The sequence below is a fragment of the Astatotilapia calliptera genome, chromosome 12, assembly GCF_964374335.1.
Source record: "Astatotilapia calliptera chromosome 12, fAstCal68.1, whole genome shotgun sequence".
Taxonomy (NCBI): Eukaryota; Metazoa; Chordata; class Actinopteri; order Cichliformes; family Cichlidae; genus Astatotilapia; species Astatotilapia calliptera.
This window is the reverse complement of record NC_137433.1, coordinates 22,628,825-22,917,182: the sequence shown is the minus strand read 5'-3', so window position 1 is coordinate 22,917,182 and position 288,358 is coordinate 22,628,825. Positions and strand designations below refer to the sequence as shown.

At 39.6% G+C, this 288,358-nt stretch overlaps 10 protein-coding genes across 23 annotated transcripts; 4 read left to right on the top strand and 6 right to left on the bottom strand.

Moving 5' to 3' along the window:
* Nucleotides 1–80,045: 80,045 nt before the first annotated feature.
* stpg2 (sperm-tail PG-rich repeat containing 2) lies at nt 80,046–140,943 on the bottom strand. 2 transcript variants are annotated; one of them, XM_080309226.1, is made up of 14 exons: nt 140,349–140,943; nt 139,915–140,018; nt 139,604–139,771; nt 138,464–138,622; nt 134,399–134,511; nt 133,109–133,220; nt 127,843–127,962; nt 120,555–120,714; nt 118,966–119,129; nt 118,653–118,745; nt 94,802–94,967; nt 92,641–92,756; nt 82,658–82,858; nt 80,046–82,045 (listed from the first exon to the last, which is right to left on the bottom strand). In XM_080309226.1, exons 1-13 carry the CDS (start codon nt 140,452–140,454, stop codon nt 82,691–82,693), a joined length of 1,749 nt encoding a protein of 582 aa, XP_080165352.1. In that variant the 5' UTR covers nt 140,455–140,943; the 3' UTR covers nt 80,046–82,045; nt 82,658–82,690. The 2 variants fall into 2 exon arrangements, with proteins under 2 accessions (XP_080165352.1, XP_080165353.1); XM_080309227.1 differs by having other exon boundaries at nt 127,858–127,962; nt 140,349–140,937.
* A 2,220-nt stretch (nt 140,944–143,163) lies between these two features.
* Nucleotides 143,164–149,669, top strand: bri3bp (bri3 binding protein). Its single transcript, XM_026187199.2, has 3 exons — nt 143,164–143,524; nt 144,825–144,927; nt 145,536–149,669. The coding sequence occupies exons 1-3, from the start codon at nt 143,348–143,350 to the stop codon at nt 145,955–145,957; spliced, it is 702 nt and encodes a 233-aa protein (XP_026042984.2). The 5' UTR covers nt 143,164–143,347; the 3' UTR covers nt 145,958–149,669.
* Nucleotides 149,670–150,567: 898 nt separating this feature from the next.
* wdr31 (WD repeat domain 31) lies at nt 150,568–165,023 on the bottom strand. 3 transcript variants are annotated; one of them, XM_080309219.1, is made up of 11 exons: nt 164,722–165,023; nt 158,523–158,594; nt 158,258–158,390; nt 157,920–157,994; nt 157,661–157,805; nt 157,418–157,447; nt 155,912–156,012; nt 155,663–155,730; nt 154,415–154,556; nt 153,816–153,978; nt 150,568–153,694 (listed from the first exon to the last, which is right to left on the bottom strand). In XM_080309219.1, exons 2-11 carry the CDS (start codon nt 158,567–158,569, stop codon nt 153,498–153,500), a joined length of 1,101 nt encoding a protein of 366 aa, XP_080165345.1. In that variant the 5' UTR covers nt 158,570–158,594; nt 164,722–165,023; the 3' UTR covers nt 150,568–153,497. The 3 variants fall into 3 exon arrangements, with proteins under 3 accessions (XP_080165345.1, XP_080165344.1, XP_026044121.1); XM_080309218.1 differs by lacking the exon at nt 164,722–165,023 and adding an exon at nt 159,167–159,497; XM_026188336.2 differs by lacking the exons at nt 157,418–157,447; nt 164,722–165,023 and adding an exon at nt 159,167–159,494.
* Nucleotides 162,452–186,203, top strand: LOC113033130 (guanine nucleotide-binding protein G(q) subunit alpha). The gene is made up of 7 exons (XM_026186532.2): nt 162,452–163,922; nt 173,785–173,969; nt 177,556–177,710; nt 177,838–177,966; nt 178,599–178,728; nt 179,498–179,651; nt 181,716–186,203. The coding sequence occupies exons 1-7, from the start codon at nt 163,787–163,789 to the stop codon at nt 181,904–181,906; spliced, it is 1,080 nt and encodes a 359-aa protein (XP_026042317.2). The 5' UTR covers nt 162,452–163,786; the 3' UTR covers nt 181,907–186,203.
* Nucleotides 186,204–186,621: 418 nt separating this feature from the next.
* Nucleotides 186,622–198,532, top strand: LOC113033513 (guanine nucleotide-binding protein subunit alpha-14-like). The gene is made up of 7 exons (XM_080309220.1): nt 186,622–188,102; nt 194,935–195,119; nt 195,224–195,378; nt 195,818–195,946; nt 196,417–196,546; nt 196,634–196,787; nt 197,730–198,532. The coding sequence occupies exons 1-7, from the start codon at nt 187,982–187,984 to the stop codon at nt 197,918–197,920; spliced, it is 1,065 nt and encodes a 354-aa protein (XP_080165346.1). The 5' UTR covers nt 186,622–187,981; the 3' UTR covers nt 197,921–198,532.
* Nucleotides 198,533–198,575: 43 nt separating this feature from the next.
* LOC113033515 (intermembrane lipid transfer protein VPS13A-like) lies at nt 198,576–217,110 on the bottom strand. Of its 4 annotated transcripts, none has more exons than XM_080309222.1 (14): nt 216,981–217,110; nt 209,835–209,896; nt 209,568–209,643; nt 202,730–202,843; nt 202,482–202,619; nt 202,271–202,352; nt 202,061–202,174; nt 201,824–201,899; nt 200,481–200,644; nt 200,254–200,299; nt 199,975–200,098; nt 199,596–199,749; nt 199,447–199,521; nt 198,576–199,346 (listed from the first exon to the last, which is right to left on the bottom strand). In XM_080309222.1, the coding sequence occupies exons 7-12, from the start codon at nt 202,160–202,162 to the stop codon at nt 199,695–199,697; spliced, it is 567 nt and encodes a 188-aa protein (XP_080165348.1). In that variant the 5' UTR covers nt 202,163–202,174; nt 202,271–202,352; nt 202,482–202,619; nt 202,730–202,843; nt 209,568–209,643; nt 209,835–209,896; nt 216,981–217,110; the 3' UTR covers nt 198,576–199,346; nt 199,447–199,521; nt 199,596–199,694. The 4 variants fall into 4 exon arrangements, with proteins under 4 accessions (XP_080165348.1, XP_080165347.1, XP_080165351.1 ...); XM_080309221.1 differs by lacking the exon at nt 216,981–217,110 and adding an exon at nt 210,281–210,345; XM_080309225.1 differs by lacking the exons at nt 199,596–199,749; nt 216,981–217,110 and adding an exon at nt 210,281–210,343.
* Nucleotides 210,627–220,273, top strand: LOC113033512 (guanine nucleotide-binding protein subunit alpha-14-like). Of its 3 annotated transcripts, XM_026187380.2 has the most exons (8): nt 210,627–210,950; nt 211,263–211,422; nt 216,727–216,911; nt 217,016–217,170; nt 217,313–217,453; nt 218,164–218,293; nt 218,381–218,534; nt 219,476–220,273. In XM_026187380.2, the coding sequence occupies exons 2-8, from the start codon at nt 211,302–211,304 to the stop codon at nt 219,658–219,660; spliced, it is 1,071 nt and encodes a 356-aa protein (XP_026043165.2). In that variant the 5' UTR covers nt 210,627–210,950; nt 211,263–211,301; the 3' UTR covers nt 219,661–220,273. The 3 variants fall into 3 exon arrangements, with proteins under 3 accessions (XP_026043165.2, XP_026043163.2, XP_026043167.2); XM_026187378.2 differs by lacking the exon at nt 210,627–210,950 and having other exon boundaries at nt 210,957–211,422; XM_026187382.2 differs by lacking the exons at nt 210,627–210,950; nt 211,263–211,422 and adding an exon at nt 215,798–215,858.
* Nucleotides 220,274–220,316: 43 nt separating this feature from the next.
* vps13a (vacuolar protein sorting 13 homolog A) lies at nt 220,317–266,485 on the bottom strand. 6 transcript variants are annotated; one of them, XM_026187373.2, is made up of 76 exons: nt 266,295–266,485; nt 265,480–265,523; nt 265,339–265,381; nt 265,143–265,238; nt 264,763–264,864; nt 263,436–263,545; nt 263,174–263,233; nt 263,026–263,085; nt 262,631–262,711; nt 262,281–262,326; nt 261,746–261,873; nt 261,453–261,559; nt 261,122–261,293; nt 260,395–260,457; nt 258,132–258,264; nt 257,920–258,014; nt 257,628–257,770; nt 257,271–257,472; nt 257,064–257,178; nt 256,561–256,697; nt 256,333–256,465; nt 255,831–255,948; nt 255,344–255,488; nt 254,899–255,007; nt 254,624–254,799; nt 254,214–254,370; nt 253,998–254,077; nt 253,833–253,892; nt 253,422–253,620; nt 253,104–253,220; nt 252,828–252,931; nt 252,468–252,635; nt 251,953–252,260; nt 251,691–251,838; nt 251,388–251,559; nt 250,974–251,101; nt 250,616–250,842; nt 250,231–250,487; nt 248,609–248,793; nt 248,308–248,451; nt 247,318–247,527; nt 247,077–247,220; nt 246,886–246,987; nt 246,633–246,785; nt 246,287–246,545; nt 245,859–246,019; nt 241,590–241,693; nt 241,128–241,440; nt 239,041–239,177; nt 238,569–238,863; nt 238,347–238,451; nt 237,756–237,902; nt 237,321–237,452; nt 237,014–237,147; nt 236,128–236,196; nt 233,987–234,119; nt 233,073–233,130; nt 232,643–232,814; nt 231,888–232,041; nt 231,559–231,705; nt 231,331–231,412; nt 231,161–231,230; nt 230,783–230,897; nt 230,548–230,661; nt 230,296–230,441; nt 230,085–230,166; nt 229,875–229,988; nt 229,637–229,712; nt 228,291–228,454; nt 228,064–228,109; nt 227,783–227,906; nt 227,531–227,645; nt 223,118–223,203; nt 222,058–222,181; nt 221,876–221,950; nt 220,317–221,774 (listed from the first exon to the last, which is right to left on the bottom strand). In XM_026187373.2, exons 1-76 carry the CDS (start codon nt 266,392–266,394, stop codon nt 221,724–221,726), a joined length of 9,885 nt encoding a protein of 3,294 aa, XP_026043158.2. In that variant the 5' UTR covers nt 266,395–266,485; the 3' UTR covers nt 220,317–221,723. The 6 variants fall into 6 exon arrangements, with proteins under 6 accessions (XP_026043158.2, XP_080165339.1, XP_080165340.1 ...); XM_080309213.1 differs by having other exon boundaries at nt 257,920–258,264; XM_080309214.1 differs by having other exon boundaries at nt 250,616–250,839; nt 257,920–258,264.
* Nucleotides 266,486–272,561: 6,076 nt separating this feature from the next.
* On the bottom strand, nt 272,562–274,090 carry LOC113034224 (C2 calcium-dependent domain-containing protein 4C). The gene is made up of 2 exons (XM_026188623.2): nt 273,981–274,090; nt 272,562–273,862 (listed from the first exon to the last, which is right to left on the bottom strand). Exon 2 carries the CDS (start codon nt 273,811–273,813, stop codon nt 272,584–272,586), a length of 1,230 nt encoding a protein of 409 aa, XP_026044408.1. The 5' UTR covers nt 273,814–273,862; nt 273,981–274,090; the 3' UTR covers nt 272,562–272,583.
* A 9,689-nt stretch (nt 274,091–283,779) lies between these two features.
* On the bottom strand, nt 283,780–285,703 carry foxb2 (forkhead box B2). The gene has a single exon (XM_026188168.2). The coding sequence runs from the start codon at nt 285,278–285,280 to the stop codon at nt 284,324–284,326; it is 957 nt and encodes a 318-aa protein (XP_026043953.1). The 5' UTR covers nt 285,281–285,703; the 3' UTR covers nt 283,780–284,323.
* Nucleotides 285,704–288,358: the final 2,655 nt, after the last annotated feature.

The window sequence follows — 288,358 nt, the reverse complement described above, 5'->3', positions numbered from 1 at the left end:
ACACAGACTATTGTGTTTAAAAAGCTATTATTCTATGTTGTGTATATGTGTGTGTATGTATGTATGTATATATATATATATATATATATATATATATATATATATATATATATCTCATGTCAAAGTATAACTCGGTTTAGACTTATTACAGTGTGTGTTATTTGTCCTCCAGAAAACTGTGATGTCAAAGTGACGTCTCTTTTTAAACATTTGACACTGATGCTGAAATATATTAATCAATCATTTTAAATATATTCAATATATTAACTGATAATGAGATCATTATAGGCGTAGTTACTGCAAAAGCAGTTCAACTACTCCTCCACAATTTCGTTCATGTACTCTCAGTGTGCTAGTCTCCACTTTCAGGTCCAAAAGGGTTTCTCTCTCACACTTGTTTCCCTCTCTCATAGCTACTGTATAGATCACAATAATGTTAGTGGTGACACTCCCTTCCATGGTCATTCATCTGAAACAGAATTACATAAGCCATTTACCACCCGGTCTCCATGATGGATGGCAGGGCCTCCAGCCAAAGCACCCAGGCCTGATCGCTCCGCTTTTCTCAGTGACAAATGTCACGAAAAAGACATATGACACCTCTCGATTTCCTGCAGTTTTAAATGAGAATATGTTTGTAATAGGAAAAAGGAGATAAAAAAAACCAAACAAACAAAAAAAAACCACATGGGGTTTTGTCATACAAAGAATTGCAAGAAGCAATATAGCAGTATCTTTTGTTTTTTAGCTCCTATCTTATTCGTGGTCTGTGTTGAAGTAATTTTGCCAGTCCTCCAGAGATCTGTGCAATTATCACATTTTGATTGATTTATCATAGAGAGAGAGAGAGGCAGAGAGAGAGAGAATAAAGGCGAGTGCACAAATTGCATGAATCAAGTGCTTCTCGTATTTCAGCTTTTACATTCAATGCACACCCAGAAAAAAGTCAGCATGATGTCAATACAGTTGGTTTGTACAATACAGCTGCAAAGATGACAAGCAGTTCAGCAGGTTCTCAGTCATCATGGCAGCTTAACCTGGTCGTTTTAAAAGCAAGTCCATAACCATGGAAAGTCTCTTCGTGGTCAAATGATTGTTTCTGTTTTTGCTTGTTTGTTTTTTATAACCTCAGTGCCTATACACCAAGTTGCTAAGATTTTTTTAATATATGTCACAGTTTATGTATATGTGGAAATATTAAACATCCAGAGAAATATCATGTCGTATCAATTATTTTGTCATGACACACTTACATTTTCTGACATCCTCTCCCACAGTACTACCGGGCGACCGTGGCTCAGGGGGTTGGGAAGCGTATCTGTAACCGGAAGGTCGCCGGTTCGATCCCTGGGCTCTCTGTCCTGGTCGTTGTGTCCTTGGGCAAGACACTTTACCCTACTTGCCTACTGGTGCTGGCCAGAGGGGCCGATGGCGCGAAATGGCAGCCTCGCTTCTGTCAGTCTGCCCCAGGGCAGCTGTGGCTACAACCGTAGCTTGCCTCCACCAGTGTATGAATGCGAGAGTGAATGAATAGTGGTATTGTAAAGCGCTTTGGGTGCCTTGAAAAGCGCTATATATATATATATATGTATATATATATATATATATATATATATATATATATAAAAGATCTCAGCCTGGGCGTTTACTGTCTTATGTAGTCTGGAAGATGAGTGGATGGTGGGGTGGGTGCAGTTTTCTCTGTGGTGGGGTTGGGTGGACTGTCCCGGGCTCTGTGGGGCCGGGCGGCGCTGCTGCACTGGGCCCCGGTCTGGATGGGCCTGGGCCCCCTTTCCCTGGCGGGTCGCGGAGTATGGGAGTGCCTACTGGGGTCAGCGGGGGAGCTGGCCCCAGGAAGGGGTTACCTGCCCCTCCCTTCCTTCCCTCCCCATCTCCAGCTGCCTCCCTCTTCCCGCTCCACCACAACCACCCACACATGCAGGGCCTTGGAGTAGGGGTATGTCACCAGGGTGCAGAGGAGGCTACACCCCCCCCCCCCCCCCTCTGTCCCCTTCTAGCTGCCTCTGCCTCAATTTTATCCCACAACTTAGACATTCACATTATTCACACTCTCATTACACATACATATAGGATCTTGGGGGTGGGCACAATCACGGAGTCCAAATTACCATCAGGGTGTACACCTCACCCCTGGCGTCGTTGCCCACCTCTCAATTTTAAATACACTTAGACATTGAGGGCTAGCAGGAGGGACTATGCGCTTACCTGCTGCTCCTTGGCAGGTAGCTCCATGCCCTCCTGGGTTTTAATTGCACCTTAGAACACATATGCATCAACACTACAATGAGCGGGTGGAGTGAGGTTTGGAGTCTTCTCCCACCCCCGTTCTCTGTGGCCTGCTGGAGCGGGAGGGCTAGGAGGAGTTGGCCGTCCGACTGCGGTCTGGGGTGTGGGGCCTCCCTGCTGCTACGGAGTCGGGGTGGTCTGCCTCTCCCCACCGCAGGGAAAAGGGTAACACCACCTGGGTCTGGGTGCAGTTCCCCCCTCCAGGGGCAAGGGTACCTAGACCCGGTTTGTAGAGTACGCTTGGGGAGTGTGATCGTGTGTACAGCGTCTCTTTATGTCTGTCTCCACGTTGGTTGAGTGTGGAGTGAGTGCATATGAGAGCATGGGGGGGGGGGGGGGGAAATGGATGTTTGTGTCTGTGTGTGCCTGTATGTCTGTGTCTATATGTCAGGTTGGGTATCAGACGCCACCTCTCTGGGGACACCTCAGGCCCACCACCACTTCCCCTGCCAGTGGCGGACTCCCTCAGGTGTCGGTGCGTTGGTGGTTCTTTGTGTCTGGGGGTGGGCGTCCAGGTACACACCGGCTCACTCCTTGGTGGTCGCTTATCGGGGCCTGGAGCCTAGGGCTCGTTTGGGCCCCTTCGGAGGTTGGGTGCCCCCGGCCTCTCGGCCTGGGGCTCGGTCACTCAGGCACAGCTGGGGGCCGGCGGAGCTCATGGGCGCGTCACTGCAACTCCCCCTGGCTTCTGCTCCGCGGCTGCTGAGTGAGCCCTCATCTGGGACTCTCCTCGGCTCTTACTGGGACAGTGGCGCGGCTGCCCCTCTGTTGGTCTTCCATGGTCTCTTGTGTTCTGGGGGCCTCTGGATGTCTGGAGTTTTGATCTCCCCCATACCCGCTTCACACCCTGGAGGACGGGGCTGTGGCCCCCCCACACACTCCCTAGCAGATCATTACATGGAGAAACCTTTGGAATGCAAGCGCGCGGATCCACACAGGTATGCACACGGGTGTTCACTGCTCGTAGACCCAAATTACACCTTTCTTGGCTGCTACTTCGAAGCACATCTGTCCTGCGTGCTGCACAACAACATTGAATATTTAGTATTTACTGCTTTTACACTTAGCTAGATTAATGCGATGGTGTTGTGTTTAGTATGTTGCTTTGTTTTTTTTTCTGCTTGTTTTCTATTCTTCTCTCAACAGGTGATCCAGGAGATTTTTATTTTTTTTCTCCCCCCCTTTCTCACTGTCCCTCTCCCCTTCTGTTTTTCCTTTCCTTCCTCTTTCTTTCTCCCTTTCCTATCCCTCACTCATGTCTGTCCCGTCTGTAACATCTGAAAATAAAATATAATAAATAATAAAAACAAAGATCGACCAAATGGACCAATACGGCAATGCCACGATGATCCATTTGGCAAAGTAAATCCATTGGGTATCCTTGTTGGTCTTCAGACAACAATTCTGATGGCTAAAGAACCAAATGGGACAGGCAAAAAAAAAAAAAAAAAAAAAAAAAAAAAGCGCTATATAAATCCAATCCATTATTATTATTATTATTATTACCCAACCCGATATCACGGCCAAGTGTGTAATAGACACATTGGTCCACTGTGACCACTGGAAATGGACACACATGCAGAAATTGTATCATCAGAAAGGGGACATAATTTAGTTAAAGCCAAGAAGTCAGTAGTTAGCAAAAAAGGTATGAATTACATCGCCAGAAACACTTAAGTTAATCTGCACATATAATTGTGGTAAAAATGTCTGTTTAAACATTTTCCCATGATTACTTTCAAATTGTATTGAATTAAAATATTGTCGTCTGCTGTTACTGCAGCTTACTGCAACTTCTGCATGCGTGTCCATTTCACACTCTGGAGAGGCAAAGCGTGAAATGGACACTTTGGATGGGCGTGTCTATTACACGTTTTACTGTGATAGTGGGTTGCATTACCATTTACACTGTAGGGTTGTAGCTACTGGAGGATTCAGTGACAGGAAAACATGAAGACCGTAGAAAAAAATGTAGCTTGTAATATAAAATGGTTTGTTTGGATCAATGTGACAAGGATGCAGAGACAAAAGGTACTTTTTTTTTTCTTATATAGCACTCACAAATTTTAACTATGATAAGCAAGAAATCAAGCTCATAGGGTGCTTTAATTCAGAGGCATGTCAGGAATCCATTGACAACTTGTCATAAAAAAAAGTTTACATCGTGCAGCACATGTTCCAAAAGCTGCTTGCCCAAAAACATGTTGACATTACATGAAAACTGATGAGAAGAATATTAGACTGTGTCCAATCAAAGCACCCAGTTTAGGTCTAAAGGAGAATAAAACGCAAAAGAAGAAACTGTGTGTAAAGCTGTGGGTGTACACAGTTTTTGTGCTGGGCACTACTGATTTACTATTTACTGCAATGGTCTCTATTATGCACATCACAACAACCCTCACCCCTCATAAAATCATAGAACACGTAATAATTAAAACTCTCCTCCAAGACAAAGGAATGAGTATGTAATGTGAGCAAGTAATGATGACTGCTGATATTCTGTGAAAAAATAATCCACACAATAGGCTATTGCTCATCTACAGATATTGATCACTGACAGACACCTCAAATCTTTATATTCACTTTTGTTCTTTTCTTACCAGATCCCTGTTTTTGGCAAAATAACTATGCTATTTGACAAACGGCACAATGTGCTATGTGTCACTTTTTTGTGCAGTCACAAGTCAGCCTCTATCGCAATTAAAATGTTATGCTTGGGGTGTTAAACAGATGATTGGTCAGAAGTTGTCTGGAGGGGTTTCAAGAGGAGAGGGAAGTTTTAATTATGTTCTGACATTTCATCAAACTCAGTGAAATATTTGTCCAAAGTGTCCTCAGGACAATCCAGAAGTTTTCAACATCCATGATGATTTTTAACTCCACAGCTGAAGACTGTGTAGAATACCAAGTTTCATCCCAGTAGTCTGTCCATAACATCCTAAACATTTATTTTGGTTGCTTTTATGGCATCCTGCGAAAGATTTAATGTCTACATCAACTGATGTTTGGACTTTAATGGGTTAGAAAGAAGGACCTCTGTGATGTATGATTTAATAGAGATCTGCTCTACGTGACACAACAGGAGAGGTCCTGTTGGTGCTTAGAGTAAAAATACAATCTTCACTTCCATCATTAAGTCTGTTGGTTTCTTGTCAGTTAGATGTGTCTACTAGCTGAAGAATATGTACTTTTTAAACCCAAAACTACTGTTGAGTCTTATTTTTTGGTGCTACATGAAAGTAACAACAAAAAGAAGAATGAATATATTGCTGCTACCCAGTACAATGGAAATCAAAAAAATACAGCAGTGTATGTCTCCAATGCCTCCAAGCACAACAGAAGAAAACAGTTAAGTCAAGTCATAAAAGGGAAATGAATGTGTGGCACGTTTTTGACCTGGTCAGGACAAGGCCCCATCATATAAAAGTCTGTGAATTTTGTTATACCCCCTATTGTGCCAAATGCTTAACAGCCACTATTCTGCAGCTTTGTGCCTGCTTAAAAATGGAGCCCTCCGTTTATGTGTTTATGAGAGGGAATTTGTCAGGTTAGTAGTTGCAGTATTGTTGGCAGATCCATCCATATATATAAATATATATATATATAAATATATATATATATATATGCGAGTGTGTGCGTGTGGCTTTGGGGACAAATTTGAGTGCATGTATGGATGGCAGATAGAATTTAGACCAGTCTGACACATGATTTATAGGAGCAATTTTACCCAGCTGTCATTGCACTTTATTCAGTTTGACATGATGTTTGTGCAGTGTGTGTGTGTGTGTGTGTGTGTGTGTGTGTGTGTGTGTGTGTGTGTGTGTGTGTGTTTGTGTGCACGAGCATGCGACCGTGCCAGAGTGCATGCGTGGACACGCGTGTGTGTTTCCGTGCATGCATGTCACCTAAGCGAGCTAGCAGAAAAGTGATATGAGCAGAAGAACATTTACTAAACTGATCACTGCTTTATTTTAATGGACAGAAACGACTTGTGTCACGTAGAGCAGATCTCTATTAAATCATACATCACACTTTATCCATTTTTCTTCCACACTGTGTAACCATTCTTGTCATGAAAATCTCATTCACCTCACTTAATGTGGTGCTGTTACGTACAATTTCAATTCTCATCACCCGTTTTTGCTTTCTCGCTAACTGTTAATGACCGTGAATAGACAGAGCCTGGAGACAGCAAAGTAAATTAGTAGGATAAATTAAATAAGGTCATTTATTAAATCATAAATACTTGCTGGTTACACATGTTTCCATAAAAATATAAAGTTGCAACTGTTTTGTAAATATATTTGGAGAAATAAAAATGTAGTAATTCTAATGTAGAAATGTAAGTGCAACAAAGCTTCTGCAAAAGAGATGTCAATGTAAGGGAAAAATAACAAGAATAAAGTAAAAGACGCATTTCCTTATTGTAAAAGACAAAGAGATTAATGAGGTGCTGCCTCACTTTCACCATTTTTAACATGAGAACCTTTGAAGGTGAAGCATTACTGCATGTTGTGTTCCTTCTTTACTGAACTGATCATGTCTTAAGCTTACTCTCAAACAAGAACCAGATACTAATGCTTTTGCTGAATATATAAATACCTTTGAATTATTGAATCATATATTGCCGTTGGCATATACTCAACTGTTTCTCATCTTTGAGACATTCTCTGATGAGGAAGGAAATTATCTTATTTTGTATTCACATTACATATGTAGGCAGTATTTAACTATAATAGACCAACTCTAGGCCTGTCTGTTTCTTTCTTTCTGTGCAAACTCTTCCTGCACAATCAAGAGTTGTGCAACCAAATGGCACAGGCAGACATCTTATCCGGTTGTTAAGAGATGGCGTATGAACCCTGCTTCCAGGTCCAAACTACTCTGTGTTTATTAAGGCTGCTTTGCTTTTAACATGTTTTAATGCTTTGTATCTTGTTCTGTTTAATCTGAACAAGCCCCTAAAGACAGTCAGTGATCACTATCGGCCTCTATCGGTTTTTATTACCGCTATTCATCAGCAGCATGTTTTAAAGCTCAGTTTTAAAACCTTATGATGTAACTACAGCCCAGACCATGCAGCAGTAAATTAATGACTAGCCTCATATTTTGGATGGATTATCTCAGTTGTTCTCCTGACTGAAGTTTGGTCCATTTACAGCATCCTGCCATGCAATTGCATTTGTCCCCAACCATCGGGAACACTTGTGTTAACTTTTATTGAGTGGAAAAACGTTAGCATTCCTCTTCCAGCTTCACTGTGCAAACGTGTTTATATTATGCTAACCATAGCTGTGTAGCTAGCCACATTGTTATATACTAGCTAGTCCAACTTCAGTGACCCTACAAACATTACTACTGATTAGTTTTCTATCTTCATTTATGCAGGAAGTGTTGGCAGAGCTGTACGTTAAACTCAATTGTTACCCCTGGTAGAGCAGCCACACTGATCATTTTTTTTAAAGATGAAAGAATTTAGACAGTTTGTAACTCTCGGTAATGCCACAGTGTTTGTTTGACTCTGGGACCTGAAGCGGAGTTTGGACCTGGACTTACATTACGTCGGACTTAAAGACCGGATACCCCCTAAAGGTTTATATCTATATTAGATATTGTGTTGTCATCATGTTGCCTAGCAACCACCAAGGGCTAAAATGATACGTTTTAAACATTTATGCACCTATAGCACCTTAACAAAAAAACATTATATAATGTTCAATACATGGCAATAACATCTAATTTATGCTGATACAACTTTGGTAATAAAAGATATATTATAACATCATCAGGTTGCCTGGCAACCACCTACCAAAAGACTAACAAGAGACATTTTTGGCAATTATGAACCTACAACAATATATGAAAGCCATGTATCATTTTCATCCCTTGGCAACAATACTGTAAAATGCACACATATTAGTATGTAGAAATGTCACGGCACTCTTAGTGTTACACAACAGTGCTGTGACACTCCTGACTGTCACAGCACTCAGGAAATTGTGCAGTCGTTATCACTTAGGTAAAAAGCAAACATTTATTAGTGCAAAATATGTGTTGTTTCACAGAATAACTGAGTTGTTCCACCTCACCATTTTCCACTGTATTCTAAAATTTACAGTTTGTAACAAACTAAATTAATCCTGTTAATAAAGTACTCTGATTCTGATGATTCCAGTACTGACTAAGTAGATTATCTAAATAATAAGAATACACTTTTTTTTCCTGTTAAGACTTATGTACACTGCATTTTGACCTGCACTTTCTGGTTTGTACACAGATGCTCTTACATCCACTCTGCACAATATTCACAGTTTTTCTGAAGTTACTCCTTCTTTTTCTTGGTAGTTTGCTTTGAACGTTGTCATGGTGAAATATAAACCTTCACCTGAGATGCTCCACAGGGAAGTATTCACCACAATAGGAGTATTCACTTCTATTGTACTTCTAGGTGCTGACTAATATTAGCCTTGTTCACTTCTTTAAGACAATGACTGTATGAGATGGCAGCAGTGCTTGATCATCGAGTTGTGTAAGATTGTATTTTGCACTGTCTTTAAAGACAGAGTGATGAAGAATAATCTACAGTTCGGACAGAAAAGAGAAATAAAACAATAAACAACATAAAATAATAAATAAAAAACATTAGCATCAGCTATCAGCCAGACTCTTCTATTGCACAGTAGTGGCTCAGAATATCAAGACAGTGCATCTCTATGCTTTATATTTAACACTGAAAATTCAACCCTATAGGTGCAACCTTTATCCAATAAAACTGAATACACGTGTCACCAGTGCAACAAAAGTCTGAACCTGAACAAGTAAAAACTAGACAAACATAAAGATCAAAGGGTACAAGAGTCTTAGTGAGCTTTTGAACATAAGCTGAAACATTTGGAGCAGTGTTGAGGATGCTCCAATGAGATACAATGCTAACAATTTAAATAAATAAATGGAACTAGAGATGTGGTAAAGAACGGGCAAATAAATGTCATCTTATTTTCTTTCAACCACTGGAGATTGTCATGGTTGCCTAGTTTGAATATTCCTTTGTACTAATCCCCATGGCCAAGGCTGGACTGGGACAAAAAATCGGCCCGGGCATTTTGACTAGAGACCGGCCCACCAGGATAAATGTGACGTCATTCAGGGGTAAAACCGCAAAGGATTCTGGGAACTTGTGGCAAGCAGTAGTAGCGCACGCAGGCTTTCAATTGAACTCAGTTACACAGCGATAAAAAGAAACCCAAAAAATGGCAAGAAGCTCTTGTATTATTAACTGCAATAGCCGGTCGCATGACAGCCACGGGAAGCCGACGGGTAAAGAGATCGTTTTTTGTTTTTTTTATCGGATTATGTCGTTGAAGAGAAATTTTTTAAGCCATGTTTCCGAAGTAAGAGCCGACGGATGGTCTGGATATACCAAATATAACGTCTCAGAACACTGCAGCTCACATGTTAGTCTGCTCCAAGCATTCCCACAAAGGTCAGAGTTTTGTAGTAGTTAATACGTCATTTTTCTTAACATAATTGGTGAAATAGGTTACAAGCAAGTCTGGCGCTGAACAGAAATTGTCGCGCTATGCTCCTTTATTTATTGTGTTTATTGTGCATAAATAGTGAATTGTCCTGACACAATATTGCGTTTCGCTTCTGTTATTATGGTACATTGACAAAAACATATACTTTTATTCACAGGATAAAACAGTTGTTTTGTATCACTAATTGCCCAGTGCGATTACAGCATACAATATTATTGTCACTGCTACATTTCTGTAACGCTACCAGAAATTATTTCCACTACTAATTAATTACCGTTGAGCTCAAAGGTTATATTAATAAACGGTTAACGAATGTGTATCTATGACGACGATTTGTGAGACTGGTAAACTTACCTTTGTTCGTACGATGGTCTTTACTTTCTACACGGTGCATTTTAAGGTCCTGCACCCATCCGGCGGTAAACTGTACCTGGGCTTGTTGCAGTGACCTGAAGTTACTAAACTTTCATGAGTGTATGCACTCACTCCAAGAACCGTATAATTATAAATCTGAGCATGGTGAAAGTTGGGCAGCACACTGACGTCTTTTGTCCACTCATAAGGGTCTAACCCTTTCACTCCTTTGATTTTTTTTCCTCGTATCTTTTCTTTGTCTTTTCGTCGAGTCTGTCTTTGTACGGACCGGCATTGTTCTCCTTTTGTTTTGTACATTCCTTTTTTGTGCGGCAAAGAAAAACAAGAAGGCATTGGAACCGGAGAATGAACGTTTTGCGGTGCTGAAAATGCTTGCATTTGATGCGGTACTTGGATTGTTTTGCCACGAGTTCCCGGCATGCAATGCGCGAAAGTCACGTGATTGCTAAACAAGGGGGAGGGTGCATCCGGCCTCCTCGGCTGTAATTGGTCCAGCCCAGAGTCGATCATGACCAATTGGCCAATCCAACACCTTTCATTATATATACCTTTCCTAAAGAAAAAAAAAATCCATCGGCCCATAAAAACAAAAAATCGCCAGCGGCCCACCGGGCAAATGCCCGGTACGCCCGATGGCCAGTCCAGCTATGCCCATGGCCTTGTCATAACAGTCTTTTCATTTACAGAGAAACCCAAACACATCCAGTGAGCAGCAGTTCTTTAGACTGACTATCTTATTGGCGTGGAAGGTCAGATGAGAAGGTTCAGGCTGGTTTAGAATTACTTCGATAGCTATTCTTTATAACTGTGTTGACCATAAGAGCATCTTAGACTGAACAAAGTGCTGAATCTAAATTTTAGCTGAGGCATTCAGATGGCAGGCTCGTTTGGTGTCAGGAGCTTAAATAATAATAATAATGATAAGTCTAGGCTGGTGGTAGTGCAGTGTCACTAAGAATGTTTTCTTAGTGAACACTGGGCCATTTTTCAGTAACAATCAGAACACTGAAGCCTAGATGACACCTTTCTTCTATCTTCTATTGGCTACGTCAAGCATAAGGACACACAATGTCTCAAAGCAAAAGTTATTCAATACAGTTTAAACTTCACGAGCAGAACTGCTGTATATTTGTCATATTATGTTTCAAGTCACTGCGGCTGCACATAAAATCAGAATTGTAGCAGATTTTCACAAGTTATTTTTGTTCTGTGTCTACAGTACCGGATGGTCAGTCTTTATCCTGAAGTACAGTGAAGCTTTGACAAATCTTTGGCAAGAGCAAGGGCAACAATCCTCACAAGAGGTTTGAAAACCTTGAAAAAAGGTCTTTGTTTACTTGAGTGTTTCTCGGTTTCTGCCTCTTTCTACAGGCAGACAGACCCGACCAACACCCCACACATACAAACACACAAACGTGCACTGCTATAGGACAGTAATCTCTGTGAAGCCCAGCTGGTGAAACTGATGTGGCTGTAGGCAAGGACATAAACACAAGGCTAGCAAATGGTGATGGGCAAGAGGTCCCTTTGTGTGTGTGTGTGTGTGTGTGTGTGTGTGTGTGTGTGTGTGTGTGTGTGTGTGTGTGTGTGTGTGTGTCATGTGGTATACATTGCAGTTCTTTTTTTTTTTTTTTTTTTTTTTGCAAATTATTTTAATTATTTGTTCAGTTTTACATTTTAAAAAGAACACAATGTTTCTCTAAACGAGATAGATAGATAGATAGATAGATAGATAGATAGATAGATAGATAGATAGATAGATAGATAGATAGATAGATAGGTATCTTTCTATCTTCAACCACTGCTAGAGACCACCCTGAGAGTCATTCCACCTTCATTCACTGTTTCTTTACAGCAATGATCATGGAGCATCATACAATATAATATCAGCACACATGAATTAAATTTATTTGTGCATTAAAACACGTTTGTGAACACTCCACCAATGAAAATCATAAATGCACATGAATCAGCAAAACAGCTACGTATATTTTTTATACAGGGCTATAAATAGAGTCACGGCATATTTGAGAAGTCCTAAAATAATTTTTAGGGCCTTGTGGTCCTTTTGACTGTTACTACCTCTCTCTCAGCACAGGAAGATTCATCCTGAAGACTCACTGCATTGACCTCGAGATGTATCCAGTTTTTCAAGATGTGCCCACTTTCTTTATTTAATGATCAAAACATTTTTTTCCCATTGGTCTGGTCTTTATTACAAGAAGAAAAATTTGGTGCAAATTTTGGTGCAAAATTTGGTTGAAATTTGGTGCATTTATTTGAGTGCTTTGCGTATTTATTGTTGTTTTTTAATCCATAGCTAAGATTTTTTTCTTAAGCTCTCTGTACATGTACACTCCTTTTCTCTGTGTGATTGGAGCATCCCCATGCAGCACAACAGAAGAGCCTGTGTACAAGAATAATAGTGAGGAAAGGACACAAACTGTGTGACATGTTATTGATTTTTCATAGTTTATTACAGATTAACATCATGAATTTATTGTGGTAATGAAATGCAAGGTTGCAAGGTAAAAGATAAAGCATAAATAAGAAATGTGTTTATATGTCTTTAATTGTGAAAAAACATAAATATGTTAAACATGTAAATAATACCACTAGCAAGCATCTTATAAAACGTAGTGAAAACATGCCTTGTGACACATGATACACAGTAAGATGAGCTTTACTGCAACCTGCTAATGTGTTCTAAAGCCAGATTTCTCTAAATGCATGTAACACAGAAAGTGAACAATGGTAACACATTTATGTATTGAGCAATACATTTCCTAAGCAGGACACTCAACTCATGCTAATATGCTGTTAGCTGACAGCTTCACTATATTGTTAGTAACCCCACAGTCTCCTTCTGTCCTATCTGAAAGACTTCAAAGTAATTTGTCATTAAGATTAGTGTCAGGTATCTTGGATTACTGAAATCACAATGAGAAAAAAAACAAGCTGAAATTAAATATTTACTCTATTTCTTCAAAATATACAAAGCAATTATTAAATAAGCATACAATTTTAAAAAACAAATTAGCCACAGCAGCGTGGTCTGACTTTGTAATGTAAGGTTACAATGGGTCACGAAAGCAGGTAAGGCTTGCTAACATTTGCACTTAACACAAATCCTTGAATGTTTTACTTATATATATATATACACGCGCGCGCGCGCACACACACACACACACACACACACACACACACACAAAGATTAAACTACATGGACTTCACTGTGGTTTAAATGCTTTTGTACATCAATGTAAATATTGAATATTAATTAGCAAAAATGAAAGCAGAGCTCTGTCTGTCTATGGACACAATTACCCACTAAACACTTCTGGGAACAAGATGAAGTATATATGAGCCAGGGGATGATGTCATATCCTGGACCGGTTGAGGGCTCTGGCCACTGCATACCTGTGTTACATTTGAGCGGGGTGGGGTTATTTTGTTTGTTTTTTGTTTTTTTCTAAACAGTCTTTTCTGTCCTGACGTGTCATTTCATAACGGTGTGCTTTGCCTGAATCAGCAGCAAACCATTCATGCGCATTTCAGAGCACAGCAGTACCATTGTTGCATTCACTGTGAAGGGCCCTTCTGGTACAATTCAAACAGTGTCTTGAGTGCAGTCAATCAACTCTAGCAGTCGATTTGGAGTCACAAAACGATGTAGATGTACTGTATCTATTTAAGCCCTTAGAATTTCACTCTATTTGGCTCCGGGTATCTGAACATATTGCTGTCTAGAATAAGATATTAAATGTTTACATTCCAGCATGCCTTGTCCAGAGCAGTACAATATACTTTATCATAGCTGAAATCAAAATATTTAAGTTTAATGTCAGCTGCATAGGGATCTTCAACTTTACCTTTACTTGATTAACTCTGAAAACTATTACACCCACAAAGAAGAGTCGTAGCGATGATGCATCAGTTATTTATTTGAATGATACTTAAAGTTCACCAGCAGCTGCTGTTTTCTGTAAGAATGTTTTGGTGAGATGCCTCAAGCCCTTAAATAATTCTCCGTTTTCAGACAGCTTCAAAGAAACAAATTAGTTAACAGAATGAGTCTTTCGATTTGAGGTCGTGCAGGCAAAATTAGGGAGCTGAACCAATATGTCTTTACTTCTGCCTCTGTGTGTGTGTGTGTGTGTGTGTGTGTGGGGGGGGGGGGGGGGGGGTTGGTGTATGTGTGTGCATGCACATGTCTGAGAATGGATGTGCCCTTTGAGCTCAGCTCTGCTGGTTGAGTGGACATTGTCCAGGATGATGAATTGAAAGTTCAGAAAAATATCTGTTAGAATTTAAAAGCCATCAAAGTAGAAAATTGGCAATATTGTCTACGGCAGAATCCTCCACGCCCTCCATTTATCATTTAGAGATAAAAGGTTAGCGCGGTAGCTATGGCCTGTTTGTGTGTGCATGTGTGAGGCGGGTTACATTGGAAGTGGACAGACATTTGCTCATATCAGGTTATTCTAGGGTAATTTTTTTGCCTTGGCGGTGTATGTGCATATACAGCCTACAGTGTGTTTGTGTGCTTCTAAATCAAAATGAAATGCACTGATGTGTCAGTCGGCACCAAAAACAGAAACATTGTGTTATTACCGATCACAGCGGGGACACTGAAAAGCATTTGTTCTCCCGTTAGCCTTAGTTTATTTTGGGGGAAATTTGTGTTCAGCCTACTCTGCATGCATGTCAGGCTGTTTATGCAGGCTGGGGTTTTCTATAGTGTGGAGGTCTTAAAATTCTCGCTGAGTATGAGTGTAATTTGTAGGGAGTGGGATTTGTGTGTGAGTGGGGACACTGTTTGTGCGTGTACAATATGAGTACACAGCATTTCTGGCCCACTTCATTCAGCGACATAGTCTCACAGCAGGTGGTTCATTACACGGCCTGTAATTAGGTGGACTTGACTTTCTTCTGCTCCTGATTACAGATACATATTGGTTCCAGTGGAGCATGGAAACACAACTTTTTAATTATTTTTATTTCAGTAAATTATTTGTTGCGTTAGTCTACTGGGGTGCGTTTGTGAGTTGAGTCTGCAGTGTTGTGTTTTGTATGAGTCTACTGTGATTATAGTTCACTGAGCCAGAGGTGTGTCAAAATATTATTTTAAAGGTTTTCTGAAATTTGTATGCTAATGCAGATATATGCAGAGTGCGCCTTTCTGTTCTGCTCCTTTTGTATTAAAGACAAAAGTATATGCTTCCGAATGCCCCTTTTTTTATTATATGGCTTATGATTAGATCATTTAGAAACTGATTTAAGACAAATATCCCTGCTTCTCACTGCTGAACTGTAAAGTGTTCTTCTGTGTCTGTGTTAACTTCCCACAAACAACAATATTAATTCTGTGTCAACTGTTATTAGCCTTAACAAGCTGTATATACTGTATTATTAAAGGCTCTGAAGAGTTTCTAAGTCTCATGTGGTTTAACATTAGTCAGAAAATGTTGACATGATAAATGTGTCTTGCAACAGCCAAAGTAAAGAAAAAAGAGGGGTTTCCTTTCAGTTCGTCCATGATTCAGATTTTTATTTGCCTTTTGCGCATAGGACCAGCAGTCCATGCACATTGGAATTTCAGGTGAAGTTACATTTTTGAGAGGTATAAAGACAAAGAAAAATAAAGCAGAGAATGCAGCAATCTACTAATAATACTTACTATATGAAAACACTGTCCAGAGAGAGTTATATTACACTCTGGAAAGAATCTAAATGACATTCCAGGTATTGCACACATAGTATTGCACATTTTGACATTTAGAATATTGTACCTAATGTCTGCTTCGCAAATCTGTTTCAGTAAGTATATTGGACACTAAACAGACAGTGATCCACATATATGCTTTTCCATGTTTCTCCGTGAAAAGCCAAGAAGAGTGAATTTAAATCATAACCGTTGATATAAAATTACTAAAATATTATGCATGCAGTAATGAACTAGTACATTTAAATGTGGCTTCTAACTGAAAATCCATCTGGCTCCTGAGTTTTCCAAATAAGTTAATATTTCTCTTGAGCATGACTTTCTCCCATCAGCTCTGATTTTTCCATGTGATGGGTTGAGGGGAATGAGGATGGTGATCAGGTAACCTTTCTCCTCTGGCAATCACAGTCACGAGGTGACTCACTAAGTGCCGCCTGACCTAGATACAGTTATAGGCAAGAGCAGCTGGAGATAGAACAGTGAAGCGGATTAAGGGTATTTTGTGGAGAAGCTACACAAACTAATTTAGTAATGTGTGTGTTTTACTAGTAAAAAACAGTGTTGGATATACTCGTACAAATTTCAAAAATACAAATAAAAATACAATGTGACCAGATCTAGCTGAACCCACACTTTTGATTTGTGGCTGGAATTGATTTAATCAGCAGTGAAACTGGAAGCGTTCAGCACCTTGGACAGCGACATCACCCACCAACACCCACACGCTCAGACTGTTTCTCTCTAAGGACAGAGTCCCTGGGACAATTGTTCTCTCTGCAATTATCCTAGACTAGATCTATGATTACACAACAGTTCTCTTTCACCTTTTACCTTTGTTTGCATTTTTTTAAACCCCATCACACCTAAAAGTTTTAATTACCCAAACTTTAGTTCTATTACATTACATGCATCTATTACATTACCTGTATCTCAGCCTTTGACTTAAACTGAGTGGTGTTTCAGGATTTGGTTGCTGAGTACAAGATGAAGAAACTGAGCTCTGAAGGAATCACACAGGGTTGTGCAAAACTCTTGAGCCACTGATTTATTAAAATGTGCAAATATACATGGAAATATTTTATATAATATTTTATACAGTGTACAGTTCTAACAAGCTTTAAAGTCCATATTTAGTATGACCAGCTTTAGTCTTCAACACAGTCTGAACTCTCTTAGACGAGCTTTCTTGTCATTTGTTTAAGTAGTCTCCAGGAATAGTTCTCCAGGCTTCTTGAAGAAAATTCAAAGGTTTTCTTTGGATATTGGCTGCCTTTTGTTCCATTCTCTGTCAAGATGATCCTACACTGATACAAGAATGTTGGAGTCTGGTCTCTGGAGAGGCCAATCTGACTGATAATTCTGTCCAGGTATGCTTTTGTTGCATTTGCAGTGTGCTGTGTTTGAAGCTATAGCCAATCAGACACTTTCCAGATGGTATTGCATGGTGGATTACCTTCCTGCATTCATAATTCCATCAATTTTGACAAGACCTGTGTCATGGTTTGAGGCTGTTGAAATAACCGGCACCATGTTTTTGGCTGAAGACACTCACTGTGTCACATGATCATATTTTTTAACTTCAATTTGAAGCAAAAATGCCAAATTTAGATCCATCACTCCATAAGACTTGTTGCCACTTTTAGTGCAGTTCTTGTGTAATTTTACAAACCCGAGCCTTCTCTCGGTGATTGTCTTCCTTAAAATGAGTTGATAGCCATTCTTCCACTGAGACCATTTCTGAGATCTGTGCCAGATCCTTGACAAATCTTTTCCAATTTCTTAAGGACATGATGTTCAGATACTGTTCATCTGCTGTAAATTGTTTTTCTAGACTTGCCTCTTCTTTTGTCCTCAGCTTGCCAGTTTCCCCAAATTAAAAACGCTATGCTGGTCACTATGCGGAAATGCACGCATTTTCAGCTAAAAGCTCTTTGAGAATCAAGTCTCCAATCAGTTTTACCAAGCAAATGCTCAAAGTTTTGGAACAACGGAGACTAAGCTAAGAAGAAACATTGTTAAAATTCCCTTTTAATTAAAAATAGTTTTGCTTTTTCATGTTTGAACCTTGCCACACAGAGAGAGATGTGTGTGTGTGTGTGAAGTTTTTGCTCACCCAAAAAACAGAGCTTAAGTTTTGTCTGTGGGTAGGATTTATTTACATCCAGCTATAATTTGGAAGCCAGTCCTGATTTTATACATAAACTTTCTAAATGTGGAAACTTTAAGCAATCAAGAATGGTATTTTCAGCAAGAGTCATCTTTTGTTGAGTGGTAGAATTTTCAAAATTAAAGATTTTTGTATATTCAGAGTCTCGATTTTAAAGGTCACTTTAGGAATTTCAACAAGGTTTCAGAAACACATTGTTTCTGACTGTCTTATATGTTTTATACATCCTCTAACATACCAGGAGGGAATCTTAAAGTGGAAAGTGAGTTTTTATAACTATACAAAGGTATACTTGACACCAAGAATCTTACATGTTATTTCAAAAGAGAGTGGAAGGGTTTAGAAGAAAAATGCCACTGAAATTGTTAAAGCTGAATGACTGAGAAAACAGTGATGAAACAAGGCATAGCAGCATGGCAATATATTATATATATTTTTCATGTTTCTTTAGGGCTGATTTTACCTCTTGCTTGCTTTGGAGATTACTTCATTCAATTACGTGTAACTGATTAATTTGCTGCTGCTGTAAATATTTACATGACATACAAATATAAAAATGAAAATCAATATGAATCCAGTTATTTAAAAGTTATTTAATATGGTATTTTGAAAAGTACTGAACAATTTTCGCACTGATTTTAAAACATTATAGGTTACGCTTACTCCTATATGCACAAAAGCAGCACCCTGTTCTCTTTAGGTTGCTGTTTTTCTCCATTTACTCTCACTGCAGTTTTTCCACAGTCTTGACATTTAAGGCATTGGGCACATAAGGCACATAAGGCTGATTATGTACTTGCAGCATTTTGCTTAAACCGTGGCCTTTAATGATTTTGTTTCCTCTTACCGGTCGATGAAGCTCAGAAAAAAAGCAGGCATATTGTGGATTAGTGGCTAGACAGACGGGGGGGTGGGGGAGAGAGAGAATAAGGCAGACCAAAAAAAGATTGAGTGACAGAGAAAGGAGTGTGAGTCAGAAGCAGTGAATCAGGAATTTAATGATACCAGATAATGCTGGGATGAGATATTCTGGGAACCGTAGCATAGATACCCACGAGAAACATCCACATTATAACAGTGAGAAGGGAGGAAGTCTGATTTGGCCAAAAATATGCTCTAACAGAATGATAAAAACTTTGTATGCAGTGAGTAAACTAGAATTAACTTAGTGAATTAAAATAAAGTGAATTTAAAAAAAAGAACCTTTTCCTAATCTGTCTATATATTTTTTTCCTCATTTACAAGGTGTAAGAACTAACTTTGTTGACATTTCTCAGAAAGACATCTCAACTGCTTTTTCTCCAAGTGTGACAAAAAGATGGCATTTCTGGATATTAGATTGTATGCTTAATATGCAGTCTGGATAATATTCACAGTTCTTTTGTGTTGCATTTTTTAAAACCAACCATTACAACCATTGCTCCCTACTTTGTTGAAGATCTTTTGGCAGCAATTACAGTCTCAAGTCTTTTGGAGTATGATGGTTTAAGCTTGGTACACCTATTTTCGGGCGGTTTCTCCCATTGTGTTTTGTGTTTGGTAACTTCTCAAGCCCCATCAAGTTGGATGGGAAGCGCCGGTACACGGTACAGATCTCTGCAGAGGTATTTACTTGGATTCAAGTCTGCGCTCTTGCTGGGTCACTTGAAGACAAAGCAGTCTCAAAGTCAGTCCTTCTTAATTTTGGCTGTGTGTTTAGGGTCATTGTCCTGTTGGAAGATAAACCTCTATCCCAGTCTAAGGTCCAGAGTGCTCTTGAGGAGGTTATCATCAAGGTACATTATGGATTTCATCTTTCCCTCAACCCTGACTACTCTCCCAGGTCCTGCTACTAAAAAACGTCCTCACAGCATGATACTACCAACAACATGGCACCCCTCGTTGGGGGCATTTCACATCGGGGACAAATGGTTAACCTTAATTTTCAGTGAAAGCCTAACAAAAGCCCGTCAAGATTTCTCTTTACAGCCAAACTTATAATTCACGACGCTGGAATTTTAAACTATGAGTTACTCAGTGTATCTGCTTCTCTTTCGTTCTCTTCTTCAAAAGCCTCCTGTCCCCTGAAAAGACACCAGCACTTACAAAAGGAAACACCTACGGACATGAAAAATGTTACCCCTGAAAGTGAGAAACATAAAACCTGAATTTAAAGAAAAGGGAAGGAGATGAGGCCAGAGGAGGCATGTGAACACAAACACACGCACACATAAACATGCACGCAGGGGGGAGAAAGCGGAGATAGTGTTGCATGATATCACAGAGAATCATCCACTCATATGCGTCTTTTCTATCTTCACTCTGACTATGCCACAACTCAAGCTGATTTTCATGGTGGACAGGATTTGATTTTCCCTAACCAATCACTGGAGACCAAAGTGTCTGCCTGAATCTAAATTACTTTTCAGATCAACACTGATGCTTAGCCATGCAAACATGATGGTTTTGCTGGGGATTTGGGAGCAGAGTAAAGTCAAAACAAGCTACAAGTTCGGGGCAATAGTCAGGATACAGGTTGGCCATGTTTTGATTTCCAAAAAAGAGGACTCTTGGCCCACTCATGAAGAACTTTAATAATACTGTTTGCTTAAAGAAAATGTTAACATATTTAAACGATGCCTTCTCTGTGCGGTTAATGAATGGTGAAATAAAAAAAAATGTGATATAGGCTTTTACAAGTCAACAAGGGCAAAAAAATAACTTAAAAACCTCTGGAATTAAATAATGGTACAGAAATAAGGCCTCATCTGTATAAGAAAAATTCCCAGTTCGGGACGGTACGAGGGACTTTTATTTTTGCAGTTTGTTTGAAAAGCTGCAGTTGCGCTTTGGCATCTTTTAAACATCACTAGGCGCTGCTGCGCGCTGTTTGTCCCGTCTATGAGCGCAGAACAACCGCTCACAAAGCAGCTGCTCAGGGATGAAGTCACACATATGGGTCCTCTGTAGAAAAATCCGGACATTTTCATTAATCTCGAAAATCCCCCCCCCCGGATGCCCCGGACAGAATGTGAAAAGTGGACATGTCCGGGGAAAAGAGGATGGTTGGTCACCCTACCCTGCGCATATGCTGTAGTCCACATTGTTTTTGCTCTTTTGTGATATGAACAGCTTAACAACACTTGGCAACAGCTTGAAGGTGCTGTTAGTTCCACCCATCCTGCTGATTGGCTAATTATTAGGCCTCCTGTGGAGCTTATTGGACAGATTTCCAACAAAGACAGTGCTAGTTTATGTTTAGATGCCCCACAAATCAGTCACTGGATGGAGGGAACGGATTCAAAGGTCTGGCCCCGTGGCATGAGATGGTGGCTGTAAATGTGTCTTCCAGCATAAAATGCCACCAAATACAATGAGCTCTCTCTAGATGAGCAGTGTCAAAGGTTCCACTCCACTGAAGAAATGTACAATGCATTCAAAGCTTGGAACAGTACTCAACCATTATCAAGAGCCGCAGCACAATATGAACTCCGTATATCAGCACACCTCGTTAAGCTGTCATAAGCATGAGTTATAACAGTGCAGCAGACATGACAGAGGTCGTAAAGCTGTCTGCTAGTATAACTAGTATGTCATAAACTGTACTAGCCACTTAAGCTTGGCTGCTTCAATAGTAACATACGTCAGGGTAGCTGTACCACAAAATGTCAAGTGTGGGTAATGACCTCCCTCACAGTATAAAACAGGATTTAGCCTTTAAAATTGCAAGAATCAGTCAGCAGTTTTCTGATTTGTTCTCTGTAGCAGCTAATATTAGATCCAAGATCCAAAATCACAATGCTTCATTTATATTTGTGTATAATTTGAACGATATTTCAATTTAAAAACTGCGGTTCTGTTTGTTTGTATAGCTGCTGCGCCACGATTTGTTGAAAAGATCAGTGTAACAGTCTGCAGATATCACACCAGACTAGCACACAGCAGAAATGTGTTGTTGGTTTTAATTGAATTTGCCTTCATTTTAATGACTCAGCAGATGTTTCACTGCAGGTGAAATAGACAGTGTTATGTTGATTTAGAGACACACTGTGACAGGCTAACTTGACAAGTGAATGCAATACACGGGGGGGGGAACGTGGCTTTTTCACAAAACATTGATTTTTTTTACATTTTTTACATTCCAATGTCCTTGGAAAAAAATCAGTGTTAGTTTTAAAATATTTCTTAAAGGAGGTATAAAAAGTAATACCACAGATTTTTGGGAGGATTACCTGAAGTGCTTTTGTCTTGTTCTTTAATTTTGCTGTTTGAAATTTGAAGTTTCTGACTGAGCTGATGTACTGAAAAACTTCAAACTTCATTCCCTTTTTGAACTTCAAAATCTCAGTGTGAGTCCAGGGTACAATTACAGGTGATCAAATATCATTTTAATAATTAGCTTTAGTCAATACCTTTTTGATTGTTCATGCTCAAATGGCTTTTTTTTTGGTTAAAGGTTAAGTGTGCGCCAGTTTGACTTTTGTATTGATATGCATGAGCTACTTAATGATAACAGTCCAGTTCAAACATGAGAGCCTACTTCTGCTCATTGAGAAACCGTAGCAAAGTATGTGTTGTTCCTTGCTGCAGTCTTTTTCTAGTCTGCTTGAACTGCACCCGAATCTAGCCAGAGGTAGGCTAATGCATAATGTTTAAAAATGTCCAATTATTTTTTTGTCTGACTGTCACTGCATCAGCAACACTTCTCTGAGCAGAAAGACCCCCTCTAACAGCCAGCAGGAGGGTGTAAGTGACAAACAGCAGCGTAGGAGGTCCAGTATCACTCATGGCCAAGATCATGATTTTTGCATTGAATCACAACATGAGCACAACAGTTCAGAATGGCCTGTGTGTGAAGCATCTCATCATGTTCGCCTGCTATTGCTGGACTTGTGTGTAGAGTGACTTTCTACAGAGTAAAAACCTCCCAGTTGAAACTGTGAAAAAGTTGATCTTGGCTGTGTGTCTCAAAAGTTGTACGGCTTTGTTGTCTGTAATTGTGTTTCTGTAGTGATGGCTGGAAATATCACTCTTGGGCTTCTATTAAAAAACTGACACCGGCTGGTCATTTGGTAAGAGCTTCTGTTATTTTTACAGACCATGAGATGTCTCTGGATGTTTTCTTACTCTGCTCTAATGTTAGTGCTGTTAAGGTGTTTGTTCAGTTTCCCCCTGCTTGCATTTGCAAACTCCTTAAAATCCCCTGCTGCTCTGATATTTACCATAGCTTATCAGCATTCTGTGTCTAAAAAAAAAAACATTTTTCACAAATTAAGGTCCAGTAAGCTATAAGACAACAGACTTTTATTTCTATTGATTTTCATAACAAATTCAAGTAGCAGTTCTAACAATTGATACAATTCTGCTTTTGCTGATGGCAGAAAACCTAAGACGGTAAGACTAGTTTGGATATGAATCATTACATAATTTTATCATGTCTTACTTCATTAAGTAACAGTCGCGTTTCAAAACAATTGGTGTTTATTCGATTCCAGCTGTTGCTAAGACACATCGAATGCAGAATTATGGTCTGTCTCCTCACCATTAACAGAGATTTCCATATGCTTGCTCCAGATGCCCAGTGTCTCTACTTCTCGCTCATTATCTGCTCTCTGTTTACAAGCTGGCAGAGAGGAAATCATATCTCATTCCAAGTGCAGCTGGAAACATTTTGACATTCAGCTGTCCATTTATTTTAAGTGTATGCTTTGCTCATTACAAACACCTCTTATTCTTTCATTATAGGTAATAAGATGTTATCAGATATTATCTGTGCAGAATACCAATGTACTCAATAAATGGATATCTGTTTCTCAGAGTTCTTCCATATTTCCATGTCAAACAGCAGCAATAATGAATAGGAAATAGGAAAAATTTACACTTAAATCACCCTTCGGATCGGCAGGAACAAAATATCCAAGTTGTAAATCTTTACAGATATACACTCTGTAATTTATTAAAGGAAAATGGCATAACAACAGTCACTGGAAACCAAAATCACCAAACCTTTGAAGGCCGGATTGAAAAACACACCAAAAATCAAAGCTGAAAACAGAATAAATTTCATAGTGTGGCTCAGTAATGTGTATGGCCTCCATTTGCACTTCCGACAGCATTTGGGCTTGCTCCTAATGTGATGGTATCGTGGAGGATCTCCTAGGCCTGGGTCAGTGCTAGGGATATTTCAATCTGATATTTGGATCAGCCATCAGTCAGATACTGACTCAAAAAGCTGCATTAAATATAAATATGACAACAAGCCAATCCACAGTCTGACACGTTCTCCATGGTTCTGTATACCTCTCGGTTTACTTTGAGCTACACCAGCATCAAGTGGCAGATGATCAGTTGATGCTAACAGCATGAAGCTAACAGCAATAATACAGCAGGGTGGGGGCTGTATTATTGCTGTTTAAACAGCTTCCATTTGTATGTTTTTGTGCAGGTTTTTTACTTACCTGCAACTTGTGGTCAAAGTGAGCGAACCAGAGTGAAAAGAACTGACAACAATGATGCTTTCTCTCGCTCACTAGCTTGCATTAGCGCATTACTGCAAACAAGTTTAATGAAAAACACCAGTACATGTTTTATTTTTTAACTGCATTAATTCTTCCCTTTTTTTCATATATTATTTAACAAATACATATGAAAAAATTAAATATAATTCGATGTAGTTATTTATTACATTTTATTTTGTAAGTTAGAAACGTCATTTCAGGTGGAGTGTCAAGTTTCCTTACACATAAAATTATTAAATTAATAAATATAAAATTATTATTACTTGCGGCAACTAGTAAAATTTGGAATGGGATGTCCCTCGTTGGTGCTTCAGTGAGCTCCTGGACAGTCTGAACAATCAGCAGATGTACAAATCCATAACACAGCCGAGGTTATCAGGGTGGGTGAGTGCCATCAATATCTTTGTCATCCGGAAACTGCCAACAGACTTTGGCAACCCAGAACCCACTGCACCAGGTGTGACAGTGGGTCTGAGGATTTCATCCGTATACCTAAAAGCAATCATGGTTTTACGAGCTAGCACATGGAGACCTGTGTGGCCTTGAAGGATATGCCCCCGAGGCTTTTGCTGACCCACTGCCAAACTGGCCATGTTGGTTGCCACAGTGTCTCAAGAGTCGTTCAGGTCTTTAACATGCTTTCCTTCTGAACCTGCATTTATCTGTGGAAAGAACATGGGACCAGTGGTAGACATGCCAGTTCTGTGTTCTTGGACAAACACTGATCAAGCCATTCCTGGTGCTAGGCTGTGACCACAGATTCCAATAAATGATCGGTTACACACACCATACTCAATCTATTTCTGATAGTCTGGTCAGAAACAGATGCCATAAGTACTCTGCTGGAGGTCCTTTTGTAGGGTTCTGGTTGTGGCTGTTCTCCCTTGCACAAAGGAGCAGATAGTGTTCGTGTTGCAGGGTTCATGCCCTTCTGCTGGCCTGCATGTGTTAGGTAGTCATGTGATGGCAGATGACTGCCTGCCAGTACTGACAAAGATCCCAACAAAAACCAAAAACTAGAGAAAAATAAACTACTACCTCTTTTACGCTATGTCCACACCTACACGGGTATTTTTGAAAACGCAGCTTTTTCTATGGGTTTGGACATTTCGTTCACACGTAAACGGCATTTCGAATCACTGAAAACAGAGATTTTTTTAAAAACTCCTGTCAGGTTGGAGATTTTCAAAAACTCAGTTTACATGTGGACGAGGAATACGGAGCCTTTTTTCACGTCACGCTCTAAAGAGCTAACATCTGCAAAATGTCAGGAGTAGTTAGTCATTGTAAGAAGTGTTTGTAAACTAAAAATTAAAAATGTGGGATACTGTTTGTGCATGATTTTTTTTCTTATTCATACCACTGTGTGAAATTTGCTGAAAATTTGTAGTTGGAAGAAAAAGCCTATCAAACCTGCGAGAACTGGAGCTGAAGTTTGGTCAAGAGCAGTAAGAATACCTGCAGAGGTGCAGCCATCCCATTGATACATTCCAAATGTGATAACAGTGGATTATGATTATTCTAATAACTACTTAGATTTAACTTATTCAAGAGACCTATTTTTCCGTCATGACAAACCTGTTGGTTCAGCAAACAAAGGTGTTGATTTATTGTGCATAGTGAAAAGAACTTGGTTTACTGAGGAAGGCTAGTGCGTGCACACACACACACACGCACATGCAAAGGAAATTTTATCAATTAATTTGCAAGTTGAGGGGACTCTGACTAAAACATTTCATTAGATAATGATGGAACAACAATTAATATCTGCTGAATGTTTTTATTCTTTTCCCAAAATATTTTTTCCAATTACAGCCTGGAAACAGATTGGCATCTTTATCTACTTTAAAAAGTAACTGCGGAAAGTAAATTTATTAAAAGTTATGTTGTTGCTGAAGTTTAGATTTGTGACGAACAAATACAAATAAAATAAAAAAAATCAGCGGGCAATTTTAAAGACTATCAAATTCTGGAGCTTCTCAGTTTTTTACCCTAAATAACCATGGACACAAAGCAACATTCATCAAACTGTCATTTTACAGTTACCTGCAATTTAATACATTTAAACCAATAAGACACCAAAGAAAAAATATAATCATTGTGTTTTAAAATAAATTCATGACATTTCTGCATGCATATTTTACAAATTTGTCATATTTGAAGCAATTGGACCTGTTTTTCATAATGGCTCCATTCTTCTTCCTTTTTTGTAAAAGCCTGCAAAGCCCATCATCAGTCCATTGCTTTTAAAGAGCATGTGACCAATAACAGGTCTGAGCTCTCTCTCTTTCTCCAAGCGAGGTGGATAAGTTTGACCCTGCTGTGAGCGAAATTAAAGGCCAGGGCTGATAGTTTCCACTGCATTCGCTTCTTCATTGTATCCTTTGTTCGTGCATCCTTTTCTGCAGTAAGGAAAAGGATGCAGTATGCATTGCCTCGTTTCCCTCTATTTTTTATGCCTTTATCATTACTTTTTCTGCTCTTGTGCTTTATTTCATACTCTTCCATCCCTCCATCTCCCCTCCTCTTGCTTTTTTACCACTGCCTTTGTTTTGTTTTGCCTTTGAAATTTGCGCCTTAGAGTGTGATAATAAGCTGTCTGTCTAAGGGTGCAATGGCACCCAAGAGTCACTTTCGGTGCTTGTGCGCCTGTATGTGTGAGCTTGGGTATGTGCGACAAAAAAAGACAGCTGAGTATTTGTACGAAAGTGCCACAGTCCCTTTCTGTTTGTGCGTGTGAGTGTTTGTGTGAATGCAGACATATAATTGTCTGCAAATGTGTGTTGTGTGTGGACGTGAAGGAAAGTGACAATCAGCAAGTGTGAGCGTGTGTGTGTTTGCGTGGCATCTGTCAGTTTCCCTCAGACTGTGAAGGCAACCCACAGAGCAGGAAGCAGGGAAAGCTTCACACCCCCCGCTGGAGAAATAGAGAATGAGCAGGGCAGATAATGCCCTCTTATCTTCCCCACCAACCCCCTCACCTCCCTTTTCTCACTCTAACCCACCTCCCCCAACTCCCCAATACAGACACACACAGACACACACAAACTCCCCCTTCCTCTCCCAGCACACTCTCAGCAGGGGGAAAAGCTTTAAGTTGGATTTGGTAGTGGCAGCGGGAAGAGGAGGGGTACTCACGTTGCAAAGACGCCAACCTCATAACTCACACAAACAAGCATTCACATTTTAGCCAATTTGCACAAGAAATAAACCCGAGTGTACAGAAACATGCACACCATCTCAAATTTTAACTTGTGATAAAACTGCCTGTAGGAATCTTTATGTTTAATTTAAGCAGGCAACTTAATTAAGTGTAAAGACTGTGTTTGTGTGTGTTCAGTTTGCATTCACTCAGCATTCATTTGTGTCAGTCAGGATTGACAGAATCTGAGGAATGTGCAGAAATTTGTCAGGATGATAGCAGACGTGGCACGAGGATTCATTCAGAATCTACGCAGGCAACACGAAAATCTGTAGGGATCTCGGTTGCATCTTCCACTAAATGAGCAACTTGTTACAGATTTGAGAATTTGTTTGTGCTCATCAGAAAGTTTTTTGTTTTCTGCATCTGAGGTTGTCATGGTAACAGTATGTACATAGTAATAGCGCTAACCATGCCCAAATGATCAAACTTGAGTCTTATGCAACTGTAAGCAATCACTGACATTGGTGATATCAGATTTAAAGCCTGGGGTTGGATTTTTTTGTGTTTAATTTGTTCAAAATTGATTAGATGATTGTTAGTATCACAAAAGTTTATTTTCCTTTTGTGATACTCCTCCTTTCTTTTTATGTCCATACATGTCTTCCTTTGACCACAAGGATCCATATGCATTAAGATAGCTGTCTATTAGCCTTGGCTTTCTGAACACGTTCAGATTGTTCCATCACTCACACTGGCTGATGCACTCACGCTTGCCTTATTTTACTTTGGGTTTCTATCTTAGACCTCCACTGGCTTTCAGATACCTAGACCCAGACCAAGTACCGGTATGTGGGATTCCACCATCCCCCATCTGCCCAACTACCAAAGCGTACCCTGGACTCTTGGCTGTACATCCAACGAAACCCACCCGTGAAGCATACCTTTACTCCCTCTCAGTCCAGGCAGTTATTATCTTGTCAACTTGCAACCACTTTCAAGTTTGTAGTTAAATCTTACATCTTTTCTCTGAGTTACACTGTGGGCTCTGTGGTTAAAAGCTACCCTGGTGATACATTTCCCCTCTTTAAAAAAATCTTTACTTTTACCTTCCCTTTCAGATGATTTGTGACAGAAGTGTAGCAGCAAGAGTGAAAGGTAAAGGTGATAAGATGGTAGTTAGACCTGCTATGATGCTATGATGTATGGTTTGGAGATAGTTGCACTGACAAAAAGACAGGAGGTAGAGCTGGAGGAGATGGAGCTGAAGGTGCTAAAACTTTCACTGAGAGTGATGAGGATGGACAAGATTAGAAATGAGTACATTAGAGGGACAGCTCAGGCTGGGCTGTTTGGAGACAGAGTTAGGTTGAGAAGATTTAGGCATGTGCGGAGGGCAGTGGATGTAGTGAACCAATGATATGAAAGCTGGAGTTACTAGGCAGGAGGAAAAGAGGAAGAGCACAGAAGAAGGTTCATGGATGTAGTGAAGGAGGATATGTAGCTGGTGTGACAGAGGACAGGGTAAGATGGAGGCATTTGATTTTTCTATGGCGACCCCAAAAGGGAGCAGCCAAAAGAAACAGAAGAAGAATTGTTGGGTTGTATACATCTAGTATAATAGTTTCAATTTCCTGAATGATATGAATTATTCCATACCTGTGCAAGAAACGGATTCCTCCTCAACAAGCAGAGAGTGCCACATCGAGACAGCACCCATTATACTTGTGTTACAGCAATAAACTTCTGCACAACAACTGATAAGACACAACCAACTGTGCTTCACAATGCAAACTCTGTAGCATGCAAACAGGAATAAATACATTTAGACAGTTAAATTGCAAAAGCCCATAGTGGGGACCACTAGTTAGCCAGTTAGCACAACAATCTGTGAGTAGACAGGAAAGGCTCTGCCACTAACAACAGAAATGACGGAGGAGGAAAAAGAGAGGTCAAAGACACATCTAAAGAACCTGTGCAGGTCCTCCACACCCAGACAGGGAAGCATGCCATATTTAAGGCCAATAAGTGTTTTCCTGAGGGCTGCATATTTTCTGCCATGGGAACATTTTGAGTTTAAGCTGAGTGACAGATAAGATCCCATCAAGAGAATAAGCCACTAAGATGACTTGGTTTAAAAACAGTGGCAATTTTTGCCATTTCAGTCAGTCTGACAAAGTCAACAATTTTCCACTAAAATTTCTCCAGAAATGTCACTAGTTTATATAATTTAAGTACAGTTTGCTATAATACTAAAGTCAGAGAACCCATTTTATTTAATGTTTTGGATATGTGGTTCTATTTTATCTCTGTTTTGTTTATTTCATTAAGAGGGACTCTGTATTCTGGTGGCAAGTAGAAAAGCCACCAGAATGTTTAAAAATATCCCAGTTCAAATTTGTGGTGATACCACCCAGCGCTAATAGATACTGAACACCTTATCTTATTGTGTGCACTCTCTAATCTTTGGTAAATCCTTTATTGTTCTAATTTAGCTTGAGAAAGTCACAGATGATATGATTCTGATTCAGTTTTTGTTCCTGGAGCTACTGGCCATGAAACGTACCACAGACTGGTTTATAGTTCATCTAAGGTGATTGTCATCGTTAGTTGCAAACAAAAAGGCAAAGGCTTTTGATAATGTATCAAACTAATATCAGGCTTAATACAATCTCTCAGACATCAGTCACATACAATGGAACTGCACGGTATCAAATCAGGCAATCTGTGGATAAAATTAATAGCTTCAAGTCTGCTGATGATTATAATCTTCTGATTGTATTATCTTCACAAGCCCCCAGTGGGATTCTACGTGTATTATAACAGTCATTATTATGTTTATAACTGTAGTTGGGGGAGAGGTGTGTGTGTGTGTGTGTGTGTGTGTGTGTGTGTGTGTGTGTGTGTGTGTGCGTCTGTATCCCATTATCTCTGTCGTTAAGCACAATAATGGCACTCACTGTGGGCACCTCAGGCTATGTTTTGAAGATCTCTTGTGCACACACACCGAAGCTGTCTTCAGGCCTGCATCTCTGCCTAATTGGAAAGGGAATAGTTGCGGTGTGGGCGATCACACCAAAGCCCCTAGCTCATTGACACAAGGTTAAAGACCCATTAACTTGACCAGTAGAAAAATTGAGGAGAGGACAAAAGGGAGACCGGGTAGACGAGAGATAGCAAAAAGGAGAAAGAAACATGCAGAGAATCTCCAAGGCGGGCCTCTGCAAGCTCATTAATGTGAGCACCTGCAAGCCCGCCCAAAGCTTTGAAAACACCATCACGCAGCATGGAAGCCAGAGTAATGCTGTTTACAGGCCTGCTCATATTTGAGGTCTTTTCATAAAAGATCATGTTCGAGTTTTTGTCACAACACAATGTAGAACCGGGCCTGTGAAGAGGCAGTCTCCTAGTGTTTGCAATTACTATTAAAGAGGTTAGGTGCTACGGTTGCTAGAGTTTGGATGATTGCATTCATTATGTAACTAATAAGTAGTTTCCTTTAAGGAGACTCTGCAAAAGTCAAAAATACATATCACCTGGTTGACAGAGCACTTTATTTGCAAAAGCAAAGAAGAAGCAGTAACCACATAATAAGTTCACCACACATTATTTATTGAGTAAAATGGGCACTGCAGTGATCTGTTGAGGTTTTTCACTTTGTGTGTGTGTGTCTTTGTTTTCATGTGCGTTTGTAAATCAGTGGGCACATAGGTGTGTGTGTGTGTGTGTGTGTGTGTGTGTGTGTGTGTGTGTGTGTGTGTGTGTGTGTGTGTGTGTGTGTGTGTGTGTGTGTGTGTGTGTGTGTGTGTGTTATCATTCAGGGCACCACATCAATCTAAAAGTGTCGAGAATGGAACATCCTCTTTCCTGTTTTTGATTTTCTGAGAAGCACGGTGCTGAAAGTAGTGAAGTCCAGAGGGTGAAGGGCTGGGCAAATCAATTCTTTTTGAGCTGAGCTTTTGTCTGAACTCTAACGCGTGTTTTGCTTCTGAAATCGAATGAGAAGTCTTGTAAAAGGAATATTCATGTAAAGAGAATAATTAAGAAGGAAAAACAGTTTCTGGAATCTTAATATGGCCTTGCCAGCGTGGTGCCTTGACTTGATACACGTAGAGGTCGGCTGATGTTGAGTCAGTTTGATTATTATCACAAAATATTTGCACACATTTTCACTGAAATCACATGCCCTGCAACCTAGCAAGTGGATAAAAAAAATCTAGGGGGCAAGTTAAACTTGCCCACTCAATTTCTGTTTTTCCTTTGTACTTCTCACCTCACAGCTCCTATTTTTTACTTTTGAATCTGCCATCTTTTATTCTTTTTGATAATCCTCCTCCTCGCTCATTTGTTTCCCTACTTTTTTCTTTCACTTTTTTCGTTGAAACTATTTTACTGTGCGCATCTCATTATAGTGTACTTTTTTTCATGTCTTGTGCATGTCGATGGAGCATTCATTACTTCTTCCTAGCCCCACCTACCCTAACCTAAAACAAAGACTTGTCCTGATAATGAAAGAAATAGCAGTAAAACAGCACAGACAACACAGGAATAACACCTGTCCTGATCGTTTAGTCCTTATGTTGTCCTTGTAGAAAGTGGCATGTGTTGGTGTTTTGTCCCTGCACTCAGCACTGAGGTGCTAAACTCCCACTTAGCTCTCAAACACACAAGTCTTCCCTTCAGCTCGTTTGCATCATTTGAAGTGACAACATCCCATTGCAGCCATGCATACGGGCCAAAGTCTGTTAACCCAGCACACACCCTAATGTATGCAATCACAGATACACACACAAAACAATGAGTGCCAAGAAACAGCAAGTGTATCTGACATGAATGTTCGTTGTCTCTCGCCTCTTTCACAGGAAACAACTGTACCGCAACAGAGCGGTGACTCATAATACAAATAGCCTTCGAGTATTGTAAAGCCTCAAAAAAGACTATGACAGAAATAAAGAAAGAAATCAAGAACCTAAAAAAGGGAGAGGAAATGAGAACACGAAAGGAGATGAAGAGATTGACAATGAGTCTATGACTCTCTGCTCTGACACTTACTGCACACAGCATGTTGCACTGCCAAGCATTCTTTTGTTTGTAACGTGATTGTTCTTAGCTTGCTCTTCAGAAACAAATTACCTGAGGTTGAAAAAAACACAGAATTATTTCAGCTCAGTTTTATGGCGCTGCGATAGTGTATAGATACCAGGTGTTTGTTTTGTCACAGTCAGAGTGACTTTACAAGTAACATATTTCAGCCGAAAGCTGTTTAATTCCATCTATTCATTCATTAATTTCCAGCTGCTTACCTGAGTGTGTGTCGGGGGAGGAGCAGTCTAAGCAGAGACACCCAGACCTTCTTGTCACCAGCCTTGTCCTCCAGCACTTCCAGGTACACACAGAAGCATTTCCAAGCCAGTCAAAAGATGCAATCTCTCCAGCCTGTCCTGGGTCTGCCCTGAGGCCTCCTTCCAGTAGACCATGCTTTCAGCCCCTCACTTAGGAGGTGCCCAGGAGGCATCCTGGTCAGTTGCCCGAACCACTTTAACTGACACAGAGTTATGGTTCTACTCTGAGACCTTTCCAAATGGCCAAGCACCTTATCCTATCTGTATGGAAGAGTCCAGTCACAGTCACGCTCATTTCCATCACTTGTATCCATAGTTTCATTCTTTTGGTTCCTATCCAGAGCTTGTGGCCATAGATGAGGGCAGGAATGTAGATTGACTGGTTAATCTCTCTTCACCACAACAGACCTGTACTGTATCCACATTATTGCAGGCGTTGCATCAATCTGTCTTTTCATCTCACTCTACCCTTAATACTTAAACATACAACAACAACTTATCCCCAACCTGGAGTTCATATCACCTTAGACCAGGGGTCGGCAACCTGCAGCTCTTTAGTCCTTTTAGTGCGGCTCCACGTGGTTTGGGAAAATAATTTGGAGGTTTTTAACCCTCAACGCAGGCGTTGCCGATCTGCAACAGTTAAAAACCAACAACCTGATTACCCCACATGCATATTTTATGAGTTTTTTTTACTCAGAAGTACCACTGCAGGACTTGGTTGTGCATTAGCAACAAAAAGTTTAATTTGAGCCTGAGAGGGTTAAGTAATTAGCTGAAGTGTATTTTATTTATGTTAGTTCTTTTTTTTAAACGTGTAGTTCTAAATTGGCCTTAGACCCATGTCTTCAGCTTTGGAGACGTTAGTTATCATTCCTCCTGCTTGACACTTACCTATGAACTGCTCCAGTCCGAGATGGAGGCTGTCCACTGATGAAGCAAAAAGAACTACATCATCTGCAAAAGAAGAAAAAAAAGCAGAAAGGTGATCCTGGAGTCACCAAACGAGAGACACTCTGCTACTTGAGAAATTTTGTCCAGAAAAGTCATGAACAGAGTGGGTGACAAATGCTACACTACATATTTTTTGAGACGATACGTCAGAACTTGGTATCAAGGAAAACTAGAAATTTGATCAAATGTGATAAAAGACTGGAACTATGACTTTGTAAACCTTGCCATGTAGTTTTGCTGCATATACCTAAAAGAAGTGTAAAAATAATACAAAGGAAAATAAAATAAAAGTGTTATTTCCAATGCTTCATTCAAAATCCAGTCTCCTCTGAAAGTCCACCGACTTGTACTCTGCCGCTGCCTCCTTCCCTTTCAAGTGGATTTCGCAGCTTATTCAACCTGGAAGCCGCCAATTCATTCATGAACATGAATTGGAAGAAATAAGTTTTCCATTAACTGCTAAAACTAACTAACTCATAATACATCATAGGAGAAAAACTAAAAGAGAGGTATAGGGTGACTAGCAGAACATAGAGTCTGCGTGTTAATGAAACATTCACAAAATGTAATCTATCATTCCTGGATGCAAATTTCATTTTCATTTTCATGAACAATTTTTTAATAGAAGGACTCACATGCATTGATTTTGTCCATGTTTTAAAGGGACAAAAAAGTAAGAATTTGGATGTTGGAGAAGTCATTACACCTTTTGTATCTGACACCACATTTTTCTTCTACTGTCATTTTCACTCATTATCCAGTAAAGTTTAGAACCAAAACTACTTGGTAATAGTCAGAAAAAGATGAAACTGAAACGTCTGGGGGGGGGAGGCATAACAATCCTTTTCTTTATATTCTTTGAAAGATATTTTCTAAGGGTGTTACTAGTCACAAGGGGATGCTCATAATCAAAACGCAGAAGCTAAGGCAAGCAGAAGAGCACAGCGAAAATAAGAGAGATATAATACTGGAAGATGTTAGGCAGAGTAAGAAATGCACTGAGCAGATGGTGGTGTGCTCTCAGGTGTATAAAGACCTGCAGAGAAAGATCTGTTGCACAGAGGGAAGGCGGTAGAGATCCAGAGATAGGTGAATGATGGGAGGTGCTGAACAGGAACGGAAGGTTGTGCGAAAGCTACAGAACATGGAAGTAAACTGAAAAAAAGAGCTTAGAGGAACTGGTTAACGGAGGCTGGCGTTCAAGATCGGAAGAGAGGATGAAGAGAACAGAAGCTGGGTGCAGTAAAGGCACGGATGGAGGCATGGTGAGCAGGTTAGAAGTTGAGGTGAGAGCCAGCAGGATACGAGGTGACCAAAGAGATGAAAGACAGGGTTAGAGGCAGTGAAAGTTAGAACAACTCAGATATGCTTCATAGGTGGAAAGAAGGGTGGATGGAGAGGAAGGAGAATAATAAAGGATCAAAGAAAGATGTTTTACAGAGCAAATAGATGAAAAGGGGCAAAGATGGAGGGATGGAGAGACAGACCAATAAAAGGAAGAACGTATGGATGAAAGGGAAATAGATCACTTACAAAGTATAGAATGGAAGGAAATGAAAAGGGGGGGCAGGCAGATAAACGGAGAGAAAAAAATCTGCAGATATAGACAGATTACTTATGGAAAAGATAACAAAAGGCAAAATTTGGCTGTAAGGATGGAGAAACAGGATTCAGAAAATGCCAAGATATCAAGCCCTTCCTACTTGATCTTACATATATTGTTTTCTTATGTTTTTAAGCTTAGAAGGTGTTTTCTTTCTCCCTCATCTCTTTAACTCAACGGCCACTTTTCTTTTCTTACTCATACTTTTCTTATTTCTGTCTCAACATGTTAACATCAAGGGTGACCCTTTTAATTAATGAGCTCTTGAGCTGCTGGAGAGGTTACCTTATGACCGAGTAGGGCTTGATGTTCCCTTCTGCTCCCAGTCATTAAGGTTAAGTTAACTTAACCAGCTCTACTTCACACTTGCAATAAAGATATGTGAGTGGTTTAATTCCTCTCATTTGGCTTTTGGCAGGATAGCAATAAGAGTATGTTAAAGTATCTATCAAGCATGAGCTTTCCTTATCTTTAGCCAAGTGCTTTTCCTTGCGTTAAAGGAATAGCTAATAGTAGAAATATGCTTGCTTGGTTGCTTTCTTACCAAGATTGATTTCCCATCTTCAGGTAAAAGATTAAGCCTAGCTGCCTGTAGCCTTAACAATCTGTCTGGAGGCAACACAATGCTGCTACCTTTGTTTCTTTGTAAGTGTAACGGAGCGGAAAGGCTGATTTTATTTCCACGTTGTTTTTGTGTTTTTAAAAGGAAGGAGACCTTCCTAAAAACGGGCAGAGCAGTGGAGCCGCCAAGGGAAACACACAATTTAAACTGTAAGATTAAAAATATAATTTATTATATTTAAATAGTTAAAAATGTAAGATAAATTAAAACAACCTTGGCCAAGGGATAACACAATAAAAAGCAATAAAACACAACGTTAAAAGTCCAGTGGCATCCGCCACGATATAAAAGTCACAAAGAACTAAAAAAGTCCAGCGAAGTGATGTAAAAGGGAAACCCAGCGGAGTCCTCGCCTTCCTCCCCGCATTCCGCGTCCTGGTACGCTGAAGAAAGGGAGGGAGCGGCAGTCACTATTCTTGTCGGCAATTTTCATTCAATAAAAGGGGCTAAGTCTAAGACTTACCCCGGGGGGGCAGAGCTCTCAACTCCGCCCGCCGCTTCTTTAAACTGCAAGTCGGCACCAGCTGTCTCGCCGCCTCTGCTCTCCCGCAGTGCACAAGCTGGGCTCTCGTTACTACTGCCGTCCGCCTGTTCGCTCCGCGTCCCTAGTCGCTGGTGCTGTCCGTCCTGTCGAACGCCAAGCTCCAACCCTCTTATGTGTCACTCAGCACTCTGTAAATTACACTGCCTTTCCTCTCAGGTGTGTCCAATTAGTAAAAATGGGGAAAGGCGGAGTCTCTCCAGGACAATTTGACGGTATAACCAAAACATGCAATCTAAATAAAACACTGCACAAAATATAACCAGTACATGCAATATAAAAATATAAATAAGTACACTTCACATTAAAATACAGCACAGTAAAACAACATCCGTCCTTCCCTGGATGACATCCCCCCACACTGAAACATTAGCAGTCCCTGCTAATGCTCCATCTCCCTATAACGCTCTGGTGGAATCCCACGCGTGGCCCTAATGGACCGTCTAAGGGACATACCTGAATCACTCTGGTGAGGTGACACACAGTCAGTAAGGGGTAAAAATCCATAAAACACTGGCGCTGGGAAATCCGAAGGGCCTGTGGTCGGCTCCTCCGTAGGAGGGGTAAAGTCTGTTTGAGGAGCAATGCACACTTTTAAGGCATTCCTATGTAAAGTTTGTATATTACCCCCCTTTTCTGGTTTGACCTTATACACTAAGCCCGTATCTCCCACCTGTTCCAACACCACATATGGCTCAGGAGACCACCAGGAGCACAGTTTTCCTTTGCCCTGTCTGTTTCGGTCACGTACCCAGACTCTCTCTCCGGGCAACAATGGGAGGGTACAGCCTCTTTTCTCATACTGGCTTTTGTGTTGGGAGGCCGCACTATACATCCTCTGCCCAGCCAAACGATAAGCTAGGGAGAGTTTCTGTTGATGAGAATACACCCACTCACTTACATCCTGCCTCGCCTGCTGGGGGGCCACGCCTAACACCACGTCCACAGGAAGTCGCAAGTGTCGACCAAACATCAAATAGGCAGGCGCATAACCTGTGGAACTATGGATAGTATTATTATAAGCATGAACGAGTTCCGGCAGATTTCCTACCCACTGGCTCTGCCTAACTGATTCTAGGGAGCGGAGCATGTTCAATAGGGTCTGATTGAAACGTTCTACACTACCATTCCCTGCAGGGTGGTAAGGTGTCGTACGGCTTTTGGCTATACCATAGGTATCACAAAGCTGTTTCATTAATGCAGATTCGAAATTAGACCCACGGTCGGAGTGGAGTCGGCCTGGGCAACCAAACGGCTGTATCACATACTTCCACAAAGCCTTTACTGTAGTCTCTGCTGTTTGGTTTATTGTAGGGATAGCCCAAGCGAACCGCGTAAACAGATCAGTCACCACAAGTATGTTTTGATAAGTGTCAGTTGGTCGGCCTAAGGACAGAAAATCCATGCCTACAACCTCCAAAGGGTATGAGACTGAAATAGGGTGCAGTGGAGCCCTAGGTTCTACCCTCTCCTTTTGTAGACTACAGGGGACACAACCCAGATGAAACTGACGTACCTGCACTTCCATGTTAACCCAGTAGAACCGCTGCCGTATCCGAGAGAGGGTTCGATCTACCCCCGCATGGGCAGCAGCCTCATGGATCTTCCGCCACACCTCATGGCACCTGGAACTAGGACACACAACTTGATGACGAGTCTCCTGGGTATATTCGTCCGACACTTTACGGCACAATACTCCGTCTTTAATGAAAAGTCTTTTTTGCTGCTGTAGGAGTCGCCGCACACCATGCGCCAATGCCTGACGTTCTGACTTTGTAGGCGCGACCTGAGCTTCCAGAAGTTGTTTTACCACTTGAATATCCGGATCGTGAACTTGTGCTTCTGCCCAGTCACTCCCCTCTACCTCACAGGTCAATTCAATGGCTGCTGAAGTGACTCCACGCTCTGATCCAGCCCCCTCCAGGTGCTCTGCTGGGACAGTGGGGAGTCGAGAAAGGGCATCAGCATTAATATTGCTCTTACCCGAACGATACTTGATCTCGTAGTCGAAAGAGGCCAGCTGGGCAACCCAACGTTGTTCTACTGCGCCCAAGCGAGCAGTCTGTAAATGGGCCACAGGGTTATTATCAGTATACACAACGAATCGTGCACCAGTCAGATAGTCTTTAAACTTTTCGGTAACCGCCCACTTAAGGGCTAACAGCTCCAACTTAAAAGAACTATAGTTTGCGTCATTCCGTTCCGTGTGGTGTAAACTTCTGCTGGCGTACGCTATTACCCTTTCTTGGCCCTCTTGAACCTGCGCCAGAACGGCTCCCAGCCCGCGGCCACTGGCATCTGTATACACAATAAAGGGAAGAGAGTAATCTGCGTATGCCAAAACAGGTGCCTGCGTTAAAGCTGCTTTGAGGGCCTCAAATGCCGTTTGACATTCTGGGGACCACTGTACTTTACGACGGTCTGTTCTCTTGTTCACAGGGACCCCTGTCAACAATGCATTTAAAGGGCGTGCGATTTGAGCAAAACCGGACACAAAACGTCTGTAGTAACCAGCCAGGCCCAAAAAGGATCTGACCTGTCTGATGGTATCAGGGACCGGCCAATCCATCACCGCAGAAATCTTATCCGGGTCTGGTCTTACACCATACTTATCCACTACATGCCCCAGAAATTTCACCTCTTGTTGCAGGAACTCGCACTTGTTCGGCTGCAACTTCAGCCCATGACGCCACAGCCTCTGAAACACTTCATCTAGATGCTGTAAATGAGACGAAAAGTCAGGTGAATAAATGATAATGTCGTCTAAGTACACCAATAAAGACTCGGCAATCTGTCCACTCAAACAGTGCTGCATCAGGCGCTGAAATGTAGCGGGTGCATTGCACAGACCAAACGGCATCCGCTCGAACTCAAACAACCCAACTGGGGTCGTAAAAGCAGTCTTTTCTCTGTCCGTCGGGTCCATTTGGACCTGCCAGTATCCACTGGCTAAGTCCAGGGTGGAAAACCACTTCGCTCGAGTAAGGCTTGTCAATGTCTCTTCTATTCGTGGCAAGGGGAAAGCATCTTTATGCGTCACCGCATTCAATTTTCTGTAGTCCACACAGAACCTCCAGGCGCCATCCTTTTTTCTCACCAAAACAATGGGTGCAGCCCATGGGCTACAGCTTTCCCGGATAACTCCCTTTGCCATCATATCTACCAAGAGACTCCTCATTTCCTTATACATTGCGGGGGGCAAAGGACGATACCTCTCTCTAATGGGAGCTGCATCACCTGTGGGGATACAATGATGCACCAGGTCAGTCCTCCCGAAATCTTCGTCATCTTTAGAGAACACCTTCTCCCATTTAAGCAATAAAGCACGTAGCTCGCCCTGTTGCAGTTCAGACAGGTCAGGTCTTTCAATCAGTTTATTCATCTCCTCAGGTAATCTCTCCTCCTCTGTGGGGGCGCCACTATCGACCAGAGCCACCTCCACCACACCGTCCGTCCCAAGGGACAGGCTCAGGTCCTGTGAGCCATGTACGTCAACTTCATCCACGCAGGATAGCTTTCCCAGTTTCTGGTAACGACCTATAAAAAGAGGATAGGGGTGTGGGTTACAGATCCTCACTGGCACTCTCCCGGCCCTTACCATGACAAGGGTTCTCGCCACCCCCACATCAGGGGTTTCAGGCAGTGCCTCCACCAAGGCACAATAATCTGTTCCTTGCGGACCCGTCTGAGTCCGGCCCCACACCATTATTTCACTCCTCGGGGGAACTTTAATTTTGCATCGGCCAGCTAGCCGTACATACCCCACCATTCCGTCCTCCACTGTACTTGCTTCTATCCGTCTGCATGTTGCGAAGGCAGTCCTCCAGGCCTGCTGATTCGTTAACTGCTGTGGGGCAGGAGTAGTCTTTTCCGGCCACTTAATTACATTCCAACAGGCAGTCACAACATTCATACCAATAATCAGTGGGTGAGTGCAATGGTCATCTTTTACCACCACAACCCCGCGTCCAGGAACCTTAACACCTTCTATTTCCATGTCCAGGACAGCATAGGTGGTATAGGGAATTTCCAGACCATTGGCGGCTCTCAGCCTAAAGGCGGTTGGAGTTTTCTCAAGCCTAGCCTGGGAAAAATACTCATTAAACAGACTCTCCTGTATCAAAGTCACTTGTGACCCGGTATCCAACAAGCCTTGAAGCTCCACCCCTTCGATCACTATCTTCACTGTTGGACACTGCCCAATAAATGTTTCTGTGGCCCTTAATTCCTTAGGTGAACCAAAAAACCCCGCCCCTCGGACCTCAGCAGCAGGGTCATCTAGTTTAAACTTGGCTGGGAAGACATGGAGGTCTGGCAAAACCTAGCTATATGTCCTGCTTGTTTACACCTCCGACAGATAGGCCGACCTTGTGCATCCCAGCTAGCATTTGATTGTCGCGGTCTTCTCCTAAACTGAGGTGCAGGCGGAAGAGTAGCTACAGCTGGCTGAGTGGAGCCTCTAATTTCCCTTACTAGCTCTTGTGCCAATCTTTTAATTTGTGCCTTAACATCCTCCAGTATCTCCTGTTTTAACACCTGCCTCCAATCTTCTTTCTGTTCAACTTTAAAAGGAGCATGAGACTTATTTACAGACAGGCAGGTTACCTCAGACTGGGGCTGTACATGTTCTGAGTCTAGGAGCAGTGCCTCCTGGCGTATGGCAGCAAAATCTTGGTCTGGATTACGCCGCACATAAACCTTCAGTGCCTGACTTACAGGGCCCTCCCGCAATCCTAGCAACAATTGATCTCGCAGGGCTGCATCAGAGGGGACATTATCTGGATCATGCTTTCGCAACCTACAGTATAATTCTCTTAACCGCAAGATAAATGAAGATACGGTTTCACTTGAGTTCTGAGTGCAACTAAAAAACTGTGACCTAAGAACTGGGGTGGGGACACGATCACCATATAAGGAGTCTAAAAAAGAAAAGATTTTTTGTACTTGGTCTCTTTCACTGGTTTCAAGAACACTGACCTGACGTTTAGCCTCACCTGCTAGCGCTCCCAACACAATAGCAACTTTCCTCACTTCAGGCAAGTCCTGAGATCCCAGCAGCCCCCGCATCTGCTCCTTCCACTCCTGATATTGCACATCCTGATCAGGCCCTTTAAACTTCGGCAGCCACGGGGCTCCGGGATACACAGGCATCATCATATTTGCTATTCCCCTGGCTAACCCAACTGCTCTTGGCTCCGTATCCTATGTCGACAACGCCAATTATGTAACGGAGCGGAAAGGCTGATTTTATTTCCACGTTGTTTTTGTGTTTTTAAAAGGAAGGAGACCTTCCTAAAAACGGGCAGAGCAGTGGAGCCGCCAAGGGAAACACACAATTTAAACTGTAAGATTAAAAATATAATTTATTATATTTAAATAGTTAAAAATGTAAGATAAATTAAAACAACCTTGGCCAAGGGATAACACAATAAAAAGCAATAAAACACAACGTTAAAAGTCCAGTGGCATCCGCCACGATATAAAAGTCACAAAGAACTAAAAAAGTCCAGCGAAGTGATGTAAAAGGGAAACCCAGCGGAGTCCTCGCCTTCCTCCCCGCATTCCGCGTCCTGGTACGCTGAAGAAAGGGAGGGAGCGGCAGTCACTATTCTTGTCGGCAATTTTCATTCAATAAAAGGGGCTAAGTCTAAGACTTACCCCGGGGGGGCAGAGCTCTCAACTCCGCCCGCCGCTTCTTTAAACTGCAAGTCGGCACCAGCTGTCTCGCCGCCTCTGCTCTCCCGCAGTGCACAAGCTGGGCTCTCGTTACTACTGCCGTCCGCCTGTTCGCTCCGCGTCCCTAGTCGCTGGTGCTGTCCGTCCTGTCGAACGCCAAGCTCCAACCCTCTTATGTGTCACTCAGCACTCTGTAAATTACACTGCCTTTCCTCTCAGGTGTGTCCAATTAGTAAAAATGGGGAAAGGCGGAGTCTCTCCAGGACAATTTGACGGTATAACCAAAACATGCAATCTAAATAAAACACTGCACAAAATATAACCAGTACATGCAATATAAAAATATAAATAAGTACACTTCACATTAAAATACAGCACAGTAAAACAACATCCGTCCTTCCCTGGATGACATAAGCCACACTGATTTTATGAGGTCGCTTTTTTTTAAATTCTCAATTTCTCGGTGAAAACAAGACATCAGCATTGCTCAACCTAACCAAAGCTTCAATTTTACATGCCCTTGGTAATATATGCAAGAAATCTAGACTAATAATCTCCTCAAATGCCCAGAAAATTGCAAACCAAAATGTCTGACACACACACACAAACACACCAGTTGCAGCTTGTACATCACGTCTCCACCTTTTGTTCCCTCTTTCTCATCTACTCTCTTCCCCCCCCCCTCTCTTTTCGTTTTATACACATGATGACCTTATCAATGCAGCTGTCATAAATCCCTTCTACATGCTTGTTTTGTGTGTCATCGAGTTGAGGAAGAGTATGAGAGAGAAGGTTAGAGACAGACTGACAGAGAAATCCCATTCTGTGTTCAGCGTGAGTGCACCTTTTATCTTGTTCCCTCTCATTTGTGAGGGTTTGATCAAAACATTTACCGACGTGCCGATTGGTACAAAGACTAATCAAATTCGCACATAAAATTATGTCATAAAACTGGACTTCACAGACTGATAAACACACACTCAAACACCAAGCCTGTCCCACATGAAGTCTGTCTTTGAGCGTGAGGACATGCTGATTGATTGGTGCCTTGGGGGAGCTGTCCCTTCCCATTAACATCTATGTGACTGTGGGATTGTGTGGATTGTGTGGATTTTCTGCTAGCAGGGTCTGTGTGAGCATTTCTTTTGTGTTAGATGTTAGAATTTTAAAGGTTTTCCATTAACAGAAATATAAATCAAAGCAATGTCACCCCAAGATCCATTTATTAGCTGTTATGGAAATTTTAATCAGATAACATGATGATGATGTTTGCTGAGAAATTAATGGATCTGTAAACAGATATATAGTACTATATTTGCCTATCAAATACAATATACATTATATTCGTACATGTACAGTCATTGTACACCCTCTTTCAGTTTTAAAGTTTTATGTATCAGGAAAAAAAACATCCCTAGCTGGTTTAAAAATGAGGTAAATACAACAATGTTACATGACATAATACATCGTCTCATTATATTTTTATCAAAAATTAAGCCAAAACACAGAAGTGGTGTGCAGGAAAACTAAGTACAGCTTACTGCTTGCATTGGAATGAAGAGTGTAAGCAGAAGCCAGGTGCTGCTAATCAAATGCACTTGATTAAATGATCATCAGCAAGTGTGAGCCCCTCTATTAAGGCAGCAGTGTTGGCAGTTTGCTGGTCTAGAGTATTTAGGTGAGGAGAGACATCAGTAATGATCTCAGAGAAAGAACTGTTGCTGCCCATCAGTCTGGGGAGGGTCATAAGGGCATTTCCAAATAATTTAAAGTCCATCATTCTACAGTAAAAAGGATTATTCACAAGTTGAAAACATTCAACAGTGGCCAGTCTTCCCGGGACTAGATGTTCCAACAAATTCACCCCAATCAAGGTTATTATCATTAACGAAAACTAGCGAAATAACGAAAACTAGAAGTGAAAAAACATTTTCGTTAACGGAATTAAAAATAAAAACAACAAAAGGAAAACTAACTGAAACTGTAATGAGTGTTCACAAAACTAACTAAAATTACCTGAATTTATAGCAAAAATGTGTTTCGTTTTCGTTGATGTGTGCGTGTCCTACAATAGTCAAGAGTGAAAATGAAGTTTAGTTTCCAGATTTTTTTCTTGCTGTGTCTAATTATGCCAGCAGGTGGCAGTACATTAGTCGAGTCGTCTGTGTTGCTGCTCCGTCCACGCGCAGAATCTTGTTGTCAGGAAAAGTCGGGAGAAAGCGCCAGAGTCCAATTTGGGATTACTTTGAATATGACTGTGTTTTGGATAAAGCAAGTGTCTTGTAGTGGAAAGAGACAAATTATGAGGGACATTTATAAAGGGAAAAAAAATCCCACAAACCTTAAAGTGCACTTGAAAAGCTCACACAGAAGGCTAACCTAGCTTACCTTGAGAAGGGAGCACACTCAACCCTCAGCCCCAGAAAACAGAAGCTAACCCCAGGCAAGGCAGCGTGATGCATCCCGAGACAACAGGACGGGGACATCTACATAACTGTGTGAGTCAATTGCCTTCAAATAGTTTATCAATTCACTTGAACCAAAATTACAAACACCCGGTGCTGCAAGAGTTAATAGTCTCATTGGGGCCAAGTATATACATTTTATAGTTGCCTGGTATCAATGGTTGTTCATCTCCCTTTATTTATTTATTTATTTATTTATTTAAAGAACCCATAGGTGGGAATGTGAGTTGTCTGTCTCTACGTGTTAGCCCTGCGACAGACAGGCGACCTGTCCAGGGTGCAGGGCATGGTAGCTGGAATAGCAACATACCCAAGGATAAGCAGAAGAGAATGACTGATATGATGAAACTGGGATTTTGTTACACTTAATTATTGCAAACACAACTAAAACTATAACTGAAACTAATCAAAACTAAACTGAAACTAAGGATTTTCAAGAAAATAAATACTAAACTAAACTAGCAAACAATTGGTAAAAACTAATTAAAACTGATATAAAATTGAAAATCTGAAGTCAAAACTAAATAAAAATAAAAACTAATGAAAATTGCAAAACTATTAAAACCCTGACCCCAATGTCAGGCCATGCACTGCTCAGAGAAACTGCAAAAAAAAAACAAAAAAAACAAGAGCTACATTTGAGATTCTACAGGCCTCAGCTGGCATGATAAATTTTAAAGTTCGTGACAGTACATTTAGAAAAAGACTGAACAAGTATGGCTTGTTTTTGCAGGGTCTAGCACAGTGGTGCAGGGGTGATGATTTAGGCTTTTTTCCTTTTGTTTGAACAACCATTCTACAGAGTGGCTAAAAAGAAAAGAATCAAGGTGTTGAACACTTTAACCTGACTGAAATGCTCTGGTGGTAACTCAGCAGAGCTGTGCATAAACATATGTCCATCAACATCACTGACCAAAAACAATGTTGTGAAAACAAATCTCTCTGGTGAAAGCCATCTAGACAGACAGGCAGACAGACCAGGCTCTGTTTATGCATTAATATTTGACCTTGGAAACAGTGCTGTACTTGATGAACAATTTCACTGAAAGGCTTCAGAACACCTCCACCTACGTCAACTTTTTGGTTAAGTTGTTATGTCAACTTTTGTTTCCGAGGTCAAGAATGAACTGAAATCATAATCGTGTACTGAGCCAGTTAGATAAATCATCCTCCACTAAAGTACACTTTTGGCTTGAGTTCAAATTTGGTGCCTTTCGCCCATAAACAAACAAAAAAAAAACATCTGCCATGCTCTAAAAGTATTTTTAGCAAAATCCTACAATCGTAAATTTCTTACACATTTGACATGTGGAATTATTTTGAGCCTGATAGTTAATGATAAATGACTTGTGCTCATATATAAGCAATTTATATATAAGCAATTTGTCCTCAAAGCATTAGCTGCAGTTGCATTTTAGCATAGCGCTGCTTTCTTATTATAAATGGATCTCTTAGATATAATAAGATTACCTCATTCCTTACTTTTGTTCTTCTCACCTCATCTTTCCTTTTCAGAGTTTGTATGCTACGCTGAATGCTAATTAAGTCTTCTTTGATTATCTTTGTTTACAAATGAAATAATTACAGGGTATGGATTACAAATTCATGCAATCAAATTGCTAATTACTTTGTTCTATATTTAAGAACTAATATTTAGTAACAAACAGCATGTCTTGTACTTCTTCTTCTTCTTCTCTAAACATGCTATGATCAAAACAACTTTCCCCAGAAAGCAAGGCTCCATTACTTTCTAAGTAACATCCACCAGACTATACCAAATGTATATAGCTTGCTTTCACTATATGACAGAAAATACTGCACACAACACTCTGCCCCGTGTAATGTGCAGAACTGTAGGAAAGAACACCCACACCCCCAGAAGCTAAACAAGCCCTTCCAATCTAGTTGTCAAAATTATATTGCTTTGACCTTTTCCCTTAGGTCTACCTATTTCCCAGTAGCTATATGCAGAGATTCACTGAACTGCTGATGTCTGCACCACCTTCCCTCTTTCTACACATTTGGATAAAAAGGTGATGTGGGGGGAGAAAATATCTACACCTGCAATTTCAGCTCTTAATTTATACAGACAGGACACACGAATGGCAAACTGAATTCCCTGGAGCGTTTTTCTTTACCACTCAGCTGTTCCAGTAAACAAATGGAAAAATATATGTGCTTTGAAAATTGACTCGCTGGTTTTTTTTTATGTTTGTGTGCTTACCATGTGGCTTTCCCCACATCAAGTAAATTTGTGTGAAGGACTTCAAAAAGGGCAGCTACAGAGAGCAGATACTTGTTTACCCTCTGTTATTATTTGTGAGGATGATGTTGTTGGTAGCAGGTCAAAGAAAATTACAGTTATCTAGCCGTGACCTTAAACAACATTGTACCAACGTTTCAAAGGTACCTTGTAAACAAGGTCAACAGATTTTAAGCTAAGTTGGTCATAACTTGTTTTTCAAAATGCAGTGTAATAATTGTACCGGTTTTACCATCTACACTTTGCCTTGCTGTTCATGATTGACATAACTCTTTATACTGAAAAGCTGTGACTGGGTTTGCAGTACATAGTCAGCTGCTTAGTACCAGCACTTTCCACACAGACCAAACCAAAGCAGGGGAATCTGCTTGTAAAACATCAATAATTACATGTATGCACTCTATAATCTATATGTACCTTTCAAAATTATGCAAGCTGCCAATTCCATTTCTATGTACCCCTATACCATCAGAGTCCAGAAGATGCAGGGTCATTGTTTTTCAAAAATTTCAACTTGTCTGACCACAGATCAGTTTGCCACTTTGCCTCGGTCCATGTTAGCTTAGCTTTGGCCCAGAGAAGACAGATACATTTCTCAATCATGTCTTCTTATTTGCATGGCAGCACTTTAGCCTGTATTTGAGGACAGCACCACAAGCTGTGTTTACAGACAATGATTTCTGGAAGTGTTCAGCTCATGCCGTGATTTCCACAATAGACTAATGCCTGTTTTTAATGCAGTGCTCTCTGAGGCCCTGAAGATGACGGGCATCTAATACTGATTTTTGCGTACAGAGATTTCACCAGATCTGATGTTTTGATGATATTATGCACTGTAGATGATAAGATATTCAAAGTCTTTGCAATTATATTATTGTTTTACAATTTAAAGACACATTTGTCTGCTGATTAATTTCTGTGCCCATTGTTACTTCTGAGATGCTCTGCCATTCTTAGAAACTCTTTTTATTTGCAGATGCGTTTTTGACCTGCCACCAAATAATCTAATTAGTTTCACAATGTTCTAGCTGTTTCTTTTTAGTACCATGTACTTTCGCAGCCTTTTGTTGCCCTCATTCCAACGTTTTTGAGACAGACATGAAATTTAAAATGAGCAAATAATTTCTTTATGAAATTGAAAAATGTTGCAGGTTTTCTGTGTTCTGTTGTGAAGATAATATGGGTTTATTAGGTTTGCAAATCATTGTATTCTGTTTGGATTTACATTGTATACTTCATGATTGTAGCTCAGGGGTGGGCAACTCCAGGGCCGGTGTCCTGCAGGTTTTAGACGTGTCCTTGATTCAACACAGCTGATTCAAATGGTTAAATGACCTCAACGTGTCCTGAAGTCCTCCAGAGGCTTGGTAACGAACTAATCACGTGTTTCAGGTGTGTTGACCCAGGGTAATACCTAACACCTGCAGGACAGCGGCCCTCGAGGCCTGGAGTTGCCCACCCCTGTTGTAGTTGTATATTTTGTCCCTCCTGACAATGGGTTGTCACTACTTTACAGAAGCCTTGCCAGTTGTGACCCAAGCAAATTTTTTTCACCAGCAAGTTTTTTTTTTCACACTCTGAGCACTGTTAAAAGATCATCAGATACTTCAACTGTGAGCAGTGTAATGTTTGTGTATATGCAGCCTAACATCCGAAGCAGTGTAACACAAAGGTTATCCATTGTGTCACTAATTCATTTAAAATGAAGAGGATGGAAAGCAGGGTTGTCTGAGTCAATCTATGTCATAGATGACTGTTTCCCAGTGTCCTTTGATTCACTGTCCTCTTGTCACACCCTAAGGAACAAGTTAGCACTTTTATGCGTATGCATTTGTGTGTGTTTGAGTGTAACCCGAGGCAAGTGCCAGCTTCTACGACCAGATTCCCCCACCTCCAAGCATGACACATTAGCTAGTGGCAGCTGAGGGCAAGGACATGATGTGAGGGTTAGATAAAGGTGTGTGTGTGTGTGTGTGTGTGTGTGTGTGTGTGTGTGCGCACTATTATTCACTTGCACTACTGCATATGCACTTTTACCTCTGTGTGCAAACAGTATACATCAGTAGTACATGACATAAAATCATTGACCATGATTTTTAAAACTTCCCTCATGCTGGAGTGATCGCTCAGGCTCTTGGCCAAATAGTCATAAAGTATGATTGACTTCCACCACTGAAGCTTTTATTTAAATGTGAAAAATCTCATGAAATTGTATAGCACTCCCCAGACTTGTTAGTCTGGATGATATCAAGTTGACATCACGTTACACATGAATTTAGCACTCATGTTTACTGTAATAATTTAGCGTATTGACAAGAAAGTATTTCAATAACTTAGTGCTTGCCCAAATGTGTTCAAAAGCATGTCTGTCTTCTATTCACAAAAAAGTCTTTCTTCAAATTAGTGCATAAAAAGTCAGCATTATAAAGGTACAATCTTCAGCTGACAGGTATTTATCATATTGGCATGTTTCAGCAAGACATAGATTCAGATAATATAAATCCATATCTTAGAACAACTTAAACATGGAAGGAAGACATTAACAAATTTTTGGAGAAGCATTTAACAATACATAAAAGCTACACAAGTATTTTTCTTTCATGATGACACATGTGATTCACTAAACATGAGGAAATTTTTAGCCAAGCTAAATCTGTGCTGAACAGGGATCACTTAAGCTGAAAAGGGGTCATTTGTTTGCCCTCTTTGGAGTACACTAAAGCCCACTCCACTTTACATTAATAATCCTCATTCCACCTGTTAAAAACTGCCGATCTGAATTTAAAGAGAGTGTTGGCTGACATTGACCACTGAGGACAAATACAGCCACTTTACCATATTTATTCACCTTCAAATAAAGAGACCTCTCTGCTGCAAACACTTCAAGTTTGCACAAAACAGCAGAAACAGCACAAAACAACTAAGTGCTGAAAGCTAGCCTAGTTCTAAATTATCGAACAACAAACATCCTCACTGCGTGGGAAAGAATTGATTTTATAAGTCCACATAAACATAGAAACACACACACACACACACACACACACTCGATGGTATAACAGTATATGTATTCCTGCCAGGTTTGACTCGTGCTTATATAGAAACTGCGATAGCTGCGAGTGTAAGTAGCATAAATGCTTGCTTGAAATGAAAAGATCAAAGTAAGTCGGTCTCAGCGATACCTATTTTGATCTATTGTTGTAATGAAACAACTTGCGAATACACGTTGAGGGCTGCTCAAAGACAAGCAAAGAGGAAGCAAAGGGCAAAGAAATATCCACAGAAAAGCTGCTGGAAAAAAGAAGTGAGGAGTGGAGAGAAGAGAAGAGGATAAGGAAAGGGATATGCTGGGCAGGTTAAATGTGGTGTGGGGATACGGCGTGATAAAGACATCTTGCCTCGGAAGCTTTAGTGTTCTTGTGAGAGCTGCAGACACAAACAGTAGAGGGATTAAATACAAACCTTAGACCCTTCTTCTCCTCTCTGTTGTTGGTTTTATCACTTTATGGCTCTTCTCTTCAAATCCCTAGACGCACACTTGATACATGCTGTTTTTAAACGCCTTCTTCAAAATAAAACTAAGCTGTTATTTTTTGCGTCTAATTTGTGTTCTGGTATTTTTTTTTTTTTTTTCATTTTTCTTTCAGTATCCTTATACAGCCATACTCACTCACTCACTCCACTGAAGTTGAAGAAATGGCCATAAACATGAATGATCTACAGTCATTACAAAGTTTTCATCATTCCAAAAATGAATTTAGCCTCACAGACCTTAACAGTCATGTGATTACGTACACAAGCATCAAGGTGCACTGGTCACTTGGTCCAGACCAAAACAACTACTCGGAGGAGCATTTACATTAGATTTATGATCTCTTACTCCTGAACCACTCTGATTTTTACAGATAAAGAGAAATTGAACTTCCCCTTCTGATGACTTGCAGTAAATGTCACACCATGTCACTCCTAAGACTACAGAGACTACAAAGCCGTGAATCTTTGTAGAGCTTACAACACTGTTTTGTTTTTGTTGTTGTCTTTTTCCTGTGTTTTACCACTTTTTTGTACTTTCCCTCACATCCACTCTGAGAGATTTTGCAGTCTCCCTACGGGAATTTGCCAACACGTGTCCTTATATTCTCAGTGAATATTATTCTCTCAAGTGAGTTTATCCTGAGTTTATCCAAGCACTTGATGTTGTCAAGTGCTTGCTCGTGGGAGTGGTTTAATTGTTGGAGTTTTCTCTGTATTATTGTAGGGTCTTTGCCTTACAGTATAAAGCACGACACAAGTCGAACTGATAAATTCAAAACCTTTGATGACAAACTAGCCAGAAATGCACAGAAGGAATCAAGGGCACTGAACAGGCCAATCACAACAGTTGTGGGCTGCACCAATGCAACAAGTATTATATTATGATGCAGGATTTAAGAGGGGTTCATACTTACAGCATAGATTTAACATAGAAGTATTAAGTCTGTGCTCAGTTAGTCTCAGCTATGTTTTGCTTGAGTAAAATTAGCAGTTGTTTCATTGTTTCATGCTAACGATAATATGAGAATCATAAAAGGTCCATTATACAACATAAAAAAAACAGAAGTACAGAGTCTCATTATTAGCTGAAATATAACATGCACATAAATGTTTTTATTTCTTTGGATTTTTAATGGCATCAGCTCTAGACTGCTTCTCACCTTTTCAATGCAGTGTTAGATGTTGCTCTTTTGGTCTATTTATAAACATGGGGAGCTCTGTTTTGTTTCAAAGGTAGGGAAATACACAGTCTGAATGCACAGTCAGTGTGGCTTGAATAGAGAACCTTGGATTACCACACACACACACACACACACACACACACACACACACACACACACACACACACACACACACACACACACAGGGATGAGCAAAGGACAATGTTACAACACAGTATCGGTACATGGAAACCTGATTTTTGCTGTAATCTTCATGATTATAGGAGATTTAAAAAGAAAGTTATGCAACTCTGCACATAAAAAAGTCAAGGCCATGGCTGATTTAAATTTGAACGCTTTCTTCTTTCGTGGGGCGATCGTGGCTCAAGAGTTGGGAGTTCGCCTTGTAATCAGAAGGTTGCCGGTTCGAGCCCCGGCTTGGACAGTCTCGGTCGTTGTGTCCTTGGGCAAGACACTTCACCCGTTGCCTACTGGTGGTGGTCAGAGGGCCCGGTGGCGCCAGTGTCTGGCAGCCTCGCCTCTGTCAGTGCGCCCCAGGGTGGCTGTGGCTACAATGTAGCTTGCCATCACCAGTGTGTGAATGTGTGTGTGAATGGGTGGATGACTGGATATGTAAAGCGCTTTGGGGTCCTTAGGGACTAGTAAAAGCGCTATATAAATACAGGCCATTTACCATTTACCATTCTTTAAAGTAGTCTCCTTGTGCATCTCTGGACTGCTTCCAAAGTTGTTGTTGTGTGTATATCGATGGCATCAGCAAACTTAACTATAAAGGAAACATCGGTTTTGTGTCAAACTGACCCAGCCTTGATGTATAGGTCATCACAGAAGCAAGCTAGCTCCAACCACAAACAGGTTTTCGGTGGAAGAAGAGTGACCAGGAGCTTACTCGACAATATTATTTCATTGAACAGAATGAATTTGTACCCCAGGATGAGTCTGACAAAACTGAATTCTACTAGAACATCCTGAGATGTCTGTGGTGCATACCATTTTGTGATCCAATTTTCACTCTACCCCTGCTCTGCTTGTCAGATCTGACTCCCTGCAGCAGCTTTGTCCTCTTCTCCAAAATGAAATCTAGCATGCATGGCAGCTGCAAGTTCAACTGGTCAGAACAGCACTCTGGGGAGCAGTCTGAAAATAACAGAGGGACTGGAAGTGGTACAGTGGCACAGGAGGAAATATAGCGAGCCAATTTAAATAAGGTGAGGTTGGCTTTTAATGAGAAGAGTATCAGACAACAGCCTGTATATAGGTTGTGATCATCATGTAGCTATTATGAGTACTAGAGGCCACGGTCATTTAATATGGTCAGCTTGTTAACAGTACAATGCAAAAATTGCAATTTCATTTCATTTTTAGGAAGCACTCATTTAAGAACACATGCTTAGATGTAAAACTAACTGTAAGATATAGAGCATGCCAGCTTCATATTACAGAAAGCTTTTGCTTTCGTTGTTAATCTAGTAATTCAATAAAAACTAGTCTTTTTTTCCCCAGTCCCTGCCTAAAACATGAATTCATGAACCGCAACAGACATGAATCATAACAAATTAGCAATCAAAATCAGTTCATTATACCTTACTCCAGGAAAGCCCCTTAATTATCCACAGTGTCCCATCATCTTCACACCTCAGCACCTGGATTCTGGAAGAAAAGAGGAAGTATGACTGCACAGCAGACCGGCATTAAGAGGAACACCCAAAGTTAGCAAAGAAAGTTACTCCACTTTTCAACCAGATGGTTGATTAACAGGCTTACATGAACCTGGAGTAGGCTTAATGTTCTGGTTTGAATTACACAAGTATGATGTGTGTGTAATATGAGCAGCTCCATCATGCCCTAAAAAAAATGCTTTAATATTGTCCCCACATGCCAGAAAGTCCAGCTTGATCATAAGACAGATCAAAACCATATCACATAACCTAGTCAGCACCGACACTTGAGCAGTTGTGACAGCTCTGTTGGCCAAATTTACTCATGAGTAACTTTCACCGATGGAAATGTCTGTCATTAGGAGTTTCTGCTCGCTTACCAGAAAAAAAATGTAAAATGTAAACAATAAATAAAAAATAAACCTTGGACAAAAATGGTTCCGCATGTCGCTCCTCCCTTATCTCAGATGGAGTAAAAATAAGACAGAGAAGCTACGTGCGTCTGGGACACGCCTGTGGTTGCTTGGCTGCATTGCTGTCCCAGCATCACAGTGACTCCAGGAGGGGTTGGTTCATCAGATCAAACTTTATTGCCAGCCAGATCATTACCCGAGGTTACAGATACCCTTAAACAGGGAGTGGAGGACACACCTCGCACATCTTCAGTAATACTTTTTATGTGTCAAAACATAATCATCTGTTTCCAGAATGCCTGTAATTTTACGCTCACTCACATAAGTGGCAACCTGATGGTTCCCGCTTCTCTAGGCTTGATGCATAATGGGCATTTGGCCAGTGAGACACAGAAAACGAAGCGATCCGTGTGATAACACTCACACACACTTTTTTTTTTTTTTTTTTTTGATCAGAACAGCTTGTCTTAGTGACTAATACACAAGTCTTCACGGACCATTAACTTGCTCCAATTAAAACATGAAGCAATATGTTGTTTTCCTAGCGAGAGTTTTTAGATACTCCTTCATCAGCCCTCGGGGACGACACCTTGAGTCTATTTCTGCGTCTTATCCCTGTGGTCATTCACATATGGTTGTTTGAGGCTTCTGGGTACTTACAATATGGTCAAGGAAAAAGTGGTTACTTTGAAACATTTTTTTCTTGTGAGATACTTGTACATACATAATACTAACTTGAGAAAGAACTCTTTCTCCCAAATTTCTTTGCAGTGTCTAAGGATGAAAAAGGAACTTAGCATATAGCTAACTGTGACAAAATAACTCATTCCTATTGGTTCAAATTCCTTTGGAAATCTCTTTTAGACCTTTTGTCAGGGGCTGGGTTTGTGAACACTTTGTATTTTTTGATTTCTTATATGATATTGAATATATGCTTAGTTCTGGTGTTGCCATTATTAGTTAGGATTTAATTGAGTTTTATTCTAGTTTAGGTTTCCATCTATGTGAGTCTGTTCTTGTCTTCTGTGCTAGTTGTCATGTCTACGTCTCTCAGTGTTTCCTGTTTTATTTTGAAAGTCTTGTTTCTATGTTCATTGTGCTTAATGTACCTTTCCCTGTGGTGTCATGATGTTCATTTGTGTCAGCTGTTTTCCCCATACGTTTCCACTTCCCCTAATCACCTCTGTGTGTATTTAGTCTGTGTTTTCTTTTAGTCGCCGTCAGGTCGTCAAGTTTCACGTATTCTGCTCGGGTTATGTTCAGGTTTCATGTTCTTGTACATCATAGTTTCTCGCACGTCCCTGGTCAGGATAATGCTCATGTCGGTTATCATAGTTATCACAGTGTGGTCAAAGTAACAACAAAGTAACAATTGGAACTTTAAGAGAAAGGAAAAAATACATTTATTTCTGTACCTACAGGGTACAGTAATGGTAAACACAGCTAAACTCCTACAACATTTTGCACTACCTCCTACGTAAATATGGCAGCATATAACATATTTCTCACACAGCATATAAAAAATAAAGTGCAAGTACAACTGCTTTAGCCTTGGCAGTTGTGACAGCCACTTTTACAGCTTTTGATTCAACTCAAATGTTCATTTTAGGTTCTAGTTTATGTTGCTGTATTAGAGTGAAAAGTTGTTTTTTCCCACTGCAACTTAGGTGTTTTCCCCCTGCAGACATAGCAGCTTTGATAACTATTACTGTTCTAATTCTTTTGCAATATGAAATAACATGTGCATGGCAATAACGACAGTGCCTTACACCAGTACCTACCTCTTTATCAGAAATATTTATCTAGAAAATATAAATACTTAATCAGCCTTGGTGCATATTTGTGTTAACAAACAATCCTATAGCTATTTGACACAATGGATTCAAATTAAATTTCTCAAACTGATTTGAGATAAATATGGGAAACAAATTATAATATGTCAACTTTAAAATGACTAAAGCTGATCTAAAAGAGGTATTGGGGGAAAATAACAAATTAAACATTTTTAAACAATATAAATTAACTGAAATGTAAAACTTCACTCTTGTAACAAACTGACACTATACTGAACTTAAAATTTAAAATATATATATACGAAACTATCATAACAATGACATCCTTGTGGGTAATTCTAGACACAAAGCACAGGGTAGTTTCCATCTTTTCTATGTTGGGTGAAGTTTTATATTGTTTAAACTTATAACTGTTTATTTGAAAAACAAGTTTAATTTATTGATGACAGTTAATTCAGCAAAAGAAATTCATCTAAAATGTACAATTGTGTATAAGTGGTGATGCATTAAAACCTAGTCGGCTTTGTTTTTTATTGCTTTTCTGTATGGCTGTTTGTTGCATTTTATAGCTCATTAGTCATTATTGAGGCAACATTAAATCTCTTAGCCAACGACTGACTTGGGAACAATGCGTGGGTGTGTGAGCGTGGCTCCTTAGCCACATTAGACTGCTGTCTATCAGTGTGGGAATGCAGACAAGCTGAAGAGATTTAATGCATATACAGGAAACTCACTGCTGTCAGTGTGCATTAATTACTGTAATATTGAAGTTATGAGACAGATGCAGCCACCTAGGTACAGTTGTGTACTTATTAGATATGTTGCTAACTTTCAACTAGCACTTCTTCTTTCAGCTGCTTACTTTTAATTGGTTGTACCAGTGGATAACCTGCTTCCACCTCACCCTCTCCCTAGCATGCTCCTCAGTCACCAACCCTCTACCTCTCCTCCTTCACTACATCCATAATTCTTCTTTATAGTCTTCCTCTTTTCCTCCTGCCTGCCTGCTCCATAATCAAATTTTTTTTGTCCACCATATCCTCTATCCCTCCTCTGCACATGTCCAAAAAATTTCAGTCTTTGCTGTCCCATGATATAGTCACCTCTTACTGGACATCATTATAGGGTGACCACACAAAGCCCAGCTGGAATGAGGAGACATTCCTCATTTCATTTAATTACATATTTAAATGTTGATTTCAGTTCTGCTTGTTTAGGAAAAATAGTTATATATATATATATATATATATTTTTTTTTTACAGCTCATTATATTTTAATAGCTGTATTACTTCAATGCAAAACTGTACATGCCATGGCCAGAAAAATAATTTTGTCTTATCAAATCAAATCTGAGATCTTTGTGACTCACCCAGGATGCCCCCTACCATGAAGTAAGCAAATGGCACACATTTAGTTCACTCTTCTTGCTCTCTTAGCTACAAGCCAGGTTAGCTTATCTCAGCTCTCTTCCATTTTTATTAACATGAGCTTTAACACTTTATGGCTGACTCAAGTAAGGTGACTACTGTTACTTTTCTGTGGTACTGGCAGCGCTGGTAGCTACTTCTCACACACCGGGGGAGACTCGCTGCCTACAACAAACCTGGCCGCTGAGTGAAGCACAGAAGATGAGGACTTAATTTAGCAACCTATTTGTTGTCTGCTCTCTGCTGCTCTGGGCACTGTGAACTCCTGCTGGAGTTCCCCGTTAAACTGCTCCACTGTACACTGTGCTGTGATTCTCAATTTTTTCTATAGTTTCTGGATAGCCTGTAAAACTGAGTCACTGCATTTTGGCTCTCTAATTTAGCTTTGTGAACGAGCTGAGTACCGCATGTATGACGTCTGTGGATGTGGTGTATCCTGGTTTAGTCTAGACATTTTTTTCCCCCACTGAGCTGCCTGATTGGAAACACTGATGAATAACAAGGTATGCCTCTTTGGATGCACTCATTTCATTACATGGGTTTGTTTCATGTCTTGGGATTGATTTTTGTCAGATGACAGTGCCTAAATGTTGCATAAATTAATAAAAAAGGCAGTTTTCAGTTGTTCAAATAAAGAAACAATGAGTGATATGATGGCTATGACCTAAAAACATTGTTTTTGTTTGTACAATAAATGAATTGTCTCCCCAGCTCATCTACATATGCAATGGGAATCATATGCATGGGCATTAAATGGCATGAATCTGCAAGGATGTTTAAAGAATATGGAACAGAGCACAGCATGTAGTCCAAAGCTGTGTGTGTGTGTGTGTGTGTGTGTGTGTGTGTGTGTGTGTGTGTGTGTGTGTGTGTGTGTGTGTGTGTGTGTGAGAGAGAGAGAGAGAGAGAGAGAGAGAGAGAGAGAGATCATGTGTAGCATAATCTGTTTGAGAGAGCCAGGTCTGGGGATTTATTCCACACGAAACTTAGCCCTGCAGGGGTTTAGAGGGTGTATAGACACACTCCCTGCAGCATCACTGGTCATGATGAAGGAGGCAATTTGAAGTTATGCTCCTATTTTCCTGTATAATAGCTCAATATACAGAGCAAAACTGGACAGTCTAAAATATGCATAAATTGGGGTGTTATAGAGGCAGAAAGAAAAACAGGAATAGCAAAGGAGAGATATAAATCTTACTTAAAATGTTTTTCTTTTCTTTTTTTTTTTAATTTCTCCTTCACCTCTCACACTTTAGTGGTTCACACAAAACTACTTCAAGAAATAAAGCTCCACAAATTGTAAAATATTTCTCTCTGTAACTTCATCAAGCTACTTAATCATGGTAACCTTGCGTGGATCTTTTACTTCACTACTTTTATTTTTACTCAGTTGTATATAGTATTTGTATTTGTATTCTATTTTTATCTTATTGTATATTTATTTTATTTTATTCTACTGTATATAGTATTTTATTTTATTCTATTCTGTACAGTTGTGTACTGTATTTATTCTTATTGTATTCTAATTTTTGCCTCATAACTTTTGCACTGTCCACTTCCTGCTGTGACAAAACAAATTTCCCACGTGTGGGACTAATAAAGGTTATCTTATCTTATCTACATTACATTTTCAGAACGGCAGTGAACTAAAGGGACACTATTAGAGTCTTTAAGTGTCCTTATAGTGATATATATGGAAAAAGAGCAGCATAAAAGCCTCCCAGCCATTTCACAGTCGCGTAATCTCCGGTAAAACAAATATAATATCACAGTCTTGCATATAGACAAACAAGCCAATGGGCAGGAAGCACATAGAGTAAGATACAGCTATATTAATATGGAGCTTATGTGACAGCGATTTATTTTTGTCTATCTTTAAGCCTGTGTTCACAAAGTGATCATAATTAGCAGAGCGGTTATTAGCTGAAGAAATGTAATGTAAATTTGAGGCACACCAAAAGGCATCCAGCATGAATAGCAGTGACTGTTGTAATTGTATATTGCCTTTTAATTTCACAAAGCTGTAGGTTTGTTTATACTTACAGGTGTAAATGTAATAGGCTAAGGCAGAAAATGAAATTTTGAAACAGTACTGATAAGAGCAAAATTGGCTGCAGCTTTAGTAACGGAAAAAAACGCAGAGGTCACTGCACCAAACTATATCTGAAACAAAATATCATTATATTAGGTCCATTTATCAAATGTCAGCTAAAGCCAACACTGCTCGTTATCGCAGTTTCAAAATGGTCTTATGTATCCGCCTCTGTCAAACCTAAGGAATGTGGTTTGTATGTGGTGTATTGTTTACAATGCCTCTCGTACCACAATCTGTGACACAGTAGTGTTAAAATAGTCATATGTCGAAGTGTCAAAGGGTCGCTTCCCCGGTCAGATCATTAAATTTCCAGGTGCCCAAAAACACCTGGCTGGGGTTGAACAATGGGTGGCCCCACATCAGCTATTATTATTGCAAATGCTGTGTTACAGCTGGTTGGGGTAGTAAAGGGCAGATCCCATATCAGATCATTAATGCCTCCTGCAGAGCTGAAACTGAGAGAGGAGGGAGAGGCTGAGGAAGAGAAACGGAAAGAGTTAGTGAGGCAGATAGATAAGATGATGCCTCATGAAGTGTATTATCTCTAATCTAATTTTTTCTCCTCAACTCCACAACCAGTGTTGGGGAGTAACGGAATACATGTACCGCCGTTACGTATTTAAAATACAAAATATGAGTAACTGTATTCGTTACAGTTACCGTTTAAAAAGGTGGTATTTAGAATACAGTTACTTTGTTGAAATAAATGGATTACACGGCGGTACTTTCCCGTTTCATATTGTCGCGGACTGTTTGGGTTTTGTTTGACAGCTATGTTCTGTTGTTCCAGGCGGCAGCGTTACAGTTGCCATGGTTACAGGGTGACGCTCTCTCTGCGACTGTGTGTTTCCTAGGTGAGAGAGCGCCTTTTTGTTGTTTTTGTTGTTGTTGTGCTAAGCTAATAGGCAGAATGCTACAGGCATAGCCCTAAAGAACGTAGCCTCATGGGCAGTATAGTCCGTGCTGCAGGGAGAATGGACTGCCATACCGGTGATGTGTCTGTGAGCGTGAGGAGGGAGAAAAAGGAGAGTTGAAAAGTACGACTTGTCACCGAGCAGAAACGGGAGCTGGAAGCATGTAAATATAATAATAACCACTGCAGCCTGACGAGCCCAGTTGTAAGTACGCTATTAAGACTCGACTGTACACCGTGTTCATGTTTTCCTCCGAAACAATAAGTTCCGTTGCAGCAGCCTTTCAACGCCTCTCTCTGTCTCTCGCAAGCAAAGTTGACCCACACAACAAAGTAAAGCTAGTTTTCAGCTACGAGCCCGACACGGAACCCGACGTATTAGTCAGAGGTCCCTTTACTACCATTCGGAGCCGCGGACCTTCAGTAATAGTAACAAATCACATTCATGTAGTTGTAAACAGCATGATAATATATTAAGTAATCCAAAGTATTCAGAATACATTACTCTCATTTAGTAACGTAACAGAATACGTTACAAAATACATTTTGGGGCATGTATTCTGTAATCTGTAGTGGAATACATTTTAAAAGTAACCTTCCCAACACTGTCCACAACATAGCCGCAAAAAACTTGTTACCAGACTAATTAAGAATGACCACCATTCTGAGATCCTACACAAAGATGGAACCACTGCATAAAATTAGAGTCACAGTTGACAAGAAGACTGGAAAGAACATGTGAACCTAGCTTGTGAACAACCAGGTGGTAGCCTTTGTGGTGTCCTCCTATTAAAACATTCTTATCAAGTGTTTATCTGTTTATTGACCGTACACAGCAGTGTCCAAATGAGAGTCCATTTACGATGGCATCTTTAAGTTATCTAAAACTTGTGTTTCCACCGGTAAGAAACCTAATTTACGTGTAAGACTGAAAACTGTTCAGCTGTACATCGTAGCTACATAATTTACATGCCTGCCTTCCTACCTGACTTGCGCTCAAGTGCAACTACAAAAAGCCCTTCCAGTGATCACTTGGGGTCAATGAGCGTCTGCGTGTGGAAGTGTGAAAGATGAAAATGCAGAGGGAAAATGAGAGAAAGAAAAGGGAGTTGTGAAAGAGAGAGACATCAATCTTCCCTGTGCCCCCTGTGGTCCAAGGTACCTGTCCTGTTTCTGACATCAACAAAGCCAAGCCTTCTGGGTAGTAATCAATCAGTCACACTCCGACAAGCTGGCGGAACTGAATGGTCTGTTAGTGCGAATGTGTGTGTGTGTGTGTGCGCGCGTGTGTATGTGAGTATTCAAGTGTATGAATGAGTGAAGGGAGCACATTAGCCAGGCTAAAGATGTGTAGAAGGAGAGAGATAATGGAGTGTGGACGGTGTGGAGAGAAAAAAAACACAAGTGAGACCTGTGTGTGAAGGAAGAGCAATGAGGAAAAATTACAGTACAGAAAGCATGAATTTAACAAGATTATATAGAGAGTAAATGGCTGAGAAATGGAAAGGAATAAAGGGGGCTGGGCAGAACAAAAAGACTGAGACAAGCTATTTTTCATAAAATCACACAACCTTTCCTGTCTTTCACTATATGTAACTGGCCCACAAAATGAGAATGGCTGCATAAGCATGCAACTGTCTCTAACGCTAACAAAAATAAAAAGTCCTCTGTGAGAAGTCTCTATTTCTGTTGCCACATATGGATGCTAGGGTCAAAAGTTTGCAAGAACAACATGAAAGCATGGATCCATCCTTCCTTGTATTGATAATTTAATTGATAATGCTGCTGGTGATGTAACGGCATGGGCATTAGTTTCTTGGTGTACTTTGGGCCCTTTAGTGGTTGATTTCAGCAGTATAACACCATGTCACAAAGCTCACAGCATCTGTGTTTGTGAGCATGTGTGTGTAAGAAATAAAGGTAAGAAAACAGTGACTGCTGTTGGCTCTGATATGCTTGTGTTCCAATCAACCATGGCCAAGCATGCAAAATACCAGGATTCTGACACCAAAGCATCATCATTAATATTATGATTTAAACCGTTTTCATGCTGTGATATGTCAAAATGTTTCCCATGAACCATGGTGGGCTTGCAATTCCCAGCATGACTCCACTACAAAAGTAATAAACACCTACTGACCACAAGAAATTCTCACAATCGCAGTTTTAAGTTGAGAAGCATCATCAAGATGCTTAATCATGGTAACCTTCACATTATTTACTTCACAGAATTTAATTTAAATATATTTCTATTTGAAATTCTTATTATGAAGTATCAGGTGATGATGCTAACTATATTCCATAATATTTCTTTTACTTTACAGCCAAAAGTATCCTTTGAAATAAATGTCAATATAATTTATAACACTGGCTTTCTTACTTATTCCAGTACCACTGGAAGAGTTGCACGTGGCCATTGCTCACGGTCATTTGGTGGAAAACTAATTACAATGTACTGTACTAATCAACTCTACTGGAAAAAGAATAGAAAAGCATTTTTATTAGACAATCGTTTTATTTTATTTGGGGTTTCTTTCCTACAACCTTGTCTTTTTACAGAATGTCTTCTGAATGTGATCAATGAGTCCCTGCTTTAAAAGTCCAATAAAAGAAAACTATAAATGTCACTGTAAAAGTTTGTTTAAAGTTAAAAAGATTTTTGAAGGTTGTCAGGGGATTTTTAAAGCCTCATTCTGCTGAAAGATGTCAGTTTACATGTTTTCTGAGATCTCCTTAATGCCTCTTAGTTATCTCGCAATGGGATGTCAGACCACCAATCCGGCACTACAATAAACTGGCCCTCGTAAATCACTAAGGATCTCTATTGAATTAGCCCTACAGTCAGATCAAATCTAGCATAATTGGTTAAATGCATTATGCTGATTAATTGGTTCTGCAAGCTGTAATAAAGTCACAAGCAGCTCATGGAGAGCAGATCTTTGTTTTGTCTTTTTTTTTTTCATCTTTTTTTCCTTCACTAAGAAGTCTTTACGAATGACTAGGCAAATGAAAGTAAGTATCCTCCTCCTTCTTTACTGTCAGTCTCCCACTCAATTCTCCTTTTTGATTGTTCTTCCATTCTGTATCTTGGGCTTCCAGTAAAAGCTCTTTTTGCCGCCACCCCCTTTCTATCTCGTTATCTTCCTCCCTATCTTCTGATGCATAGGCTTTTAGGAATGAAAAACTTTGCAAAGCAACAAAACTGCCCATTCTAACAAAGAAAATCCCATTCTTCTTCTCTCTAATCACAGCCCCTTCATCAGTAAAAGCCCGAAACATGCTGCCTGTATTTAAAGGACTGCTTTTGTGCTCTGAATAATGCTATAATTGCTGCACACATTTTGGAGAAAGAGCCACAAATCCAATAGATGTTCCAAGAGGAGAACTATTTACACTTATCAAGTACTTCTTCACCAAAATCCAACTTCTCAGAAATTGACAAAACCCAGTCTTCTTTGCACTCATTAGGTGCTGAGCATAATCATCTGCATATTAAACCTATGTTTCATACAGAAATCCTCAAAACCTCTGCTAAGCTGCCGTGTTTTTGTAGTAAAGTGACTCAGTGTGCGATCATGGGGTGTAAAAGAGTAAAGTAGTAAAGGGAACCGCCTGATTTGCTCTATAATGTTATGCTCTTCGTGCAAACCAAAATTTTCCTATTCTTGTTTCATATTAAAAGATTTCCACCTTTAATCTTCTGGAAGGCTTTGCCTGTGGAACACATGCACAAACTCCATAATACTTCTTATAAAAATGAATCTCTAATATTTGGATAGCTTGGACTTTTAAGCCTAATCTGACTTTTATATATTGGAATAAATGAACACCAGCCTAAATTTTTAAACGTCTCTCTTTTGGGTGTTTCCCCAGTAATAATGATGGGAGTTAAGGATATTGAGTCCAGACTGGATAAGCTAATAGGTGCAGGAACCATTACCAATGTGAATAGTCTAAGTTTAAGTCTAAGGTTCTGTCTTACAGCTTGAGATTGATAAACAAAACTGGATAGATGGTTAGTCATGAGACAATCTGGGAGCCCATCTGTTACCCTGCTGTCTTAGTCTTTGGTATAAACAGCCAATATTTCAGGCTTTCTGCTAAAGCCAAGCTGAGGCGTAAAATAAGGAGGCAAAAAAAAACTGATACATGACTATAGCTAGTGGACGGCATATGAGCACATGTGTTCCCTCCTTAGCTACCTGCTTATAATTTTACCCAAAACTTTTGCCTTTGTATTCTGTATATTTAGAAGCAAATATTGGTTTATCTAGATTAATTATATGAAAGCACATTCTGCCATGGTGAAACCATAAAACTGAGTATGCAGAGAAGCACAATGTTTCCGACAGGTTTGTGTCTCTTTTTGAAGTTATGAGATAAGCATTTGTGATTTTGCCATCTTTGCGTTTCAAAACCTGATGTCATGATAAGGCGCAGATGTGACTGTGAAGCCACACGCTTATTGGCTTACAGCTTGTCTATCACAAGTCATTATCCAGTGACAACATACTAGGTAAAACTCTCCTTTCTGACACTTGTACTGCATCATAAATGCAGCAGAAAAATGTTTAGCCCCCAGCAGAGGGCTGTTCTTCCAACAGACTTCTATCGAACTAGAACTCTTTTTGCAACCACAGGTATCGCCCTCTGGTGCCCTTTAAAAAGAATGCACAAGTTTGAGGCAATAAGTTGCAGAAACATTTGTAAAATATCTTTTGGGGCGTGGTTTCAATTGTTTTGATATATGTACAATCACCATTTAGTGTGGTTAAGCGTATAAATGTTCATTAGGTTTTATTTACTGAAGCTATATTTACCCTAAAACAATAACAGGCTACAGCTAATGTGACCTGATCTTTTGCCTCAAAAGTTTGATTTTCATATTATGGGAAATTAGAATAAATATTTATCACGTATGTGGAACATGTCCCTCGTCAACAGAGATGTTACACAGTCTGTTCCTACAGCAATCTGGCCGCCAAGCATCAAGGCTATCATCCAACATCCATCCAAAATATCAATCTCTCAACTGACCCAGAGCTACAGCGTTATTGCAATGAGCATGTCATGCTTTGACACAACTATAAGAAGGAGGCCCTTCTCCGTCCGCATCGTCGCCCGGCAGTGATCCTGTTTGACAGATTAAGCTTTTACCAGAGTTCTCTGGCAAGATACCAGGAAGGATCTTTTCTGTGAATGAAAGCTTCTCATGTGTCCTTCTTCACTTGAGACCATATGCTGCTACTGAGTAAGGCTACATCCATTCTGTTCTCTTTGCTGCTTTTTGCTTTTCATTTTGCAAGAGAGTACAAAATGGGCTGTTTTAATTAGCTGAGATGGAACATATTTGGGCCTCATGTGTTCCTAGTTTATCCCATTGTGTAGAAAAGAGTCTCTCTACACTATGTTTTTTTTTTGTTTTTGTTTTTTTGAATGTGCATCATACAAGGTTGAGAACTAAGGGAGACAGAGCTGTTACAACAGTGGCCCCCAGACTCTGGAAGTGTCTCCCTCTGAGCCGGAGATCTGTGGACTCAGTGATCTCTTTTAGAAAACAGCTTGAAACTCATCCTTTAAAACTTGCTTTTGAGAAACTTTTGTTTTGATGTTCTAGCATTTTTTTGTGACGCATTTTGTGATATTTATCTCAAAAGGTACTATATAAAAATTTTCCTTCTTTACTTTTTCATCTTAGATTGCTTCAGCAGTCAGAAAACCTTTACAACATGAATGTCACCATCATGCGACGGTGCTGGTGCTCAACTGTAGATACGAAAAGCTTTTCCACTGCATCGCTCTATGAATGCAAGACTAATTACTGGTCATTTTTGATCATTATTAGTGTTTTAAAATATATTTGTTTTAAATGCTTCCTTTTTCCACTTGAAATACAAGAGAATTTATAGATTTTAACAGCTAAGGCATATCTATTTTCAGAGACTTTTTGCAAGTCTCTGAAAATAGATATGCCTAGAAACAATACAGATTCGTCTGTTAATACAACAACAACTAACGTGTTATGAGATTCCAAAAACTATCATCCTGAAAAATGTTACAGTATGTGTGTGATTTATTAGCAATATGCATGGAGTTATATTCCTGAAACCACTGTCATTCTAAAGTTAAACAGGAGATTAGACAAAAGTTAGAGTTGTGTGCTCATCAGCCCTGGGTAAAAGTAATTTGCAAAGTAATTATCCTCAACTGGAGTTTCTATTACCCAGGGACAGCATTAGTCGATGGAAACCGCACACAGTGTATCTTGTCATTTTATGCAATTCTTTCATTCTTGCATGATCTTGTTGCTCCTCTGTCATAACACACACTGGATGCAAAGATATCCTACATTGCAAAACATAGTGCCTAGATAGTTATGCAATTATTCCTGTAAAAATTGTGTTTATATGGAAATCTCTTGGTGGGTTATAATGTTTGCACCTGTACACACTGTTTTTCAGGAGTGTTTAGTTTAATAAATCTCTACAGTGGAGATGGAAAATAGAAAATTCAGAGAGCTCGCACACCCACAGTAGCCAAGTGTGCACATTGCCCATTTTGCATTTTGTCATGTCTCCTTTTTCGAAGAATACAGCAGGACAGTGCACACCCCCACACACACATATACACACGCCTTGTGCCTGTCCACGATCCTAAGTCTTAAGGATTATATATGAGCTGTCAATACTCGATCAATACCTTGTCTTGTTAGCTAAATGAATGTTGTAGTCAGCCAAAACGGTGACTGCAGTTGTAATAAAAGCTGATCATTTCAATCCATAAAGTCAAAAACAAGTTGTCTTTTAATTAAACCCTATTTAGTCATTACTCATAAAAAAACAAAAAAACATTGCTCTGTGTTTGTCTCAGCAGACAAACACTAGTGTGCCAAAATTTTAATTGACATCTGTTGTTTGTTTCTCTTTTAGGTTTATTCTCTCTTTTTTTGTGCGTCATTTCCCTTGATTATTCCTCCTCTGTTTTTTTATTTTAAACTGCTGTTTTTCTGCTAGATCAACTGATTACAACAGCAGCACAAACATTTAAACCAAAAACAAACTTTATAGTTTTAGTTTCAAGGCATCATTATTCAGTGTACTGGCTGATTTTACAAATTAAGCTAAAGTTAATTAAGTTGTATCTTGTGCGCTAAACTGCAGAGAAGGTTTGTTTTACAGACGCTGAAGCAGTGATCCTTTTCCTTGTGTGAGAAAAGTTAAAGCACTGCACCTCACAATTTTTATCAATGATTGACAAGAAAAAAAGGATCCGTGTTTAATTTTGGTTAAATGAAGGTCAGCGTGATAGCTTCAGAAAACCCTTTTATGTTTTTCACAACAAAGTCATATTCATTCACTTTTATTTGCACCGCAACTAGTAGCTGAGTATTTCATATTATCACGTATCTTTATGTTATACCTTTGGATAATTTCTTTTTTTTTTTAAAAACAATGCCGCTGTCAAGTAATGTTGTCTGTCACAGGGCAGAATCACAGACAACCAACCAGTCTATGGGCCGGGCTTGTTTATACTGTCATCGGTCTTTGCCAGATGTGGAGAAGACTGAATTAATAACATACAGAGAGCCGAATTGAAACCAATTATTAAAAACAATGAAAAGTGTCCACAGCTGCATTTCTCCCATTTGTGGCGAAGGTCGTTGTCACTCCCTTTCCTATTGTGGCCAACTTTTCAACCAGTCAGCATTAGACCTACACTTTCATCATTCAGGTTGTGTAACATGCTGTAGGGTTTTTGGAGGACTGCAATGCAAGCATATTTGCATACGTTGGATACCCCTCTCCATAGCCTCTGCACAGACAAACAATTACCCAAACAGAGCAGAGCTCTGCCATAAATTAAACATCAAAGTTTGTTTGTTTGTTTTTTACCAAAAAATGAGTTTAAGTCACAATTATCAGGTGACCACAAATCTTAAAAAAATTGCTAACCTGTGTCAGCTGAATGCATTTCTGGGTTGAGCAGTCTAAGCAGACAAGTCCAGACCAACCTCTCTCTGGCTACTTCTTGCAGCTCGTCCAGCGAGACACCGTGGTGTTTCCAGTATGTCACAAAACTCTTCCCCCAGGAGGCATCCAGGAGAGATCCTGATCAGAAATCAAGACCACTTGAACTTGAGCCAAGACCAATGTTAAGAAGAAGCAGCTCTACACGAGCTTCTTCTGAATGACTGTGCTCCTCACAATCTCTAAAGGACTGCCTTGCCACCTGTCGGGGGAAGCTAATTTCTACCACTCTTATCTATAATCTCATTGTTTCGGTCACTATTCACCAAGCCGGTGGGATGAGGGTTAAAAGGTGACGTAAGTCTTCTCACAGTTTTCAGATTTGCCACATTGCTGCACTGCATAAAGCATATGCATGGCCTCTTTGTTATTAATGGAGCTTGCATACAGGTTCACTGAAAATATTAAGTTTCTGTCATGTTAACAAATGATGCAGCATGCTCATAATCAGGCAATCTAAAGAAGTGTGCATCTTTTTCTAAAGTGTAGCTGTGTTGCCATTAACAGAGAGAAAGGAGAAGTATGAATACACAGACACAACAAGGAAAGGGTGGTAGCTCAGACAGCCCTGCTAGCTGGTCTGTTTTGCTGGGCCATCAGGTGGGCAAGCGTGACTAAAAAACTCTAGTAATGTCCACAGCTCTTACAAAGACACAAATATATTTTAAAAAAATAGAGTTATAGGAATTCAACAAGAGGTTGGATCACAAAATCTGCATGAAACTTTGTCCCTGTTATTATTTAATGCTTTCATTATTTTATTTTGTTCAGTTCTATTCATTTATTTATTGGTTTAAGATGAAAGCCAACATTCATCTCATCCCCAGCACAACAGCAGCAGCCAAGAATCACTGGGTGGTGGAATATCAATTTTGGATACAGAGTGGAGGAAATGAAAAACATTTCAAACAGAAACACCATCTGCCAAAATTCAAGGTTTGGAGGGTGCATTGTTGTGACACTGATGTAAATTATGTAGCAGTTCATGTCAGTACTTCTGGCTTGATAATTACTGCCGCAAAGGCAGTGTTTATTTACTGTTAATCCTGAAATCAATGTCACATGATTGCACAAGCACATTCACAGATAAAATATAAGTGCAGCTGGGAGAGGGGGGGCTGATTGCTGACAGAAAAATTAAATAATCAGAAAGGTTGAAATGAAAATCACATCTTCCACATTGCTTGGATGTGAAATAACAAAATCCACTTGATGTTCAATCTGTTTGGTGCCTTCCAGCCCTTCATGCCATCTTTGTCCATCAATCTCACATGAGGAGAAAGATTGGATTAACTTCATTTTTTTTCCAAGTAGTGTTGCTTTTTTTTTTTTTTTTAAAAAAGTAAAATTATTTGGCAATCTGCCTCTGGCTTCAGAAAATAGCAGTAACCTCGTTTTGGATGCAATATCACAACTAGATGAATATGCAGCTGGCAGTGGAATCATCCCTCCTCATTCAAGTCCAAATAATGTCTTTCAAACCAGAAAGGCACTTTCAAATGCCATCCTCTGCAGATGTCACTGACCTACTTCATAGTTTAAAAGAAAGTGATTCTAACGTATACTGAAAAATCCTTTCTTGGCCCGTGCACCACTTCTCCAAGTTTTATGAAATTCAGCTTGCGAGTTGCATGATCCTGCTGACAGACATCTAAACAGATAAGACAGTTGGTAATGATCGCATGCCTCCACCTCGGCACGTGCTCCGGCAAAGGATTAAATCTATGAGTTTTCTCTGCTGAATGTTTTCCTTTTGTCTTCACAGTTCATGCCTACAAAGCACACTTTTATTCACTGGCTCAATCCCATTATCTCAGAGGCTAAAAGAGTTGCTTTTCTTCCTATCCATCTACAGATTCAACTGACCTGACTTTGCAAATATTTTTTGTAATCCTTTACCCTTGTGCATTTGCCCTCGATGTTCCTGCTAACGCCTACTCGCATTCATTTCCTTTCCATAAAAGTCTTCCTTGCCCTATGATCTGAAATCAAACAATGATTCAGTTCCTTTTACTGATGAATACAGGCTATGCTGACACATGCTCACCTCTCTGCTGTTTATCATTAATTAATATGATTTGTTCTCCCACCATCGTTTTTATTATTCAGATACTTCTGAGCATCCTTCGGTGAACTTGCATGCCTGTTGTCTGTTCTTTGTACTCCAACTGTGAACTAAAATGAACTTTGATTCTCACTGAAGACTCCCATCTGTCATCAAAGCTGAAAGTCTAAAATGAGCTTTTTATCTGGATGGAGGATGGGAGTTGTCCTGAAAGGGAAATCAATATAGCTTTAAAACATCAAAATGCACAGACATGTTTAAAAATGGCTTCTCCCAGCATGTCCTAAAATAAAAGACACACTTACACAGGACAGGAGGGTGCAGCAAAACCGAAGGTATAGTGACAGCTCTTGTTTTTGTGGAGATTCTGGTACCAGTTTTTTAACACATTCAAAGCAACTGCTGATTGGGATATGCTAATCAGGATACTGTTTTTGCTCATCTTTGTGGCAACGCAACCCTGGTAAAAAATCTGTTTGAAAGGGCGCTTTGATAATGATACTGAAATGAACACAGATGACTGTGCAAATGAAATCGAACCCCTATTCTTTAACTGTAGTCTCCTGATGAAGAAGGAGAGTGGAAAAACAAAAAAGCTCACATTGGAAAGCTAAGCAGCAACAAACATTGATTGAAATTAAACCTAATCCCCAAGCGTAAAATAAATGGGAGTGGAAAAAAATGTGCGGCTCCAACATAAACAAAAAAAGTCAGCTGAGACTGAAGAAGTCACTTGGATGAGTGATGAAACGTTTCTCCCACTGAAAACGCTACATTCAGATGAACACGATAAACTTTTGGACATTTACTTACCTGGATGGATATCTTAACTCTACTCTAGACTAAATCTAGGGTGGAAAAGGTTAAGAACACACATGTACCCTGTTTCAAAGTCAAATGACAACAACCCAGGAGTCCTTAATTTATTGCATTGGTCTTTGGTTGTTCATTTATCCATTAATCGTTTTTCGTTTGGTTAATTTTCTATGTCTTCTCTTTCTTTTTTTAAAACTATTTTATAGGAACCTATTGGTCTTTAGCAATAGTTCTGTAGACTTTCTGTAGGTCTTTCCATGTTTTTCCTTTGACATTGGTTGCTTTTTCAGTCCAGTCCTGATCTTTTCGGATGAATTTTTGTTTTTGTTTAAGTCACTATAAATCATTCAGTGCAAGCATAAAAAGGCATCCCTGTTTCTAGCAGCTAGTTGCAAAAACAGATAATTTGTTTCCATTTCTTTAACAGAATCTATGAAAAATATTAAAAATAACACGTTTTGATGGACATAAGACACCTACAAGGTGTTTACAAAGACCTGGTAGCCAAGACCTTCCATCCTTGGCCACGGTGTGCCGTGTGTACTTAAGTAATAAGAAAAAAACAGTGACCTGACACAGGACCTGAGAGATCCATGTGGCCTTACAGCTAATCTAGCTGCTATTTGCTGAGGCTTCGTCAGTGTCTATGGAAGAGTGGCTGTGAACGAGTCATTTTTAAGGAAGAAAACCAACAAGGAAATAGAATAGAGATATGTTACATTTCACAAGGACTGAACTCAGAATTAGTCACAAGAGGTCTTATCCAATCCAACTTTTACATTTGCGTTCAAATTGTTATACGCGTGGAGGAAAGGGGTAAAATAGTGAATGTCAGCAACCATCTCTAAATTATGGTGGAGGCTACATCATGGTTTGGGCCTGTATTTTAGCCAGTGGTGTTCGGGATTTTTCCATTGGTCCTGAGTGCTGGTCACATCTTGACATAGGTCCCAAGTACAAAAGTCAGTGTTGCCCAAGAAATCATTTCCTAGTTTTCAGCTCCAGTGCAAACTGCTTATGAGTATCTTTCAATCCAGTCAATGTGAGTAGCATATGCAAGAAAAGGTTCACTGCACAAGAAAGTACAAACAGATAAAATACAGATACTAAGCAACTATAGTGAGAATAACTGCAAAAAACAACCGGGCAAAAGAACCGCCTCTTACAAATTGTATAAGAAACAAACTAGGGGTTAAGTAGTTAATTGGAGAACTAGAAAATATATACAAAGAATATTTTTCTGTCTCAATGCAGGCTGTCAAATGTAAGGATTTGCAGCTTTTCTTCATTTACATCTTTTGAAAGTGAGCCACTTTGGGTTACTACTGACGACGACTAGAAAGGAAAACTAAAGCAATCAAAGGCGCAACTGGAGATTAGAGAAGCTTTTTTCCCCCACACTATAGACGATCATCCAACTCATAGAAATTTAATGAAGGGATTAATGAAAATGATCATTAGTTGCAGCATTAAAATGAAATATTATGTGAGACGTATATAATTAAAAGCAAAGTTTAACCTGCTTTTGGCACAGCAAACAGTTCTGGTAATCGGTTGGTATTTTTCAGGCATAAACAATATTCACCGGTTTCATCTTCTGTGTTTTGGACTTGTCAGCACAACAAGTTAATTAAAGTTGTAAACTAAACCCTGCTAAGCAGCTTTTCTGTGTGTTTTCTTTCCATTTTCAGACAAAGAATTGGTTATTTTTAATGATAAAATCAATTGTAAAAATACTTGCAGCCCTGCTCAATTATGCTTTTCCTGTGCTTGCTTGCTTTCAGTTTCACTCAGTCTTTGCAAAAATTACTTGATCACTTACTTTTAACCAAGCTGTTAGGCACCATTTAACCAGTAAATAGCTTGTTTCTAATGAGACTCTGCATTTAGATGATGCATGTCAAAGTCTACAGCACAGTCAGACAAATGACAATGCAAAGGGAGCGAAATACTTGACAACATAGAACAGCTTATTGTATCATATATTCTAAAAAATAATACATAATGATGAGAAGAGCCGCGGTTTTAATAATCACGCAGATTTGTTTGTGTGCTGTTATATTTATGATTCTCTACTTTGCATGATTTGCCATGAGACAACGTTCCAAACAAATCCGTTCAAGAATGAGCCTTGATAATGGCACTGAGATGAACGCAGCAAAATGTGGAAATGAAATCAGACATCTATTCTTGAACTACAATGCCCTGATGGGGAGAGACAAAGGAGGAGGAGGGAAGGGCGTACAGGTAAATTAGATTGAAAGGGAGAGAGAAGGACCAGTCAGCCGAATGTCGAGGAAATGGAAATAAATCAAAAAGCCTGAAAAAGAAATGATATACTGTGGTAAGATGGAAAAGAAGCGAGTAGCAGGAGGGAGGAAAGAGAGAGCAATGTCAGTGAGGAACTCTGAGGAGGAAATCAGCTGCTTTCTAATGGGCGCTGATTGCATCTCCTCCTAAATGTCAAGTACATTTCCATTTAAAGTGCCCCACTACTTAAAAAGGCATGATGAGAGGCACACCCAGACCACACACTCACACACACCCCCACACATACGTACGTGGGCTAATACACGCAGTCACACAGTTCACAGATTCACAAACACAAACAGGAAGGTAAACACATGTAAGCAAATGGCACAAAAATGCACACAAGAACATTTGTCATTTCTTCAAACATCTCTAAGTTCATGAATCATGCCAAAGTGACACATCAGCCAGGATACACTTCAGTCTCATCAATAACATCCTCACACACACTCACACACTTCTTTAGCCTTCATTTTCAACCCACCCTCAAATCTGCTCTGAACCAATGAGGCATGTGCTCCCACCGGGGTTTGGTAATGAGTGCCAATCAGGATCACCGTAGCCAACAGCGAAGACCAGGAAGATAGATGAGTGGCCAACAGGCCCCACTGCGCTGGAGTGAACAGAGCTCAGGGATACATTCAATATGTCACAATAACACACACATGGTCTACCACCCCAACAGCCCCATACACACACACACACACACTGAAAAAGCTTGGTGCGTGACAAGAACACATTTTCCCAGCATCTGCCAACACGCAGAAACGGAGGCAGCCGTTCTTTATTATCTTCTCTGTCACATATGCACAACAAAGGAAGCTCACAGGCATTCATGAAGTAGTCACAAAAAGCTTGCACAAACACAATATGTGCGCATGCAATTTCACACTCTCGCTTTCTTTATTTTCAATCAGCTCAGCGACCGCAATTCTCACGTCCAAAGTGCTCTAATGCAAACAAAGCACTTACATATAACAACATCTCAGCATTACTTTCACAACTTCATGAAATGAACTAATGTAATAGGAAACTAAAGTCCACCTTGTGATAGTCTCACACTATCCACAACACCACTAAGTTTCTGAACCACACCAATATTCAAACTCACTGTGATGTTAAACACAGAGCGGAAAAGTGTTATGACTGAAAAAAAAACCTGTCCGTAGACACATAAATGCCTGCCAAAACCTTCTGTGTGGTAGTCTCATCTACAGTCGATGACTTCTACTGCATTGTGCATTAATATGCTGGGCATAGCAGCAGGAGGTTACAGGAGATGGGGTACACCTGGGGTCCAGCTCAGGATGTGGCAAGGGTTAAATGGAGGGAACTTGTTGTGACCTTATATTCCACTCCAGGATGAAGAGATAAGAAGAATAAACAACATGATTTTTATTTGTATGCTGTTCCTAGTAAGGTGCTCTGAGCTCTCTGTGCATCAAGAATGCTAAAATCTTCCTTTTTAAGTGTATTGCAAGAGAGGACATAAGGTGTGACTTTTTGTACTTACACATCCTTATCCAATACTACACGAGTATGTATGGTGAATATTATACCATAGTGTGTGTGTGTGTGTGTGTGTGTGTGTGTGTGTGTGTGTGTGTGTGTGTGTGTGTGTGTGTGTGTGTGTGTGTGTGTGTGTGTGTGTGTGTGTGCAGAATTGGATATTAGCAGCATCAGCATCAGTGCGCATCTGACATGCACTGATCAGGTACAATATTATGACCACTTGTGTGATATTGTGTTGGTCCCCTTTTGCTGCCAAAACAGCCCTTACCAGTTGAGGCATGGACTATCTTAGACCCCTGAAGGTTTTCTGTAGTTTCTGGCATCAACATGTTAGCAACAGATCCTTTAAGTTCTGTAAGTTTGGCCTGATCCTCCATGGATCAGGCTTGTTTGTCCAGCAAATCCCACAGATGCTTGATTTTATTGAAATCTGGGAATTTGGAGGTCAAATCAACACCACAAACTCATTGTTGTGCTAATCAAACCATTCTTGAACCTTTTTTGCTTTGTGGCAGGGTGCCTTGTCCTGCTGAAAGAGGCCACAGCCATCAGGGAATACCGTTTCCATGAAAGAGTGTACGTAGTCTGTAACAATGCTTGGGTAGGCGATACCTGTCAAAGTAATATCCACATGGATGGCAGAACCCAAGGTTTCCCAGCAGAACATTGCCCAAAGCATCACACTGCTTTCTTCCCATCCGTGCATCCTGGTGCCAGGTGTTCCCCAGGTAAGCAATTCAGATACACCCAGCCGTCCATGTGATGTAAAAGTAAACATGATTCACCAGACAAGGCCAACTTCATGGGCTTCATGGTATCATGGGCCCACTGTTGGTACTTTAGGCGATGGACGGGGGTTTTCACATACGCATGAAACTGTGATGCACTGACTATTCTGACACTTTTCTTTCAGAACCAACATGACGTTTTCCAGAAATTTGACCTACAGCAGCTCATCTGTTGGATCGGATCACATGGCCTTCACTCCCTAAGGGCATCAGTGAGCCTTGGCTGCCTATGACCTTGTCGCTGGGTTACCACTGTTCCTTCCTTAGACCACTTTTGATAGATTCTGACCACCACACCTTAATATACCACCACTAACAGGTGCCACGATAAAGAGATTATAAGTGTTATTCACTTCACCTGTCAGTGATCATAATGTTATACCAGTTTGCTGTATCTGTAATCTGTAATTATGTGTCCCTGAGAAGAGAAAGTGAGGCTGTTTGAGAGTCCTACCCAGTATTTAGCATGGTTTTATATAATGAGTAAGTTAAATAAATATCTCTCTGACAGTCTCAGTAAAGACTGAAAGTTATCTTTGTAAAGATATAAATTATGAACAAGCTATTGCACTGATTGCATTAGAATTGCTATACACTTCATATACTCATTGCAAACATTTACACAAAAATATACTCTGCTACACAGCTCAGACTCTTAGGGTATGAATCAGTGCTCAAAGGCAAATCATACATCTAAATGCGAACATTAGAAAAATGTCCACAATTGTATTAAGAACATGCTAGCACACGCAGCCATATAACATACTCTTCAAACACAGATAACCTTTAAAGCCCACATACTGCACAGCTTGGAATTTTTCACAAGCAGCAAGTGGACCTGTGTAGTAACAGTGTTAACATACGTAGTCAATAACAGCTCAGCGACATGTGCTGTACAGAATATCAATAAGAATATTTTGATATTATATTATATTATATATCATACCACTTACTCTCAGTCAAATGTTAACTAATGCTCCACACACATGGTAATGTGGCCAGAGAACTTAAAAGCTGTGCAACAGTGAATCAGTGCATCAGGAGAAGTAACCTAATGTAATACTGTCTTGATAATGATTAAAATAATTACACAGCTGGAGAAAAGGCTTAATGTAGTGTCACATCAACATAAGCTAATCTGACCCAACTTCAATATTGCAATATTCCTTGATGTTATTTAAAAAATAAGGAAAATAACAGGAGAAGAAATGGCCATGCATTTAAATCCCACTTATTTTGTCATTAAATAAAATGGTCTGTTGCATTTATGCCAACACCATAAATAGCCCAAATAATATTGTAGCATCAACATATACTAGTTTAACCCGCTGCTAGATGGTTGCCAGGTGGCCAATGGTATCATAATACATTAAGTATAAATGAAGTTTTGTGGAGCTAAATTACTGCGGTGAAATTAAGCTGATATAATGCTTTTATAAGCTGTTATAGTTACATAAATGTTAAAAACTGGTCATGTTAGCCCGTTGCTACAGGGTGATGATGATGACATCTTAATATCTGCTACAGATAAGAACCTTCAGTCTCTTATGATGAACTTGTGTGTCAAGTTTGGCTGCTTTGCTCCTGATGATGTAGTTGGCATACAAATAAACAAAAAAAGGCAGTTTTCATGTATTACAGTTATTAAATAACTTCTGGAATCATCATTACAACAAAACTATGTAAGGCTAGTTTCCTCTATTGTTTTTAAAAGCCTAAACATGTAAATAAGTGAAATAACCTTCATCATGCAATCAACTAAAGCTAAGATTCTGAGTATTTAGCAGCTGAGTTTAAATATGTTGTGTGTAAAGTGTACAGTTCTTTACATCAGTGAAGGAGTGTGATATGTAAAGTCTCCTGAAGAAAACGTGCTAATGAGAAAGTACTGCTAATACACCAGGAACAAGCACTCACTGATGCTGATGAGTGTATCAGTGTTAGTGGTGTAGATACAGTATAATAGTGTTAAAGTATGAGCAGCCAAGTGTTAAAAAAACAGAGTTGACAACTTCAGCAAATAAGGGAGACAGTTCTCAGACACAAATGTATTAATTAGTGATATGCAAGTGATGAGACAGAGTGAGAGGCGCTGGAGAAGTTGATGATATGACTCAGAAATTACGTCAGCATGAAGTACTGAGGAAAGGAGCTGCAGAGATTTGGGAAATATATTTTGATTGAAGCTGTTGATGTTTGGAGGGGTGGGGGGGGGGGGGGCAGCTAGTTTTTAGTACTGTGTGAATCACATTTGCATTTTTTATTAATCTGAAGGAAGCTCCACGCACCTGCAAAAACACTGGGAGACCATGAGAGTTTTTTATATTCAGTGGATGATGGCAAAGACAGAAAGAAACGCTAAAGGCATTAAAAAGCTTTACAGAGGATAGTGTACCAGAATACTTATAGCCACAGAAGCGCAGTCAAGACCAAGACAGTATTTTCCATGTAATCCAAGTACAATAAGCAAGTTTTTACTCTTGAGAGAATTTAATTGTTTGGTAAACTTAATTTCTTAAGCTTGACAGCTCATAAAAAATTAAAGAAGTAAATAAAAAATCAAATATCCATCATTTTCCAATTTGTGCTACTTTAAGGCAAGAATCACCCACAGCAGGTGGAGGAAAGAGAGAGTAGTTCAGAAGTGATGACCACAGAACGTAACCCTGGCTCGTTCTTCTCACTGTATCTTAATAAAGCCTCACAGTCTATTCTGCCCTTGTCAGCGCTTGTTAACCTGCAGATTGATTCTTCTGGACTACTGTACATCTTCTTTAATTAAAGTCACCGGCTAATCTGGCTTTCTACCAAGCTGTGTAGCTGTCATCACACAACGATTGCAGTTGAGTATATCCCATTAGATTTGCATGCATTGAAAAAAGGAGAGGTAAAGTGATCTGAATATTTTAACGTGCATCAAAAAGCATCAAAACAGAATGTAACCCTGTCTAGTTCTTCTCACTGTTCTTCTCACTGCATCAAAATGGAGCCAGTACACTATACTTTCAATATAATTCAATATATGATTGTGTTAAAACCCAGTGACACGTGTGGATGAGATGGAAAGCCCCTAAGATCATAAAAAATGTGTGTTTACATCAAAGCAATAAAATTTTAAAGGATTTGTTAATTAACCTAAATGGCGTTTAATGGTACACAAAAGCTTACAAGCACTTAAACACATTGAAATAAACATTTTGTAAGTTACAATTAATAATATGGTGAATGCTAGTTTCACTATGAATAATCCAGTGAAATCCTTTTACTGGGAAAAACTTTATTTTCACCGTTACCCTGTGAAGAGAAAGAGAAAAACATATATTCAAACCATCACGATGATAGGCTTATTTAGTAATTTGTGCAGTTTTGTCTTTTTTAAAACGTTGATATGCCTTCACTAAATAACAGTGTTTATCACACAATATGAATGTTAATTTTATGCTTGGTTTGGCCAAAAAATTATACATTTGCTAACATATTTGGACAACATATGCCCAAACATTTATTTCCCTGAAGCAGTTATTTCTGGGAAAGAAAGCTTCAGCAGCTGTTAGTTTTTTCGTGTCTTTTTTTTCCACCCATGCATTTCATGTACAAAAGTAACCAGTAAAAGCACCCATTAACTTACCCCCATTTTACAATTATCAAGAGATCTGTCAGGGACAGTTTCAAGGTTTGGCAGAGTTAATTATATTTAATAAGGGCTCACAAGGAGAGACGGTGCTTTAGTAAATGAGGTAGTAAAACTCCATTTATCTCCCAAAGACAATAAATAGCCACCATCAGGACACAGCATAAGGACACAATACAATATTTCTTCATCCCACACAAGACATGTGTAAGTGACAGTGCTTGGTGCTGTGTGAGAGATGAGAACTGAAGAGAAAAAAGAACCCATTTGTGCATCGATCACTTTTATGCCCCTGGTCTGTTTGCATATTTTAGACCTATAAACAACATGAATGATGTGCCGTGTAATGCACCATAATCGAGATTTATTCGGAGGGTGTATGGGAAGGAGATGTTCATGATCTGAGAATCAGGAGGGGCAGTTGCAGCTGTGTGTGCGTGCTTGTGTATGTGTGTGTGTGCTGTGATTTATTTGATTTAATTAGATCGCCGATGTAAAACAGCTCGCAGGGGGGGGAAAGGTAAAAACGAGTGCCGAGGGAGGCATAAATAACACCACGCTCTTTCCTTCCTCTCTGGCTTTTTTCTTCCTCTGGCTCTCCTTTTCTCTCTGATCTTCCCTCTGCCTGTATACAATCTCTCTTTTTTTTCCCTTTTTTTCCCCCCCATGTTCCACTGGACTCCTTTTCTTCAACCCTATCCTCTTTTATGCTTCCCTCTGTCTTGGTTTTACTTCACATCTCACCTCCCTCTCTCTACCTTCTCCTCCCTCTGCTCCGCTCCCAGCTGAATAATGATAGGGGGTAAACACCTCATTAGGCTAAAAGGCCCACAGGAACAATCAGAGACATGGTACTCAGTCCAACCTGTTACTCTGAATGTTCAGAGAAGCATTTTGAACACGGCAGGGCAAAGAGACATCCCACACAGTAAAGGGGGAGTGGGTGGTTTGAGTCATTTGATGGAACGGTTTTTATTTTTGTTTTAAATAGATGGCCAAACTGCATCCTGGCAACAAGATGTGCACGCAAAGTGTCACCTGTGCTTCTACAGCAGGTTATTAAAACACTTGTTGTTGTTAACTTTGTCTGAAAGTGAGGAAGAACTCACACAACCATGAGTAGCTGATTTATGCCGAGCAATCAGCGGAGGTAAGAGACATAAATCTACACTCTCCGGTAGTAACTGCCAGTAAAAGTAGTTCATCCAGCATCACAAACTTCTATCACCTCATCACATCCACCCATCTTACCTACACAAGGTCAGGAACTTTTGAGCAGGCTTGAATTTCCTAACACGTCGAGTGAAAAAAACATCCTTGATTTGAGAAAGTATTCTCAGACTGCTGCTGAAGATTTCAGCAGTCTGAATCAGAAGACACTCCCAGCAGAGTGAAAAGTGGCCGGTCAGCTGAAGCCCCATATTTCACAGACATATGAAAGTCTTTCCATTCCCTCTGCAAACGCACAACGGAGAATAAGTGCTCTCCAGCAACATCAAACTATTTCTTTAAGGTTAACTATTTCTTTCTTTTTTTTTCCCCATCACGGTGCCACACAGCTTTACTATAAAACCTCTTCTCGACTCTTCAGCCCGTCTCCACTTTTAGGTATATCAAAGCCCAACAGCGAGTACACTTAATATTTCATACCGCAGTCAAACCTCAGCTCTGTGCATGATTAGTAAAACTGAGTGTACAGCACCAGGTAATTCCACAGTAGATAAGCTGTAGCGTTGTTTTTACAAGGAGAATATAGTTCTACAGGCTGCTGCTGTTGGTTTAGATGTATATGTTGTGCATCAATGCGAGGACATACAACACGTCTATGTGACTTCCACACTTGTTTCTTTGGCAGTCATTGCAAATATACATAATACTTGCTTCATGACTTATGCATGTTAAGCACTAATGTGTGGCAACAAATTTATATGAATTCTAAAAATGTGCTGGTTTACTGGCATTAACTAAGGAGTAGCTTCTCATGACCTTAAGATGCATCATGTGTGAGTTCAAAGATTAATCATATATGAAGCAGTTTGCTCGCCAAGCACTTTAACTGTGGGTCAGCTTCTGGTTTAGTAGGCAACTCTCTTGTGTATTTCCCACACCGCCGTACATCAGTCAGCAGTATCCTCCACTCCCATTGATTGCTCCAATCACTCGCCTCAAAGTCCAGATTAGTTTTACTCAGGACCCGCCCATTTAGGGTCACCAACAGTTGCATTTACTGTCATCTACACAAGTCATTAGATTTTATTGGCGTTTCTCTAGCTGCTACATCGCCATTTGTCTCTTCCTGTGTGTACGCCCCATCAGGGCTGTGATCTGTGCTAGCATTCATCCAGCTTTACTGTTATTAACTATAACAAGAAAAAAAGTACTGTAGCAAAACCTTCACAACATTTTTAATATTTGACTCATTTATGCCAGATTGGATCTTTCGATGCTTGACTTAAGACAACAACATGCCCTATGGAATAATAACAAGTTAACAAATCATTTCAAGCATTATTCATATGAATGCCTTTATCAATGTTACTGATATACAAAGTGGTTTATACAGGGGGAAATAATCCACAACAGCCAACTTCAGATGAAATGTTCTTAGTAGGTATACAGTATCACTCTGTGACAATAATGCAAAGTCATCTTCTTCCAAAGTGCTGCCTAAAACATTAAGGAAAAACAAATATGTTAATCAGTCAGCATTATGCACTGTAAACTTGATGTTTAAAAAGATACTGGCTGTTATAATTAGCTTAAATGAACTGTAATTTACTCTGAGGGCAATTTCTAGCACTTGAAAAACTGAAACCTATTACCAGAACAACAGCTCTAGGGAACTTCTCTGTTATTTGATAGCCCATTCTGGGCTCAGACACACACTCAAACACAAATATCACACACAGTAAAACAAACAGTTTGGACAAATTGCAGACACAAGCTTTCAAAAAGTGGCTGGGAGTAAAAACTACGGCAAATGCATAATGAAATGCACTCATACAACATATAAAAATATTACTGTCATTCTCACAATTAGTCTAAAAACCTCCTAAAGCCTGATATTGAATTACAATACATATTGTAATTGCACATTTCTGTTATTACATGAACAAACTTACCTTGTTTTCAGTTATTAAACTGTAACTTTACTCACTTATTATCTGCTATATATTCAAACAGAATGAACATGACATCAATATTCATGAAAACTCAACTTTTCTCAGAATATGAATTTAAATGTAATGACCTGAGGACTGATCTTTTCCCCCCACTAACCTTTCATCTTTAAACTCTGACCCACAAAGAACTCTATGAACTGCTGGTGGCGATAAAGGTGTTGGGTGTGCTTGCTTTAATGGCCATGTGGGCTGTTAAAGGCCCATCAGCCACGCGGGGGGAGCAGCTGGGACTCAGAGGGTTGTTGAGCGTCGCGTTGAAGGTGCCCTTCAGTAGTGTGTTCATAATACTTGGACTCAACTGTAGAGACATAAACAAAACAGAGATGAGGGACAATGAAGGATGATGAAAAGTTAAATGGGTGTTCTCGGCCACCCCTCATTTCTTCACATGTTGCTTGGAACATATGCAAGCATACCTGGAAATACAGGTTATAAAGCAAAACGTTTGTATAATTCTAATGAGCTTGATGAAAGTCAATATTTGGTATGGCCACTATTATTCTCATAGCCTGATCTATCTATTACTTTTGCAAAAAAAGTAATTAGATTACTGTTACTTTCCCGTAAGCAGGTTCGTTCCTGCGTTACTAAACTGTGATTTTGTTTGTGAGAGTGTCTCATGAAAATGAGCAGTAACAGATGTGTGTAGATCAACAATGAATAATAGTGCGGGACAGAGTACGACCATGTAGCGTTTAAAGGTTGGAAGTACTTGCATTACTTTAAGTTGGATTCTGTAAAAAGTGACAAAAACATTAGCGTCCGCTGTACACTCTGCGTGGGAAGAAAACTTCTTTCTACAGTGAAAAATTTAAGTTCAAATCTTAGCAAGCAGCGAGCACGCTGCCACAGGAATGTGAAATTCAGAGAAAAAACCCCGGATCCCCCCACTGACATGAGCGCTGTGGCTACCACATCCAATTCGGCTGGGGAAACTTCCACCGGCCCCACTCCTGCTAAACAGGTGAAAATAGACTTGAGAGCGACAGGACTTGGTGCTGCTGAACCTTTGTTTTTATTTATTTATTTTTTTGCTGTTTTACTTGCATCTATTTGAAAGAGCGAGTGTAAACACAAAATATAATTTTATTTTATATGCTGGAATATGCAGAAAATAGGTTTAAATGTTAAACAAATTTCTTCATGTCAAAGACTGTTGCATATAATTTAATTTCTGCTTGATGCAATGTGCATAAAGTTAAAAGATTAAAACTAATAAAAAAAATTAAAATGACACTTTTTCATTTAATTAAATTTTATATGATGGATTATGCATAAAAAATAGAATTGGGCTGAAAGGTCTATTGCTTTATTACGTATTCAGGTTGTGTATCATGTTTTTTTTTAAAGGAAACTAAGTAATACAGTAACTAATTACTTTTGAAAATAAGTAATCAGTAAAGTAACTGGATTACTTTCTCGGAGAAGTAATTAGTAACTAATTACTATTTTCAACTAACTTGACTAACACTGGTGGTGAAGATGCATGTCTCAGGTCCTGTGTCAGGTCTTTGTTGGATTCTTTTCAGATTCTTTCAGGCAATTTTCGTCTGCTATATATAGTTTTTTAGGTCTGTCACTTTTCACACTGACACCATTTTCAGATATGTCCTTTTATCCATTCAGCTAATGCCTCTATAGGTAGAAATGGAAACTAACTATGTGTTTTTGCAAAAGGCCGCTATTAACAAAGTACCAAAAGATATAAATTAACATTGGTTCTTTGCTACGTTTGTCTGTTATGTGTAGACACAACACTGGTTCACTTAAGTTAGGTGGCTTTTTATGCTTGAATGATTCATAGGTCAGTGTTAAGTGGCTTAACAAAGGAGAAAAAAAACATTCTTCTCAAAAGACACAGAACTGAACTAAAAATGAGTGAAAACGCAGCCAGTGTCAAAAAATCTTTAAAAAGACCTTCAAGCCTAGGTTATTGCTGAAGATCACTTTAAAATCTGGCTCTTTCCAAAGAAAATCGTAAAGAATGATATGAGGCTCAAGACTTTTGCACATTACTGTATATTTTTAAAAATCGAAAGAGAAGAAATAGAAAATTAACCAAAAAAAAACCCCAAAACAATTAATGCATAAATGAATAACTGGAGGCCAATGCAATAAATTCAGGACTCATGGGTGGTTGTCATTTGACTTTAAAACAGGAGTAATGAAGTGTTCTTAACATTTAGGGATTTAATCTAGATAAACTTCAGTGAATTCACTCACAGTGTATGATCCTGCTGACAAAGGTTTTGTATTGTCTTTTAACACACATGGTCTGCACACTTACTAATTTCTTGACGAAGCTTAAGAAATTAGTAAGTATGCAAATTTATACTAAATTTCTTCAAATTTATACTAAATAAGATATATTATATTATGGTCAAACATTTTGTTCAGTCCTACCATAGACTGGTAACAGATCCAATGATATAAAGCCCAAATAATTTAAAATTAAATAATTATCTGAAGAGCTTAATTATTTCCAATATGCTTTTAGAGCGAGGGGTCATTAAGGTTAAAATCACAAACATGACTCCAAAAACCCTTACAAATACTGAGTCTGTTAGTCCATGCTGGAGGGGGAGTCTTACAGAGGAAAAAACTAAACAAAACACCACGTTCACTTCAAAGTCTGCCCCCTAAAATCACCTCCCAAAAAACCCACAGACATACACACATATATATGCTCTATGTACTCACACACTTCATCAGCTGTCCTACTCAGGTACTGCTGAGCCTTTTCTGCAAAGCTCTATCTCCCTCTCTCTCACTCGCTCTCTCTCTCACCCCCCACTACCTCCATATAACCTCTGAGCACGTACGTGCACACACAGACACGCACACATCAGTATGCCAGAGGTGCTGCAGCAGGATTTGAGAACACTGGCGGCACGGCTCAGATCTCAGTATTGATCCTAATGGGAAAAGGGTTGCAGGTTCAACTCCAGGTCACCCTCGGGGTTACTGGGTAGGTCGAGGAGATAGGGGAAGAGCCCTTGGAAGTGACGACACCATTGGAATGGCAATGATGAGGGAGATTATGGGATGCTTGAGTAGGTCAAAGAGGGGAGAAGGTAAAGGGGAAAATTGCAGGTTGGTAATTGGTGGTGGTGATTATGTTACTTGGTATGTATGAAGACATATTCAACCGCGCCCATGAGCACAGACGAAGGAGTGCAGGATGCACAGTCGTCCCTATAACACACACACACACACACACACACACACACAGCACCTGCCACACACAGTGAAGGAACGCAAGCATTTGCTACCCACAATCCAGCAAAACAAGAGACGCAAGAGAATCAAATTACTTTTCATGAGCAGCTTGTATTTACCAGTACTTCAGTCGGCCAAAGAACAGATTATACACCTTTTGAGTCCGTCCGTCAGTTTGACACAAAGTGTAGATGGAACAGCCACAAGGTCTGTACATAACAACCCTGCGAGATCTATTCAGGAAAACTTTACAAGACTGAGAACAAAATGAATGCCAGGTACCAAAATAGATTCTGATCCAGCCAAAGAGTGAGACAAATATGGAGACAAGGACCCAAGACCCTAATCAGGCTTTAGAAGTTTGTGAGCTCAACAATTTTTCTCTATTTAAGGCATAGCACTTGTGCTCCACTGACCAGCAGAAAAGGCTAGAGAAGGTCCTAGAGGTACATGCCAGCAAAACCAGGTATTTTGAAAACTATGAAGGACTTTATTTTGTACAGCTTGCTTCTTTTTTGCAGGAGCAACACTATATATGAAAATATGGAAGATGAATGCTGTGTGTATAAACCACAACTTCACAGAATCCCTTTAGTCTTAAATAAATAAATAAAAACAAAATAAAACAACAAAGATCTAGTGTGTAACACACTGATTCGTGCTATTTTTCTTGCCAAAACTCCAGACTTCATAGCTGGTTAAAGCCATGCAAGGACCTTCCTTTTTAAATGTATTTGTAACTCCCACAGTGAAGTATATTCAACAGATTAACAGTCAATTAAACTGTACTGTAGTTTCCAGCTCTTTTAAAACACACATTTTCCAAAGTCAACAAGAATTAAAAGTAGGAACATGAAAACTCACACACAGTGAGAGCCCTTACAAGCCGCAGGCATCACACTGAGAAGCATATCATAATATGTCAACTGCGTCAAGAAAACCTTATGTTCTAAATCATAGTGACTAAGAGCCTGAGTAATAGTAGATTTTTATGAAGGGTGCCAATAAATACATACAGTATATATACTTGTACAGCAGAGTGATATTGAAATTTCAAATCTAAAGGGTTACCACTGTCTGCTGAGCTTTGTGCAGCACATGAAATAGAGTAAAGTGCTGAGAGTATTGTCAAAAATATACTCTTTAATTATTAAACTATCACTTATTTCTTTTTTATTTCAAATGAAAAAACTTACGTTTCTTCTTTTCTTGCCTCATTATGTGTTTTGTACTCATCTAGCATATATATACCATTAAAGAGTACAGCATTTAATTAATATTTGTTTCTGCTCGACATCCGTTCCCCGAATCGTTTTACATTTCCATATTCCATCCACACTTTTCTCTCTGTTAAATGAAGCTCAGCCACTAAGAACAGTGTTACTGTATGAGTGAGAAAGGTAATCAAGCCTGCTCAAGCAGGTACCTCACATAGTGCATTTAATGGAAACTCTAAATGAACCTTCACAGTGGACAAATGCTGCTCAAGTAGATAGCGTTGTGACATTATGCACATGTATGGACGAATGATCATGCGCACACTTATGCTGAAATAGCTACTGTTCCATTACATGAAAAGTCTGCTTCAGATTTCAGACGCTCAGAACACATTTCCAGCTGTTGAATTTAACTACCCTCTTCAGCAGCTCAATTTTCTGCTTTCTGTCTCTCTGCTTCTCTTCCTCCACGCATTTTCACCACCTTTTCAGCACCAACTCACCTCTACCGCCGTTTCCCCTTCTCTCTCTCCCCCATGCCTCCTTCTCATTACTACCATGCTACACTCTGCCTGCTCATCTTCTACAAGCACTTATTTATCTCCCTCTCTGCTCCACTTCACACTATATTTAACGCTGCATGGCCCGTGGTGTCATATAGAATCACAGTCACACAGCTAATTACTGAGCAGCGAGCTTAAACTTGCATTTCGCTATTAAAAAGGAACTTGACTTCCTCCAGCTAAATGGAGCCATATGATTATGTACAATGCAATAGAATCAGTCTATAACCCATGAATGAAATCTTTTTTTATGTTCTTGTATGGGGCCTTTACTTCATTATACATATGTATGAATACCAGATGGACATCTAAAATTATTTAGATCACATGAAGGTTGAAAATAAAAAAGTACTTACAAAACAGTGTGCAGTGCTTCTGGTAAGAGGCATCATGAGTAATCTGAAATGCCAAATCTAGTTTACCAAATTGTATTAGCTCATCTTAGAAGTGACTGGCAGGTTTGCAACATATGTTCTTCTGCTGCTTATGGTGGGATTGAGCCTCTTGAAGCCTCTAACACATTGCAAGAGAAAGTCATTTACACCTACAAAAAAAATTCCAACTGACCTATCATGCCTCCTCCAGAGGCATTCATGAGAAACTGGTGCACCCAAATGAAGTATATACTTGGACAGAAGAAAGATACAAATTATGCTGTCGGAGCTCTTGGGAAGCCAGTGGAGCAGAACTTAGGGCCTAATTTACTCATCTGCAGCTCACTTCTACAGAGAGCATTATTAGCTGATATTGAAGATCTAATCATGTAACTACACTGCTACAAAGTTTAGCAAAACCAATTTACTCTTACTTTGAGACAATTATCTACCATCTTTAAAGCTCTCTGTGATGGTTAAAGTAGCTGCAGACAAACACTCGATGTGGATCTCAGTTCAATACAACTTTTACCACCCAACCGCTTGGGGGAGAAAGGATGGAGATAGGACAGGTTGAGGTGGGAGCAGGATCATATCAGATTTTTCAACAGTTTTACTAGCTACAGTAGAAATTCCCACAGCTACAGGTGTATTTACAGCGTCCTCCGTCTTGTGTGATACTTACAAATAAATGTAGAAAATGTATCAGCTCATAACAACCAAAAAGAAAAGGCACATAATCTTAACAATGCAACCTCTAACATCTAAATGACTATATAGTATGAATTTACACACAGTTAACGTAGCTAGTGCCAACAACTAGGGCTGGGTATCGTCACTGATTTCTAGAATCGATTCGATTTCGATTCACAAGGTCCTGAATCGATTTGATCCCCGATTCGATTCAATCTGATTCGATTCGATTTGAATCAGGTAAATTTTGCCTCAGACAGTCAGAAATATTATAATTCTGATCACGTATCAGTACATTTCCATATTTTTATTTCTATAAAAGGAAAGCTGACACTTGCGAGACTTTATCAAAGGTGTGAGCATCACAGCAGATGCCTTTGTGTCAAAGTAACTGAGGATAAAACAGAAAAGCATGAAGGCGACTTTCCTGGCCTGGGATTTTATAGCAGATGACCTTAAAAATATTCTGCAGTAGATCAAAAACGAAAGAAAACCATTAATCAACACATGAACATTACCCGATGCTGCTGAAGTGAAGCAGAGCAAAGTTACAGAGGTTTTAAGAGACACAGCTAAGCCTTTTGCAATTTTGCATAATTTTAAAAAGTTTACATTTGGTCAGTAGCCTATTGAACAGCAGAAATTAGGTTTTCTTTTCGGAAGTAAGTAAAAGGAAAACAGGGGCCAACAGCGCTCTAAACAACGGTAGACTTATACATAACAAGCAAGCGAAAAATGAAGAAAACAGATTTTTAGACGGGAAATTGTTCTGGAAGTACAGAGAGAGAGAGAGAGAGAGAGAGAGAGAGAGAGAGAGAGAGAGAGAGCTGTGCATGAAGTGTGATTTTATCGTGGTGGAAGCAAAACAGCAAAAGTCAGAGGGAATTCATGACGATGTACGTGAAGCGAAGTTTGGATCTTCTTTTGCATCTGGTTCGGTCAATATTGTTTGGAGAGAGATAAAAACCCGCAGCTTCAGAATCTAGCGCAAAAAGGGCGTAAACACAAAGCGCGGACCCGCCGAAACATCAGAATCAGCGAGCTGTCAGCTTTCAGCCCCGACCGTGTCTGTGCCGTCGGGTGAGAAAGGCGACATCTCACGATTCTGATCTGTCGGCAGGTCCATGCTTTGTGTTTACGTCTTTGTGCAGAATGGTGGTTATTGAAATTTTGTGAGGTTTAACCTGATATTCTGGCATTTCGGGCAAAGTACATTTATATTTAAAAATCGATATCGCGTTATCCAAGCCAGAATCTATTTTAATCGATAAATCGATAATCAAAACCCACCCCTACCAGCAACCCAAGGCAGTAAAGTTATAGATGCAGACAAATTTGTTTGTACCATCCCACAAAAAAAAAAACAACAACTTTACAACCAATTAGCAGTCGCACTCATCAGGGCAGACTGATTCAGTCTGAACATTCAGACTGAAAATAGAAGGCGATTATTTAACAACTTTTGCCCATCTGAGAGCAACCGAAGTCAATTTGAATTGGGCTAAAATTGTTTGGAGACTGGCCACCTTCTACCAGGCAGCCAGTGCAATTTCCTTGCAGTGAAAAGCGGCCACCACAATTGCTTGTAATCGGTTGTCAAATGCAAAAAAAACCCAAAAAAAAAACAAGACCTAGTCATAATGAGGTTGCCATCCTATTTTAACCCTAATATGACTGATCTATTGTCAAGGCCTCTGAGTCTGACCTAATTCTTCATGCAAAAGTTTTTTTTTGTTTTTTTTTAAAAAGCACATTAATGCATATCAAACCTTTGTATAAAGTCTTATGGGAAAACGTGCATGTTTAGAAATCCTGTGAGGAAACAAATTCTCACATGCCAAGACTGACTTACAAAAAGATACTTTGCTGAACTTGTGATGTAAACTGCACAGAGGAGGGGAGAAACTCTAATTATGCTGGAGACAAAGGAAAAACAGACTGAAGACTCTAGAGATACATCTGATATATTAGAATACAAAAGTAGAGTTGAGCCTCTATTGGTTATCTCTCTGTGCTGAACCCTGACTGAGCCCTGTGGTGTTATATCATAAACAAACTAAAGGTATGACTACAATAAGTATTGTTTATCAAATGCACTGTGACTACCCTGAGGTCTGACAAACATGGAATGATCGTCGTTTTTCATCAAGCATGTGCAAAGTATATTCTTTTGAAGTTTACACTCGCTTTGTTATCCATTGTTTACTTGGAACAAGTCTTCCCCTTGCTATTGCCGTTTCTGCTCTTCTGGCACATTACACAGTGTGCATTTACCAGTTACTTTTAATTTGTGTTTTGCTGCCTGATTGGCAATATCAGTCAGGTGGATAATTTCACCAGTGCCGGTCATATTCAATTAAGCCTGCAATGTTGCTTTAATTATCTGAGACATCTCACCACTACTGTGCTGATACATTTATCACATTTTACTAATGTGCTAAAATTTGATGGTGTTAATTGAACTAAAATTGTGTCCGTGTCAGTGTCTCGAAACACCTTTTGAGGCAAATTTCCCTATGCTTTTGAAGGGCAAAGCTTCTGGAGAAAAAGTCTTCATATTACAGATACAGGTAAAACTAGAAAACAGGTAAAGCAGGGAGAGAAGAGACACAGACTGTAGACTACAGAAGAGAAGACAGTAGAAAGCTGAGAGATAAAACTACACAGAGGCAGCAGGCAGACTGGGACACAGGCAGACGGAGAAAAAAAAGAGCTCTGTGATAACATCGCACCCATGGACATGAACATGATGATGAACTGTGTAGTGAGATTTGAATCAAACCTCGGGTTTTGTCTTTGATGTTCGCCATTCAAAATCAGCGGGGACTGGCGAACAACATTAGCACTTTCTTCTCACTCACACACATTCACCATCAGTGGAAACCCAAAGCTGTAATCTCTATTAAAATGCACTAAAACAAAGCAGAGAAAGATTATGCTCTGGTTAAGTTTCATTACAGCTACATTATGCTTCAGTCACGAAGTGCATTTGTCTCTGTCAGTCCTCTGTGGTGGCTGCATTAAACGACATTACACTTAATAAAAGGCATCTATTTTTACCCAGTTTAATTCAACCAGGTAGGTCAATTAAGAATAAAGTCTCCCACAAACTGAAAACCTGCCCTGTGCAAAAAAGCACATCAGCCCAGGAAAGATATTGAAGTTTGGATTTGTTTTTCTTTTTTCTATTAAGCAATCAATTTCTTCCGCACAGCTCAAGGTCACTGGGAGAAATGTGATAGATTCTGCGGGGATTGCAACTCAAGTAGTGTCAGACATTCTGGGTATTACATCTCAGGTGTACACGACACACACAAAGAGCAACCGCTGTGTCCATATATGCTAAAAACTCAGCATGCATCTGCACACTTAAACTTAGGTCTGTAATGTTTCAGAAGGTGAGCCTGGTTAACTTATGATTTCATGACAAATGAAGCAGATAGAATATTTGAAATTGATTCAACTGTGGAATTTGTATTTCAAAGACATGCTAGTGAGAGATGCCATTGTTAGGCGGAAAAACCAAAATAAACTTATCAGAGAGAGCAAAATCTTTAGTCGTGGCTAAATTACCAGTCTGGTACAAAAGGAGTGCACCTAGCAGCTCAGCAACACCAAAAGACCCAAAATACCACACAAATAAAGTGTATTAAGACAGAGTTATTTCCGGGGTTAAGAAAAACAACTTTACAACACCCGGAACAAGTCAAGAACACTGTTAAGGAGATAAGAGTATCACTGTCAAAGTCTAAAATCAAGAGATGCCTTCATGAATTCATAAAATGTATAATGTGTATAAAATGTCTGTAATGTAACTTTGTTAAACCCTTGAACGTCAGTCATATAATTGTTTGATTGTAAATCCACTGTGGGGGTATACAGAGGCAAAACTGTACAAACTGCATCAAATTGTGGACATAAATGCACTTTAGTTCAGTCAAGCGCACTGGGAGTATGGTACAAAGTGAGGATGTTTTACAAGGCTGACATTAATAGATCTTTTTGTACTGTTACCCAATAAGTGTCAGGTCCTGGGCTGATGTTCTTGGGAACTTTGAATCGATCTTCTCTGGAGGACATCAGTGCCAACTTTGGAGCAGATTTTACACTTGGGTTGTACTGGCCGGGGCCTGATGAACACAAACACACTTAAAAGCCAGTAAACATACAAAGAACATTCTTTTTACCTTACCGGACTTAGTATAGTTTTGTATTTCCTGATTAGTTTTTATTTTTATTTATTTTTTACGTTTTGGTTTTAATTTGATTGTAGTTATAGTTAGTTTCCTTTTCATTGTTTGAAAATGTTTATTTTTAGTCTAGTTTCTATTAGTTTTCGTCTTAGTTCTAATCTTTATTAATTATTATTGTATGACAGGCATGTGTCAGAGGCAACATTTAGCAAAATCACTACAAGTATTACAATAAAAACACAGAACCTTTTCAAAACAGCTCACTCACAGTCTTGTGGAAATCTAAAGTCTCAAGAAATATTTCTATGAAAGCCTCATAAGGCAAATTGGGATAACATTTTTACCAAACTAACAAATACAATATGTTTATTTTATTTTCATTAGTGTTCCAAGTTCAAAAAATCATTTCAGTTAGTTTAAATTCTTTCTAAAAGTCTAGATTTAAATTTAATTTTAGTTAACTAAATCTTTTTTCACCTTTAGTTTTTCATTTAGTTTTAGTTAACTATAATAACCTGGCCACATACTATCACCTTCAGGCTAAGCAATCATAAGATCTGAGCCAAAAAAATCCCATCATAATCTTAAATTGTTAGTACAAATCTATATTTCTGTTGATTATCAAATTCTATACAAGTTTTAGCACAATTAAAACTAAAAGAAGTAACTGCCATGTGACTCTCTGGATAAAAGGTCTACAGCAAAGCTGTGGCAGATAAGAATTGTAATTGTTTTTTGTAATCTCTGGAAAATGATATACCTGCATAATACTGGACTCTGATGTGAATCAGAGGATGGACAGAGGATGGACACAATCCAATAAAACTTCAAAGCTAAGGTTACAAGAATAATGCTAACACCCAACTTTTAAGGAGTTATGATAAGAACTTTTACAATTGATTTTTAAATGGTTTAATGGACCCCTGGGCAAGATATTATATTCACTGCATTTAGAATTGTGATGAGGGGACATAAAATATATAAAGAATTCATCATTGGTCTAACAGCTTTAAAGTAAGACAACAGTAGGTGCTATTCAGCCCCAGTGGCTAAATGCAATCAACTTATGACTACACACATGGTTAAAAACACCTTGAGCAACTGCTAATGTCACAGATCATTATGAGCACCACAGTCATTAATTTTTGCTCAGAAATAATGCATAGCTAAACGCTCGGTCCTACCATTATCAGAAATATGATCACGTTAGACCCAGCATGATAAGTAATATAATGTTCCATATATTATAGACCTATTCATAAATGCAAATTCAACTATGGGGGGGGAAAAAAGCATGTGCATATCAGTGTGCTTATTGTGTGTCTCTAAGTTCACGTTAAGTGTCCATATACGCGTGTCCACATAAGTGCTTCAGGGTGGAGATGTATAAGTGTGTGCGTGTTTGCGTTCTAAGCAGAAACAATTCTGCAAACAGTTCAAATCTATTTATATGCAAATTGGATTTTGGTTAAACGGTTTGAGGTTTCTCCTGGGTTGAGTCCCTTGGTGAAAGGGGGCTAGTCATAAATTATCCAAGTAAGTCATGAATCTATCAATTTTCTAACAACATTTTTCAATGGGGGTGTAACTCAGGTAAATATTAGGTTTGAGGCCCATAGAGATGAAACTAATTGGACTGTATGATAGCAAAGGGAGGCACAGTACAGTTTGTGAATATTTAGCTCTGAAAAGAAAGGAAGGACCGACCCACACATAGACCAAGCCGTTTCTCTTTACATAATGTCCTTGTGGGTCTTTATTATAATGTGTTTTGAGGGGGGCCACTGAACCTGTGGAGCCCAACAACATAGAAGACCAAAATGCTGGACGCAACAAAGCTAACACTTGAAATTGGGTTTAACGCTTTGTTTAGTGTTTAGGTATTCAGTTAGGCATTCAGCTGTGGAAGTAAGGGTTATGGTATGGGGCAGGGAAATGCATTATTTTGATTGACAGACCAAACATAAAATCGAGTGCTACACCTGGCACGCTGGAGTTACTGTGTAGGAAGAAATCATTTCTCGGTGCAGCAGACAGGAAGCAGCTTTGCCGTTTCTTAGCGTCTTCACTTCGGGGTTCTAAGTAAGAGTGGCCATTAACCTTCTCAAATGTCTGACTCACATTGTATCTGCTGGGTGCAGGGGAATCCTACAAGAAGAGAAAAGCAGAGCATAGGAGAGTAATGATATATTAGAAAAAACTGACACTAACATTTATGCAACAAAATGAAATGCACAAATGTGCAGTTTCCACTTTTAACATTTCACAGCTGCAAGGTCAGCCATCTGTTATTAGAACACACTCACATGATCCCATTTATTATAGTGTCACTCATGTATGCATGAATATTGGCGTGCAAATGCAAGGTAATCCAAACAGTGTCAAATCATCTTCGTCGGGGCTATTGTTTTTATCTAGAAATAAAACAAGCAGTGAAAAACTACTTTAGTTAATTGATGTCAAAATGCAAACTAGAATTTAAAAAACTGAACAATTTAACAAACTCAAACAATATTGTGAACTTACAAAACAAGTTGCTTAAAAGAAAAATGCACCAATAATGATAAACACATGCACAGTGTCTTCAGTTGTAGTGTTTGGTCAAATTTGTCAACACATGTTTGTGAAGAATGAAATATCTGCATAAGATTTACAGTTATGTTTAATATGGCTACTGGTTTTTAGGCGGATAGTGTGCAGTTTGAACTGCGATACCTGTGTGACCGCACATATTCCCCCCCAGGGAGGCGTCTGAGGACATCACCTTGGGAAAAGGTGGGCCCCTGTTGAGGGGCCCTAGTGTAGCACGCAACTCAGGCTCCCTTCAAGTACCTAACGGTTATCGCAAGTCTACTTCGGAAGTGACGTGATGCACACAGACATCATCTTTAAAAGCCTGAATGGCACAATGGCAATCATAAATGCCATCATGTCCCGTAATTGTAAAACGGTGTGAAAATGGAGTTGGCGTACAAAGTGAAATTCAGCAAAGCCACCCTGTGCTCTGACAGACATGCACAGCTGGAAACTGAGAATATTTCGAGCCTGAAAAATGAGATCTGCTGATTCAGAGTTTGCATGCTTTTTTGTGGAAAAAAAAAAAAGTTTAGAGAGAAACTCAGAGTTTGAATGTGTGACAGAATGACCAGCAGCTAAATTGCCAACTGCTTTCTGCAGCCCAATCAACCAGGCAGGCTAAGATGCCCCGATATGTTTGGAGTTCATGGTCACAGAGTTCGCGGCAGGGGCAGTACCTGCCTGAGCCAGTAAATTTGGTCCAGCTGAGAAGGAGAAAATTAGAAAATTTGTAGAAAATTTGCAGAGGTTAGACAGAAGAGCTGCGAAGGCAACCCACACCATGGTTGCCGGACAAGACTAGATAAGACACTGACACTGACGGCTCCACAGGTGGTGGATTAAGCAAGCCGCTATTTTCCGCATTGTTCAGATCCAAAGATAATTCATAGCTGTGCACAGTGATGCAAATAGACAGGGGTTGGCTCCATGTCGAGGTGAACTCGGATATCTGAAAACAGGGACAGGTGTTTCTTTTTTTTTACCCTTGTCACCTCTGAGTGTATTATGAACTGCACAGCTTTAAAGAACTTTCTCCTCAAACGTTAGCTCCGGGATACCTTTCAGGAACGTTGTTGTGCAAAAAAAGCTGCACCCCTGAGAAATTAAATTAGTTAAATTAGCACACCCCAGGCAATCTGCTCACTAAAGGGAGCACTGCTAGCACCAACAAGAGGAGTTAAACTAATGTTAAACTGGCAGCTGACAACAACGCCAACTAGTAATAGTTAACCATGATGACAGAGCATTGTATGTATGTATGTGTGCTGATATGTGGGCCTCATATGTGATCACGTCTATCTTCAAAACTGTGACTATAAGTGTCTTTAACCAGGACATGAAACTGCATGAAATCTATCTGTTGTACCAACCAAATCAACCTAAATGTGCACATACACTGAAAGTTTGTAGATACTACACTCCTACAAAAAACAATGTCAGAAACAGATTGCAACTCCAACATGTCACAAGTAATTTCTTGCACATAGACTACATATCAGATTATTATAACCTTAGTGTTTATAATAAATATTAATACATAGCTAATTCACAGAGGTACCCTTGGTGATACCAGTGATAGAATTTTAAATCTGAAATGGAGAATGGGTGAATCGCGGGTGAAACTCGCACTTCGACTGCTGCAGAGGAACCTCAGTTACTGGGGATTTGTCAGTGGGTCTCTGAATAATTGATGCTGAATGCTGAATATAGCGGCACTATCCACTTATCCTAAACATAGGAAGGCTGTCATTTACCTCACGCTGTCATTTCCCAACTGCTGCATTCTCCCTCTCCTCCTAGTGAGCCGTCCATCTTTAATCACTTTTAACTGCGGCCATTTAGCTTTTCATTATAGACACAGCAGGGGGACAAGGTGGCAAGCACAACATGTGTACAACAATATAACCGTACACAAAACATGGAAACATTCAATTTGAAGATGCACATAGAAAAAAATCATTTCTATGTAAATGTAAAACTGAAATTGAAAGAAGGTGAAGAAAACAGTGACACAGTCTCCTGTAGTTTGCCTGGTTTGGTTGGTGTCATAGTTGATTTAATACAACTGACACCTGTAGGCACATCTGTGGAGCCCTATGGTCTATAATTATACCGGAATATGGAACAAACCATGTTCCCAGTAGTAGTCATCAACTATTGACAGCACTCAGGTTGACTTTAATTACACACCCTTGACATTTAGACAGCTCGATACTTGCCTTCTACACACACACACACACACACACACACACACACACACACACACACACACACACACACACACACACACACACACACACACACAGACACACTTTTCTTAATGATTCTGTCACATTGCCCTTGTCTGTCTGAAAGTGACTGAGTGAATAAATACAGTAGATGCTAGATACATGTTTGTGACAGCCAATGGTACAGAACAACATAAATTAAATATTTTTATGTTGGTATTTTTATAATGCAAGTCTATCAGAAATTAACAGAATATAACTATAAGTATTAATAAGATATTAATTAATGGTATTTTTCTAATGCATGCTCTCACTGAAGGATTAAAAAATAACTACAAAAACTGAATATGTGTGCATCTCCACATCAGTTGTTAGACCTCACATTGCTGTGTCAAGTGGCTGGTGCTATTTGAAGAAAACAAATCTCTTCTCAAGAGGGCTGCTGCACAATTTCACATTATAGTGAGGGTCTCTGTGGAGCATTCGGTTTATTCATGAAAAATGTTTGGAGCACACCTCTCAGAACTGTTACCTTGATCAAGAAAAATGAAGTTGTGGGAACAATTTTTCCTTGTACAAAATTTTATGTTTATTATGGTTATTTCTAACTATTTTATTCAAAATTTTTACAATTTCAGCCATCATATACATGTATATGTATAAATGTTGGTTATTTTTTACTTTTTCATGCACATACGTAAAGTATCATTTCTACAAGAACAGCCAGAATACTATCCTTTAGTATTCTCACGCATCGTCATTCACAGCTTTAGAAGAGTTTCACCATGGCTAAATCCAAACACAAAGTGAGATGTTTCATATTATCTTTTTACAGTATAGCCTTTCTTCCGCACCATCTCCTCTCATACTAATGACTCAAGCACACTTGACAGTGGCTGTATTAATGATCTGGCGGTACGCGCAGTGACAGCTTTGAATAATGGTCAGGCATAACATATGAGGTGTATGTGTGTCTCTGTCCATGTGCACATCCACGTGTGTGTGTGTGTGTGTGTGTGTGTGTGTGTGTGTGTGTGTGTGTGTGTGTGTGTGTGTGTGTGTGTGTGTGTGTGTGTGTGCGCGTACATCCCATTCTTCATCATCTCATTACTCTTAAAGCCTTTCACTCTTCTTTTCAGAGTGGAATGCTATTTTCAGACTTTCAGACTGTACTTCCATGCTGGATATAATATATTTTGACTTTCTACCTCTCTCTTGCATATATGTATGTATGTGTATGTATATATAGATAGATGGATAGATGGATGGATGGATAGATAGATAGATAGATGTGTGTGTATGTATGTACGTATGTATATATATATATATATATACATACACAGTCTGCATGTGTCTTCGGAATAATATTACCTGTTTCCAGTGCAAAGACTTTCGAATCCTTAAATTCTCTGTTTAATTTGCTCTCAAGTGTAGGCAATTAAGACAGTTAAGTCCATGCAACACTCTACTTACTTTTCAAAAGTGCTTAGACATCTGGGGCTGTGATCAACACCCAACAAGAGTACTGTTGGCCTAAATACTAAATAATTCTAGCAAAGAATTTTCCTTCAGCAAAGAAAAAACAGTGGAAGATTGTGTGGTTCACCCAGCTGCTATATAAAGGGTGTTACTGGTTGAATTAGAAGAAAAATAAATTAATGGATCGTGAATCTATAGACACAATAATATAATTTGTTTATATGACAAGCACTGTACCATTTTTTTTGTTTAATCAGCAGCATTTGTTTTATTTTCTTTTGTGTGTGTTGTTTTGCTTTGTGTAACAAAATGGAGTGATGACATTTAAATGAAAGGAGAACACCCAGAAAGCACTGTCTATCAGTGTGTCATAGGCACAGCTGGTGTCTCATCACAGAGCCTGATAACCATCTGTCTGATTTTAGTAGTGGAGGTATGGTTGGTGTCGTAAGGCCTTAATGAGGTTTTAGACAGGTCTTCAATATAGATGCAGTGACAGAAGGAAACCATATGGGTCCCATTTGCTTCCTACTCACACTTTATGGGCAGCAGTTATTCTAACAATTTGCTGACAGCTACAGTTTTCTGCTGTGTTTTGTAGTCTTGTAATCTTGCTTTCTCCTTAATTTATTTTTATCCTTGTCTTTCCTTGCATATTTACTATTACCTTATTGCCTTGCCTTTCTCTTTCTTGAGTTTCTTTTTGTGCTGATTTTTGCTAGCTCGGTCTCCATCACTCATTCTTTTGCAAAAGTGCTCAACTTCCTGCTTTAACAAACTTAAATGTACACATCCATAGCTGGTTGGATTCTGAGGAACAATTATATGGAAGTTTTACATTTCTGTCTTGATGAACCACAGTGAACCGAGACCTAACACACTTTTCTTTTTTTCAGTCACATTTACTGTTATAATCAGGGATGCTCATATTAAATATTGCCTGTAATCCTTGTAGGCCAAAGCTCAGGCTTCAGACAGCTTCCGACAGTGTTTTATAATGTCATTTGGAAGAAATATAATCACCTCATTGATTAAAAAGAATGCTTTTATGAATGGAGGGAGGAATTGGCTTCAGTAACATCAGGGGCAGAACGGTGGTACAGTGGTTAGAACTGTATTGTTGCCTCAGAGCTTAAAAGTCCTGGGTTTGAATCCACCAACCACCCAGGGCTGAAGCAAATTAATGGATGTAACTTGTTTCAGACAAAGGATGAACTGACGCTCTGCACCAAGGCTGAGTAAAACCCAACAAAGTTCTTCTAGTGGTGTCCAAGAATACAAGAAGCTCAAAATGTGAGCATAATAAGTTCCCTTTAAGTGACTCCTTCTGACTGATTTATGCAGCAATCACAGACCAATCTATAGAGTGGGGCAGGTTAATAATCCTGTATAAAGTCTGACACCCACAGCTGGGGCCTTGATGATCTATGATAGATCCAGCAGTGTTCCAGAAGTGCCCAATTGAGTATAACACCCACGCCAGGCCTTACACCTTACTGGGCTTTACTTTTCCTGCTGTCCCCTGGCCGCCTGCCTAGATGACAGTGCACTTGGCTCCTAAAATCATCACCTCCTACTAAACAGCTGTCCATAGCCAAATACACACAAAACACACAGCTGCTGCATAAAACGGATACATGCCCACACCTGCATATGGCAGCACACACACACGCACTCAAAAAAAAGGCACTAAACACACAGCTGCTGGCCACAGCTGGTGCCCATACTTTGGACAGAGAAATACACGTGTACATAGGCATGCACATACACAGAGTGGACACAGCTGCTTAACACATGCGTCTCCTTCATCAACTCGAAGAGTGAGACAAAGAGAGAGAAACATCGAGAAACCGATTAACCGTCAGAGAAAAAAAGGTAATGCGAGGGGAGAAAAATATCTAGAGATGGTCAAACCAAAAGATAAATGGTATACAAGCAAAAAGAAATCTGTAAAGATTAGAACAAACAACTGAAGCTGAGAAAACTGGCGGCATAAGTGAAATGCAGTCCTCTTAATAGACAAAGACAAGATCAAATTAAAGAACCAGGCCTGCTACATCTCACTTCTCCTAATCCAATCTATACGTGGAAAATAAGTTTTTAATTTGTTTAAATACTGATCTCTATTCTGGGCAGTGTCACAGGTCTGCAGGTATCTGCTGACGATTCCATTATTCTCAAATAAATAAATACAAATGGGACCCAATCTCTCGCTACTTTCAAAAGCAGGTCGATACAAATAAGATTTGACAGAGCATCGTCCTGACGCTAGAAAGAAAAGATGCATCTGAAAGGCTTCATTTATCAAAATCGCAGCATTTTACATCTGGCTTTGTATTAATGCTGCTAGCTGACAATATTTCTTATTTGACTCACTCTAAGCAACTGATTTGAAAGAAACAGTGGACACGTGAAAGGAATCATTACCTACTTTATTAAAGACTTTCCTCACCAGAAAGCAGACGGCAGACTGGTGGATGTTAAACTGAAATGTTGTTTCAGTGCTTGGCACCAAACATTTAATTTAATCCTAGAAAAGCAAGCTGACCAGAGAAACTTTTAATGAAGTTTCTGAATATGCTTCTAAATGATGCTTCGATATTTTGGCATAGAGCATGTTACAGTAATGGGTAAACTTTAACAAATCAAGCAGATGACAGACAACCTTATTTTTTGCCTTATTTAATTGGCAAAATAAACAGTTTCCTTTTAAGTAGCATTTTAGTGTAAGAAAGGTTGTTTACATTGATGATTCTGATCAAAATACAATCTGTTTGTTATATGTCTTATAGTACAGTGTAAAGATGTGAAATCAATGGAAAATATCTGCTAATTAACTCATTCACTGCCAGCCATTGGCAGTGAATGAGTTAAACCCATTGACTCATTCACTGCCATTGACGGCTATAGACGTCAATGGCAGTGAATGAGTTAATTAAGAAAATGTAAAACAAAAGATTTTTTTTGTCTGTACATGATACAGATATGAGTATTTAATGACAACAGCCCAAACACCATACCAGCAATGCACATGATGGGTGTGGCCTCTGCAAACGCTTGTTGTACTTTTATGAATTTGCCAGAAGTCATGTTGTGTTTATCCACCTTCTTTCGTAAAACGTCTTTTATTCCGAGTCACAGACTGAGGAGGGGCTGTTTTTCAGTTGACTTGTTTTATAACAGCGAGACAGCAGGGAGGTAACAATAACCAGGACTTCACAGCAAGAGGGGAAGAGTAGGGGGGAAACGCCAGAAAAAGAATTCCACCAAGCGTATGTGATCTTTTTTCTTCAAGCAATAACTTAGATAGCATCCACACATCATCAAATCTGAAAGTGCAACACAGACAAGTTCCCCATCTGTGCCCTATCACACATTTTAAGACGTACTTGTGTTTCTCTCTCATTTCTTTGTCTTTCCTCTGTTGCTCGTGCATCCAGCCGCATTTCCCACATTTATTCCTGTGCCTCTGACACATTCCTTTTACTGTCTCTGTGGTCTCCATTATCTCTAATCTTTTACGTCTCCCCACCCCCTCTACAACCCACAATACGCTGTCTTTGTACACTGAAAAAGATTTGCAACAATGTGCTATAGTGTTACTAAACATCTACATTTTCATCAGTTATGAATCAATGAATATGTAGCCGTCTCACTCAAGGGAAATTAAGCTTACCACGCCTTAATTAGAGGACAGGTGGGATCAGAAAAAGACATTTTTGCATTAAGCAAGTAGCTATTAAAAGAAGTACCCTTCAACAAGTACCCGTTGTTTACTCTTAACCAATATTGACATTTTACAATAACATGTTTCAGTGAAGGTTGGAACTATAATGTTGTCAAGTTTATTAGCATTTTGGCACAGCAGACATGTAGACCTGTGCTGCACAACAATCAATAAAACAATGGAGAAAACCAAAAAAGTAAGAGAACATAATTACAAGCATAATTAAAACATTAAAACTATGAGCCTAAGAGCTTCAATCAATTCTCTCTAGAAGCCAATCTAGTGCTTAGAACTATCAGAGCTATCAGTCAGCTGAAATAAGAATATAACAAGGGGTATAAAACTGTAATTTCTGTGACTGATATTTTGGTACAAGCCCATGTAAGAATTTATAAGTGAAGAAAGGGTTTTAAAAATGAATCCTAAACTCCACAGGTGGTTAAATATGTTCATGTTTCCATTTACCAGCCAGGAATCTAGCAGCAGCATTTTGTCCTAACAGCGCCTTGCCTACTCTAAATAAAGAATATCAGTCTGGATGTGATAATCACCCTCTCATTGTTTTTAAAAGAAAGCAAAGGTTTGACTTTACCTAAAAGTCTTAATTGAAATAAGCTATTTGATGACAGGTTTAATCTGCAACTCTAATTTCAGGGTGGAAAAAGATTAACAATTATACAGAAATTGACATGATACATGATTCTTTATATGAAGGTTACAGAATGAAGTGATATTTGTGAACTGAGCTTTCTGGCATCAAGCGAGATTAAAAACCAGGATTTCATTTTTATTCTCATTGAGGGCGAGGACGTTCAGCAAAAGCCGCATTTTAACCACAGCTAAATACAATTTTCTTTATCGCATCTTCTATGGCACCTTTATCAGTCAAAGTATCTGTCAATAGGCTCTGAATATTAATCTTTTATGTGAGGACTGACAGGAGCCTAACTGAGAACATGTATGTACTCCTGAAGATAATCACTCTTTATTTTGGACACTACGAGCTTTTGGCACATGAGGTACAGGATGCTGTGATGCAACAGACAAAATGTGACTGATTTAAATGAGAGCGCATCCTTTGCCCTCTCAAGCAACACAAAGAAATGTTCCCTAATCTGACACCTCCAACAGCAGCATGACATTATCTATAATAGCTCCCCAAACTGCCAACCTTTTTTCATATCGTATCACTGCTACTGTTAAAGTTTGTTAGGGTTAGGTAAGGTAGCAAAGTTCCTTGATCCAACTTAAGACAACATAGTTTAGTTTAAGGCATTAATTAAAGGCAGTAATTTTGGTTATTGTCACAACCAGTGGTGATAACGGTCAAAAGAAATCAGCATTTCTAGCACAAAGTAAAGTTCAACACAGTCAGGCTTTCTTCACAGTTTGCACTCTATTCAGTGGCTTTAGTGAGATACGACTTAACAAGCTGCACATATAATACGTATTCCCCCAGCAGAGACTATATATTGTGCCTACACTAGCTGTAACTGAAATAATTGTTGGAAAACAGGCACTTCCAGCAATTTTAAACCAAAATTCAGAATGTAATTCCCTCCGTTTTGTTTTTGATTCTCTCAGCTGTCGACTCAGCTCCTGTTTAAGGCTTTGAGAGTAAGGATTAAATATAAAAATAGAATTCAAACATAGGATCACTCTCTGGACAAATGTCATCTGCAACAGTGCAGATGTCCTGTTTTAGGATCACATATTAATGCTATGTTATAGAAAAATAAAACTGTTATAAATTGTTTGATGTCAATAGATAAAAAAGAAAACCAATGAATAAAGTTCCATCTAAGAAGCTGTATGTCTTACTGATCCTCATCAGGGAATTATGAAGACTAGATGCTAATGAAAAACTTTAGATCCACCAACTGTCTGTGCACAGAGGTCCGATGGGTGTTCCAGGAAGTGGGTTAGTGACACTATTTTATGGAAAATCAATTGGTCCGTAGGCAATGGTTTCCTGCCTGCTGATCTCTAATCTGGAACATAAATTGTCCCGGAGCAGGTTAGGATTACAGCATAAGTTACCAGGGCGATTTACTCCAGTGAGAAGGGAAAAACCCTTAACACTTAAATTACCTGGATAAAACAAGACCTCAGGACAAAAAACTGTGGTTAAAGTGGTGCTAAAGTCTGCTAAAGTCGTTCCTGTGCTAAAGGATTTTACCACAGGAACGTAAACATATGTTGTTTTTGGACATTATACTCACTTGGGAGACTCTCCAAAATGCTGTGTAATTTTTGGTGTATATTCATGGTCTGAATAATCTAATCTGGTTTTAATGAAGCCCAGGCACTGCCTTTAATAGCAATCTCACCACAAAGAGCAGTGAAAGTTTTGTTGTTTACTACAGTTAATTAATATTGTAAGAGGTCATGGAAATCCCAACCTCTAAAAGACACCAGCAGAACCTTTAGCTTTGTCATTATATGCATTTATAAAGCAGCTTTACCTTCTCCTCTCCCTCTCTGTCTCTCACACACACACACACACGCACGCATACACACATACACTCAAAACATGTCACAACATCAGACCTGCATGAGTACATATAGTCCCACTCATCTTCATCCAACATCTGGCTCCAGTCAGTGAAGTGTCAGTACTGTTTTGGTCAAACAGGCAAAAAAACACATTTATTTTTTTCTGAATAAATTTCTAGGCAACACTCAATCTGACAGTTCAAACAGTTTCTGACATGATAACTCTTAAGTGCTATAAAATACCTACTTGATGTATTATATGTGGCTACCTTGTTGTAGCTCCTAATAAGCCTTAAAACTTGTGGATCCACTAACAAATCAGTGTTTGCCCCACCCCAATGAAAACTGTCACTTGTGGAATTTCAAGTTATCACTTTGTTGCACTTTATTGCTTTTTACTTTTAAATATGGGAATCCCACTGTATCTTGTTTAAATGTTATCCTAAATAGTGTATATATCTTTATAATGATTCACCATCAATGTTTGAGGTATGATTAGATTTCGCTCCCTAGGATCGTATGAATTGTTTTAAAATTTTCAAGGGAGGTGATGCTGAAAAAGGCTATTTTACTAGCAGTATTAAATACAGGACAATATACTTTAACCTGTACATTCATTTTGAAAGTCTTATTATATTGCAAACCTTAACCAAATATAGACATATAGCTGACGAGTATTCATTATGTATTATACAGACAGTTTCTATCCATAGATTTTCTTAAGCACCTATCAAATTCAGAGTCACAGGTGAGAGGTGGCGTACACCCTGGACAGCTTGCCAGTCTATTACACTCACACCTACAACGAATTTAAAACACAACATGCATCCATGTCTGTAGACTGTTAGAGGAAGATTACCTGGACAGAAAAAACATAGCCACAGGGAGAACAAGCAAACTACATTTGGATTTGAGTGCCAACGTTTTTTGCTGTGAGATATTCAGCGCTGACCACTGTGCCGCCCGCATTTGTACTTCAATCTTAATAGAATGTATTTCTATAAAGTAACATTTATTCCTATAAAGTTTGAGCAAGCAACCTGTTGATTCCTGTTTCTTTAACAGTAGCCAGTACATTTCCAGAGGCTGCATTCATAGCTGTGGCTAAATAAGCATTTGCATGCAGAGTTCGCATATAGTGATCAATTTCAGCCAGTGGATCCAAACAGAGCAGCAACAATCACATGATACCTGGGAAACAAACAGGGTACACTTCACTGAGCACAGAAAGTTTTTGTATGCATCAAGTATTAGTATCCATGAGGACTGGTATTCAATATATGCCAGCCGGGGTTTGACTTTGTGTCGGATCTGAAAGGAAATAAGTGGTATCGCACATCACAAGGAGGAGGGTAAATCAGCTCGCACAACAGCACATAGCCGTAGGTCATTTCCTTTCTTATTTTGTTTATTGCTGCAAGCAAACAGAGGAGAGTGAGCAAGTATAGAAAACACAAAAAGATAGAAAAAGGGAGTCAAATCTCTCACCTGAAAAAAAACCAGTCAATACCGCTACAAAATGCAGCAGCAGGAGTCGTTCCACCCCCTGTTTCCTCTTCACTTTTTACTTTTCTATCTATCACATTTATGAAATGTTCTCAAGATATTCAAAGCATGATGGAAGTGTTACTGTCTGATGCCTCAGGGTAGAAGTGTCACTAAGCGCTCATTCAATCACTTAATTGTGCGTGTGTGTGTGTTGATCTCCTGTGTGTGAACCACTACAAATTGTGTGTGCATTAATAAGAGTTTGCAAATGGACCTATCTAGACATGTTTCTACATTCCAGGTGATATCGGAGTAATATGTATGTATTTATGTGTTTATGGGTGCATTTCAAATGAGTCGCGTTCACAGTAACAGCACTGTGTGTCAGTGTGTGTGAGCTTGCTTAAATTCTCACAGGGATTCCCATCATCATCATTACCCAGACAGCTGACAGTAAAATCCATATCAAATCTATAAGTCTATTTTCCTGTTTTTGTTCCTTTCTTTCATCACCCGACTCCCTTGTCTCCCATAAATAGAGGCTGCACCATGACATGCCATTAGCTGTCCATGGATATATCATAAAAATGCAATGAAACACAGAGACAAAAAGTCAATAAGTGACAAACCCTGGCCCACTGCATATTTTGCAACTCAACCATATCTCGCCCATGGCATATGCAACTGTCACACTCTCTGACTGAGTCCCGCTGCTTTTATTTATCATCTTTAATTTTTCACCACTTGTCCTCCCATCTTTCTCCCTTCATTTGAACTCTTTTTTTCCCTCTTCCATCAAACCCCACCACCAACTTTCTACCCAGTTCCTTAATCTCACCCCCTTCATTCTCTGTGTAATTTCGCCACATGGGTTTCCACATTTCGGTTCATTCTGCAGCGCAGAGCAAGCGTTGATGCTCTTCAGCTGGATAAATGTATGTTTAGCAAACACTCTAATTATCTCAACCAGAGCTAATAGGATAGATAATTACACAATATACACAGAGGTTCTCTTTCGCGTTCTCTTTGTCTCTCCTTCAATCCCTCCTACTGTTTCTTCCATTTAGTTTCATCTCTCCTTTAATTTTTCTGTCTCTCTCAAATCCATTATGTGTGGTATCTTTTTCTGAGAGCAGTATATTGTTTTTTGCACTTGTCATCCACATTAATGAGGTTTTTCTTCACTGTGTCAGCCCTTGTCAATGATGTCTCTCTGTGTCACTACACACAGCATCGACTGAATAAGAATTTTATGCTGTATATGGCCAACAAAAGGGATAGGAGGGAAGCACAGCAATTTAGAATCCACATACCTCCCCTTGACAATATATTTTGACTTGGTGTGCATCAATACTGGCAGGACACTCTGGAGCTGCCTCACACACTCTAGGTACAGTAACACCTAGCACAGTTACATATTTTAGCATTTAGCGTTAACTATGTTTTATGAGTGAATTAACTTCATTTCAGTACATGGCCCTTATTACCCATCATTCACAGGAACAAAAGCAAAATTATAATATATGAGTAAGTGTAAAATGCACACAGCCTGTGTATTATCTTAACAAGCAACAGAAGGAGCTGCCAAGCGGAGGATGGAAATGTCTCCAGCTGAGAAGTGCTCCCTTTTTTCTATTTGTTTTCATTATTATTTTGGCACCATTGATATATTATGAATCTTGCTTCCAATCAATGTCAGCGGTACATGTAATAAAAAACATGTTTAATATCGTCTCTCACTGATTCAGTTTCTCTGAGAGAGAATTATGAAGTCTTCTTCATTGTCAGTAAAAGATATTAGTACAGATAAAGTGAAGTGTGTTTGACTGACAGAGACATTATTGCTTGGTTCCAGTTTCTTCCATGAGGCAAAGAAAATTGCAACAAAAATCTTCATATTGTTGAATATTTAAATTGGGGGGGGGGTCACTGGCCAGCTGGGGCCCTGCATGTGTTCACTCTGATACCAGGACTGTAGGGTTCCCCCCATAATCCAAAGATATTTTTGTTTAAGATATTGGTGATGTACCTGTGTCAGAGCTCACATTTATATGAGAGTTTCCTGTGTTAGCCTTGTGTTAGACTGGTGACCTGTTCAAGGTATACAAAACCTGCTCTAGTTAATAACTTATTGTGCTCACTGAATTTTGAGCTTCTAGAACAGGGGTGTCAAACTCAAATACACAGTGGGCCAAAATTCAAAACTGGAACAAAGTCGCGGGCTAACGTTAATATTTATTGAAATATATTTATTCCTCCAGATATAAGAATGAATCTTTTCTTATGGACTCAAACACGTTTAGCTGAAAAACTGAATATGGAACAAGCAAAGCTTAATACTAAACAATATATATATTAGCTGTATAATACCAGTAGGCCAGCTCTAATAGTAATTTGGTATGGCTTCGCGGGCCAAATGTAATTAGGCTGCGGGCCAAATTTGGCCCGCGGGCCAGAGTTTGACACCTATGTTCTAGAAGGTAGGGGAGGCCAGTGAGGATACCAAAGCTATGCTATGTTTATGCTGTCTTTTCATCTTGGTGTTACAATTAAACTATTTTCATATAATAGTAGATGTCGATATGACCATAGCTGAGGGAAGGGGCGTAGATCAACCGGTATATCGAACTCTTCGCTTTTACTCAGCTGTCTTTTCAACACACCAAACCACTACAATCAACCATCTATTGATCTCCCACTTCCCTCTATCCTCACTCGTAAACAAGACCCTGAGATACTTAAACTCGTCCCTGACCCATAGTGGGCATTCCACCCTTTTCCAGTTTGTCTAATGTCTGAGTTAGATGTTTTTCTTTCATCGCACTAAAATACATACATCTTGAGGACTATTTTTAAATGAGGCAAAACATCTGAAGATCTCAACTTGGACCACTTTTACATGTTGTCATATCGTAAGTCACAAATGCCCCCAAACTGCACAGATGAACAGATTTTAATCACATTACATTTATTGAGTTGCCATGGAGCGTTCCCTTTTTCTTATGTTTTTGAAATAGTTTTTGTATTAACTTGTGTATATCTGCCATAATTCACACCTGTTCATTAACAACAATAGCATACAGTCAGTATTTAGAGTAGTTACAGATCATACATTAAATGAGGAAAAACCTCTTATTTTCTGTTGTGCTATAAACATAAGAGAGGGCAAATTTCTCACACAAATCTGTGCGTAAATCATGCATACAGACATTTCGCACAAATCAGTGATTCATCAATATTTTCATACCTGGATTTGTTTGTACTCTACGGTCATTATTTATGGTCATTATTTGGAGTTTTCCAAAACGCTTTAAGTTAAAAAATATTCACAATTACAATTAAATAATTAAATAAAAGATTAAATTGTATGTAAAGAAAACAAAATGCTAAATGTGAGGGTATAGGATTTCATCTTTTAATTTACAAATTTTTCTAATATTCTTAATCTCATTTTATTTTACCTTAAGTTATGTCGTCTTTCATTAAGAATGACTTCTGTTATTGTTGGATGTCATCACACACAGTCTCATTTCTTGGCATTTAACGGCACCGCTGATGCTGAAGAATACTGATTTTTTTCACTGCAGTGAGTTTCTCATCTCAGACTGACAGATCAGCTGCTCACTGATCTCAACCTGTTTTCTTCTCTTGCTTAGTCTCGTAGTCCTATAAACTTTGATGTCCAAACCTTTGTTAGTTTTGTTTTGTTTGTCTTTTTAATTTGACCCACAGTGAGTGTCTTGGAGGAAATGATAATAACAACCTCTGTCACTCCCATGGAAACACTTTGGAAAGCTGCATATTTCCTGGCTTCCTCCTCAGACAGTACTGTTTCAGTTTCTTGAGTATGACTTTCTAATCTTCATCACTGCTCAAGCCTGTTGGTTTAAGGTGTCTGAACAACATGAGTCAAATGTGTTATTTTTATTTATTTTTAATTCTACCTACTTTAGGATAGTACTGGCAAAATTGAATATGTATACTAATTGAGAATATAGTAATGAGATAAATGAAAAAATTGCAGGACTGTTGTTAATGCTGGAAATAAACTAAAGCGGAGAAAGTTGCAACCTTTCACTTGCTGAAAATACAGAATAATGAGGCTCTGCTTCTTCGGTGAGTTTCTGCTTTAGTGGTGTAACGGTGGTTAATCTAAGGTGTTGGCTGAACTTTTCACTTTTACCTCATGGATTTTTTTTAATATCAAATAATACTCTATTTACTCACAGTCATTGCATTGTGTATCTCATTGGATTAACCAATAAGTTTAACCCACTGTCCACAATTCAATGACATCACAGGTTGCAATGTACCCCTTATTAAAGGAATAGCTATCACCTTACGATAAACCAATACCCTTACCACTGACAATTCCTCACTCTCACTAAATAAAAAAGAGTGAAAATCCACTAGAAACTTTATTAATCTTATCACTGCTAACAGAGATGATGTAAAGCAGAGATGTAGTTGAAGAACTTGACAGACAAAATGCCAAGTCAAATTTCTCTCCTGTCACTTCAAGGGACAAGGCAATACTTCACTGACTTATAGAAAAGGGAGGAATTCCACTGCCTCAGGTTGAAACATAGGTCCAAATTAAATTCTACACTTATTCTCTGCCAGCACTGCCTGAGGGTATCCCATGACCTTTGAGGGAGAAAGGCCAGTGTCAGGAAGGGTTGGACAGGAGGAGGAGAGAATGTGAAAAGAGGTATATGAGGTGAAAGAAAACAGTGATGAAAGGGGGGGGGGGGGGGGGGGGGGGGCGGGGGGGAGATGTAGGGAGACCAGTCCAGAAGTGAAGAAAGAAGGTTTGGGGATCAAGGGAAATGATACTGGAAAACGCTCTGGATTAAAGTGGGAGAGAAAAGCAAACACTCATTTAAGCTGTGCTCTATACTCATAATCATCTCTCCTTTCATATCTGCCATTTCCCAACAAGGTGTGAGTCTTTCTTCTCCCCAGACAGGTAATCAGCCCCTATCAGATCCAGACCTGTGGGTAAAGTGCAGATCTGACATAGCTTCAAGTATTTGAACAAGTCATGTTGTGTTTGATTTAAATTGTCAGAAATTTAAGAAATCCACCACCAGATAAGACTCCTCAAAATCTTCCTATTAAATTATGCAGTACTTGTTACACAGTATACACTTATCAGCCACTTTGTTAGGTACACCTTGCTAGTCCCAGGTTGAATCCACTTCTCTCTTGAAAACTATTTTTTTTCTGACATAGATTCACTAAGATGCTGGAAACAATCCTCTGTGCTTCATATTGACATGGCAACATCACACAGTCGCTGCAGATTTGTCAGCTGCACATCCATGATGCGAATTTCCTGTACCACCACAACCCAATCTCTGTTGGATCAAAATCTGGTGACTGGTGAGGCCATTTGAGCACAGTTAACTCATTGTCATGTTCAAGAAACCAGTTTGAGATGATTTGAGCTTTGGGACATGGAAGTAGCCATCACAAATAGGTACACAGTGGTGATAAAGTGATGGACATGTCTAGGGTGTAAAAGTAAACCCTAGACATGGTTGTCTGGGAAAATCCCAGCAGATCAACAGTTTCTGAAATACTCAGACCAAGTCTTCTGACACCAACAACAATGCCCTGTTCAAACTCACTTAAATGAATTTTTCTTCCTCATTCTGATATTCACTTTGAACATCAGCACGTTGTCTCAGCCAAGCAGTTACACAGATGACCTAACAAAGTGGCAAGTGAGTGGCTATTTAGGAACTGTTTAGTCATTAAATCTTTAGAAAACTAATTTGAAATTCACTGAGAGGAAACTTAATAATAGACTCCTCTCAAATAATGTGGAACTCGCCAGTAAACAAAAAAACCTCTTTAAAATAAATGATCAGAAAAATAAAAGTCACCCAGTAATAGCAAAGACAAGTTAGATAACAGGTCTCCTGGATGTGTGTTTAATGCACTGCACAAAAGCAGCTTCTATCATTTCAACTGACATGGTGTATCTTTTATATTTCTGATTTCAAAAGCCATGAAATGTGAATAAATTCTCCAGCAAAATGTTGACCTTTAATACTAATTGAAGCTTTTAAGTCAAAGTACAGAAGACATAAACTCCCACACATAAAAGAGATAATAAAGACACACTTTTTGCCTTTATTCTTTTTTCCTGCTTTTTTGCCTTCTCATGTTCGTGATTGCTTTCTGATTAGACTCTTTTAATATCCATCCCAGTGGGGGACCGTTACCAGGGATACAGCCTTGGCTGAAGCACAGCATGTGGCTAACTGTTACAGCTAAGATGTCCCCAGGTGATTTTTCATTAAATGGTCATAAAGGGGGCTCTGTGTGCAGCAACTACACTTAGCCTCAGATCGTCCCCACCACGGACAATTTGAAGGTGCTATTCCCCTATAAACAAAACCACAGACAGGTGTAAGCGAGGAAAACAGGGTGGCGATATTGTAAATGAAAGCTGTTTTTTTCTGCTATTTTGAGAATGATGTTTTGATTTTTTGTTTGTGTTTTTCCCCTAGCCCAATTTGGAATGTACAAAATCCTCTGTGCTGCAGTCCTCGTCTCTGTTAATGCTGTTTGCCTGAGGAGAGATGCAGACGGGCATGTGCTACCTCTGAGACATGTGCCACCAGCTGCTTCTTTTCACCTCGACTTCAACAGCCTCCCACCTGCAAACATGACCAATTATGTTTGCGTGAACACACAACCAAGCTGGAGGTACTGCGACTGGGAACTGAACCAAGTTAAAGCCGTTGTTAAATATTTAATCAGCTCATGTCTCCAGCATGTAATGAAAGCCTCCTGCTGATCATTTCAACTTGCAGACATCCAATCCTGATCAAAAACTATTAGCACATGACAATGTCAAAATCTGAACATTATGCAGATTCTGTGTAGTATGCTGTCAAGTTTTCTACTGCATTGGAATTTAGCAAACTAAGGATTCTAAGTGAGTCAGATCATCCATCAGCACAATATACTGCAGCTTGACAGAAAACTCAACTGAGCCATTGTCATGAAAAATAGCAAACGCTGCAGACAGATATATGAGGTAGAGACTAATAAAGAGGTGATCAGCACCACAATTCTTGATGGATCGCTCGCAGTTTTCTAATTAGTCCCAACACTCTCACTTGAGCTCATTTGTGATATGCAATAAAATCTGACAGATCTGCATTATCTGAATGCATAAACAATGTAAAAATGTATAAATATATACAGCGTGCTTACTGCATTTTTTGCCAAACTGCCATAAAAAAATACAATGAGAATAAAAGCTTTAACAAATGCCCTGTTTTGCCTGATGGCATTTTAGTGGCAGGCACACAGTACAACTCATGAGGCCAGCCAAAATAATGTTTTGCACTACGCAGATAGTTTTATGACATTATTTTTCTGCTGTGCAGCTCATAGCACCATGAAACACAATTAAGTTAACATCTTTTGCCCAAATGACAATGATCTCTGATCTCACTACATGGCAGAGCAAGAGAATTTTTTCACTGGAGATTGCCGATGTGTGATATTAGTATGCTAAGTTGCAAATGGAGACGCATTTGATAATATTTTCATTTCTCGCACATGTCAATTTCTAAAGTTGAGCTACTTATGCAATATCGCGGTTCCTAAGCCCTGCTCCTTTGTCCCCAGAGTCCTGCTGGTTTAATGTCCTAACAGGTAGTTAATGGCATCCAGCTGGTGTCCACGGTGTAAATCCCTCTCTGAACATACAGCAAGAACAAAACCCATTAAGGTTATGTGTCACGACCAGTGACTGTAAAGCATTTTTGGTTTGTGCAGAGGGGATGGAAAACCACTGGGACTTCAACGTCATCTAACTTGGGAAATACCATTATCATTATTTTTTAATATTTAACTTCAAAGGGACTTAAACTGTCTGAGTTTCCTATCGTTTTAACTATTGATATAGTATAGTAACCAAATGGGATATAATAAATAAACACCACAATAATGCAGCACATTAAAACTGACAACAAAAAGTAGGAATTTCATTTGTCACCTATATACACACACAAACATAGAAAATGAATATGTATATAGGCAGAAAGCTTTTAATCAGCTTCTTTGATGTACATACAGTAAGTGCACAGCCATGATTTCGAATATGAAAAATCTGCGACAGCAGAGTGTGAAGTCAGATTGAACCGAAATATTACAAAGCAGCATCTTGAAGTCTAAATAAGTTCATTCTCACTCCTGAAAAACACTGAAAAATTCAGGCACATTCACACTGTGAGGAAAAGCTGCGCACTCTGCCAGTCAGTCTGTCACATCACTGTGCCACCACTCGCTGTCGCGCACACACACACACACACACAATAGAAAAAAGTCATAAAGGAGCATGCAGTTAAAATAAAGAATTGTTGAGTGCCTGCATGTACACACGTACCCATATTGTGTAGTTTGTTGAGTGTCTATAAATAATAACACTGCTGATATCGCACCAATTTAATTAGAGTTGCTGAGAAGTGCAAACAAGTGGACATGTCAAGGCATGTTCAAGATTACTTGCCAGAAATCGATTTTTTCTTTGAAACATCCTGTGAGAGTGATATGCAGAGAGAGATGCACATGAATCTCACAAGATCAATTGAATCCAGTGATGCTAGAGTTACAGTATGTACCTACAGATCTTTGCCCACGATGCCAAGTGCAAAATTACCCTTTAAACATTGTCTTTGTAGAGAGCACCAGTTTGCAGTGTTAAAATCAGCTCTGGGGACCTTTGCCTCAAGATGAAGATAACGCTTCTAACCTTCAGAGTTAATCAGAGTAAACAGCAGCTGGTACCCAGAAGGGTACTTGAAAGTACAAATTCTGCATCTTTAATATTCACTGTAGCTCAGGCAGAAATTCACATGTTCACAATTTTTCAGTGCTCGAGTTAGTAAAATTCAATCCCTCACATCCAGCAATTTCACATTTGCATTATTTATATGCAAGTAAATATTGGCATGTCTCATACAGGGCAAAGAAATACTGCTTCACATTCGAAACAGTTACTTTTTGCCAGTTGTCTGTTTGTTTAGATGAAAATCTGCAAAGACGTGGGATTTATTATAATTTTTTATCAAATGTAATATTAGATTTAAGCATGAAATATACCACCCAGGAATAAATAAGTCCTTCAATTTACAGTGTGTGTGCAGTTTCCTTTGGCTGTGTAGTTATCATCTTGTGTTGAGCAGTAAATTGATTCACTCTTGCAGGACTTCACATCTGTGAATATTTACACACTGAGGACCCAGTATGAAAAAAGTCCTGATCTCTCAACTTTAAAAACAAAAGAATATAAACCAACATTTTGACACTGAAAAATTAAAGATATTAAAGATTAAATCATGATGCCACCCTGTTACACGGACCTAGAACCCGGCCAGCGACCTCTCATACCCATCAGTTACCAGGGAAAAATGTATATATTTGCCAACTGGTTGGTGAATATACATTGCTGGGGTTTGATGACAGTACCTTTATGCACACTACCTGTGCATAAAGGTCAGTCCATGGCCCCCTCCAAACCAGAGAACAACTAGAGAAAAATGCTCAAAATGAGATACACAAACCTACACCAAAACCTTCCTTGTGATTGTTTTGGAGTCTGGAAGGTTCCCATGGTTACCTGCAATGCTTCTGTGCATGGAGGATCTCAACTTGTCTGCAAATGCTCATGAACTACTCAGTGAGCAGCAGTAAAACTCTGAAAAGTGTAACGCAACTTTCACTTTGAAGACAAAGCCAAAATCTGTTTCCAATTTGGACCACACTTTTTCAAGTTGCCCTACCAGCACCTTCCAATAACAAGTAGGTTTTCTGATCGCATACTGCTCTGTAGGGCTGCCACAAACGATTATTTTGATAGTCGACTAGTCACCGATTATTTATGCGATTAGTCGACTAATCAGATCATCATCCACTGGACGTAAAACTACAGCTTATTGCACCAGCAGCATATGCTCTTATATAACTATCATTAGCTTACAGCTTTAAGCTTTTAAGGTGCTAACTAAAAATAAAGACAAGATGATAGTTTATTCAATTTTAATGAAATTTGCAGATTGTTTCGGTGAAGTTTAATAAACTCCTTGCTATCTAAAATATAACAGGACAACGGAGTATATTCTCCAGCATCTCACACTTCTGATAATCAGCTGTCTGCTTGACGTTTATTCAGCTGTGTAAAAACTATAACTTTAATCTCAGACAAACCAATTTACTCAGGAACAAATAAAATACTAAAAAAAAAAAAAAAAAAAAAAGCCAAACAACAACATTTTTAATTTATCTAAGTGACTCATATATATTTAACCTGAGTAGCGAAAGACGGCGGTGGGTTTGAAAACAATTTGCCGGGAGTCCGGTGTTCTCACCGCGCTAGTGACCTAGCCCCCGGCTAGCTATCGAGCTAGTGGGTAAGAGGTCTCCGAAAACGTCGGAGCGCTTTTGAAAATATGTGGTGTCCTGATAAACTGAGCCGATATTTGAGGTTTACACAGCTACATTCTTGGCTGAAAATATGTTAAACGTTTATTTTGTGACCCAGAAAGAATAATAAGAGTAATATTAAAACTAACTAGCTGCCGCCATTGTTGGAAACTGAGCTGGGCCGCGCTATGAATTCTGGGACACAGCTGCTTCTTCTTCTTCTTCTTCGGGGTTTAACGGCAGCTGGCATCCTTGTACATGCAGTGCTGCCATCTTCTGTTTCAGTCCGTTATTACACTCTTAAATCCTGCTATTATTCCTGCGTCTTTTGGGATCTTACAAAGCTTCAAACGACGCGTCGACTATTAAATCAGTCGTCGACGATTTTGATAGTCGACGTAATCGTGACTAGTCGACAAATCGTGGCAGCCCTACTGCTCTGTCGCTGGTGGTTTGTTGCTAGCCTAGATTCCAGCCTACAGTTACCTAGGTAACTCTAATGTATGTTAGGGTATATCACTTAACAGTGTCCTGCGTTTTATTCATAGCTGCTCTAATCGCTTGCCTTAAAGCTGAGAAAGGTTTAACTCGGGACCCGCAGAGTAAGAAAGCAAAAGTTAACATAAACACCAAAATTTCTGGGGTTGAGATGAATTATTAAACACTTTAAGATAACCAGTTGCTGTAGAAATCTTTAAATTCAAGAATAATATCCTTATAATGGCATCTAGAAAAACAACAGTTTGAAGACAATAACATCAAAGTATTTAATATTGAATCATACAATTAAGCCTAAAAACATAGCTTCCTCTTGTTCTAATTTTGAGTCACACACAAAACTGTTTGATCATAAATAAAATAAATAACTGCTTTGAAAAATAATCAAAGTAACACTGAGAAGTGGAAAGAGTTTGGTATGTAAATATATGACAGATTTTGTATTAAGCAAAGTGGAAGAGAACAAAAGGAGGATGTTCACAGGAAAAGTGACATCACAGAGGAGAGGAGCAAGAAAATAATTATCACAGATGTGACCTGTTTTCTTCAGCTTAAATGAGCATTAGGAGGAAAAAGGAAAAGAAAAGAAGACAATCTGAGAAAATGGACTGCTGTGATGGCCCATTTATGAAACTAAAACCTTGGCACGCTCTACTGTTTTACTTCATTTCGGCTCTTCTGTTAAGTAGGTTTGAGAAGATTTGCAACATAAACTTGATCTCTGGATGGAAAATTGTCCAACAACAACAACTGTGGGAGAATCAGAATCAGAATCAGAATACTTTATTGATCCCTGGGGGAAATGTTTTTTTTTTTTTTGTTACAGTGCTCCATTTTAAACGAGAAACTGGGAGACAAACTCAGAGAAAGAGGAGAGAAAAAGAAACTTACTTTAGCCAGCAGTGGTGAAGCCAGACGCTCTGTGACCGATTTAAAAGCCGCTGTGTGCTGCTGTTTGTAGCTCTCCTCTGTCTTCTTTTCCTTCTATATGCAAAACATATGACAATGACATTAATGTGCCCATACACGTGACAATATGAACATGCAACGTACATGCAAGACTCTAATCAAGCTTAAACTTTTTAGGAGATTTTTTTAAATCAAAAAATATTGACAAACATATTGACGAATCTGGGACTAATCTCTAAATGATGTGATGAATAACACTGTGAAAAATTCATGACTTACTACTAATCTGTCCTACCTCATACTGTGCTGGACTCGGGGTCTCGACAGATTCCTTTTTGTAGAAAAGGGAGCTGCGTTGAGAAGAAGAGCCAAAGCCTCCCGTCTTGGTTTGAGAAAAAAACGCCTTTTTAAAACTTTCCCGGGCTAAGCCATGCTCAAAGACATTGTAGGAACCTGGACCTGGACAGACAGAGGTGTTCACTGTGCATTTTTACACACCTGACCTTAAATAAAGCAGTCCAGGACTACATCGTAATTGGTTGTTGTTCTACTTTCCCTCAAAACCAGCACTTGTTAGTTTTATCTGAAACAACTACGATGATGCAAATCTTGCCATTCAGGCACAGCTATTAGACACATGTTGCAGAGGTGTAACTTTGGCTTAGTGGCACATTTGGCAGGGTGTGTAGCATTCATGTTGTGCTGACTGGGAAGTGACATCTGTGCTACACCTGTGCTACAATAACTTTCATACGGAGGCATTTTACTGCTTTTCTAACATCTGTCTCCTCTGCAATATGTTGTGTTTACAGATGTACTTCAAAAAAAAAACTGAAGAACGAACAAATGGTCCTTTGCACTTTAACCTAAGAAAATACATATTTGTTATGCAGAATTTGTTAACAGACACACATGACAAAATGCAGCAATATTCAAATATTCAAGGTAGCACAAGTGAAAAACATTAGCATTTTCTCCATTTTTCTCAAGCTAAAATAAAACTAAGACTTTGCCAAAAACTTTTAAAAAAGCAATAAAATATAACTAAACTATCTGTATAAAGTGAATCATCAGAACCATAAAAAAATTAAGGCAGCTTCTTAAAATCAATCATGTGATGCATCACATCTGTCAGTTCTGCTCCACAGACTGCAGAGAGATGTTTGGAAAAGAAAGTACAGAAATAGATTTAATGTTGGTGTGCTCGTAAAGTCTAAGGGTTGTTTTTACATAAATGACTGCTGTTCAAAGTAATATAGGTAGCAATGCCGAAATAGACGAGGCACTAGTTTTATTATTCCTTGTGTTGTATTTCAAAGGCTTAATGCAAGCAGACATCAGAAATTAATCATACCTCTATAAATAAGGGTTCACTCATGGGACAACACAGCGTGCTCTCTCTCTCTCTCTCACACACACACACACACACACACACACACACACACACACACACACACATAAGTCACGTCACTTTCATTTCTTTTCAAAATGTTAACACAAGCTGCAAAGTAGTACTTATTCTTAATTATTACTTGTTAAATTGAGTATAATGGCCATGTCAGGTTAAACTCTGATCTTTCAGAGAACATGGCTTGTTTAAAAAAGCATCAAAGGCTAATAAATACTGTCCTCTAACATTAAAAGGCAGCAATCAAGTGCAAGTCATGTTTGACATGGTATGAATATTAACTGAAAAGCCTCAGCTATTAACTAAGAGACAGATCTATGTTTCAAAATCTGTGCAAAGCAAGAAACCCACAGTTTGGAGCAACAATTGATTACTAGATATCTGCTAAACTACATTCTACCGGTCAGAGGAAAATCACTGCCTGTGCATTCAAGTACACACAGACATACGCACACACAACAAAAACACATACTGACCTGGTGTGGTGCCTTTTCTGTGGTTAGAAGAGAAGCGAGGTGCAGTGACACCAAATGGACTTTTCTTTATTCCTGAGGTCCTCTTCAGCAGCTCCAGGGCACAGCGCGGGTCATTATATGTACCAACAGGGGGCGACACTTCATTCACAGGGCCAAACCTCTAATGGAAAGAGAATAAAGAGAATGACACAGATGAACGCGTGAAGGAAGAAACACAAAGTGAGGCGTCTTAAGTCAATTATCCAGCACACACTGAAATTTCACAATTGAATGTTTAATAGCCCTCTTCTATCGATCAAATAGAGACCAACACAGTTTCATCTCCTCGGTGTCCATCTGGAACACGGTAACAAATCCAGCTGCAAATATCCACAGACTCCGCTTCAATCAGTCAAAGCTTTACTTTACCAGAGTCAGCTGGGCCCTCATCTCTGTCCAGGTCATTTGGGATGAAAAGCAGTGGTGGAGGAAGTTCCCATGGTGATATGGGTTTGTTTTTATATCAACAGTCTTTGTTCCTAATAAAGACGTTTTTTGGCAGAAGTATGAGCAAACATGCACAGCTGAAAAAAATCAAGAGAGTTGGGGAAATTGTGTAATGATTGAACTGGGGTTAACATACAGTAGATATTTTGTTGGAGCACAGCAGGGCTTTGAGATGCTAATCTGCAAGCACTAGTTTGATTGGTTTAAACGACTACTGTATCACATTTGATAAACCTAAGTCATCAGCGTGATTAAGTTTCTCCCCTTAAAACCTAAATAAACTGAACAATACATTTTTAAAAATTCCAGATGTAGCAAATACTGTAAGGTACAAATTAAAACTCATATATATAAATTAATATTTAATAATTATATTTTAATTCGTCAGAAGATTCAATAAACACTTCATTTAAAAAATAAATTTCTGGTAATTATTTAATAGTTCAGGCTTTAAAGGGTTAACATAAAAAACACAGGTGGGGCAGATGACATATCAATAGCATAAGCAGGGTAATAAATGAAAGTAAAGTTATTGCATTTCATCATGAGAAGGACACAAATTTCATGACAATTCATTCAAATACTCATTGAGATATTTCAATCAGTAACAAAGTCAGACAACAACACAAATCACTATCCATAAAGCCATAGTTCTTTCCTGCCTTTTTGCCTCAAATCTCAAATCCCAATTACATGTGGAAACGCTCTTCTGACAAAACTAAAAAACACTAAAGGCAAAATAGAAAGAGCAAAAGTGATAATGAAATCAATGACACAAAAAATGAGAGCAGAATGCATACAGAGAGAACTAAGTGGCAGGATAGAAAATGAGATGGAGAAACAGCATCTTCAATGCAAAGATAATGATTCACACAATCAGGTATGTAATGTTCTTTGAACATTTTGCTGATGGCAGCCTCACTTCCAGGGTGTTTCTCTAATAGTCTATTATAACAACACAGGAAACCAAAGAACCAAAACAGATAAGTTGCCTTTTTAGTCAAGATTACTGAAGGTGAACTATGCTTCAGTTTAACTCACAACGGAACCATTCAGCAGAGGAATACAAATCACCTGATACCTTCAAATGGCAGCGAGGCTATATTAACAATGCCTACCCCCACACAAACCACAGCCAATTCCTCAAATGACTGATGTTCAACTACAGAATGGTCTTAAATATAATGTATTTGGAGGCATGCCAATTATTGATTTACAGTTTGCATTTAAACAAGATGCAGCCTATGGAAAATTAGTTGTGGGGTAATGAATTGTGTTAGTAATGCACAGCTGAATTATTGAGCTTTTTTTTTAAGGTAAAAAAAACGTGAAGGGAAAATAAAGGAAGAAAATATGTTTAGATGGAAGAAAAAAACTGAGCGAAAGTTGAAAATGACACAGTGGGGAAGTTTTTTGGGTTCGAGATTGAAAAGAGAAGAACAAGAATGACAAGAAGAGCTGTCCCAGGGCCAAACCACACTATTTTTTCAAACGCAGTTATAGAGCGGGGGTTTGTGACCATCTGTCAATCTGATTCTGGCTTACTGGCTCTGAGTAAAGTCCTGTTAACAGGCACATTTTCCCTCTTTAACTGACATGCTGAGCTTTGTTACCACTTCACATGGATGCTGGGTTTTTTTTCTGCTTCCTGTTGTTCCATTTTTAAGCACATATGATGAAAAATGCCAGAGCAACTCTTTTGAAATTCAAACTCAAAGCCAAAATGTTCATTGGCACTGTTGAGTATTTCAGTGACAGAATGTTATAATGACTGTTAAAGTGAAAAATGAAGACACGGAGAGAAGTGAGACTATAGCCCAAGTACAAGAGCTCTCACTGGTGCCATTTGGCAACAAACAGCTATAAGTTACACTGTTGATGTCAGTTTATACTAAGCAGAAAGAAGGTGGACTACAAGAAGTGAATCCTATGGTGGCACAAAAAGGCCAAGATGTATAACCTTAGCCAAAATGTCTACGCATACACAGGGTGGGTGACGTGAGTGTTTTTTACATGGTGTGTTAGTCCACTGAGCATTCAATGTCAGGTCTGAAGAACGTAACGTGTATGTGGGTTTGTGTAGGTCGGAAGAAAAAGGACAAAAACTAGGAGAACAACTAAAATTTCTGATAAATTCTGAGATTATTTTGAGTCTGAGCTGTTTCACAAATTCAGAATAGAAAGACTCAGCACACATGCTGCCAGTGTGTAAATTGCTAATAGGCTAGAGCTTGACTCAGCACTCAGCAGAGACAGTCAAATTTACATGAATAAAGTGAGATAATGAGTTCTTTGAACAGAAATAATTGTATAGCATTAAAGACATTCTTTCTTGAGTTTAACCCCCTAGGACCTGGCGTCCACATATGTGGACATCACATTTTGGGTTATTTAGACCAAAATACTCAATTTTAATCTACAAGGGCCTGATATCCACTTATGAGGACATTATACTGCTACTGTTGTATCGAAATTTTAAATGAATGTCCTTATATGTGGCTCTCATTTTTCTTAGAAACAAAAATTAGGTTAAAAAAAAAAAATCTGGTAATTCTTTGTTTTTACATTGATCAGGTCCCAATCAGCCCAAAAAGTGAAATTAAAAATGCATGCCGTGGAAAAGTTCGGGTCTTAGGAGGTTAAAGAACAAGAATTGGGTGATGCTGTATTTTACCTTGACAAGCCCGAGGCTTATTAACTTCTCTTTGTGAGCATGATTGACTACAAATGGTAGTTTGTCTTTGACAGCATAAAAAGGATTTGTTCTACAGCACTCTTGGACTGACCAATACTCAGTGCAATGGAAAAGTTAATGGAAATCAGTGAAGATCTAAGAAGCAGACTGTAGATTTAACTACGATCATTAGTCCTAACAACTATATGTAAGTAGAAGTTGTTCGAATGTGTCACCATTTTGTAGTGGTGACACACCTTGGGTCTGGAAGAAGACCCAAGGTGTGTCACCCACAGACAAAAAGAAATTGGTGCAGATTTCAGAAACCAATAAGGCTCAAGTTGGTCATTAACTGGTCATTAACAGTGTCACTGTTCACAGTGAAGTGAGTTTTTGATTGCCGTGGACCAAGATGGTGCCAACAAAGAAAGAAAGAAAATCAAAACCTCAGCTGAAAGCTGCAACTGCACACGTGGACGAGCCAAATGGAGGAAGGTTTTATCGTCAGACGAGACAGATTGAGCTATTTGGCCTCACTGACAAGAGTAATGTTTGATGGGGTCTTTCAATCCTAAGAATACTGTACCAAGAAGAGAGGTCAAATGTCCAGCCAGAGTAAGATAAATAAAGATGTATACTGTACAATTACACAGGAAAAACAACAGTTCAAAAGAAATCATTAAAAGGCAGAAATTACCATGATATACATGCCCATGATGAGTGTATGTAAATTTCTGACCACAACTTTAAATACTATCAGTGTGCTGCACATTAAACTCAAGGCTTTGTTTCTAGGCCACATCAACACTAAGGGAGTAAGGAACATCACGGTTTGTACTAAATCACATCTAGATCACAAACAATAGCATCTGCTAGATAATGTTATCTTCATAGCTTAGCTACCATTTTCCATTTGTATTCAAATATCAGATGACAAACGCGATGTCTTCTTAAACACTCTATACTGACGCATACATGAAATTCATTTTTTATGTTCTCAGGTTGTCTCTGCACAGCATCAGCTGCAGAAACATTTCTAAGCTCCTTTTAGGATTTTGTGAGAGCTTCACGGCTCTATGCTTATTCAAGCATTATCATCTATAAATAAAAAATAAATAAAATCACGCAATCCACAGACCGTGATTTTTATTAAAATGTGTGGATTATATGAGGAGCGATCAAAAAGTTTTGTGGCTCAACCAATAAAAGGCACCTGATTTAAATTTAGCTGTTCTACCCTTCAAGGTTGTCACACATCTGAATTCACATGAATTCATGGAGCAAAGCCTCATAAATGTCGAAAAATGACAGGCAATCTCCTGTCTGCATTCCTGATCTCATGAGACACTTTAGGGCTTAAAGATTGTGAACTCCTTCGCTGAAGACTGCTGTTTGCTGTCTGTGTCATAACCACTGATTATACTTATCATAAACGTTGGATCACGGGAAGTCGTCCAGAGGTATGTATGCAGAGACCACCTTGAAGAGGATGGTGGATGAATTTAATTTACATATTTTCTTCATCTACCTTTTGGTTTGTTGTGTACAGAGTCCCAAAACTTTTCATTTTCACATCTTAGTGATTATTTACCATCAAATTCAAAAAATTAGGTTGTATTTTTATTTTTTTTTAATGAGGGTATGGGGAGAAGCAACCAAACAAAAACATGGGGACAAATACAGAAACGCATTAAGTATAGCACACAGAAAGGTCTTACAAGCGATCAGACAACGAGTAAATAAATAAAGGGACTGGACGACTGGAAAAGTGAGACCAAATAAAATCCATGTTTTCACAATGTGTCAGATTGATGCTTTGATATTGGAAAATTGGGAAGTCAAAGGGAGGAGAGATGAGAACTGGAAGATTCCAACTGTTCCTCTTTTATCCTTGCCTCTCTTGCTTCTTTCACCCCTCCCTCCTTTCCTCGTTTCCTTTCCATCCCTCCACAGGATAACAGTGTCAGATGGAACCGGACTCACAGTGAGACGAAGATCTAAGAAAACTGTCGCTCTCAGTACTTCACTGAAGATGACTTGTGACACATGCACGCACACACACACACGCTTCTTGGTGGGTGTCAGTGACGACATCACAGGGTCGATGCACCAACACAGCATGTGGTCGAGGAAATTAGGTCATAGCAAACTGTGACACACACACACCCATGCATGCACACACATGCATAAAATACATCCAAGAATCTAGCATTGGCCGTTTTCACCAGTAAAACTTTTACGTTTTAGATCTAATAAAGGTAGTTTTTGGAATGTGTTTATGCATGTGTGTGTATATCCCAACTGTACTTGCATATCAGCAGCAACTTGAATCTGAATCTGACTGCACCTAATATACACACAATCCGAATTCGTAATTATGTGTGAGAACATGCACTATCACGTGTGTCAGAGCGATAATGAAATCAGTCTGAGAATTTCACAGGACTAGATCTGTGGGCCAGTGCCACGGAAGAGGAGAAGACAGCTATTCTTGAAACGTGAAACTACACATTTTCACGTCCTTCATCTTCGCTCCTCTGAGCCTCTTAATAAACTCATCTTCACCCCTATCTGAAGAATCCCTCCCATCCCAGCACATCAATTAAACAAGCCAAGAAGGGCTCAGTGTTGTGGATCTGTAACTGATCTGAAAGTATTTCATATTAAAAAGCAATCTCCTTTGAGATATTGTACAGTAAATTGAATATATTTGATTCCTGTAGATTATGTCCAAGCCATCATATATTTCAGCCTGTCATCAGACTCAGAGCTATGAGACCACTGGTTTGAGAAAAGAAGAAACACTTTAGGACTGTACCTGGTGTAGTACTGTCTAGTGCTATATATAGCTTATAATGGGACTGACTACATGAAAAGAATTCAGATTAGGAGGGAGTTGTCTCAGACAGTGGATGAACTGAGAGGTTGTACTATGGCGCAGTATAAAATAGATAAAGATTTGGAGTCTAAGAATAAATTTATGGATTTGCAAAATGACCGTAACAGTTCCTCTTTGAAAATGATAAAATATAAAGGTGTGTCACCAACCCCTTTATTCATATTCTATCTTACAATCAATATCATGTCAACTAGACACTTGCTGCAGTTGCTAGGAGACAGCTAACTACTATATAAATATCTAACTGTAGTACAGTAGCTAATGGGGGTTATAACTCTGATACAAACAGAGGTTTAATTAATAGATGTTAATAATAATGATTTATTTTTACATAAAATTAAAAGTAGAGAAATTATAGAAGCATTCTTGCATTTAATCTAAATCTGTCAGATCGTGCAGACCAGAGGAGAGGACCCAAATGCAGTTGCATGGACACAGGAGCTAAGTGAAGGCAAGCCGTTTATTTAGGCTGATAGACAAAAACTAATACAAACGTGAGAAAACCAAACAAATTACTAAACTAGAAAGCTAAACTGGGAAATTAAACACTAGAAACCTGGAAGCCTTGGAACATAGAAACACATGAGAGGTAAACAGATGCTCTCACAAAGGACCAAGGAAAACAGAGTACACAATATACACAATGTGGGATGATCAGAGAAGTGGAAATACATGGGAACACAGCAGGAAGAAATTTGCACATAACGAGACAATGGAAGCAAAACTAAAAACCATGCACATCAGATGAGGGACTGACAAAATAAAACAGGAAGTAGCATGCACAGCAAGACTCAGACAAGGACACACATGCTTGACACTAGGACAGGGATAAACAAACACGAGAGAACACAACAGGCAGGAAGACAAGGACGAAACACAAGAAGAACATGGGAACAGGTAAGGGAGACAAAACCCCAAGACATAACTGGGATAAGATAGAGAGAGAGAGCAGGAGACACAGAGCATGAAAACAAACAGACATGGAACCATGGCAGACCTAACATGGAAGATCCTAAGGGCAGAACATAAAGGTGAGTGTAAGAAGACAGGAGGAGAACACTAAAGAAACACTAAGACAAGACTGAGGGATTACAAAGTTATTGCAATACTGCCCAGTAAGATACAAATAAATGAACTGACATAAAATCAATGCAACAGCAACACGAAAACCAATACATAAAACTGAAATATACCATATTATCCTGAAACCAACATAGGTTACCACAGACCTGTCTGGACTGTACCTCAGTTTTTGAGAGGAAGGTACAAGAGAATTTCGGCAGGCCGCCAGGCTCAACAGGTTTCTCAAACTGACTTCTGATGTGATACTGGCCTGGACCAGGAACTCCCTGTTGGGAAACAGAAAGTGAAATTTACAGTACATCAAAGGTGAAATTTATCGGGATGCATTTAAATGATTTGCTGATATCACCTTTCGTGTAGCTGTGTCAATAAGAAAAACAGGAGAAAAGCTGAGGAAGTGAAAGAAACAGAGGATAGGATGCAAGGACAGAGTTTCTGAGATTGCGCTTTCCTGTATCTCTTATGAATGATGAGCACTCACTGGCAAGGAGATGAGGCTGAAATATTAAGAAGATCGAACGGAAAAAGAGCAGAGAAAAAAAATGCAGCTAATGATGAGTAACTTGTGAATACATACAGGAAAAAGCCCTTTTCTTTCTCTGCTCTCCAATTAAGTCATTTATGTAAAGAAACAGAGCAGAAAAAACAATCAGCATTAAGTGTGCACAGTGTTTGTGCTTTTGTGAGACCGAGCTGTAATAGTCATGTCATACGCCAACTTAAGAAGACTACGTAATTTTGAGGCAGCAATCATTGCATCTGGCAAAGCAGCAAACAGCACTCACAGAGAGGCTGACAGTGAGAGGCTAAGAAAACCTGGACACTTTCTTACAATCACACCTACGCACATTTCGACGCTGCCTGATACAGAGCTGGGCATTTTTCTGTCGGTTGGAAAACAACAAGGTTTCTCTGCTGCAGGTGGTTTAACTAGTTCTGCAGTAAAACATCACAGAATTCTTTGGCCATTGTTAGCACTGTGAGGGGGAAGCTCAGTGAACCTCTGGACCTTCCCCATGCCATAGGACAGCTCAGAGTCTATTAATGAACAATGACTATATTGCCCTCTTATTTCCTTTCCTCTTAATCAAATTTGCCACGGTGTGCTTCACGTACAGTAAGACTGCCACCATTTTCTTAGGAAACCTGTTTTACTGATTTGCAGCACATACCTATAACATTTTTTCCACATTTAATAATGATAAGAAGATATGTGCCTGTTTTGTCATTCATAAGAATTTGGTTTGCAAAGACTTTCTGAAGAGATTTACAATGCTTTTATTTCATCATTGCATATGCAAATACATTTGCATATGTGCTCAAAAAGAGTCTTCAAAGCTGGCTGGTTAAAATCAAATCCAGTAAAATACATGTGTAACTTGAGAGAAAGGAACTCTGTGTAAAGGTTTCTGCATGCAAGTTATTGCCAAGTGTTCAAGAAAAACTGTATTCTACCTGAGCACTCAAAGCACTTTATATAACAGACCTCATTCTCCCATTCATACAAGCACTCCCCCCCCCCCCCCCCCCCCCCCCCCCAATGCTTTCTGTCTAACTTTCACACTCCGATGGATGCATCAGAGAGCAGCTCAAGGGTTGCCCAAAGATATCTGCCATGCTGTCTGGAGTAGCCAGGGATAAAACCATCAACCTTCCGATTAGTAGATGACCTGCTCTACAGCCACGCCAACTTTATACAACTTCTCTATTATTTTAGGGTCTTTGCCTTACAGTATAAAGTACTTTGAGGAGACCGTGGTTGTGATTTGGCTGTATTTACATAAAATTGAATTAAACAGAACTTTAAGCTTTTGTATAGTGTCTTTGTTGATACAGTTTTAAATCAAACCATACAGTATATAGACATTCTTAATTTTTTTTACAAAGATAACAATGCCTTTCTGTCCCAACACACATATTATAATTAAAACGCATTTAAATGAATATATTGCATGCCCAATAGGCTCAATTTACAGTTTTAGAGGTAGGTAATCCTGTAAGTTAAACTTCCTGCCAAGAATTCTTCCTTCTTCCCCCCTGGGAGCTGTGCTGCTTCCCTGTTTCTAAATATATCACATGCTGCAAACATAATATCACCACCCGTGATAACATTAACATGATATTCACAGCATTTTAAAGGTGAACTGACAGTGTAATTTGTATATCCAGGGTTATATCAGACACTGCACGGGTACAACTTTATCTGTTTTTCTTGTGTTTGCAGGGATGCACACTGTAATGGTATCTTAAAGTGGTTTGCTCAGATATTGCCCTAGCTATGTCAGAATGTCTATTTAATGGGTAAATCCTGCACACAGACTCTTAAAGTCTATAGGACACCAGCAGCCCCGAGCCATTAGAGGCAGACTGTCTGCTGATCTCCAGGAAGTAAAGGTGTTTGTCCTGAGTGTCCCCACTGTGGGAAATGACCCATCTGGTCAGTGTATGTATGTGTGGGAGTACATATGGGTTGACATGTGAGATACTAATGATGACGGATGGAGGTGCAACCAACATGGTTGGGGGTCCAAATACAACATATAGAACACACAAAAAATACACAGACAGTAAAGTCAGTGAGAAATTTCAGGTAAATTGAAGGTACGTGTTTAAACAAACTGTTTAACGGTTAAATATAGATAAAGAAAAGTGAAGAGAAGTAAAACAGCAATAAGAGGCTGTGAGAGACAAAAGGAAAACAAGTAATGGGAAAAGCATAAATGACAACAAAAAAAACCTAAACGGTGCATTTACCTTTTTTCATGAACTCCAGCCTTCACCTCGCCCTCTCTAACCCACCGATCGGTAAAATAAGGCATCACAGAGCATTACTCTGCCAGCACAGTCAAGTTCATATGCAGGTGAATAACTACCCTCTACTCATCCACTTCCAATATATTAGTCTGTAGTAAAAGCTTGTGTTTTACTGCCCCCTATGAGATGAACTAGTGAACTGTCTTTCAGCTTAGAAAAATCCATTAGGAATCCAACATATTTACCCGGTTCTCCATGTAAAAATCACACGTTAGTTACCTGTTAATCAAAGGCCTGTTGTTGAAAGGTACTACCATATACATTGTATTTTAGTGTAATTAAATAATAACATGACATGCTCAAACAGAAGGTTAGAGGACTCATTAGGCGGGGTCAGAGGCAGTGCTCATTTTTCAATCATAATGTGATTATGATGGCTTTACATTAAATGGTACTTACAAAAGGACCATAACACAGAGATCATTTTTATAATTAAGTGTGATTAGATTTATTTGTGGTCAGCATGCAGCATTCTCAGGGAGAAAAAAAGACACAGTGTGACAGTGCTGTTAGTAAGTTTCCTGCCTCAGCTTGTAGCACAGCTCACTTTGTGTGCTACAAGCTTGTTTTTCCTCAGTCTTTTTAGTTCCAAGGTTGGTTAGTGCCTTAAAAATAGCAGGTTCTGCTGTCTTGTTATTTTTTCTGATTTTAGAGTAAGACTACTGAAACAAATATGAGAAAATATCATAAAATATATAAGTAACACAAATAAAATTAAGTCAGTGACTTCAATGTCTATTATTGAGCATAACTGAGCAAGATTATTTAATAATTGAATGGACACATTCAAGTCTTTGTTTTACAAAAGCATAATTCAACATTATTCTTGTGCTGTATTGTACTATGTTGGCTAATAATTCATACAGCAATAGCTCAAATAACTACAGTGCTGTGAAAAACCTACCTCGCCCCATGTGAAAAACTAACTACAAATGGAGAAAACTTTAAACCAAGGAGAACACCACTGCTGACCAAAAACAACACAAAGCTTCGTCTCACATTTGCCAAAAAACATCCTGATGATTGCAGAGACTATTGGGAAAATATTCTGTGGACTGATGAGACAAAAGCCAAACTCTCTGGAAGGTCTGAGTCCTGTTAAATCTGGTGTAAAACTAATGCAACATTTCACAAAAAGAACATCGTACCAACAGACAAACATGATGGTGGTTGCATCATGGTCTAGGACTGCTTTGCTGCTTCAGGACGACTTGCCATAGTTGATGGAGCTGTTCTGCTCTCTACAAGAAAATCCTGAAATCAAATGTCCAGTCATCAGTTTCTACCTTGAAGCTCAAGAGCACTTGAGATAGATAGATGCAGCTGGACAATAAACCAAAAAAAAAAAAAAGTCTGGACTTAAATTCAAATTTGAGATGATTTGGCATGACCTTAAACATGCCCTCCAAAAGTGATGAGAAATAAATCACTGTCAGTTGCTGCAAATGCTTCATTGCAGTTCTTGCTAGCAAAGGTGGCACAACCAGTTATTAGGTTTAGGGGCAATTACTTTTTCACACAGGGCCAGGTAACATGTAAGTGGAACTGGATGTGGAAGGGGAGAAATACTTGTTCATGATACTGCATAAGTTAGTTGCTGTCAGCTCTGTAGAGCATTTGTGTGTTAGTGTTTTGCCCACTGTTTTCACAAGCCACAGCTTTATTTTTCAGCTTTACTTTGATCAGTCATTTTGTGGCAGCAACAAGAAACTTCTCTTAGCCAAAATGATCCTATAAACTAACTGACAGATACATGTCCAAAAACTAAAAGACTGAGGGACCAGTTCGTGAACATAGTGGAGTAGTCATCAGCTAAAGAGTCAGTTTAGCTGATGTCTTTACAAAAAACCTGTAAAGACCAAAAACAAAGATGAAAGGAGAGTGAATATCGCACTGACGTTAACCAAGTAAATAGAGACGTGACTCAGTAAATGTTCTGTGTCTGCTTGATGTCTGCTACTGCGTTCACCACTAGGCTAACAGCGTGATAGCACTGGAAGGTGCTGGATTTTGCTGACATTTTAATTAGCACTTGTGACCAGAATGGCCACTCTTTAGAATAATCATTTGGGTTACTTAGAATGTGAATCTCCTGTCACTTAAAGTTGGCTCCAAAATCAAGTCAATCCCCAGATGCTCAGTTTAAAACTTTACTTGCTTGATGCAAAAAACTGTTTTGGATTCTATGGCTAATTTTTCTCTTTATTCCCACTTTCTTTTTTAATAACAAACAGGTTTAAACTGAACTAAGAAATAAAAGTAATCAAGATCATGTGCATCAGCACTCTATGTGACATATGGGTGCCAACCAGAGGGAGCTGTGTGTTTGCTAGGTGTCACCTCAGCTGATTCCAGTCATTGAACTAGACCTCTTGACTGTGTTGGCAGTGTTTGTGAGCATTTTAATGCATTTATTGGAAAAATTATATGGCTTGTATTTACTGTAGTGATCAATGCCACCTTGGCTGCATCAGCCGTTCCCATACAGATTGTGAGCTCAGAGTTTAACCTTGATTCATGCCCTCTAAAGCTTTTTTTTATCATTGATTTAAACCTTTATATATGGAATCAAAGGGATACAAAGTCATGCCAACCCACCTTCTTTTCTGCCTGCATGGACACAAGTTCATGGTAGCGAGGGATGGCAAGCTCAACTCTACCTCTCTGATCCTTTTGAAGGTTCACATTCTCGTACTGTGTTTCTGGGACTCTACAGGAAAAAGAGGCAATGACAATGTCTTTCAAAATAGAAAACATAGGCAAACAAGTATAATATATACAAAGGGGGAGGTGTTCAAAAGCATACAAAATAGAACAGAAAAAATGAGAATTGGGGAAAAAATATACTGACTGAGTGGCAAAGACAAATGTGGAGTGGAAAAACAAATAGAAAGAGAACAGCAAAGCAAAGAAAGTGGGAAGCAGGGGAGAAGAGTGGAAAGTTATAATCCAGAGTAAAGGAGCTCATAAGGATGAAATGCCTGTAATAACTGTAACAGGAGCAAAGACTGAATATACTGTTATTTTTAAACATTTCCAGTAGTCACATGTGTGCCACAGACATGGCTGTGTGGATGTTTTAATGTCTACCTGCACCAGTAAACCACCTTCCTTTTTATTACTTCTGCTGCCAAGGGACAATGATGCTCGAATGGTTTGGGTTCTGTTTGATCAGAAGGTCAGAGTTTCAGCCCCAGCCACCACTAAAATTAACCTGCTGAACCCTTTAGCAAGGCTGCTAACCCTTTCTGATAAAGATGTACCATATCATCGCTGACACCAGCTGTCTAACAACGGTGATGCACAGTCAAAAGAATTACACTGTGCTGCAAAGGAAACGTGACAAATAAGGGCTTCTTCTTTTTCTTCTAAGTCAATTCCTTTATGAATAGCTGAGCTGAGTGTGTGCCCACCCATGTAGAAGTGCTTAGTAAGCGCCATCCTCTGTGGCCATCAATAGAAATGGTATTTGAAAAATGTCAACTGTAATGCTCCAGCTATAGGATCAAAGTAATATTTCACTTTGGAAGAGCAGCCTCTCTATTCAGCGCACATCTTGGTAAGAGTTCAAGAGCAGTGAACATCTGAGATCCCATGCAGGGTAGAGTGTTATCTAACCACCCTCTCAGCTCCTTGCTTCAAGATGTGAATTTGTGAAAATAAATTCCAAATCCATGCACCGGTGGTTAGCCATCAAATCAATTTAAATATCAATATTTCAGAACTGCACATGATGCTACATGGTTGTTTGGCAAGGCTCTCCATAGGTACTGCAAACTTAAGGAGTTCCTACAGAAAACTTACAGAAAACCAGGCATGTGAAGTTACATGCCTGGATTGTTAATTAGCTGTCCATGGGACTGTTTCTAGCAATGATGTGATACTCACAGTTCGGGGTCATATTGTCCTGGAGCTGGTCCCACATCCACCTTCTCCTCAGATCTCCTCCCTGTCATGTTGCCAAAGTGGACCCCTTTATATTTCTGTGTAGAACTCATCTCCTGGAAATGAGAGAAGAGAAGAGAAGAGAAGAGAAGAGAAGAGAAGAGAAGAGAAGAGAAGAGAAGAGAAGAGAAGAGAAGAGAAGAGAAGAGAAGAGAAGAGAAGAGAAGAGAAGAGAAGAGAAGAGAAGAGAAGAGAAGAGAAGAGAAGAGAAGAGAAGAGAAGAGAAGAATATTTGTCTTCCAGCCCATATTCTTGAAGACTGAAGGAAATATAATTATGCCAGGTGTAGATCCTCTATATTTTATAGATTGCACTTCCATTTTACAGCTTAAAAATTAAGAAAGACTTCTCTAGTGGGTACTAGTCTGCAGTATTTGAGGTAACATTTGTGAATTTTTCTCAAAAACAGCCTTCCCTTTCCCTCTCTCTCTCCCTGCATTTTTACCTGCATTTACCCAGTCTGAGACTTGCTAATCAATATGCAGAATAAATAACTCAAAGCTGACAAAGCAACCCAATTTTAACTTACAGATGGCAAAAAAAACCAAATAAATTTCAGCAGTGGAAATAGGTTTGCATAAGAGCCACAGAGGGAAGATTACACTTTGAAAACAACAATGGTTGCACAACAACATCTGTATTTGAAACTAGTATGAAAGCAGTCCCCTTCACACCAACACTGACACGATTAACACCTCACACAGCCACTCGATATTGGATTCTTTCTCTGATTGATATGACATTCTGTAAATGAGCTAAAAAAAATAAAACAAAAACCTAAATAAATAAAAATTAATGCAACTAATAGCTAAATTATTGTTGGCACTCTTGTATCAGCAGTGAGTGTCTTCTAACTGAGAATGAGAAGGGAGTAGGGCGGAGGAAAGAATGATGTTATTTGTTTAAATGGTGAAGGTTCATGACCGATATTAAGATATTCAAATGCTTTTTTGTGTCCTATATATGCACACACATGCCAATAAGCCCTGATATTATCCATCCATTCGCTTCCGCTTATCCTTTGCCCTGATATTATATTACATATTAATAAATACATGTATATATATTATTAATCTAACAACTATGCATCTATTTTCCTGTTTAGATTGGTGATAATGTATTGGTTACAGTATCATCAATCTCAAATTCAAACAATTATCTGCTGCTGCCTCATTCACAAGGAGTTGCCATAACAGAGCAGCTGATTAATATGATTAAGCTGATTTTTTTACCCAGTGCCTTTCCTGACACAATACCCAATGGATGGACTGTAGCTCTACTAAATATAAGAAAGATTAAATGCTTTACAGCATTCTGTTCATAATATGTGATTCATATAAGTAGCCTTCTTCTCAGTTTGGTCTTCAATTCAAATAATTCATGTTTCTGACAATGGCATAAGTCTGCTGCTTGCAGCTCAAAACTGAATACAGAAAAAACACACAAAAAATGTTTGCTAGATTAAAAAAAAATCAAAGCTGCAAACCTTTTTTCATTTCTCTTTTAACTTCTTCCTTGACCCAACTGTCTGTGTTTATTATGTGAGGCAGGTTATGGAGGTACTGCCAGGCAGTCTTAAAAAGTTTCAAACTCTGTGTGGTGCCTGTCTCCTTATTTCAACTTTAACAGTGACTGGAGGACAAGATCTAAGGTTAGGTTCCCTATGATCCCACAATCAGGTTTCAAGGAAGGGAGATAAGAAACAAGGATGTTCAAAAAAAGCAACACTTCTCTACTGCTTACAGACACAAACTATGATGATTTTGCAGCCGGCACTGAACTCAGAGTCACAAATTGCCTATTTATGTCAAGGAAAGCTTTTAAAAGCAAAAACAACATTGCAAATAGAGGGCATAAAGATGTGCATTCAGATATGATGAAATGGAAAGGCAAGATATGTATTATTTATATAAAAATTTGAAAAAGTGGACTAGAAAAAAGGGCTGGTAGGGCTGTTTTTGTGGCAGGTTCAATACATTGAAACTCCTAATTGTGTGTTACATAAACTTATCCACAATGTGCCAAATGCTGATTATGTGTAAAATGACTAATGCATTATGTTAGGGCCGTGATTGTATGGTGTATTATGGACAAACTATCATTCTCAAAGGCTTTATTTTTTTTTAAAAATAATAAATTAAAAAAGCCTGCTGGTATAAAATAAAATAAGAGGTCTGACAAGTGATACAAATATCTGACATATTAAAAAGAACAACATAAATAAAGACGTTTCAAAGTGTGAAATCAACAGAAGGGTCTGATTTTTTTTAATCTTTTTGGTGTATTTTGCACCACAAAGGATTGCGTTGCAAATCCTTAATAATAATTTACACCATGAGAGTTATGATCAAAACTCTTAGTCTTAGTCATTGTGAGCTATAGGGTCTAACTGGTAAAGACATTAACAATGGTCTGCCATAGCACACTGAAGCATGTTTCCTGGTTAAATCAGAGAACCGTGCTGATATATTGCTTAGATTGACTGACTAGAAAAGCTGAGCCATTATGTTGAATGCGCACTTATTTTTCTGCTTTGTGAAATAATGGTGATATAACACCATGAAAAATAATGTTTTCATATGTTTTTAGAAAATAACATAAAAGATATAAAATGTATTTTTATAGGTTCTTATGTAATGGCTTTACCTCTTTTACTCATCTGTCTCACTAGAGATCAGTTGGGCTGTCAAGTAAAATAAATCTGACATCCCTGGTTCATAACACGACTTTTGCCCAGTAATTTGTCATCACGTGTCCTGGCTATCATCAATAAGTGTTCACAGAGCATAACTTGACATGGTGACGATGCTGTGCACAGCTGAAAGCTGAAGAAACAAAGCAGATATTGTACAACAGATTTTGGGGTCTGCAGAGTCTGCATTCCACATCACCATCTGGATGGCCGTTAATTCGCTAAATTTAATACTGCACAATACTGTGAACTAACAAAATATTAAGTGGTTCTTACTGCATTATTCATGGATTTAACATATGAACCATCGTATGTACTTTAACCAATATATCAGTGAGGAATCTGTATTATACAGCTTAGCAGTCTGACTCTGATCCTGTGTACTATGTTGATTTGGCCAATTTAATACACAGAAGTCAGTTGATGTTGTTTCGTAAATACAGAGTCCAATCATATCTGTAAATAAAAGTGATTAAACATGTTTTTGTGCTTCTCAATAACACAAAGATAAAAAAAAAAAGTTTTGTTCTTCTGATGTCTTTCTAATGTCTTATCATTCAGAGATTGTCCCAGGCACTTTGAAGTTATGTCCTCAGACAACCACTTAATTCTTCCTCTGCACACTTTTGAACTCAGTCAGAGCACGGGGTGGGGGAAGTGTTTGAGTTTAAAGAAATAAGTGTGTCAGACGGATGAACAGAGGGAAGGAGACAGACAGATACCGAGGTCGAACCTTCAAAGGGAGAGCAACAGAAGCTGAGTCAAAGGAGAAAAAAAAAAGAAAAAGAGCCATGGATGGATGCACTGCTGATAGCCCTAAATCACAGCACGCCTCTGTGCCTGCGCCGGTGTGTTGACACAACCTCGGCCAACACTCAAGGACGCTGTTGACTTCCTCAGGTCATTAACAGATGAAAAATTACTTAATTGAGAGCCAGACCAGCAGGCGTGTGCATTATTTTAAGTGAATACAGTAATATAGCTTGAAGAATAATTACTAATGGCTCTCTTTGTTGGCATGTAAAATGGATGAGCATTGGTGCACTGTGGCTTTTTTAAAGTGGAGCTGCATTCATTAGCTATGGAAATGGTTTTTGGGCCAAGTGAATGAGGTGGGGTGGGGGTTCAGCGGTGCATTAGATCTACCTAACACTAATGGATGTTGCCTCATGGAAGAGAAAGTACACTCAGACACATACTCGTACTGATTAATGAAAGCACGCATGCATTCACAAATGAGGGTTTCACCTTTTCTGATGGATGAATGTTCAAACTCCAACAGGACTTCGAAATTGTCTGTGTGTATTTGTCCTTACCAGCAGCGGACTGTAGTAGGCTGGCCCCATGGTTGTGTCCTTAGGAGGGGGCTGTTGCTTACGGAGGACACCCCGGGCATCCTCTTCATAGCCATAGGCCTGGCTCGGGGAGGGAATGGATGGAATGTCTGACTGAAGAGCTAGCCGGAGACCTTTAGCCTGCAGCCAATGCAAAGAGAAAAAAAAGGCAGGAGAAAAGCAGAAAGAGTAAAGCAAAAAGTCAGGGTTTCTGTTGGAAAAAAATGCCCTGGCTTACAAAGCAGCTGAGCAGTGCCTGGGGCCAATAAAAGACGAGACTGAGAGAGGGACAGAGCGAGAGGGAGAACCATAAATGAGGGACAGAAGATCAGCAAAAGATAGTGAGGGCACGATGAAGAGAAAAAGAAGTAAAAAGTAGAACTGCACCAGTGCAATAGAAACCAGAGATACTGAGGGAACATAAAAAAATAAATCGAATGAAAAAAATGCCAGGAAGTTTTTCTACTGACTTTCTGGGATCTGAGAGTAATGTAAATGTACATTCTTGCTTCTTGGTTAATTACAACTAGCATAAAAAAATAACGCCTACTAAGACGCTCGCATTCAGCTCTGGAGGAGCAAGTTTCAAACGCACCAAGTTAGGTATCCACTAATATCCACAGATAACAGCTTGTAAAGCACTTACTTATAGCTGATTTTTGCATATATTCTTGAAAAAATTACAAAAGGGATAAACAAGATACTGTGTCATTCATTACCATTATTCCATAGTTCATATATGATATAGAATGCGAGTTTGCAAGTGCACTCAACACTCAAACCAGCACAAACAGGATGAAGAGTCTTCTGTACCAGCTTTTGATTGTGCAAGTCTCTTCTACTTGCTTTATTCTAAGAATAGCAGTATTAAAATGGGTATTACGCCTGCCAATGGGATTTTGCCCAAAATGTACACCAAACACAAAGAGTTAAAAAAGTTTGAAAGGCCAAGAAATAACAGCACTAAAGTGGATATGTGGGCATATTCAGCATTATAAAGCCATTGCCATCTATGATAACTGAGTATTTCAGAAGAACAGATGTATGACATAATACAATAAAAGTAGCAAGTGTCAGTACTACTCATGTACTATGCCCTCCTATCTTCACCCATATGCTTACCACTTTGTTGCCAGGCCTTCCAGGGTGTCCTACATTAGCTGTCACAGCCCTGTGTGCCTTTTTTGAGGCAGGCGACACATTGTAGGCCCCAGGGCCTGGAACCTCTGACACCACATCCTCAAAACGCTTGGAGCGGTTCTGAAGACTGCTGCCACCATGGACATTTAACTGAAGAGACAAGGGTTCAACAGAAAGCCAAGCAAAGAGAGAATAAGGCTGGTATCAAAAAATATATTTCTTAAAATATTTGTTTTAAACCATGGACAAGCAACATCGTCATTTAGCTTTTGTAAATTAAATGGATCACTCACCTTGACAGGTGAGCAGTCATAGTGTCCAGGTCCTAATAAACTCTCACTGTCTTTGGAGAATATTGATTGCCTGGCACTCAAGGAAAGGAATGGTGCATAGCCATCTGCAACAGTGAAAATTTCCCCAAGGTAAGGTATACAAATGACTGCAAGCTTGCAGGACGCTTTATTTTCTAATACACTTATGTAACTGTGAAACAACAAAGCAGCAGGAAGGTTTTTTGCTTACATATTTTGTTATACTTCCAAGACATATTAATTTAACTTTTATCAATTGAAAGTGTATAAGCAGATTCAAATCTGTAAGCCTAAATATTCGACGTTCTTTCTTTGCAAGCTAGCTAAATTTAATTTAAGTTAACTTAAAGTTTTACAGTTTTCTGAAGAAGAAAAAAAATGATTTTGGGAGGACAGATATTTTTCCTTGTAAGTACCTGATATCTTGTAACTGGACTGGCTCACATTGTATGATCCGGGACCAACAGCAGACGATGCACCCCCTGCTGTCATGAAAGTCACTCTTGGAGCCCGTCCGTACATGTTTAACTCACAGAGTGGTAGTCTCGCTAAAATGTAATTACACAATAAATACTCCTTCTTTATTCTGTGATAGGGTGTAGCTGTACTTTCATTAAATTATGCTGCACCAAGGTTAAAAAATGCCTGCCCTGTGCTCCCCTTTGTCAGGACTGCGCTGGTTACTTCGCCTGCATAGTTGCTTGGTTACCACATATTGTTACATGGCAACTGCAGACCGAACACACACGGAGGAGGAGAAGTAAGCAGAAGGACCACAGAGACAAGACAGGCGAGTGAGAGACGTGGCACTCTGAGAACTGAAGTTCATGGGAGAATTCAGAAGAAGAATACAAGCTCCTACATATTTATATCTGTCATAGTACCAACTGCTCTCCAAGTGGAACACCTGACTTTCTCTTCTCCTCCTGCTGTTCTATTTTTCTTTCTCTCCCTCGTGCGTGGTTGTGCTAGTGAGCATTAATTTTGCTCGCCTCCTCCCGGAGTGGGCGTGGCTTTTCCAAGCTCCCGCTGCAGCACCTGTGCACCATTATTCGCTCACCTGTTGTATTTAAGTCCAGCTCGTTCCGCTGCTCGTAGTTAGCTCGTTTACCGACCCAGTGTAGCAACATAGCTGTTCTCTCTGCTCTCCTACTGGACGAAGCATATCTTCGGAACATAAAGACAACCTGTGAGAGTAAACTAAGAAACGTGCTTTTGATTTGAGGAAAGTCTAAGTCGTGATTGCTTTTAGTTAAAAATCACTGCCCTGTATCCTAATACTTGGATGGAGAACAAATGTATCAGATTTGACTAGTGCTTCTATGCTTGTAGTTTTGGATTCCAGGCAGCAGTGAATTTAAATTTAATTTAGGTAGACTATTACTTCCAAATAAGTCCCCAGAGACATTTCAAAATAGCTGCGGAGTGGCGAGACTTCCTGCTCGAAGGACTGGTATAATTAGCCCACAACGTCTGGAATAAAAAAAACTCTTTGAAAGCTTGTAAGGGTCAAGTCGACAAACCGTTTAGCTTTTACCTGATTCAGTGGTGTCTCTATGGGAGGGAGGGGATTGAACTTCAAGCAAATTTCAAAAAACTACTGAAATAAGAGTGAGACTTGCTTTTGGAAGGACTTTGAAGAGACGTATCAGCATTTATTACCTGTATCACCTGTACATTTTTTTTGTAACTCTTGTAGTACTGCTTATGTTACATTATTGGCCTTTTCTGGCATTTTTTATTCATGGAGGGGGCTTCTTGTTTTGTTTTTAATTAGAGCATTAGCCTCTATATTGAAGCCATAGTCCCATCCTACCATCTAGTGGTTGAATGTGACAGAGCCTCACCCCATCCCACCCACCACCACTACACTAGTAGTAGTACTACTGATTTACATTTTTGACCAGTCTCAGTTCATTCTTGACCCACTTCTTCCTGTCCCACAATGTAGTTAAGGTTTGGATAATGAGAACTCAGGGGAAAGCTATGCGCATGCTCTCGTGGGTTCAAACCCCACTCCTGGTATAATTTGGAGCCTCATGACTGGTAAACTGAAATGTATCTATGGGAGCAACAATGATCAATAGGAAAGCTATGCAAGTAACAAGTAGCTCTCTGAGGGGGGCACTGAACTGCATATACTTGAATTTCCCTTCACGTCTCTTAGTTAGTGGAGTGTGTCTTTGACTGGACAAATCTCATTAACGTTACACAGCACATATGATATCTTAAAGATATATTCTCAAAGACCATCTCTGACAACTCAGATGGTGAGTCTGAATTATCATAATTGCAATAGTGATATCCTAAAAGCAACTGTATTTATTTATTAACCCATCATGTATTCATATTTTCTTAAGACTCATATTACAGTTTCACACCTGGGACTCCTTGCATTTATATTATTCATGTTGCTGACTGGAAAACTGTGCCATTACCCAAACTCTGAGAGTACTTCTAATAACACTTTGTAACTTAGAAGAACTTGATGTAATAAATGCTTTCGTTTTCTGGCTGTGGTTTAATAAGCAGCTGTTAACATTTCCTTTCTCATAAACACCAGAAAGCAGAGCGTTTTTTTAAACTGAAAAATACAAAGCATGCAGTATCTGTGATGGGAGAAGGAAACTGGACAAATCACGACAGAGATGTACATCGTAGATAACTGACTAAACACGTAACAACGATGGGCTGCTATTTAGCAGTCATTTTAACAGTTTGGGTTCAGCTTAATAATGGTTACACATACAAATTATAGTACATTTACGTTGGGGAAGGGCTGATAGAAATAAGGGGTACGATGGAGATGGGGAATATATCCACCAGAGGGCAGCAGGTTGCCTCAGATGAGTCTAACCTGTTTTAAATTCACGTGAAGGCAATGCTGCTTCTCATGAAAACGGAAAACACAATACCCAGCCGTAAGAGACTAAAAGGGATTAAAATGCATTCAGTAGTATATCACTGAATAGTTATAGTGTTTCTATATAGAATTTTTTGTATATTTAGATATATAGAAAGTAGATTGTAGATTTAATGCAATTATTTGCAAATAAATCTAGAAAAGCACTAATTCCCACTAAAAACGATTTCTTTATTCTTTTAGTGGACTGTAGTTCATATATTTGTTCTCTATCTGAGAAAATAAAGCCGTGTTAAAGGGTGTTAAATGTATTAATCAACTCTGCAGGTAATCTTTTACTAAAGTCTCCCAAATGGCAAGTCGGTAAAGGCGAAGATCGAGAATTTTACAAAGCGTCCGTGAAAGCGCCACAAGTTATTTCCACCGTCACGGCCAGCGTCGGTCATCGCCCGGCAAGGTGTCGCTTTCGGCAGCTAATTACCCGTTTTATTCCTCGTTTAAGTGAAAATTTTTGATACACATTTACTTTTGACACTCTCGGCACTTGGGGCCATGGAAAGAATCAGGTTTTTCGTGTTTTTCTTGGTGCTTTCCGCGTCTTTGCTGGGCAAAGCCGAAGCGGGCAGGAGCAGGACCAGCAACCAGAACAGCTTCCGACGGGCAGCTAACGGCATCTATCAGACTCTGAGCAGCGTCTTCGGAGAGGACAACATTAGAGGGTTATACAAGGTCAGTTAGGCCCATATCATGCTAAGTCGGCGGCTGGCTTTGTTCATGAGCCTCATCGTAGCTGCCATTACGGTTTGTGGTCCAAGCATGGCGAACAGGAAAAGGCCTGGTTAATAATTCCACGGATGCCATTTTGGGGAAAAAAAAGCCTTTATCGCCCCCTTTTTCTGTTTAAGTCGGTAGAAAAAGCCTGGGTATAAAATCGTAGTAAAAACAAAAACGTGCTTCGTGTTCTTGCATTCTTATTTGTGTGTGAAGCCAAATCAAGCCACGAATGAGAGAATCTAAATTTAAATAAAATAAGTATAGCTTCATTGATTCACAACATAACCGCCTTTATGTTTCTTTATGTATTAGAAATCTGCTCTTATTAAGGAACTAGTGGGGCCTGCTCAAGTGATCTCATTGGCCCTGCGGCATTTCCTGCATTTTGAAATGTGATGTTATTTCCTGCATTAAGCCGCCAAAGCGTAATTAAGTCAGATATGTTGAGTTGAGTAGTTTTTCCTGTAGACTTAACAGTGTAACACGGAGCTTCATGTCTTAGTGTGCATCTGCTTACCTGATGAACATGCAAATAATGAGTGCCTGATTAAAGTTATGGCGTAAGATAGTGATGTGTGGATGTTAAACCACTGTCTCTGATACTTACATCAGCCTTTGTGACTACTTAAATACAGCTGTAAATGCTTCATTGCATCTGTGACTTTTCCAGCAATGTTTACGTGTGCTGTGAAAAAGAGCTACTAAAGCGGGCAGCCAAAGGGTTCTTATGAAAACACTGCTTTCACGGTGTAATAAAAGCACCTGCTGCTGTAATGATAATCCTGTATAAGATAAGATAAGATGAGATAGAACTTTATTAATCCCTCGGGTGGGTTCCTCTGGGAAATTCGACCATGGCCACTGTTATATCAACACATTAGCTACCTGTCCATTTGAGAGTGAAAAATAGTCGGTTGCCTGGAGAGTTGGTAAACAGGGGTTTGATTTATAGCTGCAGAGACCATGGTGTTGGGTCACTGCCAGATCAAAAGTTGTAACACACCCATAACTGCCCTTCCTGGTTTTAATGCAGTTCTTTGCATACTTTGCATAGAGTCCCTATGAGCACAACATCATTCATAATATAGGTTATGGACTGAAAAGCCACCAAAGCATTGCTTTATTTAATAGTTGGGAAATGCACATTGTAGTCTGACCAACAGACTGCCATAATTCATAGGAGACGATGATGCACTCAGTACATGGACGTTATTTTTCACCCTGCTTTTGCTATTGGTTGTTTATTTTCTCATAGGTTTTCTCCAAAGCAACGGAGAGATTTGTCCATGGAGTGGACTCTTTCCTGGACACCATCTGGAAGATCTGGTCGGATCTGCTGGATGTGATGGGCATTGACTGTAAGTCTACAAATTGCTGCTTAGGACATGTCTGTTAGGAATGTCCGAATGATGAAGGCAGGTAAAAAAATTAAAAATGCCAAGACGTACAGTCCCATGAAAAAATATTTGTCCCCTTCCAGATCCCTTCGTTTATTGCATACTTGCCACACTTGCATGTTTCAAACTAAATTTAATATTAGACAATATTAATATCAACCAGAGTAACTAAAAAATGCAGTTCTTTAAATTATTTCATTTTATTTATTAAGAGGAAAAAGCTATCCAAACCCGCCTGGCCCTGTGTGTAAAAGTAATTGTGCCTAAATATTGCCAGATGTGTTGAGTGAAGAAATCACTTGAATAGAAACTGTCTGGCTAAGTGAAATTTGCTAAAGGAGCTCAAAAAGCAACACATCATCATGATCTAAAGAAACTCAATTACGGATGAGAAACAAAGTTGCTGATGAAACATGTGAGTGTGACAAAGATCATAAATACTTTTCAACAGCACTGTATGTTTAAAATTTATCTTCCTAGATCGCATCTGAAATTATACATGCTTCTGGAAACAGTTAACAATTTTAACTTTCTCTCGTGTCTCTCCCTTTCTCCCTGTACACTTGTAGCTTCAAACCTCAGCCATTACTTCAGCCCCACATCTCTCACCAACTCCCCAGCACGTGCCCTGCTCCTAGTCGCCGCTGTGCTCTTGGCCTACTGGTTCCTGTCTATGTTCCTGGGGGGTTTCTTTTACCTGCTGCACGCTGTGTTTGGACGCTTCTTCTGGCTAGCCCGCGTCACTCTCTTCGCCCTATCCTGCCTCTACATCCTGCAGAAGTTTGAGGGTGACCCTGAGCGCGCAGTGCTCCCGTTGTGCTTCATCATGGCTGTGTACTTCATGACAGGCCCTGTGGGAGCATACTGGCGCCGTGGCGGTGGGGCGGGTTCACTGGAAGAGAAAATCGACCACCTGGACACTCAGATCAGGCTGCTCAATATCAGGCTGAGTCGTGTAATAGACACCATTGAACGCACCGGAGACCAGTAGGCACATTTTAGGTTGAAGCAAAGATGAGTTTGGGGGGTGGGTCCAGGGGAAAAACTGATGTATTTGATAAGAGAATACTGTCTCCTACACACATCTACAGCAACAAAACTACTGGGTATTTACAACTCTATTGTCAGTTGGGGACAAAAGTACAAATGAAAACAGTATTTTAATGGCTTGAATTGATTTGGGTAACAAGAGAAACTGTTGAATTGGAGCTTGCACAAAACCAAACAACTTTTTTTTTTCCTTTGATTTTTTTTTTTTTTGTTGATGTTTTGGAAGGTTTTTTTACATCGCTGAGGAAGTTGTCAGGAGATGTCTGAGGTTTTCTAAATGCTAGCCTACTTCTACACCTCAGCTACTTTTACGAAACTCCTCTATTTTAAATTTTTAAGGTTTGCTTAGGCACTGTCAATGCTTGTGCTTGATTAATAAGCATATTTTACGTATATTTACTTAATTTGATCCTTGTAAATGACCTGGGGGTTAAGTCTCAGTTCTTGTCCACAAAAACATTTTTCCCCTTTTTTTTTTTTTCTTTTTTTAAGCTACTGCTATAGGAGGGGGTAGGGTGTGTGGTACCGGGGGGCATTGTTGTTTCTAATATGTATATTCCAGCTGTTGGAAAGTTGTCCATAGCAAGATTTATTTATTCAATTTTTCCATCCAAAGTGTTGAAATGTAGATCTAGTTTGTTGAATCACCACCTCATAGTGACAAAAGCTTGACATCAGGACCTCTTTTTCTTGAATATGTGTGTAGATGCAGTTCAGTGACCTACTTGAATATGTGTGCGTGTTTGTGTGCATGTGTGAGGGGCAACCTTGTGAAATGGAAAAACACTGTATAAAAAGTCAACACCAGACAGGCAGCAATATCTCAGGGACTCACCCAACACATGTTGAACTCAAATGAGATATCAAGTATGCTAAAATCATGTATTGGTCTCTTCACAATTCAGATGCGACTTCTCATTTGTTTCCAGCATCTTACAATACTTTCTGTTGAAATGCTGGAGTTTAAATCTAGCCTTTTATTCTTTATTTAAATGCCAGCATGGGGTTATTTTGGTTATCTGAACTGTAGCTAATCGTCCTAAATATGTAATCTGTCTCAACACAGACGCATCTGTTATGGTAAGAATTTTTAATCAATTGTAATAGGATCTGACCTGAACTTGCAGATTAAAAAGGTTTTAGTGACTTTAATACTGCTGGGAAAAAATTGTATTGGATATTACTTAACCCTGCTTTTGAAACTAATATGAAAGTGATTATTTCTCCTATGAGTATTTTAATGGTAGTTTAAAACCAGCCTGCCTGATTCATGCACTAAAATGTTGTGTTTAAAAAGTAATGCTTTGGGTACATTGTTAGTCTGCATCACCATAGCTCTCACTAATTGGTTTGATATATTCTTTTTCTTTTAATTGTATATTTCTGAAGGTGGTTTTCTCTCATAATCTCATTTGTTACCATGGATTGGTGTAAGAGAATGTCCCCTGCACTGCTTGTCTATGTTTATAGCATGTCTTCCTTAATAATGTCCCAACATCCTTTACTCTAAATTAAAGTTATTAAATCTGAACTCCGTAATCACAGTTTTGTTATAACAAATGACCCTAATGCTGTTCAGATCTTTCTTTTGGAGGTGGTGGTGGTGCTGATGGTTGGATGAGTTCATACATCAAACATCATGATTGTGTTAATCATTTTGATTAACACAAACTACCAGTATATGTAGTGGTAGTTGCTGGATTAGTGGGCTGTAATTTTGTTTCTCTCAATAGTGTGGGTGCTATGACATGCATTGTAAATGAAAGGTGTTGTATCAACCGGTCAGGGTTGCAGTGGCCGTTTGGCTTCAGAGTATACAGGGTCTATCAAAGAGAATCATCTGATTTAAAAGTGCTTTAATTCCGTAGGTGTTCACAGGTAACATGTTGAGCACTTGTGAACATTGTAGGTTTTCTATGTAAAACTTTAAATTCAGCCATACATTTTAAAATTTACTGCTGTCTCCTGTATGTATATCTTTAAAGAATATAGCCGTTAGAATTGGATGGTTCTTTTTTTAAACACCCTATATAGTGGACTTTATCATACAATTTGTATTTGCTTATATACTATTGGGAGAAAAGCTCCACCCACCAACTACTTTTATTTTGAAGTCTGTTACTGTACTTTTAAGGGTCGTTTGGGGTTTTTTTTTCTTCAAACCGATACACTAATAACTCTGTACCTTGAAACCATGATTTCTTTGTAGGTTGTTATACCATGAAAATCTCATCTTGTGTAATTTTATGCCAAGTATAGAAAAATGAACTTGTTAACTGATTCCCAGCGCTGTGTGATAATTCCCATGGAGTTTAGGTTGTCATTAAACTCCATCTCAGAATTAAGCCTGATGATGGCAAACTTCAATAACTATATAAACTCTTAGTGTCTCCTTATTTTGCCCAGAGTGCCATCAGCCAGCCCAGGTCACCCATATATCCCGTGTAACCGGAGATTTTCCTGCATGCTTAACTTTTATGCCTATAATGTTGCATTGCATTACAGTATATTCATGTTATTGACTGCCTAGGCAGGGCCCTTAAGTATGTGTGATGGGGTTGAAATAGCCAGAAGTTAATTACTTTTGGAATTGTGTTATAAGTGTTGTTCTTCTGCACTGATGATTAAACTGTGTATGCTGTTTGCTATCATTACAATCCTGAGCCGGACAGACTCTCTCCCATCATTCCATTATCACTGTGTCGCTGACATGGAGTCAAATTTTAAAGTACTTAAAACAAAATTATCATTTTATGAGCTGTAAATGAACAGTCTGGCCAGTGACCTTTGTTTAACTACTGGCAGCATGTGAGGTAAATAAAGGTTTAGTGTGTGATATTGATGTATGTTGATGGGTTTTAGTATATGATAGTATTATATTGAATTCGGAAAAGGCCATGCGGTTGGTTTAGAGCGAATTCAGGATTTTGGTGGCTATTTATCAGACTTTAAATTCTAGACACTGAAAACTGTTTAAAAACAGATACAACTTGAAACAGTTTCTCTTTAAAGTACCCAGAAGTTCTTACACTGCTGTCTAACATCTTGAAAACACTCACAAACCAGCTCCAAGAGGGAGGTGTTACCATTCCTTTTAGATATTATGGAAGCAATTGTTCATGTTTTAAGTTGCTGGCAGCTGTATGTCTCTTCATTTACCATGTAGATGTCAAAAGATGCCAGTAGATCCTTCTCGGCATAGAATATATGCTGCATTCAAATTCTATTTATTCCATGTTAACAACATCATCTGAATGACATGTACTTCTTTCTTTTTAATGTACTGTATTTTGTGTATTTCTCTGTTTTCCACATAGCCTGCTTTTATATTGTGCTGTGCCAATAATGTTTTCTTTTATTTTTACTTCACTTACTTTCTTTTGTTATTTGTAACTGCTGATTTTAGAGTAGATGCAGATGGCTTTTCTTTTTCATATCACCACTTAATGTTTTTAGGCCTTTTTCTTTCTTTGTTTGTTTTTAATGAGTATTTTTGTACTCAGTTGTTGTTTGAAGAGCCAAACTATTCTGCCTGCTGTTACTTTCTGTTTGGATGTTTGTGTTTATGAAAACCTGTCAGTGGGGATGCAGTTCTTTTTGTGCCAGAGTGAAAATGAGGTCCAGATTTAAATAAACACCAGATTATGACTGAATGTCTTCCACTTTATGATTCATTAATAATTTTAAGATCTAAAGTTTGTTTGTGCGTGTGTGTGTGAGAGAGAGAGAGAAGGAGAAACACATTGCTTCATGCTCAGTTTCATAATACACGATAAAAGTAAATGGCTATTTGGTTTGCAATTCTTCGCCTAAACAATTGCTTCAATATTGTAGTATAGCTAGTAATTACTGGAAGTGTTCTTTCAATTATATTTCTAACACTAGGTGGTGCTAAAAGGTTTTATTTGGTTGCTAAAAGGCCGTGATTGTTTGGGAATAGGTGCTCCCATTCAGCCAGATTGGGAATTAAATGATCACTTTTGGCAGCAGTTATCCCAGCAAAAATACACGATACTGTAAAAAGCTGTATATTACACTCAATACTCTTATTGTAAGAAAGTGCTCAGCCTATAGTTCAACCTATAGTTCCAGTATGACCATCACAAATGGAAAGAGCATTACTGAAACAGTGAAGTAAGGATTGGAAACAGTGGGAAAACAGTGATCTCAAAACAGGCTTTCGTGGTAAAGCAAAACAAATAACCTTCAGAAAATTGCCAGTGCCTGATGAGAGAAAAATGAAGTTGTACTTGGCAGCTTTCCTGTGTAAACTTTATCATCATCATTTATTTATTTATTTATTTATTTATTTATATAGCATTTTAAAAACACACCTGGTAGACCAAAGTGCTGTACAACTTTACCAACAGGAGTGTTTTGTTTTGTAGATTTGCATCTCTCAAATTCATGGTATTACTACAAATAGTTTCATATAACCGTGTTATTAACCTGATGAATTTAAAGCAGTCCTACACAAGGTGGTGGATAAAATATAAGGCTGTGACCTAGATAAAAAGTCATCAGACACAAAGAGCAATAAAGCTTTACCACTATGACACGAAATGCTTTTATTGCTGTATTATACGATATCAAACACACAGAATGAACTGAGTCATCTGGCAGCTTGACAAATATCCAAACAAAACTAAATCTCACCTTCTCTACCACTGGTTTTCTTCCCCAAGGGTAGATAGAATAACTGCTGTGGGGACTTCTTAGCACCTTTTGACAGAACAATCCATCATACTTGGAACAATCCATCACCGAAACTCATTAGTTTCCTTGCAATCTTTAGTTGCTACCTATCATCTATCTGGAACAAGCCCATTTTCAGCAAAGACTACACCAACATTCACTCCCCCGACACTTTATTATATACGCTATGGTGGTACTGGGTCACTTTTGACTTCAGAAGGGCCCTAATACCGAATGACATGGATTCAGTGAATTGCTGGAAACTTTCCTTAGAGATTTTGATCCATATTAACATGATAGCAGCTGCTACAGATTTGTTGGCTGCACATCCACGACATCTCCTGTTTCACCACATCCCAAAGGTGCTCTATTAGATTGAGATTTTGTGATTGTAGAGGCTGCTTGAGTACCATGTCATGTTGAAGAAAGCAGTTGTGATTTATTTGAGTTTTGTGACATGGTGCAGGACGTCGTCAGCTACAATACTCAGGTAGGCTTTGGTATTTAAACAACGCTCAGTTGGGACTGAGGAACCTAAAGCACGTCAAGAAAATATAGACACCATTATACCACCATAAGAGGATACAAGGCAAGATGGATCCATGCTTACATGTTGTTTACACCAAATTTTGAGACTAAAATTTGAACACTACGCAGAAATCAAGACTCATCAGACCAAGCAACATTTTTCTGATCTTCTATTATCTACTTTTGGTGAGTTCATGTGAACTGTAGCTTCTGGTTCCTGTTCTTAGCTGACAGCAGCGGCACCTGGTGTGGTCTTTGCTCTAGCCCATCTACTTCAATGTTTGACAGGGCGTGCGTTCAGAGATGCTCTTCTGTAAATCTCGGTTGTAACAAATTGTTATTTGAGTTACTGTTGCCTTCCTATCAGCTCAGATCGTTCCCTCTATTCTCCTCTGACATCAGCAAGGCATTTTCACCCAGAGAACTCCCACTTGCTGGATATTTTCAATTTTTAGATAGCCATAGTGATGGCTGTGTGGGAAAATCCCAGCAGATCAACAATTTTTGAAACACTCAGACCAGCCTAACTGGCAAAGTTGAACAAATGTACCTAATAAAGTGACTCTGAGCATATTCCACAGATGAGCATCCATATGTTGTATCTGAACTCATCTCGCAGCACATAAAATATAAGTTAGTCATTGTGGTTCTCATCCCTGACCAAAACATTTTTGTTTGATTAAATTGGAAGCTTAAGCAACAACTGTCCTTGTGACAGATGGCCATCTAGATCTGTAAAACAAAAAAGGTGAATGCTGTTGTATTTAAACTGTTTAAACCTACACTGTAAATACAATAATAGTTTGTTTCATATCTCCAAAACAAGTTCAGTTATTTATGAAAAGGGTTGCTAAACTGCACCGTGTACTTCAGCATCTGCAACACTTAAATTCTTCATCAGCCTTGATTAAATAAGATCTAAAGTAACTGCTGGAAAGTTTTATGTGGACAGCCTGCACAGCATTTCAACTTTAGCTTTGCAATATTTCGTATTTTCCGTGTTTACTGAGTCAACGTTTTATTAAAAAAGTGGAATTACTCTGGTATTTTGCATAGTACTTTTAAAAATTACAGTTAACACTACAAAAAACATTCAACTATCAGCTGCTTTTCACAAAAATATCAGGATCTCTATCTTTTTTTAAAAAGAAAAAAGTCTTTGTCCATTTACGTTTACATGGCAACCAGATGTGTTACAGTTTGGTGTTGTACTGACCTGATCTTTAAACCCCAACAGGTTGACGTTAAAATACAAACCAATAAATATTATCAGCATACAAACAAGCTCTTTTGCTGACATCACATTTGCTGACAAACAAAAAAACCAAAGGAAAAAAAGAAACATCAGGAAAACAAAAAACGATTGCTTATTCTGGGCTTCAAATTCTCCTTCATGGCTCATGATGTATAAAAACTGACCAAACAGCAGGTTCACTCCTCCTCTTTTCACCGTGCATTAGTTTGTGTTTAATTGAGTGCTTAAGTTCTTGTACTGTTAATTATGAGACATCCACTCAATCTGATCCTTTGTAATCTGGGCAGTTCAGTTTGTCAAAATTAATCCACTAGTCCAGTTGTTCAATTGTTAAGATTAATTAGCACCACCTAGTGCCAGAACTGTCAGTGGTAGAAAACGGTGACCAAACTGCAATCATCTCACCAACAAAAGCAAAACAACATCTGCACCAAACTATAGCAGCTCATAAAATTTTGTAAATATTACTTTGGGCTAAATAGACAACATCAGCAAGTAAGTCAATGTATACAGAGCCTAGACCAACAATACAACAGCGAGAGGCTGTCTAGTAGTTTTTGGCAATTTAGTTAACTGTGCAAGAACTTGAACCACTCAATGTAAACTACAATCACCTATTGGAATGGCTGTTTACCCTCATGGTACATATTTCTAAATAAAGTGGCAGTTTATATATATAAAAAAACAGGTAAATCCTGCCCTCCATCATGTTACTCTGGTGGTGACTGTAGGTATGATTTCCTGTTTTTAGTCCCCATGAAGAGTATCTATGATGGACATCCATGGTGGGCCAGAATTGGACAAAAGTTGCATCTTCCATACGTCATTATTGTCGCCTCTTTTCACTGCATGGCAGTCTAATAAATCAAAAATGTTTATAGAAATAAAGTCTGTAAAAAATAAATAAATAAAATAAAATGACTTGATTTCCGTAGCCAGCGATGCGTTCTCGCTGAGTCTCTGGCTGTTCACATTATAATTCACACCTGGCACTCCTTGGGTGTCAAAATCGTGCCACAACTTTAACATCCAGACCCCCTGCACCACCTGCACCAGAACTCTGAGCCTGCTGTGGTCCCTGGTCCACCTGGATATGATGAACGCCATTGTTAAAGCTGGCACACAACAGATTGCTGGAATCACTCGGTGCCAACGAAACCAGTGGACCGGCACCTTCCAGAGACAGCGTCCCTAAACAAACTAAACAGAGGACAGGAGAGACAAGGTTGCAGCAAAGCCAGCACAGAGATAAAAAAGGCAGAGTGGTTTTTCATTATTTATTTTGTGTTGAAATGGTTTCATCAGTGAGTAGAGGTGTTACCTGCTGTATGTTGATCCCAGATTTTGACAGAGCTGTCATGGGAGGATGTTCCCACTCGAGCTGTGCCACCAGGATGCATGGGGAGAAACACACTGCAGGCTGTGGTTTGGAGGTGGCCTCTGTACTCCACAACTTTGCAGCCAGGCTGACGCAGGTCCCAGAGCTAGTAACCCACAGACACAAGTCCACCCATCACAAATCTCAGTGTTTTATGTTCCAAAAGCATCGGCAAAATCAGTGGAGTGTTTGAGATACTGTGAAAAAAATAATCTGATCCATTTTTCATGAGGGCAAAACCTCAACCTATATTACTTTGTATTATACTCACTCTAAATCTCTATATTAAATTGGAAGTTGGAAGTGAAGCCCGCAAGAAAATCAGTCAAAGACAACAAACACACAAAACAAATTGTGCTGCATCAGTTCATAATTTTAAACTGGCAGAGCAAAAGAAATTGTTCATTCCAATTAGTGTGTCTTTCACACCAACGTAATACAACCCAGACAATAAATAACCTAATGACAGCCTCAATCTACCCAATATCTGTGCATTTAGAGCTTTACAGACAACAACAAACACATATCTCCAGAGGTCTTACTGTGGCTTCACACCCCTGTCCTCCAAAGCCATTGCTACTGGACACCAAGTAGTTTCCATTTGGAGAGACATCACAGTGGGTCTGGATGTACTGCTTAGCTGGAAAAGTATTGGTCACCTGCCATACACGGCTGTCCCACACCCTGTATACATAAGCAAACCATTACTAAAGAAGGACATTTAACACACGTGTAAGAAAATGCTGTGTTTACACACGAGAGTGCATGTCCTTAGGGTCTTCTACTTTTCAGGGTGAATTTTCCAAATAAATCGCAACACATGCTGATTATCCCCAGAACACATCCTAAGTCTCTAAATGTCTTAACTGCATCAAATGCTTAGGGTTCAACATGATCAAGGGGTCATGGATGTGTTATCTAAGTGTTAGGCTCTGTAATCACTTTACTCTCCCAGGATCTTGAACAGTAAAAACTCCAAAAATGTTGGCTTTGGTTTAAAACATTTTCTAAATCCCTTGATTATACATTATATATGACTCACATTTATAGCCTTACTAAAATAAAAAAACAAAACAAAACAAAAAAAAAACAAGCAGTATTGCTTTGTGTGAGTTTAGGTTCAATGCCGAGGCTTAATACTGTCTCTGGTGCTCTAATTGGCTGCTGCAGCTACGTTTTGGCTGACTTTATGTGGACAACAGCAGTAAGTCCTTCAGCATTAAATAACAGGATAACAAGGGTTGCATAAGTTCATGTTAAGGTTTGTGTTACTGTCTGATTTGCTGTCTTGGTGTACTCACAATATTATCTTTTTTCTTCTATGGCATTTCAAAGGCAGAAAGCGTGTTAGCTCCCAAAGACACGAGGTATTTTTGAATTTCAGCAATAATTTAGAGATGGGGTCAGGTCACGGACAGGAAAAGTGCTACAAAGTAAAAACTAGGTGAACGGTTTAATTTCCCAATCCAAATTTTACCACCAAATGGGACTTGAACTCACCTTTGACTGATTGAACAGTCAGACATGATACTGACTTAGCAGAGAAAATAGGGAAGGCATAACTGAATCTATTTTTTGTGCCACATAATTCAATAATAAAAGCTGTAGATTGACATCAAGTATATCTTTTTCAGTGTTACCGAATGAGAAACATCCCACTCCTGCTATTAATTACACATAAAAAATCTGCACTCATTTGAGATTTAAACAAATCATCATATTTTACAGCACACAAAATTAATTTCCACTGAATTTCAATAATAATACAGCAAAAGAAAATCCTTCTGTGCCTTATAGTCTTATCCTCGGAGGTCTGGACAATAGAGGAGCTGGCTGGAACCCAGCATACATGAGTCACCTGGAAAGAGACACAGGAAAGTGGAAAAATCTACACCCTGCGGACAAAGGATCTAAAAGTCTGATTAAGTAGCTTGGTGATCTAATTATTTCTCTCATGTGCTCAGGTGTTTATCTAAAGCAGCCCAGTATGCTTAGTACGCAGATGTGAACACATAAAAATATAATACTGTTACTCTTACCAGGTTTCTAGATATGTTGTGTCTCTGTTCACATTTTGCAGATTCTATATCCCACAGGCACATCCAGTTGTCACGAGAGCCAGTGCACAGCTTTCTTCCATCTACCAACCATAAAAGAAACACTTATATTTGGTGCAAATCGTTAACCTGAAATAGATGTTGGTGTGCAGCCAGAAGTGAAAATAAAAACTCTTACTTCCAATAAAATGAGAAAATCCGACATTCCAGGTAGTGCTAACTTTCTACTAATTAAGGCAAATTATTCAGTCAAGTTGAGAATAGCCATTTATCATACCACAGGACACGCAGAAGAAATACTTCAACTATTATAGCTGCTATATGAATATGGGTTCACTTCAGGGATATTTCATCTTTCAGTATGATTTGGTTTGCTAAGAAGTCACATTTCACACAACACACGCATGAAAGCTGTGGTCAAAAGTTTACATGGAAATGACTGTCATGGTAATTTTGGTCTTTTAATTATTCCAGGTTGAATCATTGCACAGCATACATGTTTAATGATTTTTATAAAACAAGCATTGGGTGCACAAGTTTGAACTTATTTTGGATTTTCTCTAATGCACACAGAGTCAAAGATACGAATACACCCCCACTAACATTTAGTTAAATGTCCCTTGGAAAGTGCACTTTGACCAGACACTTTTGGCAGCCATCAACAAGCTTCTGGCTGGATATTTGACCACTCGTCTCGGCAGAAATGGTAAAGTTCTTTGAAACTGGTTGATTTCCTGGCACAGACTCAGCTTTTAAGCGTAGTCCATAAATTTTCAATAGGGTTAAGTTTGTGAGGGCCATTCCAGAAGCTTAATGAGCCGTTCCCAAATAACAGCAGGTTCCAGGATCATCAGATCAACAATTATACATAAGTTACTAAGATGTATTACAACTTTGCCATCGTCTAGAAGAAGACCCAGACTTTCAGCCTAAGATGAGAGGAATTTGGTTAGGATGTTTTGGAACACAATTTGGGTATCTCCAAATTCAAATTGCACCCAATTCTTTTTTAAAGTTAATAAAGATGTATATTGTACAATCACTTGACCCTGGAAAAACAGTTCATCAACAGATCATTAAAAGCCCAAACTTATCATGACATTGACACCATGACTGTAAGTTTGACCAGACCTTTACAGATGAAATGTGCTTATTTTTGTTTATACATTTATAGTAAAAGTGTTCAAAAAGTGAACAACAGAAAAGACCAAAAACAATACTAAAACTGATAAAAATGTATCCAAAACTAAACATTTTCAAACAATAAAAACTAAACTGAAATGAGCTAATTCATTCTGCAAGTTACCTCTAATTAAACTGAACTGGTAACAAAAACTAGAGCTAATTAGGTTTTATTTTGTTTTTGTCTGTTTTGTTGTTGTTTTGTTGTTGTTGTTTTTTTTGTGAGGGGGGGGTTGCCTTTGTTTTTGTTTTAATTACACCAATTCTGCTTTTTATTTCATGCTTATGAAATGTCTTCTGAGGTACCTTTGTTTTTCTTGAATTGATTGTCTGCAACTGCAAAAAAAATACTTGGGGATAAATAAGAAGCTATCTGTACAAAGATATGACAGAATACACTTACTAATTGTGTTTTATCATGCACTTTAACATACTAGAAATCAGAGACTGGTACATTTACCTTAAGCAATATAACCTTTAAGACAACACTTAAAACATTTACTCACGTCTGAGGAGATTCATTGTGTGTGAGTGCCTGTGTGTATGTACCAGGACTGATAGCTAGTCCATTGACCACCAACTCATGCCCACAGAATTCCTGAATAGGTTCGTCTCCCTGGTTGAGGTCCCACATCAGTACAGTTTTGTCCCGTGAGGCACTAAAGATCCATGTACTACCTGGATAACAAATCACCTGGTAGAGTACAGAATTCACAGGAGATAAGAGGAGACTGGGGAACGTGAAATGTGTCACACGTTTAAGGCGTCATTCCTTTATCAGTTTGTGCGCACACGGTATTGATGTTACCTTGGTAACCTCTCGGTTGTGGCCCTGGAAAGACTGACACATCCGGCCTTGTTTCCAGTCATACACCACCACAGCCTACAGAGGTAGAGATGCTAATCACACCATGTTTAAGTGTAGTTTTCACAAAATCTATACCCTTAATTCATGGGTTTCTAATATAACCTGTATCATACCTTAGATCCAATATTGTGAGTCTTTTTTGAATTGGGCATTTTACTCTGTGAGCTCTATGATTTAAAATCACTTAAAACCATGATAAAGTTCAATTTGTGGCTTGAACATTTATAATATTTAAAGAGACTTAATAATCAGTACAACAGTTCAATTTTTGGCTTTACCTGGTCACTCCCGCCAGAAACACACAGGTCTGGACTGAGAGTGGTCACTGTGTTAATGGACCCATGATGTGCAGGCTCATACTGCACCACCTGACTGTCAAAGGTATTATCTGTCTTCTCTGCCTGAGATGCCCTGTACACACACACACACACACATAAAAATACACACATACATAAAATTGCAAAAACTTTAATATGTAATAATATATATAATACAGACACACACACACACAGAGAGAGAGAGAAGGCCTAGCACAAGTCTCACCTGTAGAGCTCAGACCTCTTGCGGAACTTGCTCTGTAGTTTGCCCATGTCTGCCTAGGAACCTGCAGTCACACTGACACACACAGAGAAATGCCATCAAACTGAAAAATCACGCTTCATAACAACTAAACGCACATGTTGTGGTAGTAACGATGAGGGATAACTACTCGGACTTCACTACAACCCTACAGTTCACTTAGTGATTGTCTATCCCAGAGCAGTGCTTAATGCAATAGCTACATTAGGCACACACTTTCTGTGCTTCTCTTGCAGCTAAAAGAACAACAACAACTAACTACTTTGTCTGTTTTTAGTGAGTTAGAAGCCTTGTGTGACATTTTGGTGGAAATCATTCAGCAAACAGAATACAAACAGTACTTTCTCACACACGCACAGCTACGCCCCACCCTCGTTATCCCGGTGTACTCCACTCCACAAACAAGCGACAGGAAGGAGAGGGCTCAAATCCTATTACAGCGGCATCATTACTGTCACAAGGTATTAGTCACTGGAAAACACCTGCTAAGAACTTTGCTGGCGATCATTATGCAACGGTACTCGGTGGATTTTAACCGTAGTTAATAAAGCTGAAAAATGGATGATGACTCGCGCACACTTGTAGTGCACAGAAGCAGGGTTTCTTACCTGTCACTGGCAGGTGTCGTCGCTGGGTGATGCAGAGGCTGAGGAGCTAGCTTGCTAGCATGCTAACTAATCTTTATCTGTCATTCTAAGAAAGATCAATGCATTAGTGGCAGTAGAACATAGACGGGCACGCGTTAAAGCTTGGAAAAGTTGTTATTTTAACAAAAGCGAACCGTTTCCCACACACTGCCATGACAGACCGCTGTCCTAACTGCGTGGGAAAGTGCACAAAAGTGTCTTTTTAACTGCAAAACACCCATCCCTCCCTCCGTAGCGACCAGGGAGCGACGCTTTCTCGTAACCAGGCGAGGACGAGGTCACGTGAGAAACAGAAGGAAGTAACCGGAAACTTACAAAAATAAAAGCCTGTTCACTGTTTGTTTCTATAACTGGACAAACGTGAACACAAATGAACACAAAAAAACACAATTTTTTAGGAATGTTTGTTTTTTCAGGAGTAATCCAGGTGAATGTACTGGCTTTTGGGTATATTTCACCACAGGGTAGCTTACTAAAATCCTCTTTGTTCACTGCAGTGTATCCATTGCCCAAGCTCATCATGTGCACCAAAAAATGCAAAACACTGCCTAGAGGGAACATTTTCTTTTCCAAAACCAGGACTTAAACTACAGTGGTATAGACCTATGGTGGACCCTAATAATTTTATTTTCACATTAAAGCAAAAGCAAAGATGGCTTTTTTCTTATTCTTTTCCCCATGTATCCCCAGAGGCATTGGTTGAATTGCAAATCCTAAATGAAGATATTATAAAGTGTATATAACATACACTTAACTAGCGACAGCATACGACTCCTCTCAGTCCCCCCCCCCCCCCCAAAAAAAACAAAACAAAAAAAAAAACAAAACAAAAAAAGCAAAAAACAAAATTCCATCCAAAATACAAGTTTGCATGTTTTTAGTGGAGGAATTAACACTGGTGAAGCATTATGGTTTGGCAGCATGGAACATGGTTTGTTTTAAGTGAAATCTCCTCATTAAAATCAATTAAACTTGACAGGTTAGAAAGTCACTGACCTGTGGATGACTCTCCCTTTAGAGGGCCGGTTTGTAGACATTTATTATAGGCACAGGCTGAATAAACTCCCCAAGCTGCAAATCTGGGACACCTCAGACAGGTCTCTGGACACATAACATTAATTCTACTACTTGAAACAGTTCTCCTCTTTACATCTTTTATTCAGGTTCTTCTTCAGTCCTTTCTTTCCCAGTTGCAGTGAGAAAAGATAAGATCAGCGAGGCTTCATAAACTAGATTTGAACAAATACATCACATGCAATTAACCACTGAGTCACTGGCACGCCCCCATTTAAACGGTCTAAATAGGCCACTTAGTTAGGTTACAATCAACACTGCTCAATACCTATGTGAGATGACCTCAATTCTAACTTTTTTTGCTTGCAGCAAAAGGCTTAATTGTGTATAAATATAGTTACACTTTTACAATATAACAAATAATCCATGTTACTCCAATGTTTAAGAGTTTTCTAGTATGAATGTGTATATTTTTTCTTTTACTTTGTTCTCTAAAGAGCCATTATCTTTGTATATACGGAGATCACAACCAAACGTTGCTATTACATGTATTTTCATATTTAAAAAATGTTTCGAGGATTCCTTAGCTTCCTTAGAAATTCTTCCTTTGAAGTTCCTTAGCTCACATGTACTATAATTGCTTTAATGTGTTAGTGGAGTAAGGCAAAATTTTAAAAACGCATAAGGTGGCTTCACTTTGCTATAATCCCTAACTCAGACTTGATGGTGCAAGGCCCATTTGCTTCACCCATGTTACGCATTGCTGAAAGCATTAGGAGTGTACTGTACAGTTCTTTTTATGAGGCAGTTAAAAAGTCACAAAATCTCGGCAAAACGGCCACTCATGCTTTCCATTTTAAGGTTTTAGATAATGATAGTGGCATGTGACTACATGGCTCAAATTAAGAAGTAAAATGGAAACAATGCAGAAAAGAGATTTAGGCTCAAGATCTTGATCATTGTAATGCTTGAGACCTCAATTCTAAACCCATTCTCATAGGCAGAATAATAAAAAGTCTCCTGTATGCTCAGGAGCTACTTAAATGACAAAATTCAGTTACTGGAGATATCGTTCATTTATAGCATTGAGAGAATAGTTTTGTTGCTCAATAGTAAATGGACTGGTTCTTATAAAGCAGTTTTCTACTCTTTGTGAGCACACAAAGTGCTTTACACAACTCGCCTTATTCACCCATTCACACCCATTCATACAAGCACTTTTTCCTATGCTTTTTCTTTTTCTTTTTCTTTTCAATGTGACAGCTTTTGAAGGTGCTCCTGGTTTTGATGTCTAATTGCACATGATTCACATGTGTGCTTTTCATATGTCTTTACTAAATGCCAGCTGAATTTGTTTATTTACTTATGTTGTTTTTATTACAGCTTCTACTATCCTCTTGGCCAGGTCTCTCTTCAAAGAAAGATTAGAAAAAGGATATAACAAATGAAAATACAGAAAAAATAACACCTGCTGCATAACTCTCCAGATTGTTTGAGGTATATACAAGGGCTTGATTTATTATTAAAATTTGTTTGGTGATCTGAAAAACGCAAGTGTAACAAATATGCAAAGAAAAAAAAGAAATCAGGAAGGGATCCTTCATATTCAAAGTGGTGGACATGAAGGATCTAACATGTCGAAAAGCGCTATATAAATGCAATCCATTAAATACTGCAGACAGGCCTGGTTTCCTTTGAATTTAGTGAAGTTTTAGACTAAGATTGACACTATTGTTCTTAGCAAGGGATTAGACCTAGAATTGATATAATAATGGCTGTAGGTCAAGAGGTAGAGCTAATAATTGGAAGATTGGTGGTTCGATTCTAGGCTGCATGCCAAAGTATCCATGGGCATGACCAAGTTGTGTTCAATGGAGTGTGAAGTTACATTGAAAGCACTTGGAAGAAAAAAAAGGTTTTGTGTAAATGAGGAAATTTGTATTAAGTATTTTCAGCCCTCAAGTAGAGTATACTCTATGCTACAGTATGTATACAATATGTTTTTGATAGGCTGTAAGTCAAAGCTTGGGAAAAAAGAAATGTACCACAATTACACCACACCACAAGAAGACAATATTGAACAAAACACAAATGTAACCCTCCAGTTGACTTAAAGGTTAGCTGGAGATCGCTCTAAAGCGTAGTGATGGTGTGACGGACCATTAGTTTTAGACAGGTATAAATATGTGAATAAAAACTGCATTTTAATGACGGTGTCAAAGAAGCTCATAAAGAGCAAAGAGTCTAACAGCTAAGTTAAGTTAACGCCTCAGTGCCTCTCCAAAAATAGCACAAAATGACCTTCAGAGTTTACTGCAGTGCCGTTTGATTGCATACTGTGTAACTATATTATGTCCACTGAAACACAATCAGAGTGTGCAAGGTTAACTTCCACTAGGCGCTCATCACGCAATCACTAAAACATAAACTGTACTTCCTATGGCTCTCCATAAGGACCTCCTCCCACCCAGTGAGAGCACACACACACACAAGAAAAAAGAAAAGAAAAAACAGGATTGAAATGGAAACTGTACAACAGAGATATGAAGTCCCAACATATCCCGTCATACGCATTTTCTATTCCACAGGTTGGTGTATAAATGACTTGTGTGGCGTTTGTTTGACGTGACACTCCCCCTTGGTCGATGGGAGGCCGACGTCACCCTGCCAGCGGAGGAGTGGATGGCCTGTGCAATAAAAATACATGAAGAGAATTGAGGAAAAGGAGAAGATTGGCCGGGGGAAAAGCAACAACACGGCTGTTATTCTTTTCTTTACGTTCCGCTCGTGAACCGTGGACTTGAGCTCCCTTCTGAGGCGCACTGGGATGTTTTTTCGCCTCTCTGTCAAGAGCTCGGGCAGAAATGCTGTGTTATGTGCGGCTTTCTTGGCTTTTTGAGCGCACCGAGAGAGATAACTGTACTGTATCCCAGCCTAGCGGATTGGAGTGAAAGTCCGCCATATTCTGCCTTACCACGCCCGGGAGTCGAGCCATTGGAAAATAAACGGACAGCCTTATTTATGCGTTTTTCTTGTTGCCCTTATCCGCAGACGGTAACCTGAACGCGAGGGATTTCGTTTAATGAAAAATATCAACATTGACGACTTTGAAGAGAGGGTGGCCCGGCTCGGATGACAATGCTTAACGAGATCACACTGAGCAGTACGGAGGATGTGTCTTAAAAGGATCTGTTGATCATATTGAGACGGGAAAGCAGATTACACCTATTAAGATTGCACAGATATTCCACCGAAACCGCTTTGGACTGTTGTTTTGAAGCTGTCGGGAGGCCCCAGATAAGCGAAGCAGGGGGAGGGGGTGGGGGGGTCAATAATTTCTCAAATATCTAATTTTCCTTTCCACCACAATCTGTGCGCTGTTGGGACTCACTATAAGGGCGTCCACGCGTTATTTCACCACCAGTAGGCCTGTATGAGGACGTTATTTGGCATTCACAGGCCTGTTTTTTTTTTCTTTCTTTCTTTTCCTTTCTTTTCTTCTGCCCCTGAAATCTGGATGAATCACTAAGAGGGGAAAGGAGTGCGAGTTTTACAAAAGGAGAGAGAATGACCCTGGAATCCATAATGGCGTGTTGCCTCAGCGAGGAGGCGAAAGAAGCCAGGCGGATCAACGACGAGATCGAAAGGCAGCTCCGCCGGGATAAGAGGGACGCACGCCGGGAGCTGAAACTGTTGCTTCTCGGTAAGCTCGACGGGGAGAGCAATGCCAAGCCCGCATTCCTCTCTCACTAAAAATGCCTTTGTCGGCTGTAGGGAGTGGGGGTTAATGGGGTTTCCCCACCTGAGTGAAGTTTGGGTGGTAGGGTAGAACTATCTCGGTGTTATGAGTCGAGTGCACAGATTGGCAGGTCAGCAGAGGGAGGAGATGCTGCCCAGCAAGGCCTGCATGGCTTCCACTATATTAAAAAAACCACCTGATTTGAATAACTGTGACTGGCTAGTGTCGAGGAAACAAATGAGCGCTAGCTCTCCATTGACTCCTCCATGCTCTTTACAGGTTTGACAACAACCTGTGCAGCCAGATCTTAAGGAGCCCATCCAGGCGGTGTGCTTATAAGAGTGCGGCTGGGCCAAAGTCTGCGCTTTATTGGGCACAATCAAGACAGTTTTGCAGCTTAACACATAACCCTGGCAATCATTATATCCCAGATATCGATGTAGAGTGAAAGCTTGGCCACTTGATGTCCTATAATATGTGTAAACCTGTGTGTGATGGTATGCTCCTGCATATTATATTGTGGAATATTAAATTTCCAGACTAACAGCAGTATTCGGTGCAATACAGTGAGTAATGTATCGTGGTTTTAATAGTAACATTCTAAATTGTTATTTAAATTCTTTAAAAAAAAAAAAACCCTAAATAATGACATTCGTAACTGTCTTTGCAGTGTTTGGTTGTAAATGGGGGAGAAGGGGGCAGATCCTGTTAAGCAGCATTAGTCATACTGAAGAAATGTGAGGAAAACAAGTCATCTACTTACCATCCCGGTTTTAATTAGGTTTTCAACAAAAAGCCCATTAGATGTGATGACTGTGGTCCTGGTGAGTGGTGCCAGAAACCTCGCTTCCTGATCTGCTGCTCTCCTCACTTAGTTCCTTAGAAAATGCAAGAAGGCAATGGTCTAAAGTACATTTAGGCCCTTAGATCGCAACATTGCCTCCCGAGTGATGCTTAAGAGGGACTGGATGAGAGAAGTTTACACCTTTGGCTGCTGGTTAAAACAAAACAATGACATGAATCCTTCTTAAATGGATTTGAAGGAGCTCACTGCCACCACCCTTGTTAAATAACTGTGCTGCTGTTGCCCCTTAATCTCTCATAATACACCACAAGTTCATTGTGCAAATTCATAAGCAGTCAGTGACCTTAAACAACAAAGTGTGTGCTATTTGAGGGCAGCTGTTTCTAATAATCTTGTATTTATTTAATCTTTAGTCAGTAATGTGTGAAAATTTGTCAGCCCAAAGTGAAAGGGTAGGCTGTTGTATTTCAGAGGGATTTACTTTACTTTAAAAAGATATAAAGTGAAATGGAGCATGATTATATAGAGACAGGAAAACAAGAAACAGCAGCACAGATTTTAGACGGTAGTATAGACTTTTTTCTGCTGTGTGGCTTTTTCCGGAGTTATAAGAAACATCTAAGGTTTGAGCATGGAGAGGCCGATTAGAGTATGAATAGGAAATGCGTTATGCTCAAGGCTAACCTAGGACAATAGACCTTATTAATCCTTGTAGAAAGTAGCGGCATTCATAAATACAATAGGCAGGCATATGCTTGAGCATCTAAAGCAATCCTGGATAAATTAACCATTTTATTTTTGGACCTGATTCAGTATATCAGCTCATATGCAGGGCTCTCAGTTCACAATGATTGTTTATTTATTTATTTATTTGCGTGTGTGTTAATGCACACAAATACCACTTCTATTACAAGTGGTCAAGTGAAACAGAGGAAGATGTGCATATGTGAAGATGTGTGCTCTATATGACTGTGTCACCACAGATGCTCTGTGAACTATTATACAGTGACAGGATACGGGTATTCAGTTTTTCAAGCTTGCTAATTGCTTAATTTCCCCGATGGATTTGACCACTAAACTCTCCAAGTCAAGTTCACTAGTTTTCAGGATGACCATCAGTGGGCTTTTCAGAAATCATCTTGGCTTTTAAAACATCACTTATAATCTTTCAAAACCACTAATTGCTTTGTGTCTACTGGGATCGTGTATGTTGAAACGCAGGCTACACAGCAAATGAGAAGATTGCAAGTTTTTAATCCATTCCTCAAGTATCTCATGTCCATTAAGAGCTAACCGGATAATGGGAATGTTCTGAAATTAACACTCATTTAACCTTATTGGATGACTGAGAATACATTAGCAGCAACAGTGTAGATGAGTTGATTCAGTGGGAGAAGGGCTTGATATGTTTCTCTTAAAAGCTGTCAAGTATAGATGTTGTTTAATGATAGGTCAAATACTGGAGAAACCGATGGTTTCTCTCATATAAGTGACTAATAAAGACTCTCTAGTTAACAAAACATTGATATATATATATTGTGCCTGAATATTTCATCCTTACATCTATCAATCAATTTATCCATATCCATTCCCTGCTGCTTATCTGGGTTCAGGTTATAGGAACAACTGTCTAAGCAGAGAAGTCCAGACCCTCTCTCCCTCCAACCGCTTCCTTCAGCTTAGCCTGGGGGACAGAGATATAATCTCTATGTCCCCCAGGCTGAGTTGCTCTGAAACCTCTCGGTAGTACGTGCCTGAAACACCATACTTAGGAAGCGCCGAGGAGGTAATTTAGTCAGATGCCCGAACCTCCTCAATTGGCTCCTTGTGGTGTGGAGGAGTACCGGTAGCAGCTCTACTACTCAACCTGTTCTGAATGACTGAGCTCCACATCTTTATCTAAGGAGAGCCCAGCTACTCTTTGGAGAAACCTAGTTTCTTCTGCTACCATCTCATCTACAGTCTCATTCTTTAGCTCATGACCGTAGGAGAGGGTAGAGACATAAATCAGCAGTTTTGCTTTCAAACTCAGCTCTCTCTTCACCACTACAGACTGTCACGGCATCCACATCGCTGCAGACATGACCCCAATCCGCATTTTAGTTTCCCCAATCAACTCTCGCCTCACTAGTGAACAAAATCCTGAGATACTTAAACTCATCCACTTTCCAGCAATTTGTCCCTGATTCAGAGTTGTCATTCTTTTCTGGTTGAGAACCATTGCATCGGACTTGGAAATGCTAATTCTCATTCCTGCTGCTTCACAAGATCTCATCTTTAAGCCACTCAAGCAGAAACTATCCATCACTTGACTATGCCTTGAAATTGTGTCTATAAAGGTTACAGTTAGTTACAAAAGTTAGAGTTATTGGCAAAGTCCAGCAGTCGACCGGGATGGAGTCCAGTTTATTAGCTGGTATTATACATCGAGTCTTTGCACTGCAACTGGTATTTTTCAAAATCTACAGTTTTTACTTTGACAGCAAATGGTTTCCATTTATGGCTTCTGTTGCACTTTTCACAGTTTCTCTACAAGTTGGAGAGTAGCTGGAGAGTATTTTTAGACAGGTCTGCCTTTTTATGCAAACTACAGGTAACCGCAGCAGTATGCTACCAATCAAAGTAATCATGTTTTTGCCAACTGGTTGGGGAGTACATGACCCATCTGTTCCCTAGAAAAAGGTGGGTCCTGTGAAAAAATGAGGGTCACTGTCTATTTCTAGATTCTAGGCCTGTAAGAGTGGGCCTTTTAGCAATCATTTAATCAGCGACTGCTATCAACCTCATGCAACCACTTTAAGCCACCTGATGAGTTCTCATTTTTTATCTTAATAACTATTAGTTGCCATGGACCAGTCTCTAAGCCTGTGTGACTAGGACCTTATTCACTTTAGCCTATATAGTCATCACAATTGTCATACAGCCAATATGGCTTACTAGTTAATGTCATGTGCTTAGTGGTCTTGGCTGTGTATACCTCAATAGTCAAAACGGGATTTAGTTTTGACTATTGCTAAAAATGTTTTGTTGAGTTCAGAGGAGAATGACCAGACTGTTTCAAACTGTTAAGAAGACAACAGAAACTTAAATAACCTCTCGGTACAACCAAGGTGTGCAGATGAGAATCATTGAATGGTCTACAACAGCAGAAGACCGCACCACGTGTCACTCCTGTCAGCAAAGAACAGGAAAGCCTATGATTCACATAGACTCACCAAAGCTGGTTAACAGAATATTGGAAAAACATTGCCTTGTCTGAGTGTTTTTCTGTTGCAACAGTCAGCTGTCAGTTAGAATTTGACTTTAACATGAACTTATGGATCCATCCTGCCTTGTATCAGGCTTGGTAGTGTAATGGTCTGGGTGATATTTTATTGGCATTGAACATGAATGAACTCACTGTATTCAAACGGTTTCTGTATCCCAATCCAATAGAACACCCTTTGGATGTGGTGGAAAAGGAGATTGAGATCATGGATATGCAGCTGACAAATCTCAGGTCAATAAGGACCAAAATCTCTGAGGAATGTTTCCATCACCTTGTTCATTCTATGTCAGGATAAGTTAAGGCAGTTCTGAAGGCAAAAGGGGGCCCAACCCAGTAGTAAAGACTTTAGCATCATTTTATGGAAGGGGGCAAGATTAGTGCCACGCATTTAGCGTCTGATCCAGTATGAAATATGATCACAGTCTACTCTTTCGTTCTGTTATTGTTTTTAAATAATGGCCAGTTGGCCTTTGAACTGCTGGATATATCATGTCATCTTTTTTTTTTTTAGCTTTGTACTCTATTAGATATTTTAGGAAATTGTCTTAATTGGCACATAAACTCTTGAATTATGGCAGGAGCAAAAACCTGTTTTGCGTTACATTGCTGGTTTAAGGTCAAAGACAAATTGTTATCAGCTCCTCCCAGAGTCCAAGTGGCCAAATTTGAAGAAACCCATTCAAAACTCTTGGGCTGTTGTGGGAATCTAGGCATATTTACTTTATCTAGAAAATAATTTGTAGATTAATAATAGATACCACTAATAATAGGCAATTCTTGTTTTATCATTGAGGTCTGAAGCGTCTGTTGACTCTGAAATGGGTTAAACATGACTAATTATTGGGCTTGTCTACATTTGCTAAATTAATTTAAAATTGCTCAATTACAAAAATGGCACGACCCAGCTCCAATCCTTAAGGGACCATTGAACCTAGTTTTTGGTGCTTGTCCCCCTTTACACACTTTCACATGCATGCCGAAAATTAATTTGTAGACAAGTGGGATGGACTTGAAACACAAGATGCCTTTACAACTTCGGTTATAGATTTACCTCAACAAACACAAAAGATATATTCTACAATGTCCATTTTGAACAAATAATTTTGAAAATCATTGCATCAGTGCTGGTGTGACTGGGTGAATGAGGCAATTTGCGTAAAGCGCTTTGAGTGCTCAGAGTAGAAAAGCTCTCTGTAAGAAATGGTCCGTTTACCATGTTGTGTCATGGCTATGACTGAACAAAGTCCAGCCCTACTTATAGCGACTCTTTCACCAGCACATGGTTGTTATTGTTAGAGGAATGCCTAAAGGTGGCTTATGTTTTGATTAACGTATCAATCAGTGTTTAAGTCATTTTTATTCATTTCAAAGTCATTGTTTAGCTTCCAGATTTTATGATAGTTGGGTCCACTTTTGGACAATTTTTCAAAATTTTGCCTCCAAAATTGATTTTTAAGTTAACGTGGATGTGATTGAAGGGCAAAATTTCTACTTGAGATCAAGCGACTGACTTGGCCATTGAAGAATATCCCATTTCTTTGCCTTGAGAAACCTTTGGGTTGCTTTTGCAGTATGTTTTGGGTTATTTTCCATTTGCACTGTGCCCGATCAGTATTGCACCATCTGATTGAATCTGAGGAGATAGTATAGCCCTGCACACTTCACATTTCATCCTGTTGCTTCTATCAGGAGTCTCAATAAATCAATAAATACTTGTGACAGAGTCAACAAAGTCTATTCAGTGAGACAAAGACTTCAGTGAGACTGATTGTTCTTGAGTTAGTCAGAAGTTGTATCGTAATCAAGGAAAAAATGCAGTCATGCACTTTATTTGTTTTCTGTGGTCTTTCAGGTCTCTTGGTGTATCTGAGCTTGTCAGTTACGCTTTTTGACTTAAAAGTATTTGCAATGCAAAAGTGCTGAAGAAATTGAGAATATGGTTTAATACGGCACCTTGATACACCCCAGCAGTTCTACTGAATTTGCCTTTCTATGGAGTGTTTTGGCTCTTTTCAGTCTCTGCCATTAACACCAAATTGATCCGACTCCTATAGGAGTGATTTTCTTTGGAACCGTTAAAATATAAATATATCTGTTTATTGTTCAAGAGTTTTAAATTCTCTTAATAAAGTAAGGTTTATTTTATGTACTTTCCTGTCATCCAGTTAAGATTGTTAAACACAGTGAAATCCCTGGTCTGCAGTGGTAGTCCTACTTACAGCAGTGGTCAGTTATGCACATGTATAACTGACCTTAGTCAGTCATAAGGAACTAAATAATGAACTAAATATTCACTTATCATTTCCTGAAAGTATTTACTCTCTTGCATTTAGTGTTAATGTATATTTTGAATACAAGATGCTGTTAAAATTAGGGAGCTTCTGTTATTTGGTTAGTCAAATAAATGAAATGTAAAAGCTCCTATCAAAGTAACTGAGAGGGAGAAGATTGAAATCCAAGTCTGTCACTCTTGTAACTGTACAACAGCTGAATAGTTTTCGCTTTCAAATTTAGGACCAAAGAGCGTCTGAGTTTTGTTAAACTCTCATTAGTAGCAAGGCTGAAAATCAAGGTCCAGTAATCTATGCCGATGAGGAACAAATCGAAAGTATTTGTAAAAGTGAAACTGGCACTCAGCCTTCGTGTCTTAACTCTACTTAAGGTGCTGCTAAGAACTTGGAAGTGAGTGACTTTCTTTTTCACTCATAGAGTCAGTTTAAAATGAGGTACGTTCTTAAAATGTCTGCGCACTGCAGACAGTAATGGAGTTTGGCGAGTCTTGAAAGCACAAAGTTCAAGACGTCATTTGGCCAGTGAACAGGAGAACTTTTAATTATCCTTTTGATACACTTAACCCAAATAATAAGCACATCTTAAGTGTGAGTGCTGAGTATCTTCAAGTCAAGTTTTAAATGTCCAGGGTATTTAATAATTAAAGGAAAAGGAAGACTGAGCAGCTTGTTTTTTTTTCCTTTGGTCTTTTGTCATATTGTGCTTTTGCTTCTGAGTCAGACAACTTTCATAGAACCCGTGCCATGGCAGATGTAATGCTGATCCATAGACACCATTACAAACTTGGGTTAATCTGGGGTCGCTTCATCGATTGGAAACGTGACTCAGCAGCCACTAATGGCCAGAAGACAGTCATACAGAGCATATTTGCTGTCTCCCTATCTTTTTCAGTGCCTGTTATACTCATTGGTATAATGGAAAAGATCCATTAAGACAGAGATGCGGTCAAGCGATTATGATTTCTTTTCGAGTAATTGTGTACAAATCTATGAAGTAATGTGTGTAAAAATATAGCATTCTTGTAGGAGAGTACTTTTTTTCTGTGACAACCAGGATGATGTCATCGGCATCCATCCATTTTGCTACCACTCATATGGATCCAGCTAGGCATGCTAGGAAAAGCTGCCAAGACCTCACTACTCTCCACCACTAAAGTTCTTTGGGGGCTTTCCCATGCAGGCAGGCCGGGCAGGGTCTCCACCCAAAGCATCTTACCAAGGAGGTACTGAGAGTGTATACTAGACCAAGCCTGGCGATTGGGATCCTCACCCAGAGCATCCACTCTACCCACCTCAGACTCTGAGGTGCTAATTCTGTCACCCACTTCACTGGTGTTAGGAAAAAATGTTTTGAATGTATTATTTCTTAAAATTAGTTAAAGAATTACTACCCATTATTTAGGTTATTGTAATTGTTAACTCCCAGTCATTAACTGGAACAACAAGGTAAATAACACTATGCTGTTTGGGCAGCAAATACAAATCCAAGTCTAAATCATGAAGCATAGGCTTGTATGAGTTTTGCCTTTCACCCAATTACAGCTTAGATGGGCTTCAGCCTCCAGTTGTGACCCTGACCTGGATAAGCAGTTGAGAAAATGGATAAATGGACAGATGTGGTTTTCTTTGCTTTGTTTAGTGGAAAAGAAACCATATGCATTGTGGTATTCATCAAATTAAGTTGAATATGCATGGAAAAACAATGTATTCTAATACCTTTCCTCAAAGCGACATTTATTAATTTGGAGAATGATTGCTACCTCCCTGCAAGCTTCTATTGGACTACACTAGAAAGCCTGCTTTGGCTTCACTTTTGTTACAAAGAAGTGCAGCATATTCAGACTTCTATAAGAGAGACGCTCAGTTAATATGCACTGCAGCACACATGCAAAACATACATGTGCACTCCTTTCTCTTGAAGTTATCCAAGAGGTACTAGTCAAGACTGCTTCACTGGTCTGCCAAGATTCTCAATGAACCAAAGGGAAATCACACCCCCAGTTCTTCACACCCAAATAGTTCCTGTCACCGCTGAGAGGACAGAGATGTTGTTCTTGGTCTATCACCAGACTAAGCAAACAGGCTGGGAGGAAGAGTAACCAGCACATAATATCATATGTGTGAGTGCATGAGTGGATGCGTTCATATGTGTATGTCCGTGTGCATGTACTGTTCATCTGGGTGTATAAATGTTTATTCCAAGACAGGATGTTGTTGCAAAAAGCCACGATTCATCTTAGGATAGGAAATATCCCTATACACATATTTATGTTTGTAATTCTGCAAGAATCCCTTTCATTCACCATAGTTACTTTAATCAGCTTTTCATCATTAACAATGGACCCAATTACTGGGCAGTGTAAAAGGGGTTGCTAATAGCTTTGTACCCATAAGAAAATCATGGGTGGATACTGAACATGGACATTTGGCTTTGATATTAAGCAGTTTATAAACTACATAGTAAAAAGGTTTTACCATCTGGTTGTGTCCATATCAAAGTAGAGCAGTCAGTAGTTGGTAAACTTAAAGCAAATCAAGCAGGTTATCTCTTACTGTCTGCTATACTGGGAAAGAGGTAATTTCAGACAGTATCCGACTTGATTCCTCCAGCACTGTCTGAAGTTTGAGGACTGAGGACTCCTTAATATGCAACACGAGTATGGATATCGTCTTCAACCAGCAGTTTGTGTTGCTCCATGTCAGCCTGTCTCTGTTACAATTTTATAAAGTAATCCTGCCTGTTTGCTTGTTCAATCTTTGTCCGTGATGTGAAATATAATAATGCAGCTTGAATAAAAAAGGCTGTTAGACAGCGGCGCTTCGGCGTTTTTAAAAACGTTTTTATTTCTTACTGTGGGTGGATTGCTGTGGGGTACAGGTAATTATGGAATGTGAATGGAAGCGTGTAGTTTAAAAAACGAATTTAATGCCAACATCACAAGTTTGTTTTTGTCATTTTCAATGAAAACAAATGCTACACTGCAGAAGTCTATATGGATTTTTTTTCTTTTCTTCTCTTGAAACGCTCTGACAGCCAAGTAAGGATCTTGCAGGGTCCCTTCTTTTTTTTTTTTTTGCTTTGGTTTATAGCAGCTAATTATGATCTGTACTTGGATTTCAGCTCTGCCCCTATAAATGGGGCAAATGCAGTGCAATCAAATTTATTTTCTATCCATACAGCTATGGCAATCTCATGGTAAGGACGTTGTACAATCAGTGCCGCCTATGTTCTGTATTTAGACCACTGGCTGTGCAAGAAGCCTCCCCTGCAAGGTTTTAATGCCTTTTTCTCTAGTTAACAGCAGTGGATTAATTTTTAACAGTGAAAATAGTCTGAATGTCCATTTAAGAAGCATGACTGCCGACACAGGAGACGACACGCGTCGTCTGGTTAAATGACACTTTGCACAAACCTACTGTATAAATAAAGTCTGTGTTCCCTTTTCCTGTGTACTTTCTCAGGCACTGGGGAAAGTGGGAAGAGCACATTTATCAAACAGATGAGGATTATCCACGGAGCCGGTTACTCTGATGAGGACAAAAGGGGCTTCACCAAGCTGGTCTATCAGAACATCTTCACGTCCATGCAGGCCATGATCCGAGCCATGGAGACGCTCAAGATCCCCTACAAGTATGAGCACAACAAGGTAAATGGATTCTTTCACTCCAGCTTTTCACGTTCTCCAACTTAAATGGCAGTTGATGGTGTCAAACAATTAGAGAAAGAGAGAGAGCGAGACTCTACGATGTGTTACATTGTGCTTGAGTATTTTTAGAGTGCCGTCTATCTTATTTGTAACAGCCATCCATAATCATTTCCTGTCCTTTTATAGACTTCCTGTGTCCTTAAAACACTCAAGTACTCATCACGCCCTTTTGAGTATTTGTGTTTGCATATTTCCTTGAAATCCACACATGCATATGTGCACACCATCCCTGCTTCTACACTACTACCATACCCCACACTACTCGCTCAAATTTCACCTTGCTCTCTGTACTTAACACTTCAGCAGAGCCTCTTTGTTGTAGAGGAGTTACCCTGGTGTTCACAGCTTTGGGAACTGGTACAGGGAGTTTTTGCTCAAAGTTTCTTCCATGTGAAAGTGACAAATTAAAGGAAATGATGCTTAGGAGTCCACACCTTGGCACAGCTACTGTGGTCTTCAGTTTCTCTGTGTCAGACTACAGTCCAGGCTGATGTTTAATGAAAGCCTTTTTTAGAGATGTTGTGTTTGTTATGTCAGTGTTAAAATCAGGTGTTTTATTCATAATGCACAAAACCAAATGTGCACTTTAATGTGAGAGCATTTTTGGTCTGTCCCATTTTATCAGCGTTGTCATTTCCCTAAAATACATGTGCAAGTAGACCACTGGATCCCATTCATTCCATTAGAGGGGTGCAAAGTTGTTCCAATGCATTCTTTTTGGGAACCGCTTTAAGCGTTGCATAATTAATACTGATCTGGACAGCTTAGAACTTTTTGACTGATTGCACAGTTGCATCATTTATTTGTATTTTAAAGTGAGATGTGTTCACCCAGGTAAGAGGGTTCCACTACGTGTTGTTCAATTATGTTGGCGGTTTTCAAATAGCACGGAAATCTTCGAAAGTCTGAATAACAATGCTATTCTAAAGACATTAAATTCGTAGTGCAAAACAACACATCTTTTCCCCAGACATGCAGACTGTAACGAGCGAGGAGCCCAGCCACTGCTGTCGACCAAGCGCACATTATATGACAATCAGTGCAACCTGCGAGATTTAAAATGACATCGCAGCCGTGCATGTTTATGCAGATGTGGTGCACGGCTGTTTTCACTTCCCGTCTCGTGTGTGCATTTTCATGAGGAATGAAACTGATTGTGGTATATCAGTTATGCATTTTCACCATTATTTTGCCCACTTTAAACACTATAATTCAGAATATGCTGAATAAATATAATGCTTTTATGATCTATTTTTATGAAACTAAATGCAGGTGGGTTTCTGCTTCAAAATTTCTTCCTAAGCTTTTGGTTCATTGTACAGTTCTCATTCCAGTTTACCACCATGTCTTGCACACTGCACATCCGCCATCTAATTTATAGTAACAGTCAATTTGAGGTTGATGTAAAAGTCTTTTAGGACCTGTACTAAAGGGTAGAACTGACTGTCTAATGAAATCAGAGCTATGTGCACAATGGAACCGTGTAACCTGTCATAATTTGTACCCAACATCCCTCTACTCTCATATACATACGGGTAAAATGGGAAGTATTTTATCCTTGACAAAAGAATTGACTGACATCACAAGGGAAGTGAAAATGAAACCCATCAATTGTGTTTACAGTGTCTTTCTGGGCTTTTATAGTAAATGTCACTCTCACAGTCTTTCAGGCCCACCCTTTTAAATAGGCCTCAATCTTCAGACCCCAGTCTTCACATGTCCGATGTATGCACGTCTCAGTCATGTACTGTAACTCTGTCTCACACTAGGTGATCCACACTAAAAACAGAAACTGTGTTTGTGCTGGACTTCAAGGCTTGTAGTGGCAGGTTAAGAAAAAGGTCATGCTGTGTCTGCATGTAGACGGTCACTGATTTGTAAAGGTTCAGCACGAGTGGTTAATCTGCTGGTAAAAAGACTTGTTCTGTGGCTTTATTTATGTTTTCAATCTGCCAGTTCTACAGTCAATCACACAATCGCTGTAAGCAAGGACACTATTTTCTGATTGTGTCCAAGTACTGTTTACCCTTATCTTCATGAGTATCACGTGCAGTTTATTGACAGGCATTCTTGTGTGTCTGCTACTGCACAAACTTTTTTTTTTTTTTTTTTCACAATCAGGAATTCAGTCTTCAGTTAGAATGCACTGACTCATATCTGTGTCATCACAAAAGATTTACTCAGCCATATTAGATTTAGGAACTTGCTGAATGGTTTTATCCAAATAAATATGACAACTGCAAAGTTAAAAGTAAATCTATTCTTTACATCACTGGTGGGGCTAAAGCCACTGTAGACAATATAATTGATGAACATGTGTCCCACTTTGAAGCCTCTGGATGACCTTCTTTTGTAGTCTCCATTTGGTTTAGAAACTGAATTTTAAGGAGCGAGTCTGAAACTGACTGATTGTCAGTCATGAGTTGTTAGCCAGTGAGTATATCCCAGAAAATCCTTATTTCCAAAACACAATATGACCAAAATTTACAAAATGGACAAATTTTTTGATTTAATGTGACCTGAAATAAATGATTGCGGCTGTAAACCGGAAAAGTGCTTACAGAGTTCGAGTCGGAGAGCTGTTCTTTATGAGACCAGAAAAGTATTTGCAATCACACGCCTCGCCCCCTGGTGGCCATTGAGAAAAATGCAGTTTTAAGGCACTACTGCTTTAATTGAGCTCCCTTGTTTAAAAGACGTCTAACCCCACTTCTTTTATGGAGGTTTTTGTCCATATTACATATGGAAAAACAATACAATTTAAATTTAGAAAAATGGATTCCTCCCATGTACCTCAGAGTGGTTTGTTCTGTTATTTTTACCCTGTTTACAGTTAGTAAAGTAAAAAAGGAAATGTGAGGCACTGATATTTACATTTACCACACAGTAAAATTAAACAAATTTAATATCTTGTATTACAAGCATTTATTAGCACATTGCATCACCATCTTGAGTGGGATCTGGCAACCTCCAGTTGCTTGAGGAAAATGTGCATCAAGTCCTAACTCACGTTGATGGAGGCAGAAGGTCTGTTCATCTTAAAATCTGAATAGTTTTTAAGTTTTTTGTTTCTGTATTTCACTTATGATTGAATTTTCAGATTCAATGCCTCCCCATTTCACACTTATGGAAGCACCCATGCATGACATACACAATGCAAACATTACGTATCCGTCCTAATCATCAGGAGTAGCTGTGCTGCACTGTTGCTCAACACTTCAACATTCAGTCACGTGTTGATCTCTTGCCATAGGACACAACTCTGCTGTGGGAATCTGGGCCGACAAAACTTTCCGCTTAATAGGCCCAGTGGGATTTGTGCTTCAGATATTAGGTCCATGCTGAGCCCCGGGGTGCTAAGAAATTTCTGCATATAGAATAAGCGAGTGAGAGCAGAAAATACACCAGTGATAATTAGGACTGTGTAACCTGTGCAGTGATTAATTTGTGTGTCTCTGTGTGTATGTGTGAGAGATACTGAATGCTTGATAAAGTTTTGATAAGTTAAGTTTCTGTTTTCCACCAGGCTCACGCCAACATAGTGAGAGAGGTAGATGTAGAGAAGATCAACAAGCTTGAGAATCCCTACGTCGATGCAATCAAGAGCTTATGGAACGACCCGGGCATCCAGGAGTGTTACGATCGAAGGCGGGAATACCAGCTCTCGGACTCTACTAAATAGTGAGTACAGCCGACAGCCGTTCAGGAAACGGGCGTCAAACTGTTCAACAGATTTCTAAAAGATCTCAGGAAAGAGATTTCTAGTGTCTGTGAGGTGCTGGATTGTTTTTACTGCCTGCCTCCTCAGTTACCTGAACGCACTGGATCGGATCGCTGAGCCAGCCTACCTTCCCACCCAGCAGGATGTGTTGAGGGTTCGAGTTCCAACCACAGGCATTATTGAATACCCATTTGACCTGCAGAGTGTCATATTCAGGTGAGATCTGATTGTTATTTAAAAAGTGAAAATGCAGTGCTGTGTCATTATGTATAACAAAAGCACAACCACTGTTCACTGAAATGGTGTTGTGTGACTTTGTTAGAATATCTTAATAACTTGATGGAGCTATCAGCTGACCTCAGGAAAGGAAATGAAAGTAAACAAAGTGTTTTCGAGATGGGCTCTCAATGCAGCGAGAATACATGAGTGCACTCACTCTGTGAGAGTTTGAAGATGCTCAAGTAACCTGTGGACTCTACTGCCTTTAGAAAGAGGTGCACATCATCTGATGGTTATACTTACAAGTAAGACTGGGGATTAATATTTTATATGCAAGGAGTTAGATAAGCTTATAAAATATTTAAAAAGAATATTGTGCTTTGTTAATGCAGGTATTAAACTATACCTTTTAAGTTTATCAGATGTTTTCCTGATTATTTTATGTTAATAATCTGATTGAAATCCACTGAATATCTGATTCAGAAGTGGTCAATGGCATCATCACATTTGATTTGTCTTGGGCTTTCCCTTTATTAAACAACCTGCATCAAGGGGATTAAGTCAAAAGGACAACCACACAGACACTCCCTGTGCTTACGGTGACGTTGTTCTCTCTCCTGCCATGGCAGGATGGTGGATGTCGGAGGTCAGAGGTCAGAGAGGAGGAAGTGGATCCACTGCTTTGAGAACGTCACGTCAATCATGTTCTTGGTAGCCCTCAGCGAGTACGACCAAGTTTTGGTGGAGTCGGATAACGAGGTGATTTGTCCTTTTATTTTATTTTTTTAGAAAGACCAAGAGAAATTTCACCAAACTACCGAGAGATTAAATGGTTTAAAGGATGCTCTCATAAATTCCCATTTGAAAATCCTTATTTCATGTGACATAGGAGATTAGTTGTTTGTAAAGATAAAAGCTTTCCCTATTTAAAACAATGGAAATCAGGTTCTCGGGCTGCTCGGTGGTGCTCCAGCTCTTTTTCCCTTGTAAATGATCAGCCAGCTGTTTTGAATGCCGCCTAAGGCCACGTCTCTTTCTTAAGAGGAATCGATGTGTCAGGGTTTTTTTTAAGTGTATTAATGAGCAGGTGTGCGTTCATATGTGTGTTGCTGTTTTGTTTTTTTTCTCGCGCCCATCTGTTTTCCTCCTTTTTTTTGCCTGCATATTGTGAAAGTAGAAGACTGACCAGCTTCACGACCTTTATAATCCAATAGCATTAGATAGTTTTTATTATATAATATAAAATAAGGCATTCTGCTTTGTGCTTTTGTTAAACAGCAGCACTGAGAGGTGTAAGACTCGCTATGAGAAGGGTTGCTTGAAATGAAGCGCGAGGGAGAAATTAAAAACATGATTGCCCTACTCTCTCATCTTTACTGCTCTCCCTCTGGTGCCGTGAAACGGTTATTAAAATCTGCACTTAATCAGGTTGAAGGACTGGTTTTTAATTAAGAGACTAACTATCTCTCTGTTTTCTTTCTTTATTTCTGTCCTTCTGCCCCCTCCCATTCACATATACTCTGTGTAGAACCGGATGGAGGAGAGTAAAGCTCTGTTTAGGACAATAATCACATACCCCTGGTTCCAAAACTCCTCAGTCATTCTGTTCCTCAACAAGAAGGACCTGTTGGAGGAGAAGATTATGTACTCTCATCTGGTTGACTACTTCCCAGAGTATGATGGTGAGTGTTGAATGATTGAAGAGTGCTCGTACCAAAACACTGACAGAGCTTACACGAAGCCCCAAAATCAAGACTGTCGAGGTGTTTTTGAGTAAAGACGTCATGTTTTGTTTAACTCTGAAACATGTTCACAGATCACCTGCTGTGCCATTATTTTTGTTAGGCTTCAGTCACGCAGCAACTTCCAGTCAGGATGGAAAGATGTGAAGTCCCCGACTGGATGGTGAGAAGTGGCGGAGGTAGCTAGGGGCCCTGTTGATTGTGTCGGTCAATAACAGATGTTCGTAGATGTAGAAACACTTGCAGAGCGGTCGTAAAACTTGGAAACAAGTGTGATTCAAACTGGGAATAGAGGCTGTTAGTCTCCAAAGTAAAAGTGCCTCATCACTGCAACCAACTTGCTTTCAGACTTTTACTTTGAAGGCAAACAGTCTTGATTTCCTGTCTGAGCTGTGCTCATAGTTTCAGTATCACTCAGCAAGTAAATGCCAAGCTTTTGCAGATAAGTCGGCGTCCTCTATGAATACTACGGACGGCCGTGGAAACCTGCAAAGCAATGACAAGGTTTTCGGTATAACATCTACACCTCATTACGACCGTTTTCACCTAGCCACTGCTAGTAACTGCTCACCACCCAGTGACCGGTGGTTGTCAAGGGGGGTCATTGACAGCTCTCCATGCCAGTGTGACTGGGGGTCCATTAGAACTAGTTTGTAGAGCTGACAGGTTAACCATGGCAGGAAATTTCTGCTTACAGTATAATATCTGATACACAGCTTTTAATGTATCAGAGTAATCTCTGCTATTTTTGTCTTTTTTTTTTATTACACATATTTGATTTAAGGAAATAAATGCCGAAAAAATATTTCAAACTCGATATCAAGTGATGCAGATTTCAAGTGCTTTAAAGTGGCCCTTTTGTGCTAATGACAAGGTCATAATTTTATTTCTGGAGTGCACTAGAACAGATTTAATATGTAATTCTTGCTCCACATTAGTTCCTGTCTATTTAAAGGCCAGCTATGATTGGTCACAATGACAAAAGCATTGAGTGTTTCTCACGTACTGCATCATTGGTGCTATTTCTAACTCTGTATCTGGAAGATCGTTCTAACTGTAAATGGAACTTTGAGCACGAACATTTGATAAATGGGGATTTTTAACAGATTACAACGTCTTGGATCAAATATAAGACTTCAAGCAGTGCGGAGAGTTGATGGAAAAATGCCTTCAGCGTGACAGCTTGTTTACATTAGTCATACATAATTTGACAGCATTACAGCAAACAGTGTACTACGCTACCACATTTGCCATGCACTGTGCACCATGGACTAATTGTATCGGTATTTTACTGTTGTGGGGACATGATAAAAGTACATAAAGAAAGTGTTACAGCATTCAAAGCTCATAGCTTTGGTATTTTAAAGTGTGCCGCTTTAGAAAGAAAAGAAAATGATGTTAGACTGAAGCTTAACTGGTTGCCCCATGATATTCTCTTTCTTATGTATATCTGTTAGTTTTGGGTGAGCCAAATAATTAAGCCACAGAAGAGAGGTGTTGACTATAAGTGAAGCATTCCGTGCAAACATTTCTTCTGGGAAAATGTAACAGTATTTGCTTTGAATTTTGCCCTTTGTAGTTTTTTGCACCAGAAACTTACTTATAAGATCAGTAATTTGCGCTCCTGCCATTGACTCAGCATCACTCACATACATGTAGAGCTTAAAAAAAACAAAGTGTACCAATTAACACATAATGTGAAATGTGCACAGGTAGACATTTGAGGGCACGTCGCTATACTGCAGTGAGTAAAGTTTTCTAAGTACTACCTGAAGCTCCACAATGTTTTTAGCTTGAGCTCTAGGGCAAATAAAAATCTTCGGCTGGCAGACCTGAGATACAGTCGTGGTGCGTAAATTGGAATGATCCGACAAGTATGGCAGGGAAAAACCATGAAAAAAAACAAAACATGGAGGATCTCTACACTGATATTATGAATGATAAACAAGCTGTAGTAATTTATAGCTGTGCATATATACTGATCCACGATATTCCCCCATGCAGGTCCGCAGAGGGATGCCCAAGCAGGGCGAGAGTTTATCCTCAAGATGTTTGTGGACCTGAATCCAGACAGCGACAAGATCATCTACTCTCACTTCACCTGCGCCACTGACACAGAGAACATCCGTTTCGTCTTTGCAGCCGTCAAAGACACCATCCTGCAGCTCAACCTAAAGGAGTACAACCTGGTGTAGAGCAGGGAAGAGCAGGGTGTTCCGACTGCAGGCCCTCAGCACACACTGACTGACGCAATCTGTGAAAAGATAGATCATATATACACACACACATTTAAAAAAGAAAATATAATGGTTGCATAATACTAATTTATTTGCTGTCTGCTGATCTCTTGACTCCTCGAGGGGTGAGCGAAGTAAATGTTATCTTGCTATTTAAGAAGTGATGAAAAAGTGGGGACAGGATATTCGCGAGGGTTGGGTGGAAGGCGCTCAAATGAATGCAGTGTGTTTCTGTCCCTCCTGCCTTTTTTATAAAAAAAAAGAAGAAGAGAAAAAAAAGTTTGAATTCCTTTTTTTAGCCTTCTTCCTTACCTGTTGTTTCATTCTGAAGCTTCATCACGGGCGTTTACCTGTTTGCCCAGCAGGGAGTGATGAGTTAGATGGTTATTTTTTTAATCTGATAGACTGATTGGCAAGTCTTTTGATGAGTAGGCAGAATTTGTGATCTCTTTTCAAATGATTTAAGATTCATTTAATATATGCGAGTGGCTTAGATCTTTATTAATCTTACTTTGCATTGGCTTTTGGTGCCATTCAGTGAGTCGAGCATGTGTTTGGAGGGAACAACCCAAGTCGTGTGTCAAGTGACGGTCGTGTCATGGGTTTTCAGCTGTCGATAGAACCGTTCAGTTGAGAAATGTGAGTGAAAAAGGCTTTGAAAATTAAAAAAAAAAGAAGGAAAAAAAGCTTTGAGCAACAAAGTGGGGAAGCACACAGCGACTTCTGCTTTGTCGTGTAAAGATGAACCATGGCAGCGGTCACTTTACACAAACTGAAGGGAGCCGAGGAGGTAATAATTTATCAGACGATATGTTTAAATGATTATGTTCAACTGTGCCACATTAACGCTTTTTATTATGGTAACATGTATATTTATTACCAAATGCCAAAAAAAAGAGTGAATGAGTGAGAGCGACAGAGGCCCAGACTCCACAGCTGTTCACTGAAATGAAAAGTGTTGCAGACAGGAAAGAGCAGGGCTAACAAACACTGACTCTACCGACCCGACGTATCGACCCTGGAGGTTTTCTTTTCTTTCTTTTTTTTAAAATACATTTATTTCATATTTTTTTGAAGTGTTCAACACAATCTGCGGTATTCTTCCCACCCCCGACACACCGACCCAGCATGGACTGACCTGAGCTACAGCGAGCTCGTGGGTTCTGAAAGAAGGGGCAGCTACACCGGCGCAGCTAAACCCGGCGCGTTGAACTGCCTAAAATTATCCAATCACAACCTTGCGCCGTGGGCTGCAGGCCCCTCCCTCCAAGCCCGCGCCAGCCTGCAGACTTATCGAGTCGCATTTTAGCTGTATCTTTGTAATTGTCCAATCACAGCCCGGCTGTCTTGACTGTTGTAGTTGAATAGCAGTGGAGAGTAAATCTGGCTAGTTCCTGTGTGAAAGGTAAAGTCTCGACGTTCAGTTGTACCAAAGTGAGTCCTTCTTGTTTCTAATTGGCATTTCTGATTTGCAATCCTTCATTCCCCGACTTACTTTGAGTACTTTTTTTATTTTTATTTCTTTCGTAACACTTCCCTAGATTATAAGCCTGTAATTAACATTTATTGAGGCATAGTGCAATTATGAATGCTATAATCATTGTACATACATCTCTCTCTATATATATATTGCAGCATCTTTGTTGGCTTTTTAATCATTACTTTTTTTTTTTGTTGTTTTTATTTGTTTTGTTTGTTTGTTTTTTGGCAGATTGAATGTGCGGTATTGAAAATATGTATCTATGTAATTGTATTGTATGTCTAATGGCTAATTCGTTTTTGGAAGGAAAACAAAGTTATTTACATGTTTGTTTTGATTGTTTTTTGTAAGAGGAGAATGTAAATTTTGTGTTATGGCAGTTTGATTTCTCAGCGACGAAACATCGTTCAGCTTCAGAACTGCAAAAAGAGGAATATTATTATCCGAGAACAGATCAATTGGTGTGCCAGTACTAGCAGTTTTGTTAAATTGATTTTTATATGGGAAAAACACACAAAAAACCCCAACTGCAAACTGAATCTAATCTACAGGGCTAATTGTAATAGTTTAGTTCTTAACTGGCTTCAGGAACAGAGCGCTCGTCACATACGTGTAATGACGTCTTCTCTCGCCCATGTCTTTTACGTTTCGTTTCTTTTCACCGCTTTTCAACCAGTATTGATTAACAAGCCTTGCACTTCCTGCACACTTCTCATCCCCACTTCCACTTCCACCACCACCAAAACCAACCTGCCTCCATTTGTAGCCAAACTGTTTTGTAGTGCAGGAGCAGGAGGTGCGGGCAGGCAATCTGTCGCTTTGTGTCTGATTTTTTTTTGATAAGAAAAAAAAAACTGTTACGAAGTTGTAATTATCTTTTTGTTTATGTTAATGGGAATGCCAACATGTTGTTGTTGTTGTTGTTGTTGTTTTTCCCCTATTCTCCCAGATACTGTTAAAAACTCAGTACTAAGTCCGTGTACACAAAAGTGCAAGAAATGACTTAACCAGTTGGCCTGATTAGCAAGGTGCTTTGTTTCATTTTTACTTGTATTATTATTAATTTTTTTTTTACTTCATTTCCACCTTTGATCGCCACAGTTTCACCAGAATGTACAGTATTATTTTAGACTTTATTTATGAAACGACAGCATAAGAGAAAAATACAGTTCATGTGTACATATTGCCTTACTGAATAAGCTGTGCCTCTGACGTCCCATGTGAGGCACCTGTGTTTTTTCGAGAAGTAAAGCTAGTGCAGCCGATATTGTCCTGTTGTGCAGCTGGAGGATTGTTCGGGGTGGGTTTTTTTTTGGCTCGGTGGTCTTTTCCACCGTCACTCTGTGCTGAAAAGAAACAGCTTTGAAGTGTAGCTCTCATGTAGCTAATGTCACATAAATACATGATATTTTAAGCACATTGTGACTGAGTTGTAATCAGAACACGCTTTCTGTTGATTTCATGATGTTGTCACATCAGATTCTTGTCTTAAAACCCACAGCAGGGTGCGTCTTAAGGCACTGAGCTGCCAGATTAAAGCAGCATTTGCTCCTACGCATCAGGATGTGTAGAATGTGCTTGAAAAGGTGTCACAATCTGGACTCAACCCACCGGCGGCCACCTGCTGGGTGTTGTGTTTTTTTTCCACATTTGGCTGTGTTTTGGCGTCTGCCAGCCACTCTGGCAGGTTACCAGCCCTCGTTTGGAGGTCCTGTTGTTTTCAGGTATTTCAGCTGGCTGGTGAAATTCACACATGGATGGTTGAGTTTGGCAGGTGACAAGTTAATTTTCAGTCCAGTCCTCGGTGTACTTGAATTCAGTGAAGATCTTACAGTAACCACTTATCAACAGCCAGGCCTAACAGGACTGATATTTGGGGCCAGTTTGTGTCAGATGTTGCCAGGGATGAATGTTTTGAAGCTGAACTAAGATTTCAGCTTCATCAGTGCTAATGATCTTCAATTATAGATTTGCAGTGATATCTGATTTTGTTTCCCTGCTGTCAAAAGGTGGCTGTTCACACAAACCCTGCTACTTAAAGGGACAATCCTTGCTTCAAAAATAAACTAAAATAAATAAAAATAAACCACATTTTGCTTTCAGCATACAGAACAGCAACTGCATGCTTATGCGAGCCTTAAAAAAGGATCTCGGATCAGCTGAGATTTCAGCTGATCCGAGATCTCACGTTAACGTTTAGATTTTGTCAGACAGTGAATAAGAAATATATCTCAACTTGCAGAAATGCACATTATGGGCTTTGTCATAAATGTGAGCCACGCAGGACTTGTTTCCAAGCTTTGCGAGGGTTGGCGCTCCTGTCATTGTTTGGAGTGAGCACACGTGAGCTATGCTGAGCCTGGATTTTCCCCTTTAAGAGAGCCAAGACTCCAGCTGACGTTGACATGGTGACACACATTGTCGGCCACCTCCGCTGCTGTTCAGAGTTCATGCAGTATGTTCAAGAGCAGTCCAGTGTTGTGTACAGTACACTGAGAACTACATGGTGGGAGGTGGGAGTGAGAGTGGGGGAAAGCAACCCATAAACTCTTCTTTTACTGAAGTGTCAGACACATCATTTTTATTGCTTTCAGCTCTGTTTTTTTTCTTTTGGGTTTATTTGCATCCAAATCCTTTAATATATGAAGTTTGATGACCATTTTTGAAATAGTGTTATGATGATCTCCAATCATAATTGTGTAAAATTGTTTCCTGTATTCATAAATTCGCACTCCTTCAACTTGTTTCTGAATGAAGCAACATATTTCTTTTCAACTCTTGTCGACTGTGATTTTTAAAAACCTTTTTCCTGTGATCACCTCTACACTGTAGTTTCATTTCGATGTTTTTGAATACGTTTGATCAGGTCACCCGAGTGGTTTTGAATTTTAAATACAGTTTGTATTACAAACTTCTGCAAGCACCAAGAGCGTAGTTTAAGTGAATCTTGTAAAGTAGAACTAAACCCTACAAAGGCCAGTTTAATGGACCGAAGATACTGTAAGCCTCACCACTGAAAGGATGAAATATGAGGTCTTTTTCTCTGTCAGATGGTTAAAAAAGATAGACGGGGAGAAAAAATCAGATGTGGTCTTAATTCACAATCTTCATTTTAAATGGGAGCGAAAACTTTGTTCTAAACTGTTCCCACTACATGCTCAGCTTTGATGATAAATGGAGAGTAAACTGCCTGAAGACTGCTTGTGATTTTTTTTTTTTTATCTAACACTAATTTACAACTTTAGTTGTTTAGTTTTCAACTTTTTCTGAGAAAAAGAAAAGGGTTGGTTAAGTTCAGGGTAATGTTTTCAGAGAATGCTGTTTTATGATTATTAATTATAATCTGGGGCCATCGTGGCTCCACGTGTGTGTGTGTGTGTGTGTGTGTGTGTGAGTGAGTGAGTGAGTGAGTGAGTGTGAATGAATAGTGGAATTGTAAAGTGCTTTGAGGGTCCCGAAAAGTGCTATATAAATACAATCTATTATTATTATTATTATTATTAATATTAATGAGACCCAAAGAGCGAGAAGTGTTTACTGGCTCTGTTTCGGGGAGAAACTTGCTTCTTTTAAAAGCACCACTTGAAGGGTAGAACACACTTATTTAACTTCATATCCACAGTCTTAGTACTTCTTTCTTTGTGAACTGGAAAAAGTTTTCCAGAGATCTTAAAGTAAAAAAAAAAAAATCCTCATATTTTAATTAGTCGTTATATATGTGAACTTTTCGCTACTTGTGATCATTCGACATATATACTGCCACCACTGACTGCTTATACTGTGGATAAATGCTGTGATTACCTCGCTTATATTCTCAAAAACCCTGCTGCAAGATCACAAAACGGGTGCAAAACACTCATTCCTTCACTGTTGGCCTTCCCGCCCTCTAGCGGGCGTGAAGGCCAGCCAGAGGGGCCCTCCCTCCTCCCTGCTGCCGAACTGCTAAATGCGTTTCCTGTCCCTGGATCTCATGAATTACGAGTGTGATATTATAGAAACTTCCAAGGAAAGCGAGCACACCGTGGAGCACTTCTAAGAATGAGCCATGGCACTCCATGTCCGATTAAAACTCATCTACAGGTGAATTCCTCATCGCTCACCGTTTCCACAGGTTGTGGCAGCGAACTTCCCATTTTATCCTTTTCTATTTGTAGCCGGTGCCACGCCCTCCCGATTCGTCAGGATAAAGCTGAAGTGTCGTCCAGGTAGAGTATAACTGCAGCACTTTGTCCAATAGGAACAGCTCGTGGTGCACCTTGTTGTACACTTCGATGCTTAAGAAAATCAGAGAGAGAGCTTTGGACTTACCCCTGAAATCTAGCACTTTATATTTTAGCAGCAAACTTTTCTGTTTCTGTGGAAGTCAAAGGCGCAGTTTTGAAGATGCTCTGTGCCTTTTTGCGTCTGAAGTTGTGAAGTGCAAGAGGGGGCAAAGGAGCATTTTTTTTAACACGTCTGAGTTTCCTTTTTCTTTTTTTTTCTGTCTTTAATCAAAGCCTGCGACATTTTTACAGCCGAGTGGTCGTTGGAGAGCAACCTGGTGACTTTCAGCGATGGCTGGATGCTGTGTTTCAGCGGAGGACAGAGAGAACCAGAGGATCAACGAGGAGATTGAGAAGCAGCTGCGGAGGGACAAGAAGGACTCTCGCAGGGAGCTCAAGTTGCTGCTTTTAGGTGAGCATCACTAACCTGAACACCAGCTCGGAGGGTAACTGACTTCACGGAGTCCTCCTTATTCTCCTCATGCTCTCAAATACCATGCTGTAAATCATTCAAAGGTTTGATCTTGATTGTAGTCATAGATGTTCTTTTCCGGGCAAACGAAAAGCTTTAAAACATTTGCTCTTAAAGTTGTTCCTCTAGCGGAAGGATCCAGGCGTTTTCATTTTCAGTTGTGGGGGATTTTGGAGACGGCTCGGCAATTGCCATTTCACCGCTTCCTGGCCATACCTGGCCACGGGTATCATGGCAGGTGGGACAGAGCTCTGACGCCTGTCGACTAGTATTCATTTAGTCATATGTAAGAAGAATGCACACTTTAGAAGGGAAAGGAGTGGGTATTATATCCAGCACGCTACATTTTGTCATTGACACGTGTGTCTACATGAGAGGATTCAAGTCATGAGCAGCGTTTCACAGTTGAGGCGCACTGGCTTTCCGAGAACATCCAGGGTATGCGCAGCCGCGCGCCATGGCGCTGCCATTGATTTTACGCGTGGTCGGGGGTTTGAATCCTTGAGTACTTTTTGTCTGCTGGGGTTGCTAAGTTTCCACCTGGCCACAGAAATGCCGAAAATGGACACACACACAGACAGACAGACAGGGAGAAAACGGATCGTTCAAAATGATATCCGTTTCTTTCCTTTACAACACTTTTACACAGTCCTGTTCGTGATGACCTGTGGAAAGCGTTAAGGCGTGGTAATAGAGCCTTAACCTCACCCCACACACACACACACTCTTCCTGAATATAGGGGGGTTGCCCTGTTCTAGGGTTATATAAGTTTATGGAAGCGGCTTCCCGATCCAGAGGAAACTTGCTGAACATGTATCAGGCGCATTTTACTGCAGCAGTGTGGGAGCACTTCAGGAACGCAGTCGCCATCCACGCCTCGGTCAGTGGTGTGTTTGAAAGCCATAACTAGCTGCTGCGGGCGCATTTCATGCAAACGTCATGCAAATGCATCACGGAGCACGAGCTATTGGTTTTTACCAACTGTTCTTTTAGCAGATCATTTCACTCAAAACACAGCGTTATGTTTCTGCCTGCAAGCCAACATTCATTTGCTTTAAAAGAAAACCATTTTCTCAGCTCACTGAAGGCTGTTACAGACAGCTGGACTGCAGCAGTTTTGTTTAACACATCACAAAGGTAGTTGAGAGAAGTCAAAAAGTGGAGTGAAACAACTTTCCAGAAAAAAGGATGACCCTGGAGTCTCTGTTCAGACTGAAGGAGTGTCAAACATAAGGCCCAGGGCCCAGAACCTGGCCGTCAAAGAGCCCAACTCGGCTCCCTAAATAACTTTGGATAATGTGGTAAATGCAAAAAAGAAGGACATAAATGTTATCATTCAAAGTGTATTTTTTTAAAGCTTTTTTAGCGACAAAGACACCAACTGCCCGGTCATGCTGCACCAAAGTCAGTCTGCAGGATAAAGTCTGGGAAATAAACTGCTTCTTTCTGTCATTTTTAAGCATTTCATCATCATTCTCCTTTCTTAAAGTGGGAGAACAAAGAGTCACATTGGAGTGTTTCTGTTGCTTTCTGAGGTACTTAATGTATTCTTAAATGTCTTTACACAGACAGAAGAAGGAATGATTTGGAGGGTTTTCTTTTCCAGGTAATAAATCTACTGCTCCAGCCCACTAAGATCAAACAGGGCTCTGTGTGGGCCACAGTGTAAAAGGAGTATGACAGCCATGATCTAGAAAGTAACCTTTTGTTACCTGGTCAGAGTGACTCAGCTCTCAGTGGATTTCATTAGGATGGTCAGAGTCAGGTCTACTGAGAGTGCAAGAGATTATATTATAATATTTATACTATATATGCATATAAACATGTATAAATGCACATGCGCACACTTACAAATATGGATATATGCCCTCGATATATCGATATATACCCTCAAATATCTATACATACATTTACATATATAGACACTGAAATACTGTTTGGTTCTTCTTTTTGGAAGAAGTGTTGTTTTTTTCTGTTACTTTTAACTGGAAGATGTTTGAATGTAGCAGTAGATCTGCTGGATCTCTTTTTTTGTTGTTGTTTTTAAAAGTCAAATTTTGCAGATTAGTGACTTCTCATGTTTTTTGTTTTGTGCCTCTGCACAGTCGCTGCCTGGCAGGTACATTTCAGTTGTGAAAAAAAGGGACAGGGCAGAGTTTGACAGGTGGTAGTAGCCGTTATCTCATGACACTAACACCACATTCATTCACACGGGCACCATCACCTCGTGTTACAGCGTTCCCCGATCGAGGAAGTGTGCAGATATGAAGCTGTGTTTGGGCTTGTGGTCAAATCTGTTATATGTGTGTAGCTATTTCATGTTGGCCGCCGGTCTGTGGAGACTTCTGTAGCCGGCATTAATCGGTCACAAGGAAATTGTAAAACCTGACTCTGCACCACGCACACACGCACGTGTCCAGGAATCAAGATAAGTCAAGAGTCCAGCTCAAGACGTCTTTTCAGCTTTATTGACAGATACAGTGAAGAAATGACAGGAAAGTGGGGGGAGGGAGAGAAAGAGAGGGGAAGACAAATGGCTAAAGGGCCATGGGTCAGACTTGAACCTTGGCCGGCCATTCTCAGCCTTATGGTTGCCTGCTCAACGCACTGAGCTAAACTGGCACGTACTATAAGATATCTTGGACATCCCAGACTGCAACGTGAATGACATTTTTTGTGATTGGTGTTTCAAACCTTTTTGTATCTGACAGATTATTTGAATTGAAAATCATTCATGGGGTCAGTTGTCACAGTTTATATCTACTGTAGCTTCTACCGGTGGCGTCTGAGGAAGAACATTCTGCAGGGACAGTGAAGTGATTCGTCAGTTTTTATAGCTTGACTATCCTTTAATTTAATCCTCTTTGAAATCAGCACCATTTCACTAAAACAAATTCAAATGGTAAAAGAAATTTGACTGATTGGCAAGTTAATCAAGAATGATATTGACAAATAGAGAACTATCAAAAGTTCATTCTAGAGACGATGATGGCAAAGATTTGTCACAGATCAAGGGCAAAGATTAACTGAATAATGTGACATGAATACATGCAGTCTGAGCTCGTTAACCTCCCTCCTTGAGGTCCAGCCTGATTTGCCTCCAATCTGAGCACCTGCCTCTCCTTCTTCTCCAAAATGATCTCATCTCCGAGAAACTTGACTTGTAAACAAGGTGCATGCAAATGCACACAATTTGTCTAAGATTTGTTTGTTAAGATGTAAAGATGATGACATGCAAAACAGCTGGGAACCAAGGAGCTGACACACACACGCACACAACAAATGTCCACAAGGTGAAACTCCCCACCCATCCCTGCATAAATCCACACATACACAAACACAGCAACCTCCAATATTCAGGTCTGTTAACAAACACATTTGTTAACGAAATCGGCTGTGCATCATGTGATCTCAGTGAGAATATTACGAGCTTTTGCTGTAAGAGCTGAAGAGTAACATGGCAGAAAGGGACTGTGTGTGTGTGGTTTGCATACCTTTTAATAAGAACAAGTAAAGTATGTTTTAGTGAAATATAAGTTAATCGAAAGACCTTTTAGATGGAGAGCTTGAGTCCAAATACACACCGAGTCTCTGAGTTATTAAGCGTGCATCTGATCCTGTCACTCAGGAAAGGTTTCAGGGTGAAAAAGTGCACCGTTCTTGTTGAATTAATTATTGGAAGTTAGGAGGGCTTTTGTTTTATTTATTTTTCCATCTGACCAAAGGAAGGTCATTTTTCAGAAGCAAATTAAGCAAGGTTGACTAAAATATTTTATTCAACCAGGTGAAACTAAAGCTATGAATGATATGTTGAATTTTATTTCGGGCAATTTGTGATATTTAAACTTCCTGTTCTCGGATATTGGCGAGTGTCCCTTTGGCAGTCAAATATACATTCAAATCGTTCAGCTTGCGTCCCTGCGTGGACAAGCTGGGTATTGAGAGTTGTCACAGAACTTGTTTTTATTTCTTTCAACTTATCTCTTAGTAAAAAGTTGTTCATAAAAAGACAGATGGGTCTTTAATGTAGCTGCCAGGCAGCTGCCAGCTGGCATACAGTATGCAACACCTGTGCAACATCACACGTAATAATTCAAATTTGGGTCTTTTTTAATGTAAATATCATAAATATTGAGTTGCAGTAATAACTCACCAGGATGCAGCTCAGTAATATTTTAAAGTATATATAAACTCCATGCTCTTGCAGAAGGGGCATGGATGCATGACACTGGGCAGGGGTACATTTTACTGTATCGTAGACAACTTCAAGTTTAAAATTGTCACTGTAAGGAGGGATAGAGACTCCCATGACTTTTTTCGTTTGTGTCTTTGCAGCAGAGAGCTAAATTTGCTTGCTTGCAGTGGCCATAATATCTTCTCTTGGGATAAATGAAGAGTAGAAAATTAGGCTCGTCTTTTATCTTTAACCTGGACCAGATACCACCAGCAAGCTCTGATCAGCTGACCTCAAAGATCTCGTATTTGCATATGAATGTAGTAATTTACTAATACATGGAGGCAACTGACCATAGTAAACTGGAAATAAACCAGTCCATTTCCAATTTAATTAGCACAATTAAAGGTCAAACATCTAGCTAGCACTGACCACACACAACAACTCAAGGTTCAGTATCTTTCTCCAGGATAGTTTGGCATGCAGAGCGGAGCAGCCGCGGATCAAACCACCAGCCTTACAACAGGTAAATGACCTGCTCTAGCTCTTGAGGCACAGCCTCTCTGTTAAATGGTTCAGACCGAAAGTGATCACTAAAATCTTGGAAGTGAGCCTAAAGAAGACAGAATGGGTGTTTCACAGTGTTGGGCAAGTTACTTTGAAAAAGTAATTAATTATAGTTACTAGTTAGTTCTTCAAAAAAGTAATTGAGTTAGTAACTGAGTTACAAGATTCTAAAAGTAATTAATTACTTGAAAAGCAACTATTGCGTTACTTTAAAAAAAAAGTTTAATTGGCCATGTTTGACTACTTCTGATGTTTCCTCTACATTTCACCTTTAAAAACAGTTTATTTGCCTTGTTTAGTATCATTCTTTTCAGCACAACCTCCTGTGTCTGAATTTACAGTTATGTTTTCATTTTGACATACTGTATTAACACAATTGATCTAAAATCAGACAAAAAAAAACAACATAAAATCAGAGTAGAAAGTTATATTTTTTACTGTAACAAATGGTAAATGGTCTGTATTTGTATAGCACTTTACTTAGTCCCTAAGGACCCCAAAGTGCGTTACATATCCAGTCATCCACCCATTCACACACACATTCACACACTGTTGATGGCAAGCTACATTGTAGCCACAGCCACCCTGGGGCGCACTGACAGAGGCGAGGCTGCCGGACACAGCCTCACCTCTGTCAGTGCGCAAAGAACAAAGTTATTTGCATCCATTTACCTTTTACCCCTTTTTTACAATAATCATTTCAAACTATTTACATAACAATCAGCTGTTCTGCATTCAATAAGATGCCACACAAATTATTTGTGCCACTCCAAATATTTCTGTCCACTATAAAGGAGAACATCACTGCCTGACACCTGCAGGTCTGACAGCAGCAGGTGTATCACTCCTCCTGTTTTTTTTTTTTTTGTTTTGTTTTTTTACACCTTGAGACGGCAGTCGCCTCATTGTTTTGACACACAACACAAAACTATCCACAACACCACACACTAACTACACAGGACAACACATTAACTACACACTCCAAACACGCTAAACGTCACAAATCTCTCACATCTACAAACTCGCTCTCTCTCTTTTTCTGTTGTCTGTCTTTCTCGCCGTCACTCCTAAAACTTCCCCCTCTTCCTAAACTTTTTTTGCTCATAAGCAGAGAGTGCTTATGTTAAGTTTAGACAGTAAACTTGGAGAAACTATTCAGGGAAAAACACCGCGTATATATTGTTTATCATGACTCTGGTTTTACGTGGCCTATCAACACAATTTAAACACTGGTATATATCACCTTGTTGCTTGTTGCCCATCACTGGTGTCACATGGGACCTTTTAAGGACCTGTTGAGCAGCCTCACAGCCACATTCTGGACCGTTTGCAGGGCTTCTGGGGTTGATTTGCTCAGGCAGGGAACAAAGGCAAATAATTATAGAGGCATGACAAAATAAAACATCCCTCCACCACTCAAAGTATTATACTATAGGGCAATTGAATTTATCTAGTAAGTGTGTGCATATCAATACGTTTAATAAAACATTATCTATGTAGCTCTCAGCAGCACACATATGAGCTCCATATCAACCTGCACATAAGTGATGCTTACACATTTCAGTATTTATACTATAATGATATAATCTGCTTGTACAATAAGTACTCTAATTTTCTTATACTTAACATTTGTTTTCTTCCTCTTTATAGCTGTAGTTAGACTAATGTTATTACTGGTGGTTTTGATACTTAAATACTTCTAGGTACTATGAGAACCTGTTGTCTGGCATCAAAATCAAGACAATGAAAGCAGTCGTAACTGACTCATCAGCATGATTTCTTTAAAATTCAGAAACATGACAATTAAAATGGTCAAATCCTGCACCGATGAGCACTGCTGAGAAACAGGCTGTCACGTGAATGCAGATTTTTAAAAACAGACCTTAGACATAAAACTGCATTCCTGTCTGCTCACGCAGCCAGCAGATGTTTACTTTGGTTTGATTTGCAGAATGTTAATTTGCAACGAGGCAAAAAATTGTTGACCAAATAAATCTATTATTGAGTTTAATCCTCAATGTGTCTCACAGGCACTGGAGAGAGTGGAAAGAGCACCTTTATCAAACAAATGAGGATTATCCATGGAGGAGGATATACAGACGAGGACAAAAGGAGCTATGCCAAGCTGGTGTACCAGAACATCTACACGTCCATGCAGACAATGGTCCGAGCTATGGAGGCTCTTGGTATATCTTTCACTGATCCCCAGAACCAGGTACAGGCAGACTGACTCTGTTCCAGTCCTTTACAATAAAGACTTGATGGATGGTTACCTCATTGTTACCTCACTGTCTTTTTGTCTTCTCGGTGTGTCCATAGAGCCATGCCAGCGCAGTCCTGGAGGTGGAGGTGGATAAGGTGGAGGACTTAGATAGCAACCTCGCCATGGCTGTCAAGAGTCTGTGGGATGATCCTGGAATACAGGAGTGCTATGATCGGCGCAGGGAGTACCAGCTGTCCGACTCCACCAAATAGTGAGAATTAGGCATTTATGATCTTTAACAGTGTGCGCAGATCAAATTATATTGACAGGATTATTAAATGAGTATAATATTCATGCAGAAGGAGGAGTCCCTTCTGACCACATAGATGAGTGCCTGCTGATAGAAGAACAAAAATCTTGCTGAATATAGTCTCTGTCACTGCCACGAACGATGGCAATAAAAAGAGAAGAGCTTCTTTTCGGCTTGCTGTTTTTACTATTTTGGGAAATGCAAATTTGATCGAAGCTAAAACAAAAAGTATTTGTTCTCTTGCATTGGAGCAAAGTCTTCATCTCCCTTGAGAGTCCCACCAGTGAGTGAACTCTCATGTAGCTACATGCATTTGGTTTACATTTTAAGTTTTCTACGTGTTTTCTGTATTTTTCCTTTCTTAGTGTTTTTTTTTCTCCCTGCATATTTTTCTTTTTAGCTATCTCACAGATCTGGATCGGATTTCACAGCCCTCATACATACCTGACCTTCAGGACATCCTCAGAGTCCGAGTCCCAACCACTGGTATCATTGAATACCCCTTTGACATGGAGAATGTCATTTTCAGGTGAGGTGCATATTGACATCTTCTGAGTTTCAGTTCAATTCAGTTCAGTTGAATTTATATAGCATCAAATGACAACAGCAGTCGCCTCAAGGTGCTTTATATCTTAAGGTAGACACCTTACATGTGTAAAAGGTAAGTGAAGAAGAAACACTCAGTGCTTCATGGGAAGCCAATGCAGCCTAGACCTATTGTAGCATAACTAACAGATCACCTGATCCAGCCCTAACTATATGCTTTATCAAAACGCAAAGTTTTAAATCTAATCTTAAAAGTAGAGAGGCTGTCTGTATCCCAAATCCAAACTGGGAGCTGGTTCCACAGAAGAGGGGCCTGAAAGCTGAAGGCTCTGCCTCCCATTCTACTTTGAAATACTCTATGAACCAAAATAATAGCAGCAGCACTGGAACTGGCCACAGGCATGGCACCGACCTCGAAGGTGGCGTGACTTTTCTTGGCTGCTTTTATGACAGGATGGTTGATGTGGGTGGTCAAAGATCAGAGCGGAGAAAGTGGATCCACTGCTTTGAGAACGTCACCTCCATCATTTTCTTGGTGGCACTCAGCGAATACGATCAGGTCCTGGCTGAGTGCGACAATGAGGTGAGAATTTAACGACACAGCAAATGATGATTTCAGTTTACATCCTCCTGGAGTTTTACATGTGTTTGATCCCTTTAAACATCTCAGAACCGCATGGAGGAGAGCAAGGCCCTGTTCAAGACCATCATCACCTACCCCTGGTTCCAGCGCTCATCTGTCATACTTTTCCTCAACAAGACCGACATCCTCAAGGAGAAGATCTTGTACTCTCACTTATCCACCTACTTCCCTGAATTCACAGGTTAGACTGAGTGAATGCTCATCTTGATTTCAGCTCTTATTCCACCACAAGATTTGTAATTACTTAGCTGATCTAATTAAGTCCTTCATCATACAATCGCTGCACGGTACTCATTTTTATGGAAGTGTTGAAATAGACTAAAAATACTCAACTGACACTATATTAGGTACACTGTGCTGGTACCAGGTTGAACCTCCTTTACCATCAGAATTGGTTTAATTCTTCATGGCTGAGATTTTAAAAGGGAGCTGAAAACATTCAGCAGGAATTTTGGTCCACATTGGCAATCATTAGTCTAAGCTCCGCCCCTCCCTCCTTGATACAAGCCCACAAGAAAATCACCAAATTTGTTCTGCATTAAAAACCCATAATTTGTTCAAAATAAAATAACTGATTGGTTTTTTTTTAACACATTTTTAATCTTTAAGTATCAAGACTTAGAATTTCAGTTTTGGTTCGGTGTTTTTGGCTGACAAGAGGTGAAACCATGTGTGGTCTTCTGCTGCTGTAGACCATCTGCTTCAGAAGATGCTCTTCTGCATACCTCGGTTGAAATCAGTAGTTAATTACCATTAGTTACTATATCATCGCGTCTGGCCATTCTCCTCTGACCTCTGTGAGGACTGCTACTCACAGATCATCTTTTCACTTTCAGACTATTCACTGTAAACACTACAGATGGTTGTGTCTCAGTAAATTTGAAATACTCAGACCAGCCTGTTTGGTACCAACATTTAAAGTCACTTAAATCACTTTTCTTCCCCATTCTGATGCTCAGTTTGAACTTCAGCAGGTCGTAAAATGCATTGAGTTCCTGTCATGTAATTGGCAGATTATATATTTGCATTAACAAGCAGTTGAACAAGTCTACCCAATCAAGTGTCTGGTGAGCGTATGTTGAATTTACTGACATATTTAAATAATATCAACCCTGAATTGCAGGACCTCAGCAGGATCAAGTAGCAGCTCAAGAATTCATCCTAAAAATGTACCAAGAACAAAACCCGGAGAAGGACAAGACGTTGTATTCTCACTTCACCTGCGCCACAGACACAGAAAACATCCGCTTTGTCTTCGTGGCCGTCAAAGACACCATCCTCAGGCACAACCTCAAGGAGTTCAACCTGGTGTAGAAAGGTTGCATACAGCACAGGAGCAAATGCATACAAGAGAAGACCTGAGGAAAGCCGAAATAGAAAAGAATCTAATTATCAATCAAGCTTAAACCAAAAAAGAAGCAATTTGAAATTGTTTCATTTCTAACAAGGGAGATCCAAAAAAGAGAGAATACAAACATCCTGTACCAGACATACTAACATGAAATTGTGTTTAGATGCTTTAGTTTCCCTTGTAGTTTTTTAGTATTTGCTGTAAATGATACATTACAGTGGAAATGAGAAAGTGAAAATTAGTAGCAAGTAACTGACCTGTTGTGTGAACTACTTATTTAAATAGACATATGATCTGAGTGCTTTAATGTATGTAAATGTATCCCCATGTAATAGTTTGATAAGGATGCTCTTTAGCCCGGTTTTGTGATTTCATAATGTTTAGAAACGGTTGCTCTAACACTGAGACGCATGTAAGTGCCTTATTTACTCAGGACAGTCAGCAGAGCCACGGAGTTCATAGAGTGTCAGATGTAAATAGTCTGAGATGTGCTTTAGGAAAAAAAATACAACTGTTTCTTCTATTTATGGTTATTTTCAATAAAGAGATAATTATTTAATAAAGAGTACAAGTCAGGTGCCTGACGTTTTCTTGGTGCGAGGAATAAATGAAGACCGCTTTGAATTCAAAAAAACGTTTATTTTTATTGAAAAAAAAAAAAAGCCAGCGCAGTGAATATTTCGTTCCCCGAAAACAAAACTACGTTAATGGCAGCAGAAAGTATTTAGTAATATTAAACCGTGATGCGCCCAAGACCATGTTTGGCATTGCATATGTGTGGTATAAAAACATAAAAATCACAAAATTTCATACTGCAAGCTCCTCATAAAGTCTGATGCGAGGATGGATATATACAGATAGACATCATATTAGGTCATATACAGCAAACTGATGCATGTAAGTACAGTATAAAAATAGCATGCATCTCTGACTCACACACTCAACAGTCTTTATTCTGCAATGTATAAAAAAAATAGGAAAAAGAACTTTAAGGATGCACATTTTTTGAATTATGTGTACTATAAAGCCATACTAATTCATATTAGCATGCCTTTTATATAATCCAGTAAAAGAAACAGTGTGCAACATTAAATGTGCTACAACAATTACAGTTAATTTGGCCTCAGTGATACTCGAGGGATTTTTTTCCCCCCCCCTATCAGTCGCTGTTAAGATTGACATTTCTACACCCAAATCCTCCTTTACATCCAGAAATGAAAGTTAAACTCAATCTCTAAAGCTACGGTAGGCAAAAATATTTTTGGTAGCATGCAGTAAAGAAAAAAAGGCACTGGCACACACAGAGCTCGTGTGTTTAGCATTTCTCGATCTTCAGAGTCAGTACTTGGGTAAACTCTCTCTTGCATCCTCCAATTTGGTGAGAACCCACTGAAAATAAATAATGACCAAAGTTAGAATTAATTATTTTCACTAGTCGTGTATCCCGACTGAAAGGAAATATCAGCTTGAGTCCAAATTGCAAACTTACTTTGGCTATCTCTGGAGTTTTGAAGTTTATTATCTTCCCAAACTCTTTGGCATGAAAGACTGACTTCACTCTCTCCTGCAGTGGAAGGCGAGGTTCAGTGCAGAAGTAATAATAATAATAATAATAATAATAATAAAGAAAAATTTAACTTTTAAACAAAGACAGCAGCAGTGGAAATGCTCATCTCCAGGATTCAAAACAGGGCTCCACAAAGCAACAGCTGACACCAGGGCTGCTAGATCCAAGTTTTATACAGTCTGTGTTAAGCTGTGGGCTGCAGCCCCCAGGTGGGCAATGAAGGTACTGCATGTGAGAGGTATGAAGTCAAATCTTTACATTAGTTACAATTTAATTTGAATGTAACGCTGTTAATAGAGAGTCAAGTACAAGAAGTACAGCAGAAGATTAAAACAAATGAATGAAAACAAAGGACAACTCAGGGCATAAACAAATTCAAACAGGACCTATCTGATTACACACTGATGCAGCAAGTGCACAATCACATAGCACAGACAGAAATAACTGTACCTCTTGATCCCTTGGAAAGTGCTGCTGGCCATGTCAATAATGCCTCCTGTTGGTCGAGCTACTGCACCAACCAAACCTTTTCCAACACCTTTAAAAAAGCCCGCTGCCCCCTCTTTCTGGGCCCCTGCATAATAACACAAACACTGCAGCTTAAGTTCAAAGATCTTCACGGCCAAATGTCAAGTGTTCAATGGAAACACACTAACAGAACACGTAGTTTTTTTATGCCCTTATTTTATTGGACTAACATGTTTATACTTGTGGTCAGACTCATCTTACCTTTAATAGGTTTGGTAACGATCCCTGTGATCCCACTGACAAATCCCTGTGGGAAAAGGAAGATAACACTGCAGAATAAATGACTCATTACAGCCGTGCATTTTCTTTCAGACTAGTTTGCAGTGTTGTTGTTGCTAGTCTTACTACTTCCTACATCCTGCATTAACTGCGTGTTTCCTGCTGATAAACAGAGAGGAGCAACTTAAAAACCAAACAGTTTTACATACAGACACCAGTCCTTTTCCACCCCTGGTCAGCCCCTCTCTCAGACCGCTGGGCTGTTTGTTCATAGCTTCTCGTCTCTTCTGCTGGTACTCTTCATCCATTGTCATCGCTGGGACACCCTTTGCCATGGCACCTGTTATCCTGGAGGCTGCACCTGCAATACCGCCTGAATAACAAACATGATTTCTTACCTGAGAATATTTTTTAATATATCTTAAATGTTCATGTCAAAATTGTGTCAGTGAAAATCTGAAATCTTAAGGGCTCCAACATGTTGCTAAAAAGTCTCAGATGTGTAATGAAACAGCCACAGTTCACTGTTAAAGGCAATATAATGCTGAAATTTAACAGATATAACACTATATTAAAAACACATGCAGTAAAACGACAAATGCTCAGTTATTACACTGTTCAAATTACAGCCCTATATAGCAGCCATGAACCCATCCCAGTCAATCAACGTGTATAATGACAGCAGATAAAGTGAGGACAGCGTGCAGGGCTGTACAAACTCTTTAACGACCTTCATTTCTTTTTATTTATTTTTTTCATGTGGTGATGAGCGATAATTCTCCGAGCTTTATTACGTTTTTTGTTGGACATTTACTGCTTTTTAACTCATTTTCAATCTAGTTTCAGATTTTCACAGGATTATTTTTAACATCTGATAAACTTCTTAACACTGATGTCAAACATATAATGACACCAGGCTAAAGGGATGAATCATTATTGTTTCTACACATTATGGACACTTTCAATTAAATTTTATTTTTAACCAGTTTGTTACCAGCAGCCTCTCACAAAAAGCAAATGATTTGCTCAATCTATGAAACATGGCAATGATAACACAGTTTGACAGACATAAAATAGCTGAAAACAAGTGAAGGAAACTGGACAGTTGGGAGGGACAAAGAAAGAAGTTGCAGGTCTAAAAGGCATGCCTCCACTTAGGTGAAGCAGTGCTCAGACTCAACATAAGTGAAGCAGTGTGGGATCATCTTTACAGAAAACAGAACAAAAGGCAACCAGCATCTAAGGAAGAGCTTTGAATGTCCTTCAAGAAGCCTGGAGAACTATTCCTGAAGACAAGGAAGCTGAGTAAGAGAGTTCAGGTTGTGATAAAGAATTGTAAAAACTGTTTTTGCTGTACATACTGTATTTCAAAATACAAAGAAATGAGTGCAAGACTTTTGCACAACACTGTACTTAAATTTAAAATAAAAGATAAATTAAACATAATTAATTTTTGAATTAGAAATTCCAGTGATTATTTAGCAGTTTTGACCTGATCCTGTTGAGCTAAGGCTGACTCTGTATTACCCCTTTAACACCATTTCATGCTTACCTACAGCTCCTCCCACCAGCGCCTTAACCCCAAGAGCCATTCCTTCAACAAACTCCTCAGGGCCCTGGATGGCTCCCTAGAAGAAAAAAAAAAGAACAGTTATTGTGAATGTTAACCTGAATCCAATGTGGCCATATTTTCTAAATTACACAACGTAACTATTCACAGGTTTTATAACGCACTTCAAAGCTAAAAGACCCAGTTGAACTTGTCAATAATTTTATTGGATATCATTACCTGATAGGGCTCATAAAAGAAATCCTCCACCCCTTCTGACAATCCTCTGATCAGTCCAAATGGGTTTCCAAGAACATCGAGGCCCAGCACCAGCACATACATCTGCTTAATAGCCTTGAGATACACATAGGTGGAAAATCAAAATATCAAAACAAAAGAAGACAAGACAAATTGTCACTTGTCTGGTTTCATTGTGCTTGTATGTATTACCTGCTTAGAATAATGTCTGAGGACCTCCCACTGGAGCTGCTGAGTGGTGTAGAACTGGTAGGTCAATTCAAAAAAGGCCAGCCTGAAATAAATGTCACATTCAGCCAAGAAGCAGGGTTGGAATCACCAAGAACAAGTCACATGGAAGTAATTTAATGCTAATGGATGGCACATGCATGCTGTCTATTTGAGCCATTTTCTGTATTCATACTTGAAGACAACATCCTGCACGTCAGTGAGCTGATACTCTTCAGCAACAAATTGAGCAACTGAACAGGGTTCAGTTCCGATCTCTCTTCTGTGTCAAGCCATCCTCTCCGCCTGAGCTCAGAGAGAAACTCAGGTGCAGCTGACAAAACAAAAACACAAAAACATCAGCAGGCATTAGTATGGCAACAAAGAAATTGCAGAGATCAGTTCAGACACTATTTGTTTGACAGAAACTGCATTCGCACACACCTTAATGGGGGAAATGTGGAAGTACTCGTAGAGGCTGATGGGAGATTTGTCAGCAGCAGAGACATGGTTCAGTTCTGTCTTTATGTTCGTTATGTCCTTTTCAAACAGTTCCACCTGAAGCATCAGGAAAAAGGCACAACAGCTGTTGAGTTAACTGAATTATAATCATAACGCAATCTGAACAGAAAGGTAACTTTGTGTGTGTGTCAAGGCGTGTAGCCAAAATCAAATAAAAAAATAAAAAAAATCGAATCAAAATTTATTTATAAGCACATTGAAAAACAACATGGGTTGAGCCAAATTGATGTACATAGTAGAGATAACATAGTAAACATACATAGTAATTACTATAAAAGACTAGTCATAATTGAAAGCTAGAGAGTACAATTGTGTTTTCAACTGGGTTTTAAAAATGCTGAGTGTTGGGAAGACCTAAATGAAGGGGCAGACTGTTCCAGAGTTTGGGTGCAGTGATCACAAAAGCTTGTTCACCTCTGTCAAAAGGAACTTATCTGCAGACCTAAGTATGGAACGCCAGGACTGACATAATGAATTAATTAAATGTCCGTAATTACAGAAAATAAAACATTTAAAATACACAAACCTCCTGAGCTGACATCCAGGAGGGCCTAAATAGTCCTTTATGGCCTTCTTTCTCACTTATTTCTTCTCTTTGAACAATATTTTCTCCATGTGTGGAGCTGACCACGAGCTGCAGCATGCAGACGCCATGTGCGCTAGCATAAAGTGGCTGAGTGGAGACCCAAACTGCAAACAACTGAACCCTCGATACTTCACCACCAGAGGGTGCAAAAGAGCAAAATCTGGACATAAAGCTCAACAAAACATAAAATGCAAAAGACCGTTATACTCCCACCAATCACTTGTGATTTAAAGAATAAAGTATTGCCTATGAACTAATGAATGGCTTTTAAATGAACTATTATGAATTATATTTAAGCAGAGTGCGGTGGAGAATCTTCTTCCCCTTCCATCAAAATGACTGTCTTCTGAATGGGTCTTTCCAGGTGAACAGGTTTGGAGGTACGTTTTCATTCTTTATCCAGGGTTGGATCACTCAGCAGCAATTTCACCTTGGTCACTCTTCCATCCTTTCCAGGGTACACTTCAATGATCCTTGCCAACTTCCACTGGTTGCGTGGAGTTATCTCATCCTTCAGACGATCATTGATCTTAGCATGTCTGTGCTCTTTGGTCCACTTCTGTCTGCCTTGAAGATTTAACAAATACTCTTTTGTCCCGTTTGGATCTTTAGCCATCAGAATTGTTGTCTTAAGGCCAAGAAAGATGCCAAGCGGATTTATTTTACCAAGTGGATCATCATGGCCTTGCCATATTGGTCCATTTGATTGACCTTTATTATAATTATGAATTTATTTTATTTTCAGTTGCTACAAACGGGACAGACATGACTGGGGGATAGGACAGGGAGAAAGAATGAAAGAAAGAGAGGGAGAGAAAGAAAACCAAAGGGGAGACGAGACGGTGAGAAGGGGGGGAAGAAAGAAAAAAAAAACAAAAAAAAAAAACACCTGGGTCACCTGTATGGAGAAAAAAAACAGAAGAGAGAGCAAACAACAAAGAGCAACATAATAAAAAACAAAACAAAACGGCACCATCACAATAAACTAGCTAGCAGTAGATATCAGTAGATACTAAATAATAAACGATATTGTGCAGCACGCAAGATAGACAGCGCACAATGTGCTTTGAGGCAGCAGCCAAGAAAGCTGTAGTCCGCGTCTGTGAATACCCGTGTGTACACCTGTGTGCATACCTGTGTGGATCAGCATGCTTGCATTCCAAAGGTTTCTCCATGTAACGATCTGCTAGGGAGTGTGGGGGGGCCACAGCCCCGTCCTCCAGGGTATGAAGCAGGTATGGAGGAGATCAAAACTCCAGACATCCAGAGGCCCCCAGAACACAAGAGACCAAGGAAGACCAACAGAGGGGCAGCTGCGCCACTGTCCCAGTAAGAGCTGAGGAGAGTCCCAGATGAGGCCTCACTCAGCAGCCGCGGAGCAGAAGCCAGGGGGAGTTGCAGTGACGCGCCCGTGAGCTCCGCCGGCAGCCAGCTGTGCCTGAGTGACCGAGCCCCAGGCCGAGAGGCCGGGGGCACCCCACCTCCGAAGTGGCCCGAGTGAGCCCCAGGCTCCAGGCCCCGATAAGCGGCCGCCAAGGAGTGAGCCGGTGTGTACCCGGACGCCCACCCCCAGACACAAAGAACCACCAACGCACCGACACCTGAGGGAGTCCGCCACTGGCAGGGGAAGTGGTGGTGGGTGGAGATAGGCCTCCAAACCTTGGCGGGCCTGAGATGTTCATTGATCTTAGCATTTCTGTGCTCTTTGGTCCACTTCTGTCTGCCTTGAAGATTTAACAAATACTCTTTTTTCCACCTTGTCCAGAAAGTGTTGGCGAGTAGTTGAACACGACGCCACCTCTTACGGAGATAAAGATCTTCCTTCACAAACCGTCCTGGAGGTGGGGAGATGATTGTGGACTTCATGGTTAGTATGTGGTTCGGTGTTAAAGGTTCTGGGTTTGATGGATCACATAGCTGGTCAGTAGTCAATGGTCTGCTATTAATCACTGCCATGACTTCATACAGGAATGTCCTTAGAGAGGAGCTCTAAGGAAGAGTTGTCTGGCTGATTTTTCCAGAATGAGAACACTTCTTATGGTGCGAATTTGTCTTTCCCAGACACCACCCATGTGACTAGATGCTGGGGTGTTCATGAGAAACTCGCAGTCCAGTTTCCCTATCTTGGCTTGATCCATCTCCTTAAAAGCTTAAATATACTCATTTCTAGTGCTGACAAAATTCGTGCCTTGATCGCATCTTATCTGTACCTATGGCTTAATCTAATGGCTATGAACGGACGTAAGGACTTGATGAGGGAATCCGCAGAGAGGTCGTCAAGCATTTCAAGATGCACTGCTCTGGAGCACATGCAAGTGATTAGCAAGCCATAACGCTTTAGCTCCTTGTAGCCTTCTTTTACATAAAAAGGACCGAAGCAGTCCATCCCGCAGTAGGTGAATGGCGGTGTTGTCTCCATCCGATCCTCTGGGAGGTCTACCATCTTCTGCTGCTCTGTGTGCCTTCTGAACCTTCTGCATTTTACACATTTATAGATGTAAAATGACACAATCTTGCTGCATCCAAGAATCCAGAATCCGTTAGCTCGAAGTTCGTTCATGGTGATGCCTTGTCCTTGATGGTATGTCTTCTCGTGGTAATGTTTGACCAGTAATGCTGACACGTGACTGTCTCTTGGCAGGATTGCAGGATGCTTGACATTGGGATGCAAAGCTGCATGTGTTAAACGTCCACCTACCCCAAGAATGTCTTGGTCATCAAGGAATGGGCATAACTTGTGTAATTTGTTAACCTTGTCTTTGAACTGCATCCCATCGTGATGTTGCAAGGTTTTTATTTCCTGAGCAAAGGCTGTTTCTTGAACCATCTTTATGATTGTTAACGCTGCTTCCTTTCTTTCTTGTAGGTTACTGATGTCGTGTGATCTACTCTAGTGAACTTTTGCTTCTTTCACATAGCGCTTGAGTCTAGCAACTGCCTTAATCATTCTCCACCAGTCGGTAAACTTGTGTAGGTGATCTAACAGAGACCCTTGTTCCTCCACTTGTATCTTGTGAACTTGAACCTTCTTAACCTCTGCGTCACTGGTTGATAACTCTCCCACCTTAATTTCACAACTGGGTATGACTTTCTGCCAAAGGAGGTCTGGGCCTTTGAACCAGTTTGATGTTACAAGTTGTTCTGCTGTGATGCCTCTTGAGGCGTGGTCCGCCGGATTATCTTCGGAAGTTACTCCATTGGGTTGAATCTGTACTTTGTTTGATGCGTTCCACTCGGTTTGCAACAAACACATGAAATCTTCTGGCTTCATTGCTGAGGTATCCAAGTATCACCTTTGAGTCAGTCAAACGCCTTTCTTCTGAAATTTTCATTTCCAATTCCTTTTTCAGCATGTCACCAGTGCACACAGCAACAATGGCCACTAACAACTCAAGCCAAGGTATAGTTGTGACTTTGGTTGTTGGAACTCTCGATCTTCCCATCACCAATGAGCACTGAACTTCACCAGATGTGCTTACTGCTCGAAGTTTGTAGTGCTGTGCCTTGAAGTTCGAAGGAATGTAGCATCTGCGAACCTTTACGTCTGCAAGGTTTCCCAGGTCACGCAACCAAGACTCCCACTGAGGTTGAAGACTGTCAGGTAAGGTCTCATCCCAGCTGAGTTTTTCTGGACACATTTGTTGCAAGATCTGCTTTCACAGCAGAATGAAAGGTGACACAAACCCAAGTGGATCGAACACAGAGGCGACTGTGGCCAATACTCCTCTTCAGGTGAGTGGTTTTTCCTTAACAACTACTCTCAACTGAAATTGATCTGATGCGACACACCATTGTACGCCAAGCGCTCTTTCCATATGTACTTCACCGAGTGCCATGTCTAGATCCTTGGCAGCTGCAGCACATTCTTCCTTCGGAAGTGAAGCTAGAACTTGGGTGCGGTTTGAGATTAACTTGTGCAACCAAAGTTTGACATGCTGCAGAGTTTCCGTGCTTCATTAACAAGCTGTATTGCCTGATCTTCAGTGTCAACACTTGCTAGTCCATCGTCAACATAGAAGTTGGTTTTGATGAACTTAATGGTTTCTTCATCAAAACTTCCTTCTCCTTCAGCTGCAAGATGCTTGAGGCTGTAGTTGGTGCAACCTGGAGAAGATGCTGCTCCAAATAGGTGTACCTTCATCCTATAGACAGTGAATGGAGTTTCAAGGTTACCGTTCTCCCACCACAAGAACCATAGGTAATCTTGGTCGCAAGCATGCACATGGAATTGGTGGAACATGCATTCGATATCACACATGAAAGCCACTGGACCTCTTCGGAAGTGACACAAGACTCCGAGCAAGGTGTTTGTTAGCTCTGGACCAGTCAGGAGATGGTCATTTGGAACTTGGCAGAGGCATCGAAGACGACACAAATCTTTCCGGGTTTTTGTGGATGATACACGCCATGGTGTGGGATGTACCAAACTGGTGTTTTGTCAATGTGTTGCTCTGGGACCTTTTCGGCATCTCCATGGGCTAGGATCTCATCCATGAATTTCTTATAGTCCATGTAGTTCTGCTTGTTCCTCTTGAGGTTTTTTTCTAAACATTTGAGATGATGAATAGCACATGCCTTGACTAATGCCAGTCTTCATCTTTGTTAGAAATTTGAGATCTTCTTGAGAGACCTTTGTATCTTCTGGTGCTTTCTCAACAAAGTCAGACTCCAACATCTTTTGGACCTCTGTGGGAGAGGTCATTTCCTTTATTTGAGTTCTGTAGACATAGTGAACCTTGTTGGTGAGGTTTGAAGAGGGCTGAATGTCAGGCATTACTTACTTCACAATGACTTGGTGACTTACTCCAAAGGCATCTCCATAATTGAGACATGGATTGCCATAACCTACAATACTCCATCCCAGATCAATTCTTTGTGCGAACGGCTGATTTTCCTTTCCAGACACAACCTCATGAGGAAAAAATGCTTGGGGGCAGTTGTACCCAATCAGCAGACCAACATCACAGCTTTGAAGTGGAACGATCTCACTTGCAATGCATTCGAGATGAGGCCATGCCTTGGCTGTTCCAGGCGTTGTAATGTAATCTCAGTTTGCAGGTATAAAATCTCTGGCATAATTGGCAAAAGTTGGCCTACCTATTACTGGCTGAGGTTTTAGTAGAGTTGTGGCTGAACTAGGGCTGCACAATTTTGCATAAAATGAGAATCACGATTTTTTGGCTTAGAATTGAGATCACGATTCTCTCACGATTTTCTTTTCCAGTATAAATATTTATTGCACTTATTAACTGCACATCAACTTCGTAACAGTTGAGACTGAACATAAAAACAATAAATAAACATAAAAACAACAAATGTCTTACGTTTTGTTGTTGCCGCAAAATGTTGTACTGCTTGAAATTCCGTCTCCACCGTTGCTCGACGCTGCGTGTATAGAGCAGGTAGTGCAACAATAGAAAAATAGTTGCAGGACGACACTGTGTAGCGTTTGTCTAGGGTGTTGATCATTTTCCTAAATCCCTCGCTTTGCACAGTGTTGATGGGAGCCATATCTTTGGTCAGGTGATAAGTGATAGCCTCTGTAATTTCTTTGAGTTTGACGGGTATAGGGAAGCGCTGTATAAGGTTCCCGTTATTGGTGTTTGGGTGGTTGACCGGAACGGATTTTCTCCTGTCACTTTCTTGTCATCCCTGACGTGCTCTCCGTTGTTTTTTCCCTGCTAATTTTAGTATCACACGGCACAGCTTCTGTAATACGTGGTATAAGGCTCTGCCCTTGTCATTTGTTGAGCAGGAAGAGTGAGCGCTTGTTTTCATGCAGAGTACGTCCCGGATCAAAATGCGGTACAATTGTCGTCGTCGTTTTTTTTTTGTTTTTTTTTTAAATCATTGTAATTTGGAAATGAGATCGCACATAAGTATGAATCGAGATTGCGATTTTCTAACGATTAATCGTGCAGCCCTAGGCTGAACCACATAAAAATATATCATTAATTTTAATCTCCCCAATCAATTATAATGTTATGTTGGAATGTTGTTAAAGAGGGTCAAAAATGTTTCAACCCAGTTTGTTTTGCAAATTCTGTATAGCAGCTTTAATATAGGGAGGACACAACTTCCAGATTGTGTGAGTAAAATCAGGCTTTTTCTCTTTAAACTGTCAGTTTAACAGTTTCTGTTGTGCCTGTCACTGTTCCCTGTCTGTTTTCTTACCTGGTTCTTCCTGCAGGAAGGTCATGACCTTGTACTTTCTCCTCACATTCCCCTCTTTCCTCTCTCCCTTTTTGGACTGACAATCATACACAAATAGATTCAATTAGATGAAAAATTACATCAATATGAAAAAAAAACCACTATTAAGCTCACTAACAAAAAGTCCTCTCTCAGTGTACTTTCAACCAAAAGGCAAATAACCAAACCACATGAACATCTAATAAAACACTGATCCAACATTATTCTTGATTGACAGATCATTTTTACCTGAATGTGGCTCCTTTTTTTGAAAAACCTTCCTTATATCCATTATGAACCTGGCTGTCTCTCTGTACACACACACACACACACACACACACACACACGGAGTTATAAGGTTAATGGGCATTCAGTCAGTTAGCTAGTTAGTATCCATTTCAAACAGGACAGTGGTAACAACAGTAGGCTACGGACAATTTTAAGTTTTAGATTTTAAATAGGCTATATAAATTTCAATGGGAGCAACAGGACGGTCAAATGTCGCTGATTTTACTACAGAGCAGGACGGATTGTAGGGTAGCAAACATCGACGGAAAAGTTTTCAACACTGCAGATTACCTGGGTGTAATGTTTTTCAGCTAAAAAGAAACATGACCTGACTCCTACCTAACTATATAAAGAGTAATTGAAGGTAAAATGCAGCTAATATGTCCTGTTTTAAGCCAGGCACTTACACCTCCGTTCCGCTGTGTCTCAGCCATCATCGCTCTGGCAGCAACGGCGCTAGAGCCAGAGCAGGGGAGGGGCGAGCTGGAACAAACCATTTCTTTTTTGGGGGGCGGGGGGGTATCTATACTTTTGTTGTTAAAATGTTACGTCTCAACCAAGTACTGTATGCTTTTTATATTAGTGTGTCACACAAACAGCAAATATTGTCATGAAAGTAAGAAATCTTTGGGGGTGCTAAAATCGCACAGACAGACAGACATTTTGGGCTAAAATCTCCCCTGCGAGAAACATTCCTAAATCTTTGGCAAACGAGGTTCTGAACTTTTCGGGTGGGCCAAGGTCAACGTTTAGGGAAGAACAGGGGCTGAATAGTATGATCTTTTTTGATCATTTATATGCAAAAAATTAACGCGAACCATGATTTAATGTCATCAAGACTCGTGAATTACGAGTGTGATATTATAGAAACTTCCAAGGAAAGCGAGCACAGCGTGGAGCACTTCTAAGAATGAGCCATGGCACTCCATGTCCGATTAAAACTCATCTACAGGTGAATTCCTCCTCGCTCACCGTTTCCACAGGTTGTGGCAGCGAACTTCCCATTTTATCCTTTTCTATTTGTAGCCGGTGCCACGCCCTCCCGATTCGTCAGGATAAAGCTGAAGTGTCGTCCAGGTAGAGTATAACTGCAGCACTTTGTTCAATAGGAACAGCTCGTGGTGCACCTTGTTGTACACCTCGATGCTTAAGTAAAACAGAGAGAGAGCTTTGGACTTACCCCTGAAATCTAGCACTTTATATTTTAGCAGCAAACTTTTCTGTTTCTGTGGAAGTCAAAGGCGCAGTTTTGAAGATGCTCTGTGCCTTTTTGCGTCTGAAGTTGTGAAGTGCAAGAGGGGGCAAAGGAGCATTTTTTTTAACACGTCTGAGTTTCCTTTTTCTTTTTTTTTTTCCTGTCTTTAATCAAAGCCTGCGACATTTTTACAGCCGAGTGGTCGTTGGAGAGCAACCTGGTGACTTTCAGCGATGGCTGGATGCTGTCTTTCAGCAGAGGAGAGAGAGAACCAGAGGATCAACGAGGAGATTGAGAAGCAGCTGCGGAGGGACAAGGAGGACTCTCGCATGGAGCTCAAGTTGCTGCTTTTAGGTGAGCATCACTAACCTGAACACCAGCTCGGAGGGTAACTGACTTCACGGAGTCCTCCTCATTCTCCTCGTGCTTTGCTGTAAATCATTCAAAAGTTTTATCTAGATTGTAGCCATAAATGTTCTTTTCCGGGCAAAAGAAAAGCTTTAAAACATTTGCTCTTAAAGTTGTTCCTCTAGCGGAAGGATCCAGGCGTTTTCATTTTCAGTTGTGGGAGACAGCTCAAAATTTGCCATTACTTCACCGCTTCCTGGCCACGGGTATCGTGGCAGGTGGGACAGAGCTCTGACGCCTGTCGACTAGTATTCATTTAGCCATATGAAAGTAAAATGCACACTTTAGAAGGCAAATATATAATTTTATATATATTATATCCAGCACGCAACATTTTGTCATTGCCACGTGTGGCTACATGAGAGGATTCAAGTCATGAGCAGCGTTTCACAGTTGAGGCGCACTGGCTTTCCGAGAACATCCAGGGTATGCGCAGCCGCGCGCCATGGCGCTGCCATTGATTTAAGCGTGGTCGGAGATTTGAATCCTTGAGTACTTTTTGCCTGCTGGGGTCGGTAAGTCTCCACCTGGCCACAGAAACACACACACACACACACACACACACACACACACACACACACACACACACACACACACACACACACACACACACACACACACACACACACACACACACACACACACACACTCTCTCTCTCTTCCTGGGGGGGGCGCATTTTACTGCAGTAGTGTGGGAGCACTTCAGGAACCAGTCGCCATCCACGCCTTGGTCAGTGGTGTGTTTGAAAGCCATAACTAGCGTTTCATGCAAAAGTCATGCAAATGCATCACGGAGCACAAGCTATTGGTTTTTACCAACTGTTCTCTTAGCAGATCATTTCACTCAAAACACAGCGTTATGTTTTTGCCCCCAAACCAACATTCATTTGCTTTAAAAGAAAAACATTTTCGCAGCTCACTGTAGGCTGTTACAGACAGCTGGATTCCAGCAGTTTTGTTTAACGCATCACAAAGGTAGTTGAGAGAAGTCAAAACGTGGAGGGACTTTGCAGAAAAAAGGATGACCCTGAGGTCTCTGTTCAGGCTGAAAGAGTTTCAAACATAAGGCCCAGGGCCCAGAACCTGGTCATCAAAGAGCCCAATCCAGCCCCCTAAATAAATGGTAAATGGCCTGTATTTGTATAGCACTTAACTTAGTCCCTAAGGACACCAAAGCGCTTTACACTACATTCAGTCATCCACCCATTCACACACTGGTGATGGCAAGCTACATTGTAGCCACAACTGCTCTGGGGCGCACTGACAGAGGCAATAACTTTGGATAATGTGGTAAATGCAAAGAAGAAGGACATAAATGTTATTATTCAAAGTGTATTTTATGTCAGTCTGCAGGATAGTCTGGGAAATAAACTGCTTTTTTTCTGTCATTTTTAAGCATTTCATCATCATTCTCCTTTCTTAAAGTGGGAGAACAAAGAGTCACGTTGGAGTGTTTCTGTTGCAAATGCGTTTGTTTTTCTCATGCCGTCTGAGCTATTTAATGTATACTTAAATGTCTTTACACTGACGGTGACCGAAAGTCTCCTTATATTTCAGTCGCATCGCTATAAGTGCAACGAACCACACGCATGTCCGCCCCTCCCACACTTGTTCAGTATGCCTACTGCTGTACTGTTGAGCTGCTGTTAACTTCCATTAAAGTATATCTGGACATCACTCTCTGTGCCCCACTCTCTGACCGGAGTTTAAGTCCTGAAGGAGCTATCATCCCAGCATCCCAGAGATAACTCTCTAACAGACAGAAAGAGGAATGATTTGGAGGGTTTTCTTTTCCAGGTAATAAATCTACTGCTCCAGCCCACTAAGATCAAACAGGGCTCTGTGTGGGCCACAGTGTAAAAGGAGTATGACAGCCATGATCTAGAAAGTAACCTTTTGTTACCTGGTCAGAGTGACTCAGCTCTCAGTGGATTTCATTAGGATGGTCAGAGTCAGGTCTACTGAGAGTGCAAGAGATCAACACCTTCACTTTCTGCCCTTTTTTGTCAGAGGCCTTAAATTTGACTTGAACAGCTGCCGACTTGCATACCGAATCATCACAGCTCAGTAGATAGGTATAGTCAAATATTCAGTATGTTAGTTGTCTGTGTATAAATAACTCAACTTTTTATGCCTGAGAAGGATTAAGAAGAAGTATAAACTTATATGATCCTTCCTATTTATGGAATGATAGCAATATTTATCTTACTTTCAAATGACCTGCCAATTACCCACACACACATAAAAGTGCATTCATACCGACACATGATGTGCATACAACAAACATATGCAATTATACATCTATACATACATGTATCCTTACATTCACCGTGGGTAGGTGTGTATACACACCTACCCACGCCTACCCACGCTACAGGATCGTTATCACAGTTGTGATAAATAATATTATTTATATTATAATATTTATACTATATATGCATATAAACATGTTTAAATGTATAAATGCACATGCGCACACTTAAAAATATGGATATACACATACCTTCGATATATACCCTCAAATATCAATACATACATTTACATATATAGACACTGAAATACTGTTTGGTTCTTCTTTTTGGAAGAAGTGTTGTTTTTTCTGTTATTTTTAACTGGAATATGTTTGAATGTAGCAGTAGATCTGCTGGATCTTGTTTATTTTTTTTGTTTGTTTGTTTTTAAAAGTCAAATTTTGCAGATTAGTGACTTCTCATGTTTTTTGTTTTGTGCCTCTGCACAGTCGTTGCCTAGCAGGTACATTTCAGTTGTGACAACAAAAAAACCCCGGAGAGGACAGACTTTGACAGTAGCCGTTATCTCATGACACTAACATCACATTCATTCACGCGGGCACCACCGCCTCGTGTTACAGCGTTCCCCAATTGAGGAAGTGTGCAGGTATGAAGCTGTGTCGTACATGCAAGCTGGACACACACGCACACACCGACTGCCCAAAAGATGAAACTCCCCACCCATCCCTGCATAAACCCACACACATACACAAACACAGCAACCTCCAATATTCAGGTCTGTTAACAAACACATTTGTTTACCAAATCGGCTGTGCATCATGTGATCTCAATGAGAATATTACGAGTTTTTGCTGTAAGAGCTGAAGAGTAACATGGCAGAAAGGGACTCTGTGTGTGTGGTTTTCATACCTTTTAATAAGAACAAGTATGTATGCATCTAGTATATTATGTTTTAGTGAAATATAAGTTAGTCAAAAGACCTTTTAGATGGAGAGCTTGAGTCCAAATACACACCGAGTCTCTGAGTTATTAAGCGTGCATCTGATCCTGTCACTCAGGAAAGGTTTCAGGGTGAAAAAGTGCACCGTTCTTGTTGAATTAATTATTGGAAGTTAGGAGGGCTTTTGTTTTATTTATTTTTCCATCTGACCAAAGGAAGGTCATTTTTCAGAAGCAAATTAAGCAAGGTTGACTAAAATATTTTATTCAACCAGGTGAAACTAAAGCTATGAATGATATGTTGAATTTTATTTCGGGCAATTTGTGATATTTAAACTTCCTGTTCTCGGATATTGGCGAGTGTCCCTTTGGCAGTCAAATATACATTCAAATCGTTCAGCTTGCGTCCCTGCGTGGACAAGCTGGGTATTGAGAGTTGTCACAGAACTTGTTTTTATTTCTTTCAACTTATCTCTTAGTAAAAAGTTGTTCATAAAAAGACAGATGGGTCTTTAATGTAGCTGCCAGGCAGCTGCCAGCTGGCATACAGTATGCAACACCTGTGCAACATCACACGTAATAATTCAAATTTGGGTCTTTTTTAATGTAAATATCATAAATATTGAGTTGCAGTAATAACTCACCAGGATGCAGCTCAGTAATATTTTAAAGTATATATAAACTTTATGCTCTTGCAGAAGGGGCATGGATGCATGACACTGGGCAGGGGTACATTTTACTGTATCGTAGACAACTTCAAGTTTAAAATTGTCACTGTAAGGAGGGATAGAGACTCCCATGACTTTTTTCGTTTGTGTCTTTGCAGCAGAGAGCTAAATTTGCTTGCTTGCAGTGGCCATAATATCTTCTCTTGGGATAAATGAAGAGTAGAAAATTAGGCTCGTCTTTTATCTTTAACCTGGACCAGATACCACCAGCAAGCTCTGATCAGCTGACCTCAAAGATCTCGTATTTGCATATGAATGTAGTAATTTACTAATACATGGAGGCAACTGACCATAGTAAACTGGAAATAAACCAGTCCATTTCCAATTTAATTAGCACAATTAAAGGTCAAACATCTAGCTAGCACTGACCACACACAACAACTCAATGTTCAGTATCTTTCTCCAGGATAGTTTGGCATGCAGAGCGGAGCAGCCGCGGATCAAACCACCAGCCTTACAACAGGTAAATGACCTGCTCTAGCTCTTGAGGCACAGCCTCTCTGTTAAATGGTTCAGACCGAAAGTGATCACTAAAATTTTGGAAGTCAGCCTAAAGAAGAAAGAATCGGTGTCACATGGGACCTTTTAAGGACCTGTTGAGCAGCCTCACAGCCACATTCTGGACCGTTTGCAGGGCTTCTGGGGTTGATTTGCTCAGGCAGGGAACAAAGGCAAATAATTATAGAGGCATGACAAAATAAAACATCCCTCCACCACTCAAAGTATTATACTATAGGGCAATTGAATTTATCTAGTAAGTGTGTGCATATCAATACGTTTAATAAAACATTATCTATGTAGCTCTCAGCAGCACACATATGAGCTCCATATCAACCTGCACATAAGTGATGCTTACACATTTCAGTATTTATACTATAATGATATAATCTGCTTGTACAATAAGTACTCTAATTTTCTTATACTTAACATTTGTTTTCTTCCTCTTTATAGCTGTAGTTAGACTAATGTTATTACTGGTGGTTTTGATACTTAAATACTTCTAGGTACTATGAGAACCTGTTGTCTGGCATCAAAATCAAGACAATGAAAGCAGTTGTAACTGACTCATCAGCATGATTTCTTTAAAATTCAGAAACATGACAATTAAAATGGTCAAATCCTGCACCGATGAGCACTGCTGAGAAACAGGCTGTCACGTGAATGCAGATTTTTAAAAACAGACCTTAGACATAAAACTGCATTCCCGTCTGCTCACGCAGCCAGCAGATGTTTACTTTGGTTTGATTTGCAGAATGTTAATTTGCAACGAGGCAAAAAATTGTTGACCAAATAAATCTATTATTGAGTTTAATCCTCAATGTGTCTCACAGGCACTGGAGAGAGTGGAAAGAGCACCTTTATCAAACAAATGAGGATTATCCATGGAGGAGGATATACAGACGAGGACAAAAGGAGCTATGCCAAGCTGGTGTACCAGAACATCTACACGTCCATGCAGACAATGGTCCGAGCTATGGAGGCTCTTGGTATATCTTTCACTGATCCCCAGAACCAGGTACAGGCAGACTGACTCTGTTCCAGTCCTTTACAATAAAGACTTGATGGATGGTTACCTCATTGTTACCTCACTGTCTTTTTGTCTTCTCGGTGTGTCCATAGAGCCATGCCAGCGCAGTCCTGGAGGTGGAGGTGGATAAGGTGGAGGACTTAGATAGCAACCTCGCCATGGCTGTCAAGAGTCTGTGGGATGATCCTGGAATACAGGAGTGCTATGATCGGCGCAGGGAGTACCAGCTGTCCGACTCCACCAAATAGTGAGAATTAGGCATTTATGATCTTTAACAGTGTGCGCAGATCTCTGTACTTTTCTAGATCAAATTTGGTTTACATTTTAAGTTTTCTACATTTCTCCTTTCTTAGTGTTTTTTTTTTCTCCCTGCATATTTTTCTTTTTAGCTATCTCACAGATCTGGATCGGATTTCACAGCCCTCATACATACCTGATCTTGACGACATCCTCAGAGTCCGAGTCCCAACCACTGGTATCATTGAATACCCCTTTGACATGTGGTCTAAGGATCAGAATGTCATTTTCAGGTGAGGTGCATATTGACATCTTCTGCACTGCACAGAGTTTCATTTCAATTCAGTTCAGTTGAGTTTATATAGCATCAAATGACAAACAGCAGTCACCTCAAGGTGCTTTATATCTTAAGGTAAAGACCTTACAGTAATGCAGAGAAAGTGCCAACAATTAAACAACTCCCTTTGAAAAAGCACTTGGTGACAGTAGCAAGGAAAACCTCCCTTGTAACAGGAAGAAAACTCTTAACAGAATCAGATTCTGGGAGGGGCGGCCATCTGCTGCAACTGTTCGAGGATAAGGTGAGGGCGACAGGACAAACAACACACTGTGTAAGAGAGCCAGAGATTAATAATAGCTAATGATTAAAGAGTGATGTGTAAAAGGTGAGTGAAGAAGAAACACTCAGTGCTTCATGGGAAGCCAATGCAGCCTAGACCTATTGTAGCATAACTAACAGATCACCTGATCCAGCCCTAACTATATGCTTTATCAAAACGCAAAGTTTTAAATCTAATCTTAAAAGTAGAGAGGCTGTCTGTATCCCAAATCCAAACTGGGAGCTGGTTCCACAGAAGAGGGGCCTGAAAGCTGAAGGCTCTGCCTCCCATTCTACTTTGAAATACTCTATGAACCAAAATAATAGCAGCAGCACTGGAACTGGCCACAGGCATGGCACCGACCTCGAAGGTGGCGTGACTTTTCTTGGCTGCTTTTATGACAGGATGGTTGATGTGGGTGGTCAAAGATCAGAGCGGAGAAAGTGGATCCACTGCTTTGAGAACGTCACCTCCATCATTTTCTTGGTGGCACTCAGCGAATACGATCAGGTCCTGGCTGAGTGCGACAATGAGGTGAGAATTTAACGACACAGCAAATGATGATTTCAGTTTACATCCTCCTGGAGTTTTACATGTGTTTGATCCCTTTAAACATCTCAGAACCGCATGGAGGAGAGCAAGGCCCTGTTCAAGACCATCATCACCTACCCCTGGTTCCAGCGCTCATCTGTCATACTTTTCCTCAACAAGACCGACATCCTCAAGGAGAAGATCTTGTACTCTCACTTATCCACCTACTTCCCTGAATTCACAGGTTAGACTGAGTGAATGCTCATCTTGATTTCAGCTCTTATTCCACCACAAGATTTGTAATTACTTAGCTGATCTAATTAAGTCCTTCATCATACAATCGCTGCACGGTACTCATTTTTATGGAAGTGTTGAAATAGACTAAAAATACTCAACTGACACTATATTAGGTACACTGTGCTGGTACCAGGTTGAACCTCCTTTACCATCAGAATTGGTTTAATTCTTCATGGCTGAGATTTTAAAAGGAGCTGAAAACATTCAGCAGGAATTTTGGTCCACATTGGCAATCATTAGTCTAAGCTCCGCCCCTCCCTCCTTGATACAAGCCCACAAGAAAATCACCAAATTTGTTCTGCATTAAAAACCCATAATTTGTTCAAAATAAAATAACTGATTGTTTTTTTTTAAACACATTTTTAATCTTTAAGTATCAAGACTTAGAATTTCAGTTTTGGTTCGGTGTTTTTGGCTGACAAGAGGTGAAACCATGTGTGGTCTTCTGCTGCTGTAGACCATCTGCTTCAGAAGATGCTCTTCTGCATACCTTGGTTGAAATGAGTAGTTAATTACCATTAGTTACTATATCATCACGTCTGGCCATTCTCCTCTGACCTCTGTGAGGACTGCTACTCACAGATCATCTTTTCACTTTCAGACTATTCACTGTAAACACTACAGATGGTTGTGTCTCAGTAAATTTGAAATACTCAGACCAGCCTGTTTGGTACCAACATTTAAAGTCACTTAAATCACTTTTCTTCCCCATTCTGATGCTCAGTTTGAACTTCAGCAGGTCGTAAAATGCATTGAGTTCCTGTCATGTAATTGGCAGATTAGATATTTGCATTAACAAGCAGTTGAACAAGTCTACCCAATCAAGTGTCTGGTGAGCGTATGTTGAAGTTACTGACATATTTAAATAATATCAACCCTGAATTGCAGGACCTCAGCAGGATCAAGTAGCAGCTCAAAAATTCATCCTAAAAATGTACCAAGAACAAGACAAGGACAAGACGTTGTATTCTCACTTCACCTGCGCCACGGACACAGAAAACATCCGCTTAATCTTCAAGGACGTGAAAACAGCCATCCTCAGGCACAACCTCGGGGACTTCAACCTGGTGTAGAAAGGTTGCATACAGCACAGGAGCAAATGCATACAAGAGAAGACCTGAGGAAAGCCGAAATAGAAAAGAATCTAATTATCAATCAAGCTTAAACCAAAAAAGAAGCAATTTGAAATTGTTTCATTTCTAACAAGGGAGATCCAAAAAAGAGAGAATACAAACATCCTGTACCAGACATACTAACATGAAATTGTGTTTAGATGCTTTAGTTTCTCTTGTAGTTTTTTAGTATTTGCTGTAAATGATACATTACAGTGGAAATGAGAAAGTGAAAATTAGTAGCAAGTAACTGACCTGTTGTGTGAACTACTTATTTAAATAGACATAAGATCTGAGTGCTTTAATGTATGTAAATGTATCCCCATGTAATAGTTTGATAAGGATGCTCTTTAGCCCGGTTTTGTGATTTCATAATGTTTAGAAACGGTTGCTCTAACACTGAGACGCCTTAAGTGCCTTATTTACTCAGGACAGTCAGCAGAGCCACGGAGTTCATAGAGTGTCAGATGTAAATAGTCTGAGATGTGCTTTAGGAAAAAAAATACAACTGTTTCTTCTATTTATGGTTATTTTCAATAAAGAGATATAATTATTTAATAAAGAGTACAAGTCAGGTGCCTGACGTTTTCTTGGTGCGAGGAATAAATGAAGACCGCTTTGAATTCAAAAAACTTTATTGAAAACAGCATGAAAAAGAAAAAGCCACTGCAGTGAATATTTTGCTCCCCGAAAACAAAACGATGTAAATGAAATTGAGTGATATTATATCGTGATGCGCCCAAGACCAAAATCAAATCTTTGAAATATACATCAGAGTAAACAGCAGCTGATAATAATAATTAGCATTCCTTTATTTTCAATATATACCTTTTCTCTGTATAATTCATCAGCATGTTTGGCATTGCATATGTGTGGTATAAAAACATAAAAATCACAAAATTTCATACTGCAAGCTCCTCATAAAGTCTGATGCGAGGATGGATATATACAGATAGACATCATATTAGGTCATATACAGCAAACTGATGCATGTAAGTACAGTATAAAAATAGCATGCATCTCTGACTCACACACTCAACAGTCTTTATTCTGCAATGTATAAAAATAGGAAAAAGAACTTTAAGGATGCACATTTTTTGAATTATGTGTACTATAAAGCCATACTAATTCATATTAACATGCCTTTTATATAATCCAGTAAAAGAAACAGTGTGCAACATTAAATGTGCTACAACAATTACAGTTAATTTGGCCTCAGTGATACTCGAGGGATTTTTTCCCCCCCCTACCAGTCACTGTTAAGATTGACATTTCTACACCCAAATCCTCCTTTACATCCAGAAATGAAAGCTAAACTGAATCTCTAAAGCTACGGTAGGCAAAAATGTTTTTGGTGTCATTATGAAAGGGGGGGGGGGGGGGGGGGTCAACAATAGCGTTTGTGGGGGAGTGGGAGTCCTCTTCTACCTCTTCTTGGCTCTCTTGGGCAGTGAGAAAGAGGTGGAGGGTTAAGAAAGTTTTCACCCGCTAGAGCCGGGGGTATCCACATGAAGCTCAAGGTCAACAAAAATCCTTTTTTAACTGTGCGTAATGTGCAAAATCCTGCGCTCATCTGGTGGGAGAGACTTGAAACAGAGGTATGAGTTGCAGGTGGAGGCCCGCTCATTCTTTTCCCCTTTCAAAGTTCGTCCAACAGCAGCTTTAATGTGTGTTTGATTAGAACAAGTACATCTAAGGAATCACAATCCTCCATTCGTACAATCCTTCAAGCAGGCAATAACAGAACCTGTTCGTAAACTCCAGACTTAACGTTTTAATAAAGAGAACTATAATAAAAACAAAAAACATGACCAGGTGTAAAATAATGAATGCAAAGCAAAGTGGATGGAAATCAGCAATCTGTCTACATGCACACTGTGTCTTTCAGCCCCGACACACACCGACAGTCCACATCGTTTATTCACTAGTCACACACGGAGGGAAAAAAAAGTAGCATGCAGTAAAGAAAAAAAGGCACTGGCACACACAGAGCTCGTGTGTTTAGCATTTCTCGATCTTCAGAGTCAGTACTTGGGTAAACTCTCTCTTGCATCCTCCAATTTGGTGAGAACCCACTGAAAATAAATAATGACCCAAAGTTAGAACTAATTATTTTCACTAGTCGTGTATCCCGACTGAAAGGAAATATCAGCTTGAGTCCAAATTGCAAACTTACTTTGGCTATCTCTGGAGTTTTGAAGTTTATTATCTTCCCAAACTCTTTGGCATGAAAGACTGACTTCACTCTCTCCTGCAGTGGAAGGCGAGGTTCAGTGCAGAAGTAATAATAATAATAATAATAATGAAAAATTTGGGTAGTAAATAATGGTAACATCTTTGTTGTTTGTTTGTTTTTACCTTGGCCTCAATGCGAAGTCGGCGGTCCTCTATAATGGTTGGATCCTTGGTGAACTCTTCAAACAGATACTGCCACTCACAGGTCAGCTGACCAAAAGTGCCTTTGGTCACAAAAAATATTCCCCTGGGAAAAAAAAGATGTGTGTTTAAAAGGAATGAATAAAGAAAAATGTAAACTTTATATTTCAGTTTCTTTATCCCCAAAACAATGATTTCCAGTCATAGGCATTAAAAAAGTAAAAAGACATAAGATGAAGCCAACATGCGAGTGCCTTAAACCTTAATCTGAATGCCACCAGATGGCGATACCTGTGTGGTTGTAAAAAGACTTTTGGTCCTATCTTTGTGAAAACAGCTTCCTGTCTCGACTGTAAACATTTTCCAGCTCAGTTTGTGGGTCAATCATTCATTTTGGTTTAACTGAATTAAAAAAAAATGGATTTTTGAATAAAACTTCAATATACAGCTTACTATCTCGTTACATCCGTATTTTGGGCGGGATTATTTTATTTTTTTTTGGGGGGGGGGGGGGGGGGTATTGTATTGTTTTGTTTTTTTAAACCAAGACAGCAGCAGTGGAAATGCTGATCTCCAGGATTCAAAACGGAGCTCCACAAAGCAACAGCTGACACCATGCCAGCTACATCCAAGTTTTATACAGTCTGTGTGACAGTGTGGGCTGCAGCCCCCTGGTGGGCAATGAAGGTACTGTATGTCAGAAGTATGAACTCAAATCTTTACATTAGTTAGAATTGAATTTGAATGTAACGCTGTTAATAGAGAGTCAAGTACAAGAAGTACAGCAGAACATTAAAACAAATGAATGAAAACAAAGGAAAGAATTTTCTTCACAGTTGATCTGAAAGTCTTGGTAGGAATATGCAAATACTATATAAACTTTTACAAAAATTTTAGCATCCAAACTGATTAGAAAAGAAAAAATTATGCATCATTTGAACCATATCTTAGCTCTTGGTCATTATCTCAAGTAAAACACTTTCTTGAACAGAAGAAAACAAACAAAAAAGGGTAAAGAAAACCCCCCAAAAAAACCACTCACCTCTTGGTGATCATGAGAAAGTCAGATTCATTGACTTTAGCATGAGCAAAGTACCTGTAGCTGGCAAAACGTCCATTCTCAATTTTCTAAAAAAAAAAAAGAAAGACTAGAAAAATATCTGTCCAAACAACAACATTGAAAAATACGTCACTGTCTGTCAAAAACTGTATATAAAAGTAAAGGAAGCATGAGCTACCACAGCAAAAACAGTGAATCAGTATCTGCACAATAGTTTCCCTGTAACGAGATTGGAACATGTTGTGGGATTCAGATGCAGGACAGGATGAAACAAAGACGATGGCAGGTGGAAGTTTGAAATGCAAAGACTTTATTAAGAACAAAATATCAGTGAAAGGTTCCAAGTAATGACAAAAAAAACATAACAATGAAGGAAAAAAGTGTGATTATGATGACTTAAAGATGAACACTAATAAGTAAACTAATAAGAAAATGCCTGGTCCACAACAATGGCTTTTAAAAAAAAAAAAGCATAAACATTGCACTGTTAACATGCAGCTCTCAGATGACATTTCAGGATATTTAATTGAGAGACCTTTACAACTGCTAGGACTGTGTTTTAGTTTGGACAAGAGGACACAGACTTTCAGACTTTAGTTTTCTGATTAGATCATACGAGTCAGCATGTGTGACCTTCACACAAACCTTCTCCAGCAGGAAACAAATGCATCAACCTTAATCATGAATGGTTAATGGTCATGTGATACGAGGTTTACAGCCAAGTTGGACTTGGCTGAAAAATGGTGGCTGAAATCATTTTTAGTTTGTTGTTGTGGAGCAGGGAAAAAAACAAAACAAACAAAAAAAGGGTGATGAAAAATAAAAAAAACACAGTTAACAACAAAATATAAAAAATAATAAAATCTTCTAAACCAGTGACACCAGTAATGAAAGTCCCTACTTTGGTTCACTTTAATCTAACCAAACATGATCTCCAAACTTTGAGACAACCCTCCAGCACAGACTACACACAAAACACCAACTCTACAGCTTTCACTTCTGTCACTGCTAGCTGTTTTCACTCATCTCCCTTATCCTCTGAGCCAGATCTACGCCATTCACTGTACGCCACTTGCCTCTGCGGACATGACAGGAGAAAAGTGTGGAGGGTTAGATCAGACGGAAGGTGCGAATCTTTCTGCTGATAAGGCGACTTCAAGGTGAGAACCAAGGAAAAGTCTGAGTGACCTATCAGCAGTGTTCAAATCTGCAGTTTCAGACTTTAAAAGTATGGAGAGTAATGTGTCTTAAAAGTGTTACAAATGTGTATGGTATGATCTACAAGTGTAAACTAAGAAATCACACAGGAAGTAGAGATGTCCTAGTTTTCCAGTGGGACTTGAACACAGTGCAAAGTGCACTAAAGGCTTTGCAGGTAAGTGAAAGGTTTTTTTTGTGTAGTTTTAGACATTTGAACGGACAGAAAGTTTTTTAAAAGAGAAAATGATCAGATTTGTGAAGCTGAACTTAAAAAAAATGTGTCTGTAAATTAAACTAATTTTACTTGAGGCCAAATTACTTTGTATGTGTGTGAACTGAAGCACGCATTTGTGAGTCATCGAAAGTTTCACACAATAGAAGTCATTTACAAACAATTTAAAAATATTATATCTGACCTGAAAAGACTAACAAGCATTAAATGCTCTTGGATCTATAAAAATGTAAATGGCTGTAAACTGGATCACAAAGCCCTAATGCAATGGCTTAATTATTGTTTGAGCAGATAAGATAATTATGGTGGACCTAAAAAGATTAAATTTGCCAGACTATCAGTTTAAACAGATCAGAATCCCTCCCAGCTTAGACTGTGATAAGCATTTCCTCTTCTCTCAAAGACACAAGGAAACATTTGGGAACAATCAGGAACACTGTGTTGAAGGCTTTTTAACAAAAGCATAAACATAAAACTGAAGAACCTACTCTGATTTATAGAACTATTACTCTATATGGCCTGGTCCTAATTTAAGCTGAAGGAACAACTCAGTTACTAACACATTACTACACACACGCAAACCTAAGCTGGTAAGACAGAAAGGTGACAAACTGAAGAAAGTCTTGAATGAAGATGAAGTTAGAAACACAAAGATGAGACAGTCAACATGGAGCAGACTGGCAATGATGTGAATCATATGACAAGATTTAAAACTCTTTTTTCAGCTTTAAATTTTGCAGAATCTTTATAAAAAAGCACCAATTTGTCCACTGAAGTTATCTGGCCTCTCTTGTAGGCTGCTTTAATTTATCACCTTTCTGTAAATTTTAGGGAAATTAGGATTTTTACTATTAAACACAATGTGAAACTTCAACCCACTCTATCCAACTCACAGCTAGACAACGTCAACAAAAGGTTAGATAAATATCAGACCTGAAACACATGTAAGCTGCTCTGAAATGTGAAAATATGGAAAACATGATATATTTGGATTATATGCAGACATTCTGTTGATTTCTGGTGTGAAATACAGCAAATATAATCTTTTTTTTAAATTTCCTGTACCCTTTTATTCTTCCTTGCAGATTACAAGATTTAACCAATGCCGCTTCCTTTTAACCATAACTTAGTGATATAAAAAAAGAGACATTTTTAATTCTATCCATCTGTAGTGTTCACATTTGTAACAAAGTTGCTGATAAAGGTTCCTTCTGAAAACTTGCATGGACATCCTCATATGCATTAATGATGCACATGGACCAGCCTCAGTTTGTAAGCTATTCTGCAGTCTGGCAGCTTAACCATCGTGTTGAACAGATTAGTCTCTGATTGCTTTCCTGGTTGTCAGTCTTGCATTGACCTCTCATTTCTTAATGCCATCTGAACACTGGGAACACGGTAGCTGAAACCTTTCTACCATTAATGAAGTATCACTTAGCATCAATATCGCATCCTCTGCCAGAAGAAGAGTTTTTCACAACACTGACGAATGACTCACTCAAGACATAAAAGTGAATCAAGTGGGAATGAGGGGCTGCTCATTTTTTACCCACTGGATTGTATTGACTTCTTTTTACTTCAAAAATTAAACAAATATGTAATTTGTCCAGAGACTGCCAAACCTATTCCTACAGGAGTAGTAAAACTTCCCCAAACAACAAAGGCAACCATTTAGGGCAGGGGTCAGCAACCTTTAAGACCCAAAGAGCCATTTGGACCCGGTTTCCACGCAAAACAAAACACTGGGAGCCGCAAATACTTTTTAACATCTAAAAAGAAGATAACACTGTATATATTGTTTTTTTACCTTTATGCTTTGTGTGAACGACTAAGGTGTGTTGCTTATGAAATCCATGAAGTGCTACAGAGAAAATTACATTTTATTTATGTAAATAACACATTTTAAACTCTTAAAGAAATATAACAAAAGGAAAGACACCCTGCTGAACTAAAATGATCCAGCAAACAAAAACTGTTGTGAGCCGCCACCCTTATATCGCCTTTGGGCTTTTGGAGCCTTGACCTGACTTTAAAAAAAAATAATTGGAAAAAAGCACTATGCTGCTAAAAATGAAAAGTAGATAATTACAAAATTCCGCCTAAATGTATTTTACCTGGTTAATGTGTGTGGCGGGGCGTGGTCTGCAGCGCCGCTGCAGGGGAGGCGGACGCACCTGAGCGGCACCCGCAATCACGCCTCGCCGCCTTAACGTCGACCGTGTGTGAAAAGTGGTCAATAAAGAGATGCTGAAAAGCGTGTTCATGGAAACATCGTCGGGTCTGCCGTGATATGTTTACAATGGGACTTCTGCTCCTGAACCTCTACGCACAGCGTCTGCAAATCGGGGCTGTATGAAGTCACTTTCATCTTTACGCAGGACTGTAAGCTGTCATCTGTGAGGCGTGAGCAGTGTTTGTTTTTAACATAGTTCACGGTGGAGCTGCTGATGTGGATCCGAAGATCCATAATTGGCCTCGGTTGAAAGTCTCAATAAATGAATGGTGTTTCGGCGGGTACACCAGCTTCCGCGAGTGTGACGCTTATTTTAAGCGATGAAAAAAATAATAGAATATAATTTTATTTTTATATTTCATTATTACAATAATCTTCCGATTTAGAACTACAAGTTAAAAAAGAACTAACCTAAATAAAATACACTTCAGCTAAATACTTCTAATTTATTTTCCCAAACCACACGGAGCCGCACTATAAGGACTAAAGAGCCGCGTGCGGCTCCGGAGCCACAGGTTGCCGACCCCTGATTTAGGGCATCCAACACAGCTAAGAAAATCAGTCAAATAAGTTTGAAATGCAAAGATAATGACACCACATCACAGTAAAGATAAAACAACTTTAAAAATTAAATGACATGAATGCAATATTGTTAACAGAGTTTTCCATCTTTGTAAAAACTGGGAATGACTGTAAAAAGGTGATGATGGAGAGGGGTTTTTTGTCTTACCTGAAGCATCTGACTGCCGAGGCCTTCCAGCTCCTTATATGGTCGTATGACACCATCCTCGTGGATGAAGCGAGGAGGACGTAGAGACTGAACATCTTGTGAAGTCTCTGCTGCCCTATATCGAGATATTTGCATTTGGAAACGCACACCTTCACACAACTCAGGGCATAAACAAATTCAAACAGGACCTATCTGATTACACACTGATGCGGCAAGTGCACAATCACATAGCACAGACAGAAATAACTGTACCTCTTGATCCCTTGGAAAGTGCTGCTGGCCATGTCAATAATGCCTCCTGTTGGTCGAGCTACTGCACCAACCAAACCTTTTCCAACACCTTTAAAAAAGCCCGCTGCCCCCTCTTTCTGGGCCCCTGCATAATAACACAAACACTGCAGCTTAAGTTCAAAGATCTTCACGGCCAAATGTCAAGTGTTCAATGGAAACACACTAACAGAACACGTAGTTTTTTTTTATGCCCTTATTTTATTGGACTAACATGTTTATACTTGTGGTCAGACTCATCTTACCTTTAATAGGTTTGGTAACGATCCCTGTGATCCCACTGACAAATCCCTGTGGGAAAAGGAAGATAACACTGCAGAATAAATGACTCATTACAGCCGTGCATTTTCTTTCAGACTAGTTTGCAGTGTTGTTGTTGCTAGTCTTACTACTTCCTACATCCTGCATTAACTGCGTGTTTCCTGCTGATAAACAGAGAGGAGCAACTTAAAAACCAAACAGTTTTACATACAGACACCAGTCCTTTTCCACCCCTGGTCAGCCCCTCTCTCAGACCGCTGGGCTGTTTGTTCATAGCTTCTCGTCTCTTCTGCTGGTACTCTTCATCCATTGTCATCGCTGCGACACCCTTTGCCATGGCACCTGTTATCCTGGAGGCTGCACCTGCAATACCGCCTGAACAACAAACATGATTCGTTACCTGAGAATATTTTTTAATATATCTTAAATGTTCATGTCAAAATTGTGTCAGTGAAAATCTGAAATTTTAAGGGCTCCAACATGTTGCTAAAAAGTCTCAGATGTGTAATGAAACAGCCACAGTTCACTGTTAAAGGCAATATAATGCTGAAATTTAACAGATATAACACTATATTAAAAACACATGCAGTAAAACGACAAATGCTCAGTTATTACACTGTTCAAATTACAGCCCTATATAGCAGCCATGAACCCATCCCAGTCAATCAACGTGTATAATGACAGCAGATAAAGTGAGGACAGCGTGCAGGGCTGTACAAACTCTTTAACGACCTTCATTTCTTTTTATTTATTTTTTTCATGTGGTGATGAGCGATAATTCTCCGAGCTTTATTAAGTTTTTTGTTGGACATTTACTGCTTTTTAACTCATTTTCAATCTAGTTTCACATTATTTTCACAGGATTATTTTTAACATCTGATAAACTTCTTAACACTGATGTCAAACATATAATGACACCAGGCTAAAGGGATGAATCATTATTGTTTCTACACATAATGGACACTTTCAATTAAATTTTATTTTTAACCAGTTTGTTACCAGCAGCCTCTCACAAAAAGCAAATGATTTGCTCAATCTATGAAACATGGCAATGATAACACAGTTTGACAGACATAAAATAGCTGAAAACAAGTGAAGGAAACTGGACAGTTGGGAGGGACAAAGAAAGAAGTTGCAGGTCTAAAAGGCATGCCTCCACTTAGGTGAAGCAGTGCTCAGACTCAACATAAGTGAAGCAGTGTGGGATCATCTTTACAGAAAACAGAACAAAAGGCAACCAGCATCTAAGGAAGAGCTTTGAATGTCCTTCAAGAAGCCTGAAGAACTATTCCTGAAGACAAGGAAGCTGAGTAAGAGAGTTCAGGATGTGATAAAGAATTGTAAAAACTGTTTTTGCTGTACATACTGTATTTCAAAATACAAAGAAATGAGTGCAAGACTTTTGCACAACACTGTACTTAAATTTAAAATAAAAGATAAATTAAACATAATTAATTTTTGAATTAGAAATTCCAGTGATTATTTAGCAGTTTTGACCTGATCCTGTTGAGCTAAGGCTGACTCTGTATTACCCCTTTAACACCATTTCATGCTTACCTACAGCTCCTCCCACCAGCGCCTTAACCCCAAGAGCCATTCCTTCAACAAACTCCTCAGGGCCCTGGATGGCTCCCTAGAAGAAAAAAAAAAGAACAGTTATTGTGAATGTTAACCTGAATCCAATGTGGCCATATTTTCTAAATTACACAACGTAACTATTCAACAGGTTTTATAACGCACTTCAAAGCTAAAAGACCCAGTTGAACTTGTCAATAATTTTATTGGATATCATTACCTGATAGGGCTCATAAAAGAAAGCCTCCACCCCTTCTGACAATCCTCTGATCAGTCCAAATGGGTTTCCAAGAACATCGAGGCCCAGCACCAGCACATACATCTGCTTAATAGCCTTGAGATACACATAGGTGGAAAATCAAAATATCAAAACAAAAGAAGACAAGACAAATTGTCACTTGTCTGGTTTCATTGTGCTTGTATGTATTACCTGCTTAGAATAATGTCTGAGGACCTCCCACTGGAGCTGCTGAGTGGTGTAGAACTGGTAGGTCAATTCAAAAAAGGCCAGCCTGAAATAAATGTCACATTCAGCCAAGAAGCAGGGTTGGAATCACCAAGAACAAGTCACATGGAAGTAATTTAATGCTAATGGATGGCACATGCATGCTGTGTATTTGAGCCTTTTTCTGTATTCATACTTGAAGACAACATCCTGCACATCAGTGAGCGTCGCGCCGATACTCTTTAGCAACAGATTTAGCGACTGCACAGGGATCAGTTCCGAATCTCTCTTCTGCTTCAAGCCATCCTCTCCGCCTGTGCTCAGAGAGAAACTCAGGTGCAGCTGACAAAAAGCACAAAAACATCAGCAGGCGTTACTATGGCAACGGAGAAATCGCAGAGATCAGTTCAGACACTATTTGTTTGACAGAAACTGCATTCGCACACACCTTAATGGGGGAAATGTGGAAGTACTCGTAGAGGCTGATGGGAGATTTGTCAGCAGCAGCGACATGGTTCAGTTCTGTCTTTATGTTCATTATGTCCTTTTCAAACAGTTCCACCTGGAGCATCAGGAGAAAGGCACAACAGCTGTTGAGTTAACTGAATTACTGACTAACTGAATAATCATAACGCATTCTGAACAGAAAGGTAACGTTGTGTGTGTCAATGCGTGTAGCCGACCTCCTGTTCTGCGCTCGTTATGCTGTCGTTCTCTAGGGAGAACAGCTCCAGGATGGCGTACAGGAAGCCCAGATCAAGTTTTAGATCCATCTCCTGAATTAAAACCACAAAGTACCTGAGGCGAACAGAAATCAGGACTTAGACGAGTATAAATGAGAGCAAATTTCAGGAGTTAAACTTTCGGTTAACAGAGAATTGTAAGATTTCAGCTCACCCAAATATATTATTGGTCTTAAAAAGGACAAATAATACATTTATTTGTCTGGTAGATCATAATCTACCAGGTAGATCATGATCCTGGCCTCCATATACAATAACAATGAATATCAGCTAGAAAAACATAATTTAAGGAGACAGTGAGAAAAGAAAAACAATTACTTGATGCGTGAGATGTCAGAGTGCCCCGCTGCTCGGGTAACAATGCTGATATCAGTTAGAGGTTTGGGTTCTGTGGAAAAATATGTATAGAGTATGATAATAAAGACGAAAGAGCTAAAATAGTCTATTATTGTAAATAAACAGATAACAAAAAACCTGCATTAACAGACCTGTCTCCATGGCGACAGACTTTGGCAGTTTCACGGGGTAAAAAACGTAAGGGAAGATGGCCCCAGGTAGCTGATTCTGGATCTGTAGAAGGAAAGGACACAGGTCTGTTTAGTGCACAGACCAAACAGAGCTACACAGCTACGAAAAGGCAATTAAGAAAAGCCTTTAGCTAACTTGCTTGATCTTCTTTTTCAATAATTATTGTAAATTGAATAAAAATTTTTCACCTGTATCCGGTGAACTTGGATACGATAGGCGCTCTGTCGTGGTGAAATGCTGTACTCCACCTTCACACCCGGCAAGAAGTGCCTCCTAAGAGGAGCATCACATGGCTTCATTATCTGCATGTCCTGGCCAGTGGGATTAAAGAACACCTGGGAGACAATGACAAAAAAAATTCAACAGTAATGATAATTATCCCATTATCATGTGCAATTTCAAATCCAGTTTTATGAACGAGTTTACATGCTATGTGGATAATCTAAAACCAACTATTTTCATTTGCTTTTATCCACCATTTTCATATGACAGAATAAAACTAATTGCAATATTTAACCTGAAAGCCGTTTTCCAGATCGAAAATTGCCTTGTCTACGGCCCCAGATTCCTGGTAGTCTTTGAACTTGTCCTCCATAATTTCAGCTTCTTTAATGGTCAGAGGCTTCCATCGACTCTTCTTCTTAGGTTTGAATTCCCACACAACATCAGAGCTTAAATAAAAGAGGAAAGAAATGAAAGTCTCAGATTAGTTAAGCAAGAAAACATAATTTATAGATAAAAATTTATACACTCACTTTGTTAGGTACACCTGTTGAACTGCTCGTTAAACCAGCTATCTAATGTGTACATCAAAAGGCGCTTTTAAAAAAAATAAATAAATAAATTTTAGGAGTGTAGAGATGGTCATAATGACCTGCTGCATTTCACACCTAGCATCAAAATAAAAAACACAGGATTTAAGTGATTATTGTTGTCAGATGGTGCCACACTGCTGATCTACTTGGACTTTCCCACGAAACCATCTCTAGTTTTTTCAGAGAATGGTCTTGAAAAAACAAACAAAACAAAAAACAACTGAAAATATAAAATGTCTTGTTAATCCCAGAGGCAGGAGCAGAATGATCGACTCCTTCCACCTCATAAAAAGGCAGGAATAACTCCAATAAGCACTTGATTTAACCAAGATCTGCAGATGAACATTTCTGAGTGCAGAACAAGGCTTGAAACAGATGGGCTACATGGCACCTGCAAATTAGAGTTTACTTTAATTCTACTTTAACTATTTATTAAGCAAACACAAAAGCGCAGCACCTTGTGATCCCAATGAAGGCAACCTCTTGGTTGGTGCTGTTGTTCACCAGCGATAGGCCCACATGCCGTAGTGTCAGGATGATTTCCTGTTGAGCAACCTGCACCTTCTCATTGTCACAGAGCATCTTGAAGACCCGTCGCTCCTCAGTGAACAGCACAACACGCTGGAGACCTTAGAACAGATAAATAAAATAAATAACACACATTTCTTTTGTAACCCAAAGGAAAGTTGTTGTTCATTACCATTACAAAATGAATCAGGGATAAATAAAACCTTAGAAATGAGTCAGACTTGCAGTTCATAACGCCAACATCCTGCCAGAAAACTGTGTTTTTTAATATATATATTTTTTTTAACAGTTCTAGAGATTATATTACTACAATATGGCAACAATTAAGCACTGGCAGATTTTAGATCATTCAACTTTACCTTCATAAAAGGAAATCACAAAAAGTTTGCCCTCCTTGTTTACGTCCTCTCGCAGGTCCTAAAAGACAAAGCGTATAAACTTCAGTATCTTTAATCTTTATTTAGATACTCTTCCATCGAAAGGAGCCAGCTGAGGTGGTTCGGCCATCTGACATGGATGCCTCCTGGGCGAGGTGTTCCGGGCATGTCCCACCAGGAGGAGGCCCCGGGGCAGACCCAGGACACGCTGGAGAGATTATATCTCTCGGCTGGCCTGGGAACGCCTTGGTATTCCCCCGGATAAGCTGGAGGAGGTGGCTGGGGAGAGGGAGGTCTGGGCTTCTCTGCTTAGGCTGCTGCCCCCGGGACCCGGCGCCGGATAAAGCGGAAGAAGATGGATGGATGGATGATCCAGATTTACATGATCTGTATCTATACAGTTTTAAACTAAAGGTAATCAAATTTATGAACGATTCATCACCACCAATAACATATTTACAGTTATTAACAATGAATTTGCAAAGGTGATACTACTTTACTACTTTTTATTATCTATATATATTCACGGGTTACTGTAAGGTGTGAAGTACATGAATAGGTGCAAAAAGTCTCAGCAGTCACAGGGTATCTAAAAACCAGCAGGTTCACATTCAGTAAGCTCATAATTACCTGCTTTCGCAAACAGTACAGCCTTTTTTCCCCCTCAGGATTTCATTTATGAATGAACCTATGATAGACTTTTAATATGCAAATCTTAAAGTAAAGCCAGCCTAATCAAATTTATACCTAAGACAGCAAATACTGCTTTTTTTAAAAAATACGTTCAGCAGAAACTGATTTTATTTGGGAAATGTAAGATATTTGTTTTTGGGGGAAAAAAGGATTACTGATAAACATTATTATTCAGACAGTTATTATTCTGACACGTGCAGTACCTCTTCACTCTTTAGTGTCCCAGAGTAAGTGCTGCATTTCCAGGAGAGCGCTCGTGACCCAGTGGGCTCAGTCCAGGTGTAGTACACAGCTTTCCCAGCCTCCAGCTCCTCATGCTCCGCCTTTTTCTGAGAGCTGCATGTACACAAACCCACCAAGACAGACACATGCCGTATGTATCAGCAACATGAGTTAAAGCTACCAAAAATGAAACAAAGCAAAACAATTATTGACTTTGAAAATACAACAGAGCCCCTCCACCACAATCAAGGACCATGCCAGCAATCATTTTCTCTGAGTTGTCTCTCAGCCTGCAGCAGCAATTTTCATCAAAAGACAGAAATATGTCACCCAGAGGTCCCCAAATTCCTGGAAATAAAAGGCTCAAATATGCACGTTCACATATTAGTGAGGATTCTGAAACAAATATTCAATGGATCATAAAATGAAGACTGAAGGAAGAAGTGGCGAAGCTGGAATCTACAAAAGGGTATAAAAAGCACTAGTTGACAGCACTACAGGAAGAAGCAGGTGGTGTGATTCCTTTGGAGGAATCCCATCCAGTCAGCAGCATTCACATTTTTCTATAAGATCATAACACAGATGAAAGCAACACTGAGTAAATGGCTTAAGATTTGTATTCTGCTCCTTTAGATCTGTGTAAATTTCCGGTAGATCAGTAAAAAAAAATAACTGGGTAATGGTGTAGGTCTTTTATAAATAGAAAACTGAAACTGTGACAGTCAGTGGCATTATGTTATGTACAGTGGAACCCCGACTTACGAATACCCCGTTCCACGAAAAATTCAAGTTACGAAGGCACTGAATGGCAATATTTCTGCCCGTGTTACGAAATCCGCTGGCTCTGATTGGCTGAGCCTACAATGCCCACAATGCCTTCCGAATCATGTGACAACCCCTTGGCTTCTGTACTTGCGCTTCGCTGTTCCACTTGAATGACGTATTGTTGTTCTAGTTAGCAATTAGCCTATCGTTCAGCATCGCCTCACTCAAAAGGCGCAATGGGTGCTTCGACTTACGAAAATTTTTGACCTACGACTTACCCTTGGGAACGAATTAATTTCGTAAGTCGGGGTTCCACTGTACTTAAAAAACAGAGTTTGAATATGGCAGAAGTAGGCCATGATATACACTAAAAGGAAATATTGAAAGTACAGTGATTCCTAAATACAACTAATATAACTTTAGTTAAGGGAGCAGAGTACAGAGGCAAACTAGAATCAGAGCTCAAAGGATCTTTTTTATACTTCGGTTTATCTACACTCATCCATCTGACCACACTCTGCACTCAAATGAACCATTAATGTAACATCGAGAACAAACCATGATTAGCTGCTGCATCGTTTGCATATTTAGTTAACTCTGGTTAATGATTGGAGACATCTTCGTGATATACTTGATCCTTCCTCTTGGCTTCGCCCACATTCCCTCTTTCATTTTTTTATATACCCACTGTTTTACTTACTTATGTGAATTGTATAAGAGAAGCTATAAAGAAATTTGAAGTCCCACACCTACAAAACTGTGGTTTCTATAGGTCTCGAAATCTGCTGCCAGAGATCAGACACCTAAATATTTTTGGAACATCAGGTATTCATCATTCTATGTTAACCTGAGCTATGCTCCTACAAGTCAACATGCAAAGAGCCACGGTACCAGATAATGAGTCCGAAATTTTTCAAAGACCTAGCTCAATTATTTTTCTAGACGATGGCATTTTAAATCTAGCCTTCAAAAAATGATGTTAGAAAAATGTCTAAAAACACCCCTACCTTCTTCTATTTTTTTAACTAATGACAGACTTGAGGTTTTGCTAAACTCTTTCCACTGGATTTTTTTAGGCAAAGCTTAGATGATCCTGTGGGAGCTAATATGAAACCACCCATGCGTTACTCATAGTGCAGTTTAAATAACCAAATGTACTGATGTGTGTTTAAATTGTTTTTCTTTTACCTTTGTCAAAGTTTACTAGACTGATTACTTCCTATAGGAAATAACTTTTCTCTGGTGATGACAATGTAACTACACTGATGGTTCTCTTTTGTAATTCCTGTTCCTCGTTTCTATCTTTATTTTGAGTTCAGAGTTTGTCAGAGGAGTTTCCCTTTTTCATATTTTCTACCTGTCCTCCTCCACTGAGAAGGAGAGGTCAAGTATCTCGTCAGCCACCCACGAGGATTCTGTCCGGACACTGCATGACCCACAACACACAAACAAACTGCTATCAGCAAAAATAATCACAGGCAATTATTATTAACTTAACTGTTTGAGGCAACTGGAACAGAAGAACAATATTGTTACTCAACAAATATGCAAAGACACATGTCAATAAAACATGGAAATGGAAATGTTTTGCGTGACGAAACCTGTAAAATTAATGGCTGCTGTTCATAAAACGGATAAAAACAAGACACAGAAATAACTAGAACACTAAGAAAAGGTTTTATAAGTACATTTGCCACAAAAATATCCTACTTCTGGATAGAGCACCTAATATTAGGGTGAATGTGGCACACACAAAAAATCTAACTGAAAAGAAACATTTTGCATTTTGAAAGTATTTCAAAAACACAGTTACAGACAACACCAAAGATCTACACTAATGCTAACAAACAGTATGACAGAATATTTAAAAAAAAAACACTTTAACTAAACACTGAAAGTCCCTAGGAAACAGAATTTCATAAAAACAGTTTAAACCTCAGTGACAGGGGCCTAGAGGCCAGTTTGCAACCCTCTGGCAACCCCTAGTTGCTAAGGACAACCGGTTGACAAATGGTTGATGGAGGTTTTTGGCTGTAGCTGAGTGAAATCAGTTGCAAAGATAGTGCTCAACAAATACCCACGTTGTGATTGCTTTGTTCACTAGTAAGCTGTTATGGTTGCAAATGGTCTGAATGGAAAACACCAACTTTTCTGCAAACAATTGCTGTTAGTGAAACCTAAAAAAAAACAAACCTAAAACATTTTCTATATTTCCTTTTAACTGTGCCCCTTGGTTCTCTCACCTCTGATGGAACTGAAGAGTCTGATTTTTAGTGTGGTTGATGATGAGGAAAGGGGCTGCGCCATCATGGTAGTCAGAAAATTGAATAGTGGCCGAGTGTTCCGACAGATTCATGTCTACTATAATCCCACCCGCCTACACAAAAGAAACAAGCAACAGTCTGAAAGCCGTAATACAAAAAGGCATGTGTGTGAAAATCATGTTAATCACCTCAATTACACATTATGTAAAAAAACAAACAAACAAACAAACAAAAACAAACTTATATGCACACACAAATATTATTAACTATGTGCATTTCTGCTTACTTTGTTGTCCAGATGTAGCAATAAGCAGTTCTCTGGTCGTTTGAAGTCGATAGTCACTGGAGGCGATAAGGAAGCTTCTACTTTAATTTTAAGCTTCTTAGTGTCACTCTCAGGCCAGAAAGGGATGGCTGACTAAATGTGAGGAAAAAAAAAACAATATGCTAAATGCTTCTTGTCAGATTATCAGTAGGTAAATACATTTTAAAACTTTATCAAGACATGATCTTTAAATAAAGCATTTTTATGCACAAGAAACCTTTAGTCACATTAAATTTATAGAAATCAATAAGCACACATGTTCAGTTGTTACATCACACCTATTTATAAAGTTAAATGTAAGAATACCCAGGATCTTGTGTCTATGATATACTCAAACCAAAACCAAGACCTTAACCTGCATTGTTCAAAAAGAGAAAAATCTGAACAGGCTCTGACCTCTTCTGGTTTTGCCTCAGTCCAAGTTTCTTGCCCGTCTTCGCATATGAACACACTGTGCTTAGTTCTGTTGACCAGCATGTAGAAGGGCACAAAGGTCACAATGCGGGTCAGACTGAAACTGCTTGCATCGATCTTCACACCGACCTGAAATAAGACAGAGAATAAGACAGACATATTACATGAATACAAAAAAAGTACATATCCAATACACCTGCCTCTTTGGATCCTCTGCCTCCATCTCACCCTATCCCTCATCTACTTTCCCTCTCAACATTTTCACCATTCCACCTGCCTTCCTCTCATCCACACAAATGGATTTGGTCTTTCTCCCACTGACTATCATTCCTCTTCTCTCCATAGCATGCTTCCACCTCTTCCCTACTCTCATTGTAGATCAAAATGCCATCTGCAAACATCACAGTCCACGCCAACTCCTGCCTGACCTCATCTGTCAACCTGTCCATCTCCAGTGCAAACAAGAAGCGGCTCAGAGCCAATCCCTGACTATCCCACTTTTTCTTCGCCAACCTCTTCCTTTACATATTTTTTTCACATTTTTATATAAAGAGATAAAATTTCAAATCTTACCAGATAATCTTTGAATCTGCCTTTGCATTTCACATCCCCGTGGCTCCCAACTGTGTCCAGAGAGAATTCATCAGATAGTTCACTTTCTGAGATCATAAGACGAACCTGGGGGAGGAAATAATTTAATCTAATAAATGTACTGAACCACTGGGACCACTGTGAACAATAATCAAACATGTTTCTTTTAAAGAGCTTTCAGTAAGACTGACTTAAAATAAATACCTTATTGTTTCGCAAGAAGTACCGAGGCTTGAATGAAAAGAGCAATGGCATCTTGTAGTCCATGGGATGTTTGCGGTGAATGTCATCAGCCTTGTACTGCAACAACCTGTCCGTCTTATTTATCATCCAGTACGGTGAATGGATAGCAACCACCATCTGCCCCAGATCATATTTAACATGAACTGCTATATCCAGCTCAGCCCTCTTCCTCTCCACTGCATCTCCATCTTCGTCTGCATCCTCTCTTAGAGACTTGAACACAATGAAGGTGATCTCTTCCTGATCACTGTTGAGTCTGTACAAGACAATAATTGTTTGTTTGTATCAGAAATGTGAAACAATTTAATGGAGACTGCATGTCTCTCCTATAAATATAACTATGCATCAGAATTTTTTTGTCATGTTATTTAAGATCAGCATACAATAAATAGAAAAAATGTGTCAATAACAAAAAAAAGAGATTAAGTCACACCTATATACAGAAGACCAATCCTGAGCCAAGTACTCAATCAAGCGAAGATCAAGACTTGACTGGTTGATGACTCCAGTGGGAAGCTGAGCAGAGTGACCAGGGTCCAAAGTAGCCTCAGGTGCAGAGATTCCACTGTTCTGTTGAGCAACAGGATGAAGAAAACAAAAGGTGTCTCTGCATTTGAAACTTCTACCTTGCTGCTTTCAGTTCATGCCAACTTGTAAAGAAAATACAATGGTTGGGAAAAAAAAAGTCCCCAGTTACTTAAATTAAGATAACAGAGTTCCATATTACACATTTTTGCTATATTTTTTTCCAAGTATAAAATGAGACATTTTAAATATCTAAATGTGAGTGAATTTTCTTATCTTTCAGTTAAAATTTCTAAACAGAAATGCCAGCATTGGACAAAACTAGGTTTATTAACTATTGCTTGTTTTTTGGGTTTTTTTGCTGCATAGAGTCAACAGATTTTTTTCCTATTTTGGATTAATGGAATGAATATATTTACTTCAAGTTACCATGTAGGAAGCTGAAAATGTCATATATAACTAGTCTTCTGCAGCTTAATGTTACAGAAGTCTACAAATGAGGTGTTAAATACATACTAGATATTTGCTGTTGTACACAGTGGTCCCAGTGGTTCAGTACCTTAATGCAGTGGTTCCCAAACTTTTTTTGCTAGGCCCCCCCTTGTTTTACAAGAAAAATGTTCGCGCACGCACACGCACAAACACACCCTCCAACCACACACACCCATATTTTGCTTCATTGCGGTTTATTTCACACCTCAAACATTTAGTAAACAATTAAGCAAATACAAGTAATCTGCAATAAATTACAGGTAGTAATAAAATAAACTACTTACTCTGTTATGCTACGTCCACACCTACACAGGTATTTTTGAACACGCAGCTGTTTCGTCCACACGTAAACGGCGTTTCGAATCACCGAAAACTGAGATTTTTTTAAAACTCCTTTTTTGCGTTTACGTGTGGACGAGGAATACAGAGTTCGTCATGCAACGTCAAAGGTATGTGCCTTTATTCACGTCACGCTGTGCGCGACGTTATTGTTTACATGAGATGAATAGCAGAATGGCAGATAGAGACAAAATACTGTTAATCTGACAATCTGCAGGTTTTACACGCTTACATACACACGCAGTTACTGTCCCTCCATTTAGAAAGGCAGAGGCGTCACGGTGTAATTATTTTACGTGTAGTTTTATTTTATGTGTTTTAATATTCAACATTGCTATCAATACATTTTTCCAAAAATGCCTCTCTGTGCAAAATGGGTTTAAAAACATAAACAGCTGTGGGATACTGTTTGTCCGTGATTTGAACCAGGGAATAAATCCTGGCAGGATCAGCCTGATGTTATTTGTATCCCTCAGTAACTTTACTGCATAAAGAGCTAACATCTCCAAAATGCCAGGAGTAGTTAGTCATTATGAGAAGAGTTTGTGAACTAAATATCAAGAATGTGGGATTCTGTTTGTCCATGATTTAAACAGCCCAGCGCTGCTCCTGACGCAGGGAAAACCAATTCTGCAGGGGAGACCTACCTCGGCACTTATGCAGGTGAAACCAAAGGGAAGATATGCTTCACCATATTTTCTAGTCTTTGGCTTAGAATGAAGTTGGTTTGGAAACATATTCAGTTATGCTTCATCTCCTGCTTTGCGTTTGTGTAGGCGCCCCATACCGCGCCCCCCCTGCAATGGCTCTGCGCCCCCCCTAAGGGGCGGGCCCCACACTTTGGGAAGGTCTGCCTTAATGTTTAAACAGTTACAAAATTAATCCCTGCTTTAAAAAAAACTAATGATAAAAGTACAAACATCCAACACATAAAGCAGTATTATCCACATATGCCTAAGTAATGTGAATGTGCTGGTCTCTGACTGAGGTCCTATGGTAGCATTACATAACAAAGAACACTTCCCACTTTTAAACAGAGCAAATACAGCTGTAAAATACACACACTATTATTTTATTGAACATTTACTCACATAAACCCACTTTGTATGTTACTTTTCAACGTTTAATGGACTAGCTGAGTACAGATTATTACATGCATCCTACCTTTAGACTGTAGGTGATGGTGTAAGGCAGAAGGTTGCGTAGCAGGATGGAAGGCCACAAGTGAAGCACGAAGGGCACGTCAAAATTCTCCCCAACATCTCCGGTCTCCTTGCACGTCACTGCATCTTTTAATGGCACAATGTTGATGGTCATCACACCACCTTGGTTTCCACGGCGACGGCAGATTTGCTGTAGGCGTTTCTCAGGCTCCAGGTTGTTAATGTCCTCGTAACTGAAGCCTTCTGAGCAATCATACTGCTCACCCTGACTATCATCTGTGCTCTCTATTACTGGCTGAAGGCTCAGCTCAGACCTGTTTGGAGGGTAAGGGCAGTAAAGGTTAGAGGTTATTGTTTTTTGTTGTTGAACAGAAACAGAAAAGATCTGGAAACATAAAACAGAGAGTGAGTGAGTTAAGTTGTGTGCGTAAATATGTGGGCCAATTTAAGCATTTGCTCCTACCTATACGAGTCCAGAGGCACACAGAACTCCTCGGCAGGGAGGGCAGTACCCAAAAGGGTTGGTCCTTCAAAAACGTTGAATGGTATTGAGAAATGATTGATGAGCTGCGTAGTAAAAAACAAAAACAAATTACTGGTTACTGACACTTGAACTTAATCTGAGAGATCTATCTGGGCATATTGGCTTATATACTAAAAGCTACTTATTGGGAGTTCCCACAGTGGGTAGCTTCCTAGGCTTAATTTAGGAGATTTCTAAACTGAATATGCTTCCTGATGCAACCCCAAAGGCATTTGTGTCTCCTCCCGGGATTGAAAAGAGGATCTTTCGCTTGATAGTGAAAAACTAAGAGACAAAGACTTCACTGTGGAGCCACTAAATTGTTCAAAAATGTCATAAATTACATTTAATGATTAAATAAAGGATAGTTGAGTGTCTGGAACATTGATCTCTGAGGGTGCAATTCTAAACTCTAACACAATATATGCCACTCCCTTCAGAGAGCAGTACAGGGTCTAAACAAAATACAAAAAGAAAGGAGTGGGGGGGCCCTTAATGCAACTAAATAATAACAAGGTTTTTTGGCCTTCAAAGCAGAGTTTCAAAGTCATTTCTGACATTGGTAAAAGGACAGTAAGAGGAAGAGACAGACAAAAAAAATCAAAACCACTGAACTTGACCAGAACAAGATTATACTTATATCTCTATATATATATATATATATATATATCTCTATATATATATATATATCTCTATATATATATATATATATATATATATATATATATATATATATATATATAAAAAACACCCAGCACGCCCCTGCGGGCGGTTTATCCTTCAAGCTCGGGTCCTCTACCAGAGGCCTGGGAGCTTGAGGGTCCTGCGCAGTATCTTAGCTGTTCCCAGGACTGCGCTCTTCTGGACAGAGATCTCCGATGTTTTTCCCGGGATCTGCTGGAGCCACTCGCCTAGCTTGGGAGTCACCGCACCTAGTGCTCCGATTACCACGGGGACCACCGTTACCTTCACCCTCCACATCCTCTCGAGCTCTTCTCTGAGCCCTTGGTATTTCTCCAGCTTCTCGTGTTCCTTCTTCCTGATATTGCTGTCATTGGGAACCGCTACATCGATCACTACGGCCGTCTTCTTCTGTTTGTCTACCACCACTATGTCCGGTTGGTTAGCCACCACCATTTTGTCCGTCTGTATCTGGAAGTCCCACAGGATCTTAGCTCGGTCATTCTCCACCACCCTTGGGGGCATCTCCCATTTTGACCTCGGGACTTCTAGGTTATACTCGGCACAGATGTTCCTGTACACTATGCCGGCCACTTGGTTATGGCGTTCCATGTATGCCTTGCCTGCTAGCATCTTGCACCCTGCTGTTATGTGCTGGATTGTCTCTGGGGCATCTTTACACAGCCTGCACCTGGGGTCTTGCCTGGTGTGATAGACCCCAGCCTCTATGGATCTTGTACTCAGAGCTTGTTCTTGTGCTGCCATGATTAGTGCCTCTGTGCTGTCTTTCAGTCCAGCTTTGTCCAGCCACTGGTAGGATTTCTGGATATCAGCCACCTCCTCTATCTGCCGGTGGTACATACCGTGCAGGGGCCTGTCCTTCCATGATGGTTCCTCGTCTCCCTCCTCTTTCTTGGGTTTCTGCTGCCTGAGGTATTCACTGAGCACTCGGTCAGTTGGGGCCATCTTCCCAATGTATTCTTGGATGTTCCTTGTCTCATCCTGGACTGTGGTGCTGACACTCACCAGTCCCCGGCCCCCTTCCTTCCGCTTAGCGTACAGCCTCAGGGTGCTGGACTTGGGGTGAAACCCTCCATGCATGGTCAGGAGCTTTCTTGTCTTTATGTCAGTGGCTTCTATCTCCTCCTTTGGCCAGCTTATTACCCCAGCAGGGTACCTGATCACGGGCAGGGCGTATGTGTTGATGGCCCGGATCTTGTTCTTACCATTCAGCTGACTCCTCAGGACTTGCCTGACCCTCTGCAGGTACTTGGTGGTTGCAGCCTTTCTAGCGGCCTCTTCATGGTTCCCATTTGCCTGCGGGATCCCCAGGTACTTGTAACTGTCCTCTATGTCTGCAATGTTGCCTTCTGGTAGTTCAATCCCCTCAGTTCTGACTACCTTCCCTCTCTTTGTTACCATCCGACTACACTTCTCCAGTCCGAACGACATTCCAATGTCATTGCTGTATAGCCTGGTAGTGTGGATCAGTGAATCGATGTCTCGTTCACTCTTGGCATACAGCTTGATGTCATCCATGTACAGGAGGTGGCTGACAACTGCTCCGTTCCGTAGTCGGTATCCGTAGCCAGTCTTGTTAATGATCTCACTGAGGGGGTTCAGGCCTATGCAGAACAGCAGTGGGGACAGAGCATCTCCTTGGTAGATCCCGCACTTGATGGTAACTTGTGCTATGGGCTTGGAGTTGGCCTCTAGTGTTGTACGCCACATCCCCATTGAGTTCCTGATGAAGGCTCTTAGGGTCCCATTGATCTTGTATAATTCTAGGCATTCCAGTATCCAGCTGTGGGGCATTGAGTCATAGGCCTTCTTGTAATCAATCCAGGCAGTGCACAGGTTGGTCAGTCTGGTCTTGCAGTCTCGGCTGATTGTTCTGTCTACCAGTAGCTGGTGTTTTGCACCTCTGGTATTCTTGCCAATTCCTTTCTGTGTCCCGCTCATGTATTGACCCATGTGCCTGTTCATCTTAGCCGATATGATGCCTGACAGGAGCTTCCATGTAGTACTGAGGCAGGTTATTGGTCGGTAGTTGGAGGGGACCGGTCCCTTCTTGGGGTCCTTGGGGATCAGGACCGTCCGGCCTTCAGTTAGCCATTCCGGGTGTCTTTCGTTAACTAGCAGCTGGTTCATTTGTGCTGCCAGACGCTCGTGGAGTGCAGTCAGCTTCTTCAGCCAGTAGGCGTGAACCATGTCGGGCCCTGGTGCTGTCCAACTCTTCATACTGGAGACCCTTTCTTGGATATCTGCCACTGTGATGGTTACTGGACCCTGTTCAGGGAGGTCGCTGTGGTCTGCCCTCAGATCCTCTAGCCACTGAGCATTGCCGTTATGGGTTGCATCCTTCTCCCATATGCTCTTCCAGTATTGCTCCGTCTCCAGCCTTGGTGGTGCTGTTCTCTTATTGTTCCCTTGCCACTGAGAGTACACCTTTGCTGGTTCTGTGGAGAACAGCTGGTTTATTCTCCTGCCTTCTATCTCTCTGGTGTACCTCCTCAAGCGGCTGGCCAAGGCTGTGAGTCTTTGCTTGGCAGTTTCCAAGGCCTCAGGTATGGACAACTTGCTGTATTTCTTAGGCACCTTATTTGTCGCACCTTTCTGCAACTCCGTTAGTTGGCTAACCTCCCTCCGTGCTACTTTGATCTTGCCCTCTAGCCTCCTTCTCCATGGAGGGTACTGCCCCTTGTGGCTGTTCAACTTGTAGCCAAGCATCTCACTGATCACTGCTGCCGTATTGTAGATCAGCTTGTTAGTGTCGGTAATCGTGGTTGTAGGTATTGCCCGTAGTGCTGCATTAACATCATCTAGCAGACCTTCTGAGGGTACTTCACGTAATCTTGGTAACCGGCTACGGGGGACTGCTCTCACAGCTAGATATAGATATATATATATATATATATATATATGGCCCACACAGCCATCTCCAGGGTTTACAGATGAGGTGTGGAAAAGAAAGTTCCCTGGGCAAAGGTGCCTTGTTGATGTCAGAGGTCAGAGGAGAATGGTCAGACTGCTTTAAGGCAACAGTAGCTCAGACAACTTGATACAGGTAAGATATGCAAACAGCATCTCTAAATGCAGCCACGCTAAACCTTGAAGTAGATGGGCCACAGCACCAGAAGACCATACTGGGTGCAAGTTCCACCAGGATAATGTGCCATGTCCAAAGTTCAAATCATCTCAAACAATATGGACCAAAATTTTAGAGGACTCTTTCGAGCACCTTGTTGAATCTGTTCCAATATTAAGGTATTTATGAAGTGAAACAGAGGGACCAACCTGGTACTAGCATGGTGTACCTAATAAAATGTTTATTAACATGGATATCAGCAGCAGCTACCCCCAAACAAAAAGCTGGAGTGCATTTTGAAAATAACGTTTTTTTAAATGACTTTTATATAAAAAGGTAACTTTAATTACACTGAGTTTGTAATTAATGTAATTTGAGAGACAGCTCACTGTAATTACACGGGATGATATACACATGATGGGAATGATCATCCTACATACCTGGAAAGGAGAGCGGATCTTGATGTACTTGCTGCCTTCTACAGAGGAAATCTGACAGACCAGGAAACGAGTGACTCCTGAGTTGTTGTGCATTACACTGTACATTCCACGGCCCACTTTGATCAAAGGGATCACACTGGCTGAGGTGTGACCATCTGGAGCTGGAAAAAGAAAGAAAATAGAACGTACAGGCTCTTTCTGACTGGCATGAAGTTTAAAATTTGGTGACTGACAACAACAACAACAACAATAATAACAAACACCGTCAGATATACTCTTAGAGAATAGAGCAATAGCTAATTAGAAAATTTAAAGAAAACACATAAAACATATATTTTTATGTTTTATCTTTGTGTAGTTGGAGATAACTGTAGATATATCATAGCTGTCTGTTTTCAGCATAACCGTGATAGTAAAGTATAACTCACTAGGCTGTATGTAATAGTCTTTTCCACTCAAAGAGGTCATTGCTGAGAAATGATCAGTGTCTGTTGTGGTTGAATAGTCCATTCCGAGGGATTCGCCATTCTGCAGCTTCACAGTGTTAGCGATACTCTGCTGTCCAACAGGACAAAACATCTCACTGTGGCGCACAGAAACTGGTAGGCCAAGACGGTTTTTGACTACAAATGGAGCTTCATCCTTTTGAAAACACTCTGCTGTCTGTTTGGCAGCTTCAGCAAATGCCTGGAGAAGGACAAAAACATGCATATCACACATCGATACACACCTCTAGACAGGTATTTTCTGTCAAGCCTTTGAAAGACTTCTTACAGTGCCCAGGTTACTCAGCATAGCCAGTCCACATTTGGAAAGTGTGATGTTGAGCTGATCTTTACTGTCGATGACAATGACTGTCTTGTAGTCTGGGATATTGGAATCCACTTCATCTGACATTTCTGTGTACTTCACAGGTTTCTTTTTCATCTGGTTAGAGGACAGTAAAGTATTAGACACACCATGTGTATTTTTAAGTATTATTTTTAAGAATGCTATATACATGCAGAATGCAAGTATACATGAGTACCTTCAGTTTCAGCACCCATGGTCTGAAACCATCTCTTGTCTCATCTTCTAAGGGCTCCAGCAGTGGCTCCCACACTCCCATCACTTCATTATAATAGTGAACCTAAAAATAAAATGCATTACTAAATAGAAAAAAATTATGAACAGCAGACAATTTATTAAAAGAACCACATGTCTATTGGTTTGTGTTACCTCTAGGGTAAGCTGACTGTATAAGTTAATGAGCGTGGACCAGTTCTCCACATCTCCCTTGAAGGAGGACTTTGCCAGAAGCATGGGGATGGTGCGATGTCCCACTCCAGCCTCCAGAGTCACACAGATTGAGCTGATGTTCACCTGCAATTATTTTGCAAATTCAAATCATAAGTTATTATATGGCAGCATACAGTCAGCTTTACCATATTATAATTTCAGCCAAAATGCTAATAATTACCTTTAGGGACTCTCCCTGTGGTATTAAGCAGGTCACTAATTTGGTGTCTTCATCGTCATCTTCTTCTAGGAACCAGAGTTTGAGCTCCTTCCAACTCTGCTTATCCCACAGGTTCACAGCAACAGGGCTGTCCAGCTTCTCAGGGGTCTCTGCTGTTGGAGTGAGTGCTGACTGGATAGTAATCACGGTGTTGATTATGACTGGAGATACCTGTGCATGAGTCAGACACATGGGAGATAAAACTTAAGGTTACTTGCATAAGCCTGGCTCTCAGAGTAAACAAGACGTGGCAAGCAGCAACAGCAGCCAAGTCAATCAGGTCCTACAGGAATGACAAATCACACCAAACACATTGCTGTATGGCTAAGTGGCATGACATTGTGGCCTATGATGAAGACTTAGGTTCAGGATTAGGCGGAAAAAACAAAACAAAACAAAAAAAAAACCCAGCTTGCGCCAGTGATGGAGAAGTTAGCTAAACACTCCTGTCTATTGAGAATTAAGCTAGCTAGCCCATACTGGATGTTGAGACATGTTGCTACGCCAGATATTTAACTAATGACTGCGTAGTAGGGCAAGCTACTTAAAGTTAAGCGTTTCTGCCCGACAGAAATAAATTTCTTGCTTTTAAAATTTGCTTTCATTTGATACAATTTTTATCAACACGTGCAGATACAGTCCTGTTAGAGCAACAATAATATGCCCCCTTATTATATCCATTACAAGGAAACAAAAGTCTGAAACGTTTTTTTATCAAAAAACTGTATTTCCAAGGTAACACACTGCTGTAACCAGATGTAGGGATTGACTTTCTGTCTCATTTAATTAAGCATGCATACAAGGCAGTGGTTTAACCCCAAAAAGTTCAAATTTTTAAAAAAAGGCTTTCATTTGCTAACAACAAAGAAGCTGGAACTGCAACAAAAACACAATCATTTCAATTTGAAGAACAAAATATGCGGCCACATGTAATATTAACAAAACAAATACCTTAAGTGAGAGAGCGTTGATGGTGACCTCCATAGCCTGAGGGGAGGTTGGAGACTGAGTACTTTTGAAGTACACCTCACATGGCTGAAGCACTGTAGTCACATTGTTTCTCCTCTTTTGTCTTAAGAATGGACAGGCAACAACCTACAACAAAAGTGATCAGTTTAAAAAAAAAAACCCAACCTAATCATATTTAATTTTAAATATGTGTTAAGGAATATTAACATTTTCCTCTGGATACATAATTTTGAATTCTTTGAACATGCAATTCTGACTACCACAATACATTCCAAATATAAACCTTGAGGTCCTTGATAACAGCAGTCGTCCATGATCCTTCACCACCATTTTTCATTACTAGTTCACAATATGTGGTCATCACCAGAGCTGGGGCGTCATCACGAGTCAGGTCAGCTACAAATACAATCTCTGGGTTTCGCACCACAACATTCATTTCAGTCTTTGTTACCGTGGCTGTAGCTGTAGCTGGGAGGCACAGAGAGCATTAGAGTAAAACTTCACGTTAAATAATTAGAATACGCCAGTTTAACTTGATAATAGGGCTGCTCGATTATGGCAAAAATGATAATCACGATTATTTTCACTGAAATTGAGATCACGGTTATTTGACGATATTTATTTAACCCTTTAAGACCTACTATAGAACCAAGTCCACCAGAGCTTATATTATTTTTTTACATGCTGTAGTGCCATTTGTGGGAGCATTTCAAGTTGCTATACATCAATACAACTGTTATAGCCCATATTTTAATAATATGTATGCATTAAGTCCATAGTAATTACATAAATTGCAAAAAAGTGCAATAAACTACAAAAAAAATTGAAAATCGCTTTTGTTTTGTTTACATATATTTCTACTTGGAGAAATTTAAGAGGTTTATCCCTCAAAACTTTAAATACAATAAAGTTGCAAAAAATAGTTTCCCACCACAGGAAATTTATTTTGAGTGTCTTCATAGTTTTATTTTGGAGATACAGCAATTTTTATATACTGCAGGAAAAACAAAAAACAATCCTATGATGCAAATTTGCAAAGAAAGCAGCATGTGCATCATTTCACTGTGGGAAGTGTTACGAACAGCTGATAGGAACGGCAAAGCGTGTTTCTGGAATATTATGTTTTTGTTCCTGCAAGCGCTTTTTATGCAATTTTTGCAAAGCTATATGTGGAACGAAACCGTGACCGAGGACAAGCTGATGGCATAAGATGTAAGTACAACTCCTCCGGTTTCATATGCAAAACAAATTATTGCGCTAGCTTACACGGTTCAGGTTCTACAGGGATTTAAAAATAGTTACGCAAAACGGAGCATGCAGCTCTGACCGGCTTTAAAGGGTTAACAATAACTTTAAAAAAATAATATAAAATAGTGTGCAACACCACTGAAGTTTTTTTTTTTAAACTCTCTTTTCAACCAACGGCAGTCACTCTCCAAATAACTTCTGCTTAGCTTTCCGAGCTTCCCTCGGGTCCTCTTAATCAGCGGTCTCCAACCTTTTTTGCGCCACGGACCGGTTTATGGCCGACAATATTTTCACGGACCGGCCTTTAAGGTGTCGCGGATAAATGAGGGAGGGGCTAATAATCGGCTCAGTCATTTTTAATGATCGTTGAAAGCCCAGATCGTAATCGTGATTAAAATTCGATTAATTGAGCAGCCCTACTTGATAATCACAAAACTCATAATCTAGACTCACTATATAAATGTATATAACATCTATATTATCTTAAAGCATCTATAAAATGTTGTATTGTAATGAAATAGTCAAAAATGAAAGTTTTATAAACATAAGGCAAAACAAAGATGGGAATAATTTGGCAGTTTAAGCTTGTCGATTAAGAGAACTGACATGATTTCGGTTAACTAGATTAAAACATTAAAACTGATAAAGTCAACTCACCAGACTCTTTAGATGTGACCGATGAGTTAATGTTCTTCTTATCGCCAGCACCAGTACTGTTCTTGGGTTGTGGCACTTGGGCAAAACCCTGCTGGGTGGCCTTAAGGAAGATATCGGCCACCGTGAGCAGAAATTCCATGCTGGCACATAGATACACATCCTGCACCACTGTATCTAAAGTGGTGCCTTCACGGGTTTGACGATAGCTCACTTCCACCATGTTGTTCTGTTCTGCACCAGGACACATTGCCATCATCCTAGAGAAAAACAAAATAGGACTATGAGAAAAAAAAGAGTGAACACAATAAAATAATTTACTTTACACTGATCCGTCAAGACATGGCTTTTTTGTGTGTGTCACTAGCTTTATAAGTGGTAGCCGTACCTTGGGGTGATACTTTTGGCTTTTGGCCTCTTGTCGTCTAGAAGGCATTCAGCAAGTTGTACTGAGGCCTTCATGGAGCTGTCGGAGTACATGTGGACAGAGGTGGAGATGGTGCCCAGAGTAAATTCTGCTAGCTTCAGCTGCTCATCATGTGGGTCTGACGGCTCATGTTGTGGGTGTGACTGGTCATGATGTGGGCCTGACAGCTCACGTTGTGGTTCTAACTGCTATTAAAAACAGAAATTACACAGACTTTCTTTACTAAACGTGCCTCACAAAATACAGACTGACAAGTCTAATTCTATGATGTAGTTATGACTTGTGTATGTTTGTACATATGTAACAGACTTGGCATTACCTTATCCTCATTGGAGCTGTACAGAACCACAGTCAGTGAGTCAAACTTGAAGTTTAGTTTCAGTGTGTTCTTTCTCAGCTTGCTGTTTTTCTGTGTCTCTACAACAGCAGCTGTCACCACTGTGTTACCTATTAACAGCATAATCAGAGCGCAGAGTTCGGATTAAAAGACAAGCTACTGGATTTTAGTCAGAATTGTGCACTAATTAAGGAGAACGTGTTTCATATTTCATTAGCTACATAGTTTTGTGTAAGTATGCCCTGTCAAACAACAACTCATCTGTTTTTTGTTTTCTGTTGTTTTTTTGGTAAAAAGTTATCTGACCAGGCTGTTAAATCATATGTCTATATTTAAAGCTCTACCAAACACACATAACCATATCAAACATAACCATATACAACAACAACAACTTACTGCTGGGTGGTCCAGTGGTGCCAGACTCCTGGGAGTCTTTGTTGGATACAGAGTCAGAGGACGGGTCAGTGGCAGGCAGAGCAGCTGGAGGTGGACCAGCATCAGACTTCTCTGACAGGTTCTCATTCAGAGTCCTCAGGACAATGATCATGTCATTCTGGCATAGGAGCAGCTGTTGGGAACATAGAGAGATGATTTTGATAAAACTATTTTTAATTCTCAATATAAGCCTCTACACAATCGTGGGATTAAAAATCAAAAAACAAACAAACAGGTAAGATATATGAATATATATATACTTACACTCATGGGCTTTAGATGGACCCCAATATCTATGTCAGGTATTTCGTGGTACCAGCTGGAAGATAGATTTCTACGGATTTCCAAGTCTAGGCTCACTGGCTTCAGCAGTTGGATCTCTTCTTCAAAACGTTCATTTTTAAATTTGGCTCTGAAAGGAACAAAAACATAGATTTACAAAGGTCTGTCGGAATACTGCAAATTCTAATCAATCACAAACACAAGCATGCATATTTTTTAAATAATACCTCCCACAGAAACTGACCTGAACATCTTAAGGTCAGTCAGTCTCACAGTCATTATATCCACAACAGGTGGGATGCTGGCATCTGATTTACAGGGTTGCTTGGCAAAACGATTTTTGATAGAAAGCAGACCAAGGTCAGCTACAATGCCATTTGATGAAGAGGAGGACTGGGGGAGGAAGATGATGGGTGCATTGAAGTGGACATCAAGAGCGATCCGAGTGGTCCGTTCAGCCAGTTCTTTCACGCCTGATGCTGCTTTTTCTGCAGCCTGAACTGTTACCTCAGTTAGTGCCTCTTTAGCCTCCTGGAAGTTATTGACAAACTCCTGTAAGGAGATGGGGTGGGGAAAAATAATTAATTAATAAGATCAAGTTGGAATGCAGAAATATACAGAGGTAACGTAAATAATTATATTTATAATTATAATTTTATTATTACCTTATCTAATAAATTAAAACACCACTTCAGTTTTACATGTGATAAAAATTGATAAGAGCAACAGATTAATTCTGCCCAGAAACGTGATTCTTACCAGTATAGATGAGAGAAACTTGTTGAGGAAGATGACCTGAATGCAGCCCACACTTAGTGTAACAGTAGTGTCAACGTTAGACATGTCCAGATAGGCATCTCCTTCAGTCGCATCTGTATAGTTTACCATGTGGAAGTGAAACACTTCCTTATCTGCTATGGACACAGCCTAGAAAAAACAGAGTGGCACAGAAAAAGTTGTTATTCAGATTTGCCTGTGCCACATGATCAGCAAGTGACACAAAACAAAAACATAACAAATGAAGACCAGAAACATCAATGCGGGAAACAATGACCATTTCTTTTGTGGTTTTTTTTTTAAGTACAATGGTAAACATTCATAAGCACTAGCAGTCGGTACCTTTTTGTAAAAAGCTTCTTTGTTACAGTCCAGAATCACAATGTTCTTCAATTTGGCCGAAACCTCCATCCCCTTCTTCCTCATCAGGACCTCGGAAACCAGACCTAGACAATTACGAAAGCCCCAAGTTGTACAATGAATTGAAGATTTGACTAGAAAAAGTTCATTAGAAAACTCTATATACAGCAGAGTATAGCAGAAATAATAAACAATTAATAAATCCTATTGAAAGCACTGCCAGAGTACCTAGTACACAGAAAACTCTTTCTTTCATACCTTCAATACTGATCTCTGAGATCCTGGCCTTCTGTCCTCGAATGAAAACTTTAAGGCAGCGGAGATCAGTTTTGATATGCAGATTAACCACATCTGCAAATTTTGACCTTTTTGAAGCTGGGGGAAAAAGGTGAAGGACAAGAAATAAAGACATTACCTGTGAACAGCTGCAAAAAAAGTAAATGTATTTCCAGTGTAACATTTAACCTTTGATACTGCTCTGAAAATCTGTTTCATTAACTGTGAAATATCTGCTCTAGTAGTACAATGTTCTCATAAATGGTGAGACAATAACAGCGTGCAGATAATATCAGTTACGTTTTTTCTTGGTTACAGCAGTTTCCTCCTTTTTCTCTTCCTCCTTCTCTGCTTCAGCATCGTCTTCCTCAGGGATAGTGGGAAGCTCCTCCTGCTGTCCTTCCTTCTTATTAGATTCAGGAAGGAGCTTACTGAGGAAGTTCATGGTATTGAGGAGAGCCTCCGTATGGAGGTGAACATCCAGTGATGAAAAGGTCACCTGATGAAGAAAATTAACCTTTTTGTCTGAAATGATATTTTGATTCTTCTACCCATTATTAATAATTACTGTAGAAGAAACACTGCTGTTAACTGTGGCCTATTTCATCATCTCTCAGCATGCCCTAAATAACATCATGCTATAAATAACAAAATGGGAACATTAAGTAAATAAAATAAATATTATTGCTAGGTTATTAACATTTCCCTCACCTTGATGAGCTGCTCAGTGTTATTATATTGAGACTTGAAGTCGGGACCATTCTTGTCAGCCTAGAAAAATTCATCCAATCTTTAAAATTAAGGTGATTTTCCACAGTTTTAAAATATTTATAGAAAATATTCTGAAATGTTTTCACGTAACGTATCCCATATTACTTTGATATACTCCAGAGTGAGCAGGTCGACTTCTTTGTTGTCCAGTGTAGTGATCAGCTGTACTTGCTTGTCTTCAGAATCTGTGCAAGGAAAAAACAAAACATGCCTAATAAAAAATTAAGCAAAGACTGCCCTGATGATTTGCACATTTTTATTAGGATAACTGTAATCATCAAATGTTTAACAAAAATTAAGGCGTTGCTGGTATCTACTGACCCATGTATTCAGGACACTTGAGGCAGATCTCTCGCAAGTAGGTATTAGACGTCATGTCAAAGGTGCGCAGCTTCAGCTCAGTGCCCAGACCCTCTATATCTAAGTGGAGCACCGTAACCTCCATACTTCCAGACAAACGACAGAGCTGAACAGAAAACTGGACAAAGAAGACAGAGAGACGATGGAAAAATGGGAAAGATGATGATAAAGGTGGTCACAAAAATAAAAGGAGGTGGAGAAATTTAACTGAGGAATGCTAAAGAGAAAAGGCAGAGTTTGAATTTTCTTTTTCTTTTTATCTCACACAGAAATAACTAAAATGACTGATAACAAGGTTAAATAAAAATAATTCTTACAGAATTTAATAACTATGTTTAATTGTGCAGAAAGGGAAAAAAATATTTTTGTACCTCACTGATCTCAAATGTCATAAAGAAGTCAGTCATGTTCTTTTGTGCGTCTTCCTTGATGAGACTTTTTCTTTTGCTTGCATCGACATAGCGCAGCGGCATGGGATTGTCTGGAAAAAATGGTTTCTCCCCGATGGGAGAGCTGGGCGCATCATAGAACAGATCCTCCTCTGACCCTGGGATATAATTAAAAAATAAACACAATCTGTGGTAGGAATACACACAGGATTTTTAAAGATATTTAGCAGTAGGACCAAAACAAAACTGTGTCTTACCTAATGAGGTGATGCTGATGGTCTCACATGACTCAAAAATGAGAGAAGAGCGTTGATCAAAGTTCAGAGGTTTTCTGGGAGTGAGATGAGGGGTGAAAGACTGCCTAGGCTAAAAAAAAAAAGAAAATAAATAAAAACAGTTGTATTAACAGTGTTAGTAATAAAATCTATCTTTACTTTTACTAGTCAGGCAATTCCACCTCAATATTCAACTATTTGTATATTCATTCAATGCAAAACCCTCAAGCCTTCAAATTTGAGATGTTTTTCTTTTGTTTGCTTGTTTTGCTTTTTTTTTTTTTTTTAAATTGGGGAAAAAATGAACCATCTCAGCTGAGGCTTCGTTCTCATTCATAGCAGCGATCATCATAATTCAGTTCACCCAACTGTTGCCAAATTTTAGTGAAATCCAGAGAGGACCATCTCCATAACCCTCTGATCTTACCTTTGGAGTTGATGATGGAGCATTGCCACGTGTAGCAGGTTTGCTTTCAGGCAGCGGGATACTGTCCACCAGCTCCAGAACACTTCGAAGTTTTACATCAGAAATACGAAGAGACAACAGAGGAAGCTCTCCAGACATCTTATATCTATAAAACACATACACAAAGATGCAAACAAAACTTACAACCTGGAACTTAAGCTTACGTAATACTCTTAGCTCTGGTCCTTACAAGATAAATATTTTAAGTTGTGTATCTGAACCCGCACTATATTTATGAATATTTACTAGTGTTAGAATCCGTCTTCAATACTGCACTTTTTTTTCCTGTCTTTTCTCTTTTCTTTTTTTTACAGTGAAACTTTTCAGGGGGGAGGGGGGGAAAGAAAAGTATTAATTTCTCCAAAGAAAAGGGTTAAGAGTAAGTTCAGATTTTCGTACAAAGATTTCATTTAACCATCAGTTGACTGTCAACCAGAAACATACTTACTTTGGCATGCGGGAGTCTTTGTTGATCATTGCCCTGCTAAAAACCACCTTTAGATCCACTGGCTCTAGGATGTGGAGGGGTGACTGTTTTTGTTTGCGGGCCTTTTTCCAGTTACCATCTATCACATAAAGATAAAGTTTTATTATTATTTATTTTTACTGAGTCCAAACAGAGGCAGAGTAAAAACAAGAAATATGTCTGTTGGATCAATGTGTAAGTTTAGCAATATCCCTTCCAGGACACAATACCTGAAATCAATGGAATATTTTTTTGCTAAGACATAGTAAAGCCATTAGAGCTACAAGTGCCAATCACTTTCATAAAGACATTTCCTCAATGCTGTCTGTATGACTTTTTTTGCTGTGTAAAACCTATCAATACAAACAAAGCCTAAGCTTAGTGATTTTTAAACAGTAGTTAGAATAAAAACAACACCTCATCAATCAACATTATGTGTATCAGTCAAAAATGTGTTACAACTGTGTTGTGTATGTGTGTGTACCTGGTTTGCTATAAAGAAACTGTAGGCTTTCAAGTTGTACATCAAAGCTATCGTAAGCTCTGGACATGATGTCCTCAATGTTGCTGGAACTCACACACAGCTGAGGTAGATGTTTCCTGCTTTGACTGGACATCTGTAAAACCACAGAAACATGAAGGCATATATTGGTAAGTTACCTTGGATTTCCAGCCTGCTGTCAATCTTTATTCACATTTGACACTTCCCCACCTTGAAATGACCAAGATCCAACAGCAAGATGTTCTGAGTGCCATTGTAAAAACCGGTCTGTGGAATGATCACGTAGGAGGCCATCAAGTTCACCTTCAGGTCGAGAACCTTCTGTGTTTCAATCACATACAGTAAACCTGAAATATAAAATGTTAATAGGTTATCAATAGTAGTTTTGTCTCCAAAGGTGGGTGAATCTTATTGTTGTGGGATTCATAAAATTAACTAAATGTGTGGTTTTGTTTAATGAACCCTGAGATTCTATTAATTTAAGTAATGTTTAAATGGCAAATTCACCTAAAAGTTCTAATAAGGAGAAAACTTCAATAATGAAAAAAAAAAACCTTGAAAAATCTTCCAAAGCCCTCAGGAAACAATCACTTTCAAGAACATAAACAGGAAGACTAAACAAGGAATGTAAACATTCGCCCATCAAAGACGTCCTTAGAGATCCTAGAAGATTAATCATGATAGCAGATATCTGCAGTTTATCTTAAACTCACCAGTGGCTGTGCGGTCTCTAAACTGCTCCAGTTTCATCAGGGTTGCATTCGTGAGCTCATCCAGCTGCATGTCATCAGGAGGCCTGAAGAACGCTGATATGCTGTTCACAGTTATCTACACAGACACACAGAGTCAAATATGTATATATGTACTGCTTTTGAGGGTTTTTATTTTTGCTGCTCATTCACACTCAGTGAACCACTCACAGCATCATAGATGATTTCCAAGGGTTGTGATTCTACGTGAAGCCGCTGGTTAGCGCTCTCGTCCAGGGGGTTGGTCTCAAACAGGATACAAAGCAGTGGGGTCCCTGCTCCTATGGCTGCCTTCCTTGATGAAAGGAGAATTGGTGGAGGTTGCTTATTGGTGAGGCCAGTGACCTCAAACAAAGTAAGCTTGGCTGTGATTCTGGGAAGAAAAGAAAAAAACAAAACAAACAACACACACACACACACACACACACACACACACACACACAAGCTAGTGTTATCAAGTATCTACCCTTGTGGAGAAAAAAGACCAGCTACAAAGTTGTTATTTTGTTTTAGAAGGCTGGAACAAACTTGATGGCTTGTGCTCCAGGTCTCTGTGTGAGTGTGGAGTACAGCTCTCCCACAGTCAGCCTGATGATCTCGTTTTTGTCCTTGTCATCATTAATTGACACGGACAGTTTCTCCATGTGGAAGTTGACCTTCATGTTCTCAAACTTAAAGATATGACACAAAGAGTATAAAGATAAAGTAACAGAATACTTGTTTTTTTTTACAATTGTAATATTTGCTTCTGTGCGACAGATAACCAAGTGGAAGTGTATTATTAGTAATTGAGGGGGTGTCGTGGGGGAAAGTGACTCACATCCTTTGGCAGGTTGGGATTAGCAGCAGTCTCGCTGTATCCAATGGCAGTGTAGAGTTTGGCTTTCTCAGCAGGGGTTAACAGCTCATCAAACCCTGACACAGAGATGGTAAGAAGAATAAATGGAACGGACATAGGAGGAGTAAAAAAGCTAATATTACAGGCTGTTACTACAAAGACATTCCACATGTACATGTCTATCTGTAACCTACCTCCAGTCTTAACTTCTTTTCTTTCTGTATCAGGCTGTGCCCCCCAGTTCCACATCCAGCTGATCCAACCCTGAGACTCTTCTTCCTCCATCTTCATCCCAGGACGGTAAATACGCAGGCCTGCTTTACTTGCCTAAAGAAGGAGACGAAACAAAATGTCAAATGCTTCCCCCTTTTCACTTTTCTGAGGAAAGATGGCAAGGAAAAAAACCTGACCAGCCCACAAATGATCTGTTAGCATCATTTATCCCTCAGATGGAGGCCCAACCCATTTTCTAAAAAAGATTATTAAGGTAGTCGGTCCTGACATTTTAACTATTTTTAATAGTAGTCTCAGTTCTGGAGTAGTACCAACTGGATACAAGCACGCTGTAGTGCAGCCAATAAACCGAACCTTGATTCTTCTGTTCTTGCTAATTTTAGACCTGTTTCCAAGCTTCCGTTTCTGTCAAAAATTCTAGAAAGGATTGTATTTGAGCAGCTCCAAACCTTTCTAAATAGTCATAATATTTTTGAGAAGTTCCAGTCAGGCTTCAAAACCCACCACAGCACAGAAACTGCCCTCCTAAAAATACTTAATGATATTTTATTAATCACTGACTCAGGAGACCCAGCTGTGCTCCTGCTCTTAGACTTAACTGCAGCCTTTGATACTGTTGACCACAGCATTCTGCTCTCCCGTTTGGAGCAATGTGGTATCAAAGGTATCCCCTTGGAATGGTTTAGGTCGTACCTCTCCGAGAGGACTTTTTCCGTGAGCCTTGATGATTTTATTTCTTCCCCAGCTCCTTTTACTTGTGGTGTCCCGCAGGGTTCCGTATTAGGCCCAATTCTTTTTTCAATCTATATTTTGCCCCTAGGCCTGATCTTTAGGAAGCATAACATCTGCTTTCACTCTTATGCCGACGACACCCAGATTAATCTTCGGTTTAATAGAAACACCTCCACGCCCATGGAATCGCTAGTCAAATGTCTTGACGAAATTAAAACCTGAATGGCCTCAAATTTTCTTACCTTCAATGAGGATAAAACTGAGGTAATTATTTTTGGACCAAGCTGTAATTTCAATGCGCCAGATTTGGACTTATGTAACCTAACATGTGCTGTTAAAACGCATGTAAAAAACCTGGGGGTTTTCTTGGATAACAAACTTACATTTGAGAAACAAATTAATTCAGTTGTCCAGCGGTCCTTTTTTAAATTAAGGCTCCTATCCAAAGTGAGATCTTTTTTATCTTTTAAAAACTTGGAACGAGCAATTCATGCGTTTGTTTTATCTCAACTGGATTACTGCAATTCACTATATGTGGGTGTCAGTCAGTCCAGCTTGGCTCAGCTCCAACTTGTACAGAATGCTGCAACTCGCCTTTTGACTCGTGTGAAGAAACACCAACATATTACTCCGGTGCTTGCTTCCCTTCATTGGCTTCCAGTGCGTTTTAGAATTAAATTCAAAATCTTACTTTTGACTTATAAAGTGCTAAATGGCCAGGCACCGGACTATTTGTCTGACCTTTTGCAACTTTATACGCCCTCTAGAGCCCTTCGATCAAGTGATCATCTACTCCTTACCTTACATAAGTCTAGGATGGTTCAGAGGAGATCGGGCATTTGCGGTTGTGGCACCAAAAATGTGGAATGATCTACCTCTCCACATTAGAAAGGCCCCAACTGTTACTCTTTTTAAATCGCATCTTAAAACACATTTTTTTACTCTGGCTTTCGAAACTATGAGAGTTGCCAATTCTTTTATCCTAATTTTCTTTTAATTTTCTTACCTGTTGTTGTTGTTAATGTCATTGTTTAATTGTTATTTTGTACAGCACTTTGATCAACTCCCTGTTGTTATTAAATGTGCTTTATAAATAAATAAATGAAATGAAATATAAGAGAAATTGTGCAGAATATGTAAATTTACAGTTAACGGCACAGTGCTGCACCTTCTGGAACCATGGCAGCCTAATCCTCAACCCCCTACATTCCTTTGCTTACTGTATAATTATCGATTATGTGCCTAATTTGGCCTTTTGGCTTGCTGGAACAAACATACGCCAGCACCAAGTTGCTGAGAGGCACTGTACTGTGCATAGTTCCAATGAATCTCAAATTGTTGTCCTTTTTTATGGATTTGTGCAACAACTTGAGATCACAAGACAAAGCGCAAAATGTGATCCAGCCATTACAGTTTGATCAATTCATAAATCAGACACAAGGTGTCTAAGCTTATTGAAGTTCTCTCAGTTATGTGATACAAAAAGCTTACCTCCACTTCAGCCTGCTGTCTGGCCAAAGTGATGTTAAAAACATCCAAAGTCTTCTCGGGCTTCTAAGAATAAACACAAAAGAAATCGATTAGAGCTTTCACTAGATTCTATAATTACTACAGTTCTATTTTTGGGGAAATATGATACTAATAAAAATAGAGAAGAACTTGAGAACACATTTAATTTCAGATGTTAAATTCAATTATTTTCAAGTCTATCTCAAAAACTCAGCATCAAGCTCTAATGCACTTCAATCAGTCCCTGTAGGCTTGAATACTAGATATCTTTGTGAGCAATTATGGCTAGAAATATGACAGACATCACTTTAGAAAGCTACTGAGAAGTAATACTATTGTAATCAATTACTTCCATATTATATTAGCTTTACTTTTGACATAGGCCTTCAATTATGATCACTACAGTCAAGTAAAGCAACTTTCGCAAGCATTTGTCTTATAACAGTGACAACAGGTATGAAATGTATATTAAAACAGAATTACTGGTAATATTAGTATATCAAATTAAACTCAAAACTTTCACCTGTCTAAACTGTTTATATGCAGCAGGGAAATATAAAAAATTATAATAATTATAATAATTCAAATGTTTTAGTCTTAAGACAATAATGTGAAAACATAGACTAGAAAGGCAAACAGTCCCATAGTCTCTCTGTTTATTTCCTTTTTCCCTTTTCCCTCTCCCCTGTTCAGTTTAGTTCCACCCCACCTCTAAGTCTTTGAGAACCTCATCGCTGGGTTTCTTGCTGGTGATCTTTGTCTTGTAGAGCTCTCTGTAGCTTTTTACCATCTGCCGGTGTCGGCGAATGTGTTGCCATGACCACATGTGGAGACCTGGCTTCACATCTATCTCCAAGACGCCTGTGATCACATACTTCCACCTGGAAATCAGGGAATCAATGTAACAATTTGTAATACTAAGTGGACCGAATGTAATGTGGTAAATGACATGTACATATGGGATCCAGTTTTTGAAAAAAGATTACAGAAACACAGGACAGAGGAAATGATGTGATAAATATGTGACAGTGTCTTCTGACCATGTTTTGGCGTTCTTGTGAACATGGACCTCGGGTCTGTACTTCCTGTATGGCAGATTACGTGACATCATATCCACTGAGCACAGCAGCTCCAAGATGCTAATGTACTGGAATAACAGGAAGTCAGCAATTACATCATCACAAAGTACTCTAGTGCAGTTATTATCTGACATTGTTTATGTAGTTTATCCTTAACAACCCTCTTTAGCTCTCTCTTTCTTATAATATTCTATTTTAATGAAACTTTAACACATACAAGTTTAAACATCTCTATCACACACACACACACACACCTGGGCTTTGTTGAGTTCAATTGCCACCTCTCTGAGATTGACCATCAGGTCCACTTTAGGGGAGGAGAAATCCACATCTGACCTGGGATTCATCCGCAGTTTTGCATCAGCTGAAATGGGGCGAAAAACTGTGGAACAGCAAAAGGAATTAAGATGATTTAAGAATTGCAAATGTGAGCATTAAGATGGATTCACTACCTTTTGTGCTGCACATTGCAAATTTGCATCTATCTATAAAGAACTTAAAAAACTTTACCAATGTTGTCAGTTCAAAAATATGTAAGCTGTTGCCTTAAAGTGAAACTGAAAACAAAATCTGTTGAGATGTGCTGAAAATCTGGTCTCGTGACTCAGTGGTGGTGAATCAAACTCTGTGAATCACCCGGGGGGGGGGGGGGGGGGGGGGGGGGGGGTTGGTGCTGCAGTGGCATTGCATATCATCACAAATCATTTCTTCATCACTTTCTGTCTGCAAAATTTTTCATAGACGTTATGTAATGTGCTTTGAACTTAGTTCCACAAGAATGACACTCACTGAAGTCGTGAGAGGAGTGGACGTCCATGCTGCTCTGGAGATGTTGCTGTAAGAACGCAGAGGAAGTGAAGATTTATTTACATACTGTTTTTTTGCTTTGCTAATTTCTTGGCCTCCTAACATATTTGATTTCTTTTTTGTTTTGATTTAACTATAATGTATGGAAGAAACCCACTACTATATCATGTGTATGACATAGTGCTAAATGAAACACCTTTACATAACTCCTGTGTAACCGAAGATCTGTGCCCTGTGTGATCACAACATAACACTAGCATTGTGTCTTCCAGGAAAATAGGAGATGGCTAATTCCAAGTACATATTAATACGTTAATAATACAGTGACTCACCAGGGCCCGATCTGAAGTGTGACTGGAGAAAAGTACTGAGTTAACATTCCAGTAGGCAAACAGGTTATCTAGTTGTACCAGCTGAGAAAACAAGAAAGATAAAGCAATTAGTGATGAAGCTGTTTGCGATTACAAGAAAAAAAGCTGACAGTGTTTGACAAGGACTTCTTAAAGTTTTGCTTATGCTCCAAAATTATGAGGAAATAACACTGCTGAAAGAAAAATCAATGAAGTTTTCCAAGAGTTAGTCTTTAACTTCAGAAAACTACTTTAAAGCCAAAAACAAATGCTATTAAACGTGTATGTGGTATTTTTTATTAAAAACACCTACCTACCTTCCATACCACCTGTACAGTGGTGGTAAACAAGGTCGATAACATGGTTGGATTTCTTACCTTGAAGAAAAACTTGGACTTCTCATCTAAAAGACTGGGTCTCCACTTCGCGTCAGCTGTCTGTACGGTCAAACAAGCAGTGAGGTTCATTAAAAGCTTAATATCTAAATGTAAAATAGCATATAATTTGACAGGAAAGACACATCACCTGAAGGCTGAGGTTTTTCAGTGACACTCCAAATGACAAAGGGCAGTTTGGATTTGTTACCTGTCATTAACAAAAAAAAGGAGGAAAATAAAGAGCTAAGCCTTATGGTGTGGTTAAGACAAAAAATAAAATAAAATCAGTTCTTCTATTGTAAAGTGCTCTAGAAACAGTGTTTAGTTCATTTAAAGTGGAAACATGTATAAACTTGAAGGACCATAGATAAAATTGTACATTATTATGGTAACTCAGCTTGAATACTCACATGATCTTCATAGCGCACGTGGATGTTAGAGATCTTGACTTGCAGGTTTTTAATGACCTGAGTGACAAGCTTTTCCGTAAAAGTGTCCTGTTTCTCAAGCTTGGGATTCTCTGTAAAATGCAAACGATTTAGGTTTTGAGGCTCCAGCAGGTCCCAAAAATTCCTGAAGATTTTCTCGAAAGGACCTTCGATACACATTCACTGTGTATTTCTGTATAATTGGAATGACATTCAGCTGGCCTTAGCTCTCATGACTGCCTGATGAACTTTACAGATAACTAAATTTTACTTTCAATATTTTAATGATTATTTCTGACCTTTCCTTTTTTAGCATGTACGCAAATATTAGCTTACATAAGAATGTCAGTGAATCACATTGCTGTTAATAAAGCTGCATCTCAAAACGTTTTAAAAAAGAAAAAAAAAATAGTACACATTTTTATTTAAATTTAGAAATACAATACAAACCTACACTGTATTTTCACCTACATGCTGTAAATGGCAAATTTACAGCAGAAATTAAGATACAACACTTTTCACCTTGAAAGAGGACATAGTGCTATAAAAAGAATAGCTTGTAGATAGGCAGATACTTGTGGTGAGGAGTTTACACACTCATCATAGGCATGGAATGAATGCCATTTCTTTTTAAACTCATCAAATATGTATGTTGTACAAATCTGGAAAAATACCAGTTCAAAGACATAATTAAGAGCCCAAATATACCCTGATATTCATGTCCAAGATGAGTGGTCAATTATTAAGTCAATTATCAAGGATAGATTTTTTCTAGCTAATGGCAAATGTATATTGTTGAAATGACAAAACCAGGCTGTCCCAAAATACAGCAACACAGCAGTCTACCACTACAAGGAAAGACAACTGCTGAAGTGGTGTGATACTCAAGTGCTAAACCACACATAACAGAAAAAGGGTGAAAAACGCTGGCTGCACAGGAACTCGCAGCCATACAAACCATGACCATATGACATTAAATCTGTGTGTGTGACTATACGACATATTTTATAAATTTTGATATTGCTTGTTTGTCTATGCAAAGTCAACACCAAATGTTCTACTGCCCACTGGCTCACGCACTGGAGCGCATGACTTATGTTTACACAGCCAGAGAGCAGCAGATGAGAGCCAACAGGAAATATCAACATTTGGAGTTTTTTCTCTAAGAACCTGTTGACCATGACAAAGGCTGTTTTCATACAAAACCTACAGGAAACACTGCCATACAAACAGATACACACTGAGGAGCTTTTCTATAGTAACGTGTTTACAAAAAACCTTAAAAAATAAAATAAAGATGCACCCTGACCTTGCTCAGCAGCCTTCAGCTTTGTCTGCTCTATCCGCTGTAGTTCCCTCTGGCGAGCCTCCTGAAACTGCTTCTCCTCCTTTTCTGCATCATACTTTATGCCTGAAAGAAATAGCACCAGAAAAAATGTGCATCTTTCTGTATTATTATATTTGATAAATACTTTTACTTTAATAGAATTAAATTATTTTAATGTATTTTTGAATCTTTAAAACATATTAACACAAGTGGCTTACTCAGCTTACCAAAGGTGTCCAACAATATTCAGCTACTGTGTGTCTACTAAATGTGGTTTTTCATTCATTTTATACACTGCAATGCCTACTGTGAATACTTGGATCAAATTTGTTTATTTTGATGCACATATTAAATCATCTTACTTGCTGTGGGAACTATAAGCAGGTAGACACCATCCAACGTGGCCTCCACGGATTGTGTGTATAGGTTCTTCCATGGTATCTTCAGTTGGAGACGCCCTAATCACAAAAACACCCAAGTAAGAAAAGGTTCTTCTGTACAAAGGTACTAAACTAAACAATTATGGTCAGTATGAGCCAGAGTAAGAGTAAGTCTTACCTATATGACCAGCCTTCACTTTAAAAGGAATATCAAGTTGGCTCTGCAACAAAGCACAATGAATAATAAATAAACACATATCTGTGAATGCCAGGATGTAATAACTAATGCTGTTTACTCACACACTTAACTGCAACTTACCAAGGCATTTTCCTTTATTTCAAGATTATTAAGCACAGCATCACCTAGAGGGCCAGGAAAACGTTGTTACTATGGTAACAGCATTATGGCTTACCATTTGGGTAAAGTGTAGCTCATATAGAAACTCAATCTAATTAAAGAGGTTTCAGGACTTTTGACTTAATGCAACTCGCACCATAGAGCTCCAATAATTCAAATCAATCGTAACACATTATTCATAGACATACTACTCATGTAAAACAGTCTATGAAAGACAACTCGTTTTTATACATTTGTTGATTAGAGAAGCTGGTATTAAGATAAAGTTTGGTAAAACAAAGTACTTAATGGTTTGACTTAGTTACTAGTTTTAAAAATTGATCCAGGTTCAGCGGCTAAAGCCAATTTTCAAATACTCATATTTGTGTACAGTGCCAAAGATTTCTTGGAACGAGTGGGTACTTAGTATGAAGCACAGTACCGAGTCATAACCTGGCTGTGTAAAAGGGTGTGACCTCGAAATGCATGATTCCCAGACGCTCGTATGCATGCAGTGCTCAAACAGACTTGCGGGAGCAAATAAGATAATAAAAAAAAAAGATGACTGGAACAGTCGGAAATAACGCTGTGTTTCAATATATCTCGATGTCAACATTTGACTGCACTGTCTCGTTCACGGTGAACAGTTTAAACTGGTTTGGGGACGCGTAAAGTGACACTAACAGCTTCCTCAGCTGTTAGTGTCATACGCCTGGTGGCTAGCGTACGTTAGCATTTAGCTAGCTAGCTTAGAGAGCGAGCTAACCAAGTAAAATGACAAACACAAGTTCAGTTACCTCCCCATATGCCGAGCTTTAGCTGCGAGCTGTCAAGGTTGACAACGTAGTCCCCTAAAAATCGGTTGAGGACATCTACAACCACGCTTTCGAAGACCATTGTGGCGTTTCTCTCATCTGCCTATCACCATGTTTACATCCCGACGAGGACTCGTTCAGGTTCAGCGTCAGATTAGGACGTCTTCCGGGGGTGGGCGGTGCTTGACGTCACCTGTAAAAGCTACTTCAGGAAACAGTACTAAGAAATGTCAAAGCCGTTATTTAATGGGATAATAATAAACTACACCCATACTTGGGAAATTGGCTATGAGTAGCGTAGTCACTGCCCTGAGCTGCACAGCACAGTTGTCTTACACCTAGAAGGTCCTGGAGTCTGAATCCAACCCTTGCTGGGGCCTTTCCATGGGATGCTTAGAGGTTTTTTCCAGGTATTTAGGCTTCCTTACACAATTCAAAGACATACACGGGATGAGGTTAATGCGTGTGCCTGAAATGGTTCTAATAAGTGTAAATGTGAGTGTAAATGGTTGTCTGTCTGTGTTAGCCTTGAAACAAAGTAGCAACCTGTGTAGGGTTTACCACTTGCAACCCTGATTTGGATAAGCGCAAGACAGTGGATGAATGGAAGGATGGATTACATCACACCCATTACATCTTCTTGCCTACGTTCTGCTACACAGACAGACTCCTCTACAAGAACAAAGCACCTAGCTCTAAAATTAACCTGTTAACCTGACCTAGGCACATCAGAGGATCATCCCAGCACACCAGAATAATTACATATAATGTCATTATTTTGATAATTGAAAAGTTTAAATGTGTCCAAACTCCTCTGTGCTTATACAACTATAATACCATTACCTTAGTTGTGTAGTCATGATAGTAGTGTGTTTAAAAGCATTAAAATCCACCGAAACATATATGCTAGATTTTAAGAAAGAGTGTCAGTGTGATATTTTGAAACGCTATGTCATAAGCCTGAAATTCCCTGGCTTCCTCAAAATGGTTCACTTATCTCACAGTCTCGCTGACTCCAACATGCAACAAAGTCTAATGCTGTTTCATGTAGGTGTTGTTGAGCTTTTGGATAAAACTGATATCACTCCAAATGAAGGCTTGCAATAACATTTAGTTGCTATTATATGAGCTCAGGCAACTGCTGCTTCAGTCTTTATGGCTGTTTTTGAAATTATGGATCATGAGTTTCACAGTATTAACTTGTATTGAGTAATTTCAATAGATATTGACAAACAACCTTTATTTGTCACATACACAATCATACAGAGTACAACATGTAGTGAAATGCTTGTGTCCGCGCTGCAGACAGGCTGCAGACGTGCCACTCCAGGGCTTGGTTTTAGCATGGGGGATCTAGCCATACTACTCATGTTACTGGATACAAGAACTTGCGACTCCCACTGCAAAGGTGTGTAGTCTTACCACTACACTATCCAGCTCCCACACATATTGTTATGGTTTTGAGTGGTTCTGGACTTTATGATGTACTCTTGAGTATCAGAGGTGTATTATATTCGGGTTCTATATGTAAATCTTTGTTTACGGTATTTCCTAGTGCTTCTGAGTTTTATTGTCTATGTTTCTTAGATTTTAGTCTTTCTTTAGATTCTGCTAGCCCACTAGATTCTGTGATACATATACGTTCCCCCAGTCGTGTCCTCGTATCTGTCAACTCTGTCTGTGCTCTGTCTCTGTCTGGTCTCCCCATTTAGTTGTGTCAAGTTATTCTTGTCTCCCCTGGTCAGTCATGTTTCTGTGTCTGTTTAGCCTTTTGTCTGTATCAAGCTCACATGTCCGTGTCTCTGCCTCAGCGTTATGTTTCCTGTTCTGAATGGTAAATGGTAAATAGCCTGTATTTATATTGCGCTTTACTAGTCCTTAAGGACCCCAAAGCGCTTTACATATCCAGTCATCCACCCATTCACACACTGGTGATGGCAAGCTACATTGTAGCCATAGCCACCCTGGGGCGCACTGACAGAGGCGAGGCTGGCGCCACCGGGCCCTCTGACCACCACCAGTAGGCAACGGGTGAAGTGTCTTGCCCAAGGACACAACGACCGAGACTGTCCAAGCCGGGGCTCGAACCGGCAACCTTCCGATTACAAGGCGAACTCCCAACTCTTGAGCCACGATCGCCATGATGCCCACGATGTCTCTCATCTTGTGTGCATTATGTTGAGTTTTGCTTCCTGCTGTCTCAGTCAGTTTCTGTTTGGCTCTGTTCCCCATGTGTCTCCGCTGTGTCTCGTTACCTCATTATTTAATATCTACATTTTCCCATCTTGCTGTGTGCTCTCTTGTTATGTGTTTCCTTGTAGCCAGACTTTCCTAGTTCCTTTAGTTTTATATTTTGTATCATTCACGCTCGTAAGATTATAGAAGTAAATCTGACTTTTTAAGTTAAGTTTCCACGTTTCTAAGTTCTTTTTTTAAGGTCAAGGGTCATATTTTTTTGGCTTTACGAATGTGAAATTGTAATAAATGAATAAAAGAAATCACTTTTGGAATCAAATTGAATCACTTAACTGATTTATTCAGGTAATTTAATTGTGTCAGCAGAAGAAACATTAGTACGAGGAAGACTGGGACTGAGACTGGTTTTATGTGGTCTGATTTGTATCCTCTAAGATTTCTAACTGCTGAGTTCAAAGTTCTGGGCACAAGTCATATTTACAAACCTCTACAGTTCAGACTTCATCACTCAGTACAGTGTTTAATATAAATGGCATAACAGGGCCGTACAATAGAGTAGCATGACAGAGATAAACAGAAGAGAGCGTATTTGGATATGGTTCAGCAGAGAAACAGAAGAGTTGACAGTTTTATGCTGAACATTACCAAACAGCTGCCTATTTGTACATCTTAAACAGCAACATTAACATTCAGTGCAGGCACATATTGTGACCATCTGATGAAAGTACAGTAAGTGTGCTCTAAACTCAAAGCTCTGCTGAGAGAAATATCTGCTTAACAGCTAAATGCCTTACTATGCTCAAGAGCTCATTGCTAACTAACATATTTGCTCACTGGTTGTCTCCCTTTTCAACATTTTCCTTTTTACACATTTTAATAGGTTTTTGGGGTTTTTTGGGGGTTTTTTGCCTGTCCCGTTTGGATCTTTAGCCATCAGAATTGTTGTCTGAAGGCCAAGAAAGATGCCAAGTGGATTTACTTTACCAAGTGGATCATCATGGCCTTGCCATATTGGTCCATTTGATTGACCTTTATTATAATTATGTATTTATTTTATTTTCAATTTTTAAAGATGGGACAGACATGACTGGGGAATAGGACAGGGAGAAAGAATGAAAGAAAGAGAGGGAGCGAAAGAAAAATAGAGGGGAGAAGAGATGGTGAGAAAGGGGGGAAGAAAAAACAAACAAACAAAACACCTGGATCACCTGTATGGAGATAAAAAAAAAACAGAAGATAAAACAAACAACAAAGAGCAACATAATAAAACCAACACCATCACAATAAACTAGCTAACAGTAGATAAATTCAAATTCAAATTTTATTTGTCACGTACACAGTCATACACAGTACGATATGTAGTGAAATGCTTGGACAACTGCTCGTGACCTAAAGAAAACAAAAAAGGAAAAGGCTATGAATAAGATAGGAAATAAATATGAAAAATTAAAAAGGGTAAATTTAACTAAGAAGGAATAAAATATAAATTAAGGTTAAAAATGAAATAACTGTACAACACAAATTAGAATGAAGGGTAAATTTAACTGGGAAGGAATAAGATAAAATATATAAATTAAAGTTGAAAATAAAATAACTGTACAACAAAATAGACAATATAGAACTATATAAGAATGTATGAAGAAATCTAAATATAAATAAATATATACACAATAACAGCAGCTGTACAAGTATTAACCGGAAATTAAGAATATAGTGACCAGTGTTGTGCAAAAAAACAATGTGTGCAAAAACAATGTCCAGAATGTCCAGTGTGTGTAAGAACTGTATGTGTGGGTCAGTACTGTGTGGTGGTGTGATTGAGAGACCGTATCGCCTGCGGGAAGAAGCTCCTCCTCAGTCTCTCTGTGTTGGTCTTCAGGGAGCGGAATCGCTTTCCTGACCTCAACAGAGAGAACAGTCTGTTGTTGGGATGGCTGAGGTCCTTCACGATCTTCCTGGCCTTGGTCCAGCACCGCCTGCTGTAGATTGAGTGCAGGTCAGGGAGCTCGGTGCGGATGGTGCGCTCAGCTGACCGCACAACCCTCTGTAGAGCTCGTCTGTCCTGCATGGTGCTGTTCCCGAACCAGGTTAAGATGTTTCCCGTCAGGATGCTCTCTATGGTGCACGAGTAAAAGTTCCTGAGCACCTTGGAGGGCAGTTGGAAGTCTCTCAAGCGTCTGAGGTGGTAGAGACGCTGTCGGGCCTTTTTCACCACGGTGTTGATGTGACAGGACCATGACAGGTCCTGCGTGATGTGAACTCCGAGGTATTTGAAGCTGTCCACTCTCTCCACTGGGCACTCGTTGATGACGGGGGTCTGGTAGTTCCTCTCCTGCTTAGTGCTGAAGTCCACTATCAGCTCCTTTGTCTTACTGACGTTTAGAAGGAGGTTGTTCCTCTGGCACCAGTTCTCCAGATTCCTAATCTCCTTCAGGTAGGCCGTCTCGTTGTTATCAGAGATCAGGCCCACCACGACGGTGTCGTCAGCAAACTTGATGATGGTGGTGGAGCTGGTAGTGGCCACACAGTCATATGTGTACAAAGAGTACAGCAGGGGGCTCAGAACACACCCCTGGGGGGCGCCAGTGCTGAGAGTGGTGGAGGCTGAGACATGTCCGCCCATCCTTACTGCCTGTGGTCTGCCAGTTAGGAAGTTGGAGATCCACTGACACATAGATGAGCTGAGTCCCAGATGCTCCAGCTTGGTGGTGAGTGTGGAGGGAATTATGGTATTAAATGCAGAGCTGTAGTCTATGAAGAGCATTTTAACATAATTCCCCCTTCTAGTGTCCAAGTGAGTGAGTGATGTGTGGAGGAGATGAGAGATGGCATCGTCTGTGGAACGATTTGGACGGTAAGCAAACTGTAGTGGGTCCAGTGTGTCTGGTAGTGAAGAAATGATGAAGTCTCTGACCAGGCGTTCAAAGCACTTCATCACTACTGAGGTGAGGGCTACAGGGCGATAGTCATTGAGAGAAGCAGGGTGGGGTTTCTTCGGGACAGGAACAATGATGGACTCTTTGAAGCATGTGGGGATCACCGACTGAGATAGAGAGATGTTGAATATCTCAGTGAACACAGGAGCTAGCTGGTATGCGCAGTCTCTTAGGATACGACCTGGGATGCCGTCTGGTCCTGCTGCTTTCCTGGTGTTCACTCTTTTGAAGGCTCTCCTTACTTCATGCTCGGAGATGACGAGCACGTTTCCGGTGCTGGCAGTAGCTTCCTGTCTGCAGCCGTTAGGCTGCAGCTAACACTAGCATTGTTGGAGTCCTTAGCTGCAGCCTCGAAGCGAGCATAGAAAGTGTTCAGCTCGTCTGCCAGAGTCACGGCCATGTTCGTCATACCGGTTGTTGGTGCTTTATAGTCCGTTATTGTCCTTAGTCCCCGCCACAGGCTCCTAGAGTCACTCTGTTGGAGTTGTGACTCTAGTTTCCTCCCGTAGCGCTGCTTCGCCTCTTTCACCGCCCTCCGCACGTTATATGACACGGCTTTGTACGGGTCCATGTCCCCCGTTGTGAGTCCCGTGTTGTAGGCAGCGGTGCGGGATCTCAGAGCGTCGCGGATGGTTTTATCCACCCACGGCTTCTGGTTGGGAAACGTTGTGATAGACAGTAGATACTAAATATTACATGTTACTGTTTTTTTTGTTTTTGTTTTTTAATTTCACCTGTTGAGAATTAAAAAAGAAAACAAGCAGAAGAAAACGAGAGCAATAGAATAAACAACATCACGATGATATATGGGAATATAACAGTAAATACTAAATATTAAACATTATTGCACTGCACGTTGGATCGACAGCGCACAGTGTGCTTTGAGGTAGGAGCCAAAAAGGGTGTCGTTTGTGTGTGTGTGAGCACCCGTGTGTACACCTGTGAGCATGAACGCGCTTGTTTTTAAAAGGTTCCTTCATGTAATGATCTGCTAGAGGACGTCCTCCAGGGCATGAAGCAGGTATGGAGGAGATCAACATTTTAATAGTTTTAAGACATCATAATTTTATCACATGTAATATACAACACATGCAGTTTTCATACTGTGATACAAAAAACTATTTTTCTGCCTGTTTATTTCAAATAAGCAGCTGAGACAGAGGTTTGGTGATCACTCCCATCACTTTCCCCCTTCTCAGAGTTCCAGCTGCAGCTTTATGCACTACTTTCAACCTAAGCTGCATTTCCATTAGATCTTTCTGACTCAGCTCTGTGAAGTAGAAATCTTCATTGAAAACTGGACTCCGGCAGTTCCTGATGGTGGCACTCTCCTGCTGTTGCAGCTTCCCGGGAGTCAGACACAGACTCACTGCACAGTTCAGTGTCTGTCGGTCAGTATCACTCCACAGGCCTTCCACAGACACCACACGTACTCGGACTGTGGATAAGGATGACGACGACCTGTCGGAGAATTTGGTGTGCTCAGCGGAAAGGCGCACTCTGCCATGGCCCTGCAATGGGAGGACATGCTCCCGCTGAAGTCTTTCCTGGCACTGCAGAGCATCCATCGGGAGGAGGGCTGGTGGAGTTAGGTTGGCTGAGTTTTCCTCTAAGCTTGATGGGCTGCTGAGTGAGGCTGTTAAATCCCCTCTCTTCCACTTCCTCCTGCCCGTCTTACTGTCAATTAATGAAGGGCAAGATACTGTACCTTTAAGGCGGCCACTGCTTGATGAGACATAAAGGGAGGATTTGACACAATAAGGTGAACTGAGGGGAGAGGAGTCACTGGAAGAAGGTGTCTCGCTTTCTGTCTCAGACATACTCTTGCATAAAAACACCGGAAGGAATCCAGATAAAGTTTTCTTGGGAAGATTAGTCTCTTTTGCCAGTCTTGGTGCTGCAGTAGGCATATTTCTATCAAGCAGGTAAACAGGGCGTTTTGAGTGGAACAAAGACTCTTTCCTCCGAGTGTTGGGGCTCTCATAAATTCCACCCAGGCCGTAGCTCTCTGCAGAGAATGGCAAAGGCTTCTTTGTAGCTTTCCAGGCCATTGATGTGTCACCATTTTTTGTCTTCACATCCTTTGTCTTTACATGCGTATCTGAAATCTGCCTACTCTTAGGAATCTGGTTCTGACCGAATACAAACAGTGGCTTTTCCTCAGCTTCTAGCAGTGGGCTTTGCCTGCGAAGCCGTGGAGGCAGACAGAACTCTGGGATCATGTCTGGGGTTAGGACATTGTTGTGCAGATTCCTTGAGAGGCTAGCCTTTGAAGGGAAAAGTGTATCCTCCTCATTCTTTCCAATGTAACGACTCAACTCCTGAGGAAGGCTCTCCATGCTCTCCCTGATCTTCTCAAGGACCCACATGGCTGTTTAATGTTGATTTAAGGATTTGAATGTAGTTCCCTTTCCCCACCTTTGGTGACAAGAGTAAAGTATTATTTAATCCAATATAGAAATCTTGGAACAGAATAGCACACTTTTCAGAAATAAAACAGTTTTGCCAAATGGTGAAATAATTTTTTTCTTCTTACCTTTGGGGTTGTGATGTGTCTTTGTCCAGAGAGAGACCTGCCTGTGTGTGTGACACATGTGTCAGTGAGGTTTTAAAGGTAAGGGTGAGGCTCTGTCTGACTGATCTGACGCCTCCGCCTGGATTAAGCAACATTTCCTAAGCAGACATACACAAGAGTACACGTAACAAACACAGAGTGATGAGTGTTTCTGGGTGGGTGGCAAATCAGAGTGATGTGTTTAGTTGTGCTGGAATGGTGCGATGTCAGCTTGGCATCGAGTTGAGACAAATTACATCATTACTCTAATGTCCATGTTTTAAACAATAAAAGAAGAATGGTTACAGTCAACAAAGACACACCCTGCTCTAAATTACACATGAACCTACAAGCAAACATGTGAAGTGCAAATTTAAAATATACAGAAAATGCTCCTGCCCTGTCTTTGTGGTTTTAAATCGATCCAGATTTGCTACAAATTTTAATGGATTCTTAATTTGCTCATGCTCCACTTGTCCACTCGTGGATTAAGTTTTGTAAAGGTCAGCTTGGAAGTCTTTTTGTGATTTTCCAAAAAAACAAAAAAACAAAAATCCAAACCAGCCCACTGACAGAATGCTGAGACCACGTATCTCTGCCTCTGCCTCAAATGGATGACATTAAATACATCCGATAACTGCATGTAAACATGTAAGACATCTTGAACACTCGGAATATTGATTAAAAGATGTCCCAAAACATAATGTATTAGTCATAAAGTGCTGAAGAGAATGATGTTCATGTGATTAAAACACATGATTGATCACTGAAACGTGCTATTTTGATCATAATGACGTAAGCATAATCGACTTTTCACAGAGAGCTGCCCTCTTGTTCAAAGCAGTTCAAAGACAGGAGCCACCACCTCAAAGGTCCTCTGACCTTTAAACAGCTGGTAATGCAGACACACAACTGACCTAAAGTCTAGACAGGCTTCAGTCTCTATGTGTTGTCATGAAGGTGAAACTTAACTATATAAATATGGATGATGATACCATTGTGTTCCGATCTGAATTTTAATGCTACATGCCAAATCAGCTCAAGATGAATTCATTCCTCATTTGATTCTATTCAGACATTTCCAGGATTTAAATGACCTGCTTCCTACATTTTTAGTATCACATTCTTACACAATGAAACCAAAAACCAGATTTTCATTGACTAACACACTTTGTCTTGTCCATGTGCTTTTGTCACTTTCTGCCCGATGGTTAACATCGAGATTGTAATTAAATTTTTCTCCCGTTCCAGATAACAAGCACCAGATTTCCATTACCAAGCATTAATCTAGATTATATTGTTTCCTGGCTCGTAATTCTGCCCGGAGACAAGACAGTAACACGAGTCATGAGGAACGTGGTGAGTTTCAACTCTGAAATAGCACATTGGAGATCTAAATTTGAACAATCAGCAGCATTCTCCATAAAGTCTACTCATCTATGGGACAAACCTCCAACTAAACTCAGATTAATTACAGGTATTAAATCTTTCACAGTAAAAGCAACTATGAGCTCAATTATGCAAATTTCATAATTGTGCAGACATCCTTTTTTTTTCTTTCTTTCTTTCTTTCCCTTTTTTTTTTTTGCATTTTTTTTTACCTTTTAGGCCATGACTGTCTCTTTAGCACCCACTAAACTGTATATATATTTATTTTTTATCTATAACCTTTTTTGTTTGTTTGTTTGTTTTCCAGTCCACCTTTTTCTTTTTAATGTGCCCCATAAATAAATTTAAGTTTGAGAATTTTAGGAGCCATATCTTAATTAATTTTCCCTTAATATTATATTTCTTTATCTTTTTCCTAGTTAATGTGCACTTATTGTAGTTTTCTATCTGTAGGGTTTTGTGATTTTATACAATTGAAAAAAAAAATTGTATTGTGAATGTAAGACCTGGAAATTAGCTACAGCTTTAAGTAGCAATTCAATTTCATGTCACCACTGGAACCATGTTAAACTACATCGATCCTATTTAATAAAATAATAATAATAATTAAAAAATATATATGAACATACAGGCTTTTGTGCAGTTAATTATCTGACCACAAGAGGGCATACATGGATTAAATATATTTTTAGTACCTCAAACCTCTCTTTGGTAAATGCATGACTTATAGTTAATATTTTTGTATAGCCTCATTATTATTATAACATCTATAAAACAACTGGAAAACTAAATGGTAGTCAGATTTGTCCATATAGACAAGCACATACGCAAAACATGTATATTGTATATTATTGTTCTGGGTAAAGATTACAGTAACAAACATTGTCCGACCCTGTGTGGCTGCCTCTATAAACAGAGCCTGTGACAAAGATGTTCAAAATAAAGATTCAGTTCAATTCAATTCAATATCAAGATGATGAATACAGTGAGTCTGGGGTCTCCACGTCACCCAGGGGTCAGGAGGCTTTTTGTGGTAGTGAAGATCAACTTTATTACAGCAATAAAAACCCAGAGTGCTCTCTGTAATGGAGAGTTAAATGATTAGGAGTCAGAGGAGGACCTTGCCTTTAACTGCTGCCACAGCTCCAATTAACGTTAACGAGAGAACGGCACATTGTTGCCAAATGCACCATCGCTGTTGAGTGCATTAGTGTAAAAACCTTTTTTGTTCTGGAGCCTAACATTTTAAAATGATAATTCAATCATTTATATTTTGTAGGCTTCATTTTGTTAATTCAGTGTGTGGAATATTATGTTAACTAATCAACCATAATGCTTTAAAGGTCTTATCCTATATGCACCTTTCATTTTTGTGATTTGCAGACGTTAATTGTCTCAGACACCACGATGTCTCTTGTTTGTCCATCCATGCTTAATGTGTTACCAGACTTTCAAATAAAGAAAAAAATGTGACAAATAAATATCAGCTAAGCTTAAACTAAGTGAATTACTCTTTTATTCAACAATCTCTCATTAAAGTTATTTGCAATCAGTTTAAAATTCACTTTATGCTACGCAAGAAAGCTACACTTTAATGTTGTCTAAAAGCATTCCACATATAGTTCAATACATCATGAAAAAAACCCAGTTTTATTCCTTTTATTATAGCTACAGAATAGCTAAGTGACTAGTGGCTGTTGGTTGATAATGACTGCTGTAGGGACAAACAGGTTCTTATCATTTGTCTTACAAACCAGCCTAAAAATGGATAAAAAGAAAAGAGCCAATGTATTAAAAATCATTCTGTGTTCTTGCACATCATTATTGTTATTATTGATGCAGTGTATTTCTTCCCCTTCTGGAGGCTGTAACTTAACCCTGCTAACCACCTGCCCAGGGCTAAAAGTGACCTTTGTTGCCTTCCTTCTTCACAAGAAAGGAACAATAGAAACTTCGACTGTGTTTCATGGAAGCTGATTCTTTGGAACATGCTCAGTAAGAAAAATGGTTATAGTCTTGCTGATTCAGTTCAGTTGCTCAATGCGGCAGAAAAGACTTCTGGTGCCTGGTGATCAAAGATCAATCAGACATGTTTGTTCTACCAGTTCTTCAAAGCAAGTCTTTTTCCATTTTTTTAAAGAATAAATCAATTTAATGTCTTTGCAGCTGAACTGAGTTGTAATGATTCAGTAATTTTGCCTTATATTGTAAAGCTGTGTACCTAACAATGAATAACATGTGTTACAAAGAGGAGAACTTTCCAATATGAAGTGAAACAAAGAAATTTTTTTTTCGATTACACTTTTGTAATTAAATGGATGTATTAATCGATACATATACAAAATACAAAAAGAAATTGTTTAGGGACATACAGAAAAGACATATGACATTAGTCACAACACAAAAAAAGGCAAAATCTGTAATATTTGTATCATATTTTATTTCTTTAAATTTTAAAGGAACTCTATGAGAAACCATCAAATTACATCTTTGCTTATTCTTGCACCAATAAACTAATAATCGAGTCCTGGCAGTTGTATTAATTCAAACCTTTGTTATAGGGTTTTCACTGAAACACTACCAGTCATCATGTTTTGACATTGTGTAATGAGATTGAAAATTTCAAGTACAAACTCAGCAGGGAGAGAGCTGATGACACACTTGTTCATTTCCATTTCACTTTAATCTCTATTACTGGCGATTCAAATGGGCCCATACGAGCACTCATTTTCTTACAAAGCACTTAACCTCTGACAAACTGCTGAAGTTCTTTTGGCCACAGAACTTCTTTGTCCGAACTCTTTAGAGAAAGTGAAGAAGCGGGGAAGTCAGAGAGGAGAAACAATGGGAAGCAGGCCAGAGAAGGTGAACCACTGACCTATTTTGAATTGATAATTAAGGGTAATAATGGCTAATAAGCTGTAAAATTTGGGCCAATAAAGAAAGTTGGCAGATTGATGATGATGATATGAGCTGCGTCAGATGACCTTGCTCTGACGACAGAACAGAGACAATACACTTCAACCACGGGGGTGGATTAAATTTGACCCTGGATCAGTGAATCATTGGGTAATTATTAAGGAGAAAGAGGAGTGGTGGGTTGTAGAGGCTGAATGATGGAGATATGGCTGGGGGATGACGTAGAAACTGTTTTTGATAAAAGAAAAAAACCCAAAGATTCTCTTTGGGTACATCACACCCAACATAATAGAATGACAAAGAAGAATGATGGAGGACTCTGGTGCAGAGTAGTGACGATGGAAAAAAAAGAGAGACAGTAAAAGAGACAAGTTGGAGAGGGAATGCAATACATTACAGAGAAAGGACAAGAGTTATAGTAATGTGCAGCGGTCCAGAGTGACCTGTCGTTAGGACTATTTCCCCTGACAGCTTCTCTCTGTCTCCAGGCCTGATGCCAGTATGCTAATTCCCCTCAGATGGTCTTTTCATTGGTTCACGCTGACTCCTGTCGACACGTGCCAGATGACTGTCCCCTTGTCCCCCTATTAAATACCACAGCAATGAATATGGCAAGCCGATCGTTTGATTAAGATAAGAGCAGAAAAAATCCGTATGCCAGCTGCCTGATTGCAGTGAATCACATACACTGTTATACTGAGTTATCACACGGACCACAACTATACAGTACAGTCAATGTAGTAAACTTAACAAAAAACTACTTCAGAGAACAGATCGTTTGCTCATTCTATTAAAGTAATACATAAAAAGACTGAATAGTAAATTATATAATCTTGTTGTCATACAAGAGAAAGTGACATTAAAAAATAAAATAAAATTTCTCAAATAGAAAATTATAAAGATTTAATTATGGTTTTATTCATGGCCCCTATTGATTCACTCACAGTTTACTCACAGTTAAGTTAATTACAAGAATTATGAATCAATCAATTAAGACCGAATCAAATTAAGCATGATCAATTACACCTGACATAATTTCTCGTGCTTTAAGAAGAGCTCTCTGGGTTGTTAGATGCTGACAGATCAGATCTACTTTTTTATGAATCCAAATTTTATATTTGTTAATGCAAAAGACAAGTTTAGCAGCTTCAGTGTAATTATGAAATTAATAACTTCATTTAGTCATCCATAAGGAACTCCTTTGCAATTTACTTTACTTCAGTATATTTAATTTGAATATATTTTAATAAACGGTATGATGTGTTCACAAATGTATTACTCTGTGTGGAAATCTCATTTTTCTTATCACTGGTATGTTTCCTTTCTTGCAAGTGTTGAATATTATTTCATGTAGTGTCTATATGCTGACGAACATGTCTCACCCTACAGCAGTTGGAATATGCTCCAGCCTCCCTCCCGACCCTGAATTGGATAAGCTGGTATGACGACCAGTTGAACCTTGGTGATCATGATATTTGATAATCTTCTCTCCTGTGACAAAGCCTATGTGTTCACTCTCACAACACAAATCAGAAATCAGTTTCGGGGAGGAAATAAGAGATACGATGAGATGCCACGCAATGAGTTTGTTTCAGGTGAAAGTCTTTTCCTTCTCTTATGTAACAGTATTTAATCTTTTCTGTAATGAAAGAGTTAAAACTTCACTTTGTATTCTTTCTTGTGAAGATTGCAAGTGTGTGTGAGTGTGAGTGCTCTGTGCAGCCAGATTGATCTGTATGCGTATGTTAGTAGTGCAATAAATGCCTCCAAAGACTCCTTGTACATTCCCATTGTTGTACCCCTATCTTTCAGTGGCATATACAGAATATATGTAATCCATATATTTTACCATTACCAATTTATTTACAAAGCACACACAAATTGGACAAAGTGTTATAGAAGGCACAAAACACCACACAACAAATCAGCGACAACAACAGTATTGATAATAAATAGAAAGTAAGAGCACACCAACCTCACTTTGAGTTAAAAGCCAAAGAATAAAGATGAGTTTACCAGCATGTCTTAAAAAAGAGGCAATGAGGAGGCCATCCTAACATGGGCAGAGAGATCATTCCACAGTTTGGGAACGATAGCTGGAAAGGCTCGGTTGCCAATGGTTTTCAGTCGGGTTTTAGGGAATGCCAGGAGCAGCTGATTCATTTTCAGATACAGCTCTCTTCAGATTGCATCAGAAGTCATAATATTACCACTGACAAGTTCAGTGTACATCTCTCATAGCCTTTCTTTCGTTCTTTCTTTCTTTCTTGTTTCCATTTACCGTCAGGTAAAAGTGTAGTAAGAAAACGTAGCAGGCTTGAGACAATTTTTTCCCCATCATTGAAGCCCATTTCTGCAAACTCCGAAACAAATCACTGAATTTTAACATTTAATAATAACATCTTCATGACATTTATGTGATTTCCTATCTCTGTGATTAAAAAGACCTTTTTAACAAGGAGTTTGCTGTAATGTATTTTCATACCTCCATCTATAGTTAGAATGGCTCTGCTGATGTTTTTAATGGTCAGTCAAGCTGTGGATGAACAATGAATCCTTGTATGACAATTATAGGTTTAAAGAAATTGGAGCAAATTTCTAAATCATCTGATGTTCTGATATATTGAATAAAAGACTGCTGTCTGGAACAAAGAATAATATTTAAGGTTTGCGCGTGTGCCAGTGTGCATGAGTAAGAAATAGCACATCAGATCAGATGAATTAAGCTGCTCATCATGATGGCCTGTCCTCACTGATCATTAGGAAAAATGCATGTAGAATTTGTCACCCTGGCCCCTATCAAGTGCGGGTAATTACCACTAATGCATCATCTTCTATTCAAGATCGCAACGTTATGTTTCAGAGGGTTGACTGTGAACCACCTCTGACCTAAATGTTTTATTCATTCACAGGACTCATTTTATTCTTTTACACTCACATTTCACACGTCGAACCATTTGTCCCGAGTTAAGAGTTGGCCCATATTAATTCCAGGTATGTTTTTATCAGTGCTAAAATTAATTCATGTAGCGTCGTACTGTGTTGTTCAAATTAAATCAAATTCCAAAAAAAATAATAAAAATATACAGGGTATGAATATGGTCTTTGTCGTAAGTGATCAGTGTTTTAGGACATATTTATAAGTTGTTTTCCTTCTTTAATTGCCTTTTATGCCTTTTATTTATGCCTCAGCTTTTGGGAATGGCTGTGTTACACTGGAGTGTGCACCTGTGCTAATTTAAGTGTCTAAAGAGAAAAAAGCTCCAGGTTTCAGCTCTTCCATATGTAGTTTTATTTGCAGAAGAGTCGTTAATTACAATTTTTCTATGCTTTTATAATTAGTTTATGTTTTTCCAATTGAAGTAAGTGGATTTGCACACAGCAGACAAATTTCTTTAATGCTCTCGGGAAACAGGAGACTCAGTGGTTATTACATTTTCATTTTGGAGAAAGAGGTAAACCATATTAATTTTTAAAATTTATTTAATGAAATTACTCTGCAGTTTATTGACATTAAGCATCAGGTTCAAATTTATATCTGCTAAACCATCACAGCAGAGTGGAGAGATATTTGCAGTGCACTTGCTTCTTTTGAGAAAACTAAGAAAGTCTATCAAAAATATGTTTTTTTATTACCATATAAAACAAAAACACACAGCCAGAACAGATTTTTGTTTTTAATCTAAATTATAACCGGTATACATACTCAGCTGACATCCAAAGCATTTTGTTTCTCTATTTTACTACCTGCTCTTGAGGCTGAAAATCATTTAACATATTCTTTTAAATGCTTTGACACAACCAGCACAGTTCCTACTTATAAGACCGAACAGCAAAAATACCACCTATTACCCCTCCACATAAACACATGTGCACATTAGGGGAGCTCATGTGATATTATGATTCCAGAGGCATCCAACTCCGGTGTTGTGAAGACAGAGGATCATGGAGGGTAGTAATGGCTGCATTATTACTCCTCTTATTGTGTCTTAATTAGTGGCATTTAATTATGCACTAATGCAGTGAGGACTATTAAAGACATTGAGGCCTGCTGATCAGGGAATTAAAGCAACACACATACACACACCCACACACCCACACACATACACACACACCTACAGGCACAGGCACACTTTTCACACAGACAGTTTGGGTGTGCTGTAGAAATCTCAGTTCCCTTTAACTAGAAATTACAGACACCCTGCAGAGAAAGTGTGTATGTGTGTGTGTAGATGGAACAGAAAGTAAAGAGGAGGTGGCATGATAGAAAAAACTAAAGAGAAATGCTAAAGAAATAAAATAAAATAAATAAAAGTCAGGCATAACACAACAAAATGATGGTGATAAAATAACAATAAATAAAAAGGATTGAATGAGAAAGGAAAAGATAAGGGTCATCACTATTAGGGAGATTCTGCTCGTTAGCAATGACACCCGAATAGGTTTTAATTTTTTACTCCCACGCCTCTCCTCCACTGGTGCATCTCAATTATTTGTTCAGAGGCTGGTGTGACAATAGTGTCGGCTGTGAGAGCCTTTGGGATGCTAAACAGGGGATAGGAGGTTAAATATAAGTCATTTTTAGTGGGCTGAACCTGGGGCTTTGTGCTGCCGTTGAGGAGAAGCTTCAAAGCTTGACTTAAACAGAACAAACAAAAGAGCAAACTTGATCCTGCTTTTGAAGTTGTGGAGCTGCTGTCCAAAATGTTGGCTGCTCATATCCATCTTTTGGAAGATCATACACACACTTGAACACAGCGTGCATCAGCACATGCTCAAATGTGGACAATTGCGTGCACTTAAGTATGAATTATGGAAGGTGATAGCAAGATATTTTTTTTTGCTATCTTTGTTCTTAAATAGAATAATAAGTATTCTTAAAATTATCCTCTTAAAATATAACAGTTACACCATGTAATATGATATTCAGCTCTGTTTTTGAACTGGATGTTCAAAGAGGGTTTAGATCTTCCTTGGATGACTCCAGAGTGAAGAAAAGTAAAAAATTACTTTTATGTCATCGTATGTTGGTTCAGTGAAAAATATTAACTCTCACAGTTCGTACTCCATATCTCATAGTTAGAGCCAAATATATATTTAATATTATTTCTGTAATCAGTTGTAATCAATAATTGAAAATAATGTTTTTAAAGAAAAACAGCTGGAATATAAATTCATTATTCTGACCATTTATTATGCATTAAACAGAACTACAGGTGGCATGTGAAGTGATCTTTTTGTTATTACTTCTTGTTGTAGAGTATCAAAATATTTAATAAGGGTAGAGACGTATTTCTTTATTTACACATCTGAGGAATTGATAGATAAAAGTCGGGACCTGAATGTCTGTTTCCACTGATGTAAAAGAATGTCCGAGTCTATTGGAATTTTTTTCCTCAGCTTTTCAAACACAGTCGTCCCTGAAAGGATGTGCAAATGTAAACAGTTATTTAAATAACTACAACACGAAGGATTTGGTTTTAAGTTCTTTATAAATATCTTCAGATAAATAGTGTTATAATACAAGCATAACATTTTTAATGCACTGCTAGAGAATACACAAAAAAGTGCAACAGGCCTAATTAAAAATTACGAAGGTCTACTTGTCTTTAGCCGGTAGGCCTGCCAATGATTGAAGTAAAATAAGTAGAATAACAGCAAAAATCAAAAAACAGAGCAGTTGATTTGCATTTGAAATCATTTCGGACTGTTTGTCTCCTAAATCAAAGCTTTCTTTGGGATTAGCATCTCTACCAGTCTGATTGTATTTATCAGTGCCACATTACAGTATGTGGTAAATGCCCTCACAAATTGTGCAAATAAATCATGATTTCAATCAACATGAGTCTAATGAAAAATCCATTACACAGCACAATGTTAAACTTAATTTTACAACGCTCTTACAGCTGCACGTAATCTATTTGTCGTCTCTGATAAGTCTTATTTCGGGTAATCTCAATGTCTTTCTCGCTTTATTTTTTTTCTTTTCTTTCAAAAATAGCCTGCAATTTACCCGGTTAGGACAGCAGGAGGGCCGGGTGTAGAGGGTTCCCTTTTCCCTCTAGCAGATCACTTTTCTCCATCAGTGAGGACGGTGAGCAGATCTGGGCCGGGCCGGACTGCAGACCCGTCAAACCCGGCACGGGGCCCAGGGACGGGGTGGGTTTTATTGGCACTGGAACGGCTGGCAGGGTTTGCCCGTTGGCGTTGTGGTACAGGCCCTTGGCTGACACGCTGAATGGTGCGTACTCGGATGATGCTGGCACGGATACGCCACCCATAGACTCTGAGAGCATGCCGACGTGCGGCCACATAGAATTGACCATGCTGCTGAGCTGGGGGGGCACCGGGTAACCCAGATGGTGCATAACCGAGGTAAGGGGAAGCCCACTGGCCATCACACCCTTGTAGTCCCTTCCTATAATGTTCTCTATGGCAAATGGGTGTTTAAACCCACCGGGCTGTGCGCAAGTGATGCCCCCGTAACCCTGAAAGTGAGGAAGGCGACCCACGTTTGGAGGGGCGGCTGAGTGGTCGTGGTGGCTGGATGCAGTGCCCAACTTGCTGCCAGGGTGATGGTGGTGATGGTGGAAATAGTGCATCATGGGGGAACTCTTGCAGGTCATATGCTCGGCACGCAGCACCTTGAAGCGCTTCCGTCTCCTCAGGAAGCTGCCGTTCTCAAACATGTCACCGCAGTCCGGATGAAGAGCCCAGAAGCTGCCTTTCCCCGGCTGATCAGGCCGACGGGGTATCTTGATGAAGCAGTCGTTAAATGAGAGGTTGTGTCGCAGGGAATTCTGCCATCTCTGGGTATTCTCTCGATAATATGGAAAGCGATCCATGATGAACTTATAAATGTCACTCAGAGGCAGCATCTTTTCAGCTGAGTTCTGAATAGCCATCGCTGTGAGTGATATGTAGGAGTACGGAGGCTTCTGGTCGCTGTAAGAGTTTTTCCCTGGACGAGGCATAGCTGGTTACTCTTTTCTTGAAGTTTAAATTCTTGAACAAAAATGCTTTTAAAGTTTTTTTTAACGTTTTTTTGTTTTTGTTTTACGAGTTCACTTGCCAGTCTTCATATCAGTCTCCATCTGACTGATCTGCTCCAAAGCTTTGAGCCATCAGATTATATTACCTGCTTTATCGATTAATAGTGAAACCCAAAGGCCCGCCGCTCAGGTAAGATCCTCGAGAGTCTCTCACGTCCGTAAATAAGTTGGTTTTGTCCGTGTCTTCGTCAAATTATGCTTTTGAAATCGTGCGTAAATGTCAAATTTCCGTGCGTAAAAGTTGAGAAGTCCTCCGAGTTGCTCTTGTTTCCGCGGCGGCTGAATGATGATATGAGAGGCCGGTTTGCTTTGCTGTCTGTGTGTGATGTGGCTCCTCTCCTCTTGTGCGACGCTCACACTCAATGAGCGCCGTTTTTGTAAGACCCCCGCAGGTCGCCAGCTCTACTATCTATTATCCAGACACTCAGGGGACACGTCATGAGAGAGCAGAGGGCTGTGTGTGTGTGTGTGTGTGGGGGGGGGGGGGGGGGGGATAAACATGAGAGGATGTGCGTTCAGCACATGCCTTTGCGTCTAATTTGCTGTTTACCAATCAAAGACTCCCACGTAAAGTACACGAGGACAAAATTGACACTTTTGGACCGATTTTAACATCTAATCTTCGTTTAAAGTGGCGAATCTCCTGAAATGTCTTGGAGCAAGACAACAAAATCACCAAAGGTTTTGTGGCATTTTCTCTGCGAATAAACTTGACCTTTGACCTCTCCTGCAATTTTTTAAACAGCACCAGAAGTCATGTAATGTTATAGTATTAAAGTGTTCAGTTGCTTCACATATAAAGACTGCCTTGTCATCTGTGTGTCTGCGGTGAAAGAACTGTGACGGAGAGCGTGGATTTGCGTTGAAATCTCCCCCATTCGAGTCGAGGAAACAAATAGTAAAGAATAGAATATATAAATACAGCATCTTTGTTAAATTTGCTCGATTGCACTTTCAGACTTTGCCAACAATAAATCATGTCTTCCTTTGCGCACAATCATCAGTGCGCTTCTCTTCTGCTCTCAATTACACCAGCTCGTTCGCACAGAAACACACAAAAACACACTGAGAGAGAGAGAGAGAGAGAGAGAGAGAGAGAGAGAGAGAGAGAGAGGCGCTGTTGTTGATTAATTGCTGAGAGGGGAGTCCGGCGGCTGTCTGTCTGTTCAAACACTCTCTGGTGAATCCTACAAGGATGTAAACAAACTTCATCCCCTGCTCTGAATTCTGTTCAGCGGAGAACCGCAAAAAGCCCCCCTCCCTCCTCGTAGTTTTTTCTCCTCTGGCCAGGTGTCATGACTGGGTCCTTGACGGCTCCTGTCTTCCGCGGTGCCCCGGTGGGCCCTCGAATACATTACAATAATTAAGCCTTCCGTGATTTAGCCTCCTAAGAGAGAAGTCCAACAATGTAATTAAGGGCAAGCTCGCTGTATTAGGTATGAATATTCAAAACTGTGTCAATTAATTAGCCGGTGTATCACTCCCGTTATGTCCCGGTCCTTCAAGCCCACTCAAAAGGTCAACCGTGTCAACGGAGAGCATATTTTAAAGACATTATGTAATTGCAAAGAAAATGACTTTTTAGTGCCACTTTGCTTGACGAGGAGGGAACATTTTAAAAGACAGTTGATGCTGCGCTTGTGTTTTTTTGTTTTCTCCGAATAACTATTTTCCCTGCGCCTGAAAAATGAGATTTGAAACACCGAGGCCCTCCGAGGCCAGGGCGGGTAAAAGCATCCTCTTAAAACGCCCGGGAAAGATCAATATTAAATCTGTTTTCACAAAGGGGGCCGTTAAATAGACACCGTAGCTGATCTGCATAACAAAATTAATTAGGTAGTCTACGGCAGCGTTCGCTTGCACCCAACTCCTGGACAAATAACTAGTTGTAAAGCACACCTTCTGGGCATATGGAACATATGCTGGAATTATCCTTAATTGACTAATTACATAAATTACTCATTAAGTTTACAGCACATCAATTATAAAAGATGTATCAATTAATTTTGCATAAATTACAAGCGGCACGCTGCACGAAGAGGGCGGCGGAGGGAATGAGGGTCGCCAGGAGGGGGTCCCCTCTAAGGTGGAGAGACATGTGTGTGTTCGTGCGTGCGCGCAAGTGGGCGCGCGTGTGAATGACGGTCGTCTGTTTGTTTCCAGTCTCTAATAATTATTTGTTCAGCTTAAGGGCAAAGATATTCTTTCTCTGTCTCCCATTCGCAAAGGGAAAGTGTGGGGGTAATGGCAATTATACTAATAATAATAATCTTAAAGACCTCTCTCCAAGTCATAAGGGGCGCATCGTCGCGGAGAGAGCCATTAAAATCAATTAGCGCGGCCTATTGTTTTCAATGGAAAATTAAGCCGGTTTAGGACTGTAGTGCAGACGCTGTAAGGCTCACTTGCGTGATGGGGAATTATTTAGTGGCAAAATACGACAGATCTTACAATTTGCCCATAAAAGAGCGAGCCAGGGGAGCATTAATGGATCACAGCTAGGATGGTCCGCCTGTTGCCTTCCTGTTGGCCTTCAAGAATCTTTCAGTCACCTCAGGTAAAACTGTCTTGAGTTCCCGTTTCACAGAAACTGATTAGGTGCAAAGAACCAGAATTCTTCCCCGAAATCTCGTCGTGAAACTTCGACCACACAGCCACAGGATAAAAACTGTCACAGCAATTAAAAGCAAACGTTTTAGTCTAAAAGCTTTGTAATCGGTCATTTACTTTCCCCAAACATTTGCGTGCTTTCACTTTGTAGAGTCTACAAACTAAATACCGAATTTGCAGCATCTTTTTGAGTATGAGCCAGCATCAAGTGGTGCTGTCTGTCATAATGTCACACTGGAAATGTTGCAGAAATCCAAATCAGGACTTGCAGTAATGCTTTTTTCAGTGTTCAGTGTTTGTGACGCTCTTATTATGAAATTGAGATATAAAGTGTAGAAAAATGAGACAATTTTAACAAAACAAAATCATAATCTTTAAATTCATTTCATT

Excerpts from the sequence above, each read along its gene's own strand:
- stpg2 (XM_080309226.1), bottom strand. The coding sequence starts at position 140,454 with ATGTACGGACGGGCTCCAAGAGTGACTTTCATGACAGCAGGGGGTGCA. Across the intron at positions 140,019-140,348 it reads GTCCAGTTACAAGATATCAG|ATGGCTATGCACCATTCCTT; the intron begins GTACTTACAAGG and ends TCACTGTTGCAG. Across the intron at positions 119,130-120,554 it reads CAGAAAAGGCACCACACCAG|GTCCAGGTTCCTACAATGTC; the intron begins GTCAGTATGTGT and ends CTGTCTGTCCAG.
- bri3bp (XM_026187199.2), top strand. The coding sequence starts at position 143,348 with ATGGAAAGAATCAGGTTTTTCGTGTTTTTCTTGGTGCTTTCCGCGTCT. Across the intron at positions 143,525-144,824 it reads ACATTAGAGGGTTATACAAG|GTTTTCTCCAAAGCAACGGA; the intron begins GTCAGTTAGGCC and ends ATTTTCTCATAG. Across the intron at positions 144,928-145,535 it reads GGATGTGATGGGCATTGACT|CTTCAAACCTCAGCCATTAC; the intron begins GTAAGTCTACAA and ends GTACACTTGTAG.
- wdr31 (XM_080309219.1), bottom strand. The coding sequence starts at position 158,569 with ATGGGCAAACTACAGAGCAAGTTCCGCAAGAGGTCTGAGCTCTACAG. Across the intron at positions 157,448-157,660 it reads TGGACTAGCTATCAGTCCTG|TTGCAGACAATCAATTCAAG; the intron begins GTACATACACAC and ends TTTTTTTTGCAG. Across the intron at positions 155,731-155,911 it reads ACAACATATCTAGAAACCTG|GTGACTCATGTATGCTGGGT; the intron begins GTAAGAGTAACA and ends GTCTCTTTCCAG.
- LOC113033130 (XM_026186532.2), top strand. The coding sequence starts at position 163,787 with ATGACCCTGGAATCCATAATGGCGTGTTGCCTCAGCGAGGAGGCGAAA. Across the intron at positions 178,729-179,497 it reads TGGTGGAGTCGGATAACGAG|AACCGGATGGAGGAGAGTAA; the intron begins GTGATTTGTCCT and ends TACTCTGTGTAG. Across the intron at positions 179,652-181,715 it reads CTACTTCCCAGAGTATGATG|GTCCGCAGAGGGATGCCCAA; the intron begins GTGAGTGTTGAA and ends TCCCCCATGCAG.
- LOC113033513 (XM_080309220.1), top strand. The coding sequence starts at position 187,982 with ATGGCTGGATGCTGTGTTTCAGCGGAGGACAGAGAGAACCAGAGGATC. Across the intron at positions 195,120-195,223 it reads TCACTGATCCCCAGAACCAG|AGCCATGCCAGCGCAGTCCT; the intron begins GTACAGGCAGAC and ends GTGTGTCCATAG. Across the intron at positions 195,379-195,817 it reads CTGTCCGACTCCACCAAATA|CTATCTCACAGATCTGGATC; the intron begins GTGAGAATTAGG and ends TTTTCTTTTTAG.
- LOC113033515 (XM_080309222.1), bottom strand. The coding sequence starts at position 202,162 with ATGTATGTGCTGGTGCTGGGCCTCGATGTTCTTGGAAACCCATTTGGA. Across the intron at positions 201,900-202,060 it reads TCTTTTATGAGCCCTATCAG|GGAGCCATCCAGGGCCCTGA; the intron begins GTAATGATATCC and ends TTTTTCTTCTAG. Across the intron at positions 200,300-200,480 it reads GTGGAAAAGGACTGGTGTCT|GGATTTGTCAGTGGGATCAC; the intron begins GTATGTAAAACT and ends CTTTTCCCACAG.
- LOC113033512 (XM_026187380.2), top strand. The coding sequence starts at position 211,302 with ATGGCTGGATGCTGTCTTTCAGCAGAGGAGAGAGAGAACCAGAGGATC. Across the intron at positions 211,423-216,726 it reads GCTCAAGTTGCTGCTTTTAG|GCACTGGAGAGAGTGGAAAG; the intron begins GTGAGCATCACT and ends TGTGTCTCACAG. Across the intron at positions 217,454-218,163 it reads GATCAGAATGTCATTTTCAG|GATGGTTGATGTGGGTGGTC; the intron begins GTGAGGTGCATA and ends CTTTTATGACAG.
- vps13a (XM_080309213.1), bottom strand. The coding sequence starts at position 266,394 with ATGGTCTTCGAAAGCGTGGTTGTAGATGTCCTCAACCGATTTTTAGGG. Across the intron at positions 251,560-251,690 it reads TCCATCTAAAGCCCATGAGT|CTGCTCCTATGCCAGAATGA; the intron begins GTAAGTATATAT and ends TGTTCCCAACAG. Across the intron at positions 241,694-245,858 it reads AGATCCGCTCTCCTTTCCAG|CTCATCAATCATTTCTCAAT; the intron begins GTATGTAGGATG and ends TTTACTACGCAG.
- LOC113034224 (XM_026188623.2), bottom strand. The coding sequence starts at position 273,813 with ATGTGGGTCCTTGAGAAGATCAGGGAGAGCATGGAGAGCCTTCCTCAG.
- foxb2 (XM_026188168.2), bottom strand. The coding sequence starts at position 285,280 with ATGCCTCGTCCAGGGAAAAACTCTTACAGCGACCAGAAGCCTCCGTAC.